This window comes from Sorex fumeus, unplaced genomic scaffold (assembly GCF_029834395.1).
Source record: "Sorex fumeus unplaced genomic scaffold, SorFum_2.1 ptg000065l, whole genome shotgun sequence".
Classification (NCBI taxonomy): Eukaryota; Metazoa; Chordata; class Mammalia; order Eulipotyphla; family Soricidae; genus Sorex; species Sorex fumeus.
The window spans coordinates 3,223,845-3,512,202 of NW_026606122.1; the positions used below are offsets into that span (position 1 = coordinate 3,223,845).

The 288,358-nt window shown below is 41.1% G+C and overlaps 1 protein-coding gene across 1 annotated transcript; it reads right to left on the reverse strand.

Moving 5' to 3' along the window:
• Nucleotides 1–14,132: 14,132 nt before the first annotated feature.
• On the reverse strand, nt 14,133–216,813 carry CLCN5 (chloride voltage-gated channel 5). Its single transcript, XM_056128623.1, has 14 exons — nt 216,736–216,813; nt 214,501–214,644; nt 61,382–61,528; nt 43,320–43,471; nt 40,244–40,343; nt 36,756–36,943; nt 28,799–28,921; nt 27,755–27,961; nt 22,510–22,590; nt 21,739–22,281; nt 19,105–19,291; nt 16,676–17,074; nt 16,303–16,519; nt 14,133–14,649 (listed from the first exon to the last, which is right to left on the reverse strand). Exons 2-14 carry the CDS (start codon nt 214,514–214,516, stop codon nt 14,559–14,561), a joined length of 2,451 nt encoding a protein of 816 aa, XP_055984598.1. The 5' UTR covers nt 214,517–214,644; nt 216,736–216,813; the 3' UTR covers nt 14,133–14,558.
• Nucleotides 216,814–288,358: the final 71,545 nt, after the last annotated feature.

A 288,358-nucleotide genomic window follows, 5' to 3' on the forward strand; every position in this document is an offset into this window, starting at 1 on the left:
TCTCTGATATTTGCCCTTCTGATAAGGGTTAATATCAAGGATATCCAAGGCACTGGTTGAACTCTACAGGAAGAAAACATCCAACCCCATCAGAAAATGGGGTGATGAAATGAACAGAAACTTTCTCAAAGAAGAAATCTGAATGGTCAGAAGGCACATGAAAAAATGCTCTTCATCACTAATCATCAGGGAGATGCAGATCAAAAAAAAAAAACAATGAGGGGGGGGCTGGAACACAGCGGTAGGGTGTTTGCCTTGCACACGGCTGGCCCAGGTTCGATTCCCAGCATCCCTTATCATCCCCTGAGCACCACCAGGAGTAATTCCTGAGCGCATGAACCAGGAGTAACTCCTGTGCATCACCGGGTGTGACCCAAAAAGCAGAAAAAAACCCAATGAGATATCATCTCACACCACAGAGACTGGCACACATCCAAAAGAACAAAAGCAACATGGGTTTGGGGGAAAGAGGACTCTCCTTCACATCTGGTGGAAATGCCAACTGCTTCAGCCTTTATGGAAAACAATATGGACATTGCCTTTATAAATTCTTAAAGGAAACTTGGATACAAGATAAACTGACTTGCAAGTGGTCTGGTTAGCAGGGAGAACAAAGTAAGGGGTCAGCTGCAGGAAAATTAGTGAGAAAGTAGGAAAGCCATACATTAGAGTATAGCTTTCATTTGTGTTGTGTTCCACAAAGGTATCTAAAGGACAGCCTCAACACTGACAACATGAGATATAAGGTACAAAAATGGGAATTTTTTAATGAGTCAGTCAAGTTGGCAGGGGTGGGGGCAGGGCAGGGATGGGGCAGGGGTTCAGGGGATTGAATATAGGAACACTGGTAGAGGGAAGTTGACACTACTGATGGGATTGGTGTTGAAATATATGCTTAAAACTCAACTATCAATAACTTTGTAAAACACAGTTCTTCACCTAAGTTAAAATTGATAAAAAAAAAAAGAAAGGTGTGTAAAGGATTGTTTCTGACAATCAACCACCTCTCAGAAACCTTTTCCTTCCCCAGCTTTAAACCATGGCAGGGTTTCCAACAGAAGACATTTCCCTCCACCCCCTGCTATGTATTTGTTTGGGGGCCACAACCTGTGGTGCTAAGGGCTTACTCCTGGCTCTGGACTCAGGGGCCACTCACTCCCCTGGCAGGGCTCAAGGGACAATAAGGGGTGGTGGGTATTGAACCCGGGTTAGCTGTGTGCAAGGCATGCCTTACACTCTGTACCTCTCCAGCCCCGACATTTTCTCCTTTTAATTTTTGTTTTTTGGGTCACACTTAGCTGTGCTCAGGGCTTACTCCTGGCTCTGTTCTCAGGGATCACTCCTGGAAGTGCTTGGGGGCCATATGCAGTGCCAGGATCAAACCCCAGTTGGCTGTGTCCAAGGCAAGCACCCTAATCACTATCTGATCTCTCCAGATCCCACAGAAGACATTTTAACCCCATCACACCATAAATGATACGAGGCACCACTGTTCATTGAAGATAATTTCAACAACCCATCCCTTCCCTTATATAAGAAATTGTAGGCCTAAGGGAGAACTTGGTGGCTGAGAACATCTGCCTTGCAAGTGTAGGCTGTGAGTTTGATGCCTGGTATTGCCATATACACCAAATACAATTTTGGAAGGCCTGCTGTCTGTGATCCCTGATGTTGCAAGCAATTTCTGACCACAGTATAGCCAGCTGTATGAGCACAAAACAAAGGGATCAGAACCCTGCATGAGTACCAGTAAAGGATGTGTAAGCACCTCAGTCAGAAGTGCTTACCTGACATGCAACTGCTGGCAAGCATGAGTGTGAGCACACAGCCACACCCAGCAAGCAAAACCAGAAAGTCAAAACTGCAATGTGAGCCCTGGTGAGTACATATACAAGCACAACTAAAAGGAGCACAACCCTTGGTTATTATCTCAGCCAAGTGAGTAAGCACTACAACCTGATGTGCACATCAAGTGTGAGTATAACAGCCAGGCATGTATGAAAGGAATCATAGAAACAGGAAGGGAAGGGATGGGGTTGTGGTGGGAAAGTGTCTGTAGGAGGTCCATCAAAGTTCATATGCTTGTATCATTAAAAGCACAAGGAAGACAGCTAGAGTTCACATTAAATTTTCCCGTCACGAGGAAAGTATCAGTGATATATACAACAAGAAGACTTAAGTATATACAATAAACGCGGCCATAGGGCCCCTTCCCGGGAATGCTTGTCTAACTAGACCCCCAGAATGTGGCTGGTGTTTATCCTTGGTCTGCGGGGGATGGGAATTGAGGCACACTGTGCACAACCAAAGCTGAACTGTTCCAGGCACCCTCTGCTCACTCACCCAGGTACCCACCCTGCAGCAGGGCCCCTTCCCAGGGCTGCGCATCTAACTAGACCCCCCAGAGTGTGGCTGTTGTTCATCCTTGGTCTGTGAGGGACGGGAATTGAGGCACACTGCGTGCAACCAAAACTTAATTGTCCCGGGCAAACTCTGCTCACTCACCCAGGTACCCGCCCAGAAGCAGGGCCCCTTAATGGGGCTGCGCATCTAACTAGACCCCCAGAGTGTTGCTGGTGTTCATCCTTGGTCTTCAGGGGACGGGAATGGAGGCACACCACACACAACCAAAGCTGAACCGTTCCGGGCACTCTCTGCACACTCACCCAGGTACCCGCCCAGCAGCAGGGCCCCTTCCCCGAGCTGCTCCTCTAACTAGACCCCCAGAGTATGGCTGATGTTCATCCTTTGTCTACAGGGGACGGGAATTGAGGCACACTGTCCGCAACCAAAGCTGAACTGTTCTGGACACCCTCTGCTCACTCACCCACGTTCCCACCCTGTGGCAGGGCCCCTTCCCCGAGCTGCTCGTCTAACTAGACCCCCAGAGTATGGCTGATGTTCATCCTTGGTCTACAGGGGACGGGAATTGAGGCACACTGTCCGCAACCAAAGCTGAACTGTTCTGGGCACCCTCTGCTCACTCACCCAGGTACTCACCCTGTGGCAGGGCCCCTTCCCAGGGCTGCACATCTAACTAGACCCCCAGAGTTTGGCTGTTGTTCATCCTTCGTCTGTGAGGGATGGGAATTGAGGCACACTGCGTGCAACCAAAACTTAATTGTCCCGGGCAACCTCTGCTCACTCACCCACTCACTTGCCTGCAGCACTCATTTGCCTGCAGCAAGGCCCCTTCCCAGGACTGTGTGTCTAACTAGACCCCCAGAGTGTGGCCGGTATTCATCCTTGGTCTTTGGGGGAAGGGAATTGAGGCACACCAAGTGCAACAAAAGCTGACCCGTTCCGGGCACCCTCTGCTCACTTACCCAGTTACCCGCCCGGCATCAGGGCACCTTCCCAGGTCTGCGCGTCTAACTAGACACCAAGAGTGTGGCTGGTGTTCGTCCTTGGACTGCAGGGGATGGGAATTGAGGCACAATGCGAGCAACCAAAGCTGAACCATTCCGGCACCCTCTGTTCACTCACCCAGGTACCCGCCAGGCAGCAGGGCCCCTTAACGGGGCTGTGCATCTAACTAAACCTCCAGAAAGTCACTGGTGTTCATCCTTGGTCTGCGGGGGATGGGAATTGAGGCACACTGCATGCAACCGAAGCTGAACTGTACCGGGCACCCTCTGCTAACTCACCCAGCTACCCACCCGGCGGCAGGGCCACTTCCCAGGGCTGCACGTCTAACTAGACCCCCAGAGTGTGGCTGGTGTTCATCCTTGGTCTTCGGGGGAAGAGAACTGAGGGACACTGTGTGCAATGAAAGCTGACCCATTCCGGGCACCCTCTGCTCACTCACCCAGGTACCTGCCTGGTGGCAGGGCCCCTTCCCAGAGCCCACTTAAGTAACCTAACCTCAGAGTTTAAGAGCCTGGAGAATGACAACAAAAGAAGCCCAATACGGGGAGAAAGGAGTATAGGAGAAAGGAAATAATAAAAATCAGAGATTAACGAGATGGAAACCTAATAAACAATATGAAATATTAATGAAACTAAGAACTGGTTCTTCGAGAAAATAAACAAGATCGATAAGCCTCTAGCAAGATTCACAAAGAAAGGGGGAGAGAAAAACCTAATAAACGGAATCAGAATTGAAAAGGGGGTCATTTCAACAGAAACTACAGAAATTCAAAGGATCCTCGGGGAGTACTTTGAGAAGCTTTATGCCACGAAACATGAAAACCTAGAGGAAATGGGTAAATTCCTAGATTCCTATAGCCTCCCAAGGCTGAACAAGGAAGACCTGGAATACCTGAACAGACCTATCACCATCAAGGAAATTGAAACGGTAATAAAAAGTCTCCCCAAGCACAAAAGTCCTGGCCCAGATGGATTCACTGGTGAATTCTTCCAAATCTTTAAATAGGACTTACACCCAATCCTCTTTAAGATTTTCCAGGAAATTGAAGTATCAAAAACACTTCCAAACAGTTTCTATTAAGCAATTATCACCCTGATACCAAAAGCATACAGAGATACCACAGAGAAAGAAAATTACAAGCTGATATCCCTGATGAACACAGACACAAAGATCATCAACAAACTATTAGCAAATAGAATCCAACGACACATCAAAAGATCATACACCATGACCAAGTAGGATTCATCCCAGGGATGCAAGGATGGTTTAACATTCAGAAATCGATCAACATAATCCATCATACCAACAAAAGAAAAGATAAAAACCATATGATCATATCAATAGACACAGAGAAAGCATTTGACAAGATCCAGCACCTGTTTATGATGAAAACTCTCAGCAAAATAGGCATTGAAGGAACTTTCCTCAATATAGTCAAAGCCATCGACCACAAGCCCATGGCAAGTATCGTTTTGAATGCAAAACAACCAAAAGCCTTCCCTCTAAGATCCGGTGCAAAACAAGGTTGCCCACTTTTGCCACTCCTATTCAATGTACTGGAAGTCCTGGCCATTGCAGTTAGGAAAAAGAAAGGTATCAAGGGAATACAGATAGGAAAAAAAGAGGTCAAACTATCACTATTTGCAGATGATATGATTCTATACTTAGAAAACCCTAAAGACTCTATTGAAAAGCTCTTAGAAACAATAGGTCGGTTTCGTAAACTGGCAGGCTACAAAATCATCACCCAAAAGTCCATGGCTTTCATATATACAAATAACGACAGAGAAGAGAGAGACATTAAAGAAACAATCCTGTTCACAATAGTACCTCAGAAAATCAAGTACCTCAGAATTAGTTAAACTAAAGAGGCAGGTGAAGGACCTATGCAAGGAAAATTACAAAGCACTAGTTCAAGAAATAAAAGAGGACACTAGGAAATGGAGACACATCCCCTGCTCATGGGTAGGGAGGATTAACATTATCAAAATGGCAATACTGCCCAAAGCACTATACAAATTCAATGCCTTCCCTATCAGGATACCCATGACATTTTTCAAAGAAATAGACAAAACACTCCTGAAATTCATATGGAACAATAAACCACCACGAATAGCTAAAGCAATCCTTGGGAAAAAGAAGATGGGTGGCATCACCCTCCGCAACTTTAAACTGTACTACAAAGCAGTCATAATTAAAACAGCATGGTACTGGGCTAGAAACAGACCTACAGTCCAATGGAACAGAGTTGAGTATTCTGTCACAGACCCCCAAATATTTGACCACTTAATCTTTGACAAAGGAGCAAGAAATGTTAAGTGGAGCAAGGAAAGCCTCTTCAACAAGTGGTGCTGGGAAAACTGGATAGCTACCTTCAAAAAAATGTACTCTGACCTCTGTCTAACGCCAGGCACAAAAGTCAGATCAAAGTGTATTAAAGACCTCAATATCAGACATGAATCCGTAAGGTACATAGAGGCAAATGTAGGCAGAACGCTCTATGACATTAAAGCTAAAAACATATTTAGGGATGAAACAGCACTGACTATGAAAGTGGAAGCAAACTTAAACAAATGGGATTACATCAAACCAAGAAGCTTCTGCACTTCAAAAGAAACAGTGACCAAAATACAGAAAGAATATTTAATCAATCAATGGGAAAGAATATTTAAGCAATATCCATCTGATAAGGGATTAATATCCAGGATATACAAGACACTAGTAGAATTGTACAGGAAAAAAAACCTCCAATCCCATCAAAAAATGGGGAGAAGAAATGAACAGAAGTTTCCTCAAAAAAGAAATACAAATGGTCAAGAGGCACATGAAAAAATGCTCCACATCACTACCCATCTGGGAGATGCAATTCAAAACAACAATGAGGTATCATCTTATACCATAGAGACTGGCACACATTCAAAAGAACAAAAGCAACCAGTGCTGGCATGGATGAGGGGAAAAAGGAACACTCTTTCACTTGTGGTGGGCATGTCCACTAGTCCAGCCTTTCTGGAAAACAACATGGACAGCCCCTCAAAAACTAGAAATTGAGCTTCCTTATGACCCTGCTATACCACTTCTGGGAATATATCCCAAGGATGCAAGAAAGCACAGTAGAAATGACATCTGTACCTATATGTTCATTGCAGCACTGTGCACAATAGCCAAAATCTGGAAACAACCCAAGTGCCCTAGAACAGATGACTGGTTAAAGAAACTTTGGTACATCTACACAATGGAATACTATGCAGCTGTCAGCACAGATGAAGTCATGAACTTTGCTTATAAATGGATAGCCATGGAGAGTATCATGCTAAGTGAAATGAGTTAGAAAGAGAGGCACAGACATAAAAGGACTGCACTCATTTGTGGAGTATGAAACAACATAATATGAGGCTGACACCTATGGAGAATAATACCCGGGACAGATAGATTGCTCAATAGCTGGAAGACTGCCTCATGAGCAAAGGGGAGAAGGCCGCTGGAATAGAGAATGGACAATAAGAAAATGATGGCTGGAGGAATCGGGTGGGATGGGAGATGTGTGCAGAAATTAGATAAAGGATCAAACATGATGACCTCTCGGTGTCTTTATTGCAAACCATAAGGCCCAAAAGTAGAGAGAGAGATTATGTGGAATCATGTCTGCCATGGAGGCAGGGGGAGGGTGGGAAAGGGGGAATATACCGGGGATATTGTTGTTGGGGAATGTGCACTAATGAAAGGATGGGTGTTTGATCATTGTGTGATTGTAACCCAAACATGTAAACCTGTAACTATCTCACAGTCATTTAATAAAATTAAATTTTTTTTAAAAAGTATATACAATAAACAAGGTATCCGTAATCTCTCAGAAAACACAAGCTGCCCTTTCATGTTCCTTTATGGTTAAAATGTGTTAATGAAGCTGTACATGTATAGCTAAGTAGCCAATAAACCTTTGTAAGACACAAGCTTATTAGTAGGGGACTTGCAGCCATTTATACTACCCTTCCCCAGGTCCCATAGGCTGCCCACTTTCATTATCAGAACTTGATAGAAATTTTATCCTCTTCAAAAACACACCAAATACCCAGTAATTCTGGAAGACCTGAAAGACATGCCCAGTTAAATACTTAACTGACCAGTTAAATATTCTGGATTTTCTGGAGCATGCATTGCAATGCAGCATGTCCAAACTCTACAATACTCACATCCCAGTAGTAGTATACCAGATTGGATGGGATGTCATGCAGAAGCCAACCAATGCAGACAAACAATAACATTAACATTGAAAGCTTACCTTGCAATAACAGCTTAATAAAACCTTTTACAAGAACTTAATGACCCCATGGTGAGGTATAACAATTTTTACAATTGCTTTCTACCAAAATAATTTTATTTCTTTTTTTTTAGTCATCGTGAACTATAATTACAAAACTTTCATGTCTGAGTTTCAATCAGACTAAAATAACTTTTGATCATCCTGTTAGCCATTTATTGGTAACAAGCAATATTAAATAAATTATTGTGTTCCTGCTATAGGGGCAGGTTTGGAAGGTGGTTGGGAAAAAGACAGTGGTAGAGGGAAAGTGACAATAGTATTGGAATTGGTTTTGGAATACTGAATGCTTGTAATAAATCATCATGAACAACTTTGTAAACCACTATGTTTAAATAAAGTGAGGAAAACTACACACCAAACACTAGAATGGATAAGGCTGTGCTTTATTACATGCATAATTACAAATCTGTACTAAGTGAAAATGTTTAAAGCAATGGTGACCTGGAATTAAGCCACACAGAGAAAGGGCTGGACAATCCCATTAGCCCTTTTGCCAATATCCCTTCCATTGCCTTTAACATGACTGTTTCCATTTCTTACAACTACTTGCATAGTGCTTGTCAAAGTACCTTCCACTCATTGTCTCTTAGTTTGTCCTCACAACAACCCTGTGAGGTAGGTAGGGAAATTAACACTATTCCCATTTTTGCAGACGGGAACACTGAGGCACAGAACGGTTAAGATCTTGAGGCTAGTTAGAAGCATAGGGAATAAAATTCACAACTTCCTGTTTAGGCTGTTGCTATGCATGCCCCAGGAGAAGAATGGAGTGAGTGGTAAGCCATAACTTGGTACTCGTTGTGCCTATAAATGGGGACCATCATCTCTAAACATCATAATAAAGCTAAGAAAGTGTGACTAAAGGGTTGGCAACATCCAGATATATAATTTCTCTGAAGAGCTCGGCATCACGCTTTCTGTGGATACTAAGGCTATATTAGGTTTTTTTATTCTAGTTTCTAGATGCCTACCTACTGCTGATGTCTATACAGGAGATTCAGTTGAACTTTTACCAACTCTCAGGGACTAAAATGTCTATTCAGACAGGATTTCTTTGGCTACTGCAGATGGAGCTGGCCCTAAAAATGAGCTTCTTACTAAGTTATTCATGGGCTGGAGCCTGGCCCATCTGATCGCCTGGCCTCAATGACTCACCCAATGGGTAGTATTTTTCCCAATGGTCAGAAATGAATGATTGAGTATGAACAGGAAGCTGACCTTGGTCAAATTGATTAGAAATGCCAACACGTCATGAGTGTCAGCCTTTGTGATTTGAACAAGGTGTCAGGATCCACTCTTCCTGGTCTGTACCTGGTGAGCAACATAGCTTCAAAAGACAGTTTAAAAGAACAAAATTGTAAGCATGTCATTAAAAAATCTAGAATATAATTAATTCTTAATCATTACATAGTCTCAAAGGACAAAATATATAATAAAAAAGTAAAAATGTATATAAAAAGCTGTGTAATAAAAAAGGGGGCAATGAGAAAGAAGGGAGCAGAAAGGATAACATGAGATGGAGGAGGAAAAGGAGTACTCACAAAGGGCCATGTATTTTTTGTTTTGGGGTCACATCTGGTGGTACTCAGGGCTTGAATCCAGGTGAGCTGTGTGCAAGGCGAACACCTTACCTGCTGTGCTCTCTAGCCCTAGGACCATGCATTTTTAGGTACACTCAACATGATGCCAATCATCCCACCCTGATAAACTGCCTTACAACACTCTATCACCCCATTTTTCCAGGTGATATGTTACTCATCTAATCCTTGACCACCTCTGACTCAAATAGTAGACAATAACAAAGTTTAGTCATGAACAAACTGTATTTTTGCCTTGAGATGCTAAAGTCACAGGCCAGACACTCCAAAATGATACAGCTAGTTTAAGCTCCTAGAGTGACATAGGCCTTTGCCTGTTGGCCTCATCATCTCAGAAGTATCGTCATTCTCTATTTTGAGAACAAACTATTCCTTCCCCAGGAACCAAATACAACCCAAAACACTTATAACAACTGAGTAAAAACAACCCTGAATTTAGGGCATGGGGTGGCAGGGAGAGAATGAGAGATTGAGAGAAGAAAGTGGGGAGAGAAAGATCACTATTTTAGATCCTCATAATTTTACATTGTCATATATCATTTGTCCTGAAAAGACCAAACTTTTGGAAAAGAATTCATTCAACAAGTATGCACAAAGAAGTTGAAGACACTTTGGCAGAAACTTAGAGGTAGAAATTTATAACTGCTGGATTGAGTAAACTGGTAGGTCTCATCCAAGAAACACAAACTCCCACAGCCTAGCCTTTGTATCTTGGGTGAATTGAAAAAATCAGACTACATAGTGGAAATGTTTAAAATAAGACTGGCTAACAAATATTTGGGAAGTGACTTGATGTTGCTAATACATACTATTTTTAAAACTTTTCTTTGGAGCAAGCAACTATAAGTGTGCCGAGCCACATTAAGTTGTCATGACGAACCCAGGACACAGATTTCACTTCAAAGTTACAGAGCTCCTTGAGTTCTGATCTGAGCAATTCTCACTTTTCACCCCTATAAAACAAATACATATTCAGGAGGCTAAGGATATAAATTTTAAAATATTTTGCCATCAAGATTCACGACAGAGTAGATGGTGTCCCATTTATGAGCAGATGTCTTGTCTTCTCTCCAGAAGAACAGTGCTGCTTTAAGTCTCTCTCTCATTTACTTGGAAACTCTGGTCTCTGGGAAATAACACGCCCTTTTCCTCCCTTTGAGGCACAGGATGAGAAATTTGTAAAATCAAGATGTACAGCTGGAGGATGGCATTGCCTCCCCAAACCTCCACCATCGTATCCAAGGTTATATTTTATTTTTCTTGTTAGAGTTTTCCCATTGTCATAAATTTCAATTCCTTCACCAAAAGAAATTTCTGAGGTGTTTTCTTAAAATCAAGGCTTTTCAGGCACATCTTTTCTTAGACATTTTTCTTTCTTCTTAAATTAGAAATCCTGCTTACTTTCATAATTCCTAATTTTTCTCAAGGTCATCAATAGTTCAAAATGTATGCATCACTGTGGAAGATGCTCTTCTTTCTTCACATACTATGTTGTTAGTCTTCAGTAAAATGGTTACAATAAAAAATACATTGGCCACTTTCAATTTTCAATAGCTTCTTCACAATCATTAAAAACTTTTCAGAAACTGTACGCCCTGTGATTTATTGAAAACACAATCAAAGTATACTGTGTGGGGTGGGGGTATAACAAGTACATTTTGCTACTGATCACTATTTAAAACTAAACAAGATCAGGACCAACTAGGAGAGGAGACTGAAATAATTAAAACAGACAGTACTGATTACTTTTCATAGTGAACTCTACTGCACGCTAAGTTCTGGGAAAAAAATTAGCTTCCCTTTGCCTCAGCCTGAACAAGTTTGTAAGACCTTGGTTGAGAATTACTTGGCAATTTTAGACCAGACCATGCCCCCTTACTTTATCTTTTTCATGTTCAAACAGAATTTAACACATGCTAGAGAAAATCAGATTATATTGCTTTCCTCTTCCTGTAAAGGGTTAGGATTCAGGCTTTTATGACAAAACAATGAGATGCCTTGCCATTTGCCATTTGAAGAGCAAATTAGTCATCTGCTGTGACAGTTGACAAATCCCAAGTATTGATGTTAGATTAATTACCAGAGAAAATCTTCTCTGTGGATAATACCACCTCTGTTTCACATTTGACTCTGGGACCAGCTAAAGAGAAGAATATCAAAACAAATACCCAAAGAGAAATGATATTGAAAGTGGTTATTATTTTACATTTTTAGTCCCCATCTTCTCCCCCCAGTGGTATAATCAATAATTGTTTTCACTGTTTGATCTTCTCTAACTCTACACTGAATGTCTGAAGTTTCCAAATATAGAAGTTAGACGTTTATAAATCTATAAACTCATTACCTTCAAGGTTGTGCCATCTACCAGATATTTTCCCACTGAAAATCCTAAGTCTCCTGAACCATGTAACATATATTGGTATTCTTTTTTGAATCATTCTCTAATGACAGGCAATTTTTTATAATACTAAGAGACTAGCTTCAAATCACTTGCACTTGAAAATCACAGATTTTTCCTTTGACATTGAATTATATGACCATTTGAGGCTACTGACAGACTGCCCCAGATGGGATTTATTTGCTGGTTTAGTAGGTCCAATTGATGAACTGGCAATGGCAGAAATCAGATTTTCCTTTGCCTCAAGAGATCTCTGAGACTAAAGCTGCTGAGATAGCAGTCCAACAGAAAGCTATCACCACAATAAGACAACCTTTGAACCAAACCATAGAATTGGACATGGATACCATATACTACAGCTACCTCTAGCATATGAGTTTCAAGGATTCCTGAGAAACTGAGGTTAATGAGTGAGATTTTATCAGGACTGAGGTATCAAAGGGGTATTATTCTCTGGAGGCCAAATGGTGTTTAATGTCTAGAAAGTACACCTTGGCACAATGTTATCTGATTTCTTAAATTTATTCTCTGAAGTAGCACCTTAACACTGGCTCATCTCTGTAAAAATTTTTTCAAGAACAAAAACAGAGCCACAAGAAACACAAAGGCAAATGCCAAACCACTGTTACACTATGAAATATGACCAAACCTTCACTATCATCAAATACTAGAAATAATAACATTTCTTCTTTCACAAATTTCAGGTGGACTGTTATTTTAAAAAGATATGTAATATCAGAAATATACAGAGAAGAACTCTAATTTCTACACAATATACAGGAGCGGTCAGACAAATAGCCTTGTCATATAAGAGTCAGTAGCATGAAAGGAAGACAAGAGTTTGTAAAGCTACCCAGTTATGGCTATCATACAATATACTCTAGCGTGCTTTTCCTCCCCTTTTCACCAAAATGCTAAATAATCTACTTAAAATCAAAATAAGCCTTGGTGGCCTAGTTCTGGTAGAAAACTTTCAGATTTTGAAAAGTTAAAAATTGGGAGTAAAAATTTCCTATGAGGAATAAGCAACTGTTCAAATGAGGTCCACTGGGGTGTTTGGGGAGAAGGAAGAAGAGGTGTTGAATAACTACTGATTCTGAATTATAAGGTACATAGGAAGTACTGAGAACAAACCTGGAGAATGGAAGAGACTGAACTCACCCCTGGTCTCATTGCCAAGGACCAGCATGGACACAAAAGCAGCAACAAGGTGAGAAAAAAAATGGCTGACTGTTACCTCTGGCCCATGTGCTTTAAGATTGCTGAGACTTGGTTTATAAGTTAACTAGTTCCGGGAGTTATTTTAACTATTGGAATGATTAACTAGGCACAATGCTCCATCTCAAAGAAGGGTAGGGTATTGGGGGGGAGGAAAAGTGTGTACCTGCACATAGTTATAAATGTGGAGAATGAAACTGCAGTTGGAATGATGGTGGTGGCTCTGTAATTCCACAAGGTGTCTCTAGAGTATGGTGTTTTCTACTGAAGTAAATATGGTAGGAAATTGAGACAGGCACCGTTTCAATCGGATATAAGCACCTTTGGTGTCACCAGGCCTTGTCCACTGACCTGAGGCTTATGGCTCTGCATTTTATTTAGAATCAAAAAAGTCTCAGGGACTATCAACTGCCTATCCTGCCTATCTTGTTCCCTTGCCTTGAATATATCTAAAAGTGTCCCAAGTCTAAATTTATGTCTATAGGAACACCCCTGGATTGATAAACATACTTAACATTGGGAAGAGGCACGGGTGCCCAGTTATTTCAGTCCTGGTGGTCATTACAAAAGAACGGAGGAATGCATGAGAATGCAGCTACAGCTTGAGATGCTCCCTGGTTTACCAATATGCACTCTAGACTTTGTTCCCTTTGCTATTCTTATATATCCCAGAGGCCTAAAGCACCGTCACTTCTGAAGGTGGCATCTGGGTAAGAGGATCAGTGGGAACTTCACGAAAAATTTCACTCCATGAAATTCCTAGTCCAAGACTTAGTTTATAACTTTACTAATTCTTTTCACAAAAGTCAGAGAAAGATCATGCCTTGCTACCAACTTAATGCATGGCTATGTCCTTATCTTGAGTTAACAAATACCATCTGGAATATGACCCTTTTCGCAGACAAGGAGCAAGCTTTCTAACTTATCTTTGTGCATTTCAAAAGAGTACCAGGAACAGGCAAGCTATAAAAGTTAATCCCTCTATTCATTTGGAGATTAACCAAAGCAGCATTGTTTTATGATCAGATACTAAAATTAACATATATTTAACACATACAAACTAATAATGCTAAATATTGTACAGGAAAGAGCTAACATTTAAACTAAATCTTCACAGTCTGGAAAATATCATTACTATTTTCCTCTGGCATTCCTTTCTGTTTTTGGAAAAGCTGCTTAGTTTTCACTTTATCTTCCACCAATGACAGTTAAGAATCCAAAAAAGTGACTTTTTTCATTAGTTTCCTGCAGGCTACAGGTCAGAATGGTTTGTATTTCTCTTGCATAGTTTTCAGTGATTGCATATTGGCTAATGATTATTTTTTCATTAAAGATCTTTTTAAAAGAGGAAAAGAATCAAACCATAGTAATTTTGTTTATACTTTGGCAAAATCTTACTAATTCAATATGAAATAAATGGCAAAATCTTCCTAATTCAATATGACAGAAACCTAACATTATTTTCTCCTAAAGAGAAGACTAATTTCCAAAGATTATAGTGCAACTGGTTAACTTATAGAAAAGAGATGACACATTAAATATGACTTCACAATCCAAATATGGGAAAGGTATTTTGGGTACCCAGTTAATAAAACATATGCATGGTCTGTGGTGTCCCTCCTATTCTATATCCGACAAAATCCTGTGATTCTAGTTGAAGAGAATAGAATCAGGATCTTGGTTTGCCATCTGTGCTATATGTTTTAACACATCTTTTTTGGTAATGATTCCAAGCAGTCGCCTAAAAGACAAAACAAGACAACAAAGCAAAAATAAATTTGTTGTTAAGATAACATTCTCAATGCGGACATTTCTCTCCTCAGACCTCTTTTTCGGGGAGTGGGGGAAGGGATGCTGGTGTACCCAGTGGTGCCCAGTGACTATTCCCAGCTCTTTGCTCAGGAATTGACCCTGGCATTGCTCAAGGGACCATATGTGGTGCCAGGAATTCAAACTAGAGTTGCAGTTACAGCCACATACTAAGTCAAGTGCCTTACCAACAGTACTATATCTCTGATCCTCTCAGTCCTCTTAAACTTTATCTTCAAACATTTGCACTTAGAGAATGATGAAAACACAAATCAGGAAATAGGTACCAAGTAAACTGCATAATGCATGGGTCCCTGAACCTGTCCATTTATATTGGTAGAAATCAGTCTACTCTTTCCTCTGCTTTAAACATTCATCTCAACATATATGAATCCTGCTTATATTCTGGAGTCCAGTTGGAATATCTCTCTTCTAAAACATCTTTCCTGACTCTACAAGCCAGCAATCACTATGCTGTCCTCTCAGTGAAATTATGTTCTGTGCATGCCTTTTATGTAGCAATGTTACTATGTGTTGCTATAAGTACAACATTTTCTAAGCTTCTCTATGATACTACAAAATCCTTGGGGACACAAGAATGGCTTACTCATTTCATGTGACTCAAGAGCTTTACATGAAGTGAAGATTCAGTAAATGTTGAATCAATCACTAAGGAAAAATTCCCCATCTCACTTAAGTCCTGCAAGACATCTGTTGCAGCATCTAGAAATTTTAGCAGGCAAAATTCTTACATAAGTGCTGAATTAACATTACCATGTTCATAACAAAATACAAACTTCTCAAACCCCATCTCTTTTCCAAGAAAAATAACAGGGCCTCCGTTACTGGATTAGACATTTCCCGTTGAGGGACTCAAGCAATAGTATAGTGGGTAAGGTGCTTGCCTTACACATGGCCAATTCGGATTCAATCCTCAGCACCTCATATGGTTCCCAAACCCACTAGGAGTGATACTGGAATATAGAGCCAGGGGTAAGCCCTGAGCACCATCAGGTGTGGCCCAACTTCCCTTAAAAACAACAACAAAAAAAACCATGATAATTCCCTTTGAGGCTAGAGATAAATCTTAGTAGTGCGAGGTTCTGAGTTCAAACCCAGCCCCTGTCTGTATCCCTGAGCACCTCCCAGAAGTAGCCTTGGTGGCTCCCAGCACCAATGGGCTCGAGCAGCACCTATCAGACCCAGCACAGTGGCCCAAATATTGTCAAGAGTGGCTCTGGGCACATGAGCAAAGATAGGGAGTATCCTCCTCACCCCAAATCCAAAGGACTCAGCTATTTTTTGTGGGGGAGGAACTGAGTTATTTACAATGTAAAACCAGCAGTTCACATCTCTCAAATACATATTCTTTACCAAACTCCTTTTCTATTACTTATGGCAATAGGTGGAGCACATCTATCTTTATCTCAGAGGTTAGAAAAAGCTAAAAACAATACTAATGTTTATTTGAATTGGCTTTTCCTATCTATCTATCTATCTATCTATCTATCTATCTATCTCTCTATCCATCCATCCCTATGCCTTGCTCTCATCATTCAATTTACTATCACCAAAGAGCACTCACCCATTGTGTGTAACTAGGCACTGTCGTAGTCCCAGCTTACGGAAGATATCCACAACAATTTCCATAGGTGTCAGGTCAGTCACAGTGAAAGGGCTAAGATCCAGAATATTACGAAGCTTTAGTGTAGGTGGGGTATATGGTGGCATCGGAGGAGAATGTTCAGTGAAATAAATGATGGAAGTGCTCACTACTCCATCCTGCTTTTTGCGTGCATTTTCTATTTGAAAAGCAGAAGAAAAAAGTTGAAAATAGAAATGCCAGTTCTATTCTTTGGATCCTTAACTAGGCTCCTCTTCCATACATGTTCCCCTATTTCATGCAAGTTTACATATTTCCATCACAGATTTCATGATTCCCTGTCTGAAAGCCTTACCAATTGAAATAATGAGATCTCTTCGGAGGACAAAACCCACAAGTCTTTGGGATTCACGAGACACCACCACTGGGAAGCCACTGTAAGTGGTTTCACTGATTATTGTCTCAACATCTTCCACAGTCATACTGTCCTGAGTAATGACAGTCAACAAAGGATCATTTCGCCGGGGTTTCATCACATCCATTGCTAGTGTCTTATGAGCAAATTCTTCTTTGGCTTCAAGAAAGGGGTATCCATTGAGACGAATGTGAGCATCATAGATTCCCTCCCGTCCAAGGGCATCTGCCACCCACTTGCTTGTCATGGCTGCAGCCATCAGAGGCACAATATATTCCAAGCCACCAGTTAGCTCAAACATGATGACAACAAGAGACACAGTCATCCGAGTTACACCACCTGCAAAGAGACAGACATAGCTACAGAAGGGAGACAAAATGCAGGATTCATTGCAATTACGGGCTTACCACAGACCCATGCAGGAGATTTACTTAGCAGAAAAACTGCTAAAAAGAGGTCTCAATATAGCTGCACAGACCTTAGCAACTGCATCAAAATAAATATGCAGTGAATGCATGCCAGATTTCTCAAATCACATACTCAAAGGTACAAGGGGTCTTCTTAATGCATTTTTATGCATGTGTTTTTCTTTACCCCCAGTTACAAAATACCTGCAGAGGATATTGACTATTTTTGAATCACTATCAGACATAAGCCTATTCTCTAACATGTGAGAGTCTATTATAGACACTTCAGAAAATGTTTGTAAAGTGTATAAACTCCATAATCCATTAGCTCACTCCCTAGAAATAAGCAGAGAAACCTTCAGAGTTATATTTTTAGTCATTTTACCACATACAATGTAAATTTTACATAGATTAGCTTGTAGTACATGTTGAATTCTTCACCATACTCCCTATGCAACACTTTATGCCAAAAGCACTTTGCACATTATTACAAATCTATTTATCATGATATTTAAAAACATGAAACATACTGTTTCATTTTAGGGCCACACAGCAATGCTCAGGGATGACTCCTGGCTCTGTACTCAGGGATGACTGACTTCTGGCAGCGCTCAAGGGACCATATGGGGTGCCAAGGATCAAACCTGGACTGGCCGCATACAAGGCAATGCCTTACCTGCTGTATCACTCCAGCCCTGACATTAAACATACCAACATTACATTAATATAACCAAAGGCTAGCTATATTACATATATAACATGCTGGTGTATCACTACTTATTTAGTTGACTACCCTCCAACCCCCACACCCTTGTAATAATTTCCAACCATTGACCAGACCTCTTGGCCTTTTCTCTGGCCTTGGATAACAGTTTCACACTTTTTTTTATATTCCACAAATGAAAGCAGTCATTCTATATCTGTCCCTCTCTTTCTGACTCATTTCACTCAGCATGATACTCTCGGTAAAGAACAAATTAGGAACTGCATAGATACAAACCCATTGTCACAAAAAGAACTAAATGGGCTACTTTAAATAAGACAAGTCCCATAAGTACACCAAACTCCTACATAAATATGACACAAATCCCCATCACCATAATCTCTCTCAATGTCAATGATCTAAATGCACCAATTAAGAAGCACAGAGTAGCAGGATGGATTAGAAAATTGAACCCCACTTTCTACTGCCTATAAGAAACACATCTGATCAATCAAAGCAAACACAGGCTCAGAGTCAAAGGGTGAAAACTATTCTCCAAGAAAACAACCTCCTCAAAAAAGTCAGCGTGGCCATATTAGTATCAGACCACATAGACCAGGCTAACGAAGGTTATAACAGGCAATGAAGGGCATTTCTTAACGATCAAGGAATCGGTGTACCAGGAAGAACTCACACTCCTAAATAGTCATGTGAATATTCTTATATGATTTTTTTGCCCAAACTGCTGAGGATTTCCTCAGTATGACAAAGTTTGAGAATAAAATTATTCTCAGAGTTCGAAGTAGAATTAAGAAAGCACTCTTTACATTGCTTCCTTTTGAAAGTCTCAAAGAGAAGCAATGTAAATAATGCTTTATCAGGACCCAAGAGGTAGTTCGATGGGCTGGAGCAGGCTTTACATGTGGGAGCCCTGGATTTGATTCCTTGGCACGGTGTGATCCCTAAAACACTACTGGGAGCAGCCTTCAATCACTGATCTGGGAGTAGCCCCGAGAGTTACTGGTTATATTGCACCTCACCCCGAAAATTTTGCAGTTTACTATGGTTTTGGATTCGTTTTTTTTTTTTGGGGGGGGGTAGTCATACTAGCTTTGGTCCTGGCTCTGTCCTCTGGTAGGGGACCATACCCACTGTACTATTATCCAAGTCCTGCCACTGACTATGCTTAATACTACTCTCCTTTATTATCATACTACATAGATAATAACCTCTTTGAAATCAATGTAAACACTACTCACCTAAGCATGCTGCAGCCCCAACCATTGCATAAAGGCCAGGGGTGATGCAATCAGCTCCTTGACTACACCAGCTATTAAAGACGGCCCAGTCATGGTGGTAATAAGCCAGTTGTTCCATTCCTACTCCCAAAAGTCGACCTGCTATAGCACCAACAGCCATGCTAGGGATAAAGAGGCCAGAAGGGATCTGCAAAAAATGTAACAGATGTTTAGTTAGAAATCATGCAGTTGCTTTGCATATCAATCTAGGCTAAAGGCTAATGAATCTCAACCCTCTGCAAAGTAAACATGCCAATGACCATATAACTATGTACTATCCCAGCAGGTGGCTGTACAGATTCGTATGATATTACCAGGAGAGAACTAGAGATTCTCTGGAATGTGCAGACAAATACAACAGCAGGGAAGCTCATCCTGCTTTGGGATCCAATCAGGCAAACAAGAGTCTGGATTTGCCACACCAACACAGAAGTAAAGGCAGAAATTAAGCCGCTTCCAATAAAAGGAAAATAGATCTCATAAATGCAAACATTTCCCCCTATTCTGAGTTCTTCTGAACAACTACCCTTTAATGACTGTGTTGAAACACTATCAAAAATATTTTTGTTTTGTTTTATTGGGTATACACAACAGGCTGTGCTCAGACCTTTATCTTGGCTCTGCTCCTGGCAGGTTCAGGGGATCATATGGGGTTCCACAGATTGATCCCAGGTTGGCTGTGTACAAGGCAAACACCCTATCCACTGTACTATCTCTCTGATCAATATGATTTCATGGATTTTTTTTTCAATCACTCCAGCAGGCAGGTGTTCTTATTTCCAAGTCACATAGAATTTAAAGTTCAAAGAGGGTAAGTAACTCACCCAAAGTCAAGATCTAGTAAATACCAGTTCTGGGATTTTAATGCATTAGCTATGACCACTCTAGTGCAATCAATCTTAACCTATTTGTGTATATAAAAAAGTATAGCATATGGAGTATCAGTTTAAAGTTAAATATTAAATAAACAACACTTTGAAATGAAGTAGGATCCCTGGTTTCATGACTATCAAAAATAGATTTGCTCGAGCGGGCCCAGTAACGTCTCCATTGGAGACTTTGTTGTTACTGTGTCTGGCATATCGAATACTCTCGGTAGCTTGCCGGGCTCTCCGAGAGGGGCGGAGGAATCGAACTCGGGTCGGCCATGTTGGCTGCGTGCAAGGCAGACGCCCTACCCGCTGTGCTACCGCTCCAGCCCATCAAAAATAGATAGTCATGTCTATTTGTCTCTTCACTTTTTCTGGACACCCCTGGAATGCTAGAGTGAATTCTCAATTTTCTGCACTAAGCAGAAATTGGGCTGGAGCGATAGCACAGTGGGTAGGGTGTTGCATGAGGCCGACCCAGCTTCAATTCCTCAGTCCCTCTCGGAGAGCCCATCAAGCTACCGAGAGTATCCTGCCCGCACAGCAGAGCCTGGCAAGCTCCCCATGGTGATATGCCAAAAACAGTAACAACAAGTCTCACAATGGTAACATTACTCGTGCCTGCTTGAGCAAATCGATAAACAATGGGAGGACAGTGCTACAGTGCAAGCAGAAAATAAAGACAAAGATCTTCAAACTGGCAGATTATTTTAAGATAATTTGTATTTGTTCTAGGAATAAAGTTGAGTATTGGTAAGTCTGATGGTCTACAATTTCAGATTAAATGGAAAAACGAAGCCACAAGGTGAAAATCCACACAAGAAAATACCACGTGTTTTCCAGTGTGTTGGTGGAGGTGGGAATCTCAGAGACTACTGTACTTCTGAAATTGGGTGGTTATCTCTTAGTTTCTAGTTTGAGTCCTGGGTTCCCCAGAGAATAAATGGAAATAACTTGATAATGGTATGCCAAAGGGAACCAAAAAACTAAGGAAGGAGGTGTGAACCTTAATCAAATTTACTTTCTTCTGAAACATGGAAATGATGATGGGTACTCAAAGTAAAACATAATGGCACAAAATGTCTAATTTAGACTATATAAATTTTTAGGTTTACCTGTGAAGTTCTTTTCCAGTGGTTAATTTTACAGCGAGATCTACTGTGACAAATACATTTAGCAGGAAATAAGCTGATGTTTTGCATGCAGTAGGCCCCCTGAGCATAGCTGTGAGTGTACTGAGCAGAGCCAGGAGTAGCCCCTGAGCACCTTTGGGTATGCCTACCACCAACAAAAATCAAGTATTTCATTGAGCTATGTTCTGAGTTGAACAATATGAAATTGCTATTTTAGCGGTCAAAAATGGTTGAAAGTAAGCAATTACATTTGGTTCAACCTAATATTTTGATTTATTGATATACTTGAAACAATGAACATTGTGTTGGTTAGACTTTATTCTAATAAAAATACACTGGAATAAATACCTCAGACTATCCTTTATGAAGGGAAAAATATGTTTTGCACAGAACAGGAAAACTGAGATTTTATGTTTTCCTAAATCTAAGTTTGGAAATTTTAGAGATATCATTGTCTAAGAAGTTGTGGGGACACTCAGGAGTAAGAAGGGATTTGAAGAAGTGCAGGAGACAATGCTGGGTGAAATTGGTTATATCTCATGTAGTTCCCCCAACCCACAGACATACACACAGTACCAAGAGAGTTTCCTCACCTTCATGCCAAAGGTGAAAATAGTAATGACAATTTTCAGTATGAGCGTCAAAGCCAACTGCCACATGGCATTGTAGACTCCCACACCAGCCGGTCTGTCAGGCAGTTCACCTGCCTTGCTTGTGTTGAAACTGTTCTCATAATCACAGAGCTTGGAGGAGTCCAGAAGGCCACAGTCATTAAACAATTCAGAAATTAACTCACTTGTGCTCATACGGGTATATTCATTGGGGAATGCCAAGATGGCAGTGATGGCTGTCACGATGAGTACCTCAATGACAGGATACTTGCCCAACTGTGTAGTCTTACGCTTCCGACACCAGGCGATGTTTGTGCGGATAAACAAAGCTCCCCAGAGACCACCAAATATGCCCAATAGAATGAATGGCACAAGCTCGAAGAGATGCCATGGGGTGTGAAACTCCACGTAAAACAGAACTAGGCGGCTGTTCCCAAATGGATTGATGGAGCGCAGAGTAAATGCTGCCACCAGAGCCGCAAAGAATGAACGCCACAATGTTTTTAGGGGAAAATAGTAGCTGACCTAGAAAGAGAATGTGAGAAAGCAAATTCAGTCAACAAACAGACACTGTATTTGGGTGGAAAATCTACAAAAAGTAGAATTGAGTATGAAAACATCCCAGAGATCACTGGTGACTGGGAAATCACTAATTTAGGCAGAGTACTTCAGGACTGCACTGTAAATTGACATGGGAAAGAATTCCCAACATGAAAGTATAAACAACTTCTACAAAGAGTTCAAAACAGTTACCTCTTCCAGGCTGAATAATACACCACCAATAGGTGCCCCAAAGGCTACAGATACACCAGCTGCTGCTGCGGCTGACAGAACCTGAAATCCCAAATTCAAAATTAGTGATCAAATAATGCTACTGTCCAATTTCAATTACATATTTAAAAAATTAGGCCACACCAAGTGGTGATGAGTGCTTACTCCCAGTTCTGGATTCAGGGATCCTGACACTATTTAGGGGGAGCACATGGGGTACCCGAGATTCAACCTAGGTTGGGTGTGTGCAAGGTAAATACCTTACCCACTCTATTTCAATCATATTTCTTAAAGGAATGTTAGTGGTCAGTAAACATAGAAAAATATTTTCACATGTTCCTTATTTAAGTTATCAAAAATGAAGTTCAAATTATACCATTCCGAGAGCAAATGTGACATGCTAAATTTGAACCCACATGATTCACATACTTGAATACGTAGACCGTCTTTTCTGTAATTCATTTAATGGTGTACAAAATTTCACATTAAGCTTGCTACCAATGCTCTTGATTCAGTAACTGAATCTGAATGCATAGGTCTACACAGCCTATTTTTTTCTAGCTCTTTTTTAAAAAATTTTTATTAGTGAAACACAATGAGGTACAGTTGTAGATGTACAAATTTTGGGGCTTGGGTTTCAGTTATATGATGATTAAGTCCCATCCCTTCACCAGTTCCCATTCTCCACCTCGAATACTCCGAGTATCCCTCCCACCCTCCCCTATTCCCCCCATCCCACCCCACCCCTGTGGCAGGGCATTCCCTTTTGTTTTCTCTCTCCTTTTGGGTGCTTACACAGCATATTTTTAAGAAATACTTTTTTTTCTTATTAATTTTATCAAATCATCGTGAGATAGTTATAAGCTTTCATTTTTGGATTACAATCACACAATGATCTGCACTTCAAAAGAAACTGTGACCAAAGCACAGAAAGAGCCTACAGAATGGGAAAGAATATTTATCCAATACCCATCTGATAAGGGATTAATATCCAGGATATACAAGACACTAGTAGAATTGTACAAGAAAAAACCTCCAACCCCATCAAAAAATGGAGAGAAGAAATGAACAGAAGTTTCCTCAAAAAAGAAATACAAATGGCCAAAAGGCACATGAAAAAATGCTCCACATCGCTAGCCATCTGGGACATGCAAATCAAAACAACAGTGAGATATCATCTCACACCACAGAGACTGGCACATATTCAAAAGAAATACTTTTCAAATGAAATTGAAAGAAGGCTTTAATGACACAAAACAGAAGAGGGTGCCAAAGAGACAGTACAGTGGATAAGGTGTTTGGTAGCCAGCACCCTATACGGTCCCCTGAGCACCACCAGGAGTGACCCTTGAGCACACAGACAGGAGTAGGTCCTGGGAACTGCTGTATGTGAACCAAAACAAACAAAAAACTAAAGGAGGAAAATTTCCACAGAAACAAAGTCTGTTCATGGTATTCTGGCTGCTGTGGTATAAATATGAGATAGTATAGAAGTATTTTAGTAACAAAGTCAAATACAATTCCGTGTTTGACAGGTAAATTATTTCAGAAGCTGCAAACACTCACACAATAGGTATTTAGGGTTTCCTATACTTTGTGCCCTAGTCCCTGTCAAGAACTCTGTGGAAACAGAAATAGGGAGGAAAGTCAAAACACAAGCAAGATTAGATTTTGAATGAAAGATAAAAACTAGATATGCTTAGGTGTGGCAAGAAAAGGAAAAACCAGAGAAAGAGGCAAATGATTTCAGAGAAAATAACACAGAGTTAGCAAAAGAGCACAATATAGTTGTCGAACACCATCTTGGTATGTCAGCCTAAAAAGGTGCCTATAAAAACGGTGTGACCAGAGCTGGAAAGCCTGCCTACACAGGGCTAATAGGGTTCAATTTCTAGCACCACATAGGGTCCCCCAGATCCCATCCATCAGGAGGGATATTCAACATGGAAATCAGTAAAGATATTTCATTTGCAAATCGCAGAATGACTTACAAAGAAGAAATAACTGGAGAGGATAATTTGCTTTGATTTTATACACTAGAGTGGTATCTGTTTGAACCCTTTGCCCCAAATCCTTACCCTCTCAACCATCAGGACTCTTTGAGAAGGCCCTGGAACACCAAAAAGTTGCTACTGCTGGGAACAGGAAAAAATAACTGGAAAGTTTAGGAGCTGGAGAGATGGTACAGCAGCTTGCCTTATATGCAGCCAACACGGATTCCATCCCTGTCACCCCACAGGGCCCCCAGATCCCTTCCAGGAGTGATCCCTGGGTGCTGAGCCAGTAGTAAACACTCAGAACAACTGAGTGTGATCCTCAAAAGAAAATGGCAAACAAAAAAATAACCACCAGAAAGTCTAAATAAGCAATACGAAGAAACAAGTATTCAACTATATTCAACTATTCATAAATCTTACTAGTCAAATATCTATACTATCTTTATGAGCTCCCAAATACCATTTTTGTTATTCTTATTTATTTTATATCCCCAGCACCTACCATATTTGCCTCGGAGATCTTTTATTTATTTTTTTAATTTAAAATTTTTATTGAATTACCATAAGATACAAAGCTTTCATGTTTCAGTTTCAGTCATACAATGATCGAATACCCATCTCTCCTACAGTGCACAACTTCCAGCACCAATGCCCCCAGTGTCCCACCCCTATCCCAGCCCTCCCCCTGTCTCCATGGCAGACAATTTTCCCCATACTCTCTCTCTACTTTGGAACATTATGGTTTGCAATACAGATACTGAGAGATTATCACTTTGGTCCTTTATCTACTTTCAGCACACATCTCCCATCCCAAATGATCCCTCCAACCATCATTAACTTACTGATCCCTTCTCTATTCCAGCTGCCTTCTCCCTCAGCTCAAAAGGCAGGCTTCCAACTATGGAGAAATATCCCTGGCCATTGTCTCTACTGTCCTTAGGTGTCAGTCTCATATTATGTTACTTTATATTCCACAAATGAGTGCAGTCATTCTGTGTCTGTCCCTCTCTTTCTGACTCATTTCACTTAGCATGATACTCTCCATGACCATCCACTTATAAGCAAATTTCATGACTTCATCTTTCCTAACAGCTGCATAGTACTCTATTGTGTAGATGTACCAAAGTTTCTTTAACCAGTCATTTGTACTCAGGCACTCAGGTTGTTTCCAGATTATGGTTATTATTAACAGTGCTGCAGTGAACATACACGTGCAGATGTCATTTCTACTGTGATTTTTTGCACCCCAGGGATATATTCCCAGAAGTGGTATTGTAGGGTCATATGGAAGCTCAATTTCTAGTTTTTTATGGAAACCCATATTGTTTTCCAAAAAAGCTGGACCAGTCAGCATTTCTACCAATAATGAAAGAGAGTCCCTTTCTTCCCACATCTGAGCCATCACTGGTTGTTCTTGTTCTTTTTGATGTGTGCCAGTCTCTGTGGTGTGAGATGATATCTCATTGTTGTTCTGATTTGCATCTCCCTAATGATTAGCGATGTAGAGCATTTTTCATGTGCATTTTGGCCAAAAATGCCATTTTTGGAATGAAATTAAACAGTAGTCTATAATTTCAAATCACCTTTATTCAGGAAAAACCAGCAACAATCAATATTTAACTCTTGCCCATTAAAAAGTTTTTAACAACTCATTAACTTCTCTGTTGGCTACTGTTTTCTTTTAACAGTCTCACCAATTGAATCCTGCCTTTATGTTCTCATATCCTATGACAGTAAACAACTACTCAGATTTCACTCTTTTTCCTGCTAGGTCTCTATCTCTTCTCTATGACAAGAACTTTCCCCCTTGAACAACGTATATATTTCATATTTGAAATTTTTAACATCTTTGAATTTCGTTTTTTGGGTCTGATGGTTCATTTTTTGTTTTCTGAATAAAGCAATAGGTTCAAGTTTTGTGAACAGTTCTTTCTAATGAAATGAACTTGGTCTTGATCCAGTTCCATATGTAACAGTTCCTTTGTAACTCGAGAAAAAGAGAGCAAGTGCCATTACTTTCTTCAGGCTTCAATAACAGCAGGACAAAAGCAACCAATGACTTGGAACATTTATCTAACAAAATACGTTTATCCTCCCCCAAATGATATATATTAATAACTGTATAAATATGAGAATAACTATAGAGATGCTGAAGTAAAACTAATTTAGAGAGCCAGAGGGAAAAGGAAGAGAGAAAAGACTAATACAGAGAGAAATTGATTCAGTGTAGAGTTAGGAATAAAAAATGAAATGGCTGGTATCTGAAATAAATGGTGAAATTTTTCAGTTGTAAGAATTCTCTGAAATTTATATTTTAAACTTTTTTGTAACAGTAAATATTCATATAGAATACAATAAGGGCCAAGGAGATAGTACAATGGGTATGACATTTTTCTTGCACAAACTCAACCCAGGTTCAATCCCAGTTATGACAAAATAACATCAGGAGTGATCCCTGAGCATAGAGCAAAGAGTAAGCCCTAAGCATAGCCAGGTGTGGCCCCAAAACGAAACAAAACAAAACAAAAGAATAGTCAAAGTTTTCCTTTACTATCATCTCATTTTTCACACACACACCAGCAGTGAATTTTCAACACTATTAAAACACATAGGGGTAAAAACAATATTCAGACATTTCTTTCAAATGTATGCATGTAGATATATATATATATATACATATACACAGATAATATATATGCGTGTATGTGTGTCTATGTGTAAGTATACACACACTTTTTAAAAATAAGTGTATTATACTTTCACATTACTCCAAAATTGGCTTTTTCAATGTAATGGTGTTTTATAGTAATAATTCCATGTCAGTATACATAAAGGTATCTCCATTTTAATGGCTGCACAGTATTACAGTATGGACAGAATTTGGTTTATTCTATAAATCCTCTAACAATGTGCATTTTGTTTGTTTCAGTGTTTCACTAGGTTGATAAACGCTGTACAGACATTCTCTCTTAGTGCACGTACATGGTAGGATATCTGTAGGATAAATTCCCTGAATGTGAGACTCCTGCATCAATGAAGATTGCACTAACATTGATGTTCAGATACTCCTTTGGAGAGTTGCAACCCTTTATGCTTCTCCCCCAAAAGAGACTATCTGGGTTTGGAAATTTGTGTGTGTGTTTTTTCTGATGTTTTTAATTTATTGGTTGGTTTGGGGGGGGGTGTTGGGCACGCAAAAATGAAACAATTCATTTTTGATTTGTGATTACCTCTCTGCGCTTGGCTTCATTCTTCCTGTATTTGTTGAAGCAGTGGCACAGGATGTTCCCACAGCAGCAAGCCACGTGCACTAGGGGGCCCTCTTTGCCCAGGCTCAAACCGGATGATACTGCCAGCACCAATGTGATGGTTTTGATAATTAGAGTCCACTTACCCAAATACCCTCTGATAATGAAACCACTCAAGATAGTTTTTATCTGCAGATAAAACACAGAGAGATTAAATATAGATGACTAAGCAAGTCAAAAAGGCTAAGAAGCAATAATACGGAATTTGTTCTGGAAATTGCCTGCTTTGAACAATTGAATTTAAAATGCTTGACTTGACTTATAGTGATCCCAGGTAGTGAAGGAACCCAGGAGCCCAAAGAAAGCAAGACCTTTTCTTTTAGTGTTCTAAAGTTCCTTTTGGGAGGAGCCATATGGATTCTGGGTGAAGGAACAGTGCAAGTAGGAGTGTATGTAGAAAAAGAGCCGAGTGGGAAGGATAGATGTTTTCTTTCTATATATTCCTTGGTTGAAGTGCCAAAGAAATGTGTAACTATGACTTGTTCAGGAAACAGAGAGGAAAAGTCAGCCAGGGAGCCTAAAATCTTCATGGTTTCAGGCACTGTCAAACAATCTAAGCCAAAGATAATTAGACATATGACTTATATAATTCTCCTCCCTAGATAAAATCATATTGTAGGACATACAGTGAAACAGTTTTAGTTCGTTTACTAAATTGGCCATGCCACAAAATTTGCAGGCCAGAATCGTGAAGTTTGGTTACTTCTTGGCTGGGAATGGGGAAGGTCTCGGAGACCCTCAGTTACCAGAGTTCCAACAGGAGGCCAGGAAGTCATCTCTCCTGAATGTCCAGGGGACCACAGGAGAATATTTGAGGGAATACCTAGAGGGACAGAGTCTTGATTGCCTCAGGATCTGCTCATGGTTAACATTTACATTGGTGTAAATGCTGGAATACTTAGTAAAGGGCTTTAACTAGAAAGATTTCATCATCACTGCCATTTATAAACTATTTTAGAGACTCACCTCAGGGATTCCGGAGCCACAGGCATAAGGAGCAAACACCTTGACAAGAGACACAGCAAGGAAGGCAAACAGCAGAGCCCAAAGGACATACATGAAGTAATTGACTATGTATGCAAAGGCTCCCTGGAAAAGGATAAAAAGAAAGAAGTTTGTTTTAGCACGAGCCTTCTCAGTGAAGCATGAAGTTCTTCTGAGTCATGGGTTTTCAGGAAAAGTCTCAGAAAGAAAAAGACCAATATTAAATTCATTCAAGATGTTCCTTCCTGGATTGTCATCAGAGTAACTACTAAATCATGGTCAGCCCACTTACTACCGAAACACATTATACTTTACTATACTCCATGGAAACTGACTACAGCTTCTAAGGATAGATAAGAACATGACAGATATAATAGATACTATACTGTATTTATTAAAATCTGAACACCCCTTTCATTGTAGTGCCTGAACCAGAGCTTAATATCTGAAGTGAAGACTAGCTAGTTAAATTTCTTTGTATCAAATTCTCACAGGAGATTGTAACGTAAAATTCCTGAATGTTTTTCTTAAAATACACAAATTGTGTTTCCTAGAAAAATGACCACATTTTTGAGATGCTGATATTCAGCAACAAGTTAGACAGTAGAAAGTTCCAGGCTCTAACCATGAAACAGAACCAGTGAGACCAGATATTTTTAAAAAGCTGTTTTTAAAATGAAGAGAACAGGTTACGAAGAACAGGCTTCATCCAAAAACACTATTAAGGTCATGCGTGGTGATAAAATAAAAGTAAAGTAAAGTAAGTAAAGGCCCTCCCGTTGATCATCGATTTGCTCGAGCGGGCCCAGTAACGTCTCCATTGGAGACTTTGTTGTTACTGTGTTTGGCATATTGAATACGTCACAGGGAGCTTGCCAGGCTCTGCCGTGCGGGCGAGATACTCTCGGTAGCTTGCCGGGCTTTCCGAGAGGGGGGTGATAAAATATTAGAAGAAAGTTAAATCATATAAATGTGGATCATATAAAATCATTAAAGCCACTCAGATTACGTGAAACACAAAATCTAAAGAACTTTGACTTTTCATACATAAAACTCCATTAAATTAATTTCCTGACATACCCAAGGAGAAACAATGCTCTTTTTCTGAGTTGTTAGACACAGATTTTCCCATATCTCTGCCTCTCACTGGAATCTATATTTACTCTTTGACATTCCAATGAAAGTAGCTAGGGAGGAGAAGACACAGTGGTTGGAAACAAAGAGGGAAAGGAAATGAAAGGGAAAGTAGCTGAAACAGGCTAAATACACATAACTGGGAAGCCAAATTGTTGGCAGGAGAATTCTTAAAACTTAAAGATCTCTTTCTTCAGTCAAGGATTAATTCATAAAAAGGAAAGCCATAGAAAGCTGTTACCTGAGCAAATCTCAAGCTCCAATTTGAAAGTTATTGTTGGAACACTTAGACACACACAGAGCTTTAAAAAGGTAGCATGGGGGAGCCTGTTGGTAATAGAACAATAGTCTTCTATCTTGATTATGGTTGTGGTCACACCAATCTAACATGTGATAAAAATTACAAAGAACTGGGGCCTGAGTGATTGTACAATGAGTGAGGCACTTGCTTTGCATGTAACAGACCTGGGTTTGATTACCCCTGCCCCCATGTGGGGTAGCACACATGATTCCTCAAGCCCTGCCTGAGTGATTCCTAGCACAAAGTCAGGAGTAAGCCCTGAGTGCCACTGGTATAGCTCCACACTACCACTAAAATTACAAAGAACTTCTCAGATTGGTGCATATGAAACTGCTGAAATAAGGCCAGTGGACTGCACTAAAGTGAATTTCCTTGCTTTGATACTTACTGTTTAACTGTTACACATGTTGTTATATGGGGGAAAAGCTGCATGAAGGATATGGGAATCCTCCCTATACATTGTTTTTGCAACTTCCTGTTAATCTATAAATTACTTCAAAAATAAAAGACAGAGCCAAGGACAAAGCTCAAAGGACTGAAGCACATGCTTTACATGCTGAAGCCCAGATTTGATCACTGGCAGGCATGCTTGGTCCCCTGAGCACCACTTGGAGTAATGCCTGAGGGCGGCTGGGTGTGGCACCCAAACAAAAATATATTAACAAGTGAAAGAAACACATAAAAAGCAAAGAAGCACATAGATACACCCTCTAAATTCTTCTTAAACTTGTCTACTCAAGTACTCCAAACCTATGAGAGTTAACATTCAATATCTGAAAAGTAGTAAAATACCCAGGAAAAAACAGATTCTGGGAAGGTACATATTAGGTTTCAGCTCCCTCTTGCATGTTGATCATAACACAGTTTGAAAAGCATAGGTTTAAACCATCTCATACATACAGTACACAAATACTCCTTATATTTGAATTGTTTACCCAAGCCTTTCTGAAAAGGATTCAGCATGATCGACCATATCCACACAGTAACCAAGCTCATTGAGGTTTCACAAGAGTTCAAGATGCCGCTCTGTCTAACATTCATCGATTTAAAGAAGGCCTTTGATTCTGTTGAGACTGAAGTGGTCATTGAAGCCCTAGCCAAACAGGGTGTTCAAATTCAATACATCAGGATCCTCCACAAGCTGTATTACGGATTCACCACCAGGATCTCACCATCCTACATGGAAGTGATCATCGACATAAAGTGAAGGGCAGAGTGATACTATTTCACAGAAACTCTTCAGTGCCACCCTTGAGAACGTCATGCAACGACTAGAATGGGAAGGAATGGGAGTGAAGATAGACGGCTAATGATATCATTCTAATAACACCAAACATTACCCAAGTGGCAAAACTGCTAGCCAACTTCGACTGTGAGTGTGAAAAGGTCGGACTGCAGCTGAATCTCAACAAGACAATGTTCATGAAAAACGAACTAGTCCCTGATGTTCCATTTGCTCTCAATGGGACGAACATCTCCAAATGCAGCAGCTATGTCTACCTGGGTGAAGAAGTCAACATGAGGAGCGACTTGGTGCCAGAACTGCGCAGGAGGAAGAGAGAGGCATGGAACGCCTTCAAGAGCATCGAAGAAATTGTTAAGAGGACGAAGAACCTCTGGCTCTGGGTAGATCTTTTCGACTCCACCATTCTTCCTGCACTAACAAATGTCTTAGAGACCTGGGCCCTACGAAAACAGGACGAGAATGCTATTCGGGCATCCCAAAGAGGAATCAAAGAGCTATGCTTGGAATATCATATTTCACTCAAGTGAAAGAAGAAATCCGGTGTTCTGACCTCCATCGACAATTGAGAATCAGGGATGCTGTCTTGTTTGCCAAGGCATCAAAAATCAGACGGGCTGGACATGTAATGTGATTCAGAGATGACTGCTGGACTAGAACTGTTACCAACTAGATTCCATGGGACGTCAAAAGGACATGTGGCCACCCACCTACGAGATGGTCAGACTTCTTCATCAAAACCCTGAATTAATGGTTTGAGGTTCTTTGTGTTCCTGGATTTAGCTACACTAGCACGCGACAGGGACAAACGGAGACGTTACTGGCGCCTGCTCCAGCAAATGGAAGATTAAGAGGATGACAAGTGATACAAGTGATACGCAAGCCAATACACAAACATACGTGTGTATATGTATGCATATATACACACACTTTATTTGTGACTTTGTGGACTAAGTCAGGGAGATAGCTCAAAGAACTAGAGTAAAAGGACCTTAGTTTGACACTTGACACCACAAAGTCCCTCTCATCCCCAGTACTGCCAAATTTAGCCTGGATGGCTCAGAGCACTGTAGGATCTGAGCAGTGCCACAACAATAAGACAAAGCACTGAACTATCAAACCCTAGACCTAGGTAAATCCAAAATATGAAAAAGTAAAGCACAGGGCCAGAGATATAGCACAACCAGAAGGGCACTTTCCTTGTACACAGCTGACCTGGGTTCAATCCCCAGCATCCCATATGGTTCTGAGTGCTGCCAGGAGTGATCCCTGATCTCAGAGCCAGGAGTAACCCCTAAGTACCATCAGGTGTGGGCTAGAAGGACAAAAAAGTAAAGTACAAATAGAGAATCCAGAAGAAAAGCTCTGTGTTATAGATCACCTGCTGTGCAAATGTAAAATATACCATCATGAGTTCAACCCTTGGTGCCATCACTTGTGCTGAGTACAACTCTGACAACTCTGCTGTTTCAATGATGCTGTCTGTGGTCCCTAGTACTGAAAATGATTTATAGCTACTCTGTAGACCATAAAAGAGTAAGCACCACAACAGGGGAATGCACACCACCACCCACCCCTGAAAGTAACACAATGGAAAAAAATGTGCGAGGACTATGAAACCACTAATGAGCACTATAAAATCGAATACAAAGTACTCAAGTAAGGTATGTTACCTCCCCAGTGAGTACACGTGCCAGTACAATGAAAGACCCACAAACCCCGGCAAGCTCCACAGCTAAGAACACAAGCTCTGTGCAACTCCCAGTCATCACAACAACAAGGGTAGGGGGGAGAGGAGAAGGGAATAAAAACATATATAAGCACAAATTCCATCATTTCAGTACCAGTGGATGAATAGTGACCTGGGGTGGAGCCTGTTTTAATTGTGGGACCATAGTTGAATGAGAAACTCCAAGTTGTTTTTGTTTCATTTTGTATATTTGATTTTTAGTGGGAGAGATCTAAGTGGTATGAGAAAAGAAGGGAGGAACAGGAAGACAGCTCAAGTGGTAGAGCGCATGCCTAGCATGTGCCAGGCCCTGACTTTGATTTCTAGCACTACATGATTCCTAAAGCATCATTGGTAGATCACTGCAAGGAGTGCATAAACTAAAACATTGAAAGGCAAGGAACTGAAAAAATTATTCTTGCACTGATAAAAAGAATCATATGAGAAGATAAGAATACTAAATGAAAACATTTATTTATTTAATGGTAAATGGGACTGAAGCCATTTCCCCCTGGGTTCTATTATTTTTATCACTGTATCACTGTCATCCTGTTGGTCATCCATTGCCTCAAGCAGGCCCCAGTAACGTCTCCCTTGTCTTAGCCCTGAGATTTTAAAAAGTGCCACATTCGAGGCTCTTTCAGGGTCAGGAGAATGAGACCCATCATTGTTACTGGGTTTTGGCATATTGAATATGCCACGGGGAGTTTGCCAGACTCTGCCGTGTGGGCAGGATAATTTTGGTAGCCTGCCAGGTTCACCAGAGTAAGACCTAGATAATAAGATGTCTCCTGCCTCTGCACCTGGCTGTCCTCACCGGGGACCCTTGGAGGAGGTTGGGTTGAGTTTCACTCCCCACCCCAAGCACAGCCCCAGCAGCTGAGGGCCTCCGGTTCCAGCCACAGCCATGCTTAAGACCACTCTCCACACGTTTGGATGAGCCTCACGCATGAAAGGACCGGCAGAGGAACCCAGGTGTGCGGTACCCAGGGCCGTAGATCTCCAAGCCTGCTCGGATTGGGACTGGGGCCTCCTCCACCCAGATCCCCCACCTTCCAGGCAATACACCCACCAACTTCGCCCCCAGCGCCATGTAATCCCATCAACGGCCAAGACCGAGAGACTATAAAACCCTGCGAACAGTGCAGAATGCATTTTTATATAAATGCATTATTTTAAAAAATATATTACAATGCAATGCTCAGGGAAAAATCACTTTTGGAGTTTATACCACAGACACATTTTAAAACCTACTGTACCCTTAGTTAGGAATTATAGCTTACCTATATGTGGACACTGATATTTCTATGGAAATTAGCAAAAAATAGGTTCAGACCAAAGGAAGGTGGGTCAAGTGATAAAGCACATGCCAAGCATCCATAAAACTCTGGGCTTGATCTCTTAACTAGTACCACATGCCCTCAGCCCAAGACCACCAGTGTAGCCTAGTACTCCCTACCCCAAAGCACTGCCAGGCCTGACCCCTATTAAACAAACAAAAGATAAATAAAACTATTGTATTTTTTATGTAGGAGTACTGCTATTTATTCAGCCACTGATTAGCTGATTGAATTGTGCATGAACTCCACCTTACTTTTTTTTTCATTTTTTATAATTTTATTTATTGTATCAACGTGAGAGCAGTTACAAAGCTTTCGGGTCTAAGTCTCGGTCATACAATGAAACACCCGTACCTTCACCAGTGCCCATTCTCCACCACCAAAATTCCCAGTATACCCCCATCCCACACCCTCCCCCTACCTGTGAGGCAGATGATTTCCACATGATCACATTCAATATTTCGACACCAGACCCACCACTATTATTTGAGATTTTACCCCAACACTCAGATCTGCTAAAAAGGCAACAGTAGACAATTTGTGTTCTATTGCTGGTTATGAATAACATATGATGTCGCGCAGCTGCAGTAGGGCCATGTGATTTTGAAATTCTGAAATTTTAACACTTAAATCTGGAGGGATTTCTGCCAAAAGCCACTGGGTTTTGAGATTTGATCCTGAGTCTCTGAGATCATGGCAGTTGAGCAGCTTGATCAGAGCCAAAGAGGCCATTTGTGGGTGATGACTTGGGGTCTCGTTGGGGTGGGGAGGACAGGCCCAGCTCCACTCCCATCCCGTAAGGCCCAACAAGTTTTGTCACTGCGGGCCCAAGTCTGACTGTCCAATGGCCTCTAGAGGATGACGGTCAACAAGCAGCCAAGGGGAAGCAGGCGGAGGGACAGCACCTTTTCCCTCCTGGGGTGGCCTTGCGACAGTAACCTACTGCGGGGTCCAGACGCATTTCTGCCAAAAACTGCTGGGTTTTGAGATTTGTTTCTGAGTCTCTGGGATCAAGGCCATTAAGCAGCTTGATCAGGAGCCAGAGAGGCCATTCGTGGGCGATGACTTGGGGTCTCGTTGGGGTGGGGAGGACAGGCCTGGCTCCCCCCCATCCCGTGAGGCCCAACAAGTTTCGACACTGCGGGCCTAAGCCTGACTGTCCAATGGCCTCTGGAGGATGATGGCCACTGAACCGCCAAGGGGGAGCAGGCGGAGTGACAACACCCTTTCCTCCCTGGGGTGGCCCGGTGACAGTAACATACTGTGGGATCCGGACACATCTCTGCCAAAAGCCACTGGGTTTAGAGATTTGTTTCTGAGTCTCTGGGATCATGGCCATTAAGCAGCTTGATTAGGAGCCAGAGAGGCTGTTCGTGGGCAATGACTTGGGGTCTCGTTGGGGTGGGGAGGACAGGACCGGCTCCACCCCATCCCATGAGGCTCTTCGTGTCTCATCACTGGGGGCCCAAAACTGACTGTCCAGTGGCCTTTGGAGGATGGTGGCCACTGAGCTGCCGGGGGGAACATGCCAAGGCATGAAACCTATTCCCACCTGGGTTGGCCCAGCACCGGTAATCTATTGCAGGGACCAGACGCATTTCTGCCAAAAGCTGCTGGGTTTCCAGATTTGTTTCTGAGTCTCTGGGATCATGGCCATTAAGCAGTTCAATCAGGAACCAGAGAGGCCATGCCTCCAATTATATAGCTGAGCCGGAGGTGGTTTGTGAGTGTGTTTCCCACATACCTAACTTTTGGCCGTTTACTTTCTTGGTAAACTTTGCCCCAAGTTTTTCGGGTCTGGCCAAAGGCACAGCAGCAATTTTGGGGCATCTGGAAGTCTGAAGGCGCCATCAGGCTGCTGATGCACTCGCCTCACAGGTACAGATTGACCTGCTGGTGGCACCATACCCCCTTATTGTATTTTTTTTTTAAAGAAAAACAGATTCAGTCATATTCTGGACTAACTAACAACTAAGAAGAAATACAGAAGTGATTTAAAGTGAAACTTTGAAGTCACTGTGTCAGCATTAAATGGCACCACGGGCTATGAGTCAAGCACAGAAAAAAGCAGCTGTTACTAGTTCTCCTTTTCATAAAAAGGAAAATGGGGAGACTTCCAGGTGGTCACAGAATAAGAAATGAAGCAAATGTAAGAAGCCAGTCAGAGTTGAAAAGTCTTTAGTACACGATACCTCATCAGTGCTGATAATAAGCTGAGACCAGCTATTCCATTCTGGGCATTTATCTCGGTCTTCAAATGTGACATGCTCAGAGTTCCAGCAACAGTGTTCATGGTTAAACCAGAATCCCCCGGTGCATATACCTTCTTTTAAGTCTGTCATCCAATGAGCAGAGATGTCTATCAAACCAGCTAATGAACCTGATTTGAGAGAAATGTGGGAAATATACAAGTTGAATTCAATTCATGAAATTTGGTTATCAGAATAAGCTTGTCAGAAAATGAGAAAGGAATCATAAATCATGGAAAAGCATATACCTTCTCATTCCTTTATGAGTGCTGCCTGTTCTCTTTTAAGCACAGTCTGTATAAACTTAGTAGACAGAAAAACAGTTGAAGGGGAGCAAGCATTTAACTTTTAGTTGATTCAACATGGCAAAGACTCTACTTTGACTTGGAATTGAAAGCTGATACATAAAAGAGCTAAAACTGTGAAATAATTTACTCTATATACATATGGTTGAAAAAATGTGACAGTCTCATAATGGCTTGGAGAGGGAGCTGGTAAGGAATATTGATGGAAAGGGTTGGTCCCAATGTTTTCTAAGTGAGAAGGTGAAGCAACACTTATTATACAGAGCCCTGGTCAAATAAATTTATGAGAAAATGAACAACTAACTGCACTACAGATAATAAAACTGAATAAAGTTTTCAAGGTAGTTATAGCACTTTTGATTTTGGCTTTCTCATCAGTTATATTGTACAGATGAAGAAATTCCGGTATAAATAAATTAAACGCTCCAGAATTGTGCTTTAGGGAAGTAACACACACAACCACACTGTTCTTGCCTTTAGACACACTGCTTCTATTGCTTACAAAGTTCTAAGCAATTCTATTGTATGTGAGGGAAAGAAAAATATTTACTGACCACCTCCTGACAAGAAATACATTTAAAAGTTGAGGATATTATGCCTACATTCCAGAAGGCTGGAGACCATGTCTTGTGTATGTTTTGGTAGGTGCTATGATCAAAGTGTTATTATAGTTTATTTACAACTGGAATAAGCTAATCAAATATAACACTGTTTGACACCTACTTTTGGCCACGCTCCCCACCCTTTTCCTCTTTTTAACTTGTACTACACACATTGCTTAGCTTCAGAAAAAATCAATACAATGCTATAGAATTCGACTTGATCTTTGGTTATTTTGTGTATGTGTGTATGCATATGTGTGTGCCTTACTCTACTTAATGCTGATGCCCCCAATCTTGTCATCTCCTCTACTTCCCCTTCTTCTTGCCTAATTGGCCCTTTCTCCCCTGGTTACAAATTTTACCAGGCTTCCCCTACTCTAAATAGCAAATTATTTTCCCTGATTCTTGTTACCAATTTAAACTATCATTCCTTTGCTTTCCCTTCCAAATATCTTCAGATTTGTAGTTTGTCTCTCTTGGAAAGCTGGCTCTTACTATTTACCTGAGGTGTTTTTTCAAGGTTATTGGTATCCTACTAACTGCTAAACTCTATAAGCAAGGTCACAGATAAGCTTCTGACACCTAAACCATATAAACTTTCCCCAATGTCTTTCTTCTCTTTAGCGTCTCTGCAATAATTTACCTTACAGACCCTCTAACCTTACCTAGTCTGTTATTAGGTAGCTGTAAATTTGCCAAACAAACTCTATGATCAAACTCCAAGACACAGCGTTCAGACCATGGGTGATAAACAAACTAAAAGCATTCCCTTTTGCCTTCCATCTCCATGTGTTAAAAATTTTTTTCTTGGGTTGGAGCAATAACACAGTATTGTACTGAGCTTGCCTTGCTTGTGGCTGACCCAGGTTCAACCCCTAGTACCCTTACGGTCCTCTAAGCCCTGCCAGGTGTGATTCCTGAGTGCAGATTCAGGAGTAATCCCTGAGTACAGCCAGATGTGGCCCAAAGCTTCCCCCACTCCAATTTTTTTTATTCGTCACAACACTGCTCATGTATCTATGGCTGCTTTTTTGGTGCATGATCAATGGGTTCACAAATCCAAAAACATTCAATACCTGATGATTCCTTATGGGGAAAATTCACTAAACCTTGACCTAAATAATCATTGCAACTCCATCTAGAAAGAAGTCAAACATTTTATATTCTCTGGCTCATTAATCATTATATCTAAGTAACAGCAACAGCCAACCAGGTACTGTGCTGGTTTCAATCTATACTATTTCTCACTTAATCCTCAGGACAAACATGTTAAAATCCCCGTTTCACAAATCAGTAAACAAAAACTTCCCAGGAGTTAAGAAACTTGATGTAATGTTGGAATTATGTGTCTGAGAAAACATTATTAAAAGTACTGTAAAACATAGAATCTCAATCAATAAAAAATTAATAAAAATCCTCCCCCTCCCACCAAATAAAGCTTTCCCAGAATCACAAAACTAGCAAGAAGTTAAATTCAGAGTGCCAGAAAATAAAGCCTATGCTAGAAATTATCGTGTTGTCGTCCACTAGGTTTGCCATGTTTCCCACATAAATTCTATTTTAGTTCAACATCCCTGATCTTCTTATCTCTATCTTTTCATGCCAATAGGATACAACTTGCTTTGAAGCAGCATTTACATTTTAAGTACATTAAGTGCACATTTTAAGTACATTAAGTGCACTATGATGAGTTAAGTTGCATATTATCTGCCATAGCTATATTTGGAGGTGGATTGAGGGGATAAGAAATCCCAACTCTCAGCCAACTAGGGAAGAATGGAATTTTAAACTTGAAAGTATGAGTCATCTAACCTGTCTTTCAAAGGAGATCACCAATGGGTATTTACAGCTACAGGATTTCTCCAGGAAGTCTTCTCTCCTAAATTAGGAGGTCTTAATAGGTCTTAAAACAAACTTCTCCAGCAATTCCTCAAGCCAAGCACCAAAAGGCAGTGTAAGGAGCATTTACTTGTGTTAACCTCATGTATTCAAATAGAACATGCAGACATCACTATTTTTCAGAAACGGAAATATCAAATTTCCAAAAGGTTCGCCAGTGATTCTTTTCTGTGGTGCTCAGGGAAGTCTTCTGGTTCAATGCTCAGGTATCACTCCTGGTGGGGCTGAGGGGACCACATGTGATGCCAGAGATCAAACTTGGGTTGACCAAGTACAAGGTACATGCTCTACTCATGTACCCTCTTTGGCCTTCTTTCATTCTTTTCTGCTTTTTGGGCCACACCCAGAAGTGCTCACGTGATCAGACTCTGAACTCAGGGATAACTCCTGGAAGATTCTGGCAACCATATGGGGTGCCATGGATTGAACCTGGGTTGGCAGCATGTAAGACAAGTGGCCTATCCACTGTACTATTTCTCCAACCCCCAGTGATGCATTTCATGTGGGAAAACAGTAAAGCACAGCAATCAACTCAGTCCTAGGTGGGGTTTTTGGTATGGTGAGGTGGGCAGTGCACATGAAAGTTTTCTGAAAATTTTTAGAAAGTGAACATAATTTACCATACCTGATAAAAGTCCTATCAGTAGCATCAACAACCAGCCAGAAAAAGCATCACTCACACTGTGAATTAAGGCCCAGGTTGATTCTTTGCTTTTATTGGTAATCTAAAGAGAAATGTAAAAACATTAATAAATGCTACATAAAACCCTTGCATTTTTCATTGCAACATGCACAATCAAGGAAAGAAATAGAAAGGCAAACCATCTAGCAATATAGACGAATTTGGAGTTACTTTTCAAATAATCCTTGGCTGAACTTACTGAACTTCATGGTACCCCATCTTCATCTACAGTACTGAAATGTTCATAAGTATTTTATTTAGAGCTCCCCTTTTAGCTACTAATTTCTGATAGTGTCAACCTGTTTTCCTTTGTTACAGGGGTCTCTTTCTATCCTGGAGGAGGATCTTGACCCACACAGTAAATAGTCTGTTTTCTTTCACAAAGAATAAACAAACAGGCTTATTTTAGCAGTGAAAGTATAATGTGAGGTTTGCTATCCAGGGGTAGGGTTCTAGTCAGGCAAATTCCAGGACTTGCTCCTACAACCTCCTAACCTGTACAGAGATGCTAAATGAGATTAAGGTGAATCTCTTGACTTTAAAAAGACTGCTGAGAATAGGTGAGGAAATAATGATGTTTATCTTTTAAGTCCTAACCTTGCTACCTCGACACTTCAATACTCACAGCTCAAGCTCAAGCATTGTGAGCCAGGAAGTTGGCTCAAAGGGCTGGACTACATATCCCTGGCACCACATGGTACTCCCAGCAATAAGCAGTCCCCAAGCACCACTAGCTGCCCCCGCGCCAAAATAAAATCCAACATTCTCACAGTCTATCAGCGTACTTTCCCTTTATCTCTATTTTTTGTTTCTGAAACTGTTACTTAGCTATCTACCTTGACTTAGCCAAATTACAAAATATAATAAACAATTATTATAAATATAAACAAGCCATTATATTGCATTTGTGAAGCCCTGGGGTCAACCCTTGAAATTGTAAATAATTTTTAATTAAATTTTTTAAACAGCTTTATTATTATTATTGTGGCTTTTGAGCCACACCTGGAGTGCTAAGGGCTTACTCCTGGCTCTGTGCTAGGGGATCATTACTGGAGATCTCAGAGGACCATAAGTGGTGCCAGGGATCAAGCCTAGGTCAACTGTGTGCAAAGTAAGCACCCTACCCACTATACTATTTCTCTGGCCCCTAAACTGCTTGAAAATTCATTTAGATGTATGACTTTTCTTGTTTCAAAAGGGCCCAGGATATTGCTCAAAGGTAAAGCTTTTGTCTTGTATGTATAAAGCCCTGGATTCAATTCCTGGCACCAGAAAAAAAAAAAAAAGAACTAAACCACTGGGGCTGGAGATACAGTACCGGGGTTCAGATGCCTGTCTTGCATGTGAAAAACTCAGGAACCCCCCTAAACACTGCTAGGTATAGCCAAAACCCTCCTCCCACCAGAAAAAAAAAGTTTCTAGTTTCAGTGCTAAAAGTACAAGAGGTGATATTCCCCCCTTTAACAATGAATTCATTCTAATGATGGTTAATGCTAAAATGTCTCCTTTGATCAATTGATAAATACATTTTAATTGATTTTTATCTGATTAATTGATATAACTTGTCTCTGCTGCAACCATTTTATTGGAACAGGAAATATCTCCTTGCCATCTCATAGGTGATTTTCAACATGAAGACAAAACTAAACTCTAAATTCCAGTGAGCAGACCAAAAAGATAGCTCAATGGGCTGAGCAAATGCTCTGCATGCAGGAGGTCCAGGTTCTATCTCTGGCACTACCTGGTTCCCAAAGCACTACTGGGCCCAGAACTAGAAGTAGACCCTAAGGTATGGTCCAAATCCCCTATCCCCTGCAAAATAAATAAATTACAGAGAACTAAAAAACATAAATACAGAATTTTTAATAATGATTACCTTGTTGAGCTAGAATTTTTTAAAAACTACCTGGGATTATCACAAATCCAAGGATTACAAATGAATTTCACAAAGCCTGTACCTGGGACAACCAGGCTCCTAGATTCAGATGCTTGTAACAAAATCTCTCAGGAATTAGCAAAGGCTTAAGAATAAACAGTTGCTTCAGCCTGACTGCTCAGCAGCCAATTTTTTAAACTAAGAGGCAAAATAGAAAGAGTAAAAACAAACAAACAAACAAACAAACAAAAACACCTACTGTTGGCTGAGGAACCATATCTCCCAGAGATCACATTCTGAGTAAGAATCCCTGAGACTGGTGTCTTATCTTTTTAATAATCTTTCCCCTTGGTCCAGGACACAAACTAAACCTTGATTTAAATGATACACAGCAAGAAGTTAAAGGCAAATGGCCTCAGCAGACTGTTCTAAAATGCTTTTTAAAAAAATGCTTTCACCATGTTTGGAAAGAGAAAGGGGGGTGGGGTGGAATTCTCTTGTCCAAGTCAAAAGAATCTGTGCCACAGCCCTAAGTACCATTTATTATCTATTCTATTGAATAAATGTCCTGAATTTGAATGTTGTTTGGCCTTGTGGTTTAGTTTGAGGTGAATCCACAAATCTGCATTGGTTTCACCATGATGTGAGTGTTATAATCATGCTTATGCTTATGATGTGTTACAATCACATGGAGTTTATCCTATATGTTTCAATAAACACTAAGGCTCTGAAATTGCTTACTATATTCCCTTAAAAAGAGCCCATTTTCTTTTTCCTTAGTTCTAAAAATCTTGTTTCAAGGAAAAACCATAAAAAGGATGAGAGACAGGGGAGGAAGATCTTTGGAAATTTATTTTGTTTCTACCTAGGAAGTTTTTTGCCACCTCTCTACAGAGGCAATTTATACTTTTTTTCAGGGCTGCAAAGATACTTTCCAACCACTTTTTTTATAGAAAGCTAAATCAAAAAACTCTTGAAAATCATACACATATAAAATTTAAAAATCATTTGAAAAAATAATATCCTACATTACTTATAAAATCAGATTCAGCCACATCCAAGGATGAAGAAAGGAATACTTATAAGGTTCACATATTTTCAACTACTCTTCCCGATACACTCATGGTCCATTTTTCATCTTACCTCTCGATGTCTATCCCGATCCCGAGATTTCTCTCTCACCCAGTCAATAGTATTGAAATCATCATAGGTTCCCACACCAGGGATTGGTTCCTCCAAGAAGTCCATCATCCTAGCTGAAGAACCTATTCCTCCACCATTGTATGACCTGTCTTCTATATTGAACAGGAAACAGACATTAGTACCTCTGACACTGCAGACTTTGAACACCTCTATTCTACGCCCTACAGAGGAATCCCTTCAAATGATCAGATAGTGAGAATAAAGTTGTGCTGATCAAGTAACATATAACTGACGAGAACATCCATCCCATTTAGAGGTTCTTGCAGTCTAGGCATAAAATGATGGATGCCATAAGGGCAGTGCAAATGGTAAAGGACAAATGAGAGTTGAACAGTACAAAGGGAGAATTGAAAGGAGTATGAAGTGCAGTGGGGAAGGATTTATGAAACAAAAGACAGGAACTTGAAGCAACATAGCTATTTCAGTTTCTATTAGGGAAGGGAGACAAAGGATCAAAGGTCTTTGCACACACATCACATTAGAAACTAGTTTACATTTATAAGGCAGTAATTCAATCCTAGGAGGGGGCGCTTGCTTGAGCAGGGACTCTAAAAGAAAGTATATCTGCCACTTCTATAGTTAAGCAGTCTGGAATGTACACACTTCCCTTTAATAGGAATAAGATTTTTTCCTAATTCATGGACCTTGTAGAAACTTACTAAGTCAGACCAGTCACAAGCAAGACATCACAGAAGACTCACAAAAAGAGATTTAAAGACCAGTGGATGGCTCAGAGATGAAATGGCCACCCTATTCCCTCAACTCGGCACAAAAAAAATCCTTATCAGTCTTCTATCCTTTCACTTCTAGCATTCTTTTTATAATTACCTTTGCAAATGCTTGTCTCCTTTCTAAGGAATAAAGTTAAGCCCACCATTTTATTCATTGTTGACTCTCCAGCATGAAGCACATGAAGCACGTATTTAAGACTAAGTGAAGATTCCCTGAGTCAAAGTTTTATTTTTTCTTCTGAAGGGTTGCCCTGCTCCAAGCAGTGCTCAGGAAATACAGGAAACCCCTTCAAACAATTCTCAGCCAATCAGGGCTGGCAGTTCAATGCAATCACTGGGGTCCTTAAGGGCTATACTCAGTGATGCCTGGGACCATATGGGATCAAATCAAAATCAGTGTCAGCAGCATGAAAGGCATGTACCTTATTTTTTTAAAAAAAATTTTAATGAATCACCATGAGGTACAGTTACAGACTTACAAACTTTCGTGCTTACGTTTCAGTCAAGGCATGTACCTTAATCCCTGTACTATCCCTTAAGGCCCTGAGCCAAATTATTTGCCGAATATAAAATGGAGGTAGTCAAACAGAAGTTGTACTCACACAGATTAGTATTGCTCAACAACTAGTTCAAATATTTCTGCATATCCTCTGTGGGACAATCATTTGATAATATAGATAAAATGTAAAATGGGATTCAGGAATTTATGCAAATGCATGCTGATCAAAGCTGCTAAACAATGTCATCCCTGAATTTAATCACCTAAAAATGTTCCCATTTGCTGCATCAATCTTTTCAGGGAGAGAGCTGTATCCAGACTATTTGGTAATAAATACTTCTTCAGAGATCAGTGTGGGCTTGAATTGACCTCCTACATGCAAAGCTATCCCTCTCTTCCTACTAAACTCCTAACAGCTTCATTGGTCAATTTGAATTAACTCCCAGAGGCCGAGGCCACTGGCCTCTAGATAAGAAGTTCAGAATACTTAATTCAGTATACCTTCTAAGGTAACCCTCCCCCCATTTGAAAGGAAAAGTCCCACAGAATTGGAATAAAATTAAGGATGGGGGTGGGGTTGGAGTGGTGTGGAGGAGGCTAACAAGTTAATCTTAAAACCCAAACCAAAGTCCTTTCCAAATCTTCAAGCATATCTGGCTATAAGATGGTGGGCTACTGCTGAATCACCAGCCCAGCATTTCCTCTCATGTCAGTGGAATACTGCTAAAAGATTAATGCTGGTGTGTTGTTTGAGAGCTTGGAGGGAAAAAAGCTAGCTAGGAAATGAGGGCAGAATGAGAGGAGTGTGTGTGAGGGGTTGGGGGCGGAAGGGCGGGGGAAACCAAGCTGTTTCAATTCTGAAGACAAATGCTTACATGAACACACACCACTAACCAACCAGAAATGCACTTTTTCAAGGAGGTTCTGCTTCAGTTGAATTTGTTCTGCTCTGGGAGTTCTCCTTTCAGGAGAAATTTTTAAAGACATTTGTGAAACGGACTTTTAAAATCACCTAAGAACTAGCCTGAGTTACATTATCAACTGAGGGAATTAAGACAAAATGAAGAACTGCAACAGCTCTCTAAGAGGAAAGAAAGAATCCTATTACATCACATGGTAATTTGAGCACGGCACCATCCTTCTTCCTAGGAGTCTCCTGTTAGAAACCCAAATTGTCAGCAGCTTTTCTAAAAGAGCAGGCAGTGATTAGAATCCACCAACAGCCGGTTTGTGATTCTCCAGACCCCCTTTCTCCCAGGGGTCATGCTTCGGTTCTTGGCTGGGCACAAGTCTGCTTACCTTCAATCACAGCTTTTTTTCTGCCTCAAGGAAGAAATAACCTTGGCAGCCCGCATTGAGTTATTTAGGCTGAGGAGCTTTTACAGAAGGTGCTCAGGTCTGAACTGCTTTGGAAGGGCACGGGCTGTGTTCTCTGCCTCTCACAGGAACAAACCTAAAGAACAACCAGTGTTCGCCCGGCGGTCAGAGTGTGATGTCACTGTTGGAATCACATGACCAGACCCTTGGACCAGCCTTGGAGAAAGGAAGATTTTTAACTGAGCACAGAACCCTTAAAGATGTAGTCTCATCTAAGTAAATGCCATCAAATGGCCAAGGCTGGGAGGGTAGTGATAAAGCAGGTCAGCTAGAAACGAGTCCAGACAAGTTCTTGTCCTCAGATTTTACTTAGCATAAAATTCAAGAAAGCACTTCGAGTTACAAGTATCCTAAGTAAAAAGAGGAGAGAGGCAAATACAGAAAACATTTCTGAGAAAAGAAAGGCTGTTGATGGTAAGAACACAGAAAATAACATAAGACTGAGCCAGAGATGTCAGACACAACAGAGCACAAGAAGTAGGAGTCTATTTGCAGAAGGGCAAAACAAACAAACAAACAAACAAAAAAAAAAACAGGCAAGCATCAATGTCAATTACAATGTTTTAGGATAAAAGCATCAGTAAATAGCAACATAACAAAGAAAAAAGGCACTTGCCTTCCACATGGCTGAGCCAGATTCAATCCAGACACCCCATATGGTCCCCTTGGCACAGAAAAAAGTAATTCCTGAGTGCAGAGCCAGGAATATCCTCTGGGCATTGCCGGATGTGACCCAAGACCCAAATATATACACACACACTCAACAACAATGACAAAAACATAAAAAGAAAAGTAAAGGGGAAACTTAGTGCTGCAGAGACAGAACAAAGAACTGGAGCACATGCTTTGCATGCAGCAGGCTGAGTTCCAAGTCTAAAGTTCAATCCCTAGCACAGCACAGACCTCCTCCCAAAAAAGTATTGCCAGGAGCAACTCCTCAGCACAGAATCAGGAGTAACCCCTTGCCTCAAGGTATGATCCTAACACTGAAAGAAAAAAGAACAGACACAGAGAAAAGGAAAACTGAACATTCATACCCAGAGGAGAGACAGGGTCATAATCTAGAAGGAGCATGTTAAGAAGGGTGGGTCTTTTGGAGTGCTTATACTTTTTTTCTTGATCTCAATAGTCATTATATGAGATTTAACACTACAACTATTCTTTAAACTATATATCCATGATTTATATCTTTACAAAAATCATAGCACTGTAGCACTGTCCTCCTGTTGTTCATCGATTCGCTCGAGCGGGCACCAGTAACGTCTCTATTGTGAGACTTGTTGTTACTGTGTTTGGTATATCGAATACGTCACGAGTAGCTTGCCAGGCTTTGCCACGCGGGCATGATACTCTCGGGATCTTGCCAGGCTCTCCGAGAGGGGCGGAGGAATCGAACCCGGCTCGGCCAGGCTGGCTGCGAGTTGGGTTTGATTCCTCCACCCCTCTCAGAGAGCCCAGCAAGGTACCGAGAGTATCTCGCCCCCATGGCAAAGTCTGGCAAGCTAGCTAATCTCAAAATGGAGACGTTACTGGGCCTGCTCGAGCAAATCAATGAACAATGGGAGGACATTCTAAAAATTGTGATTGCTACTTAAAAATTCCTAATAGGAGAAATAAATTATTTTACATACATAACAATACTGGTGACAATGATATAATCACTACTTTAAATTTTTATCAATTTGGGCATTAAATTTTCCGTACTCTTTAGCTAGGTGAGCTATGGATAGCTGACCTGACAACAAATAGTTGAAGCTGTGAATCACAGTGTATATCCATTTTGGTTTCTTTTTTCTTAGTGGAAAGAAATAGTAAATTCACAAAACTTAAGTTATCAAGAATAGGAGCAGAAATTATAGCATCCAGAACCAACTAATGATATGCAAAAGAAGTTAGGACATAAAAGGCATAGGAGAAAAAGTAGTTAAGAATTAAGTTTCTGGTGTGTAATCTCTGATAGGAAGGAAGAAAATAAAATTAAACAATACCAACCATCTGTGGTAAGTCTAATTCAGTGTTTTCCAAAGTGGGCAATACTGTGCCCCTTGGGAGCTCTGAAATGATCCTGGAGGGCAGTTGGAGCTGCTTTCTGTTTACTCATTTTTAAAAGTAATTTTTCCATTCTTAAATTTTATTAAAGCACTATGATGTACAGTTATTCATAGTTAAGTTCAGTTTTAGACATACAATATTGCAGACTGATCCCACCACCAGTGTCAACCTCTCTCCACACTAATGTTCCCAGGTTTCCTCCCATAGCCCATCACCAGCCTGCACCCTGCACTCTTTTTTTTTGCTTTTTGGGTCACATCCAGCAATACCCAGGGGTTACTCCTGGCTTTGCACTCAGGAATCACTCCTGGCAGTGCTCAGGGGACCATATGGAATGCTGGGAATCGAACCTTGGTCGGCTGCGTGCAAGGCAAACGCCCTACCCGCTGTACTATTGCTCCAGCCTCACCAGCCTGCACTCTTGACAGGTACCTTTCTGAGTTTAGCTGTTATAGTTTGCATCTCTTGATATTAGTGTTGTTGACTCTGCTCATTTAAAGAAGGTATATTTCCATAGGGGGTTCTGAAATGCTAATTTTTTTGAGAAGACCAAATAAGTGTGGGAAGCTCTGATGACTTTTGTCTCTATTTGAAAACAAAAGTAAAACTCACATAAGTTTTGAAGACATAGTTATATAAAACAATTTAAATCTCTAACAAAAAGTTGATTCCATTTATAGTTAGGGCTTAATTTGAATGAGAAAAGAGCCCCCCAACTCTAATCCACATAGCTTAAATCCACGAATAACATGCAGAAAACCAGCTTGAAATAAATGTCAACATTGTGGCAGGGAGATAGCTCTGCAAGTTGGAAATGTTAAGTTTTCAGACCTAAGAGTAATCTTCCAGAAAAACTGTTTCAGTGGTGTAGTTGCTACTCCCAGAGCTGAAGATCACTTCTGGGAGTTTTGGGGGGATCACACAGTGCAGGGGATCCATCCAGAGCTACAGTCTGCAGAACACACATTTGCAACTTGCAGAGCATTGGATATTTAAAAACACAAATCTTGAATGAGGAGGCATAAAAATAATGTATTTAACTCCTTTCCCATTTTGGAAACCAACTTAACATTTATTTCCTAAGAATCACCTGAAGCCTAAAAGTAGAAAACCCCTTCAAATCCAAGAAATAATATTCCTGCTTGAGAATGTTTATTTAAATCCCTAACCAATATTCCATTAGAAATTTACCTAGGGGAGATGAACAGTAACTGATTAAATGGACTAGTTAAACAGTAACCAAAACAAAAGGGGAGAGGATAAAAAGAGACCTCAGACAGTAAAATATTGCTTTAGTAACATCAGAACTATGTAAGGACTCACTGGCAAAAGTTGCATTTATACAGACTGTTTAGGTAGCACTCGAAGAAAAAGGGTTTAGGCTATTATCATGTTTCACATGGATCCAATTTTTAAAGATATATTTCAGCATTTACAGGGATATATATAATTTTTTTCGAGCTGGAACCACAGCTACAGAAATTTCAGCATCCTTTCTTTCACACAATCAGAAAATATTCCTGTGGTCATTTAAATGTTGCTTTCATTCAACAGCATGTCACATTCCATTCACCTCTCTGAGAATAAATTAGAGTCCTAACAATTAGTAAGCATTTAAGGTACTATCTATCAATTTGTATCTCCAGGTTTGTTTTTGTTTTTGGTTTAGCTTTGACTTTACTTTCTAATTTATCAAACTCAAAGACAGAAAACCAAGTTGTTGGTGAAGTAGTCCTCTCACCTAAGCCCTGAATAGTATCATGGGACCATATTATCTTAGTTGGACTTCCAGACAACTTATTTAAGGCAGCTATTCCACTGGTATTTACCTCCACAGTCACATGATCACGGTCACGGTACTCCAGCGGGCCCAGTAACGTCCCCATCATGAGACTTGTTGTTACTGTGTTTGGCATATCAAATACAACACAGGTAGCTTGCCAGGCTCTGCCATGCGGGCGAGATACTCTTGGTAGCTTGCCAGGCTCTCTGAGAGGGGCGGAAGAATCGAACTCAGGTCAGCCATGTTGGCTGCGTGCAAGGCAAACGCCCTACCGCTGTGCTATTGCTCCAGCCCAATGATTGATAAATAATGAAATATTTCCCTAGTTGTTGATAACAACTGTCTCTTTTTTTTCCAAGTTTTTGAAACTTTTAAAGAAAATATTTGAGATTTTGTGGTTTACAATATTATTAACAATGGGTTTTCAGACTCACAAATAAATCTCAGAAGAGCAAAACAAGCTGCAGAGATGTCTCCAGTTCCAGCACCAGGCTGAACCTCATATCCGGGAAACCCTGGAGGGGGGCAGGTAAGTTCCCCCCACTCACCCTAACTGAGGTGCAGAAACCAAAAAACTCCAGAACCAAATCGCTGCCATCCTCACAGCCGATCTTCACAGGCTCGGATGAACTTCATGCATGAAAAAATCTGTTGAAAAACTCAGGTATGTGGGTTTCATAACTGAAATCTCCAGGTTCTCTTGGAGTTGGAGATGGGCAACCTTCCCCCATCCCCCTGTTCTTCCTAGAACCTGGAATTCATGACCACGAACTTCCTCTGACACTATATAAGCTCATTAACTTGCCATGATCCAGAAACTCACAAATAAATCTCAGAAGAGATCAACAAGCTGCAGAGATGCCTCAGACCACAAAGTCACCATCTAGTTAAAAAATTTAACTCCAGCTGTATCACCTTATTTAAAATGTTAGAATTACTGGAGCGAGTGGACACATTTGTGGCCTCACGACATCTCATACCAATGACATAACAGGAATAGCACATACTGGATAGGATGTAAGGTGCAATGTAACCAATCTCAATTATTACACAAGGCTCAACCTGTACCAACATGTTAGTAATCTCTTATACAAGGGCTCAATAGCTCCAGGTGAGATACATCAATCTTCACATACTTTATTCTAAGGAAAACTTTTTGATCAGTTTTAGAACTTTATTCATAACAACCAATACAAAACAAATTATTTAGGGCCTGCTATTGGGACAGCTTGGGTGGTGGTTGGGAAAGTTCAAAATAATGGTGGGGGCAAGGTGTAATGGTGATACGATTGGTGTTGGAATATTGAATGTAATAAATTATTGTGAACAACCTTATAAAAATAAAACAAAAATTAAAAAACAAGTTTTTTCATGTAAGAAATTCTACCACCACATCCATCACCAGTATAATCACTTCTCTCCCCCAAGAACCCCAGCGTGTCTTCTTCTCAATCACCCACCCCAAATAAGTTGTGTGGATTTGTTCTTCCATTATGTTGAGTTTGGCCATTTGCTGCTAACTTGTTGTGCATCTATAAGTTTCACATATAAGAGAGATCATTCTGTATTTACCCCTTTCATTCTTCACTCAACCTGATATCCTCTAGTTCCATTCATGCCACTGCAAATCACATGGTTTTTCTCTTTCTTGGAGCTGCATGATATTTTATTGTGTATATATACCACCACATCTCAATCCATTTATCTGTAGTTGGATATTTGGTTATTTCCATATTTTAGCTATTGATAACAACTATTTCTTAGGGATTCCCATACCATGCCCACCTATTGGCTAGGAGATCATCAATGTTCACACCACTAAAACAGCAGGAGGCTCCAGGCAGGCCATTGTCCAGCCCTATGTCTGACAACCAACCTCACCACCACCTGTATTATTTTGAGTGTCACTGTGGCATACGTTTCAGTTAGGGATTCATGGCTTTTCTTATGTTCACAACATGTTAAAACTTGAAGTGGACTTAAAAGCAGGAGGCACAAGAGAAGAAATGCTATCCCTGCTCTGCTGAAAACTAGACAACATGAGGTTATGAGAATTGTGGGTAATATAAACACAAAAATGGCAACAAATTTATGAAAGAGACTGTGACAAAGAATTTTGAGAGTAATGAGAAGTACAGAGAAATGAAAGGGATATGGTAAAGAGATAAGCATAAATCAAAATTCTAGTAAATCCACTTCTGGACTTCTTGGTTGCCAGTGGATACAACTCTGTCCTGACTGAGTTGTAGACACTGGTGTTGGAGTATATGTTTTATGATTTCTATGTTAAATATCTCCTTCAATCCAAAACTCACTTTTGTTACCAAGGGAGCCAGAAGGCCAACTGCCAGATTTGCCAGAAGTAGGCAAAAGAATATGGGGAGTATGACTTGGTATCTATCTTCAGGCACCCACTGACAAAACTGCCACAAAAATCAAGACAAGGGGCAGATAGAACAAAGTTCCTAAGAGGGTTATCCTTGTAATGATAAAATCCCACAGCTCCATTACTTTGCTATTCATTCCTTCTTTCTCTATTGTACACATTTTATTGGAATGATAAGAGGATTAGGGAATGTTAACAGAGAAAGAGTGGGGGGACATACCACAGTGTCAGCAAGTCCTGTGGCTAGCAAGATCCTGTGTAATAGCTTAGAATTACAATTTTAGAAGGAGTCATTTCCCAATTCTTCTGTACCACATTGGAGGGTCAGTGCAGGTAGGGTGCTTGCCTCCTATCCCACTTGAATGAATTAAGATGCAAAAGGAAGTTGAGGCCTAGAGATTAAAATTTAGTCTTTGATTGGGACAGGAGGTGGAAGATGAGGTCAAAAGTGTAAGACAGAAAACAGTTATGAGGAAATTTCTTGGTTTCATGGAAGGATTGTGATGTCATGGGTAGAGAAATGAGTAACAAAAAACATGGATATATAAAATTTAGAACTTACTCTTAAAGAAACACTTGCAACTGTGCAGACTGATGTGATTTACTCATCGCAGCACTGTTAGTAGTAGCAAAACCCTGGAAACAAGAGTCCAGAAATGGGGGAATAGCACAAAGAAGTAGACCGATAAGTACTGAAATAGAAAAACCCTCCCAAACATATTACATGAGAAAGCAGGCCACACAGTAAGTATAAGGCTGGGGAGATAGTCTGAAGGGCTGGAGAGAATACCAGGCATTAATCAGGTACAGTTCCATGACACTTCAAGTACTGGAGTGTGGGGCTCTGTTGGTCCCCAGCATTGCCTAGAGTCGAGCACCAAAAAGGTCAGGCCAGCATGGATCATGCTGGAGGGTCATATCATCCTGCATAGATCCCAATCCCTGAAAAAGACTATGGACATTCCAAAGGAAATGAAATCTCGTCAAATAAGAAGCAGCATATGGTTATTTTTAAGTGCGTATCTGGGTTGACTGTATAGAAAATAAATGGAAAGGGCTGTGCTGAATTATTTGAGGCGTTAGCTCCAGAATGGGAAGTAGAGTGGGGTGGGGGGACACCCACCTTGACATTTTATATACAGCTGTTCTGTTTTGAACTTGACATTTTATATACAACTGTACTGTTTCAAATTTTTAGTAGAAGCATGGTTGTGTGCAACATTAAGTGGTTCTAAAAAGAAAATGATGATAATGCAGCTACAAGAGTGGTTGCAAACCACACTACCAAATCAAAAGAAAAGAATTAAACAGTAGAGACTAGATATTGCAAAGGGAAGACTTCCATTCTGATAGGCACACCAGTAGCGTATTCAGAAATAGATCAAGTTCCTGGACAATGCTAGAAGGAGAGTACCAAGATGATTTACTGAATTTTTATTTAATTAATTAATTTGTTTTGGGGGCCACACCCGGCAGTGCTCAGGGATCACTCCTGGCAGGGATCAAGGTACTAAACGCAAGTTAGTCACATACAAGGCAAGTACCCTGGCTGCTGTACTATCTCTCTGGCCCAGGTTTACGTCATTTTAAAATAAAAGTTAGTGGAAATTCAGTTTAGAATTTGTGTACTGTTCATCAGTGAGAAGTTATGTGTTCTAATCCTAGCTCCAAGACCTACTGGTTGTGTCACCATGGGCAGCGGCAAGTCTGCAAGATTGATGTTCTCCATCTGTAAAATGGGGCCTATGAATTTTTGGTGGGAGAGGTGGAATTGGGGTCACACCTGGTGGTGCTCAGAACTTACTCCTGGCTCTGCACTCAGGGATCATTAGTGGAGGACTCAGGGAACCCAATGTAGCATAGGGACTGAACCCAGGCCATCCACATACAAGACAAATGCCTTAACCCCTGCACCATCCAGTCCCAAAACGTGTGATTTTCAAGATCTTTTCCAACTATCATACTTTGTTCTTTCAGCAAAGTTCTTTACTTTTTTGATCATTTACTTTGTTAAATGACTTTTGAGACCTTACCTTTGAGGCATTCCAAATGGTATTTTGATTCCATAGTTATCTTAGAACTCTCTTCTGAGATGATAAATGGTACTATCCTTCAAAAAGTATTATCATCTCATCAGATATTATGGGGCTACCAAGTCCTAATGCTAAGCACCTAGCAAACCACAGCTACACTAAAGTATCTGCTTGCCAGAGACCAGAAAAACATCCAGAACTTATTTTAGAGGCCCTTAATAATAGCCCCCTCCTCTTCCATGCACCACAAAACAGAACAGGATAGGTTTAAAACAATCCACTAAAGATTTATGGTATTGCAAAGGGGGCTCAAAAACATACCCCTTCTCCCCACAAAAGACCAGCAAGATAGTCCAAGAGTTAAGAGGTTTGCCTTTGCATGATTAGATCTCGGGCACTGCATATGGTCCCCTGAGCATTGTTCAAAGTGACTTTTGAGCACAGCCCAGGTGTGTCCCCAAAATAACAACAATAAAAATTTTCCCCTTCACAAGGAATCAGAGTGAAAGGAAAAGTAAACAGGGAGCTTCTAGGTACAACTCTAGCAACAAAGCTTCTAACACGCCACAACAATCCATATGCAAAAACTGCAGCAATGGAAAAGTCACTTAACTTTTCTCAGACTCATGAGAGTATAGCTTTTTAAATTATGGATTGTGATCCCCTATGGGTCCTGTAAATGAAGGGGGACTGAAAAAAAATAGCAAGAGTAAAAAGCTTCTGGCACTCAGCAACCCAAAGTTAATTCCAAATCAGCTGTGTCATGACTCTGATGTGCTTCTGGCAATGCTTGCTGTGTTGTATTTCTGTGATGAAAAGGGATTATAAGTGGGAAAAGTCCAGGGGAATTTCAGGGGAAATAGCAATCTCCAAATCTGAAAAGACAGGTTCATCGAGAGACACAAGGAGAGGAAAGATCTGCTTACCTGAAGTAGAAACATGTCAGAACCATAAGGCAGTAGGGGCAGTTGAACTGCCACGGTGGATCACTGAAGGGCAAGTGTAGAGGAGAGAGAGAAGAGGGAGAGAGAGCAAAAGAGAGAGAGACACACTACTTTCTCAGATCGTGAAGATCTGAGAAAGATCCCCTAGAGGCCCCAAGGAGGAGTGAGTGGGGGAGCAGGAATCCTTGTGAAGTAGCTTCATGCTTTTCCTATAACAAAAGCTTGAAGACCTGTGCCCCAGGGGGAAATACTTGGTCTGAGCCTTATTCCAGCTAGGGTTAGGTCATACCCAGCACTCCCACCCCAGCTCCAACCTTTTGGTCTTACCTAAGAGGGAAAAACACAGTCAACAGGGGCCTGGGTTTCCAGGAAATGCACTGGGAATGCAGAGGTCAGGGAAAGGAGAATAGGGCAGAGAGAACAAAATGCTTTTCCACTCAATGAATATGTAGGAAGAGCACAGTCACAGGCCCATCACAAACTGACATTTAATCAGAAGATTTAAAAGTGACCTGATCCCCAATATATTTCCATGACACCAAAGGGCTCCAGTGTACTGATGGAATGACAGCTGAAAAAGCTGCAAATCACAGAATAACTCTTGCAAAATTAAGAGGGGAGGCAAAAACAGAGATGCTAAATGAATTTAACCCTTTAGCACTGATATATTAAACAATAAATACAGCCCATCTCCAGGCGATTTGACACAAGTCCTAACACAATAAAATTAAACTAGAAACTAATAAAAGAAAAATAGCTGGGAAAATAACCAAATATTTAGAAATTAAGGCAACGTATGTTCAAGAAACCTAGGGGTTAAAGAAGACTAATGAAAAAAATTTTTTTTTCGTTTTGGGCCACATCTGCCGATGCTTAGGGCTTATTCCTGGCTTCACACTCAGGGATCACTCCTAATGGGGTACCTAATGGGAGCCAGGAATCAAATCCGGGTTGATTATGAACAAGTGTCCTACCCATTTATTACTACACCACCCAAAGGAAAAAATATTTTGAGAGTCTGGGAGATAGTTCAAAGGACTACAGTGAATGCTTTGCAAGCAGGACCCCCGAGTTCAGTCTCCCAGCACAACCTAACCTCCCCCGCCTCAAGTACTCATCTGGGAATAGTCCAATACCACCATGGGAGAGGAGGGAAGGGTAAGGAGAAGGAAGTAAGAGAGGGAGGGAGGGAGGGAGGAAGGGCGGGAGGAAGGAAGGAAGGAAGGAAGGAAGGAAGGAAGGAAGGAAGGAAGGAAATTTGAAAATTCGAAAAAAAAAATAATAAAGTCACCTCTGAGCCTGAGCAACAGTATGTGCAAGGGTATTTGCCTTGCATGTGGCCAAGTGGGGTTCAATTCCTGACCTCTCAAATGGTTCTTTAAGCTCCCTCAGGAATATGATCTCTGAGCACTGAACCAGGAGTAAGCCCTGCACATATCTGGGCGTGGCCCAAAAACAACAAAATCTGAAAAAGCTACATACTACATGATTTCATTTATATGAAATTCTGAAATGCAATTTTATGGAGACAGAAAATGGATTGTTGCCTACATTCAGCTCAGAAGGTAGGTGATTAAATAGTTGTAAAGCATAGGGAAATGTTTACGGAAGTGAAACTGAACTGAATAATATGGTGATAATGATATTTGTTACTAAGTCCTTGTCAGAACCCAAATCACTTTACATCACAAAGAACGGACCTTAAAATCCAGGGTGAAGGGGCCAGAGTTAGTACAGAGGTTACAGTGCCTGCCTTGCACACAGCTGACCTCAGTAGGAATGAACCCTGGCAACAGAGTCAGAAGTAAGCCCTGAGCACTGCCAAGTGAGGTCCAAACTCCTTATCTTCCTAACCCTCAAAGCCCAGGATGGAATAAAGGATGGAAAAAAGGTTAACCCATGTTACAAATTTGTGCAACAAGCTCAGTGAGATGTGGCAGTAGAGGAAAAAAAGTGCTGACCCAAGAGTGGGTGACTTGAAGTGGGTGGCATCTGTAAACATGGCAAAAGTAATTGTAAATCAGCACTGAACTCTAATTGAGAATTGACCTTTCTGTGGCAGTTATGGCTCAATTTTATTTTATTTTTTTTTCTCTTTGGATGACAATAGGCAATGCTCAGGGGTTACTCCTGGCTCTGCACGCAGGAATTACGCCTGGCAGTGTTCAGGGGACAATATGGGATGCTGGGAATCAAACCCAGATCAGCCGTGTGCAAGGCAAATACCCTACCTGCTGTGCTATTGCTTCAGCCCCTATTTTTTAATTTTTATTGAGATTCTGTGGTTTGCAATACAATTAATAGTGTTTTTCTCATGCACATAATTCCAACAGTTTGAAACCACTTTACCTGTAGACTGAAGTGCACTGCTTAGTAATGAACAGTGGATGATGCAACTACATCTTAGGTAAGCATGGGGAGGAGGTTTAGATGATCCATGAAGTAAAGAATTAGAATTAGAGATATTAGTAAACTTGCATATGTAGCTTACTGTAGATACAGGCAATTACATATAGATAACTATTTTTAACTTATATATGGGTCAGTAAAAATATATACATTTCCTCAGTGAGAACTTTGAGGACCTCATAGCATCATGACAAAATTGAAAGGTGCATGCCTGGTGCATAGATCTTAGTTTCTAACACCATTCTTCATTTAAAAGAACCTTGGAGAAATGGTTGAAGTAAGACTGAGGAAGGAAATTTACAACATGGTTCTAGAGCTCAATGTAAATAGCAGAAAGTAAAGTAGTCCTCCAGAAAACTGCACAATGACAAGATGTATCAAAAAAGCAGACACAACTCAAAGAGCCAACACTGTAAAATCTCAATAAAAAAAAGCCACAATGTCACAATGGAAGATAACCACAAACATAAAATAAATGTGAATTCCTACTGATGTAAATAGGTCAATAAATAATTTGGAGAGAATAGACAAGTCACCGGGAAGTAGAATTTAAATCCCTCATTTCTGAGTGTGAGTTATGCAGTGTCTTCTTTCCAAACTGCAATATGGGAAGGAAGAAAAACATCCCTTCATGGTGGATAAAGGTAACAAAAACAACCTCAGCTCAGTGGTCAAGATTCGGATATGTATATAACCTTTTTTAAAAATTTGCCTTGTTGGGGGTCAAACCCAGGGGCTCATACATCTAAGGCATGAGCTCTACCTCTGAGCTATATCCTCAGCCCTAATTTCAAAATAATTCTAGGCTGAAAGGGCTGAAGCACATGCTCTGATGCAGGATCCCTGAACTTAGGGGTTGCTAAGCACTACTGGTGTGACCCCAAAACATAGAAAAGATGTAATCTTTTCTAAGTACAATGAAAAAACTCAGAAGTCACAAAAAGGGTGATAAATCTGACTATGTATATAAATATATATATATATTTAAATATCTGGGGCTGAAGCAATAGTATAGCGGGAGAGTGCTTGCCTTCCATGCGGTCAACCTGGGTTTGATTTCCGGCGCCCGATATGGTCCCCTGAGCCTGTCAGGAGTGATCCCTGAGCACAGAGCTTGGAATAATCCCTGAGAAACTTGGGGTCTGGCCCCCAAAACAAAAAAATTTTAAGTATTTGTTGATTAAAAATGTTCACATGGGACCAGAGTGATAATAAATGTGTAGGGTGCTTGCTTTGCACACGGCCAACCCAGGTTTTTTCCCCCGGCATCCCATTGTCCCCTGAGCACCGCCAAGAGTAATTTCTGAGTGCAGAGCCAGAAAAAAACCTGAGCATCGCCAATTGTTATCCAAAAAGCAAAATAAACAAATAAATGTAGCACTGTAGCACTATCCTCCCGTTCATTGATTTGCTTGAGCGGGCACCAGTAATGTCTCCACTGTGAGACTTGTTACTGTTTTTGGCCTATCAAATATGTCATGGGTAGCTTTCCAGGCTTTTGCCGTGTGGCATGATACTCTCAGTAGCTTTGCTGGGCTCTCTCAAGAGGGGCAGAGGAATCAAATCTGGGTCAGCCCGCTAACTGCTGTGCTATCACTCTAGACTCAAATAAATAAAAAAAATTAAAAATTTAAAAAGTTAATAGACAAGTCAGAAATGAAAAAATATTGAACCTAACCTAGACAAAAGATTGATAATAACATATGAAAGACTCCTATAAAATATATAAAAATATACCATAAAAAAACAGAAACAGCTCTAATCGGGAAACATCTAGAAAAATTAAGTCAGAAAATTAAAACAATAATCAGAAACTATTTTTACCTATTATATTACAAAGATGAAAAAAGAATTATAAAAGCATCAGCAAGGCTGTGGGGAAATTCAACATTCTTACACATGCATGCTAACACTATTGTCTCAGGTACTTAAAAGACAGATGCAGATATATCAAGGTAAAGTGGTATAAAGACAAAGTTGCTCATTGTACCATTGTTTATAATAGCATAAGTCTATCCATAGAAATGTGTATGAACAGAAGACTTATCAAACAAACTATGGTAAACCTTTATAGGGAATTGAGTTTAGTCTTTAAAAAGAGGAATGTTACTGCACAACAATTAACAGATAAGTGGCATTCTTATTTAAAATATATTCAAATCTCAAAAAACAAAAGGAGGGCAAAAGAGATAATATAGAGGTTAAGGCATTTGTCTTGCACTCAGCATACCAGTTTAATCCTGGGCACCCGAACATGTTTCCCTAACCATTGCCAGAGGTGATCTCTGAGCACAGAGTCAGGAGTAAGCCCTGAGGATTGCTGGGTGTGGCCCCCAAGTTTAAAAAAAGCTAAAAGAAAAAAAGAATTTGAAGAAACCTCTTATTCAGAAATAGTATAAAGTTGACAAATGTCCATAAAATGATGTCTAACATGGCAAGCCATTATGGAAATTATATTAAAATTACCATGAGAGTTCAAGGTTGTAGTTCAGTGGGTATAGTGCATGACTAGTATGTGTCAGGACTTGGGTTCCATTTATAACATATATATGGGTTATAAATATGTTATAACCCAATGTATAACTTATAAATAGGTTACAAGTTGGGTTCCATTTACTTATAAGTTATGTTCCATTTACTTATTTATTAAAAAAACTATAATGAGATAACACTTCTTAGAAGGTGAAGCCTACATTTTCTATAAATCCAGTGATCCCATTCTGCAAGAAAAACAAGTGAATAAATCTCCAGGACTTTAAACTGAAAAACAGAAGTCTTTCTCAAAAGGTGACATTTGAAATGACTCTATGTATATAAAATTCTGAAAAAAAAAAACTATAATAGTAGAGAATAGATCAATGGTTACTATGGATTAGGATTGATCTATTGATCTGTTTATCTATCTACTGAAACCCAAGCACAAAGGTGGTCTAAATTGCAAAGGAATTCTTCAGGTGCAAGAATTAGCTGTATCATGTTAGCAGTACATGACAAGAACCTACGCATGTAAATAACTGTACTACATGCACATCAAAATATTTTAAAAGAGGATATGTTTCCATTTCCTCGTGTCCTCTTTTATTTCATGGAGTAGCGTTTTGTAGTTTTTGTTGTAAAGGTCCTTTAACTCTTTAGTTACACTGATTCCAAGATTTTCTGGGGCACGATTGTGAATGGGATTGTTTTTTTCATGTCACTTTCCTCTGTCTCATTATTTGCGTATAGGAAGACCATGGATTTTTGGGTATTAATTTTATAGCCTGCGACTTTACTGTACAAGTCTATTGTTTCTAGGTAGAGGATTTAGGTTTCTTGAGTTATAGTATCATATCATCTGCGAATAATGAGAGCTTGATTTCTTCCTTTCCTATCTGGATGGTTTTTCTTGCATAATCACTATTGCAAGTACTTCCAGTACTATATTGAACAGAAGTGGTGATAGTGGGCATCCTTGTCTTGTCCCTAATCTTAGAGGAAAGGCCCTTAGTTTTTCCCCATTGAGGATAATGCTTGCCATGCCTCTTTTGCAAACCACAGCACCCAAAAAGAACAAAAGGGAATCCCCTGCCACAGAGGCGGGGTGTGATGGGGGGGATGGGGAGGAAGGAGGGATACTGGGAGCATTAGAGGTAGAGAATGGACACTGGTAGAGGGATGGGTACTTGATCATTGAATAACTGTAACCCAAGCACAAAAATTTGCAAGTCTACAACTGTACCTCATGGTGCTTCACTAACAAAAATTTAAAAAAAATATTTTAAAAGATAAATTCTTTTGGGTAATAATACCTTCTATTTCTTCATCAAGAGGAGGAACATCATCTCTCATGGAGAAATCCATCGCTGTCCCAGGTATGTCCATCAAGTCTTCATCACTAGAGCTGCTCCGGAAGCTACTGAAACTCCCCTGCTGAAAGCCTCGATTATCCATTGCTCCTGTGCAAACAGGAAAACAGGAAGATTATTCTAAGACACAAGTACCTCAACATTTATGCTTTTTTATAACTGTGATAAACACATATAACATGAAAATTACCATTTGAACTGTGTTATACTAGACAATTTAATAGCATCAATTGTACAATGTAATACGATCATCACTACTCATTTTCAGAAGTTTTCATCACCCTAAACAACCTCTGTACCTACTAAACATAAAAACTCCTAATCTTCCACATCCCTACCTCTTATTACCTCTATTCTTCTTCTGTCTCTGATTTTCCATATTTCATTTAATGGCATAATACATCTTGACATTTTTGTTTCTGGGAGATATATATATATATATATATATATATATATATATATTTGTGTTGGGGCAATACCAGGCAGTGCTCAGGGGTTTCTCCTAGCTCTGTGCTCAGGAGTCATTTCTGACTATGCTCACAGGACTATATGGGGTGCTAGGGAATCAAACCAGGGTTGATCAGGTGAAAATCAAGTGATCCACCCACTGTACTATCGCCCTGGCCCCCTACTTCTCATTTTAAAAAAGCCTATCTATGTCATAGTGTGTATTAGCACTTCATTTCTTAATATAAAACACTCTATGGATATACAGCATTTTATTTATGAGCTCATAGACATTTAGATTGTTTCCACCTTTTCAGTATCACCTACACATGGATCTTCTTTCACGCTCTTACTTTGACAACATACACAGGTAATCTATTTAATATATACATATTGCTTTAGATTCAATGTACCTCTACCCCTACCATATACTTGAGAGTTTTGAGAACCATTAAAATGAACTAGACAAATGAGAACATGTGGACAAAACTCCTGGGATATCACAAGTAAGCAACTGAAATGAAAACTGCACACCAAACTAAGAAATGTGCTAGTCATATGGGAATGAGGAAATACTTATTACCTTATCCCTTGGACTCTCCCAAACTCCCTAATACAACATAGATACACAGAAATGTTGTGTGATCTACATAAAAGAGGCATAATATGCTGTTCAATTTTGTTCTCTGCTCAAGAATTCAATATTAAATATGAAACACTTTCTGTATTCCAAGTGTGAATCTTATACATGTAATTCAAAAAAATCTTTGTGGGGCCAGAGAGTTAGTATAGTGGGTAAAACACTTGTCTTGTATGCAGCCTACCCAGGTTTGCTCCCAGAACCATATAAGGTCCTCCAAACCCCACCAGGTATGATCCCTGAATGCAGAGTCACGAGGAAGTCTGAGCATCACTGGCTGTTGCCCCCAAACAAAATCTTAGTATATTAAACTTTGTTGTTGCTTTTTTTTGGTGGAAGGCATAATCAGCAGTGCTTAGGCTATTGCCAGTGTTTGAAAGCCATTCCTTGCAATATCTGGGGGACCATTTGTTGCCTTAAATTAAATCTTGGACTCCCAAATGCAAAGCTTGCACTCTAGGCCTTGAGACATCTCCCTGGAATCAAAATATTACTTTTTAAAGTAAACACCATGGCCAAGTTAACCTTATCTAGTCTCTTCCACTTCTCCCACTTTTTTGAATGAAATTTTGACCAAGAATTATAGAGAGAGCGGCCAGAGAGACAGTACAGTGGGTAACGCACTTATTTTGCATGTGGTCAACCTGGGTTCTATCCATGGCACACTATATTGTCACTTGTATGCACCAGAAGTGACTCCTGAGCACAAAGCCCAGAGTAAGTCCTGAGCACTGCCAGATGTGTCCCCCCAAAAGAATTATAGACAAAAAAGTTGTAATGAATTAGGCAAGCAATATTCCCTTTTAATTATTTTAATTCTTTCAGAAACTCTTTAGGCTGTCAGAATTATGAATGATAAAGGCAGTAGTATAAAGAAAACACTAATCACGGGGCCAAAGAGAGCTTACAAAGGCTAAGGTGCTTTTTTTGCATGTGGTGACCCCAGCTCTATTTCTAGCACCATATGATCCCCTGAGCACTACCAGGATAAACCCCCAAATCAGAGAGGTGGAAGCAGCACTTCAGCCTCATTAGCTCTGACCCCAAATAACACACACGTACATACATACAACCTAGTTAGGACAAAAAAAACTTCCCTGAAAAATGAAAGCACAACAGATGAATTAAAAATTTTAAACATTGACCCCTAGAAAGCCGGTTTTCAACCCCTGAGCTGTGCGGGACGGGCACGGAGGCCCAGCTCTGGGCAACAAAGCTGAACGGCTCCAATTCCAAACAGGTACAGCCCACCTCCAAGGGCCTGGGACCCTTTCTGGGCATGCGCACCTAGATCCAGCCCCTAGAAAGCCGGTTTTCAACCCCTGAGCTGTGCGGGACGGGCACGGAGGCCCAGCTCTGGGCAACAAAGCTGAACGGCTCCAATTCCATACAGGTACAGCCCGCCTCCAAGGGCCTGGGACCCTTTCTGGGCATGCGCAACTAGATCCAGCCCCTAGAAAGCCGGTTTTCAACCCCTGAGCTGCACGGGATGGGCATGGAGGCCCAGCTCTGGGCAACAAAGCTGAACGGCTCCAATTCCAAACTGGAGACGTTCCCAACTCCTCGCCCAGTGCCAGGGACTCTTTCCGGAGCCGCGGCCGCATTAGCAGCCGCGAAATATTTTTCCAGTACATATGCCATAGGAACCATAAGCTACCTTCTTAGATGGAAACTTCTCTATTTTATCTCAGCCGCTAGAAACACAGTAGCCAATAACTCATAAGCCTATCTTAACTCACACTGCATATCAAGCAGAATAGTTACAGTGAACGTGAAGGACTAAACCACACCTCTCACAATGGTAAAGCAACGCAAAAGCCCACCAAACTTTCATATTGAAGAGTCTAGCCCAGATGACACCAACAGTACTGTAGTGTTAGACAAACTCTCTGACAAGGAATTCAGGAGGGAGCTACTTAGGATGCTTAGGGAATTAAAAGAAACAATGGAAAGCAATGCCAACAGAAGACAAGAGGATCTGAAGGCAGAAATGAGGAAAATGCAATCAGAAATATCAGACCTGAAAAATCTCGTAGCCGAATTGAAAAGCTAAGTGGAAGGCCTCAGCAGCAGAGTAACAGCTGCTGAGAACAGAATCAGTGAACTTGAAGATGAAGTTCAGAGACTCTCCAGAAAAGAGCAGAAAATGGAAAAGAGACTCACAGTTCGGGAACAGATGGTAAGAGAAGATCGTGATGAAGCCAAGAGGGGTAATATAAGAATTATTGGAGTCCCAGAGGTACAGGAAGAAAACCTTGATGAAGAAGAAACTGTCAAAGACATCATTGCTACAACGTTTCCAGAGCTGAAGAAAACTTGTGACCACATTCAGGAGGCCCGAAGGGTACCAGCTAGAAGAAATCAGAATAAAAATACCCCAAGACACATTCTGATCAAAATGACCAAAACCTTAGACAGAGACAAAATTCTGAAAGCAGCAAGATCGAAGAAAGAAATCTCTTACAAAGGAGCATCCTTAAAATTCACAGCTGATTTTTCTGATGAAACCCTCATGGCCCGAAAACAGTGGTGGGACATAGTGAAAAAACTCAATGAAATAAATGCCTCTCCAAAAATACTTTACCCAGCGAGACTCTCATTCACAATAGAGGGAACAACACAGAGTTTCACAGACAAACAAGAGCTCAGGAACTTCATAGACTCAAAACCATGGTTACAAGAACAACTAAATGGGCTACTTTAAGGCAAGAAAGGCCCCTCAAATACACCAAATTTTAACAGAACAATGGGACAAAATCCCATAACAATAATCTCTCTCAATGTCAATGGGCTAAACTCACCAATTAAAAGACATAGAGTGGCAGGATGGATTAGAAAATTGAACCCAACATTCTGCTGCCTGCAAGAAACGCATCTCAATAGTCAAAGCAAACACAGACTTAGAGTCAAAGGCTGGAAAACAATCCTACAGGCAAACAGCTCCCATAAAAAAGCTGGGGTAGCCATCCTTATATCAGACCACATCGATTTCAGAGTGAGGAAGGTCATAAGAGACAGTGAAGGCCATTTCTTATTGATCAAAGGATCTATACAACAGGAAGAACTTACAATAATAAATGTATATGCACCTAATGAGAGACCAGCAAAGTACTTAAAACAACTACTCATAGATTTGGAAAAAGACATCAATAGCAACAAAATACTAGTGGGAGACTTCAACACTGCTTTGTCACCTCTTGATAGATCAACCAGACTCAAGCTTAGCAAGGACATACTTCATTTGAGGGAAACAATGGAAGAAAGGGACTTAGTAGATATATATAGGGCACTTCATCCACAAAAAGCTGAATACACATTCTTCTCAAGCGTACATGGAACATTCTCCAAGATAGACCACATGCTGAGACACAAAACATGCCTCCATAAAATTAAGAAGATAGAGATTGTATCAACAATCTTCTCAGACCATAATGCGCTGAAATTAGAAGTAAATCACACACAAAAACAGAAAACTAAATCAAACACCTGGAAATTAAACAGTGCACTATTGAACAACGAGTGGATTAGACAGGAAATCAAAGAGGAAATCAAAAGATTCCTAGAAACGAATGAAAATGAGAACACGAGTTACCAAAACTTATGGGACACAGCAAAGGCTGTGTTAAGAGGAAAGTTTATAGCTCTACAAGCATTCCTCAGGAAGGAGGAGCGAGCACACATAAGTAACCTAACCTCACAGCTTAAGAGCTTGGAGAAGGACCAAAAAAAGGACCACAACCTGAACAGGAGAAAGAAAATAATAAAACTCAGAGCAGAGATTAACGAGATGGAAACCCAAAAAACAATCCGAAAGATTAATGAAACCAAAAGCTGGTTCTTTGAGAAAATTAACAAGATCGATAAGCCTCTAGCAAAACTCACAAAGAAAGGGAGAGAGAAAACCCTAATAAACCGAATCAGAAATGAAAAGGGGGTCATTACAACAGAAACCACGGAAATTCAGAGGATCCTCAGGGAGTACTTTGAGAAGCTTTATGCCACGGAACATCAAAACCTCGAGGAAATGGATAAATTCCTAGACTCCTACAGACTCCCAAGGCTGAACCAAGAAGACCTGGAATACCTGAACAGACCTATCACCATCAAGGAAATTGAAATGGTAATAAAAAGTCTCCCCAAGCACAAAAGTCCTGGCCCGGATGGATTCACTAGTGAGTTCTTCCAAATCTTTAAAGAGGACTTACTCCCGATGCTCTTTAAGCTTTTCCACGAAATTGAAATATCAAAAACATTTCCGAACAGTTTCTACGAAGCAAATATCACACTGATACCAAAAGCAGACAGAGATACCACAAAGAAAGAGAATTACAGGCCGATATCCCTGATGAACACAGATGCAAAGATCCTCAACAAACTACTAGCAAATAGAATCCAACTACTCATCAAAAAGATCATACACCATGACCAAGTAGGATTCATCCCAGGGATGCAAGGATGGTTTAACATTCGGAAATCAATCAACATAATCCACCATATCAACAAAAGAAAAGATAAAAAGCATATGATCATATCAATAGATGCAGAGAAAGCATTTGATAAGATCCAGCACCCCTTTATGATGAAAAGCCTAGCCAAAATGGGTATAGAGGGGACCTTCCTCAACATAATTAAAGCCATCTACCACAAGCCTACAGCAAGCATCATCCTCAATGGGGAAAAACTGAGAGCCTTCCCTCTAAGATCAGGGACGAGACAGGGATGCCCACTCTCTCCACTTCTGTTCAATATATTACTGGAAGTACTTGCAATAGCGATTAGGCTAGAAAAAGATATTAAGGGCATTCAGGTAGGAAAGGAAGAAATCAAGCTCTCACTATTCGCAGATGATATGATACTCTACTTAGAGAACCCAATAACCTCCACCAAAACACTCCTAGAAACAATAGACTCGTATAGTAAAGTTGCAGGTTATAAAATCAATACCCAAAAGTCCATGGCTTTCCTATACGCAAACAGTGAGAGAGAAGAAAGCAACATGAAAAAAACAATCCCGTTCACAATTGTGCCCCAGAAAATCAAGTACCTAGGAATCAGCTTAACTAAGGAAGTAAAGGACCTGTACAAAGAAAACTACAAAACGCTACTTCAGGAAATAAAAGAGGACATGAGGAAATGATGCCGCTCTGTCTAACGTTCATTGATTTAAAGAAGGCCTTTGATTCTGTTGAGACGGAAGCGGTCATGGAAGCCCTAGCCAATCAGGGCGTACAAACTCAATACATCAGGATCCTTCGTGAGCTCTATTGCGGATTCACTACCAAGATCTCACCATTCTACAAAGATGTAATCATCCATATCAAGAGAGGGGTTCGGCAGGGTGATACCATTTCACCAAAACTCTTCAGTGCCACCCTCGAGAACATCATGCGACGACTAGAATGGGAAAACATGGGAGTGAAGATAGATGGTCGGCAACTACACCACCTCCGCTTTGCTGATGACATCGTTCTAATAACACCAAACATCAGCCAAGCAGCACAAATGCTGGCCGACTTTGACCGTGAGTGTGGAAAGGTAGGACTACAGCTGAATCTTACGAAGACAATGTTTATGAGAAACAGCCTTGTTCCTGACGCTCCATTTGCTCTCAACGGAACCACCATCTCCGAATGCAACAGTTATATATACCTAGGTCGAGAAATCAACATGATGAATGACCTGGCACCTGAGTTGCGCAGGAGGAAGAGAGCGGCTTGGAATGCCTTCAAGAGCATTGAAGAAATAACTAAAAGGACAAAGAACCTCCAGCTACGAGCACATCTCTTTGATTCCACTATTCTTCCTGCATTAACATATGCCTCAGAGACCTGGACCCTACGAAAACAGGATGAGAACGCTATTCGGGTCTCTCAAAGAGGAATCGAAAGAACTATGCTTGGAATATCACGATTCACTCAAATGAGAGATAGAATCCAGAGTTCTGATCTTCGTCAACGCTCAAGAATCAGGGACGCTGTCTCATTTGCCAAGACATCAAAAATCAGATGGGCTGGACACGTAATGAGGTTTACAGACAACCGCTGGACTAGAGCCATTACTGATTGGATTCCACGAGACATCAAAAGATCACGTGGACGGCCACCTATAAGATGGTCAGACTTCTTCGTCAAGACCCTAAATGATCGGTTTGAGGCTCTACATGTTCCTAAAACGAACAGATACCATTGGGCTACGCTAGCACGCAACCGGGATGAATGGAAACGTTACTGGCACCCGCTCGAATAAATCGATGAATAACGGGGATTAAGTGATTAAGTGATTAAGTGATGATGAAATGGAAAGATATCCCCTGCTCATGGGTCGGGAGACTTAACATTGTCAAAATGGCAATACTACCGAAAGCATTGTATAAATTCAATGCAATCCCTATAAGGATACCCATGACATTCTTCACAGAAATGGAGCAAACACTCCTGAAATTTATATGGAACAATAAGCCCCCACGAATAGCTAAAGCAATTCTTGGGAAAAAGAAAATGGGAGGAATCAACCTCCCTAAGTTCAAACTGTACTACAAAGCAGTAATAATTAAAACAGCATGGTACTGGAACAAAGGCAGAGTTGCAGACCAATGGAACAGGGTTGAATACACTGACATCTCCCCTCAATCATATGATCATCTAATCTTTGATAAAGGTGCAAGTAATGTGAAGTGGAGTAAGGAAAGCCTCTTTAATAAATTGTGCTGGCATCACTGGACGACTACATGCAAAAAAATAGGCTCAGAACTCTGCCTAACACCATGTACAAAAGTAAGATCAAAATGGATTAAAGACCTCAACATCAGACCAGAAACCATAAGGTACATTGAAGATAAAGTTGGCAAAACCCTCCATGATATTGAAGCTAATGGTATCTTCAAAGATGCCACGCCACTGGCCAAGCAAGTGAAAACAGAGATAGATAAATGGGACTATCTAAAACTAAGAAGCTTCTGCATCTCCAAAGAAACAGTGACCAAAATACAAAGACAGTCTACAGAATGGGAAAGTATATTCGCCGAATACACATCTGACAAGGGGTTGATATCCAGGATATAGAAAATACTGGTTAAACTCCACAAGAAGAAAACATCCAACCCCATCAAAAAATGGGGCAATGAAATGAACAGAAACTTTCTCAAAGAAGAAATCCGAATGGCAAAAAAGCACATGAGAAAATGCTCTACATCATTAATCATCAGAGAGATGCAGACCAAAACCACAATGAGATACCATCTCACACCTCAGAGACTGGCCCACATTCAAAAGAACAAAAGCAACCAATGCTGGCGTGGATGTGGCGAGAAAGGGACACTCCTTCACTGTTGGTGGGAATGTCCACTGGTTCAGCCCTTCTGGACAACAGTATGGACGATTCTCAAAACATTAGAAATTGAGCTCCCATTTGACCCAGCAATACCACTCCTGGGAATATATCCCAGAGAGGCAAAAATGTATAGTCGAAGTGACATCTGCACTTGTTTGTTCATTGCAGCACTCTTTACAATAGCCAGAAACTGGAAGAAACCTGAATGCCCAAGAACAGATGACTGGTTAAAGAAACTTTGGTACATCTACACAATGGAGTACTATGTAGCTGTTAGAAAAGATGAAGTCATGAAATTTACATACAAGTGGTACAATATGGAAAGTATCATGCTAAGCGAAATGAGTCAGAAAGAGAGGGATAGACATAGAAAGATTGCATTCATCTGGGGGATATAAAGTAACAAAGTATGAGATTAATACCCAAGAATAGCTGAGATCAGCACCAGGAGGATTACTCCATAACTTAGAGGCCAGCCGGGTATCCTAGAGGAAAGTGCAGTTCAGATAGAGAAGGGAGCACCAAATAAAGGATGTTTGGAGGATCCTCCCAGGAGGGGAGATGCATGTCGAAAGTAGACTATGGACTGAACATGTTTGCCACTCAATGCCTCTTTTGCAGACCACAACACCCAAACGGAGAGAGAGAACACAGGGGATTGCCCTGCCACAGAGGCAGGGGGGATGGGGGGATGGGCGTGGGAGGGATATTATCCATGGTGGTGAAAAACGGGCACTGGTGGAGGGATGGGTATCTGATCATTGTATAATTGAAACCCAAGCACAAAAAATTGTAAATCTACCACTGTAAAATAAATAAATAAATAAAAATAAATAAATAAATAAATAAAATTTAAACATTGAGTATAAAGGAAGGAAAAAACCAAGCCTACTAGATCCTTAACAATTTCAGGAACTGGGCTATGTACTTACAAGGAACTCTTTCACTTAATTTTTCTATTGTACCTATGCTATGGGGCTGGAGTGATAGCACAGCAGGTAGGACGTTAGCCTTGCACACAGCCAACCCGGGTTCGATTCCTCCGTCCCTCTCAGGGAGCCAGCAAACTACCGAGAGTATCCCTTCCATGCGGCAGAGGCTGGCAAGCTCCCGGTGGTGTATTCGATATTTCAAAAGCAGTAACAAGTCTCAATGGAGATGTTACTGGTGCCCGCTTGAGCAAATCGATGAACAACGGGAGGACAGTGCTACAGTGCTACCTACCTATGCTCTAGAATTTCTACTCAAGCACAAAATTGGAAACTGAAACTTAGGCTAAGTAACTTGCCTAGTTAGTGTTTCGAAGAAGTTAAGCCCAAAATAATATGTTCAGAGTCAACAACTTTATCTGTAATAAAGAGATTAACCTGACAATTGTGCATACCAGTGACAAACCTCATACTATGTACAAATTACATCAGGCTAGTGGAACAGACAGAAAAATTATGCTGGGTAAGCCAGATGAGATGAAGATTGAGTGGAGAAGATGTGGGTGTTAGTGACATTGAAGTGATGGTTAAAACCACTTGATCACTTCACTTAATCACCTGACATCCCGTTACTCATCGATTTGCCTGAGCAGGCACCAGTACCGTCTCCATTCGTCCATGTAGCGTGCTAGTGTAGCCCAATGTCGTCTGTTTGTTCTAGGAACATGAACAGCCACAAACCAATCATTCAGGATCTTGACGAAGAAGTCTGACCATCTCGTAGGTGGGAGGCCATGCGGTCTTTTGACATCCCATGGAATCTAGTCGGTAACAGCTCTAGTCAAGTGGTCGTCTCCAAATCTCATTACGTGTCTAGTCCATCTGATTTTCAATGCCTTGGCAAACGAGACAGCATCCCTGTTTCTTAAAAGCCAACGGAGGTCGGAACTTCGGATTTTTTTCTCATTTGAATGAAGCATGATGCTCCAAGCATAGCTCTTTCGATTCCTCTTTGGGAGACTTGAATAGTGTTCTCATCCTGTTTTCATAGGGCCCAGGTCTCTGAGGCGTATGTTAATGCAGGAAGAACAGTGGAATTGAGAAGATGTGCCTGGAGCTAGAGGTTCTTTGTCCTCTTAGCTATTTCTTCGATGCTCTTGATGGCATTCCAAGCTGCTCTCTTCCTCTTGCGCAACTCAGGTGTCAGGTCATTCGTCATGTTGACTTCTCGACCTAGGTACACATAACTGTTGCATTCAGAGGTGTTCATTCCGTTGAGAGCAAATGGAACATCAGGAATGAGACTGTTTCTCATAAACATTGTCTTCGTGAGATTCAGCTGTAGTCTGACCTTTCCACACCCACGGTTGAAGTTGGCCAGCATTTGTGCTGCTTGGCTAATGTTTGGTGTTATTAGAACGATGTGATCAGCAAAGTGGAGGTGGCGTAGTTGCTGACCGTCTATCTTCACTCCTATTCCTTCCCATTCCAGTCATAATTTTCGCAGGTGGCACTGGAGAGTTTTGATGAAATGGTATCACCCTGCCAAATCCCTCTTTTTTTTTGCTTTTTGAGTCATACCTGGCAATGTACAGGGGCTACTCCTGGCTCTACACTCAGGAGTTACCCCTGGCGGTGCTCAGGGGACCATATGGGATGCTGGGTATTGAATCTGGGTCAGCTGCGTGCAAGGCAAAAGCCCTACCCTCTGTGCTATTGCTCCAGGCCCCAAATCCCTCTCTTGACATGGATGATCACATCTTTGTAGAAAGATGAGATCCTGGTAGTGAATCGGTAATACAGCTCATGGAGGATCCTGATTATTGAGTTTGAATGTCCTGACTGGCTAGGGCTTCGATGACTGTTTTCATCTCAACAGAATCAAAGACCTTCTTTAAATCAATGAATGTTAGAAAGAGCGGCATCTTGAACTCCTGAGAAACCTCAATGAGTTTGGTTATTGTGGATATGGTCGATTGTGCTGAATCCTTTTTGGAACCTGGCTTGCTCACATGGTTGTCCTTCATCTAGTGTTCTACCAATCCTATTCAGCATGACTCAAGTGAACAGCTTATAGATGACAGACAATAGGCAGATCGGGCGATAGTTGCCAAAGTTGTGGATGTCTTCCTTCTTGTACAGTAGTACAGTCCTGCTGGTTTTCCATTGGGATGGAACCTTGCATTCAGACAGGTAACATGTGAAGAGCTGAGCCAGTGTATTGATGAGTACTAACAGCAGGTTCTTCAGGTATTCAGGTCTGACCTTGTCTGGGCCAGGTGCTTTTCGATTCTTTACCAACAAAATGGCGTGTCGGATTTCAGAAGGGAAAACACTGGAAACGACATATCCATCCTGTGGAATTTGGTATGTGGGCAGGTGGACGTCGTTTTCGAAGAGATCCAAGTAGTAGTCATGGATAATCTTCTCCATCGCCCTTCTGGAAGATGTGATAGATCCATAAGGATGTTGGAGGGCAGTCATCTTGGTCTTATAGTTGGTGAAGGACAGGCAGGCACTGCGAATGCTTTTCCCGGCTTCTGCCGCATCTGCCAGCACTGCTGCTCTTCTCTCTTTGAGGTCTTCCTTTATAGCTTCTCTGTACTGCTTTGCGAGCTCAGAGGTTCGCTTGCGGTTGCCTGAGGCATGTGCCAAGCCACATTGGCAAATAAGTTCAAGAGTTTTCGAAGACAGCCATTTTTGTGGCTATCTCTCTCTTGGCATTCCTTGTACAATCATGGAGGTGCTGAACCAGTTGATCATTGAAATCAAGAGAGCATAAATATCCTAGTGGAAATCTGTCATTCACAGATAAGGATGAATATATATGAAAAAGACACATTATCAATATCCTTCTTGAATGGGCACTAATACATGGAACTTTGAAAAGATAGGAATTAATCAACAGATTCCCCCCAAATATTACCATGCTTACACAGTGACATATGGTCAGGTTAGGAATGAAGGCACACTTACCCATGGTAGTACTTATGTGCAAAATCATTGGCTTACAAAACCATTTCCTCATTTATTAAAAATCCTAACTTTGCTACATTAATCAAATGGGTCCTTCCTAGGACACCAAGAACTATGCTTTGCAGATTTAAGCCAGTTCCTTCACTGCTGGCCCATCCTTCATCCTGCCAACACAGCCCTCTCTAACTGGCTTCACATTCTGAGAGTATGCCTGCAACAATGCACTTAAATGAAATTCCCTGCCTGGGTAGAGGCTTCTAGAAAATCTGACCTATAGTATATCCCTAACCAGTCTTTTCCTATTACAAACACAGAAAATCATACTCAGGTATTTCTTCTCCCCTGTCATACTGGAAGACGAGCTTGACTCCCTTTTTCTAAGGAAAAACTTGCCTCTCTGCTCCGGAGTCACTAACAACAGATCCTCTCCCACCCCTCCTATTTTCTCTTTTTCATGGGAACGGGGAAGCGGGCCACACCTGGCAGTGCTCGGGAGTTAATCCTGATTTGAGTGAACCCTGGCAGTACTCAAAGAACCATATACAGTCTGATTCCATATACAAGGCAAACACTTTAGTCTTATTTCTCCAGCTCTCCTGTATTACTGTGATTTACTATATCCTTTCAGGAAACTCATTATCTTGGGTTATCATCTCTACCTCAAGCCACAGTCATGAAATCCTCATTAACTCCATTTGCTAGTTCAAGCTCAACAGGAAGCAAATGGGGAAACTACAGAAATAAATTAGCCTAAACACACAACACAAAGTTCCAATAAGGCATGCTTCCTGCTCTCACCTCCCCAACCCCACAATCAACTTTTCTTTTTTAAATGCAGGTGGCATTAAACGTGAGGGCCAGGTGATCCAGGTGCTGCAAGGGCCAAGGGGTGCTGGGAACCAGCAGGGCTAGGGCGACACCATATAGCTCTGGGGAAGGGCATGCAGTATGGGGATTGCACATGGAACTCTCCACATGCAGAGCATGAACTGCAAATATCTGGAGCTATTTTTCTGGCCCAGAAAACAAGCAACATTGAAAAGTGAGGAAGAATCCTTCCCCACCTCCCAACTGGTTACATGTTTCATTCGTTCAGGAAATGATTTAAAATATATACTTCCACCAAATACATTAATCACATAAATCATAGTAGTATGGGGAGTAAAGAAATGTTATGTTTGGCTTTGGAATATGTTCTGTAGTCATAATTTCTTATGGGTGTTCCTATTGTTCTAAGAAGTCATTAAAAACAAAATAAGGATGTTGCAAGATGAAGAATCAACAAAGGAAAAATTGGAAAACTTTTCAGTTTTCCCACAGGGATCTTACAAACTCCTTCCCCTGAGTGACCGAGAACAATACAGTTAAACTGAGCTTCCCCAACAAAAACATTTCCTGTAGCTACTATCTGGTTTTGCTGTTTAGGTTATAAAATACTTCCTTAAAAAGTACATTAATAAATAGTCAACAAAGAAAAATAAGAAAGCAAGTAAATCAAGCAAAATAGATGCTTCTTGTTTGACAAAGGAAATATATCAATCAGTAAAACTTAAAATAATATTTTCCCATGGATAACACATTCTGAAAAAGTCTTTGGTTTTATTTACATACATATTTAAAAGTTCAAGATCAAATATTCAAACCTTTAGAAAAATGAGACAATAAATTAAAGTTCCTTAAAGTGAGATTTGAAACTATCTCTAGTTAAAATCTCCAACCCCCCTGCTATTTCCAAACTTTGGGGGGCTTTAATATGACATGAAAGTCCAGAGAATGGCACATCTGGAATAGATCAAAACTCTAGAGTCACGAGCTTGAAGTTAGCCAGAATTCACTGTAGGCCAAGAACAGAGAAAGGAGTCTTGATTTATTATAGCAACTAGCAGATTACATATAGGGCTTGTCATATAATGGAAGACTAGAAGAAGGCAATCAGGGAAGAATATATGGTAGATTTTTGTGTCAAAGGCTAATATTTTCAGTGCCTTTTGTCATTTTCTTGCTTAAAATCTAAGTTCGTTCCTCAGTGCCCTTAGAGGTTGAGTTTAAACTTCCTTTTCCAGTTCCATGTATATTCTTATATTTCTTTTAATAAGAACGTGTAGCTTTTGAGGTACAAGAGTTTCATATCCTTTGTTGATTCCTATGTGCTTGATTTCAGATGCAATTGTAAAGGGGATTGTTCCTTTCATTGCTTTCTTTTTTAACTTATTGTTTAACATATAAAATGCAATTTATTTTTCTCTATTCAATCTGTATTCCTTTACTATAAAGGTTTACTGTCTCTAAATGTTTTTGGTGGTGTCTTTAGGGTTTTCTACGTATATTATTATGTCATCCTCAAATACTGACACTTAGTTTCTTCTTTTCAATTTTGGATTATTTTTATTTCTTTTTTCACATAATTGCTCTGACCCGGACTTCCAATAAATGTTAAGTAAATAATAGTGGTGAAAGTGGTTAAGCTTGTAGTACAATGAACTTCCTTCTTGGTACCACATTTGCCATGTCTCATAAATGCTGATAATTTGTGTTGTCATTCTCATTTGCTTCCAGAAACATTTGATATCTTCTTTGATTTACTCTTTCTAACAAACAACACTGTCTCCCGTTGTTCATTGATTTGCTCGAGTGGGCCCAGTAATGTTTCCCTTTTGAGACTTGTTGTTACTGTGTTTGGCATATTGAATACGTCACGGGTAGCTTGCCAGGCTTTGCCGTGTGGGCAAGATACTCTCAGTAGCTTGCTTGGCTCTCCAAGAGGGGCAGAGGAATTAAACCCAGCTCTGCTGGGCTGGCTGAGCACAAGGCAAATGCCCTACCGCTGCGCTAACGCTCCAGATTTACTCTTTAACTCATTGATTTTTCAATAGAATATTGTTCAGTCTCCAAATGTTTGCCTTTTCCCAGATTGTTTATGGTTATTTCTATCTTCATAATAAAGTAACTTGGTATGTTTTCTGTTTTCATGATTCTATGAACACTCATTTTGTGTCACAGTATGTGGTATACCCCGGAGAATACTCCATTTTCTCTGAAAAGAATGCATATTTAGTTTTGGGGTGAGAAGGTAGAGAGCTCTGTGCATACCTAGTAGTTTCAGTTCTTCCATTTCCTCATTTAGGACAGTTTCCTCCTTCCTTGTAAGCATGGAACCCAAACCACAATAATTAAAAACTTTAAAATGTATCTGACAAGGAGACAGGATGGGCGTGGGAGGGAATGGGGGACACTGTTGGAGGGATGTAGACACTGATGGTGAGGTTGATGTTGGAACACTATTTACCTGAAAAACTATTATCAAGAAAATCGTAAGTCACTGTGCTTAAATTAAAAAGCACAGTGATTTACTGTCTTTACTGATTTATTGTCTCCCTATTATTCAGCGGTAGGGCGTTTGTCTTATATGCAGCCAATATGGCCGACCCAAATTCGATTCCTCCGCCCCTCTCGGAGAGCCTGGCAAGCTACCGAGAGTATCTTGTCCGCACGGCAGAGCCTGGCAAGCTACCCGTGATGTATTTGATATGCCAAATACAGTAACAACAAAGTCTCCAATGGAGACGTTACTGGGCCCGCTCGAACAAATCAATGAACAACGAGAGGACAGTGATACAGTGATTATTTTTGTCTGGTTGATCTGTCTAATGATAAGAATGAGGTACTAAAGTCTCTTACTGCTATATTGTTGTCATTTTTCAAGTCTATTTGTAGTTACTTTAAGAGCTCTGCTGACCATTTGGTGCATATATGTTAGAAAGAGTAAGTAATCTTGATGTATTGTTCTCTTACTAATATATCATTTTCTATCCCTATCTCTTATGACCTTTAATTTGAACTCTATTGTGTCTGATACAAGTATGGCCAGTCTTGCTTTTGTTAGTCTACTATTTTGCTGTATGATCATTGCCGAGTATCCTACTTTACAATATTTATATTAAGTCTCAGCTTTACTCTCTCTCATTTTAGGAGTCAATTATCTTTGGTTCGTAGATTCATACCATTCTGAATAAAATATGTTTTGGTGTTCTTGTGTTTGGGTTTATTTTGTTTGGAAGTCTTTGGGTTTCCTAGATTAGGGTATATGTCCACCCTCTTTATAATGTGAAAACTTTAGACCATTATTTTTACCACAAGCAATTCTTCCCTATTATCTCCTTCATTTCAGAAAACCTAGGATACAAATGCTAGTCTTCTAGGTAATGTCCATAAGTCTTTTATGTCTTCCTTTTCTGTATTAACCATTCTCTTCTTTTTTCCATCTTTTATCCAATGATTTCATCTACCTTGTCCTCAAGGTAATTGTTGCTTTTTTGTCTTCCTTTCTTCCTGTAGTTGTATGCTACTATTGTGGCTTATTGTTGTTGTGCTTATTATTGTTCAGCTACTATATACTATATACAGCTACTATATACTATATACTTCAGCTCATTCCCTTCTTCTTAGAGCTTTTTCATACTTTATACTTTCTGCAAGCTTATTTATGGATTCTTACACCAACCTCTTCATTTTACTGAACATTTCACAGGGATGTTGCTTTAAGTCTTTCTTAAGGCAGTTTAGAAAGTTCTGGTATAATATACCAGGTATGGCATTTGCCTCGCTTGCGGCCAACCCGAATTTGATCCCCAGAATCCCTCCAGATACCACCAGGAGCTAACCCTGAGTATAGAACCAGGAATAAGCCTTGAACACCACCAGGTGTGGTCCATCCGCCCCCCCCAAAAAAAATAATGTTCTGCTGTATTTGAAGACCTTACTTTTATTGTCCCTATCCATTGAGGAGGGTATATTGTTCCATTTCTTCATTATTCCTAAGAACTAATAATAATAATTCTTTATTATTGCTAAGGAATAACAGGAAAGCTGTGCGGCAAGGATATTGCCCACTGATACAACTTGGATGGGAATTGTAAGGTGTCCTATTAAGCAAAGTAAGTTATATGAAGACAGTTAATGCTCAATGATCTCACTCCTATGTTGTACATAATGAAACAAAACATGGGAATGGATAGTATCTAATACCAAACCCTTGGTTTTCACTAGAGAACTGAGGTTACCCAGTGGTTATGGGGTTGGGGTGGCAGATACTGGGTTATTAAAAGTAACCAAGGGACAATGGTGGAGGTGTACAATAGTACAGTAACATTGTACACCAAAAAATTAATACTATTTTAAGCCATGTAACTTCAATAAGAATAAAATAAATTTTTGAACTGATGAATAGTGGAGGTCAGAGGGTTGGGTCACAGTGGTGGTACTCCTAATTCTTCAAGCAGTGTTGGGAATTGATCCCAGAGTTCTAACATTTAAACCATGTTTTCTAGTTCTATGATCCATCTCTTAGTCCCAAAAGGTTTAAAACATCTCTGCATGGCATATAGGACCCTATCAAATATACCAGGCAAGAAATTATCTTCTGCTAAAAATTGGTTATACTCCAAGTAGACCATATACTTTTTACACCCCCAAGCATTTGGTCAGGCCAGATATTACATCTGGAATTTTACCCAACACACTCACTTCCATCTTCTTTTCAGCCTAGTGAACTCCCATGCAACTCAACTAGGGTGGCACAAAAAGGCTTTTCCCTCAACACCTCTTTTGTTCATACATCCATTTTATTAACCACATAATCTCTTCAATACCAGTCTTATGAGTACACTGTGTCCTTCCTATTTCTGTTGTCCCTCCAACTCCAATGTTGTTCTAGAGTAAATGTTCAATCAGTGCTTATTACGAAGATTTCAGTTGGGGTGGAGGGGTTAACAACCAAACAACGTATTTATGTGGCTGACAATAAATCTATAGCTTGCACCATGAGGAGAGGGAATTGGGGATACAAAAAGCAGTGGTTACTCTGTAATTAAGCTTAAGGAATTTAAGATCTAGCCGAGAAGAAAAATTTCACATAGTATGAGTATAAAACAGCTAAATGTTAAACTTTGGAATGAAAAAGTAATTAAGATTCATAAAATGAAGGGAAGATTGGGAGCTAGAGAAGGTTTCATTGAGGACACAGTGTGTTCCAGACCAAGGAAACAAAATAGTCAAAGGCTTGAGATGATAAAGGGATTGGCATTTGTATTTAACTGGAGGTCAGGGCAAGAGCCAATGATCAAATAGATGGAGACAGATCATGTAGAAGCTTGGAAGCCAATGTAACCACAATGGAACCATGACAAAAACTTTATTTTAGCAGGTAAGCATAGTAATAATGGTATTGAAAGAATAAAAGAGGAAAAGACTAAAAGGCATTTTAGTACTTCTGTTTCAATGAAGGTGATTTTTGGATAGAGGAGTAAGAGAGGAAAGAGGTCAAAGTATTCATATTCTCAAGAAACATACTGAAGAACAAGTGTTTGGGATGGATAGGATGATGACTGTATGTGTTGTGGCATATTGGCATTTCCTTTATAATGACAGTGACACATTTTGGATAAAAATAGTAATTCCATCTCAACTGGCTCACATTGGGGAAAACATATAAACCAATGCACCCAAATGCAAATAAAACTTCAAATGAAAATATGACATGTCATGTATGTCAAGTACGTCACACATATCAATGTTATTAAAGAAACAACAAGCTTATTTTACCTTCCACAAATATAAATATATATACGTATGCTGGATTTATGTGGCATTTTGCATGATATGTCATACTGAAAATTTGAAAAAGGGAGAATGCAAAATGAGAAGAGTTAGCTGCATGACACAGCTTATCAAAATAGAGTAATGTATCATTAAAATTAAATCATTAAGTTAATTCAAAGTAAAGGTGATCCTAGAATATTCCAAAAATCTTTTGTTTGTTGGAGAAATTCATGAGCAACCATCATTAACAGTATTGTAAATCTTAAATCTTAGAATCTCGATCAATAAAAAATATTTTTAACTTTTTTTAAAAAATCACCCTTTGTCTACCCAGACTCCTATGCTAGTTGAGAACAGGATTACTTAATTATGTGCTTTCAATTGCCTGACAAAAAGAGGGCTGGCTCAGTAAATAATAGAACTCATTCACCAATTGCAGTTTCACTTTATTTTGAGAAACAGATATTAAATGACAGTCTCAGACAGCAATATCTGAAATGCCATAGAACATGCTTATATTAGAGGTTTGGGTCAACCCTGTACTCAAGGCACTTGCCTATCTGTAAGACTGTGAGTAAAAAGTGCCAGAAGTTGTGACTGAAGTTTGCAACTCACAGCAAGCATTGCTACTTGAGGTGTTTGAACACCACAATCAAGTTTGCATCTGTAAGCACTGCAACTGAAGTTTGTGAGCTCCAATGAACCCCAAAATCAAGTGTGCATCCTGTTTATTGCAGCAGCAGAGACAAGAAAGAAAAGGGGGCAAATAAAAGTAGGTTGTAGATGTGAAAGAACTGGTGACATTTTTGCTGCTGCTATTGCAATTCTAAACGGAATTATTTTCTTGTGGCTTTTTGGGGCCATCCTGCTGGTGCTCAGAGATCATTATTTTTATTTTTTTAATTTTATAAATCAGTTCAAAATATTTATATTACAATTAATATTCAAACACCAATCAAACCACCATTACACATTCCCACCACCATATTTCTAATGTTTCCAACCTGAACCCCAATCCCTGCCCCAAAGCAGAACCAAATTAATATATTTTGCATTGTTTGTTGGGAAAAAACACAAAAAAGCTACAAAAATGTATCCCTAGAGGAAAGAATGTGGAGATAGTTGTATTTCACCCAGGGGCCATTAAGCTCTTCTATAAGAGATCACTAACATGTTGTTAAAGGTTGAGACTTGTGCGCCATACATACATACATACACACATATATGTGTATATATATACACATACATATATTTATGTACACACATCTATATATCTGTAAAAAATGTATATTTCCTCTAAGATTGGTTGCCTCCTACTTTGAACCCTATCCAGTGTGGTGCTGTAATCTTGGAATATGGGTAGGGTGTGTGGTTTGAAGTAAAATGCAGCCACACAGTCCAGGAATATATTCACTTATGGGTGAGGCTCGGCTAAGCCGTGTGGAGAGTGGCCGTGAGTGTGGCAGCGGCTGGGTTCTGGCGGTTTTTGGGCCAGCCTCACCCATGCATATATCTCCAGAAAAAAACAGGTAGTGGGACTTTGTGACTGAGAACTCTGGGTTCAATGGAATGGGGAACGGAGATCCAACACCCTTACCCTGCTTTCTCTGGCAATTCAGCAGTCACACCCATAAGCCACCTCGGCTGGCGCCAGATAATCTCGTCATCATACACCATTCAGGTCACACATCCTTCTCTCCCGAAAGGGAGCATAACATGACGCTTGCCATAAACATGCCATTGGACCCCATGCCAGGTTGTTCCACTTAGAGTGCCCCTAAGGGGGAGGGGGTCGGGTGAGAGCCCTCCCCGCCCTAAAGGGTCCCAGCCCCGGCAGTCAGATCACTCCTGGCAGAGCTCAGGAGACCACATGCAGGAGCTGGGGCTAGAAGAAAGGCTGGCTGCTTAACAGGGCAAGTCTCTTAACCCCTGTATTATCTCTCTGGCCTGAACTGTTACCTTAATCTCCCTTTCCTGTAACTCAGAAATTCTCCAAACTTATTTGTCCTCCCCCACACCTCTTTTCAGAAAATAAATTATTCATTCCCCAACCCTAGAAAATTCAGTGACAGATTCAGTGATGAATTTGTGTTCTTTTATCTATCTATATTTCTACCTACATCCTGCAACATAGTAATGAAAACTGCGGTAAGGCATACTGAAGATTGAGATTAAGAAATTATTTGTGGGGCTGGAGCAATAGCACAGTGGGTAGGACATTTGACTTGCACGCGGCTGAGTCAGGTTTGATTCCCAGCATCCCATATGGTCCCTTGAGCACCACCAGGGTTAATTCCTGAGTGCAAAACCAGGAGTAACTCCTGTACATTGCTGGTGTGACCCAAAAGAAAAAAAAAGAAATTATTTGTTAAAATCAACCATCGTAACGTCTGATTACACACAGAAAATGAAGATAATGAAAGAATATAATTAAGAAAAATTACAAATAACATTTAAAATTAATCCTACTGAGAAGAATATTACTTGGATCAGTTATTCTTGTAATTTCGGAGATTCTCCTGGTTGTACTTGAAAAATAGGTATGTTCATTTTGAACGTCTCTTTATATTGACCACTGAAGTCAGAAAGGTGAGTAGCCAAGTGCAGACTATAGGAAAGCAAGTCCTCATCGTGTTTTTCTACTGTTAATACATTGAAAAACTAGCTAAGTACCATCATCCTAAATTTGTTTGTACAGAAGAAACGTTGACATAAACATGTAAATAATAGTTTTTTGTTATTAAATTGAACTAATTGCCTTGAAGTTAAAGCTTTGTTTCATTATATCTATTAAACACATCTATAAAATAAGCTATGGCTGTTTTGAAATCAATCACGCTGGCCTAAGGTAAATAAGGCATCATCTTTATTTTCCAGGAACTCTAGTACTGAGTTTAAGAATTTATAAAGCCAATCTAAACAGGTCTCTCTGATAGCCAGTGAACTTCTGTATGAAGCAGGAACCAACTGAATTATTTGACTGATATCTTCAACATTTTCAATGAAAATGTGCCTAAACAATCTGTCATTCAATGAACTGCTTCTGATTTTGTTGACTACATTAACGATGTAATGACCATTGGCAGTTAGAAGTTGATGATGAAGAATACAGAGAACAGCAAATTCATTCAGAACTGTAATATTAAAAATATGCAAGAAAACTCTTGGTTGAAACTGACAACATACTACTCAAGAGGATTTCTCGTTCTTAAAAAATCTTTCAGGAAGCATTCAACCATTCAACCAGGTGAAGGAGGTTGTGCTGAAAGTGGTAAAATGTTATGTATGAAACCCTATCCACAAACAGTGTTAAACCACAGTGCAAAAACCTATATTTAAAAAGTGCCTCTCCTAGAAGCAGACTGGTGGGTGGGAGGAAAGAGAGGGCATGGTGGAGGGCAGAAGCCCTGGTGAATGGATCAGTGTTGAAGCATTATATGACTAAAGCCAAATTATGAATAACTTTGTAATTTCACAGTGACTAAATACAAAAATTAAATTAAAAAACTGGTACTAGAGCAATAGTACAGTGGGTAGGGCACTTGTCTTGCAAGCAGCTGGTCCAGGTTGAACACCTGGCATCCATATGATCCCTCAAACCAACCAGGACTGATCCTTGAGCACCAACTGAGAAGTAAGCCCTGAGCACTGCTGGTGTGAATCAAAACCAAACGAGCAAAACACTTTATAGGGGCCAGATACATGACACAAAGAGCTAAGTGCATGATTTGTATGGAGGAATCCAGGGTTTAATCCCTACACCACATGATCCCCTGAACAATCCCCAAACAAAGTGCTTGGAGTAGCCCCTGAGTAATACTAGCTGTGCTCCCAATTCTTCCTATGCAAAATATATTAATTCTCCTTTAATATTAGGGGTTTTTTTAGCAAATAATACTTCCATTTTTGTTGTTCGTTTTTGGGTTTAAGCATCACACCTAGTGATGCCCAGGATTTATTCCTGGTTCTGCACTCAGGGATCACTCCTGTTGGTGCTTGGGGGACTATATGGTATGGCAGGAATCAAACCCAGGCCAGCTGCATGCAAGGCAAGAGCCTGACCCACTGTACTATCTCTCTGGCCCTCAAATAATAGTACTTGGCTTGAGAAAAGTTTTTTCCTTCTTTTACAAATTAGACATAGGCTAAACTAAGAATTTATTTTCTGACAAAGTTGACTCATCAAGTTTATACAGAACTGGGATATTTACAAATTCCCACACCATGAGTCTATAATATCCTGAGCCATTTTATCAAATCTTCCCTGCCCTACATTATTATCCAATGAAATTTTTATTGGTAATATCGGATACTGGCTTGTGTACTATTTTGCATATTAGCTCAATTATACCTATTAGAATTGGTTCGTCACAAATAGTATGCAGTCCATTATCTACTTTCAGCACACATCTCCCATCCCGACCAGTTCCTCCAGCCATCATTTTCTTAGTGACCCCTTCTCTATTCCAGCTGCCTTCTCCCCTTTGCCCATGAGGCAGGCTCAAACCATAATGCCCAAAAGTAGAGAGAGAGTATGGGGGATATTTTCTGCCAAGGAGGCAGGGGGAGGGTGGGAAAGGGGGGACATACCCTGGATATTGGTGGTGGGGAATGTGCACTGGTGGAGGGATGGGTGTTTGATCATTGTGTGATTGTAACCTAAACATGAAAGCTTGTAGCTATCTCATGGTGATTCAATAAAACTAGAAAAAATAGTATGCAGTTTTTCAATTTTTTTGTATCCCAAGATTCATTTTTTAGTGTTTTCTTTTAAAGCATTATTATTTGGGGTGGGGGGGGGGGCTTTGGACCACATAGGGCAGTGCTCAGGGTCTACTTCTAATTGTCTCAGGGATCATTCCGAGTGGGCTTGCAGTATCATCTATCGTGCCAGGAATCCAACCTCGGTGGGTTGTGTGCAAGGCAAGCATCCCACCCACTATATTACTGCTCCAACCCTAATGAACCATTTTTAATATGGTCCCCTGAGTACCTCCAGGACTAATCCTTGGGCAAAGAGCCAGGAGTAAACTCTGGTTCCCCACCAAAAATAATTGGGAGGTTTCATGGTTTACAATAGTATTAATACTATTATTTTATATTTACAATGATACTACACCATGCCAAACACCAGAGTACAAATCCACCATTATCCCTCAGCCCCTTCTCCATTTTCCCTTCCTTTAGCCTAAGTATCTAAAGGTTGAAGATGCTGATTTGTCAGTAAGGGAACAGAGGGAGGAGACTTCTCTTGCCAGAATGTTTGCTGAAATCACTGGGGCTTCTTTTTTTTAGCACACACCTTGTCTTAGCAAGGATTGCTGATCCTCAGCAGGATCCTTCTCTTTGTAAAGAGTATGTAGTTGCTCCAGATATTCATGTGTCCCTAATGTTGAGAGGCTGGAACAGGAAGCAAGAGGCACTGACATCAAGCAATAACTTTCTGCCCAAATTACCAGTTTTCAGATCCCAGTCAAAACACCTTAGTCTGAGATAGTGGGGCTGGATTTTGCCCAGCTCAGAGTACCACTGGGGTCTCAAAGCAATAGTGCAAGTGTGAGGTCAGGGGTGTCATCCTGGTATTCTGCCATTTGAGAATCCTTGGCAACGGTAGCAACTTTTGACTACAACACAGTCAGATGTTTCTATGAGACCTGAAACTAAGGGGTGCAATTCCTCATGAGCAATTAAGCTAATTTGCTGTCATATGAACCATCAACATGATATCTTGACTGTTTTTTTCTCCTCAACAATTATGGGATGTTTTTCAAATACAGTTTTTGCTATATCTTATTTTCTAATTTGGCAATTATCAAATAAAGATCTAGGGTTTCCTATGACCCTCTTTATGTAAGTCTGCAAAGACAAAATTATTTATCTATTAATATTAAGGCAATATGTGGCTTTTAAATTCTCAATTTCTCTTAAATACACAGTAAAATTTTCTAGAGCCTATATGACAGGTGATGGCACTGCTCAAGTTGAGACGTTCCCAAATTTGTTTGGCCTATCACCAGTTTAAAAAAATAAACACAGGAGTCCCCCTTGAAATCTATCTTCCTTAAGGTAAGAAACAGTAAGTATTCCCCCAATTCACCAGGGACTACTTCCTTCCCAACTCCCCCTCCCCAACCATTCATTGTTCAAGCAATGCCAGGTGATGTGGTATTACCCAACCTGCAAAACACTGCATCAAGAGCTAAAAGAACTATGCAAATGCATGCCTACAGAACATAAAAGGATTTCAATAGAGGGGAAACCTTTAAAAAAGAAATCAACTATAAATCTCATGTATTACCAATCAACCAAATACCTGTATTTTTAAAAAAATTTTTTTTTGCTTTTTGGGTCACACCCGGCAATGCACAGGGGTTACTCCTGGCTCTGTGCTCAGGAACCACCCCTGGCGGTACTCAGGGGACCACATGGGATGCTGGGAATCAAACCCGGGTTGGCCGCATGCAAGGCAAACGCCCTACCTGCTGTGCTATTGCTCTGGCCCCCAAATACCTATATTTTTAAGGGTGGGACATTATTTAATAAGCTGTGATTCTGGCAGAATAGGGAAAGGATGGCGATAAGCTATGCTGTTATCTAGACAAAGGTCTGAGTCACCGCAGTGGGAACTGCAGATTGTGCAGAGGAAGGAGCAGAACTACAGAAACTGAGCCATCTCTTTTTTGTAATTTTTTTTTGTTTTACAATACTATTAATAATGGTTTCTCACGAACATAATTTCAACACCACATTCATCACCAGTATACTCATCTCCCTCCCCCAAGGACCTCTCCCTCTCACCCCTCAACTCCACTATGTGGGTCAGGTACCCGTTATGTTTCCTTTGAATCTTTGTTGCTGCCTCCTTATGTATCTTTACGTCCCTCCAAAAATGAGAGAGATCATTCTGTATTTGTCCCTTTCATTCTGACTGACTTCACTAAGCATGGTATCCTTTAGTCCTATCCATGTTGCTTCAAATTGCATGATTTTGTTGTTTCTTAGAGCTGTTTTTTTTCTTAGAGCACTGTAGCACTGTCCTCCCGTTGTTTATCGATTTGCTCAAGCAGGCACCAGTAACGTCTCCACTGTGAGACTTGTTGTTACTGTTTTGGGCATCTCAAATACACCACGGGGAGCTTGCCAGGTTCTGCCGTGTGGGCAGGATACTATCAGTAGCTTGCTGGGCTCTCCGAGAGGGATGGAGTAATAGAACCTGAGTCAGCCGCATGCAAATGCCCTACCTGCTGTGCTATCCCACTATGTATATATACAACTTCTTGGTCCACTCATGCAAAGTTAGGCATACTGAATTATTTCTTAGCCCACCCAACTCTGGCTTTTTTTGTCTTACATATATCATTAACCAGAAAAAAAATTTGTGAAGTTTACAACCAAGGGCTACTGGCTCAGTAAAACACTGACACCTACTCATAGGGTTATATAGCATACTTCTACTTCCTATACTCATAACTACCACATCAGTAGGGCTCCTAAATAACACCAGAGGAATATAAATGAAAGAACATGTCTTAAACCTTATTTAAGAAGTCATCCCTAAGAAAACCAAATATACAAGAGAGACAAAAACATAAAATTTCACATTAAAGGCCTCTTTAATTTATATCAATTACTTTACCACTATATCACATCAAACTTTCAGTTAAAAAATTACAAGACAGACTAAAAACAAAATAAATTTAAAAAAAATAGCATGAAGATACAGAAGAGCATCAGCAGAGTTATAAATAGAAAGAATGTCAAAATTCTCAGACGAGTAATTTAAAACAACAATGATTACTATGTGAAGGAACCTAATGGAAAAGGTTAGCAACATGTAATAACAGATGTGTAATAAAACCAGAGAGATGAAGTATTAAAAAATACAAATTTAATTGTAAAGATAAAAACCACTAACGGAAGAGAAAAATGTCTTTAATCGACAAAAAGACTGGGTAGAGCAAAGGAAAAGAATCAGCAAACTTGAATAAATTCAACAGACAGTTTCAAAACTGAAGTACAACATGAGAAAAATGATCTATCCAGAAGTTCAGAGTTCACTAAAGAGATAAATACAAAAAAAATCAACACCCAGATATATCCAAACTGAAGAAAATAAAAAATAAAATATCTTAAAAGTAGTAGCACTGTCCTCCCGTTGCTCATCGATTTGCTCAAGCGGGCCCAGTAACGTTTCCATTGTGAGACTTCTTGTTACTGTGTTTGGCATATTGAATACATCATGGGTAGCTTGCCAGGCTTTGCCATGAGGGCAAGATACTCTCGATAGCTTGCCGAGCTTCCCGAGAAGGGTGGAGGAATAAAATTTGGCTCAGCCATGTGGGCCATGTACAAGACAAACGCCCTACCGCTGTGCTATCACTCCAGTCCTCTTGAAAGGAGTAGGCAAAGGAAAAATTTCATATTTAATAAAGGATCAAAATGACACCAGACATCTTTTCAGAAAACATGCAAACAAATAGGAGTGGTATTTGTGAGGTGTTGAAAAATTAACTAATCCTGAATCAAAGAAATTATCCTTCAACATTTAAGAAAAAAATTTTTTTTTTAAAAATTAAAAAAAATTTTCTCAGAAAAACAAAAATTGAGGAAATCTGTCACCAACAGACCTGCCTGGTGATAAATGTCAAAAGAAATTCTTCAAGAACCAGGGAGATAAGCCTTGCACATGCAAGGTTCCAAGCTTGATCCTTGGTATCAAATGGGCCTCTCAAGCATGACAAGAGTGGCTCTGGTGGCTTCCAACACCACTGAGCAGTATCAAATTGCCAAAATTCAGCAACGACTACAGAGCCAGACTGAATGTAAATCACCAGGAGTGGCACCCAGGACTCCTCTGCACTACCTGGAAACCTACATCTTCCCAAAGAGTAATTATTCAGAAGGAAGACAAATATATAATATCCAAGGACCTGATTTTATTATTTGTCATTCATCAATTAACATAAATATGTAATTTTTAAGAATCTTTGACACTGAGGACTTACTATATTGAAAGAGGACTGAGTATGGGTATGGTGCTGCCAGCAGGTCAATCTGTGAGGCGAGTGCATCAGCAGCCTGATGGTGCCTTCAGACTTCCAGATACCCCAAAATTGCCGCTGTGTCTTTGGCCAGACCCCAAAAACTTGGGCCAAAGTTTACCAAGAAAGTAAACGGCAAAAAGTTAGTTATGTGGGAGACACACCCACAAACCACCTCCGGCTCAGCTATATAATTCGAGGCATGGCCTCTCTGGTTCCTGATCAAACTTCTTAGTGGCCACGTTCCCAGAGACTCAGAAACAAATCTCGAAACCCAACGGCTTTTGGCAGAACTGCGTCCAGTCCCTGCAGTAGGTTACCGGTGCTGGACCACCCCAGGTGGAAATAGGTTTTGTGCCTTGGCCTATTCCCCCTGGCGGCCTGGTGGTCACCATCCTCCAGAGGCCGCTGGAAGTCAGATTTCGGCCTGCAGTGATGAGACACGCAGGGCCTTACGGGATGGGGTTGGAGCTGACCCTTTCCTCCCCGTCCCAAGGAAACCCTGAGTCGCCGCCCACGAATGGCCACTCTGGCTCCTGATCAAGCTGCTTAACGGCTATGATCCCAAAGACTCAGAAACAAATCTTGAAACCCAGCAGCTTTTGGCAGAAATGCGTCTGGACCCCACATTAGGTTACTGTTGCCAGGCCACCCCAGGGAGGAAGGGGTGCTGTCCCTTCGCCCGCTTCCCCTTGGTAGCTCAATGGCTGCCATTCTCCAGAGGCCACTGGACAGTCAGGTTTGGGCCAGCAGTGACGAGACACTTGGGGCCTCATGGGATGGGGGTGGAGCCGGCCCTTTCCTACCCGTCCCAATGAGACCCCGAGTCACCGCCCACAAACGGCCTCTCTGGCTCCTGATCAAGCTGCTTAACAGCCTTGATCCCAGAGACTCAGAAACAAGTCTCAAAATCCAGCGGCTTTTGGCAGAAATGCATCCGGACCACGCAGTATGTTACTGTTGCCAGGCCACCCCAAGGGCGAAAGGGTACTGTCCCTCCACCTGCTCCCCTTTGGTGGCTCGGTTGCCATCATCCTCCAGACGCCATTGTACAGTCAGGTTTGGACCCTCAGTGATGAGACACACAGGGCCTCACGGGATGGGGGTGGAGCCGGCCCTTTCCTCCCCATTCGAATGAGAACTCGAGTCGCTGCCCACGAATGGCCTCTCTGGCTCCTGATCAAGCTGCTCAACAGCCATGATCCCAGAGACTCAGGAACAAATCTCAAAACCTAGCAGGTCTTGGCAGAAATCCCTCCAGATTTAATTGTTAAAATTTGGGAATTTCAAAATCGACATCATATGTTATTCATAACCAGCAATAGAAAACAAATTGTCTACTGTTGCCTTTTTGGCAGATCCGAGTATTGGGGTACAATCCCAAATAATAATGGTGGGTCAGGTGTCAAAATATTGAATGTAATCAAAGTAGAGAGAGAGTAATGTGGAGGTCATCTGCCCCACAGGTAGGGGGAGGTCGTGGGATGGGGGTATACTGGGGTTTTTGGTGGCGGAGAATGGGTACTGGTGAAGGTACGGGTGTTTCATTGTAGAATAAAATGTACAATGTAGAAGTCTTTCAAGACTTAAACCTGAAAGCTTTGTAACTGCTCTCACAGTGATTCAATAAATAAAATTATAAAAAAGGGGGGAAAAAGTAAGGTGGAGTTAATGCCCAATTCAATCAGCCTAATACGTGGCTGAATAAATATAGCAGTACTCCTACATTAAAAAAAAAGAGGACTGGGATTAGTTGTACGTACATATAGTCAAAGAGAGTGATAGAGTGATAGTACAATAGGTAGTGTGCTTGAAGTGCACATGACCAACCTAGTTCCCAGGTTCCTGGAACCCAGAATGGGTGCTCTCCTGGGATTTTCCATTACCTGCCACACACTTGGAAATTCTTAACACGAGGGAGAGGGAGGGATGAGAAGAGGCTCTGTCCTTCTTGATGCAGTTGAACCCACCCTCTCTGAATCCTTGCCCAGGTGCATTGCATTGAGACAGCACTGGCACCCAGATAGCAAGGATTAGAGAGGGGGGGCAGGGCAGAAGGCTCAATTACCTACGGCATGCTTAGATTCCTGCAAGAGTAGGAAAAAGCCTCACGCTTTTTTGCACTTTACAAGAAAATGTTAACAGGATGGTCCATTCTGTGACCCACATATAGTTGGCACGCATGGGATTCTTGAGTGACAGGGAAGTCTGTTCTCTTGCTCAGTCTCTCAGGCAAGGTCCAATTCCAGCTTTTACACTCCCATATACCCAGTGGGCAGCAGCGTGGCCACTTACAGAGGGTGGTGATTCACAAGAACATTGACTTTCTAGTGCAGAAAAGGGACTTTCTTAGAACCCTGGAGCAGGTGGAATGTATGGAGAGTCCACTCACATCTATGTTGCAAGGAGATAGAGGAGGAGTAGGATGAAAGGCTTGGAACATGGCCCCCACCTTAATCATCTCTGGGAGGGGATAAAGCCCAATTCCTGAACTCTGAGCTCATATATCCACAGGCACTGTCAGGAGGAAGTTGACTTTTCAGAGGCCTAAGGACAGGAAGGCTGATTTCCCCGAGCAAGTCTGCTCACCATAGTGTCCCCACAAACTGCAGGACTCAGGAATCTTGGTTACTGGATAGATGAATGGACAATGCAATGCACACAGCTGATGGAAAGAACAAACAAAGCACAGGAGTACATACCTTAGATGTGCAAGACCCCAAATTAGACCCCTGGCACCACATTTACCCCTCTCTCCCTGCCAATACCTGTAGGGTGAGCCCAGTAGCTCCCTGCACCAGGGACCTAAGTAATGCTGCCTCATTAGATTCTAGCACTGAACCACCAGATCCATTAGGCTAGGGCAAGTATGACCAGGAATGGCCCCTAGGCCCCAAAATACTACTATGGAGGCATCTAGAAATAATCCTGATCCAGGCAGCTATACATGCAATTGGGTGTGTGCACCAGGAAATTGTTCACTTCTACAGACAAAATAGAAGTACTAAAGCTTCTCCCTACCTTTTAGTTTTGTACAGAAATGTGCAGATGTGTATTATATATGTACATATGTGTGTGCAAATAAGGGAATATGGGTAGACACAGGAGAATGGGAGGGCCCAAATATTCACACACACCCTACATACCTTCTTTCTAGGCCTGGAGAAGTTCAGTCACCACATACTTCCACTAGACAGGAAGTTGTGTACAGAAAGAGACTGTCTCTTCCTAGTAGAATACTCCTAGCACATAAATAAAAGATCATAAATAAAAGATCACTAAATACATGCAGAGATAACTGTTTGGCAGAAGGTTGATGATGACATGTCTTGCCCTCCTGTAACCCATGCACAGAAGAGGTGTCTTGAGAATTCACAACTCCAATATACAATGGGTAAGAGAGAAGGAGCAGTTTGTTCTTCTGTACCCCGTGAACCTATGTGTGCACTGTATATGGGTATCAACAATGTTCCTTTAGTTTGGAGGGATTAGGGGGCTCACCCAACAGTGCTCAAGAGCTATTCTAGACTCTGTGCTCAGAGGTAATTACTGACAGCGCTAGAGAGACCAGGTGGTATTTAGGATTGAACCTGAGGCTGCTGCATGCAAGGCAAGCGCCTTAATTCCCATACTGTCTCTCTCACCCATGGCACTGTATTTTACATTTCAAGTTGTCATGGTTTCTGCACAAAGTGTTCACATGTGACTCTATAGTAAAGGAAATCCAGGGATCTCTTTCCTCCATAGTGGTGTGAAGGAGAGCAGCAGGACAAAGGCTTCCCTCAGTTAATTCCCCTAGCTGCGTGGCTCAAGCTGGGAGTGGAATGACACTACAAGCGCCTCTCCCGCCTTTCCACACAGTGTGGTTCTCTGCATGCTGGTCCATAGAACTGAATGAGTCTGGAGGGGGTCAGATTTTGGGAAATCTTTTTTTTCCAGGCACAAACTACATGAATTCATATAACTAGAATGGGTAGCAAGGAATAGATAGACCCACTTAATTCTTCCTTACATTAACCTACAGCATCACATATCATGGTGTGCTTATTAATTTATCACCAGAAAGGAAGGAGAACAACCTTATCCATGAGTATTCAAATGATGTCCCTATGGACCTGATACTAGAAATTGGTGTTGTGATCCCCTCAACTATCTGTGGAAGGAAGGAAATGAAGGAGGGGGAGTTGCTGTACAGGATTATTTTCCTTTCAAATGTGGACATGACTTCTACCCCAGGAGTCCCCAAACAGGGGCAGTGATTCTAACAGTACTGGCATTGGGGCTGAGAGAATGAGAGTAGTATTTTCGGGGAATGCTCTACACACATAGCTGAGCATGCACCCTGCCAGAAAGTTCTATATATGACTGTATGACTGAAATCCAATCATGAACAGCTTTGTAAGGGTCTATCTCACAGTGATTCAATCACTGTCACTATCACTGTCCTCCTGTTGTTCATCGATTTACTCGAGCAGGCCCAGTAACATCTCCATTGTGATACTTGTTGTTACTGTGTTTGTCATATAGAATATGTCACAGGTAGCTTGCCAGGCTTTGCCATGCGGGCGAGATACTCTCGGTAGATTGCCACGCTCTCTGAGAGGGGCGGAGGAATCGAACTCAGTTCAGCCATGTTGGCCGCATGCAAGGCAAATGCCCTACCGCTGTGCTATCACTCCAGCCCAGTGATCCAATAAAAGTTAAAAAATAAAAGAGGAAGGAATCCATTCTCCAACTAGTCAGGAATGACAAAATGTGGCTCATTCTCTTAAGGACCAGCTTCCCAGAAGAAGCACAAGCAAGCACTCCATAGGAATTATAGGAAGGGAGGGGAGTGCAGAGGTTCACTGTCCTATGAGAAGATGATGACCCCCTTCTAGAATCCTTGCCCAGGTGCATTGCATTTTAAAAGCATCCTCACCCAGGTAGCAAGGATTAGAGAGAGGGAACCAGAACAGAAGATGCCGCACCTGAACCTCTGTGTTGAACAAAAAGGCTCATTATTCTTGCCCAATATATTTATGTATATTTATGAACTAAAGCACAGAGAAAAAGCTCCTAGACAAATCAGTGAGAGTGGATAAGTAGAGACTCAAGGGAGTGTGTAGAGGGTTGGGGAAGTGGTAAATAAGTCCTTGTGGGACTCAGTCACCCTTGGTACATACAGGTGTCATGAGTGATGTCAACCCCATACTCCTTGAACTTCAAGATCTAGGAGGTAAAATGTGTCTTGTTGATTCTTCAGCACCCAGAGCCCACCACAGTGCACAATAAACATTCACCAAGGAAGCAAAGGATAAATGCGGACCAGTTGATGGACAGGATGCTTGGGGCAAGTAGTAAGAGGTGATTTACAAATTCCCTGTCCCTCTTAATGCAGAATAGGCTCTGCCCTCCAGAATCCCTGCCCTAGGACATTGCATTCAGTAAGCACTCAGTCTTTGGTTCTGGATGAAAGAGAGTGACCACAAAGCTTGGGGGCCTGCATCCTGTATGTGTGCACACATGCCCAGTTAGTTCTCATGATCCCATTCCCACAGTGCTGCTCTGTGCCTTTAATTAAACTGATCCCTCTCTCCATATCTTGTGTATTCCTAGTCACGCATAAGGTGACACAGCCACTCTCTCTCAGACACAACTTCTGAATATGCACTGAATATTTTTTTTTCAGATCCTAGGTGGGAATCTGCATGTGTCAACTCTATATTTGTGGGCTGAAAGAAAACTGGGATAGGAGAAAGAGATAGTACAGTGGGTATGGCGATTGGCTTTCATGCAGCTGACCTGGGGTTTGAACCCCTGAGCACCAGGTGCAGAGCCAGGAATAAGCCCTGAGCACTGCCAACTGCAGCACCAAAACCAAAATAAAGGCTAGGATTATGATATAAACACGATGGGTTTATACATGTCATAGTAGGGTAAGAAGATCCTTTATTCCCTTCCATTCCTCTGCTAAACTATAAATTCACTGAGAGCAACAAATAGTTATGAGTCTCATCATCCAATGGATGTTTCATTGCTACAGTAGCTAATATGCCTTAAGTTCTATTAAAGAGATGGCCCATGAATGGACTTACATGTGAACCAACCTGTCCATAGGAAATAAAGTTCATTCTCCCATTGGTAGCCTTGAAGGGGTGCAGGGACAAGTACTATGAGCCAAGTATCCTATCCTTATTCATCATTATACCTCTAATACCCAGTGCAGGGGTTGAGACTGTATATCAAACTCAGATGTGTGAAAGTGGGTGTGATGGTGAAAGACGCAATATACCAGCATTTGGTCCTTCTATACGCAGACAAGGCTCGGCCTCTTTGAATCCTTGAATAGGTGTGTTGCACTAAAACAGCACTCACACCTAGGTTCCAAGGATTTGAGAGGCAAAGCAGAGAAGGCTCCTGCACCTGACCTTCTTCATGTGCAAGTGTTAAGTGCGATTAAAAAAAGTTTTCTTCTTGTGTGCACAGTGCACTTATGAGAACATTTTTTTCTCCTGCTTACTTCTATCACAGAAGATTCATCCTTTGGGGTGTGCATTTGCTGGCAATGGCATTATCAAGGAGTCCACTCTGTGGTTAACAGCTGTCAGGACAAGAAGGTATAACAACAGAAGAGGGTTTGATTATAGGCAATGCTAGGACATAAATACATGTTGATGTCCACATTTGAAAGTCTTGCTTCCTACACTATTCTTACTACCCAACTGACTACCATGTATAAAGAGATGATCTGTAAATATGATGTAAGGAGTCTGCCAAAGTGCTCTGTCCTCAATAACGACGCTAATGCTCCCCTTCTGGAATCCTTGTCCAGGTGCATTGCATTCTGAAAGCATTCTCACCCAGGTAACAAGGATTAGAGACAGAGAACAGAGAAGAGGCCAGTATGGGTCTATTAAGAGGGTTCATACTCCTTCACAGAAAGTGTTTTTCTGTAATCATATAGAAGAGATGGTTCACAAATTTCACATTAAAACTGTCTACTTGAACACATATATCTGTTCTCTCTGAAAACAACTAAAAAAATTAAAATAAACTTACAGGCAAAGAAATTGGGAGGAGGAAGAAGTGTGAGCAATAGCAAAGAGTATGAATACGAGCTATCACCCAGGTTCGTCACCCACTAAATCCATTGTTCAAATATGTGACAAGAAGTTAGTAAAGAAGACTATACTTGTTCATAAACTTCAAATGCAGCAGAATCCCTGAACACTTGAGGGCATGCAGATTATAGGGATGTATTGATGCCTGCAATCTGATATGGGGCTTAAGAATTTTCATTTCTTTTTTTTCCTTTTTGGGTCACATCTGCTGATGCTCAGGGTTTATTCCTTGCTCTGAACTTAGGAATTACTCCTGGCGGTGCACAAGAGACCATATGGAATGCTGGGGATCAAACCCGGGCTGGACATTTCAAGGCAAGTGCCTTATCCTCTGTACTATCACTTCAGCCCCAAATCTTCATTTCTAATAGGTTCCCAGCTATTGCTATTAGCTCTAGAAGCAACCCTGGGAGGCTCCTGGGTCTGGTGGACCATAGTTTGAAGCCAATAAAAGGTAAAGGCCCTCCCGTTGTTCATCGATTTGCTCGAGCGGGCCCAGTAACGTCTCCATTGGAGACTTTGTTGTTACTGTGTCTGGCATATCGAATACGTCACGGGGAGCTTGCTAGGCTCTGCCGTGCGGGCGAGATACTCTCGGTAGCTTGCCGGGCTCTCTGAGAGGGGTTTGAAGCCAATATCCATTACAAATTAACCTAGAGAAACAACCTGATTTTTCCAAGGTCATGTTATACTTCTGAAAAATGAGAACAAAAAAGCCTATCTCTTTGAAGTGTCAAGAAAATGAGAGAGGGTGACAAACACGACGTGAATATTGCACCAGAAACAAAGCTGTCATTATTTGTACTTCTTAACTTCCATTTATGTGCTATGTATTTTGATTGGATGTGCATGTTTTTTCCCTTTTTTTAAATGTATAGTTTAAGGGGATAGACACACTCCTGCATGCAATGTACATGTGAAAGGGAAGCGGTCTCAATATCTGTGAGAATGTGTATGTGTACTTGGGGAAAATAAATAGACCCATTCTTTAGAATTCCCTGTTGTGTGCATGAGTTGATGAATCTCCTTCAACTTCTCTTATCAACAAAGTGCTCCTTCACATACAGAGATCATGAAGGAAAACATCAGACAAGTTTTACTATGTGTGTGAGAGAGGGAGGGAAGAAGTATTACAACAAGAAGTTTCCTCCTCCACCAAATGCAGCATATGGAAATGGGCTGAAAGAGCTCAATGCTCAATAGACAAGGTAAGTACATGAGTGAGAGGTTAACTCATGAAGCTTGTGCTTTCATGCAGGGATGTAACATTTATGCATGCAGTTCCACAGAGGGGCATGGAGAGCCTATATAAGAGAAGAATGCAGCTGAAGGTTCCTCTCCTGAAAACCCTGCAAATCCTCCCTGAATGTGAAAGAGAGTTTGATTCTAAAAGTTCTGCTTTTAGATGTTATAAATTTAGCCATGAGTGGACCTCATGAGCATATCTACCTTGCCTGCACGTGTGTGTACATATGAATAGATGTGTATTTGTGGACATGAAAGGGAACACTAACAAGAGTATACCTTCATGTAATAATTTCTCATGGCAAGAACACTGAGGCAACTTATTGCTGCTCTTTTCTGGGGTCTGAGAGAGCCAGACTTGGGCAGGAAAGCTGTACCCACTCACTTCTCCAATGGGAGATTGCATATGGATTCCCACACCTAGAAAGAGGTCGTTCTGTCCTGGGGAAGGGGGTAAGGTGCTTGACTTACAAGGACTAAAGAGAAAACTCATTCTGCAGCATGGGCACACACACACACACATTGGGCAAAAGTGAGAGTCTCCTTCTGTAGATACCTACTAGCTAATCTACAAAGGGGACTGACTGTCCTGATCTTGGTGGCTCAGGACCGGAAGACTGACTGAGGTAGAGTAGGTGGTAGCAGGAAAGAGGTGGAGAGGTGCTCTGTGCTTCCATCAGCAGATAAGGCTCAGTCCACTCTGAATCCTTGCCCAGGTGCATTGCATATAGAAAGCACTAGCAACCAGGTAGCAAGGATTAGAGAGAAGGAGCAAATGAGACACAGCTCCCACAGGCAGCACAGAAGAAACCTTGAAAAGGGGTCGCTTTTCTTAGCTCCTTGAAAAAATGAAGGTAGGCTGATTGGGAATGAGTAATTTCATTCCCTGGTGATGCCACATGAGTAAGAACAGAGCTTTCATGATTTGCCCATGACTGGAGACCCAAATCCAAGAGCCATTCAAAAAAAATCTGTGAAAGGAAAGAGAAGAGATGATAGCTGCTCCGTGCAAAAGACACTTGCCCTCTGAGAACTCCTGTCTATGTGTGTTGTTCTGGTCCAGCACCTGCATCTAGGTAGAAAGGATTAACAAGGGAATCCCAACACAAGGATCAGACTCTGACATACCCACTACTATAGCACACAGGTGTCTAACTCATATGAAATAGAAAATAAAAATAGCACAGTGGTAGGGCATTTGCTTTGCACGCAGCCAACATGCCTGACCCGAGTTCGATTCCTCCGCCCCTCTCGGAGAGCCTGGCAAGCTCCCCGTGATGTATTCGATATGCCAGACACAGTAACAACAAAGTCTCCAATGGAGACGTTACTGGGCCCGCTCGAGCAAATCGATGATCAACGGGAGGGCCTTTACCTTTACCTTTACCTATTCTTTGACTCCATTGTCTCTTATTCTTCATATCCAATACAACAGTAAATCTAATTGGTACTAACTTTAAAATAATTCTGTATTAGACCAGTTTTCACCTCATTTCCATTCCCACCATGTCTTCGTCAATCTTTTCTTTTTTATTATCTCCAAACAATAAACCTGCAAATTGTAAAAATTATTAAAAAAATCCATGAGACTGCATGATCTCATTCATCCATGGGATATAAAGAAACATACGGAGCTGGTATGATAAAAGAGTGGGTAGGACACTTGCCTTGCACACATCTGATCCAAGTTATATCCCCAGTACCCCCTATGGTCACCCAAGCCCACAAAAAGTTAGCCTTAAGCACAAAGCCTGTGAGCACTGCCAGGTGTGACCCCAAAACAAACAAAAATAAGAAACATCATAAGGGAATAACAAATGGCCAAAGACAACAGAGCCTAAGAACTGGTCTAGAGAACTGAGCATACCATGCAGTGGGGCAGAGGGGGATAGGAAGGCTGAGAATGGGGACACTCATTCTTAGGAGGGGCTGTGATGTTGGAACACTGTACATTTGAAACCTCATCATAAGGGTTTTTATTTTACAGTATTGTAAATCACAATGCCTGAAATTTAAGAATGAACTCGTGTTATGTTCTATCTAGAAAACTGAAAGGCAACAACAACAAAACTGTGCTAACTGAAGAAACACCAAAAAACAAGAACCAACCCAGAGGCAGTGATCAACTCTACTGCCCAGAATGTGATATTTAAATACTATATCCAATAAAAGAAATCAAGCCTTCTTGAGATGTGGCAGATTCCAGGACTAGGAAAAATATATAAGTTGAATCTGGAACATATTTTTATTCCCAGAAAATAAAAATAGCTTGTCAAAAGAACTATGAGACCATTTCAAAAAGTTCCCATTAATACAGGGTGGATATCTGAGCTTCACTAAGAACTATAACAAAATTTAAAAAATTAAGTATATTTAAAACAATGACCTTATAATAACTTTTTAAAACCCTCTTTCAAGAAAGCTATTAAGTGAACTTATTATTTTGAGCATTGATAAAAGAAAATCAAGCATTTATATTATATACACACAGCACTGGGTAACCAAACAGCAGATGAGAGGGAGTTTTTCTTAATTTGGTACAAGTATTCCAGCTAATAAATAAAGAGAGAATAATGGAATTATAATAGCATCATTTTTGCAAAGTTAATGAAATAATGGCTCTACAAATAAAGCATCAATGGAACTAACAAAACAGAAAGAAAGACAAGCAGTCATTATGAACCTCTTGATGGAAATACTTCAGCTCTCTTCCCCCAAATTAAGCCCAAATATGATCAGGCTTCTAGATACAACTATCAATTTACAGGAAATACAAACAAGGAAAAATAACATGAGTTACACCACAGAGATGAAATAAGATGAAAACAGACCGTGGGAAACCATAGGACAAATGACTCATTATCTTTCAACAGATAAATTATAAGAGGGGAAAGCTGGAATGGAGGGAAAATTATCATTCAGAGCCTTCTGTTACCTACCAATCAAATGTGACATGTGAGTTTTATCTGAATTCTAATTTGTGATATTTTTTATACAACTAGAAAGTTGAAAAAAATTGTTATTAAGAATTGTTCAGGACTCCAAAGGCAGAACTGCAGACCAATGGAACAGGGTTGAATACACTGACATCTCTCCTCAATCATATGCTCATCTAATCTTTGATAAAGGTGCAAGTAATGTGAAGTGGAGTAAGGAAAGCCTCTTTAATAAATTGTGTTGGCATCACTGGACGGCTACATGCAAAAAAATAGGCTCAGAACTCTGCCTAACACCATGTACAAAAGTAAGATCAAAATGGATTAAAGACCTCAACATCAGACCAGAAACCATAAGGTACATTGAAGATAAAGTTGGCAAAACCCTCCATGACATTGAAGCTAATGGTATCTTCAAAGATGCCACGCCACTGGCCGAGCAAGTGAAAACAGAGATAGATAAATGGGACTATCTTAAACTAAGAAGCTTCTGCACCTCCAAAGAAACAGTGACCAAAATACAAAGACAGTCTACAGAATGGGAAAGGATATTCGCCGAATACACATCTGACAAGGGGTTGATATCCAGGATATACAAAATACTGGTTAAACTCCACAAGAAGAAAACATCCAACCCCATCCAAAAATGGGGCAATGAAATGAACAGAAACTTTCTCAAAGAAGAAATCCGAATGGCAAAAAAGCACATGAGAAAATGCTCTACATCATTAATCATCAGGGAGATGCAGATCAAAACCACAATGAGATACCATCTCACACCTCAGAGACTGGCCCACATTCAAAAGAACAAAAGCAACCGATGCTGGCGTGGATGTGGCGAGAAAGGGACACTCCTTCACTGTTGGTGGGAATGTCCATTGGTTCAGCCCTTCTGGAAAACAGTATGGACGATTCTCAAAAAATTAGAAATTGAGCTCCCATTTGAGCCAGCAATACCACTCCTAGGAATATATCCCAGAGAGGCAAAAATGTATAGTCGAAGTGACATCTGCACTTGTTTGTTCATTGCAGCACTCTTTACAATAGCCAGAAACTGGAAGAAACCTGAATGCCCAAGAACAGATGACTGGTTAAAGAAACTTTGGTACATCTACACAATGGAGTACTATGTAGCTCTTAGAAAAGATGAAGTCATGAAATTTACATACAAGTGGTACAATATGGAAAGTATCATGCTAAGCGAAATGAGTCAGAAAGAGAGGGATAGACATAGAAAGATTGCATTCATCTGGGGGATATAAAGTAACAAAGTATGAGATTAATACCCAAGAATAGCTGAGATCAGCACCAGGAGGATTACTCCATAACTTAGAGGCCAGCCGGGTATCCTAGAGGAAAGGGCAGTTCAGATAGAGAAGGGAGCACCAAATAAAGGATGTTTGGAGGATCCTCCCAGGAGGGGAGATGCATGTCGAAAGTAGACTATGGACTGAACATGTTTGCCACTCAATGCCTCTTTTGCAGACCACAACACCCAAAAGGAGAGAGAGAACACAGGGGATTGCCCTGCCACAGAGACAGGGGGGAGGGGGGGATGGGGGTGGGAGGGATATTATCCATGGTGGTGGAAAATGGGCACTGGTGGAGGGATGGGTATCTGATCATTGTATAATTGAATCCAAAGCACAAAAAATTGTAAATCTACAACTTTAAAAAAAATAAAATAAAGGGGAAAAAAAAATTGTTCAGGACTCGCAAATAAATCTCAGAAGAGAGCAACATGCTGCAGAGATGCTGTCTCACCCCGCGCCAGGCTGACTTCATCTGGGGAACCTCAGAGGGGGTGGGTGAGTCCCTCTACCTGCCTCAACAGAAGCCCAGCAATCACAAACTCCAGAACCCAATTGCCGCCATGCTCACAGGTATCTTTACAGGCTCAGGACGAGTTCCTCACACACAAGAATGAATCCACTTTTACCCAGGTATGCGGGTTTTGTGACTGAAACCTCCAAGTTCTCATGGAGTGGGGAATGGGCTCCTCCCCATCTCACTGTGCTTCCAGCTGCCTGGCAGTCATGCCCATGAACTGCCTCTGGGTGCCATATTAACACATTAACAGCCATGACCCAGAGACTCACAAATAAATCTCAGAAGAGAGCAATATGCTGCAGAAATGCCTTTGGACCCCAAAATCACCATCCAGTTAAAAATTTTACTCCAGCTCTAGCACCCTATTTAAAATTTTAGAATTCCTAGAGCAACATCTCATACTTTATGCCACTGATATACCAAGAATACCGCACCACAGTTGATGGGGTATAAAGCAGAAGGCAACAATCTTGATCTATCTGTCTCTCTGTCCGTTCGTCCGTCCGTCCATCCATCCATCCATCCATCCATCCATCCATCCATCTTTCTATATCAACCTGTAACAAAATATTAGTGATCTCTTATACATGGGCTTAATGGCTCCAAGATGACACACAATAGTTTTCACACTTTCCTCTAAAGAAACCTTTTATATCATTTTAGTGGATTGATAATCAATATAAAATAAATGATTTAGCATCAGCCTTTGGGGCAGGCTTGGGTGGTGGTGGGAAAATTTGAAATAATGGTGGTGGGAAGGTGTAATGGTGGTGGGATTGGTGTTGAAATATTGAATGTAATAACTTATTGTGAAAAGCTCTAACAAAATAGAATTTTAAAAAGAAATTGTTCATTAGTATTAAGTGTGACAATGGTGTTATAATTATTTTTCCAAACAAGAGTTCTTATCTTTTAGACATACATAATATTCATCAGCATCCCCTTTGCTCTATCAGATATTACTACTTCCAACTCCTCTACCTTGCTACAATGGCCTCTTTGTTGACCCTAGAACACAGTAGACCTTTCATAATTGTCCATTTTATCCTTCAACTTTTCCACTGCCATTCCGATTGCCGCTTTCCATTGCATATTCCATTTATCCCACTACATTTATCACCATTGATACGCTTTGTATTTTAATACTCATCTTATTCACTGTCTGCCCCCAAGGAAGACAGAGATTCTTATCTTTTGATCCCTGATGTTCCCTAACACACAGAAGAAATACAGCACATTGTGGGTATTCTATTTTTTATGTAGCAGTACTGCTATTTATTCAGCCACTGATTAGCTGATTGAATTGTGCATGAACTCCACCTTACTTTTTTTTTCATTTTTTGTAATTTTATTATTGAATCACCATGAGAGCAGTTACAAAGCTTTCGGGTCCAAGTCTCGGTCATACAATGAAACACCCGTACCTTCACCAGTGCCCATTCTCCACCCCAACAACCCCAGTATACCCCCATCTCACACCCTCCCCCTACCTGTGGGGCAGATGATTTCCATATTACTCTCTCTCTACTTTGATCACATTCAATATTTCGACACCAGACCCACCATTATTATTTGAGATTTTAGCCCAACACTCAGATCTGCTGAAAAGGCAACAGTAGACAATTTGTTTTCTGTTGCTGGTTATGAATAACATATGATGTCGCGTGGCTGCAGTAGTGGCCACATGATTTTGAAATTCTGAAATTTTAACACTTAAATCTGGAGGAATTTCTGCCAAAACCTGCTGGGTTCTGAGATTTGTTCCTGAGTCTCTGGGATCATGGCTGTTAAGCAGCTTTATCAGGAGCCAGAGAGGCCGTTCATGGGCGATGACTTGGGGTCTCGTTGGGGTGGGGAGGACAGGACCGGCTCCACCCCCATTCCATGAGGCCCAAAATGTCTCGTCACTGCAGGCCCAAGCCTGACTGACCAATGTCCTCTGAAGGATGATGGCCACCAAGCTGCCAGGGGGAAGCAGAAAGAGGGACAACACCCTTTCCCCCCTGGGGTGGCCTGGCGACAATAACCTACTGCATGGTCCGGATGTATTTCTGCCAAAAGCTACTGGGTTTCAAGATTTGTTTCTGAGTCTCTGGGATCATGGCCATTAAGCAGCTTGATCAGGAGCCAGAAAGGCTGTTCGTGGGCGATGACTTGAGGTCTCGTTGTGGTGGGGAGGACAGGACTGGCTCCACCATCCCATGAGGCCCAGCATGTCTTATCACTGCAGGCTCAAGCCTGACTGTCCAATGGCCTCTGGAGGATTGCGGCCACTGAGCCACCAAGGGGGAGTAGGCGAAGGGAGAGCACCCTTTCTCCTCTGGGGTAGCCCGGAGACAGTAACCTACTGTGGGGTCTGGACACATTTCTGCCAAAACCACTGGGTTTCGAGATTTGTTTCTGAGTCTCTGGGATCATGGCCATTAAGCAGCTTGACCAGGAGCCAGAAAGGCCGTTCGTGGGCGATGACTTGTGGTCTCGTTGGGGTGGGGAGGACAGGACCAGCTCCACCGCCATTCCGTGAGGCCCTGCATGTCTCGTCACTGTGGGCCCAAACGTGACTGTCCAGTGGCCTCTGGAGGATGGTGGCCACAGTGCCGCCATGGGGAACAGGCCAAGGCATGAAACTTATTCCCTCCTGGGTTGGCCCAGCACCAGTAATCTACTGTAGGGACTGGACGCATTTCTGCCAAAAGCCACTGGGTTTCGAGTTTTGTTTCTGAGTGTCTGGGATCATGGCCATTAAGCAGTTCAATCAGGAACCAGAGAGGCCATGCCTCCAATTATATAGCTGAGCCGAAGGTGGTTTGTGGGTGTGTTTCCCACATACCTAACTTTTGGCTGTTTACTTTCTTGGTAAACTTTGCCCCAAGTTTTTGGGGTCTGGCCGAAGGCACAGCAGCAATTTTGGGGTATCTGGAAGTCTGAAGGCGCCATGAGGCTGCTGATACACTCGCCTCACAGGTACAGATTGAGCTGCTGGTGGCACCATACCCCCGCAGGTATTCTTATTGAATGTTTACTGAATGAATGAATAGTTCGCTGCAAATTCTGGGTCTGAAAAGAGAAATAAGTTCCTACTCTGACTAATGTCTACAATAGATGCCTAAAACAACAGGTTTTAGCAAGCCTTCTTTGCAAATTAGTGTGCATTTCAGAAGGTATGTGATAGTGAGGGAAACCCACCTCCTTCACCCTAATTTTGTATGTAAATATGCCCACTGCCATTTGTGTTAAGAAACAGATTCTCCTTAATTTCCTTCACATAATGAGTTTGTATAAATCAGCTACAAAGAGCCCTTTCATCATACTGCATGTATGGAAGGCCCAACAAGATCCTGCCTTGGTACTGTTAAGGAAGGCATCAGTCAAAAGATTCAACATCATTTTAGACTATGCTTGACCATTAAAGTGAGGACCTGCAACTAATATGGGAGAAAAGAAAGAGGGCAAAGAGTCATTCTCCCCACCACTTGTGTCCATTTTTTCTGTGCAGGAATATACATGTGGTTTTACACATGCACAAGAGAGCAAGGAAAGCTGAGGCTCACCATCCTGCAAACCCTGCACGTGGGAGGGGATTTAAGAAAGCTCACCCTCCACCATGCAAGGGATGTGAGACAGGGAGCAGGGAAAAGCTCACTCTCTTGGCACTCAAAAAAAAAAGGCACATCAGCCCAAGGATTGCTGATGTGCAGCAAGAGAGCCATGCTGAAGGTAAGCAAGGAGGGACACACATGGAACAGAATAGGTTTGGGGAGGGGAGGATGAAGAGACTTAAGGGAAGGGAGGTTAGTATATATGGCATGCATTCCTCACACAAGACTTATGAAGGAGGTGCTCCATTAAGACCTCTCGCCACCTTGAATGTGTATCTATGTTCATCCTTATGCACTGAAGAGGAAGGAAAAGGCTTGCCCTCCTGCAAGCCTTGGGTGTGGGAGGGTAATTAAGATGCCAACGGTCCTACACTCAAGGCATGTAAGAGAGGAAGCAAGTGAGGAGGTTAGATTTGCTGTAAACTCTGTGTGTACATATGTGTGTACATGTATGTTCTGGGTACCTTGGACAGGTCTATCAGACCTTCTGATATGGTATGTGTGGAATGTTTACTATATAACATCAATTTATTTTCATTTCCTTTCTGTTTCTATTCTTAACATTAATATGATATTTATTATTTACAGGGTACTATTCTATGTGCTTTTCATGGATTAACTAATTACATCCTCATAGAATATCTACAAAGGTTATCACCACAATCTGTGCAGATGAAGCAACACAAGTGTTTGGATAGATGATAGATGGCAAGAAAGTTTATAATGTAATATGAAAGTCACTAAAAATCTCCTGATAATTCCATGCATAGGAAAGAAAGGGAAAAAGAGAAAAATACAGAAAAAGGTATAAGCAGAAGATCTTCCCTGACAAGCTAGGAAAAAGTGGGATCTAGGTGAAGTAGGAGGAAATGAAAAGTGGCATATACAATTCAGCCAGAAAGATAGTACAGTAAATAAGGTGCTCGCTTTGCATATAGCTAACTTTGGATCTCCTCATATAGCCACCCTCCAGAACTCGCGTCTGCTTCTCCTGGAAGGGAGCACAAAATGAGGCCCCCATAACCATGCCACCTGACACTGCACCAGGCTGTTTTCACTCGGGGTGCCCCAAAGGGGGGCTGGTGAGAGCCCTTCCCGCCCCAATGGACCCAGCCCCGATAGCCTACCTCCACAACCCAACCACCACCACGCTCCAGGCTGCTCTCCACACATTCGAGCCAAGTTTCACATGACTGAACATATTCCTGGACCATGCAGTCACATTTTCGACCACACAACACTTCCTACCCATTTTCCATTATTAATACATCATATTTGATGGAATTTAGATAGTAAGCAACAAATAATAGAGGGGAATATATATACACGCATATATATTTTCCTGGTACAGACCCTGCGTGATGGGGTCCTGTTCTGCCAGCTGCTCAACTACCTCCGGGCACACTCCATTAAACTCAAGGAGATCAACGTGAGGCCGCATATGTTCCAGGTGCTGCCCAGAGACACAGGCAGGTGCGTGTTTGTCAGCATGCAGATCGTTACAACAAGCCAGACAAGCAAAAACCTATAGAAGCGATTAGAGGTCACCCCAAAAGCTTCCGTCCCTCTCAGAGAGCCTGGAAAGCTACTGAGAGTATCCCACCTGCATGGCAGAGCCTGGCAAGCTACCTGTGGAGTACTCAATATGCCAAAAACAGTAACAATAATGGGTCTCATTCCCCTAACCCTGAAAGAGCCTCCAACATGACAGCATTGGGAAGGATGAGAAAGGAGATACAGCTAAAATCGCAGGGCTGGGATGAATGGAGACATTACTGGCACCTACTCAAGCAAATCAATGAACAATGGGACGACAGTGATAAGACAGTGAACTTCGGATCAAATCCAGACCACATACAGTACTAAGTATCACCAGGAGTGATCTTTCAACACAGAGTCAGGAGTAAGATCTGACCACCTCCCAGTGTGGACCATAAACAATAAATATGGAGAGAAAAAAAATTAAAAAGAAGACTGGAGAGATAGTAGAGGGGGGGCAGGGCATTTGCCTTGCATACATCTCACCCAGGTTCAATCTCTGGAACCCCAGATATCAGTCCAGAGTCCACCAGGAGTGATTCCTGAGTGCAGAGCCAGAAGTAAGACCTGAGTATAACGAGGTGTGGCCCAGACAGAGAACAAAAATACTAAAAGGAACATAACATATACAAAATAGTCAGACTAGGCATATTTTTTCAAGATTTTATTTTATTGCATAAGATTGTTCACAATAACTTATTACATTCAATACTCCAACACCAATCCCACCATCATTACACCTTACCCACCACCATTATTTTAACTTTCCCAACAACCACCCAAGACTGCCCCTATAGTAGGGCCTAAATAATTTAATTTGTACTGCTTCTTATGAATAATTCTCTAAAAATGATCAAAAATGATCATAAACTTTAAAAAAAACTGTGTGAATATTGTTGTATCTCACCCTGGAGTCACTGAGCCCTTCTATAGGAGATTACTAACATGTTGGTACAGGTTGAGCCTTGTGTGGTAATATTTTTTAATGGAGATTGGTTGCCTTCTACTTAAATCCTATTCAATGTGTGCTACTCCTGGTAAATCAGTGGTATAGAGTATGCTCCAGGAATTCTAAAATTTTAAATACGATTATACAGTTGGAGTTAATTTTTTAACTAGATGGTGACTCTGGGGTCTGAGGCATCTCTGCAGCTTGTTGATCTCTTCCAAGATTTATTTGTGAGTCCCTGGATCAAGGCCAGTTAATGAGTTTATATGGCACCAGAGGTAGTTAGTTGGCGTGACTGCCAGACTCCCGGAAGAGCACAGAGAATGAGATTAGGCACATGTTTTGAAAGTAGGCCAATAAGAGGTGATAATGATTTAGATGTTGCATATGAAAAAATAAACTAGCAACAAAGATGAACCCAAGGATTTCAGAAATTAAAATCCTATGCATCTTTGGCTGGAGCAATTGGAAAATAATATTTACTGAGGTGGAGAACACTGAGAGGAAATTAGGACTTGGTTTTGTTGGTGTTAAAGTTTGGGGTGGTAAGAAACTCCTAGAAACAATAGACTTGTATAGTAAAGTTGCTGACTATAAAATCAATACCCAAAAGTCCATGGCTTTTCTAACGCAAACAATGAGAGAGAAGAAAATGACATGAAAAAAACAATCCCGTTCACAATTGTGCCCCAGAAAATCAAGTACCTAGGAATCAGCTTAACTAAGGAAGTAAAGGACCTATACAAAGAAAACTACAAAACGCTACTTCAGGAAATAAAAGAGGACATGAGGAAATGGAAAGATATCCCCTGATCATGGGTCGGGAGACTTAACATTGTCAAAATGACAATACTTCCCAAAGCACTGTACAAATTCAATGCAATCCCTATAAGGATACCCATGACATTCTTCAAAGAAATGGAGCAAACACTCCTGAAATTCATATGGAACAATAAGCCCCCACGAATAGCTAAAGCAATTCTTGGAAAAAAGAAAATGGGAGGAATCAACCTTCCTAACTTCAAACTGTACTACAAAGCAGTAATAATTAAAACAGCATGGTACTGGAACAAAGGCAGAGTTGCAGACCAATGGAACAGGGTTGAATACACTGACATCTCCCCTCAATCATATGATCATCTAATCTTTGATAAAGGTGCAAGAAATGTGAAGTGGATTAAGGAAAGCCTCTTTAACAAATGATGCTGGCAAAACTGGACGGCTACACGCAAAAAAAATGGACTTAGAACTCTACCTAACACCATGCACAAAAGTAAGATCAAAATGGATTAAAGACCTCAACATCAGACCAGAAACCATAAGGTACATTGAAGACAAAGTTGGCAAAACCCGCCATGACATTGAAGCTAATGGTATCTTCAAAGATGTCACACCACTGGCCGAGCAAGTGAAAACAGAGATAGATAAATGGGACTATCTTAAACTAAGAAGCTTCTGCACCTCCAAAGAAACAGTGACCAAAATACAAAGACAGTCTACAGAATGGGAAAGGATGTTCGCCGAATACACATCTGACAAGGGGTTGATATCCAGGATATATAAAGTACTGGTTGAACTCCACAAGAAGAAAACATCCAACCCCATAAAAATGGGGCAATGAAATGAACAGAAACTTTCTCAAAGAAGAAATCTGAATGGTAAAAAAGCACATGAGAAAATGCTCTAAATCATTAATCATCAGGGAGATGCAATTCAAAACCACAATGAGATACCATATCACATCTCAGAGACTGGCCCACATCCAAAAGAACAAAAGCAACCTATGCTGGCACGATGTGGTGAGAAAGGGACACTACTTCACTGTTGGTGGGAATGCTGACTGGTTCAGCCCTTTTGGAAAACAGTATGGACCATTCTCAAGAAATTAGAAATTGAGCTCCCATTTGACCCAGCAATACCACTCCTGGGAATATATCCCAGAGAGGCAAAGATATATGGTCGAAGTGACATCTGCACTTGTTTGTTCATTGCAGCACTTTTTACAATAGCCAGAATCTGGAAAAAAAAAAAACTGAGTGCCCGAGAACAGATGACTGGTTAAAGAAACTTCGGTACATCTACACAATGGAGTACTATGTAGCTGTTAGAAAAGATGAAGTCATGAATTTTACATACAAGTGGTACCACATGGAAAGTATCATGCTAAGCGAAATGAGTCAGAAAGAGAGGGATAGACATAGAAAGATTGCATTCATCTGGGGGATATAAAGCAACAAAATATGAGATTAATACCCAAGAATAGCTAAGATCAACACCAGGAGGATTACTCCATGGCTTAGAGGCCAGCTGGGCAATCTAGGGGAAAGGGCAGCTCAGATAGAGAAGGAAGCACCAAATAAAGGGTGTTTGGAGGATCCTCCCAGGAGGGGAGATACATGTTGAAAGGAGACTATGGACTGAACATTATTGTCACTCAGTGCCTCTTTTGCAGACCATAACACCCAAAAGGAGAGAGAGAACAAAAGGGATTGCCCTGCCACAGAGGCAGGGTGAGATGGGGGGATGGGTGTGGGAGGGATACTGGGATCCATGGTGGTGGAAAATGGGCACTGGTGGAGGGATGGTACTTGATCATTGTATAATCGAAACCCAAGCACAAAAATTTGTAAATCTACAAGTGTACCTCATGGTGTTCCACTCACTTAATCACTTAAGTGTTCCACTAATAAAAAAAAAGTTTGGGGTGGCTATTAGCTATCCAATGGCAGATGTTGCATACACAATTGGGCATATTCATTGGAAATTCAGGAGAGAAGTCCTGGGTGGAAATATAAATATGTGTGGACATGATGCTTTTTAAGGCTACAGGACATGATAAGGACAGCACAGAACTAGTAAGAATGGAGAAAAAAGTTCAAAGACTAAGTCCTACATGGAATGCTTAGAATTTTGGAGAAACTATCAAAAGAAATAAAGGAAGTTAACTGAGGGTAGAAGAAAACCAAGAGTATGGAGTCCTGGCAACTAGGTAAAGACTCTAGTGAGAGGGAATGAGTAACTGAGTACAGATCTGTCAGGTATGACAATAATGTTGTCCAGTTAATTGAGTGATGTGACGAGCATCAGAGAACCTGAAGATGGTATATTTAGCAGTCTAGTGAAGACTGTAATCTTAACTGAAAGGTATACAAGAAAGAATGGCAGATTCACAAATAGCTCATTCAGAGCTTTTATGTAATGTGAATTAAAGAAAGAAAGGCACTTTGGGGGTCAATACAGTAGGTGGTGTTTTTAAAATGTTTTTTATCAAACTTAACAAACACCATTTTTTAAATTTTAAGCTTGCCTACTTATGCTCTTATTTTCTGCCTGTAAGTTTGGGGGGAAGGTCACACATGGGAAAATCATACAAAGGTGAAAATGCTGGGACCAGATTTGGTGGTTCCTCGCCAGTTCTGGGTTCCCTCAGAGGGATCCTGGTTCTTACTATTCCTTTGGGTGTGTTGGTGGACATAAAATATGATTATTTTCCAATCTCAGCTGTAAAAACAACACTGCATCCAAGTGGGAGCTACTCCAGTTGCAGTAAAAAATTGTGGCAGCTCACTCAGTACAATAGCTTGTACATAAAATCCACTTAGGTATCCAACAAGAGATAATGGGTTATGAAGATATAGTATATATACACAATGGAATACTGTGCAGCTGCAAGGAATGATTTAATCGTACAATTTTTTACAACATGGTTGGAACTGGAAGATATCATGTTGAGTGAAGTAAACCAGAAGAAGAAAGGCAAAAACAGGATGATCTAAGCTGTAACCACTGGAACTTTGTAATGTGCCTGTCAAGCTGACAGGTGGGGATGGGGTAAGGGTTGGAGTAGGGAGGGAAAAATGAGAACACTGATCAAGGGAATTTATCATTGTTGTTGGGGTTGGTCTTGAAATATTATATGCCAAAAAATTAACTATTAATAACTTTGTAAATCACAGCTTTTTAACAAAAAGAATCAACTTCAATAACTTTGTGAATCACAGTTTTGTAACAAAAAGAATCAACTATCAATAACTTTGTAAATCACAGTTTTTTAACAAAAAGAAAAAAATCGCAGCAGCTCCACTATTTTTTAGAACTTTCCCCAGTCTGCACAGATGTCAAAATATTTAATCACTGGGACTAATTTCATTGGTTTAACAGCATTAATTTTTAAATTTAATTTTGAACTACATATTATTGATGATGAGGCAAAAGAGGTAAGGTCATTGTTTAAAGTCATAAAGAAAGATCTTATCAGGATTTCCCTATAGGTCATCTAACTACCAAATACCAAGGTGTGTACCCACCTATGTAAGACAACTGAAAGTGATATGGACTAACACATCCTTGGACGGAAATGTAAAAGTGTATAAGGGAGGGAAATGTAAAAAAGCATCAAGAATGGAAGCAAGAAGGCCCACGTTCACATCATAAATGCATGTAGGATCACACCGAGAAATGAGTAGTAAGAAGCCTGAGCATGTAGCACAACCAATGTGTGAATTGGGAAGTTGTAGTAATAAAGTTAATTTTGCTCTTTAGTTTAAGCCATGCTGGGCAGAGAGCGAGTTTTTGGAGGACTAACAGTATTGTGAGACTGGATGAAGGAGATAGCTCAGGAGTCTCTCTTATAGCATGCCACAATGTATTCATGTAACAGAAAGAAGAGTTCAGTATAAGAGAAGTACTCAGTCAGCAGATGAGTGGGAAAATACTCCAACAGACAAGATTCTGGAGAATAAAACATTGGCAATCTTATTCTCATGTCTGGGTATGTGTGTGTGCATATGTGTGTGTTTATGAAAGAGAGAACCAATGCAGAGACAGAAGAAGCAGAGCAGATAACAGAGGCAAAAATAAGGCAGGTATCATGATAGTGTTTATTGATGAAGCCTACAAATGCTAAAACATCAAGCAACACTCATACATTTTCTGCTATAAAAGTGGTCATTTGAACAATGTTCTAAAACATTTAAAAAGAACTAAAAGACAAAGCACTTCATGGGCTTTGAGGGTGGGGGACAGGCTATACCCAGCTATGCTCAGGGATCACTCCTGGTAGTTCTTAGGGGCCATGTGTGGTGCTGAAGATGAACACAGGTTGACCAAGCACAAGGCAAGCACCCTACCCACTATACTATCTTTCGGGCCCCAAGGCAAAGAAAGAACTTTCGATGTACAAACCATGCAAGCAAACATATTATAGCTTCATATTTGCCCAACATGAAGGAAAAATCCAATTTCTCATCTTATTTATTTCCCTTAAGCGAGATGGTGATTTTTTTATTCCTTCATACAAAATAAATGGAAACTGTCCAAAGAATTCTTCTCTCACTGTGTGCGCATGTTTAGACACATCCCAACGTACATCAACCTGTGAGCTTAAGCCAAATCTGAAGTCCACTATTCTACAAACCACGCTATGGGAAGGGTACTGAGAAGGCTAGCTGATTTAAGAGATGGGGCCCACTCAGAAAGTGATCACCTCTGTGATACTTTTATGAGGACGGTGATCTGAAGCATGTAAGACCATGCAGGTCAGTTGTCCCAGATCCTCACAGAAGAGGTGCAGAGATATATATGAGAGGCTGCTGAGGGTGATAAAGCCCCTCTCCTCCCGCACACCTGTCTGTTTAATGTGTGTGTATCTGGGTAGGAGGAGTACCATTATCATAAGTTTGCTCTTGTCATACAGGCCTCTAAAAAGGTCTATTGGGACTGGAGTGTAAGTAAAGAGGTATGAATTTGCCTTGCATGTGGCCAACCCCTGTTTAAATCCCAGCATCCTATCCTGTCCACTGAGCATTGCTGGGGTGATCCCTGAGTGCAGAGCCAAAAGTAAGCACTAAGCACCATTAGATGAGGCCCAAAAATAGAAGGTAGGAGAAAGAGTGGGGGGAAGGAGGAGGAAGATGAATATTTACTTAAGAAACTTCTGTCTTGGGGTCAGAGTGATATTACAGCAGGTAAGGTACTTGCACATAGCTGGGTTTGATCCCTGGCACCAAACAGGATTCCCCAAGTCTACCAAGAGTGATCCCTGAACAAGGACATGAAAGAGCAAGCAAGCGAAGCATGTATTCAAGAAAGAACACAGGCCTGAGAAAGCAAGCCTGGATTCATCTCCCCCCTTCCCCAGATTTCATTACCTTAATACCTTCCTTAACCTTATGAAACAAGAAGCTGCTACAGAGTAGGACTCGGTGCAGAGGCTGTTTTCTTTTCTACTTTCTCCCAGTATAAAGTAAAGTAAAAGTAAAGTAAAGGCCCTCCCGTTGATCGTCGATTTGCTCGAGCGGGCCCAGTAACGTCTCCATTGGAGACTTTGTTGTTACTGTGTCTGGCATATCGAATACATCACGGGGAGCTTGCCAGGCTCTGCTGTGCGGGCGAGATACTCTCGGTAGCTTGCTGGGCTCTCCGAGAGGGGCGGAGGAATTGAACTCGGGTCAGCCATATTGGCTGCGTGCAAGGCAAACACCCTACCGCTGTGCTATCGCTCCCAGTATAAAGCAATAAATATATCCACTTTTTGTGCTTCCTTGAACACCCCCCCACCCAAATGCCCTCACACACACAAAATAATTCCCCATACTTCATATTAAATGAAGTGAGATTTTGAGTGGGAGTGGGATTTGCAAAGTTTAGTCCGTAGTCAGGGGTCACAGAAAGAGTGAGGGGGGCCAGAAGGCTCTTTTTCTGGATTGTGTCAGAGAAAAAATGAAGATGACATAGAAAGGTCAAAATTTGCCTGCAAATCATCAATGTAGGAGGGGAACTGAGCAAATACACTCTGAAATATAATGACTTAACAGCATGTCAGGAATAAGGTACGTCAGGCAAATGGGTGTGCCTCTAGTTCTGAGCCTTGTTTTGTGCTTGCTCATGAGCAGGTTCTCTCAACAGCACTCTCTATAGAGGTATATAACAGCCCCGACACATAAGTGATGATGGGTGGCTAAGTAAGAAAGGACAAACAATGATATACTGGAAGCATATATTATTGTGCATGTAGAAGCACAAATTTGCAAGGAGGAGACGGGCATGTAGGAGAAGAAATTTGCAAGGGGGATAAAGGACTCTGGTTCTACATGCTTCCTGCATTGTGTTGAGTTCCTGGTTCTGCCATTAATGGCTGTGGCTAATTTTCCTCATGTATAGAACAGTACCTTATTCTTGAAGTTGCTATAAGGATTAACTAGGATGCCTGACAAGTGAGCCATCATTGCTGATGCCTATCAGTAATATCAGTAATAACAAAATTAATCTGCTCTGCACTCAGGAGTTACTCCTGGCGGTGCTCGGGGGACCATATGGGATGCTGGGAATCGAACCTGGGTTGGCTGCGTGCAAAGCAAACGCCCTACCCGCTGTGCTATCGCTCCAGCCCCCAAACTGCTCACTGTCTACTCCAACTGTTCACTTTGTGTAGGGCCAGGCAGGAACCTCTCGAAAGGGAATCAGAGACAGACTTCACTCAGTGTGCAACTAATTGGGTCTCGGATAAAGAAAGAACTAAAGAGACAGACAAAGAAGTGGAATCTTCTATTTTAAATATGCATTATAATTCTGAAGAAAAAGAGAAGATGAAAAAAAAAGATCAGAGACACGAATCGCTGAGTATATTAGGACGGTAATTGTGAGGCAGTGCTAGAACAAATGTAGATCTGTTCACAACAAGGATAAGACTAATAGGAGGAAAGATAATAAGGTTATGGTTTTGATAACACTGATGGAAAAACTAATGAGAAAAGCACTATAAGAAGATAACGAGGAAGGGTGGCAGGCGGGAAACTGGACACTGGTGGTGGGAAATGTACACTCGGGACATTGGTGGTAGAAGAATGGGTGTTAGAAAACTGTATGATTGAAACCCAACCATGATCAGCTTTGTAGCTTTGTATCTCTGTATCTCAGGGTGACTCAATAAAAAAGAAGATAATGAGTCCCCTCTACAATAATGAGATATATTTAATAGCACCTAGAATCAAGAAATCCATCAAGAGGGGCTGGAGCGATAGCACAGCCGGTAGGGCGTTTGCCTTGCACGCGGCCGACCTGGGTTCGATTCCCAGCATCCCATATGGTCCCCTGAGCACCGCCAGGAGTAATTCCTGAGTGCAGGGCCAGGAGCAACCCCTGTGCATCGCTGGGTGTGACCAAAAAAGCAAAAAAAAAAATCCATCAAGATAAAAATGTATGTTTGAGATTTGATGTGTAAGATGACTACTCTCCTCAAGGAATATAAGGTGTTTTAATATCCTGGTGAACAATGCATTTCAAAAAGACTTAAGTCTTTATACCAATATAAGACCTATAAAAATTTCTCTAAGCTGCCTCCCCAAAATGAGACTTCACGATGCCATGAGGACAGACAACAATAAATCCTACAAAAATGCAATGCTGTGTTCATGAAACAAGGAAGTCAATGATTATGCAAGAATTTGGAGACACATTTTTGACCAAATGAGTTGGAGCACCGAGCAACCAAAGAAGAGAGGAATGGCTTCAAAACATCAAGAAGAAAAGGAAGTGGAGGAGGGTGATCCAGAAGATAGGGAGGAGATTAAGGAAAGAAGGCCACAAATAAACCAGTTTGGCTGGAGTGGAGAGTTCTACTCGGAAGAAGATGATGAGTAAGGGCAAGGCTATGCTGTGTTCCTTAAATGAGGCAACAATAATGAGTTGGACAATGCTTGTGATGAGCAACCAGCCCAGTGAGTGAATTTCAGGTGACTTGTTGATGTTATTACTCTTCCTATATATACACTTGAGTATGCAGAGGAGTAAACTACAACTAGTCGTAACTCAATTTGTAGGGAATATAGTGTTTGAGATAAGACCATAACGGATACTTAATTTGTTGTTGGTGGGTGTTGGTATCTTCCAAGCAGTGCTCAGAGGATCCAAGGGTCACTCCTTGTGATATCTTTCCAATTAGGCTGATGTATCCATGCTAAGGCCCTAAGATACAGTGCTGCTCTGGCCCTGCACTTACAGGGAGAACCAGAGCCAAACAAAATACTCAGGAAACACCAACCAGCAGGGGTCATGAGATCACATAGTTCCAGTGATCCATCCTGCCTTGCATATACCCTAATCTGCTACTATATTCCTGGCCCTTGAATAGTTAATTTATTTTCTTTCTCTTTTTTTGGTGGCAGAGGTAGTGGGGGTTCCTACCCAGTGATGGTCAGAGCTTACTTCTGGCTTTACGCTCAGGGATCATTCCTGATAAAATTCAAGGGGGCATATGCGGTGCTGGGAATCAAACTCAAGTTGGCCGTGTTCAAGGCAAGACACCTGCCACTGTACTCTCTCCAACCCTATTTATAGATCCTTTTTTGCTTGTTGATTTTTGGGCCACACCCAGCTGTGCTTATTTGCCTGCACACAGGATTACTCTTGGCTCTGCCCTCAGGGATCATTCCTCACAGGTCTTATGGGACCATGTAAGATGTCAGGCATTGAATTATATGGGGTACCAGGGATTGAACTTAGGCCTGCCATATGAAAGGCAAGCACCCTCCAGTCTGTATTATCTCTCCAACCTCAGGTATTTTTTTTAAATGAGCTGATTTAAAGGAAGCTAGTAAAGACTACACACACAAATGACTGGGATGCCTATAAAACCGCTACAAGCAATAGGCAGTTAAAGTTTTATAAATTGGAGAACCAAAATGCCTCTTCAGGAAGTTTAGTCTTAGAAGCCAATGGAAAAGTGTATTGGCACTAGAAACTTTAGTTCAGGAGCTGAGCTTTCACAATCAGATGAAAGCGTTCAGGAAGGCTAGTAAAGCTGAGAAGAGAGAGGAAATGATCATTGGTGGGGCTGTAAGGAAGAATTCCACAGATATCAAAAATAGAAATTGACAACTCATTCTACATTGACATTTTATGAAGAGGAATCTTCAAAATAATAATCAGTGTTCAGAACAAGGCTTGGATGAAGGTGGCAGCTGAACCAGTATAAATGAAATGAACATGTGAGACAATTTAAGCGATCTACAGAACTTGAATTTAAGGTTCAGCTGGGCCATGATTACATCAGAAAATACCAAGGATTCCAGCATTAGCACACAAATAATTAATGGCTTGGCCTATAAATTAGGTATTTGGGGAGTCTTAGGTTTTTTCACTTGAATGGTCACATTGTACAGAAAGCAATAAACAAAAGAATACTGTTTACTTCATAAATATCAACGTATTTAATATAGTTTTGCTGCTTTTAATTCTGGGAAAGCCTATCCTATCTCAACATTCCCAACTTAAACATTAATTTTCCTTAATTTCCCCAACTTTATAGCTGTAAAGCCAAGATAGAACACATGATAAAACTGGAAGTTGTGTGAATTCTATTTTACTGATTAACGGAGAGTTAAATTTTTTAAAAATCACAATTTTATTCATGAGGCTTTTACTCATGAGTTAGCGTCAGTACCCTCTAAAAACAGACAGTTAACACTATTCATTTGGTACATAAATTTATGAAGTCTTACAACTTGGAGGATTGGCAGAATGAATAGATTCATTATCTCTTCATTTATGCTTTTCTTAAAAACTATCAAGCCTTTGCACTCCACATTTCCTCTAAGAACAGACTCTAATAAGCTCTCCCTTCTGAATGGCTCATAGTGCACGTACACACATCCTGCCATGCATTTGAGTTATTTCCATTTTACCTTATCTCTCCAAAGAGAAGAAAGCTACTTTGACATAACTTGGAGGCATCAGACACAGTAGGAGCTCCTTAACTATCTGTGAAACAAATCTGGTTGCTTTTAGGTTTAGTGCAGCTGTTTCTATTCTGTTTGAAGAACTGTCATTTCAAGTGTCCAAAAATACATTATGAGGAGCTATTCAAATTACTTCCCCTTCACAAGTAATGAGCTAAGAAGATATAGATAAACTGGTTTACTAATACAGGAAGATTGCAGGGTGTGTCAGATTTTGAGACACACATTCCAACCTCAGCCACTGTTCTGCCCAGCCACTTACCCAAGTTGTGATGATTGTCAGATGGTGAATACACCTAATTGTAAGTCTAAAATGTAAGCTTAGAAATAAATTTTGTTCTGAATATACGTCCAAGAAACAACTATATTGAGTTGTATGTTAATCTTTATTCCATCAGTTAGAGAAGAGAAACAAAACATTAAACCACCTGGGGAACTGAAGGTTCCAGGTGGATTAATTTGTTTAATATTCTAGTTCAGACTTACTGATTTTATCTGAACATTATAGAAAGTGATTAAAGCTTCTTTCTGAATCTTTGCAGCTTCATTCTCACAGAGACATAAACAAACACATATGAAGTTCTGGAGTAGGAGTGGCTACTCAAGCTTTGTGTAATAATTCACACGATCTCGTTTACCATTTGTGACCAATTGTGTGTGAAGTGAATCTACATAAGTTTCTATTATATGCTGTCCCTAATATTTATGCAGAAGAATGAAACTTCTGGGTTAGACTCTTTAAGAAATATCTGCCCTCTTAGAATGGAATACAAGACTGAGAAGAGGCACATCAATATCTTTAGCATTGTACCATTAGAAGTTGTGGTTAGGTAAGGTAAAAGGTAAAGGCCCTCCTGTTGATCGTCGATTTGCTCGAGCGGGCCCAGTAACGTCTCCATCGGAGACTTTGTTGTTACTGTGTTTGGCATATCGAATACTCTCGGTAGCTTGCCGGGCTTTCCAAGAGGGGCGGAGGAATCGAACTCGGGTCGGCCATGTTGGCCGCTTGTAAGGCGAACGCCCTACCTGCTGTGCTATCGCTCCAGCCCAGAAGTTGTGGTTAAATGAGATTATATCTTTACATAGTAAAAGAGGCCCAACATTCACAGGAATGTAAGAGAGCAATTATTTTTTTTAAACTTCCTTCTCTCAATTTTTAATTTTGGTATATGACATTGGGTGATTTACCCAAATTCTTTTTTTTTTTCATTTTTTATAATTTTATTTATTGAATCACCGTGAGAGCAGTTACAAAGCTTTCGGGTCTAAGTCTCGGTCATACAATGAAACACCCGCACCTTCACCAGTGCCCATTCACCACCAAGAAAAATCCCAGTATACCCCCATCCCACACCCTCCCCCTACCTGTGGGGCAGGTGATTTCCACATTACTCTCTCTCTACTTTGATCGCATTCAATATTTCGACACCAGACCCACCATTATCATTTGAGATTTTACCCCAACACTCAGATCTGCTGAAAAGGCAACAATAGACAATTTGTGTTCTATTGTGGGTTATGAATAACAAATGATGTCACGTGGCTGCAGTAGTGACTGCGGGATTTTGAAATTCTGAAATTTTAACACTTAAATCTGGAGGGATTTCTGCCAAAAGCCACTGGGTTTCGAGATCTGCTCCTGAGTCTCTGGGATCATGGCCGTTGAGCAGCTTGATGAGGAGCCAGAGAGGCCATTCGTGGGCAATGACTCGGGGTCTCGTTGGGGTGGGAAGGACAGGCCCAGCTCCACCCCATCCCGTGAGGCCCAACAAGTTTTGTCACTGCGGGCCCAAGCCTGACTGTCCAGTGGCCTCTGGAGGATGACGACCACAGAGCTGCCAGAAGGAAACAGGCGGAGGGACAGCACCCTTTCCCCCCTGGGGTGGCCCAGCAACAGTAACCTACTTCGGGGTCCGGACACATTTCTGCCAAAAGCCGCTGGGTTTCGAGATTTGTTTCTGAGTCTCTGGGATCAAGGCCATGAAGCAGCTTGATCAGGAGTCAGAGAGGCCGTTTGTGGGCGATGACTTGGGGTCTCATTGGGGTGGGGAGGACAGGCCCGGCTCCCCCCCCCCCGCCCCGTCCTGTGAGGCCCAACAAGTTTCGTCACTGCGGGCCCAAGCCTGACTGTCCAATGGCCTCTGGAAGATGATGGCCACCAAGTCGCCAAGAGGGAGCAGGCGGAGGGACAACACCCTTTCCTCCCTGGGGTAGCCCGGCGACAGTAATGTACCATGGGGTCCGGATGCATTTCTGCCAAAAGCCACTGGGTTCTGAGATTTGTTTCTGCGTCTCTGGGATCATGGCCGTTAAGCAGCTTGATCAGGAGCCAGAGAGGCCGTTTGTGGGTGATGACTTGGGGTCTTGTTGGAGTGGGGAGGACAAGCCCGACTCCACCCCCATCCCATGAGGCCCTGTGTGTCTCATCACTAGGGGCCCAAATGTGACTATCCAGCGGCCTCTGAAGGATGACGGCCACTGGGCCACCAGGGGAACAGGCCAAGGCACAAAACCTATTCCCACCTGGGTTGGCCCAGCACCGGTAACCTACTGCAGGGACCGGACGCATTTCTACCTAAAGCCACTGGGTTCCGAGATTCGTTTCTGAGTCTCTAGGATCATAGCCATTAAGCAGTTCAATCAGGAACCAAAGAAGCCTTGCCTCCAATTATATAGCTGAGCCGAAGGTGGTTTGTGGGTGTGTTTCCCACATACCTAACTTTTGGCCGTTTACTTTCTTGGTAAACTTTGGCCCAAGTTTTTGGGGTCTGGCCAAAGGCACAGCAGCAATTTCAGGGTATCTGGAAGTCTAAAGGCGCCATGAGGCTGCTGATGCACTCGCCTCACAGGTACAGACTGACCTGCTGGTGGCACCATACCCCCTACACAAATTCTTAAATTCCTTTTCTTAGTTTATATTATGCCAGAAAGTTGTCTCATTCTCCTAGTCTCTCTCTAATATTTTTTCTTTTCAATCTCAGTTGTCCCCTTTGCCTTTTCAAGGCTCCCACTATGTGAAGAAGAGAGATGAACTGGACTTTTCAAGAAAGTCAACATTCGATTGTTGAAAGAGTGAAGGTTGACAGTTAAGAGTCGGCTCCAAACACAGTCTGGTTGGAGTGAATGAGAAAGCTGACTATGATACAACTTGCTTGATCTAGTAAGAGGCCTGAAAGGAGTTTGGGAAGATGCACAAATCTTCTGGATTCTCCAAAGAGAAAAATGGAGATACATACTACTGTGCCTATCCTGGCAAGACCAAACCCTCAGTTTTCTAATCATCTCCGGTTTAGACATTATTATTCTCAAATAAATTCTAAGTATTTATTTCTGCTCTCACATTCAAGTCATATTTCAAGTCATTGACTACAAAATTAAATTTGGACACTTAAAAACACACCTAAAACTAAGCTCATTTCCTTTCCCCAAAAGTATCTGCAATCACTACTGCTATTTTGAGTGAAACAACCTGCAGTATTGTATTCTATTCCCTCCTATGATAAGCCCTATATTTAATGTCAACAAATTCACATTCTCTGGTTTACTGCATTTCATATTTTTTCCACTTTTCTCTTTGGAGTCAGACCTGGTTGCTTTACACCTGTATTCATTTATTCCTCTACAAGATAAGTTTCTGCTGTTGCCACATTCAACTCAGAATCCCCTATCCTACTTACTCAAGTCAGGCCTCAAGATGGCCTCATGGCACTACTGCTCATTCGCCTCAACCAGGCTGTGTTTGGAGCCAGATTATACTACCAACCAACCTCTTTCAAAAATCCAAATGATGACTGCCTTCTTCTCTTCTTCCACTTCCCTATGCTTTGACCCAAACTCTAGCTGTACAATACTACTCTTGATTTTATTCTCATTCACCACTCCCATCATTACTCTTTGAATAATAAACATGGAGAAGTCAGACTTGAGACTTTTTTCTCTTGCACACTCCTCAGACTTGCTAAACAGATAATAGGTGCTCAAGAAATGCTTGTTAGACAACAATTAATGTTCAAACTATATTATTTAATTTGAAAGCCTCTGCACTTATTTCTCACCTTAGTGACACACTGAATCTAGAAGAGCCCCTGAGAGCCATGATACTTTCCTTTCCTTCCTACTTTTAGAGGAATATGTCCTTCTCTCCTTCCCTGTCAGAACTCATATACAACACACATATTATAGGAGTGTAAAAGTCTGCAATTTCCAAGCTTAATCAACAGATAAAATGCAGCTATACAATTCCCTTAAATGTGGGGGAAAACCAACTGTTTCCCCTGACCCCCAAACCCCAACATTCAGGTTGAATAAAGTCCTTGAGTTACAAAACAAGGACAGCCAAAAATCATTCTTCATATTCCTTGGAATATGCTACTTTGAGGCTGATTGTAGTGGTAAAGAACGTAGATGTGGGAAGACTGCTTAAATGACCAGAACCTAGGATTCAAGGTTAGGAGCAATAGAAGAAAAAATTCACTGGGGTTCAGGGCGGCTTTCTCTAATGCCAGAAGTTCAAAGAAGTGGTTCTCACTCCTTGTCCTGCAGTATTCTTAGATCTGTTAAAGCTATTGTACTGCACAGAACACCTCCCATCAATCACCACATAACAAGTCCTTCCCAATCAATAGGCTCAAGGAAACAACAGTCACACACCCAACTGCACTCTGTCAAAGAGAAACTGCAACAGTTAGGTATGGGTGGAACAGCAGAACTTGACCCACCATGGAATAAACCAAGGGAGAAATTAGAGCTACACATATATGCAAACTTTCATAATTCAATACATTCTTGAATTAATCATACATGCAAGAAAACAATCTAATAAAAGTTGCTGGCTTGCCACAAAATTAATACACCAATGAGTTAAGAACTTACTGCTGGAGGAAAAAAAATGAAGAAACAACATGCAGAACACTCAGCACATTGTTCTCACAGAGAGCTAGTTCTGTTGCAACAGACATTTTCGCAGAGTAGCCATTTTTTCCTCCTTGACACAAACCACAATATTCAAGTATGTATTCTCGTAGTTGCAAGCAGTTTTATTCTGAAACAGAGCTCTTGGAGATCCTGCCAGTTATCTACCTGGAATTTTAAGTCACTGGAATTTTAAGGTGAAGACTGATTAATAAGTCAACACTACAATCCTCACAGGACCCTGAAGAAGAAAACAAGCATGGTTCCCCAGTGAGGGAACTTTTAGAGTTGGGTAATCCTATGGTAGAAAACATGAAATTAGATGTCAGAATTCATCCTTTGAAAGCCACAAGAAAATAAAAAGAATGGGGGATATGGAAGATGGGAAGTTGTTTGTAAGTTTTCCAAACTGAAATATGGCAGGCCAAAATGGGGAGAAGGAGCAGTTTGCTGGGCTATTTGCAGGAGAGAGAGTGACCCTAAAAACCCTTTTGTAGATTCTATGGCACAAATCAAGAAGATGTAGCCAGTCAGCTCATAAATTCACCAGGAAGTGCAACTAAATCTAATTCAAAACACCTGGAAACCTTTTTTTTCCAAATGAACTAAAAGCCCCTACAGATTTGGACAGTTGTCAGAATGTGCACTGCCAGACAGATGGCGTCAATGCTCTCAGGACAATGAGACAAGTCAAAGGCTTAATTCATCCAACTGTGCATAGTTCTGCACATGGATTACAATTTACACTTCATAATGCATACTCCCACTAACACCATATGTTTAAGAAATCATCCATGGAATTGTGAAAGAAGGCAAGAAAAATTTCCAGTAAATTCTCACCACCCTTGGTTACACACTCATGTTCATGTTGTCATAAACTACTAAGCTATAACTTTGGATATGTGGGCTATTTTGTACATGTTAGATTTTAATGAAACAAACTTAAAAACTTCTAAGCATCTCTGGCTTAGTGAGTAGCCTCATTAACACTTGGCTGCACAAATGCCTAAAACTGCAACAGCATTCAGGTCACTTGGAACAGACTCACTGGTTGAGATGGGAACACAATTGCTTTGGAACTACTGGTACATGAACAATGAGAATCAATTGTGCATCTAAACCATAAGGCAGAAATCATTAGAAGTATGCAGTATGGTCACTTACTCTGAAAATGCTAATTCAGTCATTTCCAAATTGAGAAACAACTCCCAGATTTTTGGTTTTTAGGTTTGGAGTCATACCCACTGGTGCACAGGGCCTACTCCTGGCTCTGTGCTCAGAAGTGACTATAGTTGGTGCTTGGGGGACCATTTGTGATGGCATGGATTCGATGGATTACTTGCAAGTGCCTTAACTTTTGTACAATTTCTCTGGCCGCAATAATCTCAATAGTGTTTCCCAAAGTGAGCCATACCACTGTGGGTGTACTTGGGTGTGCTTTCTGTTTGCTTGCTTATAGAAGGTATATTTCCAGTGATGGGCACTGTTTGTTTTGTTTTGGTTTGCTTTTTAAAATGAGGTAAGAATCCAAATAACTTTAGAAATCTCTGGTTTAGGCAAAAGACAAAGCAGTTTGAGTCAGCAGGAAGTAGAGCAGTGCTACTGAATGTGTGGTTCAAGATGCTGTGGAATACCAAATTCTTCCTGCCCTTCTTTTCCCTTATTCTTGTTGCTGTTAGTAGTGTCATGAAATAAAATTTCACACATACACACACACACACACACACCTGGCTATGGTGCTTACCATAGGTCACACTCCTTTAGCTGTGGTGTTGCCACCCATGTTCATGAAATCATACTCTTTCATCTCAATGCCTAAACACATTCTGGCTATAGTGCTCACCAAAGCTCATGGGGGTGCTCACACATGAGCTCGTGAAGGGTCAAACTTTGTTGTCATGACTGGCATCATAAGTCACCATCATAGCCATTTTTAGGGCCAGTACTGGCAGAGCCTGAGGGCCAGTTGTGCTCAGTGGCTACTGGGGGATATACTCTGCAATGCTTCAAGAGGTCATGCAGTGTAAGTGATCAAACCATGGCCTAGTATATGTAAGACACAGTTAAGTACAATAAGCTCTAGCACCTAAATCACATTCCTGTCCCCCCAAACTATATTGCCAGTGTTCACCAAAGCAAATCCAGAAATTAATGAGTATTTAAAACTTTTACAGCACTTTGACAGTAATCTTACGTGTCATGAATGTAGTGATAAATATGAAACTTATATGTTGTCTTTTCATTTTACTCTCAGACTGAGTTTTATTAAACAATAGTAGCAATCCATGATTAGTTAGGGATTAAAAAATAAAAATGAAAACAGCAGATGTCTCAGTTCATCTCCTTATAGAAGTACTAGTCCAAGAGAGTGATGATTCATCTGACTCAAGAGACTGGGGTGTGGAGGAAAGCTGGAAGAGGCAAGGACGGAAGTGTGACAAAGGGTCAAAAGACAGTACAGGGCTTAAGGTACATAACTCGAATATAGCCAACCCTGGTTCATTCCTAGGAATGCATTTGATCCTGCAAGCATATGGGTATAATTCTAGTGGCCCCCAGGATCTGCTGTGTGGCCATGATAATCCCCACTACTGCAGAGCCTGAAAAGCACTGCATTGTTGGGCATTCACATTGAACTGCAAGACTAGTGAGCTAAGAATTGCTTGGGAACCAAAAATTTTCCCCTAAAAACACACACAAACACAGAGAGAAGATAAAATAGACCTTGAAGCTGAAGCATGTGGGGGAATTTATATTGGAGGCAAGTGTTGGAAAGTCAGTCTAGTTTTATGAATAAGGAAGGAATTATTTCATAGGGAAGTCACGGGTTAGCTTTGATTGGAGGTTAGATCAATCTTTTGGAAAAATAAAGGGATTAGATTAATGTTGCAACCTGGTAAAGAGGACGAATTTGAATACCCCTATATAGAATAATGGAAAGTAGAATTAGGGAACCAGGAAATCAAATTGAGAGACACTGGCTATCTGGAAGTAAATAAAGGAGAAACAAAACTTCGGAGCTTCTCAAAAGAAGGCTTCAGCAGGCCCCGGGCAGGGGCAGCTGCAGCGACTTCTGTAGGGAGCAGTGGTCCATGTAGTCCCAGCCCACCTCCCCCCCCCCCACCGCCAGCAGGTACCCGCCTGGCATGCATTCCCCACCCCAACTCGGGACCCAGAAACCCAGCTGCCACCGCCGGGCCCCTGGGCAGGGGCAGCTGCAGGCACTTCCGCTGGGAGCGCCGCCCCCCCCCTCCCCACCCCCCGCAACAGGTCTGTGCACTAGCATCTGGACTGGCTGAAGACGTAGACATCACTGTAGGGGAATGGCCTTCATTAAAAGTGGGCATGGCCTCCACGAAAGTGGGTGTGGCCTTTGTCGGGGCGGACGGGCGCCATGCGGCCGCAGTTACAGTTCCCATCCCCAGCACTCTGGACCCTCACCCCAGCCAGCCCTTGCCATCTAAATCTGTGGGAAAAATTCTGGTCACCTACACTACAATACAATGACAATCCACTGGCCTACTCAATTCTAACAAAAGACCAGTGCCTGAGAGGATGCTCAGACCCTATAAAGAGAGAAGGGTGTCCACCACCAACCAGCCTTGTCCAGAATCCTTTCCCACGGTAAGAGGGAACAGTGCTAGGCCGCTTCTCAAACCCGGGACTTGGATTTCACCAGGAAAGCCCCCAGGCATCCCCCGGACGCCGAGTGACAAAGCAGATCTGAGCCTCTCTGCCTCTCCCTTTCCGCCACCCAAGCTGCGCTGGTCTCCTCTCCCCACCCAGGTCACTTTTCCCGCCGCTTCTCGAACCCGGGACTTGGATTTCACCATGCAAGCCCCCAGGTGTCCCCCGGACACTGGGACACAAAGCAGATCTGAGCCTCTCTGCCTCTCCCTTTCCCCAAACGGAGCTGGTCTTTTCTCCCTACTGAGTCTTTACTCCCCGGAAACACCAGGTATCCGTGGGGGTGTGGCCACTTTAGAAGTAGGAGTGGCTTTTTGAAGTGGGCGTGACCTAATTTTGGGACGGTGGCCACTTACGCACCTGCAAGTAGTTTACTCAAACCAAGAAATCTAAGCCCTACACCTACACACCAATATGAAGAAACATCGCAAATCCCCGCCACAGGGAGACGACGAAGAAACAAGTCCAGAAGCCTCAGTAGGTGCCAACCACCTTAGAGACCTCTCTGACAAAGAATTCAGATATGAAGTCATTAAGATGTTCAATCAACTCAATGAAACAGTCAGACAGATATCCACTAAATTGAAAGAGGACATGAAAGAAACAATTGAAAGCACAATCAAGAAAATACATGAAGAAATGAGAGCGGAAATTGGAAAGCTTCAGACAGAAATGGCACGGATCAGAGATTCCATAAATGAAATCAAAAACTAACTCTATGCCCTCAAAAATAGAATGACCACAGCTGAGGAAAGAATCAGTGAGCTGGAAGATCAGCTTGACCAAGCCAACACGCAACAACAAACAGTGGCAAAGGACCTCAAAATAGCTCTACAGAGAATCAGAGTCCTAGGAGACGATTCCAAAAGAAACAACATTAGAATCATTGGACTACCAGAAGCTCAAGGAAACAATCCCAATGAAAAAACCATGGTTAAACAAATCATCTCCAAGAAATTCCCAGAGCTCCACAATACAGCCATTCAGATTCAAGAAGCCCGAAGGGTGCCAGCTAAAAGAGACCCTAACAAAAACACTCCAAGACATATCATAGTTAGAATGATCAATGCTGCCGATGCTGATGCTGCCGATAGAGACACAATACTGGAAGTAGCAAGGGCAAAGAAGGAAATCGCATACACATCAGACCTAACAGAGGAAACCCTCCAAGCCCGAAGGCAGTGGCGAGATATAGTGAAAAAACTCACGGAAATGAATGCATCACCAAGAATACTCTATCCGGCTAAACTCTCACTCAAAATTGAAGGAACGGTACACTATTTTCTAGATAAACAGCAGCTCAGGAAATTCATAGACTCAAAACCAAACCTAAAACAAGGGCTAAAGGGGCTACTATAAGACAAGACAAACCCTACAACCACAACACACCCTTACAGAAAGATGACACAAAACCCCATAACCATACTCTCTCTCGATGTCAACGGTCTAAATTCACCATTTAAGCGACACAGAGTGGCAAAATGTATACAGAGACAGAACCCAACATTCTGCTGCCTACAAGAAACTCATCTAAACAATCAGAGCAAACACAAACTCAAAGTCAAAGGATGGAAAACAATCCTGCAAGCAAACAGCTCCTGCAAAAAAAGCTGGGGTGGCCATACTAGTATCCGACAACATTAATTTCACCTTGAAAAAGATTAGAAGGGACAGTGAAGGCTATTTTTTCTTCATCAAGGGAAACGTACAACAGGAAGAAATCACACTCTAAAATGTATACACACCTAATGAGGGAAGAGCTAAATATTTAAAACAACTGCTAACAGATTTTAAGGAGAGCATTGCTAGCAACACAATAGTACTTGGAGACTTCAACATCATCTTATCACCTCTGGATAGATCAACAAGAACGAAACCCAGCAAGAAATCATTGGCTTTAAAAGAAGAAATGGAAGAGAAAGGGCTTATAGTCCTATACAGGTCTTTACACCCCCAAAAGAAAGAATACACATTCTTCTCCAGTGCACAAGGAACATTTTCCAAAATAGACCATGTCCTAGGCCACAAAACATACCTCAACAGAATCAGGAAGATAGAAATAGTATCAACCATCTTTTCAACCAGAACCTATGAGATGCAGCGAAAGCTGTATTAAAGGAAAAATTTATAGCTCTGCAAGCATATCTTAGGTCTGTAGAAAGGATACACATAAACAACTTGAACTCACAGCTCAAGACCTTAGAAAAGGATCAACAGAAAGAGCCTAAATCAGGCAGAAGGAAGGAGATCATAAATCTTAGAGCAGAAATCAATGACATGGACACAATCTGAAAGATCAATGAAACCAAGAGTTGGTTCTTCGAGAAAATAAACAAGATAGATAAACTACTAGCAACACTCACAAAGAAACAGAGAGAGAAAACCCTAATAAACCGAATCAGAAATTAGAAGGGGGATATCACAACAGAAACCAAAGAAATCCAAAAGATCAGTAGAGGCTACTTTGAGAGTCTATATGCCACGAAACAAGAGAACCTAGTAGAAATGGATAAATCCCAGGACTCCTATAATTTCCCAAAGCAGAATCAAGAAGATCTAAAGCATCAGAATAGACCTATTAACATCAAGGAAATTGAAACTGTAATCAAAATTCTTCGCAAAAACAAAAACCCAGATCCAGATGGATTCACTAGCGAATTTTTCCAAACATTTAAAGAGGACCTACTGCCAGTTCTTCTCAAGCTTTTCCAGGAAATTGAAAAAACAGAAACTCTCCCAAACAGTTTCTATGAAGCCCATATCTCTCTAATACCAAAAAGAAACAAAGACACCAAGAGAAAAGAAAACTACAGGACGATATAACTGATGAACACAGATGCAAAGATTCTCAACAAAATACTAGCAAAGAGAATTCAACTACTCATCAAAAAGATCATACATCATGATCAAGTAGGATTCATCCCGGGGATGCAAGGCTGGTTTAACACTCAGAAATCAATCAACATAATCCATCATATCAACAAAAGAAAAGATAAAAATCATATGATCATATCAATAGATGTAGAGAAAGCATTTGACAAGATCCAGCACCCGTTTATGATAAATACCCTAGCCAAAATGGGGATAGAGGGGACTTTCCTCAATATAGTTAAATCCATCTACCACAAGCCTACAGCAAGCATCATCCTCAATGGGAAAAAACTGAGAGCCTTCCCTCTAAGATCAGGGACAAGACAAGGATGTCCACTCTCTCCACTGCTGTTCCATAAAGTACAGGAAGTACTTTCAATAGCGATTAGGCAAGAAAAAGATATTAAGGGCATCCAGGTAGGGAAGGAAGAAATCAAGCTCTCACTATTCGCAGATGATATGATACTATACTTAGAGAACCCTAAAACCTCTACGAAGAAACTCATAGAAACAATAGGCCTGTATGGTAAAGTTGCAGGCTATAAAATCAATACCCAAAAGTCCATGAAATTCCTATATGCAAATAGTGAAAGAGAAGAAAGTGACATGGAGAAAACAATCCCATTTACAATTGTGCCCCAGAAAATCAAGTACCTAGGAATCAGCTTAACTAAGGAAGTAAAGGACCTGTACAAAGAAAACTATAAAATGCTACTTCAGGAAATAAAAGAGGATACAAGGAAATGGAAAAATTTTCCCTGTTCATGGATCAGGAGAATTAACATTGTCAAAATGGCAATACTTCCCAAAGCACTGTATAAATTCAACGCAATCCCTATTAGGATACCCATGACATTCTTCAAAGAAATGGAGCAAACACTCCTGACATTTATATGGAACAATAAAGGTAAAGGTAAAGGCCCTCCCGTTGATCGTCGATTTGCTCGAGTGGGCCCAGTAACGTCTCCATTGGAGACTTTGTTGTTACTGTGTCTGTCATATCCAATACTCTCAGTAGCTTGCCGGGCTCTCCGAGAGGGGCGGAGGAATCGAACTCGGGTCGGCCATGTTGGCCGCTTGTAAGGCGAATGCCCTACCCGCTGTGCTATCGCTCCAGCCCCACGAATAGCTAAAGCAATTCTTGGGAAATAGAAAATGGGAGGAATCAACCTCCCTAACTCCAAACTCTACTACCAAGCAGTAATAATTAAAACAGCATGGTACTGGAACAAAGGCAGAGCTGTAGACCAATGGAACAGGGTTGAATATACTGACATCTCCTCCCAAGCATACGAGCATCTAATCTTCAATAAGGGGGCAAGAAAAGTGAAGTGGAGCAGGAAAAGCCTCTTTAACAAATTGTGCTGGCAAAACTGTCTACAGAATGGGAAATGATATTCGCCAGATACACATCCGATAAGGGGTTGATATCAAGGATATATAAAGTACTGGTTGAACTCCTCAAAAAGAAAACATTCGACCCCATCAAAAAATGGGGGGATGAAATGAATAGAAACTTTCACAAAGAAGAAATCTGAATGGCTAAAAGGCACATGAGAAAATGCTCCACATCATTAATCATCAGGGAGATGTAGATCAAAACCACAATAAGATAGCATTTCACACCACAGAGACTGGCCCATATCCAAAAGAACAAAAGCAACCGGTGCTGGCACAGATGTGGCGAGAAAGGGACCCTCTTTCACTGTTGGTGGGAATGCCGACTGGTTCAGCCCTTTTGGAAAACAGTATGGACCATTCTCAAGAAATTAGAAACTGAGCTCCCATTTGACCCAGCAATACTACTCCTGGGAATATATCCCAGAGAGGCAAAGATGTATGGTCGAAGTGACATCTGCACTTGTTTGTTCATTGCAGTACTCTTTACAATAGCCAGAATCTGGAAAAAACCTGAGTGCCCGAGAACAGATGACTGGTTAAAGAAACTTTGGTACAGCTACACAATGGAGTACTATGTAGCTGTTAGAAAAGATGAATTCATGAATTTTACATACATATGGTACCACATGGAAAGTATCATGCTAAGCGAAATGAGTCAGAATGAGAGGGATAGACATAAAAATATTGCATTCATCTGGGGGACATAAAGTAACAAAATAGGAGATTAATACCCAAGAATAGCTGAGATCAGTACCAGGAGGATTACTCCATAGCTTGGAGGTCAACCACACATACTAGGGGAAAAGGGAGCTCAGAGAGAGAAGGAAACACCAAATAAAGGTGTTGGCAGGATCCTCACAGGGTGGGAGAAGCATGCGGAAAGTAGACTATAGACTAAACATGATTGTCACCCATTGCCACTTTTGCAAACCACCCAATAAGAGAGAGAGAACAAAAGGGAATGCCCTGCTGCAGAGGCAAGGTGGGATGGGGGGATGGGGGTTGTTGGGAGGGATACTGGGATCCGTGGTGGTGGGAAATGGGCTCTGGTGGAGGGATGGGAATTTGATCATTGTATAATTGAAACCCAAGCACAAAAATGTGTAAGTCTACAAATGTACCTCATGATGTCTCACTACTAAAATAAATAAATAAATAAAAAAGAGGGAAAAGTGCTAGTGAATTCCAGGGTTTTACCACTAGACAAACAAAACAACATGAAGAAACAGCGAAAATCTCCACTACAAGGTGAAGACGAAGAAAAGATTCCCGAATTCTCAACTGGCGTGACCTACAAATATGCTCTCTCCGATAAAGAACTCCAAGATGAAATTCAGAGGATGTTCAAGGATCTACTCAAAGAATCAATGGAAGAGATATCCAGAAAACTAAGAGAAGAAATGAAAGAAACAATAGAACAGTTAATCGAGAAAATACAGGAAGAAAGGAGAGCAGACAAAAAAAGCTACAAAAAGAAGTGTCACAGATAAAGGATTCAGTAGATGAAATTAAAAACTCAGAAAGTGCCCTTAGCAATAGGATGAGTGCAGCTGAGACAGGATCAGTGAGCTTGAAGATGAGCAACAGAAATCCCATAGGGAAAAACAAGCAATGGCAGAAGATCTCAAAATGGCTCTAAGGAGAATCAGAGACCTAGGGGATGACGCCAAGAGAAAAAACATTTGAATCATTGGAGTACCAGAAGGGCAGGGAGGCAACCCCAATGAAAAAGGCACAGTCAAAGAAATCACTGCTGAAAACTTCCCAGAGTTAAAGAATGCAAACAAACAGATCCAAGAAGCTAGAAGGGTACTGGAAAAAAGAGACCCTAAAATAACAAAATATGAGATTAATGCCCAAGAATAGCTGAGATCAACACCAGGAGGATTACTCCATAGCCTAGAGGCCAGCCGGGTATTCTAGGGTAAAGGACAGTTCAGATAGAGAAGGGAGCACCAAATGGAGGGTGTTTGGAGGATCCTCCCAGGAGGGGAGATGCAGGTTGAAAGTAGACTGGACTTAACATGTTTGCCACTCAATGCCTCTTTTGCTGATCACAACACCCAAAAGGAGAGAGAGAACAAAAGGGAATGCCCTGCCACTGTGGCAGGGGGGGATGAGGGGGATGGGGGGGGAGGGATATTATCCTGGTGGTGGAAAATGGGCACTGGTGGAGGGATGTGTATTTGATCATGGTATGACCGAAATTAAAGCACAAAAATTTGTAAATCTACAACTGTACCTCATGGTGTTTCACTAATAAAAAATAAATTTTAAAAAAAGACCCTAATAAAAACATTCAAAGGCAAATCATAGTCAGAACAATGAATGCTGTGGACAGAGACACAATACTATAAGCAGCAAGGTCAAAGAAGGAAATCACATCCAAAGGAGCATCCCTTAGATTTACAGCAGACTTATCAGAGGAAACCCTCCAAGCCCGAAGGCAATGGTGGGATATAGTGAAAAAACTCAATGAAATGAACGCCTTACCAAGAATACTTTATCCAGCTAAACTCTAACTCAAAGTCAATGGAACTATAACGATTTTGTGGATAAACAACAGCTCAGGAACTTCATACACTCAAAACCAAATCTAAAAAAAAGAGTTAAAGGGGCCTACTGTAGGACAAGAAGGAAAACACTTAGAAAACCAACCAACCCCTACAGAAACAAGGCACAAAATCCCATGATGACAATCTCTCTTAATGTCAACGGTCTAAATGCACCAATCAAGAGATACAGAGTGACAAAATGGATCCAGAAACTGAAAGCAACATTCTACTGTCTACAGGAAACTCATCTAAACAATCAAAGAAAACACAGACTCAAAGGGTGGAAAACAATCCTGCAAGAAAACAGCTCCTTCAAAAAAGCTGGGGTGACCATACTAGTATCCGAAAATATTAATTTCAGGTTGAAAAGAACAGAAGGGATAGCGAAGGCCAGTTTCTCTTCATTAAGGGATATATACAACAGGAAGAAATCACACTCTTAAATGGATACGCACCTAAGGAGGGAACAGCAAAATACTAAAAATAACTGCAAACAGATTTTAAGGAGGACATTGTTAGCAACACAATAGTACATAGAGAGGTCAACATGGCCCTATCATCTCCGGATAGATCAACAAGAACAAAACTCTGCAAGGAAACATTGGCTTTGAAAGAACAAATAGAAGAGAACAGACTTATAGACCTGTACAGGGCTTTACACCCCCAAAAGAAAGAATACACATTCTTCTCCAGTGCACACAGAACATTTTCCAAAATACACCATGTGCTAGGCCACAAAACATACCTCAAAAGAATCAGGAAGACAGAAATAGTAAACAATATTTTCAGACCATGATGCACTGAGAATAGAAGTGAATCACACACAGACATGGAGAACCAAATCAAACACCTGAAAATAAAACAACTCAACGCTGAACAACAAGTGGCTGAAGAACGAAGTCAAGGACGAAATCAAAAGATACCTGGAAACAAATGAGAATGAACACACTAGCTACCAGAACTTATGGGATGCAGTTAAAGCCATATTAAGGGGAAAATTTATAGCTCTGCAAGCATATCTCAGGACGGAAGAAAGGATGCACATAAACAACTTGACTTCACAGCTCAAGATTTTAGAAAAGAATCAAGAGAAGGAGCCCAAATCAGGCAGAAGGAAAGAGATCATAAAACTTAGAGCAGAAATCAACAACATGGAAACCAAAGAAACAATCCGAAAGATCAATGAAACAAAGAGTTGGTTCTTCGAGAAAATAAATAAGATAGATAAACCACTAGCAACACTCACAAAGAAACAGAGAGAGAACCCTAATAAACCGAATCAAAAATAAGAATGGGGATATCACAACAGAAACCAAAGAAATTCAAAAGATCATCAGAAATTACTTTGAAAGTGTGTATGCCACCAAACAAGAGAACCTAGAAGAAATGGATAAATTCCTGGATTCCTATAATCTCCTGAAGCTGAATCAAGAAGATCTAGAGTACCTGAATAGACCTATTAACATAAAGGAAATTGAAACTGTAATCAAAAGTCTTCCCAAAAACAAAAGCCCAGGTCCAGATGGATTCACTAACGAATTTTCCCAAACTTTTAAAGAGGAACTATTGTCAGTTCTTCTCAAGCTTTTCCAGGAAATTGAAGAAACAGAAACTATGCCAAACAGTTTCTATGAAGCCCATATCTCTCTAATACCAAAAGGAAACAAAGACACCATGAGAAAACTACAGGCCGATCTCCCTGATGAACACAGATACGAAGATTCTCAACAAAATACTAGCAAATAGAATTCACAACTCATCACAAAGATCATAGTCCATGACCAGGTGGGATTCATCCCAGGAATGCAAGGATCAAGGATCGTTTAGCATTCAGAAATCAATCAACATAATCCATCATAACAACAAAAGAAAAGATAAAAATCATATGATCATATCAATAGATGCAGAGAAAGCATTTGACAAGATCCAGCTCCTGTTTATGATAAATACCCTCGCCAAAATGTGGATAGAGGGGACTTTGCTCAATATAATTAAAGCCATCTACCACAAGCCTACAGCAAGCATCATCCTCAATGGGGAAAAACTGAGTGCCCTCCCTCTAAGATCAGGGACAAGACAAGGATGCCTACTCCCTCCACTGGTGTTCAATATAGTTCTGGAATTACTTGCAATATCTGTTAGGCAAGAAAAAAATATTAACGACATTCAGGTAGAAAAGGAAGAAATCAAGCTCTCGCTACTCGCAGATGATATGATTCTATACTTAGAGAACCCTAAAACCTCTAACAAGAAACTCCTAGAAATAGTAGACTTGTATACTATACTAAAATTGCAGGCTATAAAATCAATACTCTGGAGCGATAGCACAGCGGTAGGGAGTTTGCCTTATAAGCAGCCAACATGGCCGACCCGAGTTCGATTTTTGCGCCCCTCTCGGAGAGCACGCCCACACGGCAGAGCGAGGCAAGCTACCCGTGACGTATTCGATATGCCAAACACAGTAACAACAAGTCTCATGATGGAGACGTTACTGGGCACGCTCGAGCAAATCGATGAACAATGGGAGGACCGTGACCGTGACCGAAAATCAATAATCAAAAGTCCATGGTTTTCATGTATGCAAATAGTGAGAGAGAAGAAAATGACATGAAGAAAACAATCCCGTTCACAATTGTGCCCCAGAAAATCAACTACCTAGGAATTAGCTTAAGTGAAGAAGTAAAGGACCTGTACAAAGAAAACTACAAAATGCTACTTCAGGAAATAAAAAAGGATACAAGGAAATGGAAAGATATCCCCTGTTCATGGATCAGAAGAACTAACATTGTTAAAACGGCAATATTCCCCAAAGTATTGTACAAATTCAATGTGATCCCTATAAGGATACCCATTATTCAAATGAAATAAACACTCCTGAAATTCATAAGGAACAAAGCCCCACCCCCCGAATGGCTAAAGCAATTCTTGGGAAAAAGAAAACGGGAGGAATCAACTTTCCTGACTTCAAACTCTACTACAAAGCAGTAATAATTAAAACGGCATGGTACTGGAACAAAGGCAGAGCCGCAGACCAATGGAACAGGGTTGAATATACTGACATCTCTCCCCAAACATATGATCATCTAAACTTTGATAAGGGAGCAAGAAATTTGAAGTGGAGCAATGAAAGCCTCTTTAACAAATTGTGCTGGCAAAACTGGATGGCTACATGCAAAAAAAAAATAAAGGGGTTAGATCTCTGCCTAACACCATGTACAAAAGTAAGATCAAAATGGATTAAAGACCTCAACATCAGACCGGAATCCATAAGATACAATGAAGACAAAGTTGACAACATCCTCCATGACATTGAAGCTAATGGTATCTTCAAAGAAGTCATGCCACTGGCTAAGCAAGTGAAAACAGAGATAGATAAATGGGACTATCTTAAACCAAGAAGCTTCTGCACCTCTAAAGAAACAGTGACCAAAATACAAAGACAGTCTACAGAATAAGGTAAAGGTAAAGGCCCTCCCGTTGATCGTCGATTTGCTCGAGCGGGCCCAGTAACGTCTCCATTGGAGACTTTGTTGTTACTGTGTCTGTCATATCCAATACTCTCGGTAGCTTGCCGGGCTCTCCGAGAGGGGCGGAGGAATCGAACTTGGGTCGGCCATGTTGGCCGCTTGTAAGGCGAACGCCCTACCCGCTGTGCTATCGCTCCAGCCCAGTCTACAGAATGGGAAAGAATATTTGCCCAATACCCATCTGACAAGGGGTTGATATAAAGGATATACAGACTACTTGTAGAATTCCACAAGAAGAAAACATCCAACCCCATTCAAATTGGTGCAATGAAATGAACAGAAACTTTCTCAAAGACGAAATCCGAATGGCTAAAAGGCACATGAGAAAATGCTCTACATCATTAATCATCAGGAAGATGCAGATCAAAACAACAATGAGATATCATTCCACACCACTGAGCCTGGCCCACAACTAAAAGAACAAAAGCAACCGGTGTTGGCACGAATGTGGTGAGAAAGGGACCCTCCTTCACTGCTGGTGGGAATGCCCACTGGTTCAGCCCCTTTGGAAAACACTAAGGACGATTCTAAAAAACTTAGAAATTGAGCTCCCATTTGACCCAGCAATAGCACTCTTGGGAATATATACCAGAGAGGCAAAAAAGTACGGTCAAAGTGACATGTACACTTGTTTGTTCATTGCAGCACTGTTCACAATAGCCAGAATCTGGAAAAAACATGATTGCCCAAGAACAGATGACTGGTTAAAGAAACTTTGGTACATCTACACAATGAAGTACTAAGTAACTGTTAGAAAAGATGAAGTCATGAAATTTACATACAAGTGGTACTACATGGAAAGTATCATGCTATGCTAAATGAGTCAGAAAAACAGGGACAGACATAGAAAGATTGCATTCATCTGGGAAACATAAAGTAACAAAAGAGGAGACTAACACCCAAGAATAGCCAAGATAATACCAAGAGGTTCACTCCATCCTTGGAGGCCAGCTGCACATGCGAGGGGAAATGGCAGCTCAGATAGAGAAGAGGAACCAAATAAAGGGTGTTGGGAGGATCCTCCCAGGATGGCAGATGCATGCTGAAAGTAGACTATAGACTGAACATGATTGCCACTCAATGCCTCTTTTGCAAAGCACAGCACCCAAAAGGAGAGAGAGAACAAAAGGGAATACCCTGCCACAGAGAGAGGGTGGAATGGGGGGTGAGGGGTCCTGGGATTAGTAGTGGTGGAAAATGGGCACTGGTGGAGGGATGGGTACTCGATCACTGTATAATTGAAACCCATACACCAAAATCTGTAAGTCTACAACTGTACCTAAAGGTGTTTCACTAATAAAAATTTTTACAAAAGGAATATTTTTCAAATTTGGTTTTGGGTCACACCTGGCTGTGCTCGGGACTTATTCTTGGTTCTGTGCTCAAGGAACCAAATTAATACTGGGGTTCAAACCCTAGTCAGTGATAATATCTGCTGTATTATCTTACCAGTAATCTAATATAATACTTTAAACATTAAGATTATGCATATGTACCTAATAAAATTTGTATAATCTATAGACTTACCTACATATTTTCAACTTGAGATTTCTCTGCACTGGAATTTGTTCATGAGGATATCTGCAGAGGACAATTGAAGTGGGAGGGTTTTCTATAAAAATCTAAATAGCAATGCATCCCCAGGCCTCATAAACAGATTCTCATAAACATGGACAACAAAATTTTATCAAAGCCTGAAGACTGTAAATAATGTATCCTCTTCTGGGACTTTAAGGAGAACTATCTTTTGCCTTGGAAATACCTTCATGCATAGTCCACAACTATGCCACGATTGATCTTTTCACATTTGTTTTGTAATGCAAAAATACTTCCAAGGGTATCTTACATAAAAGGACCATGATTTCTTATACTCTTAACATACTTCAATCTGGCAAGGCTTGATTCATAGGGATTTAATAATTCATATTTAATAGACAAATATTGTTTGTTTTGAGGCTAAACCCCGTGGTGTTCAGGGATCTCTATGGCAGTGCTCAGGCATCTATATTGGGTTCTGAGGATCAAAGCAGGGTCAGCTACACACAAGACAAGTGCTTTATTCTCTGCTCAATCTCTCTGGTTCCAAATAGACAACTTTTTGCATCTGTTAGTAATTTTGCCAAAATATATACAGAAAATATGGCCTGGAGAATGTCTTACAGATAAGACATCACCTATGAGAATGTGTTACATATCAGATATCCTGTTTGTTGAGAACTACCAACTTCTTCAGAAACGTTTATAAAATAAAGGACTATAGAGTGGCAGTCTCCAAAGAGGTCAACTGCCAGAAACTCCAATAAATAAGCAATGTTAATGGATTTTGACCAGTGAAATAGTTCAGAAACATAGGATGGGGTTGAAGGCACCAACAAAGATTAAAATGTCATTTTAAAAATGTGTTTCTAGAAGCCAGGGGTGTAGTTCATTGATAGAGCACTTGTCTTGCCTGTGTGAGGCCCTGAGTTTAATTCCCATCACTACTTGAAGTGATCTTGGAGCTGAGAGCTGGGAGTAGCTCCCAAGCAATGCTGGGTGTGGTCCCAAAACAAACAAAAATATTTGGCAATATAAACTGATTCTCTCACCAATACTCAAACTCTTGGCTTATTCTACTCCTGTGTTAATAATTTCTGAGTGTAACTTGCCTTTTTCCTTATTACATCATCTTTTGTTTTTAAGATTTTGAAGTCCAGCAACCTTTCCTTAGTGCATTCAAGTATCTATTCCTTAGATCAGTATTTTCTAAACTGTACATTATGGAACACTTGATTTTGTGAGTTGTAATTGTGTTCTTTTTTAAACAAGTATAACTGGCCTTTGGTGAAAAAGATTAGGAAATACACAAAAAATGCTCTGTCAAGTTCTGTAATAAATTTATTGAACTTTTCATTTATTCCTTCAATTTGGAAATGACAAAAAAAGCTTTCTTCCCTCTCAAAATATTTATGAAATTCGTGGCAGAATAGATAGCACAGTGGGTAGTGCATTTTCCTTGCACATGGGACCAGGGTTAGATTCCTCTGTCCCTCGCGGAGAGCCCAGCAAGCTAGCAAGAGTATCCCGCCCACACAGCAGAGCCTGGCAAGCTCCCTGTAGCGTATTCAATATGCCAAAAACAGTAACAACAAGTCTCACAATGGAGATGTTACTGGTGCCCCCTCGAGCAAATCAATTAACAACGGGAGGACAGTGCTACAGTACATGACAAACACCAGCTCATCGGCAGAAAATATACACAGTACTTTGAAATAATCTTTTTAAAAGAGATGAACACCAGGAGGTCACTAGAAGGAAAAGGAAATGATTCACAAATATTTTCTAGAAAAATAAGTAATATTCTTTTAATATTGTGAAGTCTCTTATGCTAACCAAAAATGAAATGGTTTGGGGACAGGCTTATAGCTCAAAGGGCTGTAGTGTCTTTCCTGAATACATGAGGCCCAGAGCTCGATCCCTGGTACTACATGCCTTACACTTAACATTGATGGGTATGGTCCTGGCAGCCTTTAGAACTCCTGGGCCTAAGCAGCAACCATTTTTGGCCTAATCACTGAACCATCAGGCCCACAATGCCAAGCCAAGTGTCTCCAGGAGTGTTCCCAGGACTTCAGCACTGCTGGGGAGGCCCCACCAAAAATGAAATGTCTCTGATATATATGCATAAGAAGCATAGCAGGGATAATTATATTTTGTCTGTTTGCTTTTGGGTTTTGGACCACACCCAGTAGTGCTACTTTTGACTCTATGATCAAAAATCAATACTGGTGGTGCTTGGGGACCATATTTGAGTCTGAGAATCTATCCCAGTTCGCCACATGCAAGACAAGTGCTGTGCAATCACTCTGGCTCAATCATTTTATTTTGAAAAGAACAAATATTTTAAAACAATTTATATTAAGTACTGGAGTATACTTTATATTTTAAGTGTATTTCCTTTCTCTTCTACACTTTCCATTCTTTCCATTTTTATTACTAATTGATAGCACTGTCCTCCCATTGTTCATCGATTTGCATGTGAAGGCCCAGTAACGTCTCCATCGTGAGACTTGTTACTGTGTTTGGCATATCGAATATGTCACAGGTAGCTTGCCAGGGTTTGCCATGTGGGCGAGATACTCTCGGTACCTTGCCGGGATCTCTGAGATGGGCGGAGGAATTGAACTCAGGTCAGCCGTGTGGACCTCGTGCAAGTCAAATGCCCTACCCGCTGTGCTATTGCTCCAGCCCTACTAATTGATAGTGAGGGATAATATTTTCTGAAACATCAAGTAGGTATCAGAAAGAAGGTGGATAAAATATAACCTTAGCCACAAATTGTCCATTCACAGATATATATCTATATATATCTGACATGTAGGCATATTTAATCTACATATTTATAATATTACTATTATATATATTTGTATCTTTTTTAAATGCTTGATTATTGTGAAAACAAGCTAAAAGACACTAACACTATCTATCCTCCCGTTGTTCATCGATTTTCTCGAGCGGACCCAATAACGTCTCCATTGTGAGACTTTGTTGTTACTGTGTTTGGCATATCGAATACATCATGGGTAGCTTGCCAGGCTCTGGGCTGGAGCGATAGCACAGCAGTAGGGCGTTTGCCTTACAAGCGGCCAACATGGCCGACCCAAGCTAAAAGACAATCTATTAATTTTCTTTTTAGGAAAAAACTGCTATATTCTGCTAAACTTTATGACAACTTATTAGGTCTTCTGAAGAGAAGACACACTTTTTATTCTTTAACCAACCTCCAGGTGCTCGGGGGCCACTGATGGTGAAGCTACACTCTGTGATGTTAGGAGACCATGCAAGACACTAGGGATTTGAACTTGATTGTAAGACAAGCATTCTAAGCACTATGCTATTTTTCCAGGTATATCAAGGTGAAATATCTAAGTATTTTCTTCAATAGCTAACTTCTGGCATATTCTCCATTTTGGAGATTTGCCCACGTCTCAACCAGCGTTGTGTACTCTCAGCACTTTCCCTCCTGGGGAAGCCTACGTTCTCTCTTGAATGCCTATCACTCTCCTTTTCTTCCCTCATATTTTTCTAACTAAACTTTTCTAAATGAAACTATTTTTACTTCCTAATAAAATGACTTTTTCCAAATTAAAAATGATGCAGAATAGAAAATTAAGCCACAAATGCAGAGGTAAACTCTTCACTGTCCTTAACTTTTTACACATACAAAAGAACTAAAAATGACATTTTCTAAAATAAAGATTGAAGGTTCCAAAGGATTTTCTTTGTTTTGGGGGCCACACCCAGCAGTGACCAGGGCTTACTCCTGGCTTTGTGCTCAAGGATAAATCCAGGCAGGGCTAAAGGGATGATAGAGGTACTGGAAGTCAAACCAGGATCAACTACATGAAAGATAAGTACCCTAAATACTGTACTATCTCTCTGGTCTCCAAATCTTAAATTTTAAATGAAAAAAAATCCTTATATATCTTTGGTTAAGAGCAAGTAATTTATTTTCATGTCTAGGAAAAGAAATTCCATGTAGGTATTTAAAAACAAAAACATACTGTTAGCTGATAGAGAAAATGAGTAAAGTTGTACAAGAAGTCAGACATTTGGGCAAGTAACAGAGCAACACCAAGTTTGAAATTAAGCTCATAATTTTTTACTCTAGACAAAATAATAATTTTTAATAAAAATAATCAAGAAGCAATTCAGACAGAATTTAATTATGTACTTACATATGAATGATAAAACTGACAATGTTTACATACAATGCAGAAATGTTTAGGTCTTCATTTCCATCTGTAGAGTTGCCTACTCCTACTTATATCTGTAATGTAACAATTACAAAGCTTGTTTTCTAATTATAAAGCTAAAACCCTGTCAGAACAAGAGATTAAATACAGTTTACATAAGAGGAAAGAACGTAACTAATCATAAGCAAATGATTATGAAATACTATATTTACCCATTGTGGTAGTTAAGAAAAGTAATTATAAAACCAAATAACTGTGAGTCTATGGGTATAACGAAGACAATACTTACCATTCTACTACATAAACAACTGTCTGACCCAGTACTCTTAGTTCAGGAACAGGTCCCCTGCCAATAAGACCATTCCTCTCAAAAAAATGACCACTTTTCTCTGGTGTAAAAGGTACTTTGTAAAAATGATGCTTATTACAGCTATAACATACTATTTTTTTTAATCCTAGAGATGTAAGTAAATGAACTCTAATTCAGCATTTGCTCTTCTCATCCACTACTTGTGCATTGTAAGATAAACATGTAAACAAAACATACACTCAGTTATTACAAGAGACATAGCACTGTAGCACTGTAGCACTGTCCTCCCGTTATTCATCGATTTGCCTGAACGGGCACCAGTAACATCTCACAACAAATTGTGAGACTTGTTACTGTTTTTGGCATCATGAGTAGCTTACCAGGCTTTGCACTGCGGGCGAGATACACTCTAGCTTGCTGGGCTCTCCAAGAGGGGCGGAGGAATCGGCCATGTGCAAGGCAAACGCCTTACCAGCTGTGCTATTGCTTCAGTCCTTATTTAATCTAGCTATTAAACTAAATATTTGAGGGTGGGAGCACAATGGCTGATTAGGGAAAATTTTGTTCTCTAGCAAAGCTACACCAAAATTTGGATTGTTTACACAGAAATTAACCTGAAACAAAACTTGCACAGCATGCACAGACCAAAAGGACAGCACCCAGATGGAGACAGACACAAAAAAACCTCATTAACTGCAGGCACCACCAGGAGTAAGCCACTACTGTCTGTGGCCCCAAACCAAAACTAATGTATCATGTTCTATGATGTGAAAATTAATGTAAACTAATGTTATTTTTAAAAGTATAGCAATAACAAGAAATCAAAACCTATGCAACATATTAATTTTTAAAATGTGAAAAGATTTTCTTTTTACACACAAACAGAAAAATGACAGACAAGAACATATAAAAATGTACTATTTTATAAATATTTGGTACTTAATTTTTTTTTAAAAGTGGGGGTCATTTTTTGGTTTTTGTTTTTGAGGAGTTTGGGGGGATTTTTGTTTTGTTTTTTTTTTTTTTGCTTTTTTGGATCATATTCAGTGATGCCCAGGGGTTACTCAGGAGTAACAGAAATTACAGAAATTACTCACAGAAATTATTCCTGATGGTGTTCAGGGGACCATATGGGTTGCCAGGGATCGAACCTGGGTCATCCGTGTGCAAGGCAAATGCCCTACCCACTGTACTATTGGTCTAGCCCTGAAAGTTTTTCAGACACACAAACTTCTTATCTGCTTCTATAACATTTTAAAATGAGATCAATCTTTTTGTATATGCAACTCAGCCTACCCCTCTTTTGCTCTCTCCTGTTTCTCATTAAACTATATAATATAGAACTAAAGTAAGTACCTTATAGAAATTACTTACTACATTTGTTAAATGTGGGATTATATTTCCTTTTCCCAAATTCAAACTCAAATGAGTGGAATATTCTATATTTCTTTACTTTAAAATGTTTTCTGGCTTCTATGAGTCTTAATTTATTAATTCTATGAGTCAGTGACCCTTGATAGAAAAAGTTGTCCATCTTCTTTTATTTGACTTGATTTGTATTGATGTAGGGGCTCCTCCTTTTAGTACTCTAGGGGTCATATGGTACTGGGATCAAACTCTGGTCCCTGCTCACACTCTGCCTTTGTATTCACCTACTTTACTTCTTCAGTCAGAGTCACGCCCCCTCAAATCTTGTTTCATATGATGGCATTCATTTAAATATTTTTTTTGGTTTTTTTCCATTTTTTATAATTTTATTTATTGAATCACCGTGAGAGCAGTTAAAAAACTTTTGGGTCTAAGTCTCAGTCATACAATGAAACACCCGTACCTTCACCAGTGCCCATTCTCCACCACCAAAAATCCCAGTATACCCCCATCCCACACCCTCCTCCTGCCTGTGGGCCAGATAATTTCCACATTACTCTCCCTCTACTCTGATCACATTCACTATTTCGACACCAAACCCACCATTATTTGAGATTTTACCCCACACTCAGATCTGCTGAAACGGCAACAATAGACAATTTGTGTTCTATTGCTGGTTATGAATAACATATGATGTCGTGTGGCTGCAGTAGGGCCATGTGGTTTTGAGATTCCGAAATTTTAACACTTAAATCTGGAGGGATTTCTGCCAAAAGCCACTGGGTTTAGAGATCTGCTCCTGAGTCTCTGGGATCATGGCCGTTGAGCAGCTTGATGAGGAGCCAGAGAGGCCGTTCGTGGGCGATGACTTGGGGTCTCGTTGGGGTGGGGAGGACAGGCCCAGCTCCCCCCCCCCCCCACATCCCGTGAGGCCCAACAAGTTTCATCACTGCAGGCCCAAGCCTGACTGTCCAATGGCCTCTGGAGGATGACAGACACCAAGTCGCCAAGAGGGAGCAGGCGGAGGGACAGCACCCATTCCCCCCTGGGGTGGCCCGGCGACAGTAACCTACTGCGGGGTCCGGACACATTTCTGCCAAAAGCCGCTGGGTTTCAAGATTTGTTTCCGAGTCTCTGGGATCAAGGTCGTTGAGCAGCTTGATGTGCAGCCAGAGAGGTCGTTCGTGGGCGATAACTTGGGGTCTCGTTGGGGTGGGGAGGACAGGCCCGGCTCCACCTCCCCCCCCCCCCCATCCCGTGAGGTCCAACAAGTTTCGTCACTGCGGGCCCAAGCCTGACTGCCCAATGGCCTCTGGAGGATTACAGCCACCAAGTCGCCAAGAGGGAGCAGGCGGAGGGACGACACCCTTTCCTCCCTGGGGTGGCCTGGCGACAGTAACGTACTGTGGAGTCCGGATGCATTTCTGCCAAAAGCCACTGGGTTTTGAGATTTGTTTCTGAGTCTCTGGGATCATGGCCGTTAAGCAGCTTGATCAGGAGCCAGAGAGGCCATTCGTAGGCGATGACTTGGGGTCTCATTGGGGTGGGGAGGACAAGCCCGGCTCCACCCCCATCCCATGAGGCCCTGTGTGTCTCGTCACTGGGGACCCAAATGTAACTATCCAGTGGCCTCAGATGGATGGCGGCCACTGGGCCGCCAGGGGGAACAGGCCAAGGCACGAAACCTATACCCACCTGGGTTGGCCCAGCACCAGTAGCCTACTGCAGAGACCAGACGCATTTCTACCTAAAGCCACTGGGTTCTGAGATTCGTTTCTGAGTCTCTGGGATCATGTCCATTAAGCAGTTCAATCAGGAACCAAAGAGGCCCTGCCTCCAATTATATAGCTGAGCCGGAGGTGGTTTGTGGGTGTGTTTCCCACATACCTAACTTTTGGCCGCTTACTTTCTTGGTAAACTTTGCCCCAAGTTTTTGGGGTCTGGCCAAAGGCACAGCAGCAATTTTGGGGTATCTGGAAGTCTGAAGGTACCATCAAGCTGCTGATGCACTCGCCTCACAGGTACATACTGACCTGCTGGCGGCACCATACCCCCGTTAAATATTTTTTTAATCTGAAAGTAAGCATAACAAATATCTCACTAGTAGCCTGAGATTTACTTAGGCTACTGCTGGTCTTTCAAGACAAAGATATTTTATGTTTATTCATAAAACCTACACCTTATTTAATGTTCTGAAATGTCACCTGATTTAATGCTTCTCTTCAACTTCTTTTCTGTTTGTATATGGTTCAAGGGATCAAACCCAGGCCTCATGCAAGCAAGGAATGAACTTCACTGCTGAGTCACATCCCTGGCCCCTGGTTGATATGTCACCTGAATTTAAAACGTTTGGTTTCTATTGCCACTCTGAAAAAAAAGATCAAAATTAGGAGATCATCTCAGATCATCTGGTAGCTCATTCAATTTTCCAGATGAGGCGAACCTTCTGACAGATATCTCGGGGCTCCTTTTGGATTACCAAAAAGAGAATCAAAAGGGAATCTTTTTGAAGATTCCTCTTCCTTCCACTCAGGCCCCAGTAGTACCTAACCATCTCTATGGGTCCACATTCCATATCTCAGACCCCCTGCCTGCTCATTCAACTTTCCAGGCACAAATCCACATGCCACACACAAAACTTCACTCAGCCACATTGCTCTACTTGCACTACCTCACACTATGCACACTTATGTCTTCTGTCACTGGATAAGGGACAGTAGGGAAGTAAAAAAGTAACCCTCAGCCTGATTCCTCAGAGAGCTCTCAAAAAGGAAAACTAAGAAGGCTCACCTGAGAACACAGCAGGTACAATTGGAAATGCCACAGAAGTCCACCAAGATCAATGAGTGACGATACATGTTCTAATAGTAACAACTACCTCGGTACCTCTCAGATAATGGCTATAAAGACACATTATAAAGATGCTTAATGATCTCAAAGAAATTATCTTAAAGCATAGGAATATATGAGACAGAAAATGAGAAAACTATGATCAAAAGTGACAGAAATAAAGGATATGGGTAACATTTTTAAAAAGTAAATAGAATATTTTACAACACAGTAACATCAGTGAGCTCCAAGATATGACACAGGAAACTTGTAGAAACTTATAGGAAACTTGTCTGAAAAGAAATGAACAGCACAACAGAGAATTATGGGATGGGTTTGGGTTTAATAGGAACAATATAAGAATCATCAGAGACAGAGACCCTGAGGAATAGGAAGGGAAATTTGAGTAAGAACCTTTAGCCAAGGATGTCATAGACAAGAATATTCAAGAGTGGAGAAATGCATGCATTCAGATCCAAGAGACCTGAAGAGGCCCAGTGAAAACAGACTCCAATAGAAAAACTCCCAAGACAGGCTCTAATAAGAATAACAAAAACCAAAGACAAAGAATATCGAAAGAAACAAGATCAAAGTACGTATTTAACATACAAAGAAACTCCCATAAGAATCACAGCAAATCTATCAAATGAGACTTTACAGGCCAGAAGAAAATGGTGGGGAAAAAACAAAAGCTCAATGAAGTGAATATTTCACCAACAATATGCTCTCCAGCTAGATTATCATTCAGATTTGAAAGAATGACGCAAAAGTTTCATGGACAAGCAAAAGATACAGAATAGACAGTCCATAGCTCTGATACAGGTTTTGTAAGAAACATTAAAGAAGCTTCTTTAAAAGACAAGGCAAACTTCTCAACACTTCACCATTATGGACAGTATTTGATAATGGAGCTTATGACTATCCTTACTATAATAAAAAAAGGTCTGTTTATTCCTAGCTTGCTAAGAGTTTTGTACTCTAAATACTGAATGAAATTTATTTTGAATGCTCTTTGGAGCGATAGCACAGCGGGTAGGGCGTTCGCCTTATAAGCGGCCAACATGGCCGACCCGAGTTCGATTCCTCCACCCCTCTCGGAGAGCCCTGCAAGCTACCGAGAGTATTCGATATGCCAGACACAGTAACAACAAAGTCTCCAATGGAGACGTTACTGGGCCCGCTCGAGCAAATCAACGATCAACGGGAGGGCTCTTTGTTTATTTGGATATGGGATGCCAGGGATGGAACCTGGATTGGCCACATGCAAGACAACTGCCCTACCTGCTGTACTATTTTTATAGCCCTATTCTGATTACCTTTTAAATTTTTTAAAATTTCCTTCTCTTTCTTACTAAATCATGTATATATGTAGAATTTATAGAGCACTGTCCTCCCGTTTTCCATCAATTTGCTCGAGTGGGCCCAGTAACGTCTCCATTGTGAGAATTGTTGTTACTGTGTTTGGCATATTGAATATGCCACGGGGAGCTTGCCAGGCTCTGCTGTGAGGGTAGAGAAAGTAGCTTGCCGGGCTGTCTGAGACAGATGAAGGAATCGAACCTGGGTCGCCCGGGTCAGCCGGGTGCGAGGCAAACGCCCTACCCACTGTGCTATCACTCTAGCCCAGGATTTACATATTTTATATAAATTTAAAATTAGCATAGAATTTTTTTCTTCTATTGCAGCACTGTAGCACTGTCTCACCCACTGTCCTCCCGTTGTTTATCAATTTGCTCGAGCAGGCACCAGTAACATCTCACAAAAAATTGTGAGACTTGTTGGTACTGTTTTTGGCATATTGAATACATCAGAGGTAGCTTGCTAGACTTGCCATGCGGGCAAGATACTCTCGATAGCTTGCCGGAGTCTCTGAGAGGGGTGGAGGAAACTGAACCCAGGTCGGCCATTTTGGCCGTGTGCAAAGCAAACGCCTTAACTGCTGTGCTATCACTCCAGCCCCTTTGTACTATTAATATTTTAAATTTATATATCTATAAAAAGTTAAAAACAAACAAACAAACACTGTCCTCCCATTGTTCATCGATTTCCTCTAGCGGGCTCATCTCCACTTTGAGACTTGTTACTGTGTTTGGCTTATCGAATATATCATGGGTAGCTTGCCAGATGTGCCACCTCCCCCATAAAAAGTTAAGGTTTTTTTTAAAACTTTATTTTATTTTAATTTTTTATTGAATCACCGTGACAACAGTTACAAAGCTTTCAGGTTTAAATCTCGGTCATACAATGATCAAACACTCATCCCTTCACCAGTGCACAGTTCCACCAAGAACCCCAGTATACCTCCATCCCCACCCCGCTTGTGCAGCAGATGATTTCCACTTTACTCTCTCTCTCTACTTTAATTACATTCAATTTTTCGACAGAAGACCCACCATTATTATTTGGAATTTTCCCCCAACAATCAGAACTGCTGAAAAAGCATCATTAGATAATTTGTTTTCTATTGCTGATAATGAAGAGCATATGATGCAGCGACACAATTTTGGATTTCTGATATTTTAGTCATTATGTTCGGAGGTATTTCTGCCAGAAGCCGCTGGGTTCTGATATTGGTTTGTGTACCTCTGGGATCATGGCTGTTCCAGAGCCGGAAAAGCCATTTGTGGGCAGCAACTTGGGGTCTTGTATGGGTGGGGAGAGGGGCCGGTCCTACCCCCATCCCATGAGGCCCTGCGTCTCTCCTCACTGCAGGTTCCTACCTCAGTCCAACAGGCTCTGAAAGATGGTGGTCACCATGCTGCTGCCGAGGGGAAAAGGCAATGGGACAACATCCTTTCCCACCAGGGACAGCGCGGGTCCATAGCTTAATTCACAGTCCAGAAGCATTTCTGCCAGAAGCCACTGGGTTCTGAGATTGGTTTGTGTGCCTCTGGGATCATGGCCGTTCTGGAGCCAGAGGAGCCGTTCGTGGGTGGCAACTCCTTTTTTAAAAACTTTTTATCAGCTTATTATTGATAAACATGGCAGAGCCTGGCAAGCTCCCTGTGGTGTATTCGATATGCCAAAAACAATAACAACAAGTCTCACAATGGAGACATTACTGGTGCCCGCTCAAGCAAATCGATGAACAATGGGAGGACAGTACTACAGACAGTGCTATTATTGATAATCAACTTTGTAAATTTCAGGAGGTTGGCTTTATTCATCTATATGTATATAGTTGTCACAATCTCCACAATAAAAAAAAATCTACCTCATATTAAGGGAACAATGAATAGTCAGAAGCATCAGAAACCAGAGAACTGATATACAGAACTGAGCTTATGTGTCTGGTGGGATAGACGGGAGGAGTCTTTGGGACTTTGGTAAAGGGAAATGCACGGATGGTGGATATGGTATTGGAACAATGTATGCATGAAACTGTCATTAACAGTATTGCAAATCAGGTATCTCAATAAAAATCAGGGACATTACAAGGCCAAAGACAATGAATAGAAATAAGGATGGGTGACAAGAGCTATCAAAAGGAAGAGAGAAATTTGAATCAGAGTATTTATTCCTACATTTCTACAAGGCTACATTTAAAATCATCACTAAATCATAAGACTAAAAGCAGTGTACAATATGTCCATGGATTTAAACTAATTTCCTTTATGATGCCACTGCGTGATTGGTGAAGTGAGTCTTGACAGGGTTTATTATATTGCTTTCAGCTTCATATTTAACATGAACACAATTAACTGTAGCACAAATAGATTTTTCTCTCTGTTCTTTGCTGTTCTCTCAGAAGTTGAAGAGCTGCTCTCTCTAGCTGTTTATAATAAAAAAGGAATGGATTTTATAACATTTGGATTTAAACCCTGAATCTTAAATGATTTGAATTCACACTTTAAAACTTTATTTAAAAAACTTGTTAATATAATAAATGTCTGCCAAGATCGAGGGACCTAGCATAAAAATATGACATAGAATACCCTGTTATTTCTTTCAATTCGATTTCAAGTTTGCTTGCTTCATCATTATTTTTGGGGGGGGTAGGGATGTATATAGCATAAGGATTGAGTTACCAGATTTAAAACTAGAGAAAGTTATGGATAAGGCTTGGAAATGAAGGAATGTGTTAACCATGAAATCTAAAACAGGAGTTGGATTCAAGCAACTTCAACTATGTGAGAAAATGAATAATGGGGAAAAAATTCACACTATGTCTTTGGATTATAGTTTGAGAAATAATGGTTCATTGGGGAAAGGAACTTTTAATAAATGCTTTTGGGGAAAGTATTAAAATTCATTCCAGATGAGTCAAGGAGTTCAATTTTTTTTAATTCTGGAAAACCATACGAAAGAGGAACAGTGCATTTATGCTCAGTGTGTGAAAGCATTTTATTATTACTAAACCAAAAGAATTTATCATATGTGGATGATGAATAAAAGTAAAACAAATCCTTTATATATTAAAATTATAAATATTAAAAAGACAGCAATGTGGATAAAAATAACCACAGTTTTGATGGGAATAGAAAATAATAAATATCTGATACAACCTAATGATATACTTAATTCTGGGCAAATGACTCAAAAATATAAAAATATTGCACCAAGAAGAAAAGAACATTAAAAATTTTCAGCCTTGTCAGCACTTAATATACTGCATACCTATTAACTTCATAATGAAACTCAGTATTTTATTTTCTTGACAATATCAGTTTTTAAGGCTATAATAGCATTTGGCTTCAGGTTAAATAGGCAAAGCGACAAAGGGGAGAAACATTACGTATTTTCATTCACTGGCATTAATTTCATTTTAATTTGGTTTGGGGGCCACACCCAGAAGTGCTCAGGGTCGACACCTGGATCAGATCTTGGGGGGTTGCTCCAAGCAGTGCTCAGTGAAGCATTCAGTGCCAAAGATAAAATTCAGGCTTCCCACTTACAAAGTATAATCTCCGGCTCTTTTAGCTATCCTTGATTCCCTTTCTTTATTTCTTCCTCTTTTTTCCCTTTTTGAATTTTTGGCTCCAGTCCTATGAGTTATCTCCTCTCTAAACACTATTATGTTTTCCTTTCTTTCATTTTTTTCGTTTTTGGGCAACATCTGGTGGGGTTCAGGTACTACTGCCAGCTCACTGCTTGGGAAAACATGTGGTGCTAGGTCGAATCTGGGCCTTCTGCAGCCTGCTGAGATATTTCTGGTCCCTGTTTTTTACTTTTTCTTTTTTATTTTAGCTGGAAATGGAAAACACACAAGGCAAGTACTCTATTGCTGAGTGACACCCTCAGACATCAACATCACTAGGACTATTTTCTAATTTTCAATGCATGATTTTAGTACCTCCCATTCTTTTAAATTTGATTTACTCTTTTTTATCTTAAGTCATTTATATTGAAATCTATTTGTTTTCAACTCAGTTATAAATACATATCTGTTTTATCTCTGTCATTTAAGTGAAATGACAATCACAAGTTTGTCAATAACTAACTTTTGCACACTTTCTAGTGAGGGTAAACTTTTACAACATACTTTTTTAAAAAGCATTGGGGAGGATAAAAAAGCTGTTTGCACTACTTTAATTATTTTTGCTTCACTAAAGCTTGCATAATGAAGAGAACAAAGTGTTCCACAGAGTTGAAAGACTAATCAAATGTTTTGTTTGGTATTCCTAAGAGTGGCATAAAATTAGACTCTTTTTGTTTGCTTTTTGAGTATTCAGGACTTACTCCTGGCTCTTCGCTCAGGTGCTCAGAGGACTACATTAAGTGCTGGAGCTAAAATCAGAGTCAGCCACATGCAAGACAAGTGTGTTAATATCTGTATTAACTCTAAACCAGCATTAAATTTGAAAAATTATTTTATGATAGAAGTTAATATTGTAGGTGATAGTCATATTGGAGTATACAGATACATTAAATAAATATTTTGCATGATTCAAACTTCTATAACATTATATGCTTATCATGTCAGATAAAACCATATATAAATTTTCTTCTAACTCTGCAATATAAAACAAGAGAGGCTCCGACACAAGAGAGGATAAATTCACACTCCAAATATCACAGAAAAATATATATTTGGGGGGACTCTGGAGCCGTACTTAGGGCGCCCTAAGGCAGCTTCCAGGGATATTTGTAGGACCATGAGGACAAAAAAATGAAGTTGGATGTTCTGCATGTCAGGCATGTACCTTTTAATCTATCTTCTGATAGGTCAAAGCCTACCATTTGACCTATCTTCCCAAACTTAGGAATATTTATATCTTTAATCATAAATGCATTACTACTATGTATTTAATATGGTTAACTGATATATATTAATGTTGCTTCACTATAAAAGAATTATAAGAAAGAATAATCGGAGAACACATAACTAAAAAGGCAAAGTGAGAAGGTTAAAATAAGTTAACCAGCATTGTCATAGTGGTCCATTCTCTATCCCAACTGCCCTCACTCCTAGCCCTTGTTTCTACCGTTTTTGAATATTAATCTCATTAACAGCTTTGGAAAATGTATCTCACTGTAATTCAATTTCTTAAAAAAGTTAAGACCACCTGAAAATTGACCTAATAATGAAGGGAAAAATTTGAGCTCATAAAGGCACTGCCAAATAAGCAAACAGATCTACTTGGCTGAAAATGAAATGTTGTTTACACTGAAGAATGGACAGAAAAACTCAAGGCACAATGAAACTTCAGAACCACTCTATGATCACCTAATCACTTCACTTAACTTCCCGTTAGTCGTCGATTTGCTTGAGCGGGCGCCAGTAACGTCTCCATTTGTCCCTGTCGCGTGCTAGTGTATCCCAATGGCATCTGTTCGCTCTGGGAACATGAAGAGCCTCAAACCAATCGTTCATGATCTTGACGAAGAAGTCTGACCATCTGGTAGGTGGGCAGCCACGCGGTCTTTTGACATCCCGTGGAATCCAGTCGGTAACAGCTCTAGTCCAGCGGTCGTCTTTAAATCTCATTACGTGACCAGCCCATCTGATTTTTGACACCTTGGCAAATTAGACAGCGTCCCTGATTCTTCATCATCGATGGATGTCGGAACTCCGGATTCTTTCTCTCATTTGAGTGAAACGTGATATTCCAAGCATAACTCTTTCTATTCTTCTTTGGGAGACCTGAATAGCGTTCTCATCCTGTTTGCGTAGGACCCAGGTCTCTGAGGCATATGTTAATGCAGGAAGAACAGTGGAATCAAAGAGATGTGCCTGGAGCCGGAGGTTCTTCGTCCTCTTAGCTATTTCTTTAACGCTCTTGAAGGCATTCCAAGCCGCTCTCTTCCTCCTGTGCAGCTCGGGTGCCAGGTCATTTGTCATGTTGACTTCTCGACCTAGGTACATATAGCTGTTGCATTTGGAGATGGTCGTTCCGTTGAGAGCGAATGGGGCATCAGGAACGAGGCTGTTTCTCATAAACATTGTCTTCATAAGATTCAGCTGTAGTCCTACCTTTCCACACTCACACGGACACGTTCTCTCAAACAAATCATGTAAATGTTTTAAGATCAGTCAATGGTTAAATCAATGCTGAAATTTTAGTGAAGGACTTAATTCCAGTCTTCAAAAACATGATATATGTATCGTTCACTATGGGATCCATTGGGAGAAGTGGGCTGTCTACAAGAATAAAATCAAGGTAGAACACAAAAGCCTTCTTTTTCAGTAAAAATGACAAAGACAGAGGCACTGGAGTGATAGTACAGCAGGTAGGGTGGTTGCCTTCAGGTGGCCAAGACAGGCTGAATCTCCACCATTCCGTATGTTCTCCCAAGCACTGCCAGGAGTGATCCCTGAGCACAAAGCCAGGAGTAAGCTCTGAGCAACACCGGGTATGGCCCCAAAATTTTAAAAATGACAGAGAGATGACAGAATTACATAAATAAATGGCAGTTTATGGGGATGATGCTGCCTGCCCTCTTTTCTTTGAAGATATAAAGAAAAATTCATAGTTTGTCAACATAATTTTGCGTGCTTCAGAGGATGAAGAAGACTCTCTCATCTTGTGCAAAGTTGGCTTCCAATCTGCATTCCTTTTTTTGTGGGGATGGGTGCTCAGGGACACTCGTAGTAGTTCTCAAGGAACCACTTATGGTACAGGAAATCAAACCAGGATCAGGCCAAAGCAAGGCAAGTTCCTAACTTCCAGTACTATCTCTCAAGCCACCCCAATCTGCATTTTGATTATCTTCTTCCTCACCTTTATAGAGTTGCTTCAATAGTTTCTGGAGGTTCCCCATATCTCAGGTGACTCATGCAATCCAATTTCCCCCGTAGAACTACACAGTCCATCTTGCTGTCCCTCTCAAAGTCCCTCCCCTTCCACACAGACTCCACTCCTACCTTTATGTTTCACGCTGACTGAAAAATTTAGACATCTATCCTTTTTTAAAAAAAAATTATTAGTGAAACACCATGAGGTACAGTTGTAGACTTACAAATTTTTGTGCTTGGGTTTCAGTTATACAACGATCGAGTACCCATCCCTCCACAGTGCCCATTCTCCACCACCACTGATCCCAGTATCCCTCCCACCCCCTATCCTCCCCATCCCACCCTGCCTCTGTGGCAGGGCATTCCTTTTTGTTCTCTCTCTCCTTTGGGGTGCTGTGGTTTGCAAAAGAGGCATTGAGTGGCAATCATGTTCAGTCTATAGTCTACTTTCAGCATGCATCTCCCATCCTGGGAGTATCCTACCAACACCCTTTATTTGGTGCTCCCTTCTCTATCTGAGCTACCTTTCTTTCCCCCCCAGCATGTGCGGCTGGCCTCCAAGCCATGAAGTGAACCTCCTGGCACTTATCTCGGCTATTCTTGGGCGTTAGTCTACTATTTTGTTACTTTATGTTCTCCAGATGAATGCAATATTTCTATGTCTGCCCCTCTTTTTCTGACTCATTTCACTTAGCATGGTACTTTCCATGTAGTACCACTTGTATGTAAATTTCATGACTTCATCTTTTCTAACAGTTACATAGTACTTCATTGTGTTAGACATCTATCCTTTTGAGAGCATCTGCAGGGCAAATCTACTAACTCTCAAAATGTTTAATTCACTAAAGGACACATTTTAAAAACTTTTAACATCTTTTTTGGGGTATAATTAACAAACAAAACTGAACAGCAAAAATAATTCTTGGACTAAGAATATGCTTCCCTGTGGGAATGGGGGACAGAGGCACTCACAGAGGTACAGGCATATATAAAGGTTTAAAGCTGTACTCACTAATTTTATTTTCTTTGGGGGCCACATCTAATTGTTTTAAGGGCTGCTCTGGGCTCTTGGTTCACTCCTGATGGTGCACAGAGGGCCATCTGCAATGCCAAGAATTGAACCTGTATCACTAGTAGGCACTCCAGCCCTTAAGTCAACTCTCCGACTCCACTTAAACTTATTCTTTAGAGAATAAAGAATTAAGTTTTAGAGCTTCCAAAATTTTATAGTATTGTAAATGACAGCAAATCAATAAAATTTGATTCTTAAAAGAATAAAAGTAAATAAAACTGTTATTTAAAATACACAAGGCAATGATTTGTTATATATACACTTTGTGATTCCTTCCTCTTCCCCAAATCCATCTCTGCATATGGTTATCTTTCTTTTTTTACTTATTTTTTATTTTAATGTCTGCTCTCTTAAAAATGATATAACCACAGTGTTACAATTATAATTGCAATTACTATTTACATTATAGTCTCAGACCTCATGCATTTAGAGTTTAAAAGGCATATTCAAAATAGATTAAATAAGGGTTAAAATGACTCCTGAAGATTTTATTTATTTTTAGAAACTATATGTACTTTTTTGTTTTGGGAGTTACACAAGGCTGTACTCAGGGTTTACTCTTCGGTTTGTGCTCAGGGATCACTCCTGGCCGTGCTCTGGAAAATTCTATGTGATGCTGGGGATCGAACCTGGGTCGTCTGTGCTATCTCTTGAGCCAAGACTTCTATTTTATAGGGTGCACAAGTTAGTGCTGGAGCTGGGGGATCCTGGAGCCTCTCCCAGCAGAGCTAGGTAGCCAGTGATGCTTGAGTACTAGTTGCTCAGGTTTCATAACTTATACAGATCACAGGGTTTTGCACATGCTAGGGAGGTAGGTACTCTACGACTTGAGCTATAAACCCAGCCCATGTAAGATTCTTTCAGGGAGTTTTTCACCCAAAGGAGATTTCAAGACTGACAGGTAGAGGCAATAAGAAAATTAATGTGGACATTTTCACGCAGCCAACATGGCCGACTCGAGTTCGATTCCTCCGCCCCTCTCGGAGAGCCCGGCAAGCTACCCAGAGTATTCGATATGCCAGACACAGTAACAACAAAGTCTCCAATGGAGATGTTACTGGGCCCGCTCGAGCAAATCGACGATCAACGGGAGGGCCTTTACTTACTTACTTACTTTTACTTATTTTCTTTTAATTCAAACCATAAGGAAAGGGAAAGAGTGCTCACAATTAAATGTCATCATAGTTTTAGAGTGCTTTACTAGTGTTCAGGGAATGGTACAAGTATATTACACACCATATAGGAAATCTCCAACATGATTTAATGTAGTGATTATACTTTACAGATGGAGAAAGGCCCCGTGGCCTTTTGTGGCTAATGTCCACTGGGCTGTGCTCTACATGCTTTCCATGTGCTTCTGTAGGAGCCTTAGTATGACCTCTTTTAAAAATTGAAAAAAAAATTCACTTAAACCAGTTAAATCATTTCCCCAAAGCAACACGGGACAAGCTACATAATTTGCTAGGCCCAGTACAAAATGCAAATGCAGGGTATATTGTTTTAAAAAATGATTAAGGATGTCAAAGCAGGGCAGGCTGGAAGACAGCAGTTTGGTTGAGGGTACGTGCCTTATAAACACCTACCCAGCTTTGATTTCCAGCACCATATGCTCCCCAACCATCAAGGATATAGTAGCTTAAGAGGCCCCTAAGCACAACTGGGGTGGCTCTGGTATCCCTAATACTTAAGGAGCCTGGAGTTTGTCCAATAGGACCATTGGGACTCCTGAGCACCATTTGGGAGGCTTCCTCCACAAAAGAAAAGAATCTCAAGAGAGCACTATGTCCTTTTGTGTATGTGGGCTGGGGTGGAAATCAGTGAGCAATAATGGAAATTAAAACTATTTCCCTCAGCTCTTAAAGTTCCTGCCCTTAGGCACTATTATCTTCTTTCTCTTGGGAAATTTAAGGAATTGGTTTACCGGAGTTCACATTGTTGATTTGCAACTGAAATAAAATTTAACCCAAGAAGCTTAAGGCCAGTTGTCCATGGTCACAAAAGACCCTTTGACACTCAGTCCCTCTTCCAGGTGACTGAGATCAGCTAATTATGGACAACTGGGGAGACAACAGCTGTCACCAGTGCAGCTGAAACAGCTGCTTGCCCAGCCCTGCATGCCACCTGCTGCACGCTCTAAAACCAGTCTTTGTGCTTCCTGGTACTGGGAAAGATGAGGCACTAGAATGAGATGAAAGGGTTGTCTTTTCTCTTTCTTTGATACTTCTCCCTCCATAGCTCCTCTTTGAGGGAGGATAGTCTGGACAGAGATTTTTTTTTCTTGTTAAAAACCGCTGATTCACAAAGTTATTGATAGTTGAATCTTAAGCATAAATATTTCAACATCAATCCCCAAAACCAGTGTCAATTTCCTTCCACCAGTGATCCCATGCTCCCTCCTGTCTCCCCAAACATCGGCCTGCCACACTGACATGCCCATTTCAAAGCTCAATGGTTTTATTTTAGATCTCATGTTTTCAGTGTTGTTGAATCTGTGCTTTTGACACTTTGAAATGTCCCCCTGTGGTTCTCATATGCAACCTTGGGTACTGACTATTTACCAAGGAGAGACATGATACGTCCTCAGATACTTCCAGGAAACCAATCACCACTTTACACAATAATCTTGTTGCTAGGGAAATGAGAGTAACTTGCAGAAATATATCCCAAGGTTTAGAATTCTAGTCTCAATAGTTAGATTCTGTCTATCAGTAATGATGTCTCACTTCTCTGAGTCATAGTTTTCTGTCTCTAAACTAGGGATGCTACTGTTACTTTTCCTGGTTTGTAGACAGTGCTGAAATATTCAGTGCCCTGTGCCTGACACACATATCCATGAAGTTGTTTTCAAGATGTAAAAATGTTCTCTATGCAAAGCAACTCTGTGTGTGCATGGGCAGGGCCGGGTGAGGGGGGTGGAACTCAGCATTAGGAAGAATTTCCCTAGCATGCTCAATTTATTAGAGAAGAAAATCCCTAATCCTGACACCTGTTGTAACCCTCCCTCTGCCAAAATAGATGACATTATCAAATTCTCTTCCCTCTCCATTCCCACTCAATAAAAAGCTTCTTGAGAAATTGAAACCAACTAGCAATCCACATTAAGATATAAGGAATTCATGGGGTGATTCTGAGCTGTGAAGCTATCTACAATTTATGATTTAAGCTTTCCCCCTAAAGATTTTTTCACACATTATCTCCCTTTCCTACGTTCCTTCTCTCCTCCCTTTCTATTAAGAACAATTTCCATTCTGAAGTTAGGTGGGCTCATTTTTGTTTTTCACAGATAATCAAAATTAGCCAGTGTACCTGCCTAACTTTTCCCCAAGACCAATGGCACTAAACCACCCTGTGCCCACGAACCACAAATTGACGGGTAGGGTGTTCGCCTTACACGCGGCCAACATGGCCGACCCGAGTTCGATTCCTCCGCCCCTCTCGGAGAGCCCAGCAAGCTACCGAGAGTATTCGATATGCCAGACACAGTAACACAAATTGACAATGGATCAAATTTACCTTTGTTGCCACAGCAAACTCCTGCCTAGTGCTCTGGCATAAGCATTGAAAATGCCTATTTATTTGTTGGGACAGAACACTTCACTGTTAACTGGTTATGTACAGCCATGAAAACCTTGCAGAAAACACATAAAACTGAGCCAGAGTTGCTGTCTGAGGAAGGAGATACTGAAATGATATTGCCATATTCCTAACATCAAACACAAAAAATTTAAATAGTTATTTTTCATAGATGAGTAAAAACAACAAAAACTTTCAGGGTATCACTCCTCAACAGTGTCACTTTATTGGGGGGGGGGGGTGGAGGGGGTTGGTGTTATACTCAACAGTGTTCATTGCTCAATAGAACTAGTGCTCAGGAAATCATGTTATGTGGTGTTGAGTATGGAATCTGGGCCTCCCACATGCAAAGCATGTGCTCCAGCCATTTGAGCCATAATATTGGTTCAAATGGTCATTAATTTTATTTCTTCACCACCCCCACTCTGGCTTCTCTTGGGGTTCCAATGCTGATTGTTATAAACCAGATTTTTCACTTTAGCAGTGCTTCTCAGACATCAGCCTTATCCAAGACCCCTGGGGGTGAGGGAGAAGGCTTATTAAACCAGTGATGGAGCTTTTAATTTGGGGACAGAAGGCTCCAATTTGCTTAAGGGTTCCCAAACAATGCTTCCCTTAATTGGGGGTGGGGTGCACACTTTGAGATTTTCGGAAAAAAACCAATTGGATCAAGGTTTTCCAGCTTCCGCCCTCCTGACATTTGAAGATGCATACATCTTTGTTGTATCTTGTACAATAGGATGCTTAGCAGCACCCTTGTCTCCTACCAGAAGGCAAGGCCCAACCATTGCAACCACCCAAATATCTCCAGACATTGTCAAATGTTCCCCAAGGGTGAGGCCAAAGGCACCACTGCTTAGAAAATATAAAATTTGATTAACAACCAAGGTCCTCTGCAGTGAATAAGGAAATCACCTCATCTGGTTTGTAAGGGGTAGAGCTTTCTCAAGAGGTGCTCCTGCAATGTGCTCATTCAATCATGTACCCATCTCACTAGGCATCAGGAAACAGAGGACTACTCAGGTTTCTGAGCATGTCCCTGCTCTTGGGGTATTTGCAATGAATAGAAGGGATGGAGGAACCAGTAGTCCAGGGAACTGTGGGATAGGGAAATAAACAGTCAGGGCATGATATCTGAAAGATGATAATAAAAACGGACTTTGGCTGGCTAGGCAAAAGGGGATGTGGGAGAACACCAGGCAGAAAACTTGGATGGCATATTCAAAGGCACAAGGGCAGGCTAAAGAGATATAACACAGAGGATTCGGTGTTAGCTTGGCATGCAGCTGACTCTGGTTCACTTCTTAACACCATATAGCCTTGCAAGGAATGATCCCTGAGCACAGAGCCAGGACTCAGCCCCTGAGCACTGCTGGCTGTGATCCAAACATTAAAAACAAAAACAAAGGCACGAGGGTAGCAAAGCCTGAGACTCGAAGCTGTGGCTGCAGAATATCTTTTTACCCTAGTAGGAAGCGGAGAGAAATAATATCACCAGTGTTTTGCTTTCCTGTGACTAATCCCTAAATCTTATCTCCTCTAGCCATCTCTGGTAATTCTATGCTGTCTCCATCAGTACCTGTACTTATAGATATTTTGAACTTGCTCAGAACTTCAGTCTTATAGAATCTTTTTCAAAATCCTCTCCTCTCTAGGATTATAACCCTCATTATATCTGATTAAGAATTGTCATCCAACTAAACCTGCAAGCTCCACTAGGGCAAGGACCCACTACCTGGTTCTTTGGTGTCTCTTCAGGGTTTTGCACTGGGCCTGAAAGAGAAGATGCTTAAATATCAGCTGAAAAATGCTGCCCTGGAATTCTACACATCCCAGTTGAATACTCACCGACAGTAAAAGTAGAATAAAGTAGGTTCTTTTCACTTCAGTCTTCTCTCATGAAGTCATTTTAAACAAACTACAGTTGCAGCACCTTAATTTCCTCATCTTTAAATGTGTTAAATGGCACCACTCTTATATAAAGCCGTTAGCAAGCTAAAGGTGAAGTATACTACCTGCCCTCTACTCCTTACAAGTTTTCTGGCTAGGAGTAAGGAGGCAAGAAGATTTAAAAAGGAAGATCATTAAAATAGGCATAGAGCAGGATGGGCATGAAAAGCAGAATACATAGATAAATACACTCTTCTCTGCAAAAGCCACATTTATTGTTTTCACTCTCAAAATTGACCACATGAGATTATTTTCTATAGTCCACTCTAAATACTTCTACCTTCAACTAAAGAGAAATTGTCTAGCTATAAAGAAAGTCTCTCTGGCACTGGTAGTGACAGGAACCCAGTAGCAATGCCAGAGAGTTTGTTAAGAGGACAATGATAAGCAGTGATACACAGACTTCTTAGACGTGAAGATATAAAAGCATTACCTTTGTTTTTATAGGGTTGGTGGGTGGGCCCTAAAATGAAGGGGAGTATTCAAATACATTGTTAACTTGAGCCAGAGAGATAGTACAGCAGGTATGGTGCTTGCCTTGCATGTGGCCAACCTTGGCTTAGAGACCCGGCCCCACATATGGTCCTCTAAGCCCACCAGGACTGATCCCTGAGCACAAAGTCAAGAATAAGCTCTGAGTATCATCAGCTACGGCCCCAAAACCAAAAAAAAAAACCCACAAAAGACAAAAAACTATTGTAACCACTAAAGAATCATGTAGATAGTATTACTCAGTCAAGTTACATATCTGAGTTGGTAAAGGGGTCATTTGAGAGGAATAAGGAAAATGGCTGTAAGATGTTCTTTTTCCTATCTGCTCAGAGAAGTTTTAGGAAGTTTTAGTCATTAGAGTCTTCCAATCTAGACACTTAAAGGATTGAGCACAGGTTTTAGTACTATATAGACTGAAATTTCTTGGTAATTCAAAAAACTGAAGAATCGCAAGTAGAAAGCTGTAAGCTTCCTCAGCAAGGTTACTTGGAGTTGAAAGAGTATGAACTGTAGAGCCAAAAATCCTGGTGCAGAGACTCAGGTCTAACACTTGCTGGCTTTATACATTGGATGAAATTTTCAGTTTTCTTTGGATATCTGATATGAATGGTGGACACGTACCTTCTCTGTGTCACTAGATGTTAGTAGCAGCTGCTGAGTCCACATGACGAAAGCACTGTCTCAAACTCTAGATAGATTTGCTTCATAAGTCTTTATAATGCACATGTCTAGCAGTAGAAAAACATTTGAGGACACACTTCCAATTTACACAAGGCTGTATTAACACTTTGTACAATATAAAACACATAAAAACAGAGGTATCATAGATAAAAATAGAAAATTGGAATTTCCAAGGTTGATTATACCATCATTGTTAAGTTTACTGGAATGGAAATCCTATGCCTATGGCTATATAATAGACTCTATACACATGAAAATATTCAGGGTTTAGAGATAGTACAAGAAGTAAAGCACTTGCTTTTCATGCACCAGACCCGGGTTTGATCCCCAGCACCACATATGGTCCCCCAAGACCCAAAATAATCCCTAAGCACAGACATATGAGTAAGCCCTGAGCAACATCTGGCAAAATGTAAAAAATAAAAAGAAATAATTATTTGGCAGTAAAGAATTGTGATGTACATTACCCTCAAGCAGCTTAGAAAATACATATATATGCACTCGTAAAATAGCACTCAAAGAGGTGAAACTAAGCAATGGCTAGTATGTAATGGGTATTATATTTTTTCTCTGCATTATTTTTCATTTTTGTAAACTTTATGTAAATTTGAAATGATCTCCAAATAAAAAGTAAATGGGGGGGGGGGCTTCAAATACAGGGGTCTTATGCATGCTAGGCATGTGATCCAGCCCTTTAAGTTACCTCCCTAGCCCCAAATGACAAAATATAGTTTAAGTAGTGATTAATTAGAGTTTAATCACTGATCGCAACTTATAAAATGGCAGATTAGGGAGGTTGGCAAACTCTCTTCCCAGGAAAGAAACTTTTTAACTGCTTAAAACTATTTTTAGGGTCAGAGAAGTAGTTCAGCAATAGAGTACTTATTTGCATTGCACATATGAAGCCCTAAGTCTGATTAAGGGCAGCACAAAAAAATTTATTTTAAGAACAATCATCTAAAGGGGGCAGAGCACAGAGCCAGAGTAAACCCTGAGCAATGCCAGGTGTGGTCTCAAAATATAAAATTAATAAAGGGGTTAGAGAGATAGTACAGGGATTATAGCACTTGCCTTACACACAGTCAACTCTGGTTTAAACACTGGCACTGAATATGGCCCCCAGAGCAATGCCAAGAATGAGCCATAACCACAGAGCCATAAGCTTAAGCACCACCAGCGACAGCCCAAAGACTAAAACAAGCAATCATTTAAAGTCTCTAGAAAATGTCTAAAGGGTATGCAAAAAAGTAGATGTGGCAAATGTTCAAACCTCCATTCAATAATAATCTATAAATCACATCATGAACAGTAAAAGTTCATAGTTCTTGAGCTATGACCCTCCTTCCAGCTCTATGTTGTAACGATCCACCTATGGCAGTCAAGGAAAAGGAGTCCTCTAAGCTCCAGCTTCACCCCAAGAAAGGTAGGTTGCTGTCTCATCCTCCACCCCAACCTTGTGCTGAAGTTCTATTCCAGTTACGCACAGCCAAGAAGACCTAAGATTCCCTTCCACTGCCCAGCTCCCATTTGTAGAATAGAAACTCTAGTCAGTATAGGAAGCTGAGAAGGCTAGGCCCTGATTACCCTTCAGCCCAGTTCACTCCTAGGGCAGAGAGGACAGAGGATGTAACAGCCTTCCATAATGAAACCATCAACAAAACTAAGAACATAAGAGAACTTGCTTGACCTAGTTAAACATCACCTTTTTAAAAACCTGACTAATATCATAATTAAGCTGTGAAAGACTCCTGCCCCTAAATTAGAATTAAAGATGAGATGTACAATCTCACACCTGCTGAATACTGTAGTAGAAGCTTACTACTAGGAACTAGGGTAGAAAAATAAAAGGCATCCAAAGTGGGAACTAAGAAGTAAAATTATCTGTACATTCAGATGATATATGCAGAAAATTATTTGTGAAGTCAAATGTCACAGACAAAAAATATCCTAAAAATTCACTAGAAAGTGACTAGAACTAAGAAATGTGCTCAGTAGGATATATAGTCAATATACAAAGATAAATAGAATTCTTGTATACTGAAATAAAATTAATAACTATTTATAATAGCATAAGATAATAAATTAGGAATACATTTCATGAAATACAAAATTTATAGTATGAAAACTCAAAAAAAATTTAAGAAATTAAAGAGCTAATAAGTGAAAGACATCCCATGACAGACAATAACAAGTGTTGGCAAGGATGTGGAGAAATTGGAATTCATATTACCACTGGGAATGTAAATCTATGCAGCTGTTTTAGCAAATGGCTTGGCAGATTCTCAAAATATTAAACACAGAATTATGATACAATCCAGCATTTCCACTCATTGGTATACAGCCAAGAGAAATTAAAATATACATCCACCCCAAAACTTAAGTATGAATGTTCATACTGGGCTATTGATAATAGCTCAAAAGTGGAAATACCTCAACAGTCCATCAACCAACAAACAAAATATGGCATTTCCACACAATGGAATGCTATTTGGCCTAAAAATTTAAACATTGTTACATGCTACACCATGTACAAACCTTGAACACTTCATGCTAAGTGAAAGAATAAAGTCAAATGATAACACACTGCATGAGTTCATTAAAAGAAAATTTCAAGAATAGGCACTTCTACAGAAACAGGAAGTAGATTAGCAGTAGCCTAGGGCTGGAGTGAAGGTGAAGAGAATGACATAGCTCATGGACATATGGTATCATTCAGGCTGATGACAATATTCCAAAATGAGACTATGACAGTGCTTGCTGTCACTGTCAGTAAAACAGTAAAACTCACTGACATTTTACTTTCCCATTGCTTTGGATAACAGTGACAGTTTCTTTGAAAGTTCATAATAAATCTACCTTTTGATGAGGAAATTGTAATCTTAACTATTTACCCAAGAGAAATGAAATCATATGCCTGTAAAAAGAGTTGACTTTAAATGTCCATAGCAACATACTAACTAAAAAAGAAACAACTCCAATCTCTAAGAAAACATTAGATTCAAACTAAACATTTTTAATGTGCCTATCTAGGTGGCAGGCTGAGTGTTATGGAAGGGAAATTGGGAAATCTGGTGGAGGAAAGTTGACACTGGTGGTGGTATTGGTGCTAGAACATTATATGTCTAAAAATCAACAATCAATGTCTTTGAAAATCACTGTTAATTAATTTTAAAAAAGGGAAATGGATACAAAACTATGAAATGTCCCTACAATAGGAAACATAACCAATGAAAAATTGACACAAGGATAAATCTTCAAATAATTAAGCTGAATGAAAAGAACCAAGCAAAAGAGACTACAGAGTGTGCCATTCCATTTACATAAAATTCTAGGAAGTGCAATTTGACATTGATAAAAAGCAGATTAAATGAGAAGGGGCTGCCAGAGAAGGGCAGAAAGGGGGAAATTAGAGGATCCAGATGATATTTCTGAAGGCTACAGACATTTTTATTATCTTGGTTATGGTGATGGTTTCACAAGTGTACACCTATTTCAAAACTTAGCACATTGCATTCTCTAAATAGGTACCATTTAGTGCATGTTACATGTAAATAAAGCTGACAAAAGCAGATAAAAAAATCACATGTTCTCAGGGATTGACAGAGTTTCACAATTTATACCAACCTCAGGGGGATCCTCTAGTTCCTTTGTGTAATTTGATGTCCCTGATTTTAAGCTGATGATTATAACCCCATGTATCTACCTTCCAAGTGCAAGAAGCAAATTAAAATGGGTAGCATACATATTTCAAATCTGATATTGGGATAACATATTTTCTTGTACATGTCATGATTCTTGGTCACTGAGATAGTTCAACAAAGGTGTTTCTGTACACTTTGCAGACTTGGCTACTAACAGCATCAAGCAAGAAAAAATCATCCCATACGGAATCTGCAGAAATAAGGTGTTGAAGGTGGTAGGTGGCAGGGAGAGGAGAGCTTGTGGGACCAAAGAGTCTAATGGCTGAAAGGATCCTTGGTAAAGATAAAGGTAAAGGTCCTCCAGTTGTTCATCGATTTGCTCGAGCGGGCCCAGTAACGTCTCCACTGGAGACTTTGTTGTTACTGTGTTTGACATATCGAATACGTCACGGGGAGCTTGCCAGGCTCTGTCGTGCGGGCGAGATACACTCGGTAGCTTGCCGGGCTCTCCGAGAGGGGCGGAGGAATCGAACTCGGGTCAGCCATGTTGGCTGTGTGCAAGGCAAACGCCCTACCGCTGTGCTATCACTCCAGCCCCCTGAAAGGACAACCATATAGTAAGGACTTAAAAAAGCCCAAACCCTCCCAAAATAATAAAAGTAACAAAAGTACAGAGTCAGATAGAGAGAGAGTGTGTGTGTGTGTCCAGGGGTTAAAAGTTTGCCTTGCACAGTTTAAATTCCTGGCACCACTCCTGATCACACCTGAGCCCCACCAGAAATGACCCCTGAGCACAGAGCCAGGAATAAACCCAAGAGCATAGCCAGCTGTAGCCCCCAAATAAAAACAAAATCAAAATTAGACAAATTACAAAATAAACATCTTTATTTTGAAACTTGTCATATAAGAAGATTATGGGGAATGAAATCTCCTTAAAATTTAGATATCATAGGTCTTTAAAGAAATTACATGTCCCTCAGAAAGAGGTTATTGGCAGTTAATACAGGTAGCAAGAACTGCAGAAACAGACTGCTATATTCAAACCCCAACATCATTACTTAAGATCCTTGTAGCCCTAGCCAAGCTCCTAAGCTATACTCAGTTTATTTATCTACAAAACCACCTTATAAAATAAAAAAAAATTTAAAAAGATAACTTCTAAGATTGGAAATAAAATTCCATTTTTTCCCCAGTGTAAGATGAGAATCAAGCATGATGAGAAAAGCTCCTTGCTCTGAGTAGTCCAGGTGAGCACATGCTGGAAGCCTCTTTTCCACAGGTTAACAAAACAGCAGTGAATTGGCAATCACATTGTCTTGGGCACTGTTATATGCTTCTGTGCCTCATCCTCTCCAGAAACTTAATTTGTTGCTGTTATTGTTTTATTGTATATTTTGAAGCTACACCAAACAGTGCTAAGGGCTTACTCCTGTTGTGGCTCATGGAACCATTTGTGGTGCCAGGGATCGAACCTGGGTTTTCCATGTGCAAGGCAAGTACCTGAATTCCATGTACTATTTCTCCAGTCCTCTCTAGTCACTTTTATGGTACTATGGTGCTCATGTATTCCAATGTTTCCTCTTGAATCCAAATCCCCAGTTCTCAATCCACTTACCTCACTAAGATAAGAGATCAACAAATAACAGCTATCTTGTTCTTTGTCTCTCCCTAGTAATCAAACATGACTCATTCACTCTGGATTCCATCTTTCTCCTTATGTCATATGGCTTTATGCAGAACCACCTACTCTTTCTCCTCCATCCCAACCAACTCAGATACTTCCTTAAAAATATTGTTCCCCCGAGCTCCTTGAAGAGTAATTCCTGAGTGCAGAGCCAGGAATAAGCCTTGAGCACCACTGGATGTGCCCCCACCAAAAAAAAAAAAAAAGCAGGAGTAAACTAGGACTTCGATGTTCTCCTGAAGTTAGGGCAGCTCAGTCTCTGGGAATCTCTGATAGTAACTAGGAAAAGCAGAGTGGGCGTGAGAACATCTATAGAAGTTAACAGAATTCATTCAAAAAGGGTGCCCTTGTGGATTTTTATATCTGCTGACTGACTTGGAAGATACACTGTTTCCCTGTTTATTCTACTGTTGTCTTGTACTGGTCTCCCATCACAATTAATGTCAAGAGTTGTTCTTTTTTAAATATCTAGATTGAGCTGTTTCCTCCATCCTGGTCATTTTGGGCACTATTCTGGTTTGTTTTTGTTTCTGTTTTGGGGATACACCTGGCTCTGTGATCAGAGATCACTCCTGGTAGTGCTTTATGACCATATGCGGTGCCAAGGATTGGATCCAGGGTGGCTGCATGCAAGGCAAGCACATTATCCCTATACTATATCTGCAGTGCTACTTTTACTTTCAATGATACTATGCACTTTCAATCGACACTAAAAATCTTCCAATTCATTTTCAATCCTGCAGCATTCAGATCTGGGAACACGTGATACAACCAAGAGGCTCTTTGACTTTGAAAGCAATTGGTAGGAAATAGAAGACCTGAGATGGGAAAGGGGGCATTTGGAAGTTTTACTCCTCTTCATTCTACTGAAAGGTCATAGCTTTTAATTAGAAGAGAAGATACTAGAAATTAATTTGTTGCTATGTAAATGACATCAAAGATGAGGATACGGTTTTCTGAACAATCACTTAAGATCTCAGAATGACTGACTTTTGACAGGGATGGAAAAAATTCACAAAGACCAGGAAGAAATGATTTTGCCAGAGATTCATTAACATGATAAATATGGATTTAGGGAATATATTAAGGAAATGAGTTAATTAACTCCAAAAAGCATGCTACAAGAAAAAATAGTGGAAGAAATACTCAGTACCATTAATGAAAAAAACAGACAAAAAAGCTAGACATCATACTTAGGGATGAACAAGTCCACAGACTGATTTAATAGAGTTCTGGTAATAAAGTAACCAGGGCACCTGAAGCACCAGAAATTAAACATCATCTCAAGTCAGATATGTCCAGGTTATCAGCATTTGTCAGCAATAGTTTATTAAAGAATGCTATATCAATGGTTGCTTATTATGCCCTTTGTTCACTTACCTCTTGACGAACATCTTGGTTGTTCTAAATTTTTGTTCTTATGAACAGAGCTGGGCTGGAGCGATAGCACAGCCGGTAGGGCATTTGCCTTGCATATGGCCGACACAGGTTCAATTCCTCTGTCCCTCTCAGAGAGCCCAGAAAGCTACCGAGAGTATCCCGCCCGCATGGCAGAGCCTGGCAAGCTACTCGCCACATATTTAATATGCCAAAAACAGTAACAAGTCTCACAATGGAGACATTACTGTTGCCCGCTCGAGCAAATCGATGAACAATGGGAGGACAGTGCTACAGTGCTACAGTGCTCACAGTCATCATCAGAAAGAGGTAGGGATAAGGTATTTGGCAGTAAACTATAATGATTAAGAGGCTTGGACTCAGGCAGACCAGGATTCATTCAACTCCCTGTGCTGCCTCTTCTTACCTATCATTTGATCTTAAATGCTTAAGATATATCATTTCTGAAACTTCATTGGCCCATGCACAGAAGGGCATTACAATATTTACTTCACTTGAGCTATTAAGAAGATTAAAGGTTATAATGCTTAGGATATCAATATACTTAAATGTCAATCATAATCTCATACAGAGAAAGCACTCAAAGGATACTCACTAGCTTTATCATCATGATCATTATCATTAGTAAAAAGGTGGTGCTTATGAAATTCAATAAAACAAATGAAAAACAAGGTGAATTACGTTTGGTTGAAAACAAAGGAAAAATAGAAGGAAGTAATATTATTACCAGATCATGGTATAAACTCCCCATAGACACAAGAGTGATATAGTTTTTTTTTTTCATGAAAAAAGTATACATTTTTAATCATTTAGATTTTAGTTTTTCTCATTTGTGGTATGTGATACATTATGACCTTCAAGGAGTCTGTCCTTTTCATCTAAGTTGTCACTTTTTTTACTGTTTTTGGCAAGATATAGATTTTAGTTCTATCCTTCCTATACCTTCTTTCCCAATCCCTTTTCTCTCTCTTCTTCTCAATTCTTTCCCCCTATATTTTAGGAATTCAATTTATCTCATCTGAATTTAAGTCAATGCTGACCTATGAGAGTTAAGTATTTACTAGAAGAAATAGAACATAGGCCAGATTTTGAATTGAAAGCTAAAAGATCAGGAGGTGTAGGTGTATCTTTTAATAAAGTGTAAGATAAAATGAAGAGAAAATATGTTTCATCAGTCTATGAAGATGGTGGGATTAAAAGAAGGTTTGGGTAGAGCTGAAGAAATCATAGAGTGGGTAAGGCCCTGCTTTGCATGCATCTGACCCAAGTTTGATTCCTGACCTCTATTAAGGTCCCCCAAGCCCACTATGAGTAACCCCTGACCACAGAGACAGGAGTAAGCCCTGAGCACAGCTGGGTGTAGCTCAAAAACAAAAGAATATTAAAAGTAGAAGATTGTGGGGAGGTGTTAAAAAAAGGAATACTTGAACATATCTGTAAGTCAGGGGGAAAGAGTTCTTCAGGGAAAATAAAGATACAAGCGAGAAGAAGACAACTAATAGAATAATTGAAATAGCACCAAAGAATAAGTAAAAAAGAAAGAAAGGGAAATGCTGGAAAATATACCCCAAACTGAAGATGAAAGTATTCATGAAAATAAAGGTTTCTAAAGGAAGAAAGTGTCTGTGACCAGTGAGTTGTATCTTTTCAGGGACATGATCTGCTGGTAAGGATCTGGGAATAGGAAGGGATAAAATAGCTGCTGGACAAATATGGTAAGAAAATGGAACAGTCGTTGTGGGAAATTGGAAAAGAAACCCAATAGGAATGTGCATAAGAAGGGACTAAGAGCAACTGTTGAGGATCCAGCTGTGGTCAGAAATCACAGTTTAGTCATGGATATAATCAGCATGGTGATGCAATTTTCCTGAATATCACTCAGCATCGTGGGAACAGGTATAAAGAAAACAGATGCTAAAGTCCATCTAGATTTGGGTACTGGAAGGGCAGGTGCAGGGAAACAAGAGGGACATGAGAGAACTGAAGATGATATGGGGATTAATATCAAATGACTGGCAGGGAAGAATGGCAGGTGGTTGGGAACAGGAATGGTAGCTTGGTTGAAAAAGACCATAGAAGGAGAAGAATGAAAGTCAAGAAGAAAAGAGCATAGACTAGAAATATTAGTGAGTTTAGTGGTTCAAGGAGACTAAGGGAACAGAGAAAATGAAAAGTTGGACACAGCATTTAAAAGTCAGAAGAATACCAAGTGGGAGCAATAGTATATCAGATAGAGCACTTGCCTTGCATGTGGCCAACCTGGGTTAGATCCCTGGCACCACATGTGATCCCCAAGCCCTGCCAGTGGTGATCCTTGAGCACAGAACTAGGAGTAATCCCTGAGTGTCACTGGGTGTGGCCCAAAAACCTAAAAGCAAAAAACAAACAAACAAAAATAATACCAAGGGGCTGGAGCAATAGTACAGCAGGTAGAGCATCTGCCTTGCATTTGGCCTACCCGGGTTCGATTCCCAGCATCCCATATGGTCCCCTGTGCACCGCCAGAAGAAATTCCTGAGTGCAGAGCCAGGAGTAACCCCTGAGCATCGCCAGGTCTGAGCCAAAAAGCAAAAAAAAAAAAAAAACAAAACCCTGTACCAAAGGTGAAAGGCCCAAAGTGTAGCCAAATAATGAAGGGGTTGTTAAAGTAGTTAAAGTATAATGAAAAAGAAGAGTCACATCATTTGGAGGTCAAGGAGATATTAATGCTGGAACTCTTGATGATCCATTAGTGTGACTACTATAATGGTTAAGAATGATGCCAGGATGAAAGCTTTGCAAGTGTTGTTCAAGGTGACTCAATTTAAGAAAAAGAATGATGCCAGGAGTGCAACTAGCATAGGATATTCAGCAAGGTGCCAGAGATCTCAGAGTGTTAGCAAGCAACCCAAAGTTCAGTTAGGCCAGGGAAGAGGAGGATCAGCTACCTAATGGCATGAATATTTCTAAAACGAGAGAAAGAAACTTTTTAACAGCATCTTTGCACCAGAAGTTGGCTTTGAGATGGATGAATTATAAGAGAATGATCAGCTTCCACCTAAGAGAAGAAACGACAGCCAGGGATATGGTTCAATGATCAGAGGGCATGCCTTGCATGTGGAGGATGTGGGTTTGATCTTCAGCACCAACCACAAAAGAGGGGAAAGAGGAGACAGAGTGGAGAGAGTGGAGGGGAAGAAGAAAGGGTAGAAAAGAAGAGAGTGTTTCAGAAAAATGGTTGAAAATATATGGACATTTTGGTCACAAAACTGTCCTCGGTAGCACAGGAGATCTGATAAGGGGATTCCATCTAGGAAAACACTATGCCTATAAAAGAGGAAAGGATGTGTTAAACTTATAAAAAGGACACTCAGTCCTTTAGGATGTGGAGGAAGCAGTGAGAACTGCAACTGTGCACAAGTTAGGCAAAGGAAGAAAAACAGATTGGTAAAAGTAGAAGTGAAATAAACTTTAGAGACTACAGCCATGCCATAATTAAGTACTAGTGGATAATGTTGGACAAAAAATGACAGGTACAAAAAATCTCCAGATAATGCAAATAAATATTTCTAGAAAGACTAGTGACTCATAAATTGACTACTGTTTGAGAGGTATAAAATATTGAGGGGGAAAGTTCTCATAATAACAATCCCCTAGGATCCTGAAGGAAAAAAGGAAAAATGAAGATCATAATGTGCCTCCGTGAAAAGTACGTTGCTAGACTATAGGAACTATGGCAGTTATAGCAAAGTAAAGTTCTTCAAGTAACCACCACCCCCAAATAGAAGATTAAAAATAAACAAATGGCACAGAGAGTAAGCGAGAACACCCATGAAATGGCTCAGTTCCTATTTCTACTTCATCTCAAGTAATAGGAATGATTTTCAAACTTAAAGAGCAAAAATATGAATAACAGCTCAACAGAGACCAACATATGCTGAGATATCAAAAAGAGCACTCAGATCATGTTAGGCAACAGAAGTTAGAGGAAGGAGGACAAACACTGGACCATCTCATTCATATGTGGTAAAGAGAGAAATGAAAAAAGGGAATAGACTATATCAAATTGATCTTTGATTGCAAAATGGAGATTAGCAAGAAGTAGAGGGAAGAGTGGGGAGAAAAATTCATACTAGAAGTGGTAGAAAGTGGTGGACGGTCTTGGGCACCTTGATAGTGGTGAATCCCACACCCAACCAAACAATAACAAAAAGGGCAACAATAATATACTCGTATACATAATCATCATCCATTTATGATTTGACTTAACCATCTCAACAATCCTGTGAGCTAAGTATCACTGTCCCCCATTTTACAGATAAGAGAACTAATGCATTGAGAGGTTTAATAACCTACACAAGGCTATAACCAGGTTAGTCAAGTATCAGAGCTAGAATTCAAATTCAGGCACCAATCAAGAACTGTTCCTTGAGAATAACTGGCTAAAACCATTGCAGTGCATTATTAAGCCTGAGTCAGAGGCTGGACTAGATCAAATGTAAGCTAATAAGATTCTAGGAATCTGGGTTGGTTGACACATTCGTTTTAACTGGGACTACAAAGTGAAATGGGATGGTGCTAGAAAGACAAAGGTATCATTTAAAGGAGTGTTTTTCAACTGTTGGCCATAAAGCACCACTCTCATAGAACACCAGGATATGCCAAGGAGTCAACAAATCAAACTAGGGGGCTAACCAAGTAGGGAAGAAAGACCACAGAAAGGAAACAAGGTCAGAAGGAAATGCCAGTGGGAAAAGGGTTGAGAAGCACTGATTTGAGAAATATATGGTTTACATTTAAAGGTAACACATACAATGTAGTGTATGGAAAATGATACCATAGACTTTAGATATGTCCAAGGTCTGTCTTATTCCTTTGGGCCTTATGTTGCTGCCTTTACTCTAAAAATACCTGTTTGGGGGCTCTAAAGCAAGTATGTTTCATTTGATTCTTTTGATTTGTTGTATTTGTTTTCATTTAGGGGAAATGCAGACACAACAGACCATAGATCTTTTAAGTACAATATGTGTTGCATGATGATTTTTTCTCACTTGTAAATCATCGTGCCATGCACACTGTACTCAGTACATATTGGAGTAAGTTCTGATCTCATCCAAATTTATAGTTTAACAATATGATGGAAGATTAGTGCCAACATATTTATATCAGGAAAGTAGCAGCCAACTATTTTCTATTCCAATCTCTGCCGCATCAACATTTATTATTATTATTGCTTTTTGGGTCACACCTGGCAATTCACAGGGGTTATTCCTGGCTCTGCACTCAGCCCTAGAACAGCTGTTTAGAGGACTTAAAAATATAAAACATACTGACTGTGCTTCACTGGGTTTATAAAGACATCCGCATTCCCATCCATGTAGATTCTAACAGGAACTTATGAAGCAGAGGTTGCTGTCAGAAAATGGCTTAAAAAGCTATACAAAAACATGCTTTGCTTGTGGAAGGTTCTGGTTCAATCCCTGATGCTGTGTAATACCCTAGCACCACTGTAAGCAACACCAAGCACTAAACTAGGAACAGCCCCCATGAACCATCATGTGAGACCTCAAAACATCAACAAAATCAGTAAGAGAGGTTGTGACTAAAGAGGTATGACAGAATCAATAGTCAGTCGCCAGTAAGAAGTGGCCGAGCATGAGGTTCATTTATGGCAGGCCCTCAATTACTGAATCAGAGACCTGTACTATAAAACACATGTGAAGCCAGTTAGAACCAGATCCCAGAGTCAAACTACAGCTTCTCTTCCTCCAAGAAATGAATAGTAGTTAATCCAGAAGAAACATTTCTGCTACCAACCAGCCCAGTGACTCAAGATAAATTACAACTCTATTTGTAAAACAAGAGCCATAACACTAGGGTTGGGGGAGCAAAGCTAGGTTTTGATCTCATATGTCATCCCAAAGGAAATATGCCAGATGGATTTAAGAATTAAATGTTATTAAAATCATAAATATTACTGAGAAACAGGCTTATGCCTGACATTTGCAAGCAAAAGTATAAACGTAAGTTGACACCACCTCAACTTTCTCTACCCTTCCCTGGGCCTCACTCCTTCCTATACAGTTAAGGGAAACTGCCCACACATCTCAGTTTCATCCACATATTTCTCCCAACAACAACGAAAAAATCCCTCATACTAGGAGAAAAGCTCACGCTCCTCCTCCCTGGCAGGACCCAGGGATGAGTTCCCTGCAAATCTCAAAAGTAGGTGATTAGCACCTGGAATACAGTCTAAAAGCAACAGGAAATCTCTCTGGGTGGCGATTCTCTCTGGCCCTTAGAATTCTCTAGCCTGTGGTCAGAGACCAGCATCATCACATAAACAAAAGGGCTGACACATCTGCATAATAATATAATAATAAAATAATAAATATATCAAAGCTGAGAAATACATATGATACTATGACAACTACTATCATTAAAATTAAATAAATCTTAAATCAATTTAAAAGTCACTAAGCAAAATGAGTCAGAGAGGGACAGATATAGAAAGATTGCATTCATCTGGGAACATAAAGTAACAAAATAGGAGAATAACACCCAAGAATAGCCGAGATAAGTACCAGGAGGTTTACTCCATGGCTTGGAGGCCAGCCGCACACTCTAGGGGTAAAGGCAGCTCAGATAGAGAAGGGAGCACCAAATAAAGGATGTTGGTAGGATCCTCCCAGGATGGAAGATGCACGCTGAAAGAAGACTATAGACTGAACATGATTGCCACTCAATGCCTCTTTTGCAAACCGCAGCACCCAAAAGGAGAGAGAGGAAAAAAAGGAAATTCCCTGCCATAGAGGCAGGGTGGGATGGGGGGATGGGGGGGGTGGGAGGGATACTGGGGATAGTGGTGGTGGAGAATGGGCACTGGTGGAGGGATGGGTACTCGATCATTGTATAACTGAAACCCAAGCACAAAAATTTGTAAATCTACAACTGTACCTCATGGTGTTTCACTAATAAAAAAAATTTTTTTAAGTCACTATACTAGGGCTGGAGAGATAGTACAGCAGGCAAGGAATTTGTCTTGCAGTGGTTGACCCGGAATTGATCCCAAGTAACATATACTGTTCCATGAATCCCACCAGAGTGATCCCTGAGCACAGAGCTGGAAGAGTAAGGAGTGAGCACAGGTGAGTGTGGTCCCCAAATAAAAAGGACACTCTACTACTCGCTAATAAATGACCAATAATATAAGCACATGACCAAAATTTCTTTCATAATTACAGGAATATACAACAAAAAAGCCCTTTCTAACTTATCAATTTACCAAGTATTTTCCACATGATAATACTCAAGGTTAGAAAGAGTTCAAGAGTGTAAACTGATCAACTTTTACCTTTCTGCCTAGTCAATACTACTTATTAATACTTAAACTAGTTAAGGATACTCACCCCAATACTAGTTATGACAGAACTGAAAACAACTTTAATGTCCTACAAGAGGGTTACATTAAGTTTAAGTATGTTGAATTCACACAGAAAAGTAGCCCAAAATGTCACTGTACAGGAAAAACTGGCAATACGGAAATTCGTTCATGATGTAAAGGTTTTTAAAAGGCATTTTATAAAGTAGCATAATTTTCTTAGTGTTAAAGTCACATAGCCAGTATCTAGAAGACCAAACACAGAGGTGTTAAGAATGTTTCTCATGGGACTAGAGTGATAGTACAGGGAATAAGGTGCTTGCCTTGCACACAGCCAACACTAGTTTCACTGGCACCACATACAGTCCCCTGAGCACTTCCAGGAGTTAATCTTGATCACAGTGCTAGAAGTAGCTGCTGAGCACCACCAGGTGTGTCCCAACCCATCCCCAAAAGAATGTCACACTACATTTTAAATATCATATTTTTTCTTTTATACTTATATGTAATTCCTAATCATAAAAGATTGGTTGCAAAAAATTGGTTGCAATATTGTGTCATTTTGATTTAGGTCCACACCCAGATGTGCATGGTGCTTGGAGAACCATGAGGTGCTAGGAATCACACTTGTACTCCCATATGTGCGAAACTCTAGCCCTTTGAGCTTCTCTGTCTCTTTCAAAGAGAACAGATGAATTTTCCATTCCTAAGAAACTTACTCTTGTTCTTCTTGAAGAAAGAAACTTTCAAGTTTTAGGAATAAAAGCAAAGAAAATCCAACCAACAGTATACCATCCTCCAGAAAATAGGACGGAGTAACATTTTTCATATTAATGGGGCAAAACCTCAGACAAGATGGGCGAAGGGAACCCACACAGAAAACAAAGGCCTCGGAGAGATAGAACAGTGGGTTCTATCTGAAGAATGGATTCAGGCTGGAGAGATAGTACAGTGAGTAGACCAGTTGCCTTGCATGCAGCCAACTCAGACTCAATCTCTGCTATCCTATATGGTCCCCTGAGCCCCACCAGGAATGGGCGCTGACTGCAGAGCCAAGAGTAAGCTCTGAACACTGCTATATGTGACCCCCAATTAAAAAAAACTATACAGTTCTTTGGGGGGGGGGGAGTGGAGAGATAGTACAGGGGTTAACGTGCTTATCCTGAATAATGCTGAACCTGTTTCAATCTTTAGTGTTGCATATGAACCAGCAGGCACTGCCATGTGTGATTTCTGAGCACAGAACCAGCAGTAAGCCTTGAGCACTGCCAAATGTGACCCAAAAAACAAAACCGGAAATGAACAAACAAACAACTGTAGAGTTCTTTTCTTTCTGGAATTTATTTTTAAAGTAATGTATTTTTCAAGGCTGCAGAAAGATGCAGTGGCTTAGAATGCCTGCCTTGCAAGTTTAAGGGTATAAGTTTTATTGATCCTAGTGCTACTACATGTATTGCTCCCAGCAGCTCTGCCATCCATGACCCCTGGCACCACAAGCAATTTCTGGTCACAACACAGCTAGGTTAGTGTGAGCACCACAATTAAAGGAAAGAAATCCCATGGAAGCACTGCTACAAGTTCAGTGGGAAGCATAATCAAGAACTCATGACTCCCAATGAACACATGCCTGAGCCCAATAGCCAGCCCCTGTGAGCACTGCCACCAGAATATACATGATCAACATCACTGAAGTGTCAACCTCCAACAAACATACATGCAAGAACTGCAATTAAGGAGTGACTGTCTGTAAGCACCTCAGTCTCATATATGACCACCTCCAAGATGCCATAATTCCAAAATGTTGGAGCAACACAGCCAGGCACTGTGCAACCACTCATCATAATAACATAAATAAAGGGTATGGGAAAATAAAAGCAAAGCAATCATCAAGGCAGAGGCGGAAGGGAGCGGTCATGCCCAGAGATGCTCAGGGATTACTCTTGGCTCTGCACTCAGGGATCACTCCTGGTGACCATATGGGGAGCAGAGGAGTGAACCTTGGTCTACCATTTGCAAGGCAATTGCCACTATTATCAAAGCAATCTTATTTATTTATTTTTTAAACTTTTATAATAACAATGTGATTCACCAAGTGTTTTGCAATACAGTTGTTTCAGACATTAAATGCCCCAACACCACTCTACCATCAGTGTGTGACCTTCCCTCCACCAATGTCCCCAGTTTTCCACTCACCAACCCAAGTCTGCCCACTTAGCAGGCACAAACAAATTTACTTCAGATTGCTTGTTAGGACACAAAGGCAAAAGAAATTATGAAAAAAATAGATCAATAAAAGTCAATTTGTGATAATTGTTATATCTTACAATGGCATTACTAAAAGTCATTGTTTGGGGATTTACTGACTGGAAAGCAATTATTTTCAAAGGCTTTTATAAAATAACAGCTTCCACACAAACCAAACCAATTCATATAATGAACAACTGGTAGTTAAAAGGAAAGAATTGAACACAGCGGTAGGGGGGGAAGGAGGGTTGAAGGAAGGAGGTAAGTAGTTTTGTGTTTCCCCCCCAATTCTTCCATTTCAAGGTAGGGAAGCTTCCATTCAAGTAATATTTCTGGCCTCTTTCAGCCTCTTCATTTACTGCTCCCTATGGAGGAAACTGCAATTATTTGCTTGAAAGATTAGACAAAATTTATACTAAGAAATTGATGTAAAATCTAAATTTCAAGGTTGACACATCATAACCACAGTTTGAAATCCATTTATCTGCCTGCCCATACATCTAGACATCCTAGAGGCATATGCACAAGCAAGAGCTCCATGCTTAAGCAATACTTGCTGCCTGGTTGATCCCAAAGATCAAAAATCAAAAGATAAGCAGTTTGTTCTATGAGTAGAGGTTTCTGTGTAAATGCAGGAATGGTGTCTCCCAAGGAAAGCATAGCAAATCTTCATGGGTTCAAACTATAATAGATCTTTCTTCTGATAAGCAGAAAACCATGTCAATTCAATGACCCAGCACTGATTTCTGCACCTGCATGTACAGAGGTGAACCCTCTAAAAATTCTATCCATCTTTCTCCAACTAGATCAAAAGTTACCTCCTCCATAAAATTTCCCTCCTCCTTTCCCTGGCTGTAAGTTATCACTTAGTCTCAAAATCTGTTGTTTCTACCACTCATTGTGTATTTTAGGTACAGTACTGAGTGTATATGGTCCTATTTTCCCCTTCACTTCCTGTTATTATTTTTATTCTTGTTCTTGTGATGACCACAGGATGTCACACATGTGGCTCTGGTGCTCAGTGCATGTTGCACACTTCAGTTGTTGTGCTTATGCACACTTGTTTTAGTGCACCAGGAATCACACACTTTGTGGTGCCAATGAACCCAAAGGGTAGTGTAGCCACGCTTAACATTTGGGTAGTCCCTAGGGATAAAATTCATAGCCTCAAAGCCAAAGTGAAAACAGAACTACCACAAGGCACGCTGAGCTGTCCCTGTGAGAGAAAATCTGGGATTTTTCCTTTCATAGGGTTTTAGAATCGAGGCTAGAATTCCTAATTTCCAGGTATCTCCTGGTCCTCTCCGTTTAAAGGCAGTTGACAACAATATTCCCCTGGATAGAGAAGGGAATCAGGAGCTTGAGTAGAAGAGAAACCAACCTTGGTTCGTAAGTTTCTAGTTCCCCATCTCTCCTATCTCTTGGTCAGAAAAACAAAACAATAAAAGTCCTGCTTCAAATGCACAGAAAGGGAATATCTGAACTCTACCCTTAGCCATTGCCTTTGTTCCTCTATGTCCTAATTCAAGTTTCTATTTTATATTGAGATTGCTTTTTTCCATAGTGAAGATATGACAAACAATGGGAATTACAAGAAACAAAAAGAACACATGCCCTCATGTCTGCAGGGAAATCACTCTACCTCTGAGTTATCCCTGGGGCCCTACACATATTGTTTTGTTTTGCTTTGCTTTGCTTTGTTTATTTTTAATTGAATCACTGTGAGATACACAGTTACAAAGTTATTCATGATTGGTTTTTCAGTCATACAATGTTCCAACACCTGTCCCTTCACCATTTCCCACAACCAAGGACTCCAGTTTCCCTCCGGCCAAACCCCGCCCCAGCCTGCCTCTATGGCAGGAACTTTTCTTCTCTATGTTTCTCTCTTTGTCTCTCTCTCTCTGTGTCTCTCTCTTTCATTCTGGGCATTATGTTTGCAATATAGGTACTGAAATGTTATCATGTATATCCCTTTGCCTACTTTCAGCACTCAGTTCTTGTCCAGAGTGATCATTTCCAACTATCACTGCCATAGTGGTCTCTTCTCTATGCTAATTGCCACCCCCCTACAACTCATGGCAAGCTTCCAAAAAGACCAGTCCTCCTGGCCATTGTTTCTACTGTCCTTGGGTATTAATCTCTTACTGTTTTTATATCTCACAAATAAGCCCTGAGCATATACTTTAATTAGATTATAACCCTCTTGAAGGCAAGCCCAAGTCAAATAAAGTTTATCTATCTTATAACATCTATATTTCTATCACTGAAATCCAAACAATCATCACATCCTCCAAGATTAAGAATTACCAGACATCAGGGCGTGAAAGAATATATATAGGGTAAGGCTGACCCTAGTTCAATCCCTGCAAGACATTTGGTCCCCAGAGTACTGCAAGTGGTGATCATAAGCACAGGACTAGGAGTAAACTTTGAGCAATGCTGGATGTGGCCCCAAAACAAGGACATTTGCATCAATACAAAATACCATAAATAAGTACTTCATATATCTCCTCCTAATCCCAAACTCACTGGATCAAGGATCCCAAACTTTTAGTCAGACCATTCTTTTAGGGAGGGTGATCCTGCCAACTATAGAAATCAGGTTTCCTGATTTCTACCCTCTAGACACCCAGTTATAATGAACAAAAAATAATTTAGACATTATCCAATGTCCAAAGAGGAGCAAAACTGCCCCCAGTTGAGAACCACCACTATGGATTCTCTACCAGGCTACCCCAAATTCCTTTGGAATTAAGCTTATACAGAGACCCACAATTTTCAATAACTCATTGCTTATGACATAGCCTCTTTAATACAAAATGGAGCAATCAGAAGGTATGGTGCCACCAGCAGGTCAATCTGTACCTGTGAGGTGAGTGCATCAGCAGCCTGATGGCGCCTTCAGACTTCCAGATACCCTGAAATTGTTGCTGTGCCTTTGGCCAGACCCCAAAAACTTGGGGCAAAGTTTACCAAGAAAGTAAATGGCCCACAAACCAACTTTGGCTCAGCTATATAATTGGAGGCATGGCCTCTCTGGTTCCTGATCAAACTGCTTAATGGCCATGATCCCAGAGACTCAGAAATAAATCTCGAAACCCAACAGCTTTTGGCAGAAATGCATCCGGTCCCTGAGTAGGTTACTGTCGCTGGGCCATCCCAGGGGGAAAAGGGTGCTGTCCTTCCACCTGTTCCCCCTTGGCGGCTCCGTGGCTGCCATCCACCAGAGGTCATTGGATAGTCAGGTTTGGGCCCACAGTGACAAGACATGCGGGGCCTCACGAGATGGGGGTGGAGCCGGTCTTTCCTCCCCATCCCAATGAGACCCCGAGTCACCGCCCATGAATGGCCTCTCTGGCTCTTGATCAAGCCGTTTAATGGCCATAATCCCAGAGACTCAGAAACAAATCTCGAAACCCAGTGGCCTTTGGCAGAAATGCATCCGGACCCCGCAGTAGGTTACTGTCGCCAGGCCAAACTCTGGGGGGAATGGGTGTTGTCCCTCCACCTGATTCCCCTAGGCAGCTCGGTGGCCACCACCCTCCAGGGGCCATTGGGCAGTCAGGTTTGGGCCCTCAGTGACCAGACACGAGGGGCCTCACGGGATGGGGGTGGAGCCGGCCCTTTCCTCCCCATACGAACAAGACCCCGAGGCACCGCTCATGAAAGGCCTTTCTGACTCCTGATCAAGCTTCTTAACAGCCATGATCCCAGAGACTCAGGAACAAATCTCGGAACCCAGCAGGTTTTGACAAAAATCCCTCCAGATTTAAGTGTTAAAATTTCAAAATTTCAAAATTGCGCGGCCACTACTGCAGCCACACGACATCATATGTTATTCATAACCAGCAACAGAAAACAAATTGTCTACTGTTACCTTTTCAGCAGATCTCCGTGTTGGAGTAAAATCCCAAATAATAATGGTGGGTCTGCTGTCAAAATATTAAATGTAATCAAAGTAGAGAGAGAGTAATGTGGAAATCATCTGCCCCACAGGTAGGAGGAGGGTGTTGGATGGGGGTATACTGGGGATTTTTGGTGGTGGAGAATGGGCACTGGTGAAGGGATGGGTGTTTCATTGTATGACCGAGACTTAAACCCAAAAGCTTGTAATTGCTCTCACATAATTTAATAAATAAAAGTATAAAAATTTTTTAAAAAGTAAGGTTGAGTTCATGCCCAATTCAATCAGCTAATCAATGGCTGAATAAATAGCAGTACTCCTACATTTTAAAAAATGGAGCAATCAACTCCAGCTGGCAATGTGGATGATCAAAAGGCATAACCCTTCCATTAATTTGCAATTAAAACACATACAGTGGAGAAAAGCGTTGTAAATAGCTTTTGCCACTGCACTGCAAAATTTATTCATATATCTTTTGGGGGAATCAAGGCAATATAAATTCCAGTAATCAATCATCTAAGATTAGGTTTATTGCATTTTAGAACCCATTGCATATATAGATACATATACATATATACATATATGTAATGGGCTCTAAAACAGCAGGTAGGGCGTTTACCTTGCAAGCAGCCAACATGGCCAACCTGAGTTCAATTCCTCCGCCCCTCTCAGAGAGCCTGGCAAGCTACTGAGAGTATTGCGCCTGCACGGCAAAGTCTGGCAAGCTACCCGTGATGTATTCGATATGCCAAATACAGTAACAATTATCACAATGGAAACGTTACTGGGCCCACTCGAGCAAATCGATGGACAATGGGAGGACAGTGACAGTGACAGTGATACTGTTATAAAGTCCATTCCAAGCATTGCTTTGGAGCCACCAAAGCAACCAACACTTGGTAGCAATCAGGGATTATCTGGTGCCCAGAATCAAATCCAGTGCCTCACACATACAATGTATGTGCTCTACAAACTGAACTATATCCCTACCCCTCCATAACAGTTATCTTTAATGTTCATGCCCTGATCAATCCACTACCCATTGACTACCTTCCGCTAACTTGATTATATCACTATCTTCTGCTTATTCATGTAATTGCACTTGTGTTATGGTTCCCAAAGACTAATCACCCATTTTTAATTTAAAATTCTAATGGAGGGTTATTTTATTTTATTGGATCTGTGCATGTAAGCAAATTGTGAAAGCTTACCAGAGAGCACTTACCAGTCATAAAATACTAGGATCAAGTAAACATATAGGTAATATCTATTCTCTAATATTATTTGTATATATAGAGAAGAGGCAAAGAACTGGACTCTCACAAGTATGGAAATAATAACAAGTAAGAAGGAAGCAAAGGCATGGAAGAAGAGCAACAGAGTCAGACAAAAAGGGAACTAGGAGAGAAGAGCTACTCTGTGGCCAAGGAAGGGAAGTTTCAAAAAAGGAACTGAAGAGTAAACAGAATCAAAAAGGGAAAAGAGGAATCAGAAAGACAGCATAGCAGGTTAAGGTGCTTTGCCTTGCACTTGGCTGACTGGGTTTGATACCCTGTACCCCATTATGTCCCCTAAGTTCCACCAGAAATTGTCCCTGAATGCAGAGCCAGGAGTAAGCCCTAGACACTGCTGAGCGTGCACCTTTTGCCACACACACACAAAAAAAACGGCTAAAGTGAGGGGGCAAAGAAATAGCATAATGGGTGGAACACAGCTGACCCAGGTTCAATCCCCAGCATCCCATATGGTCCATATGGTTCAGGACTAATTCCTGAGTGCAGAGCCTGGGATAATCCCTGACCAATGGCAGGTGTGACCCAAAAAGAGGGGGTAAAGGGAAAACTAGAAATAAAATGGCAGAGCAGAATTTAGATATGAAAGAGGCTTTTAAAAAGTCATAACTTTCCCCTACATCACACCCCTGGGCAAATAATGGAAATTAAGTTCCAGGAAAATTAAAAGGCTGACTACATGGGTAGCTTGAGGTCATAATAACACCAGAAATGACAACATGTTTATGGATAGGGTACTAAATAGGTAGAGTAGAAAGGAAGAAAAGGCTTTTATAGAACAGATAAGATGAGACTAGAGGAAAAAGCAGGGAAAAAAGACAACTTTTCCTCTGAGAGATAACTGTTTCCTTTTACACCTGGCTCGTTAGATTAGAAGACCAGGGGAATCCCTCCACAGAACACTGGGTTTCCCTAGAACTCTACCCTTTTACCCCTTCCCCTATCAAAATATACACACATCCCAGTTTCCATTTACCATATGCTTATGAATAAGCAAACATCAATTACAGGCCAAAAGTTTCTCTAAGCAACAAATTCAGGGGTAAATGAACCTGTATTTGGATCTCTAGAGGCCTTTAAACTACAGTCACCACCTCCATCATTCCACTTCTTCACCAGTTCTGACTCAGTAAAAGATTCCACACAAGATGAATTGAGGCAAATGAGTAAGTATTCTCTCATATATTTGTTAGCAAGATATAAAACATGTTTGTTGGATAAAAAGAGTCTCCACTGCCAGAGCAGACTTACCCAATGACTGCCCATGAATGGATTAATGGCTAAACAAAAATTCTTCACAAAGAGAAACAGACAACACCACTGTAGGAGACCCCCAACTTCCATAATGCCCGCCTCCTAGTGTTTAAGTGCTTTTATAATCTTACATTGAATAAGACTGGAACCTGTGTCCAAATTCTTTGAATCAATAAAATATAGCAAAGGTGATGGAAGTCACTCCATTATTAAGGTTTATATGAACATAATTAGGCTATTATGTACACATGAGATGAATCAGTATCATATATGAGATCCATCTTGCTAGTATGAGAGAGACTTAATCTCTAAACTTGTCTTGGGCTGGGGATGTGGCTCAGTAGTAGAACACTTTCTCTGCCTATGTGAAGCCCTGGGCTATATCTCTGAGCATCCCCCCCCAAAAAAAAACCTGTTTTTCATGTTGGTCTTAAAGAAACAACCTGCTGTGCTTTGAAGTGTTGTGGAAAAGTCATGTGGTAAGGAACAATATGAAGTCCAAAGGATCTAAGCATCTAAGTCCTACAAACACAAAGAACTAAATTCTGTCCAAAGCCACATAAACTTGGAAGAAGACCCTGGATTTTTGATGAGATTGTGATCCAAGCCAACACTTTTTATTGTGGCCTGAAACAGCAGAGGTGCCAACTCAGTTGTAACAGACTCATGTCCCACAAAAATGTGAAATAAATGTGTATCATCTTAGCCTGTAAGTTTATTACTTATTATGCAGAAATAGAAAATTATTATATCAAGCAATACTTCATTAATTATTTGGTTAATGGTATGAAAAATGTATGAAAAGGACAAAAAAATAACAAGAGGAGGGATTGGAGCAATAGTACTGCAGGTAGCAGGGTTGCCTTTGACGCTTCCAACCTGGGTTCCATCCTGACATTCCATATGATTCTTCAAGCACCACCAGGAGTAATTTCAGAATGCAGAGCCAGTAGTAACTCCTGAGCACTGCCAGGTGTGACCCAAAAACAAACAAACAAAAATAACAAGAAGAATAAGATACAAAAATTTAATTACACTGTTATTTAATAAAAGCACTGACAAAAAAATTAAGGGGCCAGAGAAATAGCACAGGAGTGAAGGTACCTGCCTTGCATGCAACTGGTTCTATCTCCAGCCCCACATCTGATCCTTTCAACATAGAGTGAGGATTAAGCCCTGAGTATTATCAGATGTGGCTCAAGCCCCCAAATGAACAAGCTCAACATCCAAAATATCATAAAAGGAATGAATGATAAATAGAGACATACTTGAAAGAAGCCTTGGGTTAATTATGGGTTCACAGTTTTAGTAGCTACCAAAAATCCAATTCTATAATAGACTATATCAATGAAGCACAAAGTAAGAAATAAGGGCCAGAAGATAGCTCTGGCTTTGCATGTTGGAAGCCTGGATTCAGGCTCCAGCAGCACATGGTTGAGAAGAAGCCCAGAGTGCCAATAATGTGACCAAGAACAAAACAAAACAAAACCCAGGAGATCAGAGAGATAGTACAATGGGTAAGACATTTACTTGAATGCACCTGGCCTGGGTTTGATACCTAGAAACCCAAACGGTCCTCTAACCCCACCAAGACTGATCCCTGAGTATGCCCTGAGCATTACCAGGTGTGCCCCCCCAAAAAAGAAAACAAAACAAAAAAGAAGCAGTTCTTATTATACAGTGTGAACTGATCAAATCATTATTTCCTGAGTGCCAACTTAAGGCATTAGGAGATCTAGAGGGGCAACTATGTTCCTATCCCTATTTACCATTCTGGGTGTTAAGATGAACATAACATATAAAAAAGTTCAACCATAATAAATAATTTAAATAACAGGTGATGACAACAGTTGGAAAATTCCCTAAGGCAGGCATTAAAGTCACCTGGTAATTACATAAAGACCCTGACAGAAGCAAGAGGTCTGAAGCGGAAGACAAGATATCATTATTAATACTAGGGTTATTGTTTTGCCAATGTGACATAAAAATGGGTATATTCAACACTGGGATTTTTTTTGTTTTCTTACTCCCTTGAAATCACTTAATTTAATCATAATACCACAGTGAAACTACTTTAAAGGGAAGCTTCCTTCCCTGACAATGGAAGGAAGTTTTATTATTTTGGGGTGTAGGTAGTAGAAAAAGGAATCTTGGATTTATGGTCCTAGGAATACCACGGAATTAAGAGCACAGGATCTAAAGATACAATGCCATAGATCCAGACCCTATTAGTTATGAGTCCAGAATCCATAGAAAGTGTTTGGGAAAATATTGGTGAATATTCAGTAAGTGAGAGTTCTTACTATTTGTTCTTTTATCTTCCTTAACTTTTACCCAATCAGAATGTTTTACTATGAAGTGTAAAACACTACACACAGAGTAGCCAAGCTCCAACTCTCAGCAGATAAAAAGTCCCAAGCACTCGTGTAGTCTTCTCTGTCATTCTAGGATTACTGGTTTCATGCTCCAACTTCTTGTTCTTAGATGTCTAATCTAAGTTGAGGCCATTTCAAAGAGCTTCTCTGATTACCTGCAAATATGAGAACCTTCCAGTCTGATTCCCTACACATAACTTCCAGATCCATGTTCAACCTCAAACCACACTCCAGGAAGCTACTCATGCTCTTCTGCTTCCACAACCAGAAAAGAAATATCTTAAAAGTTACACTGCTGATTCCAGTCTTTCTATGCATATCTGCAGCCTGAAATGTTTTAGCCTTTCTCCCTTCTCACAGTTGTCGCCATCATTCCAGTCTGTGCCACTTGCACAATTATATAACTTACCTATACAATTATACATTCTACCAGTAAAGCTTGATCCTTAGTCTATTTTTAAGTTTTCTACTATCTTTCTCCTGGCTAAGATTCCATGTATTCAAGAACAAGAGTCAGTTAAAGCTAGTGACTCGTTTGTCTAAATGTACACAACTGAGTGAAGAAACTGCTTATTATTCCAAACAGGGGGATGCGATTTTAACTTCTTGTATCTCAGGCAAACAGCTTGCTTTAGTGTGGGGAGTGGGTTACTATGAGCCTATAAATATCATTCAATGCATATTTTCTGTACCTCAAACAATGTATTTATTCCTTTTTTCTTCTTTGGGTCCTTAAACAAAATGTTCAAGGAACTGGAGCCTCAGACCCATGAAAGCATAGGGGGGAGTGTTCACAAGAGAGTGTAAAGGATGCCTTGCTCGTGCCTGAATCAGTTCAAGTTCGGTTCCAGACATCACAGCATCATGCATGTGATCTTCCTGAGCATTAGCAGGAGATCTATAAGCACCTACAACTCCAGCCATGGAGGCCCCCAGCATCACAGGGCCCAGAAAGGACTTCGTCCTCAAGCCCTAGCACTGAACTAGTCTGATTGTCTAGGTATTACTGGGAATAGCCTCATGGGTCCCTTGAGCACAACTTGAGAGCACCCTCCAAAAGAGAAATTATAGCCTATCATTCACTTGTAATATTTGAGCAAGTTCAACAATTATCCAGGGTCCGAGAGACAATATAAAACACTAAACTCTAACCCACCAGGCAACAGCAGCATGACCCATGAGCACAAAGCCAAGAGTAAGCCTTGAGCACTGCCAGGTGTGGTTCAAAAACAAAACAGAGAACAACTATTTATCCACACACTGGGCTACTGAAATGTTTTATTGTGGCCTAGAATACAATGGCTCTACTAGTCAGTTATTAAAATACCCACAGATTAAAATTAATGACATACTTAAAATGGTTTCATCAAGGGTGGTGGTGAGGGCCAAGTGAAGCACTTGCCTTGCATGTTTGAAGCTCTTGGTTTAATCCCCAGCTCCACAAGAAAGGAAACAATAGAAATAAACAAATGAGATTTCAAACATCCAACTAAATGGCTGGTGAGGTGATGCAGCGCAGATGCAGCACAACTCAAGTTCATGCCTGCCTTATATGAGGCTCTGCACTACATCTCTAGCTTTACCATCATAAGAAAAATTGCTTTAAAATCATATCCATATTGGGCAAGAGGAATAGTACAACAGATATAGCACTTGTCTTACACATGGATGACCTAGGTTTAATTCCTGGCACCCCATATGGTCCTCCAGTGCCTGCTCCCCCAGTAATGATCCTTGAATGCAGAGGCAAAAGTAAGCCATTAATACCCCTGGCACTGCCCCTGAAGAAAAAATGTGTCCAGATAGAGAGGTCAATGGATTAAATCATTTATTTTGCATATAGGAGACCTGGGTTCAATTCCTGATACAATGTGGCCACAAGTACCACTGGGAGTAATCCCTGAACAGTGATCTGGAAGTAATACCTGAACACTGTTGAGTGTGACCCCAGAACAACAACAAAAGCATTGAATAAAAATCTCAAGTTTCCCCTAACTTAATCTCACTTCCCTTTAATTATAGTTTAACAGAGCCAAAGCTCCCTCAAAATCTAGCTTGGTTACAACATCATATGGGGAAGTGTAACTGAATGAGTCCCCACAAAAATCTTAAAAAGTTGTCTTAAAGTAAGTTTCTCCTTGATTTATTATTAGTAAATGTTTGATCTGCATACCTATTTTATATACCAGGGCAGTGTAAAAAATTCTTTATTTTTTAAAACATTTCTATTTTATCGAATCACTGTTATTTATGATTGAGTTCCAGACACATAATGATCTTTGTACAACGTGGCCATGTAAAACTTCCTGAGTAAAAATTTAAGAAGCTCTGTGCCAGAAACCCTTGGCCATGACGATTCCCTGGAAGTTTTCAGGGGTCGCTGTTTTTCCAGATTCTGTCAACCTGTGGTTCGTATGTGACCTCTTGTCTTAACCATGATTATATCTTCTATTTCCTAGTACTACTGAGTAGAATCAAGAAAAGAATGTGGTGCAGGGATCACTGAAATTTAATACTGGGAGGTGTTATAGTTGTTGCAAATATGTCAACAATTATAGAAAGGTGTCAGTATATAACTGAGCTTTACACAAAAGGAAGACATGGTGGGTGGAAGGAAGACTTTAAGATAATGGTGGAAGGAACCAGACACTCTAGTGGAAGATGTCGCATTGGGTCTATATGAAAGCCTACCATTAACAGTATTGTAATCACAGTGCTTCAACAACAAAAAAAGAGACATCAAATGAAAATTAAAACTCCCTAGTTTAATCCTACCCCTACTATCCAAGGTAACAACAAACAACTGTTTCTTGTGCATCATTCCAAAAACGTGTGCACATGTGTAAGTATATCTATGCACAAACTCTCAACTATCTATCCTAGACATCTCCCTATTTCTTTTTGTTGTTCAAATTGTATGATACAATACATTCTACACATTTCCCCCCACTGAAAAATGTAACTTGGTAGAATATGAAAACAAAACAAATTCATGGTAAAAAGAGATCAGATTGATGTTTACAAGGGGGGATTCAATCTTGAATATCATCCCTGTCATATACAGACCTACCTACTCTTTTTAATGAAATGCAAGTCATTACATCACATGGATATATTCTTATTAATGTAACCAGTCTTCTCATGATGGATATTATGATCATCATTAGTGAAAAAAAATGGCAAAGGGGTTAGAGAGACACTACAGTGGGAAGGGTGTTTGCCTTGCACATAACCATCTCCAGCACCCCACATGGTCCCCCAAACCCCGCCAGGAGCACAGAGTCAAGTATAAGCTCTGAGCACAGCCAATTATAGCCCCCATTTTTAAAAAATTCACAACAATGAAACAAGATATTTATAGCAAGTGACTTACTTTCCCACAGCTCAAGTAGTTTAGATTCAATAAAACAAAAGTGAATCTTTGGTTCTAGTGAATTTTACACATCTATTTTTTAAAATAATTTTATTTATTTATTTATTCTCCAATTTTATTTTATTTTAATTTTTAATTTTTATTAGTGACACACCATGAGGTACAGTTATAGACTTACAAATTTTTGTGCTTGGATTTCAATTATACAATGATCAAATACCCATCCCTCCACTAATGCCCATTTTCCACTACCATGGGTCCCAGTATCCCTCCCACCCCCTATCCCCCCCATCCCACCCTGCCTCTGTGGCAGGGAATTCCCTTTTGTTCTCTCTCTCCTTTTGGGTGTTGTAGTTTGCAAGAGAGGCATTGAGTGGCAATCATGTTTGGTCTATAGTCTACTTTCAGCATGCTTCTCCCATCCTGGGAGGATCCTCCCAACACCCTTTATTTGGTGCTCCCTTCTCTATTTGAGGTTAGTCTAATCACCATAATTACAGAGTCACAATGTTATTCATTATTAAGTTCCAGGCATACAATGTTTCAACACCAATTTCTTCACCACTGTCCAATTTCCTCCACCAGTGGTAAGACATCCTGCTTTTTGTTTTGTTTTCATCCACACCTGGCAGTGCTCAGGGTTTATTCCTGGCTCAGTGCTCAGATATCAATCCAAGTAGTGATGGGGGGTATATGTGGTGACTGGAGATCAATCTGGGGTCAACCACGTGCCTTACCCCATGTACGATTATCTCTAGCCCACATCTTAATTTGTTAGGAATTACCAGCTGCCCTCCAAATGGACTCTGCCAATGTATACTCCCATAAACACTACACAAAAAAACACTACACACACAAAAAAAAAACAAAAAATACTACACTAAAAATAAAAGTTCCAACAACAAAAACTGCACTGTTTGTTCCATATACCTTTTATCTTGGGGCTAGAGCAATAGCACAGCGGGTAGGGCGTTTGCCTTGCATGCAGCAAGCCTGGCCGAGCTGGGTTCAATTCCTCCACCCCTCTCGAAGAGCCCGGCAAGCTATGGAGAGTATCTTGCCCGCACGGCAAAGCCTGGAAAGCTACCGTGACGTATTCAATATGCCAAACACAGTAACAACAAGTCTCACGATGGAGATGTTACTGGCCTGCTCGAGCAAATCGATGAATAATGGGAGGACTGTGACTGACCTCTTATCTTAAGAGTCTAAAAACTCAAGCAGGGAGTTGGTGGCAATTAGCCTTGTACCTACCCAAATGAAAACACAGAGAGTGCCGTTTCTCAGAATTAGTCCTGCTCTTCAATAATAAATTTAGAGGTTTGAGTGAATTCAGCATTGAAACCTCTAACTGCTCCTATCAACATCACCCACGATTACCTCTTATATCAGAAGTGCTATAGAATCATCTGCTATAAGGTGATTTCCACTCACCCATTATTAAAGACACTGGCAAAGGACACATACTTTGCATACTCAGTATACTCATCAGCATATTCATGGTAGAGGATATGATGGAGAGATTTTTCCAATTTAATAGAAAAAACAAATTAGCTTGTGTTTCCAGAGTTGGCAAGCATCTGCAAGTATCACTGTATACACTTTGGTACCTCACATCTAAAACACACTGTTTAATACTTTATATTTTGCTAAGCACCTTACTACACTTTCTGATTTACTCTTCATGGCAATTCTAGTGGGAGGCAGAGCAGTAATTACCCATTAAAGATTCAAGGAGTATACAGTATGTGCTGGGCACTCTCTGCTAGGCAGATGGTCTGAGAAGAGTCCATAAAACATTCCAGTCTCAATAACTGCCACCCTGCTTGAACCAATCTAGTTGCAATTTCTTCCAATTATACTTATATACCTATTAACATGGTCAGCAATACCCCATTTGGCTAGCACCCTGCTCACTCTTCCAATTTTATCCTATGCTCATGTGTACTTCATTCACACTGATCTAGCCACACTGGACCATGCTGAGGGAATATCCAGATACTTTTCATCTCAGTGATCTATGCTTCATTTGCTCTGTCTTAGATACACTTTCCCCAACTCTTTCTCTAGATTGCCCCTACTCATTTTTTCAGTCTGAATTGAACTTGATACTTCTTCTAGACCCCCTCCTAATATATAAGGTTCATTTGAACCCAAACTCCCCCAACTCCACTGCAAGACTTAGGAAGGCAAGAGTCATGACTTTTGTACTCACCACTATAACTCTAGCAACTACAGTGTACCCACACACAATAGGCACAATATTGAAGATTCTAAATAAACACTGATAACTGACAATGCTATGGAGGGTATGTACACTGTGGTACAAAAATATACAAAGAAGGGAAAGGCTAATTTTACCAGAAAATTACAGGGATTCCAAGAAAGACTATATCAGTGTTCTTTAACCTTTTTATACCTGTGTATCAGCACCTGTTCTGCATACTGGTCTTGGGACCAGCAGTTATAGCAAAGGTGGTAGACAAGTGATTTTCAACCCCTCTACACTTGCAGGCCAGCACCAGTCTGTGGACTTGTGGTTGAAGACCACCGTACTTAATGCAGGAGGCAACTCTAGAATTGATGGCTGAAAGGCAAAAATACACTTTTCCAAGAATACAACCTGCCAAAGTTCCATATGAACAAATTGCACATAGCAAAATAAGGACTCTATGGTGGTCTCTGAGATGTTTGTCTTTACTATCTGGATAGACAGTAGTACAATTATTCAATAAGAGAATGGAAGAGAACAAGGCTCTATGATTGTTGTTTATTAATAGGATATGGGACTCAAGAAAAATAAGATTTCGGCAGAGTTGGGAATTTGGGGGACAGGATTCCTCTGCCTACCTGTATCTCACCACTCCCAAGCTAAATCACTTTCACTGTCCTCCCATTGTTCATCGGTTTGCTTGAGTGGGCCCAGTAACATTGTGAGACTTATTACTGTGTTTGGCATACCGAATACATCACGGGTAGCTTTCCAGGCTTTGCGGTACGGGCAAGATACTCTCGGTAGCTTGCCAGGTTCTCCGAGAGGGGCGGAGGAATAGAACTCGGGTCAGCCATGTTAAATAACCTAGATAATATTCGGTATTGTGTCACAGGCAGTCACAAGGTAAGTCTATGCCAAGAGATGGAAGTAGAAGGACCAGAAGACTTAACACAGATCAGGCTAGAAGGTTGTCTACATCTCAACACATTTGAACAGACCATCTAAATGGTATAATTACTTGTGCTTAAGTTTTAGTGGTAAGGGAGGGCAAAAAAAGAAACAGAAAAAATTCAGTTTTCTCCAAGAGTGGCCGAGATTAGTACCAGAAATTTTGCTCCATGACTTGGAGGCCAGCCACACGTGCTAGGGCAAAAGGAAACTCAGATAGAGAAGGGAGCACCAAATAAAGGGTGTTGGGAGGATCCTCCCAGGATGGGAGAAGCATGCTGAAAGTAGACAATAGACTAAACATGATTGCCACTCAATGCCTCTCTTGCAAACCACAGCACCCAAAAGGAGAAAGATAGAACAAAAGGGAATGCCCTGCCACAGAGGCAGGGTAGGTTGGAGGGGATGGGAGGTGGGGAAGGATACTGGGACCCGTGGTGGTGGAAAATGGGCACTGGTGGAGGGATGGGTACTTGATCATTGTATAACTGAAACCCAAGCACAAAAATTTGTAAGTCTATAACTGTACCTCATCGTGTTTCACTAATAAAAAAAAAATTCAGTGTTCTGAGTATCTTACATGCCCAGTAAGAACTATTTCATTTCCACTGTATGGCTCCTGCCCTGGATTTATTTCTATCTTACCGAGGTTGCAATTTTGGTGTTGCTCATCATGGATGTAGTCAGGACAGAAATCCTATACAGATACAAAAAAATGCTGCCCAACACCTGAGTGCTATTCTGTTGAAAAGCATCAAAAATGCTATTACTGAAATGCGTCCAGACTCCACATTAGATTACCAGCCCTGGGCCTCCCCAGGTGGGAAAAGGTGCCACCTGTTCCCCCTGAAGGCTCAGGGTCCACCATCTTCCAGAGGCAAATGGACAGTCAGGTAGGGACCCACAGTGAGGAGACACGCACAGCCTCATCGATGGGGGTAGGGCTGGCCCTTCCTCCCCAACCTCAACGATACCCTGAGTCGCTGCCCACGAACGGGCCCTCTGGCTACTCAACAAGATGCTTAAGCCATGAGCCCTGAGACTCGGAAACAAATCTCAGAACCCAGCAGCTTTTGGCAGAAATCCCTCCAGACTTAATTATTAAGATTTCAGAATTCCAGAATTGCACGACATCATATGCTATTCGTTGTCAACAATAGAAAACAAATTGCCTAATGTTGCCTTTTCGGCAGATCTGCGTGTTGGGGTAAAATCCCAAATAATAATGGTGGATCTGATGTCAAAATATTGAATGTAATCAAATTAGAGAGAGAATAATGTGAAAATCATCTGCCATACAGGTAGGGGAAGGGTGTGGGATGGGGGATACACTGGGGTTTTTGGTGGTGGAAAATGGGCACTGGTGAAGGGACGGGTATTTCATCATTGTATGACCGAGATGTAAACCCAAAAGCTTTGTGACTGCTCTCATGATTATTCAATAAATAAATTTATAAAAAAATGAATACAATGTCTTAGCTTCAATAACAAGGGAAAATTATGTTCTTCTTGCTTATTAAAACTGTTCAGTATATTCGCCCTCTCTTCTCTGGAAAGAAAGATGGTGGCCGCATGGGAGCCTTGTGAACAGCAGGTATGAGCTGGGGGTGTGGGGGCGACTAAAACCTCATGGGAAGGGGGGCATTCCGGTCTGTCCTTCACGCCCTACCGAGGTCACCAGTTGCCCCCTGCGAGCGGCTCTCCAGCACAGCCACGGCCCCAGAAGCACAAGAACTTAATGCAGAACCCGGTAGCTTGGAGCAGAAAAGTGAACGGACTATGCGTTAATCCAGGCCATCATGTCTGTCTGGAGGGGAAAAGGTGTTGCCCCAGTCGCCCTCTTCTCTCTGGAAAGAAAGATGGCGGCCACATGGGAGCCTTGTGGACAGCAGGCATGAGCCGGGAGTGTGGGGGCAACTAAAACCTCATGGGAAGGGGAGCGTTCCGGTCTGTCCTTCACACCCTACCGAGGTCACCAGTTGCCCCCCACGAGTGGCTCTCCAGCACGGCCACAGCCCCAGAAGCACAAGGACTTAATGCAGAACCCAGCAGCTTGGAGCACAAAAGTGAACGGACTATGCGTTAATCCAGGCCATCAAGTCTGCCAGAGGGGAAAGGGTGTTGCCCCATTCGCCCTCTCTTCTCTGGAAAGAAGGATGGCGGTCACATGGGAGCCTTGTGGACAGCAGGTATGAGCCGGGGATGTGGGGGCGACTAAAACCTCATGGGAAGATGGGGCGTTCCGGTCCGTCCTTCACGCCCTACCGAGGCCACCAGTTGCCCCCCACTAGCGGCTCTCCAGCACGGCCACGACTCCAGAGCACAGAAACCAATTTCTTAACTATCTGACTTTCAGTAGAAATACTTCCAGGGTCAATAAGTAAAATAGCAGAAATCCAAAACCAACATTTAATTCTTGAACCCAGCTGTAGAAAGCAAATCACTTCACAATGCTTTTTCAGCATGTCTGATTGGGGGGGGGGGGTAAACTCTAAATAATAGTGGTGAATCTTTTCTTGAAACAATGAATCTAATCAAAGCAGATAGAGTGTTAACTAGAATTCATCTGCCTCACAGGGACTGGGAGGGGTGGAGGGTGGGGTTTTATTGGGGTTCTTCATGGTAAAAAATAAGTACTGGTAAAGGGAAATGTGTTTGATATTTGCATGACTGAGACCTAAACCTGAAAGCTTTGTAACCTTTCCCACAGTGATTCAATAAATAAATAAATAAATGAATAAAAATTTTAAAAAATAAAAAAAACCTGTTCAGTATGCTATCTACTTAATAAAATTGTGCTAAGGGAAATGGCAAAAAATGCTATTACTAAGGGGGTTACCACATCCTAGTAAGATATTTTTAGTCTGGCCACATGTTTATGAATACCTGGTACAACACTTGAAGACAAGAAAACTAAGGATCTGGCACTTGTTGTCACCCAGAGTAAAATTTTCTAATTCTTCCTTTTCCTAACCTGGCAAACACAGAGAACAGCATTATATGAAACAGGAAGCTCTGAATCCAAATTCTAGTTAAAGCTTAAGAACTTTTATTTATTCGTTAAAATTCTAACATAGTGAGGGGCTGGAGCAACAGCACAAAGGGTACGGTGTTTGCCTTGCATGCGGCCGACCCTGGTTCAATATCCAGCATCCCAAATGGTCCCCTAAGCACCACCAGGGGTAACTCCTGAGTGTAGAGCCAGGAGTAACCCCTGTGCATTGCCGGGTGTGACCCAAAAAGCAAAAAAAAAAAAAAAATCTAACATAATGAAAGAGAAAAAAAAAGCTATTTACCCTAGGAATCTCGATGAAAAACCTATTCTTTAGTAAAAAACAACTAAACGGGGACGGAAACTGAGGCCCACCTCTTGGCAACAAAGCTGAATGTCTCCGGGTACTCTCTCCTCATTCAACCAGGTACAGCCCGCCCCCAGGGCTTGGGACTCTCTATCGGCATGCACAGCTAGCTCGATCCCCTAGAACAGACGGTTTTCTCCCTTGATCTGTGCGGGACAGGAACTGAGGCCCACCTCTCGGCAACAAAGCTGAACGTCTCCAGGTAATCTCTCCTCATTCAACCAGGTACAGCCCGGCGCCAGGGACACTTTCCAGAGCCGCAGCCGCTTTAGCGGCCGTGAAATATTCTCCCACTACATACGCTATAGGAACCATAAGCTACCCTCTAAGATGGAACCTTCTCTAGGTTAGCTCAGCCACTAGAAACACAGTAGCCAATAACTCATAAACCTATCTCAACTCACTCTGCATATCAAGCAGAATAGTAACAGTGAACGTGAAGGACTAAACCACACTTGTCACAATGGTAAAGCAACGCAAAAGCCCACCAAACTTTCTTACTGAAGAGTCTAGCCCAGAAGACACCAACGGTACTGTAGTGTTACACAACTTCTCTGACAAGGAATTCAGAAGGGAGCTACTTAGGATGCTTAGGGAATTAAAAGAAACAATGGAAAGCAATGCAAATAAAAGACAAGAGGATCTGAAGGCAGAAATGAGGAAAATGCAATCGGAAATGTCAGACCTGAAAAACCTGGTAGGCGAATTGAAAAACTCAGTGGAAGGCCACAGCAGCAGAGTAACAGCTGCCGAGAACAGAATCGGTGAGCTCGAAGATGAAGTTCAGAGACTCTCCAGAAAAGAGCAGAAAATGGAAAAGAGACTCACAATTCAGGAACAGATGGCAAGAGAAGATAGTAACAAGAGAAGATAGTAATGAAGCCAAGAGGGGTAACATAAGAATTATTGGAGTCCCAGAGGGGCAGGAAGAAAACCTTCATGAAGAAGAAACTGTCAAACACATCATTGCTACAACGTTTCCAGAGCTGAAGAAAACTTGTGACCACATTCAGGAGGCCCAAAGGGTACCAGCTAGAAGAAATCCGAAAAAAAAAATACCCCAAGACAAATCCTGATCAAAATGACCAAAACCTTAGACAGAGACAAAATTCTGAAAGCACCAAGATCGAAGAAAGAAATATCTTTCAAAGGAGCATCCTTAAAATTCACAGCTGATTTTTCTGATGAAACCCTCATGGCCTGAAAACACTGGTGGGACATAGTGAAAAAACTCAATGAAATAAATGCCTTTCCAAAAATACTTTACCCAGCGAGACTCTCATTCATAATAGAAGGAACAACACAGTTTAACAGACAAACAAGAGCTCAGGAACTTCATAGACTCAAAACCATGGTTACAAGAACAACTAAATGGGCTACTTTAAAGCAAGACAGGCATCTCAAATACACCAAATTTCAACAGAACAATGGGACAAAATCCCATGACAATAATCTCTCTCGATGTCAATGGGCTAAATGCACCAGTTAAAAGACATAGAGTGGCAGGATAGATTAGAAAATTGAACCCAACATTCTGCTGCCTGCAAGAAACACATCTCAATAGTCAAAGAAAACACAGACTCAGAGTCAAAGGCTGGAAAGCAATCCTACAGGCAAACACCTCCCATAAAAAGCTGGGGTATCCATCCTAATATCAGACCACATCGATTTCAGAGTGAAGAAGGTCATAAGAGACAGTTAAGGCCATTTCTTAGTGATCAAAGGATCTGTACAACAGGAAGATCTTACAATAATAAATGTATATGCACCTAATGAGAGACCAGCAAAGTACTTAAAACAACTACTCATAGATTTGGAAAAAGACATCAATAGCAACACAATACTAGTGGGAGACTTCAACACCGATTTTTCACCTCTTGATAGATCAACCAGACTCAAGCTTAGCAAGGACATACTTCATCTGGGGGAAACAATGGAAGAAAGGGACTTAGTAGATATATACAGGACATAATATCCTCAAAAAGCTGAATACACATTCTTCTCAAGCGTACATGGAACATTCTCCAAGATAGACCACATGCTGAGACACAAAACATGCCTCCATAAAATTAAGAAGATAGAGATTGTATCAACAATCTTCTCAGACCATAATGCGCTGAAAATAGAAGTAAATCATACACAAAACCAGAAAACTAAATCAAACACCTGAAAATTAAACAGTGTGCTATTGGACAATGAGTGGCTTAGAAAGGAAATCAAAGAGGAAATCAAAAGATTTCGAGAAACCAATGAAAATGAGGAGACGAGTTACCAAAACTTATGGGACACAGCAAAAGCTGTGTTAAGAGGAAAGTTTATAGCTCTAAAAGCATTCCTCAGGAAGGAGGAGCGAGCACACATAAATAACCTAACGTCACAGCTTAAGAGCTTGGAGAAGGACCAACAAAAAAAGCACAACCCGAACAGGAGAAAGGAAATAATAAAACTCAGAGCAGAGATTAACAAGATGGAAACCCAAAAAACAATCCGAAAGATCAATGAAACCAAGAGCTGGTTCTTCGAGAAAATTAACAAGATCAATAAGCCTCTAGCAAAACTCACAAAGAAAGGGAGAGAGAAAACCCTAATAAACCGAATCAGAAATGAAAAGGGGGTAATTACAACAGAAACTACAGAAATTCAAAGGATCGTTAGGGAGTACTTTGAGAAGCTTTATGCCATGGAACATCAAAACCTCGAGCAAATGGATACATTCCTAGACTCCTACAGACTCCCAAGGATGAACCAAGAACACCTGGAATACCTGAACAGATCTATCACCATCAAGGAAATTGAAATGGTAATAAAAAGTCTCCCCAAGCACAAAAGTCCTGGCCCGGATGGATGCACTAGTGAATTCATCCAAATCTTTAAAGAGGACTTACTCCCAATCCTCTTAAAGCTTTTCCACGAAATTGAAATATCAAAAACACTTCTGAACAGTTTCTACAAAGCAAATATCACACTGATACCAAAAGCAGACAGAGATACCACAAAGAAAGAGAATTACAGGCCAATATCCCTGATGAACACAGATGCAAAGATCCTCAACAAACTACTATCAAATAGAATCCAACGACTCATCAAAAAGATCATACACCATGACCAAGTAGGATTCATCCCAGGGATGCAAGGATGGTTCGACATTCGGAAATCAATCAACATAATCCATCATATCAACAAAAGAAAAGATAAAAAGCATATGATTATATCAATAGATGCAGAGAAAGCATTTGACAAGATCCAGCACCCCTTTATGATGAAAACCCTAGCCAAAATGGGTATAGAGGGGACTTTCCTCAACATAGTTAAAGCCATCTACCACAAGCCTACAGCAAGCATCATCCTCAATGGGGAAAAACTTAGAGCCTTCCCTCTAAGAACAGGGATGAGACAAGAATGCCCACACTCTCACTGCTGTTCAATATAGTACTGGAAGTACTTGCAATAGCGATTAGGCAAGAAAAAGGTATTAAGGGCATTCAGGTAGGAAAGGAAGAAATCAAGCTCTCACTATTCGCAGATTATATGATACTATACTTAGAGAACCCAATAACCTCCACCATAAAACTCCTAGAAACAATAGACTCGTATAGTAAAGTTGCAGGTTTATAAAATCAATACCAAAAAGTCCATGGCTTTCCTATACGCAAACAGTGAGAGAGAAGAAAGCTACATGAAAAAAAAATTCCCGTTCCCAATTGTGCCCCAGAAAATCAAGTACCTAGGAATCAGCTTAACTAAAGGAAGTAAAGGACCTATACAAAGAAAACTACAAAACGCTACTTCCGGAAATAAAAGAGGACATGAGGAAATGGAAAGATATCCCCTGCTCATGGGTCGGGAGACTTAACATTGTCAAAATGGCAATACTACCGAAAGCATTGTATAAATTCAATGCAATTCCTATAAGGATACCCATGACATTCTTCAAAGAAATGGAGCAAACACTCCGGAAATTTATATGGAACAATAAGCACCCACGAATAGCTAAAGCAATTCTTGGGAAAAAGAAAATGGGAGGAATCAACCTCCCGAACTTCAAACTCTACTACAAAGCAGTAATAATTAAAACAGCATGGTACTGGAACAAAGGCAGAACTGCAGAACAATGGAACAGGGTTGAATACACTGACATCTCCCCTCAATCATCTGATCTCCTAATCTTTGATAAAGGTGCAAGAAATGTGAAGTGGAGTAAGGAAAGCCTCTTTAACAAATTGTGCTGGCATCACTGGACGGCTACATGCAAAAAAATGGGCTCAGAACTCTGCCTAACACCATATACAAAAGTAAGATCAAAATGGATTAAAGACCTCAACATCAGACCAGAAACCATAAGTTACATTGAAGACAAAGTTGGCAAAACCCTCCATGACATTGAAGCTAATGGTATCTTCAAAGATGCCACGCCACTGGCCGAGCAAGTGAAAACAGAGATAGATAAATGGGACTATCTTAAACTAAGAAGCTTCTGCACCTCCAAAGAAACAGTGACCAAAATACAAGGACAGTCTACAGAATGGGAAAGGATATTCGCTGAATACACATCTGACAAGGGGTTGATATCAAGGATATACAAAATACTGGTTGAACTCCACAAGAAGAAAACATCCAACCCCATCAAAACATGGGGCAATGAAATGAACAGAAACTTTCTCAAAGAAGAAATCCAAATGGAAAAAAAGCACATGAGAAAATGCTCTACATCATTAATCATCAGGGAGATGCAGATCAAAACCACAATCAGATACCATCTCACACCTCAGAGACTGGCCCACATCCAAAAGAACAAAAGCAACCGATGCTGGTGCGGATGTGGCGAGAAAGGGACACTCCTTCACTGTTGGTGGTAATGTCGACTGGTTCAGCCCTTCTGGAAAACAGTATGGACGATTCTCAAAAAATTAGAGATTGAGCTCCCATTTGACTCAGCAATACCACTCCTGGGAATATATCCCAGAGAGGCAAAAATGTATAGTCGAGGTGACATCTGCACTTGTTTGTTCATTGCAGCACTCTTTACAATAGTCAGAAACTGGAAGAAACCTGAGTGCCCAAGAACAGATGACTGGTTAAAGAAACTTTGGTACATCTACACAATGGTGTACTATGTAGCTGTTAGAAAAGATGAAGTCATGAAATTTATTTGCAAGTGGTACAACATGGAAAGTATCATGCTAAGTGAAATGAGTCAGAAAGAGAGGGATAGATATAGAAAGATTGCATTCATCTGGGGAATATAAAGTAACAAAATATGAGATTAATACCCAAGAATAGCTGAGATCAGCACCAGGAGGATTACTCCATAGCTTAGAGGCCAGCCAGGCATTCTAGGGGAAAGGGTAGCTCAGATAGAGAAGGGAGCACCAAATAAAGGGTGTTTGGAGGATCCTCCCAGAAGGGGAGATGCAGGTTGAAAGTAGACTATGGACTGAACATTATTGTCACTCAGTGCCTCTTTTGCAGACCATAACACCCAAAAGGAGAGAGAGAACAAAAGGGATTGCCCTGCCACAGAGGCAGGGTGGGATGGGAGGGATGGGGGTGGGAGGGATATTATCTATGGTGGTGGAAAATGGGCACTGGTGGAGGGATGGGTATTTGATCATTGTATAATCGAAACCCAAGCACAAAAAATTGTAAATCTACAACTGTACCTCATGGTGTTTCACTAATAAAAATTTTTAAAAAATAAATTGAAAAAAATTGAAAAAAAAAACAACTAATCCTTTTTAGTAGCAATAAAACATAGTAAGAAAATACAAACATTAGGCAGAAGTCTAAATTAACCAAGCCTAAGAGAGGCAGAATTTACAGGGCTAAAGAGTAGACAGAATGGAGGGAAGCAGCTAGGCAACACTATCAAGGGCTTAGTCCCGAACTCTTATGTACCATGTTGTAGCATGTAAACAAGAAACTGGACTTCAGTTTCTTTTTTTGCAAGAGGAGACATTTCAAAGAGAGCCCCTTTAAGTTTAAAAATCCTTCTATCCCTCTCAAAAATTAGAATTTGATCTTCCATTTGACCCAGCTATAGCACTCCTGGGAATATATCCCAGAGAGGCAAAAAAGTATAGTCAAAGTGACATCTGCAATTGTTTGTTCATTGCAGCACTCTTTACAATAGCCAGAATCTGGAAAGAACCTGAGTGCCCAAGAGCAGATGACTGGTTAAAGAAACTTTGGTACATTTACACAATGGAGTACTATGTAGCTGTTAGAAAAGATGAAGTTATGAAATTTACATACAAGTGGTACTACATGGAAAGTATCATGTTAAGCGAAATGAGTCAGAAAGAGCGGGATAGACACAGAAAGATTGCATTCATCTGGGGAACATAAAGCAACAAAAAGGGAGACTAACACCCAGGAATGGCTGAGATTAGTACCAGGAATTTTGCTCCATGACTGGAAGGCCAGCCACACGTGCTAGGTGAAAGGGAAGCTCAGATAGAGAAGAGAGCACCAAATAAAAGGTGTTGTGAGGACCCTCCCAGGGTGGGAGAAGCATGCTAAAAGTAGTCTATAGACCAAACATGATTGCCACTCAATGCCTCTCTTGCAAAACACAGTACCCAAAAGAAGAGAGAGAGAACTAGGGGGAATACCCTGCCACTGAGGCAGGATGGGACGGGGGGGATGGGGGGTGGGGGGGATGCTGGGACCTGTGGTGATGGATGACGGGCCCTGGTGGAGGGATGGGCACTTGATCATTGTATAACTGAAACCCAAGCATAAAATTTGTAAGTCTATAACTGTACCTCATGGTGTTTCACTAATAAAAAAAGAAAAAAAAATTTTAAAAATCCTTCTATACCTGTATCTTCTGGGGATAGCTACATGGCAATACCCCTTCCTTATTAGCTTAGGGCTCCAAGTTTCATTACCCAGCACGTCCCCACGTGTGACAGCACTGTCAGTTGGGATCCCCAATGCCAGAACAAAGAGTGTGATCTCTACAATCCAAAGTGTGCGATTCCCACAAGTGTACCCCGCTATATGCCACCGCTACAACAAAGGAAGGAATTTTTTAAAAATATTTTATTAACAGAGATGTCTCAAAGGGCTTAGTGCATATGTTGCATGTGAAAGTCCAGGTTCAACCCTCAGCACCACATGGTCCCCTGAGCACCACGGGGAGTAAACCACAAGCACAGAGTCGGAAATAATTCCTAAGTACCTCTGGATGTGGCCCAAAATCAGGAAAATCAGGAAAAAAAAACAACAAAAAGTAATCCCTGTATGATAATGTTGATTCATGTTTGAGTACATGTGTGTTTGTGTGTGTGCCACAAATATAATATACTCAAAGCAGCAACAACAGGCTGGAGTAATTAAGATATTCTCACTATCATGTCAAGTAAACATTACTATATTTGTTTGAATATTATAATAGTAAAGGTCAACATTAGTGAGCATTTAATGAGTACCAGGCAATGTTCAAAGTCTGTATCAAGGGCTAGTGAAATAGTACAATGGGTAAGGTGCTTTTCTTGCACAGGGCCAACCAGGTTCAATCCACGGGACACTATAAGTTCCCCCAAGTCCACCAGGAGTGCCAAAAGTAATCCCTGAACCCCACTGGATATGGAACAAAAACAAACAGAACAAAGTGCATATCAGTGTGAAATAATACATTTCAGTAAATTAATTTCATTCATTCATCATCCTGTTATTCGTCGATTGCCTCGAGCAGGCCCCAGTAACGTCTCTTTCATCCTAGCCCTGAGATTATATTCAAGGCTCTTCAGGAGAATGAGACCCATCATTGTTACTGGTATTTGGCATATTTGGTACACCACGGGGAGTTTGCCAGACTCTGCCCTGTGGGCAGGCTGCATTCAATAGCCTGCAAGTTTGTCCAAAGTAGGAATGAGATAGTAAGATGTCATAAAAAGATGTCCTGATAAGATGTCGAGCAGCCGCGCGGTTCCAGGAGCTGGAACTGCTGATCGGATTACACGGCGCCAGGGGGCCAGGTGGTGGGTGTGTCCCCCGCCTACTGGAATTTGGAGGATCTGGGTGGAGGATGATCAACTCCAATCCAAGTAGGCTTGGAGATCTCGGCCCCGGAACCAGTGTGGCTTTGTCCCTCTGCCAGTACCTTCATGTGTGCAGAGAGTGGTCTCGGCATGGTGGTGGCTGGTCCTGGTCCAGTAAATTAATATCACCCCCAATAATTACACTGGTAAGTATGATTATTATAGTATGATTACATTATTTTCATTAGTGCAATTACAAATGAAATCATTAGCATGATTAGAAATGAAAATGGTAAAGCACAGAGAAATAAAATCACATCCACTGCTAGCAAAGATAGAGCCAGAAGTCCCAGGAAATCTGCCTACCTCAGGGGAGCAAATGGATGCTTTTAAACTTCACCACTCTTCAACTTCCATGGTGAAAAGTGCCAGAATGCAGGCATAGAAGGTTGAAAGCCACTCAGTTAGGTATTTTGACTACCAACTGGCAGATCTGGATTCAGATCCAGGTGCAGATGATTCCAAGGCCCATTCTCCACCCATATGCTTGGAAAGGAATACCTGACTCCTATGAGAAAAATTTTCTGAGGATTGTTTCTAGTTACCCCTAGTTGTGATGTTCCCACCTCGACAACCATGTCTTAGGTAAATCACCAAAGTATTTACAAATATGCTATGATGTGCTAAAAACAATCTGCAAAGTTGAAACATACTTCCTTCACATCTGATACCAATGGAACAGTTTCTCATTGCAACTCTACCTTATTACAACTTTCCTCTGTCCAATTTTCACACTTACCCTGACTTATTTTGCCACCTTGCCTTCTTATGTAACTCCCACAGTAGATTAAATGCAATTTCCCTATTTTATTAGATAATCTCCCTGTTCTAACTCTAATTTCCAAATGAATTTTTTGAGTTAGCAGAAAAGCCTATAATTACAACAGTATCTGACAAATTATTAGTAGCAAAAAAGAGACCCTGTTGTAACCAAACCCTCATGAGTTCATGGGGGGGGGTGGTTGGGTCACACCCAGCGATGCACAGGGGCTACTCCTGGCTCATTCACTCAGGAATTACTCCTAGCGGTGCTCAGGGGATCATATGGGATGCTGTGAATCGAACCCGGGTTGGCCGCGTGCAAGGCAAACGCCCTACCCGCTGTGCTATTGCTCTAGCCCCCATGAGTTCATTTTTTTTCCCTTTTGCAGTGGATGAAACAGTTGTCCAGAAACCCAATTAACTCTCTTCTTCTTGGAGTCAGTTATTTCCTATCTCATTTTCAAATAACTTGTTTTCTGATTATAAAACCAATGCTCATTCAGATGTGGAATTACAATATTGTACACCTGGACTTATAAATGTTACCCAGTATGGGTTTGACGGATTCAGGCCCTTTCATTGGAGCTCCATTTCTATGTGCATTCATAGATCCAACCAACCAAGGATGCCTGTTGGTTGAGCCAGGAACATGGAACCTACAGATTCAGAGGACCCACCGATTTATTTAAAAAATGTAAATGATGGAGAATGGGCACTGGTGGAGGGATGGGTACTGGATCATTGTATAACTGAAACCCAGGCACAAAATTTTGTAAGTCTACAACTGTACCTCATGGTGTTTCACTAATAAAAATTTTTAAAAAAATAAAAAAGGGACTTGCTCATCTCTCAGTTTGGGTGTCTGAATGAGGTGTGTTCTGAAAACCAATCCCCTATAGATATCACAGGACAGTAACTCCTGGATTTTTTCACTCCAGGGGTGTTCAATATACCAAGGCTCCTCAACCTTACCTCCTCATTGGCCAAGGGTCAACTGCAATGCTCAAAACAATGTTACTTCAAAGTTGTTTGTTTTTAAAAAGTAAGGCTTATTCATTGTATAAAATTTGAAACTCAAGTGGTTAACTGAAGAGAGCCACTTGAACTATCTGTGTATTCCCTTCCATTCTGGATTTACTGTCACAGTGAGAGGTGTATACATAGCATGCACATACCCACACAAATAAAAACGACAGATATGGGATCATTCCATTTTCTTCCCTTATACTACAAAAGTTTTCCTCAGGATGAGTTTGTATTTTTCTTTGCTCTGTTTTGAAGCCAAACCCAGAAATGCTCAGTCAGGGTCTGTGCTCAGAAATCACTCCTGGCAGTGGTCAGAGGACCATATATCGTGTTGGGGATCATATGGAGATCAGCTGCATGCAAGGCAAAAGCTTTAAACCCTCCACTATCTCTCCAGTCCTAATTTGGATTTTTAATGGCCAGATATCATACTGTGTGGACCTGTCAACATTACTTACATTCCACTCTGATGAAAAGTACCTTTAGCTGTTCACTATTATTACAAATACCTTCATATATGAAGCTGTGTGCCTGTATCTGATATTTTCCTTGGAAACTGCACTTTATTAAATTGAAAGGGCTTCATGTTGTTTACAGAAAAATTGGAAGATGCAAAAATAAGCAAAAGTGGTCAACTGCTATTTCTTTCTTAAATACTTTTGCTTGTATCTACTCACTTTTACTTATGTTCTCCATACACAGACACAAACACATATTTGAAAACGGCACCATCTGATTCACAATACAAATAACAGTTACTATTAATAATTGTCACAAATTAAGTACTTACCATAGCCTACTCGGATTGGGGCTGAGCATCCTCCACCCAGATCCTCTGAATTCCAGTAGGCAGGGGTCACACCCACCAACAGGCCCCCTGGCGCCGTGTAATCCCATCAACGGCCAAGACTCAGAGACTATAAAACCCAGCTACTGGAACCGCGCGACATCTTATTATGACATCTTATTATCTCATTCCTACTTTGGACAAACTGGCAGGCTACCGAATGTAACCTGCCCACACGCAGAGTCTGGCAAACTCCCCGTGGCGTACCCAATATGCCAAATACCAGTAACAGTGATGGGTCTCATTCTCCTAAAGAGCCTTGAATATAGCACTTTCTTAAAAATCTCAGGACTAGGATGAAGGAGATGTTACTGGGGCCTGCTCGAGGCAATCGACGAATAACAGGATGGTCGTGATTTGTGAAGTACTTACCATGTGCCAGACACTGATTTTCTCATTTACTCCTCCCATGCCACCATCTACACTAGCTCAATGGTTCCCAGACTGTCTGCATGTTGGAGTCACCTGGAGCTCTCAACAATTCTGAGCATTGTATCCAGGCCACAAAAGTCAGATTTAAAGGCCCTGAGATTCAGATTTAATTGGGCTGGTAGATGTCTGCACTTGGGAAAGTTTAAGAGAGTCCCAACAGCTCAAGTTGTGAACTATTAGTTTCACTGCTATTCTTATCCCTCCTTTACTGATGTGGAAGTTGAAGAACACTGAAGAATCAAATTTCCAAACTTTACACAACTGATAAGAGGTAGAGGTAGGATCTCACTTTGGCCCTATGCCAAGAGCCCAGACTCATGCGTGTGTATGTTGCGGGGGGGGGGGGGGGCAGGGTGGGTGGTGCAATCTTCCAAGTGTTGCTCAGAACGTCAGGTTGCTATTCCCCAGTAATACTTGGTCAACCAGGTTCAGTACATGGGCCAAAGAATACGGTACTGCTCAGGTCCTGCAGCTCCTGGAAACACCAGGGTCACCCCAGTGGTGATACAGAGCCTCTGGGACAACACCTGGTGATACTAAGAGGCCTTCAGAGCTACACCCAGAGATCTGTGAAAGACCACGTGGTACTATGGATCAAACATTGGGTGGGCACATGCTATTGAAATATCTCCCAAAGCCCAGACTTTGTTTTCCAGGTGGTAGTGGTCAGGGGACCATGCAGGGGATAGAACCCATGTCAGCTGCATGCAAAGCAAGTACTTTACTCTGGCCTGGCCCAGGTTTTTAAAGGTTATCATTAGGGATCTCCTTAACTGCATTTAGCATCCTATCAAGAATGTATTTCCATGTTAATATATAGGATTGTATGTTATCATTTTAATAGTTGTAGTACCCTGAACTACCAATGCATCACAATGAAAGTGCTATCAGATTTTCCCACAAAGAAAATATTCCCATTAATATCCTTCTAGATGCATCTTTGTGCACATCCTTAATTATTTCCTGAGAACAAACTCCAAGAAAAGGAATTGTTGGGTCAAAAGGCAAATGTTTTGTAAAGCTTCCACTAAACACTGCCAAATGATATTCCCACCAGAAGTAAATGAGGATTCTCTGCTTCCTCACATCCTTTCCAACATTCAGTTTTGTCATCCTTTTCAATACTTTGAAATTACATTGGAGAAAATGATTAACTATTTTAATTCTCTACTACTGAAAGGAAACTGCTTTTCATGTTTATTGGCCATTTGAATTTCAGTTTTCATCCTTTCCTATCCCCATTCTTTGCACATTTTTCTAAGTAAAATACATGCATTTTTTTCTTATTGCTCTGTAAGTCTTTATGTATTAAACATAATGAGTCTTATGACAATTGTTCCTAGTTTTCTCATTAATTTCTTTATGGTGCAATAATTTAAAATTCCATAGTTAATTATTTTCACATTTTCTTCATTATTATACCTTTGATACCATACATGTAAATATCTTCCCTACCCCTAGGTTATACACTTTCCTTTATTTTTAGTTTCTCTCACTTGATGTATTTATTTGGGTTCAGGGAGTCAAACCTAGCACCTCATATATGAGAACCATGTGCGTGTGCCGTACCAGTGAGTCACATCCTTGACTTCCATTATCCTTTAAAATATATTTTTTAAACTAGGCCAGAGAGAGAGTACAGTAGGTAAGGAGATTGAGATTGCCTGGCCCATAGGTAAACTGGATTCAATACTGGGCACCCCATATGATCCTTCAAGCACTGTCAGGCTGATTCCTGAACACAGATCCAGGAGTAATGCCTAATCACCATTGGGTGCAGCCCAATCGCCTCCCCGAAATAATTATTATATACCAAAAATTACTAATAGCTGACAGCCTGTCCATTGAAGAGAAAAAAAGCAAAAGCTCATTGAGTATCATTAGGCATGAAACACCAGCACAGACTCCAATTCCACATTTTCACTGAACTTCACTTTTTACATCAACCTTACAGCTCACATGTCTCAAACAAAATGGGCTAAACCACAATGGTTCGCAAAATGCCCACATCCCCAAGCCCTTCCAAGTTCTCTCATGCTCTCCATCTTTGGGGAGGGAGTTGCACCACCAGCTCCAGCTACCCAAAGTGGATATTAACCCAGAATTACATCCTCCAACATTCAATCATGGACATTTCTAGAACTCATCCCAGTCTCCTGATCTTGCTAGTCCTACTACGGCTCAAATCCTCATCACCTCTTTCCCAAACTTCTATACCAGAAACCGCCAATCCAGCTCGTGGCTCTCATTCCCTCTGGGTCCAGCCCTACCTGAAAACTGTTGCCGAGGTAATCTTTCTGAAATAAAATCTGATTATGTTCCTGTTTTGGATCTGTGTCTTCAGGACAAAGTGTAAAATCCTTCCTAGAACATACACGTTCTTTTATTATCTGACCTCTGCCTACCTACCCTGGCTTCATCTGAGGCCATGCCCCAGGCATCTCCCATGAGGCAAACAGCAACTTGGTAGTTCCCAAACAGTGCTTCTCTGTCTGCCTAGAATGCAATTCTCTTATTTGCCCATCTGGCAAACTCCCACTCACTACTTTTTTTTTCTTCGACCAGCTCAAAACTCAGTTCATGGTGCTTTCTTGGGGTTTCTGTTGCATATTGCATGCCTCCCTGTATAACATTTATTCAATCTGAGACAGTTATTTATGTTTATCTAGCTCATAAAACAAGGAACCCTTCAGGGGTTCAATGTCTTATTCTCTGCATTCTGTTTGTTGCATGAGAAAATATGTTTCAGGATTTAAGCAAGAACACCCAAACTCATCCTCATAAACATGTACCCATTGTATGTGTCAAAGTGAACAGAGGCCAAATATATTTCAAAAATATGCTTAAATTGACAATAAAGACACACTAGGTCACTAACAAATCTTATAGTTGAATATAGATATTTGGGCTCTTTTGGAACTTAAATGCAGTTAAATATCTGTATTTAAATACCCTATTCCCTCATAGTTGTCTTTAATCTCTTGTGGGTCACAGACCAATTTGGCTACTGTTTGCAACCAAATTCTTAAAACCTCTCTCCACTTTCATAGACATAAATATCATACACAGTGCTAGGGCATACAGGCATACTTCTCAAACTCATAAAAAAATGATATGCTGGGGCTGGAGCTATAGTACAGCGGGTAGGGCATTTGTCTTGCACACAGCTGACCCGTGTTCGATTCCCAGGATCCCATATGGTCCCCCAAGCACTGTCCAGAGTAATTCCAGAGTGCAGAGCCAGGAGTAACCCCTGAGCATTGACAGGTGTGACTGAAAAAGCAAAAAAAAAATGATATGCTAAGAATTCACAAGTTCACCAGAACTATAATCCATGAGACACAGTATCATTGAACTTACCTCTCTGGTAATTTATAGTATTAAAAAGACATTTTCTTTCTATTACCAAATAGAAACACTATGATATTTAACAGCACTTAAGTGCCAATAAGTCTTTAACTGACAAGAGGAGGCAAGGAAATGTCTGGATGTTTTCCCCACCTTTGAGAATCTGATCACAAAAATCTGTGGGAAACAATGGCAAAAAAACAAATATGAAAAAAATCCTTCACTTCACACATAACCCCCAACAAGCACATGTTCAAATGAAGGGACTTTTTTGAAAGTGCTTCTGGTGCTACATTCTCCTGCTAACTTCTCCTACCCATCCCTTCACCCTCACTTTAAAATAATTAGAACTTACACCTAGCAGCAACTTCTTTTAAGCTATTTTGTTCTGTCCTGGTGAAGAAAAAGGGTTAAATTCAACAACAGCTGGCTGCCCGCCACTGGCTTGGGGGGTTGGGCAGGAACAGAGGATAGAGCATGAGGAAAAACAGTTAGAGAAATAAGTGTTAATTTCTTACCCTGCCACATGGCCATCTTGAATCTATCTCTCTGGAGTTAGGGGTCAGAGGCTCAGAGTTTTCCAGGGCACCCCAATTGTGTTTAAAAGTTTGGACGTGATGTAGATGTGAGCTGTAGCTGTGCAAGATTCTTGAGGCCCAATCCTAAAACGTAAACCCAAAAAATGATTACTTAAGTGAAAAAACCGTTTAATACTGGTGAAAATGTTCAGCTGTCCCTCATTCCACATCTCTTCCAAAGACAAGGAGACCCGGGTAGTATTGAACTAGTGAGATACTGCTGAGGAAAGAGAGAATGGGGAGAAGAGTTGGTTAATATTGCCATTGATTCTGCATGAATACTGGGTCTTCAATAAATCCTTTTTGGAATCTCAACAGAGGGGTGGCTGGATGAGATAATCATGAAGTGTCTTTCTTATCTCAAAGTTCCATCCTGGAGAGAATAAAGAGCATAATAGCCAGGGCACAACCCAAACCCCAAGCCCACAACTTTACATTAAAAAACTGGAGAAAGGAAAGCAAATTCATGAGAATTTCAAGTTTCAAAGCAGTTCTTATGGCATGAGAAAAGAAATACATTAAAAGGTGTAGAGCCACGCTCTCTGGATCCTAGCTTATCCTCTACTCTTCATTTCCCTTTACCACACTTCGCCAATGTCCTATGGGAATATATATTGACTTTATAAAGGGGGAGTACAAAAGAAAGAGGAAAATGTACAAATGGAACACTAATTTAGGTAACAACAATAATTCCTCTCCTACTTTTCACAACCATCAAATTCAATCTTAGGACAATACCACTTGCAAGGATACAAAAGGAGCTAGAAATGGGGACAGGAAGTATGAAAGGCATTTTGATTCAGGAGATATATATATATATATATATATATATATATATATAAAGACATAACCCTCCATTTGAACAAGATCTTGGTTAATAAATTAATCTTCATTTAGCATACAAGTCAATCCGCTTCATGTAAAAGAAAAGTCCTCATCCATTTTAACCTAGGAACAGAAAAAAGAACAGCAAAGTAGACTGCATTTGTCATACTTGCATGTTTTATACAAACATCTCCACCCCTGAAGTGAAATCGCAAAGACACGCATACTAAAATTAGCAGTCAACATTCTGTCTTGCTTTAACAATTGGCATCTATTTAAAAGGGCAATACAGATCATCATCTGTGCACTAACCTTCAAAATACCAATACAGAAAATACAACATTTTTTGCATAAGGAGCAAAGAAGTTCAAAGAAGTCAAAGAAAACTAGGGACTAACAAAAGTCCCAATTCATCCGGGCTGGCTTAATCTGAAAGCCAGAACGGTTTACTTTGGATTGCTTTGCCCCCCACCCCTTAATCCGCCCGCAGTTGTGCAGTATTAAGGATCCGCGCCTCCGTGCGATAGACCAAGTGAAATGTACCGTCTCTGCAGTTGAAATCGGGGTGTGGGTAATACATGTATAAAGTTGATTTAAAGCAAATCTTTACTAACGTTTTATGCTCTTAACTCCTGGCTTTCTCCTTCATTTACTTGGGGCTAAGCTTACGGTCATGCTATCGCACAACTTCGAACCAACTTAGCCTGGCACTCCAGGAAACTGATTTGCTGTGAAAAGTTCAGAAAGGTAAAACGCGTCAAGAAAGTTCAAGTCCAGACTTTCTGCCAGCGCCGCGAAGACATTAAGCGCAAGCATGGAAAGTCTGTCGTCGCCAAGAGGCTCCCAGCGTTCGTGGCAGAAAGGGAAAGGCACAATTCCTTCGAAGACTTTTGTACTCCACCTCGCTGAGACCGACAAGAACCTGCAAGTCGAAATCGATCGAGGCTAGAGGGAAGAACCGGGCTTCAGCGGAGCGTTAGCGGCCAGAGCCATCCAGTTCCCATTCCTGAAAGGGGCACTATACAAGGGACCTCCCCCATTCAAAAGCTGGGCGGGCTTGGAGCTGCTCCTCCGCTGGCAAACTTCGCGGAGCTAGCTCGAGTCTATGGCTGGCTTCTCGGAAGATGCCGCCCCACGCCGGCTAGAACTAGCAGATCTAACTCCTCCGAGTGCCAGGCGGCCGCGGTAGCGGTGGCCGGGATCGGGTAGCCACTGTATCCAGGGAGCCGAATCAGCTGAGGTGGCCGTCCCTGTACCGCTGCACTCAAAGGGAGGGGGGATCCGGTGAGGACGGGGGAGCAGTGGCCCGCGAAGGACCTGTTGGGAAAGAGACAGCCCCTCTGTCGTTACCTGTGTCCGAGGTCAGGAGCGGCGCAGCGCCGCGGCAACCGCGGCCCGGGCGAGTAGAGCGCTCAGTCGGCTTTGGCGTCCGGGACACCAAGTTGAGCGAGCGCCCCACGTAGCCAGGAGAGCTTCATTCACAGTGCAGCCGGGAGGAGGGGGAGCAGAGCGGGCGCAGAGCTCATGTGACAGGAGCCTCGTAAGCCTCAGCTCGCCAAGGCCTGCTTGTGCGCGTGCGCGCGCCGCTGGCACCCGGCCTACCGGGGAGGGAGAGCTGCCGCGGAGGGAGGTGGCCGCGCCGAGAAGCAGCCTCGGAAAAGGCGGTGGGAGGAGCTCCGCGTGCGCAACCGCAGTAGGGCCTCTGCCGCGCTGCCATTTTTAATGAGGACGGGGTGGGTCCTGAGCCAGTGCTGGGCGTTTCCGTCGGTTTTGAAAAAGAAATTCCCCATTATGTTTCACTGCTTGGAGTCTTCGGGGCCGGCGAGTGGGCGGCGGGGGGTGGATGTTTCACTATTTGGAGTCTGCAGGGGTGGATGTGTTTCTTTACCTCTTGTTGTCCTTAAATGTAACTGTTTGTCCTGAGCTTCTGACCCGCAAAGCTCTTACCGGCAGAAATCTAATACTACTTTACTAAAGCACGTGAATTTTGATCCTCTATGTGCTAGGCATTGTTCTAAGCCCCCTTTTCATTTCATTTAATGACCACAACAAATCCACTGGAGATCATACTACTGTTTCTTCACTTTTTATTAATTACAGATGCACATGAGCCGAACAGATAGTACAGTGGGTGGGGCACTTGCCCTGTACACAGCTGATCCAGGTTTGATCCCCGCCTCCTTCTCCCCCACCCCATATTGTTCCCTGAACACCGTAGGAGCAGAGCAGAGAGCAAGCCATATGCAACTGCAGTGTGGCTCCCCACCCCCTAAAAAAGAAACAAAAGGAAAAGAGAAAATATTCAAAATGGATACAAAGATGAGAGGCACGGAAGGTCTATGTAACTTGTCTGAGCTCACACAGTAGTAACAATAAGAACCGTGCTCAAATACAGTGATACCTGTAATAACCAACACAACGCTCTGAACACTGAAAACTCTATCACAGTTTCAGTACCGTCCCCATTTTAATTATCACAATATGGAGGTTCAGGGGGTAAAAACTCGAAGTTCCAGTAAATGAAGAACTAGCAATCCAAAGTCGGATTCCTTCCCTACGACTGGAAGAAGAGCACCTCTTTTTAGAGAAAAGAAAACAAGATAGTGGGGTGTAGTGAGTTAAAATGATGTAGCTAAAAGCCTGTTGAAGTAACTGCACTCAGAAGAATTTATGTAATCAATCCAGGCACTCCAAATAATGCCCAGTACTCTATTTGCAGAGTTGACTGTAGGGAAAATTTTTGTTTGCTTATTGTTGTTGTTGGGTTTGGGGCCACATTCAATGGTGCTCCAGGCTGCTGTGCTCAGCGATCACTCCTTGTAGTGCTCAGAGGACAGTATATGATTGGGGGCATTGAATCACAGTAAACTGCATGAAAAACAAGTGCCTTACCTGTTATGCTATCACGCCAGTCCCTAGAATGAACATTTTTGAATGTCTACTTTGGTAAAGTTAGATGTCAGGCATACAAAATGTAAATCATAGTGATGTAGGCAGGTAGATAGGGAAAAGGCCCTTGATGATGAAACTTGAATTAACAAAGTTTCATGGAAGAAGAATTCTAGGACTGATCCACCTTGTGGATACAGAAAACAAAAACCTGATAAGACCATGCCCAGACCCTGAAGATATGGGCCTCCTCCCCCTTCCCCCTAGAGATTTCCAAGGGAGTATACCTCCACAGCAGATTCTCCACAGATTACCTCCTTCCTCATGGATTTCTTCACTGCCTGTCCCTTCGTGGTCGCCACGTTTTGATGTCGGTGGACCCCACGGGTGGCTCACGCGAGTCGGGAGGTAAGAAAGATGGTCAGTCTCTCTCACTCCGCCTTCTGCCACCCACGAGTCCCTGGGTAGGCTAGGACCGGTAAAGTCTGCAGTGAGCACCTGCTCGGTACAGGCCTAAGCCCCACCAGCCCCGCAAGGTGGCCATCAAGCCACGCTTCAAGTCCACTTGGTCTTCTCGGCACAGGAGTTAATCCCCACCACCCGATTGCTCGGGGAGCCACGGACTCAACTACGGGCGAGAATTTGCTCTGGGCAGGAAAGGAAAGACCAGTCCCAAGCCTTACCCGGGGTTTCTAGGGTTCTTGTCTCGCTCACAGAAAAGAATTTCAGAAGTAGATGAGCGATGAAGTAACAGATTTTATTTGGAGGCTTTTGGAGAGGGAGAGAAAAGGATAAGCGGATAAAGGAGGGGGGGGGGGGGAAATGGAGAGTAAGAGAGAGAGAGTAACGCGTCCAGAGAGAATATGGGCTTGTCCAAGGGTGGAGAGAGCCCCAAATGAGCTCTTGAGCTGGCTCTTATAGATCCTTCTGACTCAGAATGTTCTGGAATCTCCATGGGGCTGGGTCGCTGGAGTTAACTGGATTGAAAGGGAGGTTTGAAGATTTTCGAAAAAGAGGAATTTCATGGGGAGGAGGCCCATATCTTCAGGGTTTGGGGATGGTCTTATCAGGTCTTTGTTTTCTGTATCCACAAGGTGGATCAGTCCTAGAATTCTTCTCCCATGAAACTTTGTTAATTCAAGTTTCATCACCAAGTGCCTTTCCCTATCTACCTGCCTACATCAATAGCTTGATCGGCTTAAAACCACCCCAGAGAAATTGGTAATTTCATAAGTCAGGCTTTTGAACAATTGCAATGAGAGAGACTGCACATCACAGACAAAACACGGGGCAATTCATCAAACAGAAAATGAGTCATTTATACTGGAGGGAAGGTGAATTTTTTGTTATTTAATTTATTTTATTAATACACCATAGTTTACAAAGTTGTTTGTAATACAGTTATTTCAGATATACAACATTTCAACATGTTAAGATGAATTTTTAAATGAAGCATTGTTTGCTAAACTCAAAACAAAGGCTATGTAAAGGAGCTAATCTCAGGTCTTGACTGCAATATGAAACCAGTCCTCTGTCCTTGCAGCCCACAAAGCCAAGATAGATGTGGCTTGTGGTGTCCAGATATTCCATTATCTGCAGCTCTGCACCTGCACTGGAAATCAAGGCCACTTGTCTGTGCCAAGGAAATGTATATCAACCAGACAAGTGTGGGGTGTTTCATTTTCACTGATAAGATTTCAGGCAACAGAATTTTTGATCATCTGTGCTTGTAGTAAGCAGTTTCTCTGTGAATTAAAAAAAAAGTGCTGGTTATCCACATAAAGAGATCAGTGTTACTTCACAGTGTCTTTGAAAGAAATATTGTTTCCTGTTAAATATGCAGCTACTTTATCTGTCTGGTACTGCAATCTGATGAATGACCAGGTTTTGGCCTTCTCAGTACAAGCTACTTTTCACTATCTCCACCTGGTAATATTTAGTCCCTGCCTTCACATATTCATATATGGATAGAAGAGGACAAATAAGACTCCAGAGTGGGTATCCCAAATCCCCCAACAAAAGTAAATCTTAGCAGACTGAACATCTTATGCAAAGGTGTGTAGGCAGAAAGTCATACCTGAGGACATCTGAGTAGCCCCATGTGAACGAAGCTTGGGGGAGGGGAGGGAAGAAAAGTTGTGAGAGATATCATTAAAATGTCAAGTTGACGGCCAGTTTTGCAGAGTCGTGAATGTTAAACTGAGAATTAAGCCATTTAAAAGTGGAAAATAATTAAGGAGGCTGGAAACATAGCTCAGCAGTAAAGTGCATGCTTGTGGTTGCTTTAAATTTTGGAGCCACACCTAGCAATGAATGCACAGGGGTCACTCCCAGTGGTACATGAGGGACCACAGATATAACGTGGGGCTCCCACATGGAAAGCATGTGCTCAGGCCTTTGCATTGTCTCCCAGGCTTGAGAGTGCATGTTTTGCAAGTATAAGACCCTGGTTTTGATCCCTGGTATGAGACAGAGAAAGGGGGACAGAAAGAAAGAATTAAAGTCTTTGAGGGAGGCTATGCCTATATCTGAAGTGACTATTCAAACAGACATTTGATGTTTTTGGTAAAAGATACCAGAGTTTAGTTGAGTTGAGAAAACCACTCGCTAAACAGAAATTGAAGAGGCAAGAAAGGGTAGAAATAAATAATGGAGTAAAACACAAGGAGAGATCAAAATGAGATGCAAAATACAAGCTTATCGTTGGAAGACACCTCTTCATATGAGACAAGAACAAAAGGGGTTAAAGGACAGCAGTCTGGTCGGAAATAGGCCTCCTATGAAGTTACCTATATGGAACAGAAAGATGTATTGTCTCCAAGAAGAGTTTAGATTTGGGATTTATATATGATTTAAGAGAGGTTGGGCGTTTGCCTTGCGCGCAGCCAGCCCGGCTGAGCCAGGTTCGATTCCTCCGCCCCTCTCGGAGAGCCTGGCAAGCTACAGAGAGTATTCAATATGCCAAACACAGTAACAAGAAGTCTCACAATGGGGATGTCACTGGGCCCGCTCGAGCAAATTGATGAACAATGGGAGGACAGTGTTTGTTTTAAGAGAGGTTAGGCAGGAGTGGTTTGAGTATGAAAATGATGCAGTACACAAAGATTACCACATGGTGACGCCACTGACCACTGTAGTGGAGCGAGTTCCTTTTGGGCATTTCAGGAGTGAATATTTTACCTTTTGTAAATTACACAACAAACAGTTATAAAAGTGGGCTTTGGAATCAGACTTCTGAGCTTAGAACTAACCAAACCCAGACAGGTATTAGCTATATCATCTCAAGTTACTTTATTTTCCCTTAAGTTTCTTCTCTGTAAAATGGATAATAGGGAAAAAAGATATTAAATGTAAAATAAAAATATTGAATGCCTATTAAAGTTTTATTAGCTTAATTGTTGATTATGATAATGTTAGGATGTTGGTGATGGTTAATAATGTTCCTTTAGCCTTTGGGTCCCCACATTTTGTGAGAGCTATTTGTGTGTTAATAAATAGCTATACAACACTATCTTTCCAAGTGCTGTGTATTGAGTGCCTGCTAATGAAGCAAAGATAATAATTTAATTAAAGGGTACATATACTGGTTGTTATTTCTGTTCTCTTCCTCGTGGCCCAGGAGGCATCCCAGAGCACTTTAGCCAGGTGCTAAATATATACACGTAAGTCACAAGTGTATCTGGTCAAGAGAGTATAAGTAGATCTGAATTGTCACTGTCACTGTCACTGTCACTATCCTCCCATTGTCCATCGATTTGCTCGAGGGGGCCCAGTAACGTCTCCATTGTGAGACATGTTGTTACTGTGTTTGGCATACTGAATATGTCATGGGTAGCTTGCCAGGCTTTGCCCTGCGGGCGAGATACTCTCAGTAGCTTGCCGGGCTCTCTGAGAGGGGCAGAGCAACTGAACCCTGGTCTGTCAGGTTGGCTGCGTGCAAAGCAAACGCCCTACTGCTGTGCTATCTTTCCAGCCAAGATCGGAATTATTTTTTAAAAATGGAAAAGTGAATTTTTCTACACATTAAAAGGTAGCACTTCAGAATTAATTCTGCAACAGAAACTCCCCTAGATCGACTGAGTTGTGATGTCAAATGCTGCTTTATCTCTGTTTTGAAATCATCATTGCAAATAGAGATTGAAATAGTTGCCTGAATACCTAGTCAAAGTGGTAACTGAATTCTTCTGGTTTTGTTCTTATTTATTTGAGATATATTTTGTTTGAGCCATTACCATTGTTATATGTACTGTTAACCCCAGAGATCCTAGTTTTAAAATAAATTATCTGGGGGTGCCCAAGAAAACTCTAGGATAGTTTTGGGAAAATGGGATAGGATAAAAGGAATTAAACTAAGTTTTCTATTTTCAGGAGATCATTTGAGACAGTAGATTAAGAAATTATGTTAGTAGCAATCTGGGATCATTTATAAATGCCTTAGACCTGAAGAACCGATTATCAAAATTAACAAATAGCCTTTGTACTAACAAAGGTAGCCCTAGGATGGGAGAAATACAAATGAAAAACACAGTGAAAAATCATTGTCTACATCACTGATAATGTATACATTGATAATGCATTGTGTGGGAAAAGCTGAATAGGAAAATACTCTCACTGATGCTCATGAAAATACAATTAGTCAATTGAGTACAATTTTGCAATACCTATATGACTTATAGATACATGTGATTTTGATCCAAAACTTTAATTTCTAAGAACTGTTCCCCAGTTCTGTTTGTGTAGATATAAAATTTCCATGGTAAACTATGATGTGCACTGCAGCATTGTTAGTGAGAATGAAAAAAAAGGCAATCGGATAACTATCAATAGGTCATGGATCATATACAGACAATGGTACATCTAGGTAATGGAACAAATGAACGAGAAAGGTCTTGATGTATGTACATGTAAATTCTCTATGACACAATATGTGATGAAGCTAGACATCAAGCTGTGTGCTTTCTCAATTTTGTGCTAGGGAAGTTTTTTATCACTTTTTTATCACTATTCAGTGATATGTCTGTAAAAGTAATATAAGGACTGGAGCCATAGTACAGAGCATTAGGCATTCGCTTTGCATGTGTTCGATTCCTGACATCCCATATGGTTCCCCAAGCCTGTCAGAAGTGATCCCTAAGTACAAAGCCAGGAGTAAGCCCTGAGCACAGCTGAACGTGGCCCCAAAACAGATAAGTAAAAAGTGAATATGGACACGTGGGATGCTTCCAGATTTGGGCTATTTTGAATTGTGCTGCAATGAACGCAGGAATGCAAATGTTTAGGGACCCTTGGGGTAAATGCCAAAAAGTGGAATTGCTGGATCATATGGGAGATCAATTCCTAATTTTTAAATTTCTTTTTCGTGAAGCAAAATAGTTTCTATTGAATAAAACTTACTTAGAAAGATGTGATGGGGGAAGAAGGAAAGGAATAGGAGTTCAAGAGAGAACATGAGCTTGAAAGAGGGCAAGCAAGTAAAGAGACATAGAAAGATACATGTTCAAGAGAGAACATAGGCTTGAAATAGCAAACCACAAGCAAAAAAAGCAAGTGATATTTGTGTTGAAGAGAGAAAATGAACTTCAGAAAGCAAGCCAATTTCTGGGATTTTTTGAGAAGTATTCATATTGTTTTCTGAATAAAAAAACTATGGTACATATATGCAGTGGAATGCTACTCAGTTATAAGAAAACTTGAAATCATGCAATTTCCTGCTAAATGTATGGATCTGGATAGTATGCTGAGTAAAGTTGAAGGAGATGGACAGATTCAGAATGATCCCCCTCATTTGTGGTATATAAAGAGACATAGTAAGGAAACAACAAATACTCAAAGGCTGAGAATGGGTCTTAGTAAGAAAGATATAGTAGATATAGTAGGGGATAAGATGGTAGGACTTAGTAGGAAAAAGTTAGTAAAGATTTGAGACTGTAGGACTGAGGTAGGACTTGGTAGGAAAGACTTAATAGGGGGATGAGGCAGTAGAACTGAGGCATGTTGGGGTGTGCACACCAGAATAATGGTGAAGGGAAACTGACATTCTGGTGGAGGGTGTGGTGTTGGAATGCAGTATGCATGAAACCCTATCATTATCAATATTCAAATCACTGTGCATAAAATAATTATTTTGTAAATAAGCCTTTAAAAAGTGATACGGAGGAGGTCCCTAGAGATATTATAGCAGGTAAGGTGTATTTACAGATAAATACATACCCTATGGAGAACGAGACTTGGGGAAGAGAGAACAGAACTACTCTGGGACGAGACTTTGGACTGGACTCTGGGAAGGAGATGCAGAGAATGAGATGCTGGGTGGGGGATGCTGAGAGAGAGATGAAGACAAAATATTGGGTCTAGATGTTGGGAACGTGAAAGTCAGGACTAGATGCTGAAGACTAGATGCTGAGGACTGGATGTTGAGGACGAGATGTTGAAGACGAGGGAAGTAGGATGATGAAACTATGATGACTGGGACTACGACCAAAACAATGACTACAATTGCACCATAAAGGGAGAGATCAGACCACGTCCGGGAGGAGAGAGAAATAAACCTGCCAACCTGGGGCCCAGTTCCTGTGTCTCAGTTCTCCCATTCCTTCGCCCATCATCCAGTCTGGTGAGGCGGCTCTTGGCCGCCCAATGCTCGAGTCCCCCGTGTGTGCGGGCCCATCAGGCTGAAGTGATAGCAGAGCGGGTAGGGCATTTACCTTGCACGAGGCCAACCTGGGTTCAATTCCTCCGTCCCTCTCCAAGAGCCTGGCAAGCTACTGAGAGTATCCCACCCACGCGACAGAGTCTGGAAAGCTACCGTGGCCTATTCAATATGTCAAGAACAGTAACAACAAGTCTCACAATGCAGACATTACTGGTTCCCACTCAAGCAAATTGATGAACAATGGGAGGACAGTGCAGTGCTAAAGTACTACATACCTTACATGTAATCCACACGGTTTGATCCCCACACTATGGTCTCACAGATAGTTGCACCAAAGTTTCCTGAGCACATACACGGTCCTCCCATTGTTCATCTGTAGGGTAACATTGCTTTGTCCTTCTTCCACAAGAAGTTTGGGTTTATCTGGTTACACCCATTAATCTGGTTACACCCATCACAGTGCTCTGGAGGCACTTCCACTTCCATTGTGTTTACATATAAACAGTCTTCCCTATGCTCTCCTTCCCACCCAGTTAATCAGCTTTCCCCTTAATCAGACTTTGTTAATTTGTAAGATCAGTTTTCCAGAAATCTATGATTTTATATGTATGAGTGAAATATTGCCTTTCTCCTCTCCTTATGCCTTATGAACATTTTACCTTAAAGTAATATCCTTTTTGTATAGATACCAGGAAGACCGTTAACATTATGCTTTATAATTTAGGATTTGATTGGCTTTGAATATTATTCACTCCTGGGCATCTGCTTTCTCGACTTAAGCCTCAGTTGCCCTTAGTTCCTAACACCCCAAAAGCAGGGTCCCGACGAGGGACTGAATGGACCCAGGGCAAGCAATGATCTACCCTGGCATCGAAATGGGCCAGGCCAAAGTGCCACGATTCTTAACTATAAGTTAAGAGTTTGATCATAGACAAATGCTGTCATGATCCAAAGGTAACGACGAGACTAGGATCCTGCTAGGGGGTGGGAAAGACTATCTGGCCTGAGCACTGTAGTCTGAGATCGAGATGGCCCTAGGAGAGCAATTCTATAAGTTTAAGATATTTCTTACTGTATCCATACAAAATGATTTATATTATATATTCTTATATGCTTGTCCGACAAGGAGAGGAGAGACACACCCTTGGGATTCTGCTCTAGGGTGGGTCCTCCTCCTGAGAAAGGATCTGTTTTAGGAGCGGCTTTCCCTGAGGCTAAGATTTCTACCCCTATTGATCTCTACCCCTATTGATTGTGACCACACCTATGTGTAATCGTTTCCCCAATTCCTCTTGGAGAGAGATATAATGAGACTGTAGATTGGGCAGAGGGGAGTAGAGACAGAAGCAGAGAAGGAGCAGAGGCAGAGGAGAGACAGACAAGAGAGACTGGTGTAGATGGAGAGAGGAATGGAATAAACTGCTACTAATACCAACCAGCCTGGTCCTCATTCCTTCCTCCGCCTGACCATTGCCATAGACCTCCCCGGGTGGGAGAAGGGTGAGACTACGAACGCGGGCAGTGGGAGAGATAGAGCCACCGCCGCTGTAGGTGCCTTGCCCCCTATTTGTGTGAGTTTACACATTCATCGATTTGCTCGAGCGGGCCCAGTAACGTCTCCATCATGAGGCTTGTTGTTACTGTGTTTGGCATATCGAATACGTCACGGGTAGCTTGCCAAGCTCTGCCGTGCGGGCAAGATACTCTCGGTAGCTTGCTGGGCTCTCCGAGAGGGGCGGACGAATCGAACTCGGGTCAGCCGTGTTGGCCGCTTGTAAGGCAAACGCCCTACCGCTGTGCTATTGCTCCAGCCCGATGGGCCCGCGCACACGGGGGACTCGAGCATTGGGTGGCCAAGAGCCGCCTCGCCAGACTGAATGATGGGCGAAGGAATGGGAGAACTGAGACACAGGAACTGGGCCCAGGTTGGCAGGTTTATTTCCTGAGCACATAATTGGGATTAAAGCCTGGGGTTAAGCACCACTGAGCTGATCGAAAATTCAAAATAAATAAAAAATTAAATGTTCTATCCAGGGTTAGAGAGATGACTCAAAGGATGAGCAGGCATGCTATGTAGATGCAAACCTCAGATTCAATCCCAGCATCATGCGACCCTGTTGAACACCACCAGGTGTGCAAAACCAACATCATTGAAAAAAGTGAATTTGTCGAAAATAGGGCTATATAAAAAAAACTGGTGTTAATTTCAATGCCTTAGTACCAGCTAAAGAATAATTTCTGGTGCCGGAGGGAGTCAGCGTGTATGCTGCTTGCCTTGCATGAAGCCTATCCATGTTCAATCCCCAGTACCCATATGGTTTCTCTGAGCACTACTGGAGTGATCCCTGAGTGCAGAGCTAAGAGTAATCCCTGAGCACAGTCAGGTGTGGCCCCAAAACAACAACAAAAAATAAATGATTCCCTAAGTCTAAAAGCATATACTCAAGGCTACAATATGCAAATACCCATTTTTTTTTTAAATTTGAGGTATCTTATTTACAATAGCATTGAAGGCATTATAGCTGCAGAGCACCTCATTGATCCCTCCACCAATGTTTCCAGACCCCTTCACCATTTTCCCATGCTCCCTACCCCCTCCCCTCACCCCATTGTTTCCCAGTTCTATCTATCATGTATCAGGATTTGCTCCATTGGGGATTGTCTGATAACTGTCTTCGTTTATTGATACTCTGTATATGATCGAAATCAGCTAATATTTGACTTACTTTCTGACCGACCTCACTCAGCAGCCTCCAATTCCATCCAAATTGCAGCAGACAGCAAAATTTTCTCTTTTCTCACAGCTGAACAGTATTCCATTGCGTAGATCTACCCAATGTCTTTATCTACTCATTTGTTATTGAGCATTTGGGTTGTTTTCACATCTTGGATATTATAAATAGTGTTGTGATGAACATAAATACACATGTCTTTTTGTACTAATGTTATTTTGTTCTTAGGGTAGATTCCTGGAAGTTGAATCACAGGATCATATGTAAATTTTATTCTTAATGTGTGGAGGAATCTCTAATCCATTTTCCACAGTGTCTTAACCATGCAACAGTGCCAGCAACAGTAAGTGAAAGTTTCTTTTTCACCAGATCCCTGCCAGCTTTATTTGTTTCCAGTCTTTCTCATATAGACCACGCTCAGTGGCTCACTGTCATTCTAATTTGTATCTCCCTGATAATTGGTAGTGAAGTGCATTTTTCATATGCCTGTTGGCCATCTTTATGTCCTCTTTGAGGAAACATCTGTTCACTTCCTCTCACTTTTATTTTCTAAGTGAAAATACCCATTCTTTACACTTCTTTTATGAAGCCCAACACAATTTTTGTTTCCATGAGAAATTTCACTTTAAATACAATAAAATAAAATATATTAGATAGGGACCCAGAGCGATACAGAAGACTCATCTTGTTCAATCCCTGGCTTTGCATAGGGTTCCCCAAGCGCTGCCAGGAGTGAACCCAGAGAACAGCAGGGTGTGACCTAAAAACCTCCTCTTTTCCCTAAATTACTCTGATAAATTGTTGTTAAATTGCAAAGCATGATCTTACATTCTCTTGTCATCGAACAATCTGTGGGTTGGCACTGGGCCACAAACAACACTTTGAGTACTACTGCCTGATGGCACTGCTGCCATGCCCAGACCATAGCAGGTTTTTAGATAATGCTGATGCTAATGCATCTTACTTCCAGTGTTTTTGCTCTGCACAGTGTTTTCACTTCTCTTCCTTCCTTTAATCTTTATGCCACCTTGGGGATTAAGTAAAGTGGTTTTCTTCATTTCCATTTGACAGGGAGGAAATTAAGGCATGCAGATGAATTCACTGTCCTGGTCTGAAACAATTCCTTAGTATCTGAGCCCACAAGAGCCTCTGACTCCTTTCACATTTTGTGGCAGTGACTCTAAGAAAATCTTCCAGTAAAAAAGATTTCCCAAGAGTTCCACCAATGAGTAAAGAGAAAACTACTCTTCACCTTCCCCACTGGTAGCTGTTTGACAAGGTGGTGTGATAGAAAGATAGATTCTGCAGTCAGAGAACTATTTTGGAATCCAGTGACAGTTTTACCTACGAGCCTGTCTCCTTATCTCTATAGTGGAATTTATAGCAGCTGCTCCACAAAACTTAACTAAGAACTCAAGTGCCAAAGAGACAATACAGAGGGTAGGGTATTATATTAATAATTATAAAAACTTTTTTTAACCTTCCTTGCATGCAGCCGGCCCCTGTTTCAATCCTCTAGGTTTGAAACAAACTGGCACCAGGAGTGATTCCTGAGCATAGAGTCAGGAGTAAGCCCTGAATACCACCGGGTCTGGCCCAAGCTCCCTCCCCCTCACACTCTCCCTCCAAATACTGAGAACTAAATGGTGAATTTAAATAGCCAGGCTTGTAATTCAGAAAGAATGGGGTTGTGCCAAATTAAAGGACTGCTCTGTAATAGAATCATATGAAATGTCCGCCATCTAGCGGTGGAGTAAAGAACATGCTCTGGGAGTTCCCTTTCAGAACTGGCCTGGGAATCATTCCCTTCTTGGTATGGTACTGTTGTTGTTCACACCTTCCTTCCCTTTTGTTGATGTTGTGTATGCAATGTCCGGAGATCACAACACAATGGTTGTTATTTACCAAAGGTTTCACGTGCGATGCCAGGGATCACAACAGGAGGGCTGCTGATCACAATTCATGAAGTGAGTCAGTGCAAGGGGTCAGACTTGCAGCCTCACTCATGCGAGGCAGGTGCTGTACTACTGACTCACATCTCTGGTTCCCAGTTTCATTTTTTTTCTCTTTCTGCACTGGCTACTTAAATACTGGGGACCAAGTGTTTGGTTCATTCCCCCATCCATCACCACCACCAGCAAATAAACGAGGGGTTCTTTCATTGATTACATTTTGTGTGAGCTTCACAACTAGATCCACTTAGTTTTCCTCGCTGTATTTTCCTGTGGCCTGATTATCCAATTTTAAACATACTTTTGTTTAAAATTGTTATTTTAAATTTCCTTAAGTATACACATAATAGTAACTCTTAAATTAGATCAGAATAAGACAAAATACAGTCCGTTGTCGGGAGAGTACTACTGGTTCTTTATCCTAGCAACATCCAGAACCAAACAATAGACCCAAAAATAGATAAGTTAGCTGTATGCTGGAATGGAGGTTAACAAAAATGTTTCAGATTTTAAATACAACTTAAGCTTCCTCTTCATCCCCCAAGCTGTGCTGGTCTTCTCCCCCACTCAGGTCAGTTTATCCACAGATATTCGAACTTGGGACTTGGATTTCTCCCTGCAAGCCCCCCAGGCATCCTCTCAGACCCTGGGAGAAAAGCAGCCCTGAGCCTCTGCCTTTTCCTCTTCGTCTCCTAAACTGTGCTGGTCTTATCCCCAACACAGGTCAGTTTATCCGCCGGTATTTGAACCCGGGACTTGGATTTCTCCCTGCAAGCCCCCCCCCCCCCAGGCATCCTTGCAGACCCTGGGAGAAAAGCAGTCCGGAGCCTCTGCCTCTTCCTCTTCGTCCTCCCAGCTGTGCTGGTCTTCTCCCCCACCCAGGTCAGTTTAACCACTGGTATTCAAACCTGGTACTTGAATTTCTCCCTGCAAACCCTTCAGGCGTCCTCTCGAACCCTAGATGAAAAGCAGCCCTGAGCCTCTGCTTCATCCTCTTTACCCCCAAGCTGTGCTGGTCTTCTCCCCCACCCTGTCTTTACTCCCCCCCCACACACAAGGTACCCGTGGGGGCGAGGCCTTTTCAGAAGTGGGCATGGCTTCGGTAAAATGGGCGTGGCTTAATTTTAGGCAGGTCAACGCTCAGGTGGCTGCAGGTAGTTTAGTCATACCAAGAAACCTAGTCCCCATACCTACATACCAACATGAAGAAATAACGCAAATCCCCACCACATGGGGAGGACGATGAAAAGAGTCCAGAAGTCTCTGTAGGTGCTGCTCACCTAAGGGACCTCTCTGAGAAAGAATTCAGGTATGAAATCATGAAGATGTTCAATGAAACAGTCAGGCAGATATCCAGTAACGTAACAGAAACTATCGACAAATTACGGGAAGAAATGAGAGCAGAAACGTCACGAATAAAAAATTCCGCAGATGAAATAAAATCTCAGTCTGTGCCCTCAACAGTAGAATGACCGCAGCTGAAGAAAGAATCAATGAGCTGGAAGATCAGCTGCACCAAGCCAACAGGCAACAACAAACAATGGCAAGCGACCTCAAAATAGCTCTAGAGAGAATCAGAGTCCTAGGAGATGATTCAAGAGGAACAACATTAGAATGATTGGAGTACCAGAAGCTCAGGGAAACAATCCCAATGAAAAAGCATGGTTAAAGAAACCATTGCTGAAAAATCCCCAGAGCTCGACAATGCAGCCATTCAGGTTCAAGGAGCCCAAAGGGTGCCAGCTAAAAGAGACCCTAACAAAAACACTCCAAGACATATCATAGAATGATTGATGCTGCTAAAAGAGACACAATGCTGCAAGCAACAAGGTCAAAGAAGGAAATCACATATAAAGGAGCACCCCTTAGATTCACAGCAGACCTATCCGAGGAAACCCATCAAGCCCGAAGGCAATGACGGGATATAGTTAAAAAAACTCACTGAAATAAATGCTTCACCAAGAAATACTCTATCCAGCTAAACTCTCACTCAAAATCGAAGGAATGGTACACTATTTTCTAGATAAACAGTAGCTCAGGAACTTCATAGACTCAAAACCAAACCTAAATGAAGGGCTAAAGGAGGAACAAGAAAAGACAAACCCTACAAGCACAACAGACCCTTTCTAGTATAGAAAGATGACACAAAACCTCATAACAATAATCTCCCTAAACGTCACTGGTCTAAATTCACCAATGAAGAGACACTGAATGGCAAAATGGATTCAGAGACAGAAGCCAACATTCTGCTGCCTACAAGAAACTCATCTCAATAGTTAGAGCAAACACAGACTCAAAGTGAAAGGATAGAAACCAATCCTGCAAGCAAACAGCTCCCTCAAAAAAGCTGATGTGGCCATACTAGTATCCGACAACATTAACTTCAGGTTGAAAAAGATTAGAAGGGACAAAGAAGGCTATTTTCTCTTCATCAAGGGATATGTACAACAGGAAGAAATCACACTCTTAAATGTATACACACCTAATGAGGGAACAGCTAATTATTTAATACAAATTCTAACAGATTTTAAGGAAGACATTGCTAGCAACACAATAGTAGCTGGAGATTTCAATATCGCCTTATCACCTCTGGATAGATCAACAAGAACAAAACTCAACAAGGAAACATTGGCTTTGAAAGAAGAAATAGACGAGAAAGTTCTTACAGACCTATATAGGGCTTTACACCCCCAAAAGAAAGAATACAGATTCTTCTCCAATGCGCATGGAACATTTTCCAAAATAGACCATGTGCTGGGCCTCAAAACATACCTCAATAGAATCAGGAAGATAGAAATAGTATCAGCTATCTTTTCAGACCATGATGCACTGAGAATAGAAGTGAACCGCACACAGACAGGGAGAACCAAATCAAACACCTGGAAATTAAACAAGTCAATGTTGAACAACGAGAGGATCAGAAAGGAAGTCAAGGATGAAATCGAAAGATACTTGGAAGCAAATGAGAATGAAGACACAAGCTACCAGAACTTATGGGATGCAGCTAAAGCCATATTAAGGGGAAAATTTATAGCTCTGCACACATATCTCAGGACGGAAGAAAGGATGCACATAAACAACTTGACTTCACAGCTCAAGATCTTAGAAAAGAATAAACAGAAGGAGCCTAAGTCAGGCAGAAGGAAAGAGATCATAAAACTTAGAGCAGAAATCAACAACATGGAAACCAAAGAAACAATCCAAAATATCAATGAAACCAAGAGTTGGTTCTTCAAGAAAATAAATAAGATAGATAGACCACTAGCAACACTCACAAAGAAACAGAGAAAGAACCCTAATAAGAATCAGAAATAAGAATGGGGATAGCACAACAGAAACCAAAGAAATTCAAAAGATCATCAGAGACTACTTTGAAAGTCTGTATGCCACGACACAAGAGAGCCTAGAAGAAATGGATAAATTCATGGATTCCTATCATCTCCCAAAGCTGAATCAAGAAGATATAGAGTACCTGAATAGACCTATTCACATCAAGGAAATTGAAACTGAAATCAAAAGTCTTCCCAAAAACAAAAGCCCAGATCCATGGATTCACTAGCGAATTTTTCCAAACATTTAAAAAGGACCTATTGCCAGTTCTTCTCAAGCTTTTCCAGGAAATTGAAGAAACAGAAACTATTCCAAACAGTTTCTATGAAGCCCATATCTCTCTAATACCAAAAGGAAACAAAGACACCATAAGAAAAGAAAACTACAGGCCAATCTCCCTGATGAACACAGATGCGAAGATTCTCAACAAAATACTAGCAAATAGTATTCAACAACTCATCAAAACGATCATACACCATGATCAAGTGGGATTCATCCCGGGGATGCAAGGATGGTTTAACATTCGGAAATCAATCAACATAATCCATCATATCAACAAAAGAAAAGATAAAAATCATATGATCAAAGTTGCTTAACGGCCATGATCCCAGAAACTCAGAAACAAATCTCCAAACCCAGCGACTTTTGGCAGAAATGCGTCTGGACCCCTCAGTAGGTTACTGTCGCCGGGCCATCCCAGGGGGGAAAGGGTGTTGTCCCTCTGCCTGCTCCCCCTTGGTCAGGCTTGCGCCCCTAGTGATGAAACTTATTGGGCCTCACAGGATGGGGATGGAGCCGGTCCTGGTCTCCCCGTCCCAATGAGACCCCAAGTCATCGCCCATGAACGGCTTCTCTGGCTCCTGATCAAGCTGCTCAACAGCCATGATCCCAGAGACTCAGAAACAAATCTCAAAACCCAGTGGCTTTTGGCAGAAATGTGTCTGGACCACGCGGTAGGTTACTGTTGCTGGGCCACCCCAGGGGGGAAAGGGTGTTGTCCCTCCTCTTGCTTCCCCCTGGCGGCTCGGTGGCCACCATCCTCCAGAGGCCATTGGACAGTCAGGCTTGGGCCCGCAGTGAGAGACATGTTTGGCCTCACGGAATGGGGGTGGAGCTGGGCCTGTCCTCCCCACCCCAACGAGACCCCAAGTCATTGCCCACAAACGGCCTTTCTGGCTCCTGATCAAGCTGCTTAATGTCCATGATCCCAGAGACTCAGGAGCAAATCTCGGAGCCCAGCAGATTTGGGCAGAAATCCCTCCAGATTTATGTGTTAAAATTTCGGAATTTCAAAATCACAAGGCCCTACTGCAGCCACGCAACATCGTATGTTGTTCTTAACCAGCAATAGAAAACAAATTGTCTACTGTTGCCTTTTCAGCAGATCTGAGTGTTGGGGTAAATATCAAATAATAATGGTGGTCTGGTGTCGAAATATTAAATGTGATCAAAGTACAGAGAGAGAGTAATGTGCAAATCATCTACCCCACAGGTAGGGGGAGGATGTGGGATGGGAGTATACTGGGGTTGCTGGGGGTGGAGAATGGGCACTGGTGAAGGTACGGGTGTTTCATTGTATGACCGAGACTTGGACCTGAAAGCTTTGTAACTGCTCTCACGGTGATTCAATAAATAAAATTATAGAAAATGAAAAAAAGTAAGGTGGAGTTCATGCACAATTCAATCAGCTAATCAGTGGCTGAATAAATAGCAGTCCTCCTACATAAAAAATCATATGATCATATCAATAGATGCAGAGAAAGCACTTGACAAGATCCAGCACCTGTTAAGATGAAAACTCTAGCCAAAATGGGGATAGAGGGGACTTTCCTCAATATAGTTAAAGCCATCTAACACAAGCCTACAGAAAACATCATCCTCAATGGGGAAAAACTGCGAGCCTTCCCCTTAATATCAGGGATGAGACAAGGATACCCACTATCTCCACTGTTGTTCAATATAGGACTGGAATTACTTGCAATAGCGATTAGGCAAGAAAACGATATTAAGGGCACCCAGGTAGGAAAGGAAGAAATCAAGCTCTCACTATTCGCATATAATATGATACTATACTTAGAGAACCCTAAAACCTCTACCAAGAAACTCCTAGAAACAATAGACTTGTATAGTAAAGTTGCAGTCTATAAAATCAATGCTCAAAAGTCCATGCCTTTCCTATACGCAAATAGTGAAAGAGAAGAAAGTTACAAGAAGAAAACATTCCCGTTCACAATTTTGCCTCAGAAAATCAAGTATCTTGAAAACATCTTATCTAAGAAGTAAAGGACCTGTACAAAGAAAACTACAAAACGCTACTTCAGGACATAAAAGAGGACACAAGGAAATGGAAAAATATCCCTTGTACATGAATCTAAAGAATTAAAATTGTCAAAATGGCAATACATCCCAAAGCACTATACAAATTCAATGTGAGCCCTATTACGATACCCATGACATTCTCCAAAGAAATGGAGCAAACACTCCTGAAATTTATATGGAACAATAAGCCCTCACCAATAGCTAAAGCAATTCTTGGGAAAAAAAGATAATGGGAGGAATCAACCTCCCTATCTTCACTTTCTACTACAAAGCAGTAATACTTAAAACAGCATGCTACTGGAACAAAGGCAGACCTGTAGACCAATGGAACGAACAGGGTTGAATATACTGACATCTCCCCTCAAGCATTCGATCATCTAATCTTCGATAAGGGGGCAAGAAAAGTGAAGTGGAGCAAGGAAAGCCTCTTTATCAAATTGTGCTGGCAAAACTGGACGGCTACATGCAAAAAAGTGGGCTCAGATCTCTGCCTAACGCCTTGTACAAAAGTAAGCTCAAAATGGATTAAAGGCCTCAACATCAGACCGGAATTTATAAGGCACATTGAAGACAAAGTTGGCAAAACCCTCCATGATATTGAAGTTAATAGTATCTTCAAAGACGTCACGCCACTGGCCAAGCAAGTGAAAACAGAGATAGACAAATGGGACTATCTTAAACTAAGCTTCTGCACTTCAAAAGAAACAGTGACTAAAATACAAAGACAGTCTACAGAATGGGAAAGTATATTCGCCGAATACACATCCATCAGGGGGTTGATATCAAGGATATACAAAGTACTGGTTGAACTCCACAAGAAGAAAACATCCAACCCCATCAAAAAATGGGCGATTAAATGAACAGAAACATTCTCAAAGAAGAAATACGAATGACTAAAAGGCACATGAGAAAATGCTCTACATCATTAATCATCAGGGAGATGCAGATCAAAACCACAATGAGATCTCAGTTCACACTATAGAGACTGGCCCACATCCAAAAGAACAAAAGCAACCGGTGCTGGTGTGGATGTGGCGAGAAAGCGACTCTCCTTCACTGCTGGTGGAAATGTCGACTGGTTCAGCCCTTTTGGAAAACAGTATGGATGATTCTCAAAAAATTAGAATTTGACCTCCCATTTGATCCAGCAATAGCATTCCTGGGAATATATCCCAGAGAGGCAAAAAAGTATAGTCGAAATGACATCTGCACTTGTTTGTTCATTGTAGCACTCTTTGCAATAACCAGAATCAGGAAAAAACTTAGTGCCTGAGAACAGATGACTGGTTAAAGAAACTTTGATACTTCTACACAATGGAGTACTATGTAGCTGTTAGAAAAGATGAAGTCATGAAATTTACACTCAAGTGGTAGGACATGGCAAGTATCACGTTAAGAAAAATGAGTCAGAAAGAGAGGGATAGACATAGAAAGATTGCATTCATCTGGGGAACATAAAGTAACAAAATAGGAGACTGACTCCCAAATGTGGACAAGATTAGTACCAGGAGGTTTGTTCCATGGCTTGGAGGCCAGCCACACATGCTAGGGGAAAAGGGAGCTCAGCTAGAGAAGGGAGCACCAAATAAAGGATGTTGGGAGGATCCTCCCAGGATGGGAGAAGCATGTTGAAAGTAGACTATAGACCAAACATGATTGCCACTCAATGCCTCTTTTGCAAACCACAACACCCAAAACGAGAGAGAGAACAAAAGGGAATGCCCTGCCACAGAGGCAGGTTGGGATGGGGTGTTGGAGTGTGGGAGGGATACTGGGACCCGTGGTGGTGGAAAATGGGCACTGGTGAAGGGATGGGCATTTGATCATTGTATAATTGAAATCCAAGCACAAAAATTTGTAAGTCTACAACTGTACCTCATGGTGTTTCACTAAAAATAATTAAAAATTAATAAATACAACTTTAAAATTCCACGGCTGTGAGAAATGAAATGGTCACTTCCAATTAGTACCAGACACTTTAATATAATTTAGAAAATGGGGTTATTTATTTATACAATGGGCACCTAGATTGTGTCTAACCACCTGGGCACTATATCTGCATATTCCACATCAATAAAACATAAAGAATGATCAAAAGAAACCTATGTCCTCATTGAGATTACACTTAGGAGAGGGAACATAATGATGACAAAAACGATAAATCAGATGAATAAAAATATTATAGGGTGAATGTAGAAGGGAGGTGCTATGAAGGGAAAATTTCAGAAGCGTATAGAGATAACTTGAGGGTTACAATTTTTTTATTATCTAGTTATGTTTTAAAAGAATATTTATAGTTAAATAGGGAAATCAAAAAAGTCTTTGGTACAAGTGAACATCTAAGAAAAACTTTAGGAAATGAGCAAGTAGGGCACACTAGCACCCAGTTGATATGTATTTTAGGTGAAGGGTAAAGCAAATGTTGAAAAGGGAACTTCCCTGATGTGCATGAGAACAGAAGGGATGCTGGTGTGGAACAAGCAATGTGAACAAGGATGATGATGTCTGAGAACTCACAGCAATATAGATCCTGTAGAATAACTTTGACTCTTGCTCTAGCTTTAACCATCATTACTCAAGCACCATAGCAGAGTTTCAGGAAAGGAGCCATATAACATATTTATACCATTAAAGAATTGCTCTGATTACTGTATTAATAAAAGTTGGAGGAATAAAAACAATTTAGGAGTCTATTTTAAGAATACAATCCAGAGATACTGTTATATTGGGCCATGATGATAGAAATGGAGGTAATGAGAAGTGGTCAAACTAGTAGTTTTTTTCAAAGGAACATCATCAGGAATTGCTCCTGTATTTTAGGTGAGCTGTTAGAGAAAATAATAAGTCACGTATAATACCAAGGGTTCAGGACTGAGCAACTGTTTATCTACAAGACAAGTGGGTTTTGAAAGAGATCAGAAATTTAATGTTTATTCTCCATTGGCCAAGCAAGTGAAATCAGAGATAAACAGATGGGATTGCCTTAAACTGAGAAACTTCTGCACATCAAAAGACACAGTGAACAGAATTCAAAGACAATCTACAGAATGGGAAAGGATATTCACACAATGTCCATCTGATAAAGTATTGATATTAAGGATTTACAAGGCACTGCTTAAACTCTACAAAAAGAAAACATCAAATCCCATCAGAAAATGGGGCGATGAAATGAACAGAAATTTTCTCAAAAAAGAAATCCAAATGGCCAAAAGGCACATGAAAAAATGTTCTCCATCATTAATCATCAGGGAGATGCAGATCAAAACAACAATGAGATATCACCTCAGACCACAGATACTGACCCATATCCAAAAGAACAAAAGCAACCGGTGCTGGTGTGGATGTGGGCAGAAAGGGACTCTCCTTCACTGCTAGTGGGAATGCCGACTGGTTCAGCCCTTTTGGAAAACAGTATGGACGCTTCTCAAGAAATTAGAATTTGAGCTCCCATTTGACCCAGCAATAGCACTCCTGGGAATATATCCCAGAGAGGCAAAAAAGTATAGTCGTAATGACATCTGCACTTGTATGTTCATTGCAGTACTGTTTACAATAGCCAGAATCTGGAAAAACCTGAGTGCCCGAAAACAGATGACTGGTTGAAGAAACTTTGGTACATCTACACAATAGAATACTATGCAGCTGTTAGAAAAGATGAAGTCATGAAATTTGCATATAAGTGGATCAACATGTAAAGTATCATGTTAAGTGAAATGTATCAGAACGAGAGGGACAGATATTGAAAAATTGTACTCGTTTGTGGAATATAAAGTAACAGAATGGGAGACTAACACCAAAGAATAGTAGAGATAAGTACCAGGAGGATTACTCCACAGCTTAGAAGCGGGCCTCACATGCTGGAGGAAAAAGCAGTTCAGATAGAGAAGGGATCACCAAGTAAAGGGTGCTAGGAGGATCCACTCGGGATGGGAGATGTACGCTGAAAGTAGACTATATACTGAACATAATGGCCACTTAATACCTCTATTGCAAACCACAACACCCAAAAGGAGAGAGAGAGCAAAAGGGAATGCCTTACCACAGAGGCGGGGTAGGGTTGGGGAACGGGGTGGGGGTAGTGGGAGGGATGCTGGGACCATTGGTGGTGGAAAATAGGCACTGGTGGGGAGATGGATACTCGATCATTGTATGACTGAAATGCAAGCACGGAAGTTTGTAAATCTGTAACCGTACCTCACGGTCATTCGCTAATAAAAAAAAAGAAATTTAGTGTTTATCTTTTTTTAATGATTGCAGATTTAATTTTATTGTCATCAGAGAATATACAATAAACATAGACATATACATAACTGTATGTATGGATAGACATGAAAAGTACCCATATACATATGTAGAAAATGTTGTATATTTTTGTACATATATCCACATGCTTATATGTAATCTTTATAATGTATGTATATTATCGTTTTATTTTATATTTTGAATTATATCTTAGATAGCCACATAAATGGTAAATATTAAGCTAAAGGTAAAAGTTGTAATTGATGGGAAAGGTTTTTGATGAAATGAAAAATAAGACTGGGGCAGGAGGCGAGGGAGTGTAGAACAAGGATCCAATTCAGGGTCTCATACATTCAAAGAATTCAATCATTGAGCTTAACCCCTGGAGATAGAAATTTGAGAGCTGACAGCAGATGGCGCTGAAGTCCATTAAATCAGATTGACCAAGGGGTGCAGAGACTAGGACAAAACTAAGCCCTGCTCAGAACTCTGCCTAACACCATGTACAAAAGTAAGATCAAAATGGATTAAAGACCTCAACATCAGACCAGAAACCATAAGTTACATTGAAGACAAAGTTGGCAAAACCCTCCATAACATTGAAGCTAATGGTATCTTCAAAGATGCCACGCCACTGGCCGAGCAAGTGAAAACAGAGATAGATAAATGGGACTATCTTAAACTAAGAAGCTTCTGCACCTCCAAAGAAACAGTGACCAAAATACAAAGACAGTCTACAGAATGGGAAAGTATATTCGCCCAATACACATCTGACAAGGGGTTGATATCAAGGATATACAAAATACTGGTTGAACTCCACAAGAAGAAAACATCCAACCCCATCAAAACATGGGGCAATGAAATGAACAGAAATTTTCTCAAAGAAGAAATCCAAATGGAAAAAAAGCACATGAGAAAATGCTCTACATCATTAATCATCAGGGAGATGCAGATCAAAACCACAATGAGATACCATCTCACACCTCAGAGACTGGCCCACATCCAAAAGAACAAAAGCAACCGATGCTGGTGCGGATGTGGCGAGAAAGGGACACTCCTTCACTGTTGGTGGTAATGTCGACTGGTTCAGCCCTTCTGGAAAACAGTATGGACGATTCTCAGAAAATTAGAAATTGACCTCCCATTTGACCCAGCAATACCTCTCCTGGGAATATATCCCAGAGAGGCAAAAATGTATAGTCGAAGTGACATCTGCACTTGTTTGTTCATTGCAGCACTCTTTACAATAGCCAGAAACTGGAAGAAACCTGAGTGCCCAAGAACAGATGACTGGTTAAAGAAACTCTGGTACATCTACACAATGGAGTACTATGTAGCTGTTAGAAAAGATGAAGTCATGAAATTTATATACAAGTGGTACAACATGGAAAGGATCATGCTAAGTGAAATGAGTCAGAAAGAGAGGGATAGACTTAGAAAGATTGCATTCATCTGGGGAATATAAAGTAACAAAATATGAGATTAATACCCAAGAATAGCTGAGATCAGCACCAGGAGGATTACTCCATAGCTTAGAGGCCAGCCAGGCATTCTAGGGGAAAGGGCAGCTCAGATAGAGAAGGGAGCACCAAATAAAGGGTGTTTGGAGGATCCTCCCAGGAGGGGAGATGCATGTTGAAAGTAGACTATGGACTGAACATGTTTGTCACTCAAAGCCTCTTTTGCAGACCACAACACCCAAAAGGAGAGAGAGAACACAAGGGATTGCCCTGCCACAGAGGCAGGGTGGGATGGGAGGGATGGGGGTGGGAGGGATATTATCCATGGTGGTGGAAAATGGGCACTGGTAGAGGGATGGGTATTTGATCATTGTATAATCGAAACCCAAGCACAAAAATTGCAAATCTACAACTGTACCTCATGGTGTTTCACTAATAATAATAATAATAATAATAATAATAATAATAACAACAATGTATAGGTAAAGGTAAAGGTAAAGGCCCTCCCGTTGATCGTCGATTTGCTCGAGCGGGCCCAGTAACGTCTCCATTGGAGACTTTGTTGTTACTGTGTCTGGCATATCGAATACTCTCGGTAGCTTGCCGGGCTCTCCGAGAGGGGCAGAGGAATCGAACTCGGGTCGGCCATGTTGGCCGCTTGTAAGGCGAACACCCTACCGCTGTGCTATCACTATATATATATATATATATATATATATATATATATATATATAACTAAGCCCTGGAGCAGTTAGAGTAAAAAGCCAGAAAGCCATAGGGAAATAATGGGAGAACAGGGGTCAGGGCTTTAGTTATACCGGTGATGTGGGTGGGTGGTATCGCTATATCTCCAAAGCGCAGTCTCAGCAACACTGAAAATATGAGATTTAAGCAGCTACCACGGAAATTTTTAATGTGCCTATCAAGTTAGCAGACTGGGAGGTGGGGTCAGGGGGATGGAGTATGGGAACACTGGTGAAGGGAAGTTAACACTGGTGGTGAAATATTATATGTCTGAAACAACTATAAATAACTCGGTAAATCATGGATCTTTACATTAATTAAAACATAATAATCATAAAATCCAATTCAGCCAGTGGTCTTTGGTGAAAAAAATCGTGAAGCCAAGAAAAACTGAAAGGAAAAAATAAGAAATACATTTGTTTACTGAAAAGGAACTAAGCACACAATGAAGAGAAGGAAGTCTCTTCAACAAATGGTGTTAGTAAAACTGGATAGACACGTGCAAAAGAATGACACTGAACGATATCTTACACCATACTACAAGAAGAGAACTCACAAAGGTTCAAAGGCTTAAATGTTAAACTTGACACCAAAAATTATATAGAAATAAAACAGAACAAATACTACATGATGTTGGCTTTGATGTTGTCTTCAGTGAGTTGTGTCCATTGGCAGGGAAACAAAAACAAGAGTAAACTGGGTTTATAGCAAACTAATAAAGTTTCCTTCACAGTGGAAGAAAATATGAGAACTGGCCTGAGAGAACAAGGGCCAGGGGCATGTGTGGGACCCTGGCTTGAGCCACAGCATCACATGGCTCCATGCACACCACCAGGTGAGGCCCTGGACTCCTGTAGTTCCCCCAGAACTATTAGGGTGGTCATGGAGGTCCTTAGCACTTTAGAGTCTGAGAAGGAATTGTTTCCTTGAGCCCTAGCACTGAACAACAATCCAGTTTAGCAAACGATTTCTGGGAGTGGTCCTAAGGATCTCTGAGTACTGCTTAGGAACTTCTTCCCTCCCCTCCCACCCCCGCCACGTAAAGAAACTAAAGTTAAAATAGACATTGTATGGAATTAGAAAAATATTTGAGCATAGTATATCTGACAAAGTGCCCAAAAAGTACCATAAAGCACTCACAAAACTCAACAACAATAAAAAACTATCCAAAAATATGGTAGCTGAACATACATTTCTACAAAGAAGGCATGCAGATGTACAGAAGGTTTATTATCACTTACTAACAGGGAAATCCAAATCAATTTGACAATGAGAGGCCAACAAAACATACTTGTTCAACCTTTATGAAAAAGGTTTGGATACTTCTGAAAAATATTTAAAATAGAACTCCCATATGATTTAGCAATTATATTCCTAGGTATTTATTTATCCAAGAACACCAAAGTACTAACACAAAAAGGTATATGCACACTGACTATCACAACAGCCAAGATCTGAAAACATCCCAAATGCTGATGACAGGGGAGTGGATGAAGTACATGTGGTGTATGTATATGGGCTACTACTCTATAGAAGATGAAATCTTGCTTTTTGTTACATGAGTGGAATTGGATAGGCCAAAGTGAAACAAACCAGAAGGAGAAAGACACAAACCAGATGATCTCACTTATATGTGGTATATGAAAACAAAGCAAAGGAATAGACTTCTACCCATGAAAACAAACCCTTAAGACTCTGAGGTTACCCAAGCTAATTACTTGAAAAGAGTTAACCCATGGATAAGATACATTATCTTGTGTTTCGTGCATGTAAATAAGGCCATGAAAGATTTTGGGGAGTGGTAAATGATGAAAGCAAGAAAGTTAGGGATATGGTAAACATTTTCAGGGTAGTAAAATAAAGGCATTCCCTAGAACTGTGAGGGCAGATACGAGATGTAGAGTAGGGGAGGACCCTGAAAACCTCTTCTTTTGCCAAAATTTTATTTCCCCACAGTCCTGACAAAGAGCTTTCTTCCTACTGAAATTATATTTCTCCCTTTCTGCTCTTTTTTGATCTCAAATAATTCCTTGAGGATTTTTAATTGAGAAAGTATCAATTATATTTTATTTATATTTCAATTGAATACCGACAATTGAAAAGGTTCTGGGTTTCATTAAGGTTTTTTTTGTTTATTTTTTTTTTCTTTTTGGTTCACACCCAGCAATGCTCAGGGGTTACTCCTGGCTTTGCACTCAGAAATTACTCCTGGCGGTGCTTGGGGGACCATATGGAATGCCAGGGATTGAACCTGGGTCGGCAGTGTGCAAGACAAATGCCCTACCCGCTGTGCTATTGCTCCGGCCCCAGTTTCATTAAGTTTTAAAAGTCAGGCTGACGAGATAATATGGTGGGTAAGACACTGACCTGGCATGTGGCCAACCCTGGTTTGAGCTCCAGCACTATGGATGGTTCCCTAAGCCCCACCAGGAATTATCCCCTGAGCACTAAATCAGGAATAAACTCTGAGCAGAGCTGGTATGACCCCAAAACCAAAATAATAATAATAATAATAATAATAATAATAATAGAGAAAATTGCAGGTACCATGGATTGGGGGAAATTGTATGAGAGGGTTTATATGGATTATAGTGGAAGGAAATTGACAACTCTGATGGTGGATGTGATGTAGTAACATTGTATCCTTAAAATATATCTGGGATCCTCCCAGGGTGGGAGAAGCATGCTAAAAGTAGTCTATAGACCAAACATGATTGCCACTCAATGCCTCTCTTGCAAAACACAGTACCCAAAAGAAGAGAGAGAGAACAAGGGGGAATGCCCTGCCACAGAGGCAGGATGGGACGGGGGGGGGGGGGGGGGGATGGGAGGTGGGGGGATGCTGGGACCCGTGGTGATGGATGACGGGCACTGGGGAGGGATGGGCACTTGATCATGGTATAACTGAAACCCAAGCACAAAATTTGTAAGTCTATAACTGTACCTCATGGTGTTTCACTAATAAAAAAATATATATATCTGGGATCATTTGCTCGAGCGGTCCCAGTAACGTCTCCATTGGAGACTTTGTTGTTACTGTGTCTGGCATATCGAATACTCTCGGTAGCTTGCCGGGCTCTCCGAGAGGGGCGGAGGAATCGAACTCGGGTCGGCCATGTTGGCCGCTTGTAAGGCGAACGCCCTACCCGCTGTGCTATCGCTCCAGCCCCATTAGTGGTGAAGGATGGGCACTGGTGGAGGGATGGGTACTCAATCATTTTATAACTGAAACCCAAGCACAAAAATTTGTAAGTCTACAACTATCTCATGGTGTTTCACTAATAAAAGTTAAATATATATATATATATATATATATATATATATATACATTTACACTCTTGCAAACCATTGTGACCTCAATAAAGAACTTTAAAAAAAGAAAAGAAAGAAACAAAGAGAAGCCACGTGATAGAAAATCTAGGACGGGCGGGTGTCCTATAAGCAAATGAAGAGCATTTTAAGGAGAGAGTATAGGAAGGGACTGTGGCACAGTGGTAGAACTCCCTAGAGTTCATGCCTGATATACATGAGGCCCTGGGTTTTATCCCAGCTTGAGAAAAAGAAACATAAAAGAGAAATCAGCTGAGCTTCCTGTTTCTGAGGAGTCAAATTAAATTAGGACAACATTGAATTTATCCATGTGGAATTCACTCATGACTTAGAGGGATCTAATCACTTTGATTAGAGCCATGGAAGTTAGAAATTTAGGTGTAGGAACAAACAGAATAGGGAGAAGACTTCCAGTTTACAAGATGAGATGAATGGACTATCTGGATCCCTCTGGAGATGATAAATAAAATAAATAAAAGAGAATTTCAAAACATGATGAACAGAGGGTCAGAGTGATAGCACAGTAGATAGAGCACTTATTTTGCATGTTACAAACCAGGGATCCATCATTGGTACCACATAGGCTCCCAAGTCCTTCCACAAGTAATCTCTGAGGACAGAACCAAGCGTAAACCCTGAACATTGCTGCATGTAACCTACCCACCTCCAAACTAAGTAAATGAATGGATAAAATAAAAATAAATTGAAACATTTTAGTGTAAAAACCGACCAGGTGCTTGAACTCTGATGAATGATAATAGTTTAAGTGGTGTAATGGAGCTTAATGAGGAGTTTATATCGATGGGGGGAGCTTAAATTTTTTTCCTTTCCAAATAGTATCAAGGTACCATGATACAACAAAGTAGGAATCAATATGTTTCCCCTCCAACCAGCAGGAACCAAGAGCGAGGTCTCACTTCATTCCTGAGAAGGTGGCAAAGGAAGTCACCATTATAAGGTCTGGAGTTCATTCCAGCAGTGCCAGGGATCAAACCCAGTGTCTCAACTTTGAAGCATGCCCTCTGCCAGGAGCCACATTTCTGACTACTGAGAAGTCTTAAAGAAGATCAAGAATCAAGTTACATGGCATTCAGATGTCCAGGAAAAAAGAAAATAATCAGGAATCAATTATGAGAACCAGGAAAATCTCCAGGAGAGAAAATCAATCAAGATGTTACCTTTGCCCCAGGTCCAGTGGCTCACCGCACAAAGACCAATATCCCAGAGTCAAGGATTGGTGTGAAATTTTTTTAAAAAATGATTTATTCAGGTGTGAGAACTTGTGAGAAAATGGTGGATTTGTGACCTTCTCAAATCTTCTTACTCTCAGGAGATAAAAGCAGACAAGGATAGAGGGCTGATAGAGGAGAGGGACCAAGTTATGCAGCATCCTGCTGATGTCAGTGCTTTGATAAGGTCACTGGAGCATGCTGACCAGTTATTTTGCAAAACTTAAGATAACATGTTAGTGTACCATTAGTGTTTGATGGTCTGGTGACATCATCAGGGATAAGACAGCTGTTGTTTTGTTCTTTTTCTCTCATTTGTGGCTGAGTTTAACACTAAACATACAGTGAACAGAAATGTTTCTTAACATTACAAGGGCAGAAACAAGGGCAATGAGAAAGTAGTAAAAATTCTGTGTAAAACAAGGAGTTTCTTTTTTTTAAATTTTATTGAATCACCGTGAGATAGTTACAAGCTTTCATGTTTGGGTTACAATCACACAATAATCATCCACCCATTCCTCCACCAGTGCACATTCCCCACCACCAATCTCCCCAGTATACCCCCTTTCCCCACACTCCCCCTGCCTCCGTGGCAGACAATATACCCATACTCTCTCTCTACTTTTGGGCATTATGGTTTGCAATACAGACACTGAGAGGTCATCATGTTTGGTCCATCATCTACTTTCAGCACACATCTCCCATTCCGACCTATTCCTCCAGCCATCATTTTCTTAGTGATCCCTTCTCTATTCCAGCTTTCTTCTCCTCTCCACTCATGAGGCAGGCTTCAAGCTATAGAGCAATTCCCCTGGCCCTTGTATCTACTATCTTTGGGTGTGAGCTTCATCTTATGTTATTCTATACTCCACAAATGAGTGAAGTCCTTCTGTGTCTGTCCCTCCCTTTCTGACTCATTTCACTTAGCATGATACTCAAAACAAGGAGTTTCTAATGCCTTCTGATGCCTTATAGATGCCAAGACCTATGTTGCATAGATCTTGGAACTATACTACAAAGATTTGGGGGAACAGGGTCTCATACATGCAAGGCAAGTACTCCACCACTTAGCTACATCCCCAGGCCTTATTACAAGGGTTTTTAAGCAATCAACAGGGTTCAAGGATGTGGCTCAGTGGTAAAGCATCTACCTTTCGTGTGTGAGGCTGAGAACTACATCTCTAGTACTGACCTGGGTAACCTGCAACAGTGTTGATGTGATGTGCCACGACCATAAAGTGCATGGATACCAGCACCACAAAGGAGTAGCCAACAAGAGAAGTGAAGTAGGGACCAGAGAGATGGTACAGCGAGTGGGGCATTTGCCTTGAACATGAACAACCTGGGCTTGATCTCTGGTACCCCATATGATTCCTTTAGCATGACAGGAATGATTCCTGATCACAGAGCCAGGAGTAAGCCTGAGTACTGCCAGGTGTGGCACTAAAACAAAGAGAGAGAAAGAAAAGTAAAGAAAATAAAAATGTTTCAGTGAGCTGTTCCAAATCAGGTTGAAATTGAAAAATATATGATATGAATGAGAACCAAACAGAAATTTTAGAAATGAGAAGTATGATTAAAAATTTCCAAATTTTGAGAATGTGATGAACATTCAGATTCAGTAGCTGAGCAAACTCCAAACAGAATAAGGTCAAAAGTAGCAAGATACAACATAGTGAAACTTTTTTCCTTCTAGTTTTCTGTCAATACCCAATGATGCTCAGGGCTTACTCCGGGCTCTGCACTCAGGAATCATTCTTGGAGGGGCTTGTAATAGGTGGTGCTGGGAATTGAACCAAGGTTGTTTGCGTGCAAGGCAATCACCCTATATGCTGTACAGGTATTATTCTGGTCCACACATAATCAAGCTTTTGAAAACAAAGAGAAAACAAACAGACAAGCAAAAACACCCTGAAATAGCCAAGTAAGAAATTATACCTTATTTAGAGAGGAGCTAAATTATTTGAATGAAGGCGTAATTCTCATCAGAACCCATAGAGGCCAGAAGAAAGTAGCAGATTTTTCAAGTGCTCAATAAACACAATATGTAATGTCACTGTCACTGTCCTCCAGTTGTTCATCGATTTGCTCGAGTGGGCCCAGTAATGTTTCCATTGTGACAATTGTTACTGTGTTTGGCATATCGAATACGTTACAGGTAGCTTGCCAGGCTTTGCTATGCGGGTGAGATACTCTTGGTAGCTTGCCGGGCTCTCCGAGTGGGGTGGAGGAATCGAACTCGGGTTGGCCATATTGTCCACTTGCAAGGCAAACACCCTACCCACCATGCTATCGCTCCAGCCCATATAATGAACACTTGAAATTGTGGCAGCTATACTTAGCAGCACTCAGAAGTCACTGCCAATGGTGCTTGAGAGATTGTATAGAGCTGAGGATCAAACTCAGGTCTACCATAGAGAAAGCTTGTGCTCTGGCCTACTAAGTGATCTCTCCAGGCTGAGAAGAATTGAATCTGAACAAAGAAAACAAAGGAACCAGGGCCGGAGTGATAGCACAACAGGTAGGGCGTTTGCCTTGCATGCAGCTGACCCGGGTTCGATCCCCGGCATCCCATATGGTCCCCCAAGCATCACCAGGAGTAATTTCTGAGTGCAAAGCCAGGATTAACCCCAGAGCATTGCTGGGTGTGACCCAAAAAGCAAAACAAAACAAAACAAAACAAAACAAAAAAAACCCAAAGGGACCAATTAGAAAATAAGCAAAAAACATGAAGAAGCATTTCACTAAAGAGGATATATACCAGACAAATACACTTATTGAAAGATGATCAAGGAAAGACCCTAGAATATAGAAAGACAAAGACAAGACAGAGAGGAAAAGAAATAGAGGGCACTAGCAAGACTAAGTGGACAGTAAATAATAGGGGTCTGGGGTCAAGGGCCTCAGGTACATTGGTGGTGAAGAGGACTGTTATAGCTGTATATCCAAACCAGAGACAAAAATACTGAAAGCAAGAAATTCAAATCACAACAACCAAACTTAAAAGGTGCCTGTCAAGGAGGCAGGCTCAGATGGAGGCAGGGGTGGGAGGGAATCTGGGGACACTGGTGGATGGAAGTTGATACTGGTTGGTGAGATGGATGCTGGAACATAGTGTACCTAAAACTCAACAATGAACAACTTTGTAATAACGGTGTCTGTCTTAATAATAAATAAACAATTTAAATATATATTCAAGTGACTGGGAGATAGTACAACAGTTAGGGCACATGCTTGACATATACCTTACCCAGTTCAAGGTTCTGAAAAAAATATTTAAGATGGAGAGAGAACGCAGCAGTTAGGGTACTTACTTTGTTTGTTTGTTTGTTTGTTTGTTTGTTGATTTTTAATTTTTATTAGTGAAACACCATGAGGTACAGTTGTAGACTTACAAATTTTTGTGCTTGGGTTTCAGTTATACAATGTTTGAGTACTCATCCCTCCACCACTGCCCATTCTCCACCTCCAATGCTCCCAGTATCCCTCCCACCCCCCTACCCCCCATCCCACCCCACCCCTGTGGCAGGGCATTCCCTTTTGTTTTCTCTCTCCTTTTAGGTGCTGTGGTTTGCAAAAGAGGCATTGAGTGGCAACCATGTTAGGTCTATAGTCTACTTTCAGCATGCATCTGTCATCCTGGGAGGATCTTCCCAACACCCTTTATTTGGTGCTCCCTTCTGTATCTGAAATGCCTTTTCCCCCAGCATGTGCGGCTGGCTTCCAAGTCATGGAGTAAACCTCCTGGTACTCATCTTGGCTATTCTTGGGTGTTAGTCTCCTATTTTGTTACTTTATATACCCCAGATGAATGCAGTCTTTCTATGTCTGTCCCTCTCTTTCTGACTCATTTCACTTAGCATGATACTTCCCATATAGTACCACTTGTGTATAAATTTCATAACTTCGTCTTTTCTAACAGCTGCATAGTACTCTGTTGTGTGGATGTAGGGTGCTTACTTTGCAGCACCCCACCTGAATTTGATCTCTGGCACTATAAATGGTTCATCGAGCCTGCCAGGAGTAATTCCTAAGCATAGTCAAGTGTGGTCTAAAAATTGAAGGAAATGTATTCAGGGAACCTGGGAGCCAGCTCTCAGGAGTCATGCATGCCCCAGCCATACTGCATATGGTCTTGATGCCCACCTCCCTGTCAGGGCCACATCTTATCGCTTTAACCCTCACAGGCAGGTGGACTGTTTTCAGGACTGTCTGGTCCCTGATGGCCCCAGCACTATTGGAGAGCGCCCTCCATTAAATAAAAGGTGCCTTTAGGGAAATGCAAGTTGAAACTAGATACACAATTGCTAAAGGAAACCAAGTGATCATCTTTCGTACTTAACAAAGCATGTGTGAAACTGCTCTCAAACATTGCTGAGGGAATGTCAAATGCTACAGCCTCTCTGGAAAACGTGGCTTCATGCACTTGCTAGCAACAACTTGTGAGCAAGAACTAGTTCAAAGCCCTATAGGAGAGGGACAAGATGTGATCTGTGATTATTCCCGCAGTTGTCACCTGGAGTTGGCCATCAGGCAGAGATCAAGCTGTGGGGAAACTGAGGGGTGTCCCTGCATTGCCGCCTCCCCTGTATTTGTACATGATATTCTACAGTCAGCCTGAAGTACCATTTCCATACAGCATCATCAATACCATGAGCCGCTCACCTCACTTCCGCACTACCAGGAATAAAGCAAGCGGCCAAGTCTCAGCGCTTGGGACACTGGGCCCCTCATTTCCAGGTTTTCAAGTTTTTGGCTCAAAACACACTCTCAAAATGCTCAGGGATCTTTTGGAAGGCAAGAAGACATGGGAGAGAACTGTTATGCCCTCTGCCTTCCCCGTGTGGAATTTTGCATAGCCCATGAGCACCTTTGGAAGGATCCCTTTGGAAGTACCCCGAAGGGGAGCAGAAAATGTAGGAAATAAGTTTGGTTCATTACATTAGTCCATGGCCTTGGACTCCTATTGTCCTTGCTGGAGAAGATCCATGTGTACCTGCTGAATCTACAAAATACACCAACCACCACTTCATACTGGACTGTGGCTCAGGCCTCAAGCCCCAGGGCAGAGTTGCTGAGGCTTGTGGAGCAGCCTCCAATGGATTGCACGGACACTGCCCTCACTTAAGAGTAGAGGATACCAAAAGCTGGTATGGAAGAGCAGCCACACACTTTTCCAAGTATGATACTACATGGATTGTGACAGGCTCAAGGCATTGCAGCCAGCTTTTAGCCCCCTGGATACCACCGCTGCCCTTCTCCACTTTCACCCCCATTTTACATAAAAAGCACATGGAAAATGGGAGAGAGGAGAGAAAATTCATATGAGTAATAACTCAAATGGATCTGGAAATGTTATGGGTAGTGTAAAAAGGCAATCACAAAAGGTCACATATTACAGGATGCCTTTTATAGAACACTTTCGAAATGTGAAAATTACGCAGATGGAGAATAAATTAGTGGCTGCCAGAGTTTAGGGCTGGTGGAAGGAGGGGTGGTGTGACTATATCTTCCTGCTGATGGAAAAGTTCTGTTTCTAGAGAGTAAGTGATGGTTACAAAAATCTCCATGTGTGGAAAAATAATGGCCTAGCACTACTCACACACTTTGAACCAATGACAGTTTTCTGGATTTGTGATTATATCTTAGATTATAATATTGTGGATTGTAACTATTGGGGAAATCTGAGTGAAATTTACTAAGGACCTCTGTACTACCTTCAGAACTTCCTATGTTTCTACAATTGTTTCAATTTGCATTTTTATTTTTGTTTGTTTTTAATTTCTTGGTTTTGTGGTCACACCTGGTGGTTCTCAGGGCTTATTCTTGGTTCTGTGCTAAGGGAATCACTCCTGGTGGTACTTGAAGGGACCATATGTGGCACCAGGGATCAAACTCTAGCCAACCATATGTAAAGCAAGCACCCTATCCACTTTACTATTGCTCTGGTCAATTTATTTTTTAAGAGTGGGAAAGGGCTGGGTGATGCCTCAAGCACTAGAGCACAGGTTTTACCTGCAAAAACTGGGAGCTGGATCCTTGGTCCCACAGCACTGTAGTTTATGATCTTGATGGCCTACAGAACCTCAGGGGGAGCACTACACAATAGAGCACCTACCTGGCTACAGTGACAAAAGAGTATACTCACCCTGAGCATAGTTGAGATGACTCAGAATATTTTTAAAAATAGAAGAATAATGAATGAGGAGATCGATATTGTATATCTCAGGTGCAGACAATTCTAGTGAGGAATTTTCCTGAAAAGGGAACAGAGAAATTGAGGGGGTAGTAAACAAGGGAAGGTGACAGAACAGACTTCCTCTCTCTTTCCTTCCTTCCTTCCTTCCTTCCTTCCTTCCTTCCTTCCTTCCTTCCTTCCCTCCCTCCCTCCCTTCCCTTCTCCCTCCTCCCTTCTTCCCCCTCCTCCCTCCCTCCCTTCCTTCCTTTTTCCCCTTTCCTTAATTCCTCCCTTTCTTCCTCCCTCCCTTTCCTTCCTTCCTTCCTTCCTTCCTTCCTTCCTTCCTTCCTTCCTTCCTTCCTTCCCTCCCTCCCTTCCCTTCTCCCTTCTTCCCCCTCCTTCCTCCCTCCCTTCCTTCCTTTTCCCCCTTTCCTTAATTCCTCCCTTTCTTCCTCCCTTTCTTCCTCCCTCCCTTCCTCCCTCCCTCCCTCCCTCCTTCCTTCCTTCCTTCCTTCCTTCCTTCCTTCCTTCCTTCCTCCTTCCCTCCCTCCCTCCCTCCCTTCCTTCCTTCCTTCCTTCCTTCCTTCCTTCCTTCCTTCCTTCCTTCCTTCCTTCCTTCCTTCCACCTTCCTTCTGCCTTTCCTCCCTCCCTCCCTCCCTCCCTCCCTCCCTCCCTCCCTCTCCCTTCACTTGGCCTCCCTTATCTTGGCCTCCCTTCCCTTGACCTCCCTTCCCTTGGCCTCCCTTCCCTTCCCTTCCCTTCCCTTCCCTTCCCTTCCCTTCCCTTCCCTTCCCTTCCCTTCCCTTCCTTCCCCTCCCCTCCCCTCCCCCTCCCCTCCCCTCCCCTCCCTTCCCCTCCCCTTTCTTTCCCCTCCCTTCCCTTCCCTTCCCTTCCCTTCCCTTTCCTTCCCTTCCCTTCCCTTCCCTTCCCCTCCCCTTCCTCCCTCTCTCCATCCCTCGCTCTATCTCTTTCTTTCTTTCTTTCTTTCTTTCTTTCTTTCTTTCTTTCTTTCTTTCTATGCTGAGCATTAAAGGTAGAACTTCACACAAAGCAAGCGCTCTGTCACTGAGCTCCATGCCCAGTCCAAGAATCTTTTTCCAAAAAAAAATTTTTTACCGAAGTAATTAGATTTATAATACTGTTAAACACACATTTCTTGCATACATCATTCTCACACAAGATCTCATCACCAGAGAGCCCGCATACTTCCTCCCTCCATCAGTGTAACAAGACCCCCCCAACCTCCCTCCCTCCCTCCCTCATAAAATTTCAGTTTGATAGACAAAATATTCAGTTAAATAATTTTGAATAGTACTTTTTAATTTGCCACATACAGGAGAGATTTCTTTGTCCATGTGTCTGTGTGTAGGTGATGACACACACATATAGATAGATAGAGCTAGTCTCCTGAAACTCCACAAAGTTGGTAAATAATTCTTTTTCAAAAACAAAATACTTTTTATAGATATATAAATTTAAACAATATTATACATAATTCTGTGCTAATGAGAGCAGTAATAATATGGTTGAAACTGCAAAAAGATTCCTGTAAAGGTGAAACAAAATTCTACTTCAGAAGCTGTATAATTGTCAAAAGAGAATGTAGCTAAATGGAGATGCTGGCCTTTGCTTGGAACAGGAACATTTCATTCCCACTCAGAGCAGCAAGGTTGAATTCGATGAATAGCTGCAGTGATAGAAATTTGTGCACTTTGTTTTCTGATTGCCTCCGTTTTTTTCAGTGAAATTGAAAGCAACGTCAGGAGCTGTGAGCGAGGACAGGTGCAGAGGTGTTAGCGCTTTGAAGAGAAAGGAAAAGGCTTGAAATAGTTGTCTTGGAAACCGAGAGAGTAAATGGACTGGGGTAATTTTGTATGATTTTCTGGTAACATTAAGTGCCCACTTGAGGTTCACGGTCTTGAATTTAAAGTGAAAGTGTCATTTTCTATTTCTTTCCATCCATGTTTAGTAGGGGAATACAGGAAAGGAGCGGGAGTTATTAGTAACAACAAGATGGAGGAGATCGACTGCACTTAGGTGGAGGACAAAACGAGAAAAGAGGTGTTCAAGGAAAAGAGAATTTAGGGTGTCAAAAGGATATGGTAGGAAACATTAAAATCCACCAAGAATTTAGACAGGAATAATTGAATAGAATAGTGAGACAAAGTAATATCTCAGCTGGAGCGGAATCTGAAGGTCTACAAATAGTTACCACAAGAAGTATATGAAAAACACAAATTTATCTATTATATGTATCCTGTCTAAAATCTATTTCTGTTGTAGATAATTCAAATATGAGGACTTGGGAGGAGGTTTGAGTTACACTCACAGTGTTCAGGGATTATTCTTGACTTTCTGCACAAGAATCACTCCTGGCAGAACTTGGGGTAGCAAGGAACAAACCAGAATTGGTCACATGGAAAGCAAGTGCCATTTCCTTGTACTATGTTTCCAGTCCCCAAGATGAGGATTTTTAGGAAGTGAAAATGATTAAAATGAGACAGTAATTGTATTCCAGGTGTGGGACAAAAAAATAACTACTGCTTGAGGGGTGTAAGGTTGATCCTGCTTTCAGTCAGAGCAAGAAAGTGTGAGAAGCATCCAGAAAACAGGAAGAGACTGCAGGGTATTTTGCTGAAAAATTTGATTTGTGGAACATATGCTGCAGAGTGTGAGGGGCCATATGGTGCGATGTCTCAAGCCCAAGATTGCAACACACAAAGTATGTGTGTCTTTCCTTTGAACTATCTATCTGGCTGTGGGAATACTTTGATATTTTATAATATTTTGATATACTTTGATATTTGAAGTTATAGATAAGGTTTCATCCTTATCTAGATAATAGATAATTTTTCATCTAAACCAGGACACTTTTGAGAGTGAAAAATGTTAAACCATACATAAACTGGAATTTAATTGGCAAGCAATGATTGGTTCTAGAGGACATGATTGGAAAGGGCTAAGAAGTGGGACTAGGTTAAGGAAATACAGAAAATTGTATGGGACTAGGATATGGGCAGTGTGACCGGTGACCAAGGAGTCCCAGAATTTTTATGGTAACAAGCATAAACCGAGTTTTAGGGTAAAAAGACTTTAGATTTGATACTCTTAGTCAAATGTGGTGGCAAATCTGGGAGTACAGAGAGAGAAATGGATGGTTACTATGGGTTTGCCTTTGCTTGGCCAGAAAGATGCTGCTGAGCCTTGGGAAAGGAAGTTCTACCCTTAACCAACTCAACCAACAGCAACTTAATCTTAAGTCTCTCTGGGCAAAACGTTAATTATTTATGATGCCAATATGAATTGTTTGGGGATCTGGGACTGGACTTACTTTGGGCAAGGAAATGAATTAACCCAATTTTAAGAAGCTAAGGATGACAGAAACAAGGGATTTGGTGATATTTCCAGTAGAAATGTACTGACACTGGAAGAAAATGCCTTTTAGGAAAAAGTACAGCATCCACCACTTACATCCTCAACCCTGACTGCACAAGAACCAAAGCAGTTAAGACAGTATTTAAGTCCTCAAAAGTGTGGTCTTTGTTCCTTTTTTTCTATTTATGTTAATTCTCCAGGTGAGTTCCTTAAGTCTCATGGTTTTTAATTACCATTAACATTCTGATGATTTTCAAACAACATTAAATAGTCCTAATATCTTCCCTAAAGTCTGTATCATATGCAGTCTAAATCATTATCTGTCTTCTTGTCAACAGGAATGTCTTGATAGATGTCCCAAACTCAACATGCTTAAAAATGAACCCATGATTTTCTGTTAAAAACTTGATTTATTCCAGCCTTGTCAAAATCACTTCCAGTTATTCTGGCTAAAATAACTCAGTCACCTGGTGGTAAAGTGATATGCCTGATATCCTGTTAGGAACAGTAATGTAAGCCATGGTGCTTTAGGAAAGTGGAAAAAAGAAGCAAAAAGTGCCTGCCATAGAGACAGGCTGGAGTGGAGGCAGGGGTGGGAGGAAAACAAGACATTGGAAGAAAGAAGTGGATACTGGTGAAAGTATTGGTGTTGGAACATTGCATGACTGATGCTCAACCATGAATAACATTATAACTTTGTAATTAATGGTGATTCAAGAAAATAAATAAAGTCAGCCACAACTTGAACCCTAATTATGCCCTTGATTTTCTTTGAGTTATCTCTTTTCCATATCCAAAGCAATCTTTTGGCTTTCTTTTCAATCTATCTCAGAATTATACCACTTTCCTCCCTGTTTACCATTACCACATGGTACCTAAACATGACTATCACTCACCTCTAGATTACTATAGTATTTACCTTACTAGTCTTGATTTTCCTTCCATTCCATCCTCAACACATAATTCAAAGTAATACTTTTATAACACAATTTGTCAATCCTGTGTTTTAAATACTCCAATGTATTCCCTATTTAATTCAAACACAAATCCAGACTTCTTATCATGACCCACAAGGAAGATCCTATGTCCCCTTGAAAACTCTGTAACCTCATCTCTTAGCATTCTCCACTCATACATACCTCTAACCATACTTACTTCGTGTTATTTTAAGCCAGGCCTCCTCTTCCCAGCCTTTGCACATACTGCTGTCTCTGCCTGAAAAGCTTTCTCTTCCCACCTTGATCCCATTCCACACTAGGGATTGCCTTGACAAACTCTCAGTTTTTTTTTTTTGGATCTTTGCTCATGTCTTTTTTACTTCCACTGCTACTTTTAAAATACAAACCCTTTGTAATCCATCCTTTAGCTTGGTTTTGTTCTTCAAGTACTGTTCACAAGGCAATTTTATTTATTTGATTATCACTTACTCCCACAGAATAATCATTTCATGAAAACTAAACTTTGTATCATTCACCACTACATATCTGGTCCAAACAACAGTGTCTGGCACATAGTAAACACTTAAAATTTCTATAAAAGTATAAATAATTAAATAGATTAAAATTAAAATGAATTCAAATTATTATAAAAATATTTTCAGATTTATTCCTACAGTTTATAGATTCTGCTGTTGTAAATTAGATCCTTCTTATAATTACATTTAACTATTAACTGCTACTATATAGGAACTCCCTTGACTTTTTAAGTTTTATTTAGGGTTAATTTATTTTATGTTGCTTGTTATAAATAATTTGCTAGAAATGATCAAAAATTTTTCCTTAGCAGAAAGTTAGTGAAGATTGTTGTATGGACCCATTAAACTCTGTATAAGAGATTACTAACATTTTATTACAGGTTAAGCCTTGCGTGCTTATATATTTTGTTGATCAAAGTTCATTCCTTCTACTTTACATCCCATCAAATGTGGTGTGCTACTCCTGGTTGATGCAAAGTGTGAGATGTCGCTCCAGGAAGTCCAAACAAATTGAATGGGGTGATAAAGCTGGAGTTAAATTTTTAACTGGATGCCCCAGACTACTCAGCCTGGCACAGAAGCATCTCTACAACTTGTTGATCTCTTTCAAGGTTTATTTATGAGTCTGGATCATGGCCAATTAATGAGCTTGCTTGGCATCAGAGGTGGGTCATGAGTGTGACTGCTGAGGCTTCTGACAGTAGAGGGATATGGGTAGAGGTGGCCCAACCCCAACTTCATGAAAGCCTGGAGATTTAAGTCACAAAATCCACATATCTGAGTTTTTCAGCAGATTGATTTATGGATGAGGCTCATCCGGGCAATGACATCCAATCATGAGTATGGTGGTGATTGTGGAGTGTGGAGGGTTTGGCGGCCAGGACTGTTTGGGTGGGTGCTGGGATCACTCCCCCTCTGGCGTACCCCGGACAGCCCAGCCTGGTGCCGGATCCAGAAGCATCTTAGCAGCCATTAACTTTTTATGAAGTCTTATATCTACCAACGTCGTTGCATTCTCTTAATCTAATAGTTCTTTCGTAATTCTCATATATGGTTACAGACATAGACAACCATGTCATTTGTAAATATTATTTTTGCCCTATTGTTCAATCTTTATTTCATTTTTCCTTTTGATCACACTGGTGTATTTTTAGAACTTTCAATATAATGTTGGCTAGTACTGGTACTAGGTTTGATGTAGATTTTGGGTATACCCTTTTGCACTGCTATACCTTTTGTGTTTTGTCAGTTTGTTTTTACAGGGGTGGAGTGTATCCATAAATGCTCAGGGTTTACTCCTGGCTCTGCACTCAAGAGTCACTCCTGGTAGAGTAGTATTCAGGGAACCATATGTGGTGCCAGAGTTTGAATATGGGTCAGTCACATACAAAGCAAGTGCCTTATCCACTCTATTATCTCTCTGGCCCCTTTGCTGTTTTTTTTTTTGTTTTATTATTGAAACACCATGAGGTACAGTTGTAGGCATACAAATTTTTGTGCTTGGGTTTCAGTTATACAATGTATTAGTACCGCCCCTCCACTAGTGCCCATTCTCCACCACTAGTGATCCCGGTATCCCTCCCACCCCCCATCCCCCCATCCCACCCTGCCTCTGTGGCAGGGCATTCCCTTTTGATCTCTCTCTCCTTTTGGGTGTTGTGGTTTGCAAAAGAGACATTGAGTGGCAATCATGTTTGGTCTATAGTCTACTTTCAGCATGCTTCTCCCATCCTGGGAGGATCCTCCCAACACCCTTTATTTTGCTGTGTTTTTTTAAATTAGTTTCCAACTTATAATTGGGTGCTTAATTTGATCCTTTGCTTCATCTACAACTAAGATGGTCTTATGATTTTTCAGTTTTTAGTCTACACAGTTGTGAATTTATGTAACATATAGTTCAATGGGCTGGAGCACATTGCTTTTCATGCAGTTGGCCCAGATTCAACCCCCAGCACCACATGGCCCCCCAAGCAGCAGAATCACCTGGAGTGCCCCCACCTTCCAGCACTGAATTGGGGGTAGCCCATGAGCACTGCTGGGAGTGACCCTAAAGAAATATAAAACAAAAAGTGTTTCCTACTATATTTTATTCTTGAAGCTTTATAACTTTAGGCCTGTCATTCTGGTATATGATCATTTTGAGTTAATTTTTATAAATATTATAAATGAAAAGATTCATGCATGAAAGTTTATTTTTGCACATACATAGATAATAATTTCACTATTTGTTGAAAATGCTATCCTTCTTCTAATGAATTGCCTTTGTGTCTTTGTCAAAATTAATTCTGTGGGCTATTTTTGCTCTCTCCCGTCATTTCTATTGATCTATTTTCCTGTGTTCTTACTAATACCACACTGCCTTGACTATGGCATCTTTATAGAAAGTTTTGGTTAAGTCTGGTTGCAAATATCCTAATTGTACTCTCCTTGTTCAAAATTGTGTTTGACATGTGTATCAAATCATCATATGTGCATCCTAAATGTATACAATGTTAGATGTGAATTTATCTCAAATAAAGTGGGCATAGAAAACTCAATAATAATGAAAAATAAAATCCTTTTCAAAACCAAAATTATGCAAGTAATATAACTTATATAATACTAAAGAAAACACAGTAATTTTAAAAAGCAAAGTTAACACATTGATGTTCATGCTACAATTTGTGTTAATTAAGCCACATTTATGTGTGAGGCACCAATGGTATGCACCAGTGTCAACGTGTTAATATAAAAGGCACATAGTGAACAAAATAGATTATCTTATTTAGTTATATTGGGAGCCTCCCAAGTAATTCTCAGGGACCCAGGAGGCCGCTTCCAGCGATACTCCATAATGATGACCAAGCAATGCTGGGGGCCACTAGGCCACCATGGCAGTGTTCTATGTGTCTTAGAGTACTGGGAATAAAACTCAGGGCTTCCTGTTTGCCAGGAATGTACTCCATCCCATTGAGCTGTCTTCACTGTTCCTCAAATATAAGAGTTTAAATAACAAGACTTGAACTTGCAATCAGTGAGTAAATTGCATTAAACTTTAAAAGTATATGTGACTATTCAAAGTAGTGATATTGCTGTTTATTCCTCTCCATTTATTTAGGTCTTTTATGAATTCTTGATCAATGTTTTCTGGTTTCAATGCACAGATCTTCCACACATTTTGTTAGACTTTTTTTGAAGTACCTGGGACTGAACTCAAGATATTACACACATAAGGCATGTGTTCTACCACTAAGCCACATCCCCAACCCCCAATGACATTCTTGAAAGAAATGGAGCAAACACTCCTGAAATTTATATGGAACAATAAGCCCCCACGAATAGCTAAAGCAATTCTTGGGAAAAAGAAAATGGGAAGAATCAACCTCCCTAAATTCAAGCTCTACTACAAAGAAGTAATAATTAAAACAGCATGGTACTGGAACAAAGGCAGAGCTGTAGACCAATGGAACAGAGTTGAATATACTGATATCTCCCCCCAAGCATATGATCGTCTAATCTTCGATACAGGGGCAAGAAAAGAGAAGTGGAACAAAGAAAGCCTCTTTAACAAATTGTACTGGCAAAACAGGATGGCTACATGAAAAAAGTGGGCTCAGATCTCTGCCTAACGCCATGTACAAAAGTAAGATCAAAATGGATTAATGACCTCAACATCAGACAGGAATCCATAAAGTTCATTGAAGACAATGTTGGCAAAACCCTCCATAACATTGAAGCTAATGGTATCTTCAAAGACGTCACGCCACTGGCCAAGCAAGTGAAAACAGAGATAGACAAATGGGACTATCTTAAATGAAGAAGCTTCTGCACCTCAAAAGGAACAGTGACCAAAATACAAAGACAGTCTACAGAATGGGAAAGGATATTCGCCCAATACACATCTGACAAGGGGTTGATATCAAGGATATACAAAATACTGGTTGAACTCCACAAGAAGAAAACATCCAACCCCATCAAAACATGGGGCAATGAAATGAACAGAAACTTTCTCAAAGAAGAAATCCGAATGATTAAAAGGCACATGAGAAAATGCTCTACATCATTAATCATCAGGGAGATGCAGATCAAAATAACAATGATATATCATTTCACACCACAGAGACTGGCTCACATCCATAAGAACAAAAGCAACCGGTGCTGGCATGGATGTGGCAAGAAAGGGACTCTCCTTCACTGCTGGTGGGAATGCCTACTGGTCCAACCCTTTTGGAAAACAGTATGGACGATTCTCAAAAAATTAGAATTTGAGCTCCCATTTGACCCAGCAATACCACTCCTGGGAATATATCCCAGAGAGGCAAAAAACTATAGTTGAAGTGACATCTGCAATAGTTTGTTCATTGCAGCACTCTTTACGATAGCCAGAATCTGGAAAAAACCTGAGTGCCCGAGAACAGATGACTGGTTAAAGAAACTTTGGTACATTTACACAATGGAGTACTATGTAGCTGTCAGAAAAGATGAAGTCATGAAATTTACATACAAGTGGTACTACATGGAAAGTATCATGTTAAGCGAAATGAGTCAGAAAGAGCGGGATAGACACAGGAAGATTGCATTCATCTGGGGAACATAATGTAACATAATGGGAGACTAACACCCAGGAGTGGCCGAGACTTGTACCAGGAATCTTGCTCCATGACTTGGAGGCCAGCCACACGTGCTAGGGCATAAGGAAGCTCAGATAGAGAAGGGAGCACCAAATAAAGAATGTTGGGAGGATCCTCCCAAGGTGGGAGAAGCATGCTGAAAGTAGACTATAGACCAAACATGATTGCCACTCAATGCCTCTCTTGCAATCCACAGAACCTAAAAGAAGAGAGATAACAAAAGGGAATGCCCTGCCACAAAGGCAGGGTGGGATGGAGGTGGGATGGGGGTGGGAGGGATGCTGGGACCTGTGGCGGTGGAGGATGGGCGCTGGTGGAGGTACGGGTACTTGATCATTGTATAACTGAAACCCAAGCACAAAAATTTGTCAGTCTATAACTGTACCTCATGGTGTTTCACTAATAAAAAATAAATAAATAAATAAATATTTTGTTAGAATTTTATCTCCAAGTCTCTTCTACGTTTGATGCCATGGTATATGGTAGAGATTTTTCTATTTTGTTTTTGGTGCCTCACCTGGCTGTGCTCAGGACTTACCCCTGGCTCTGTGCTCAAGGATGACTTCTGGTGAAGGTCAGGGGACCATACACGGTGTAGGGGATTGAACTTGGGTCAGGTGTGTGAAAGGCAAACACCCTATCTGCTGTACTATATCTCTGGCCCTAATAGAGACTTTTTAATTTACTTGGAAAGCATGTATATAGAAATGTCACTACTTTCATATATTAAGTTCAATTATTACTAAGATAGATTCTTTTGTAGACTCTTACAAAAAGCATTTATCCCATCTGAGTGTAAGGAACATTTTTCTTCTTCCTTTCTACTCTCTAAATTTTAGAGAGTAAATTTAAATTTAAATTTGAATTTGTCTAAATTTATTGTACTGGCTGGGCTGGAGCAATAGCACAGCGGTAGGGCATTTGCTTTGCACGCAGCCAACATGGCCGACCCGGGTTCGATTCCTCTGCCCCTCTCGGAGAACCCGGCAAGCTAGCTACCGAGAGTATCTCGCCCCCACAGCAGAGCCTGGCAAGTTACCCGTGATGTTTTCGATATGCCAAACACAGTAACAACAAAGTCTCCAATGGAGACATTACTGGGCCCACTCAAGCAAATCGATGAACAACGGGAGGACAGTGATAAAAACAGTGATTGTACTGGCTATAGTCACTAGTAGAACAGGAAATGTAAGTGAAGAATACATATTTATTACTTTTTCCTGATCTCGGTCTCAAACCATTTTATCTTTCACCATAAGGATTATATTACTTAGAGATTTTTTTGATGTGAATGTTCTAGAAAGATTGAGGTGTAACTCTATTGAAAATCTTACCATTGAAGGCATATTAGACTTTGTAAAATACTTTTTGTGAATGTGAATCTTTTGAAATAATAATTTTATTTGCTATTTTTCATCTTTGAATATTGTGAAAGTTAATGATTTTCAAATGTTAAGCCCTCTTTGAGTTTTGGTGGTTTACTCTTAGCTCTGTGCTCTAGGTTTATTCCTAGAAGTGTTCAGGGTACCCATATGTGGTGCCAGGGATTGAATTAGTGTGCAAAAGCAAGTATTTTACTATCTCTCATGCTAGTAATCTCTCCAACCGTTCTTTAAAAAGTTATTCACCATGTCTGAATGTTAGGAAATTGTAATCAGCCAAAATTTTCTGTCAAGTGTTCTTTCAACTTCTACATTCTAAAATAGTTGTACAGAATTTGTATTATATTTCCCATAAATATTTGGAAGAATTTATCAGTCAAGCCTTTTGTGCCAGAGTTTACTTTGCAGGTTTATAAATAAAAATTCATTTTTTTTACTACTTAAGGAACTGTTTAGTTTCCCTATTTCTTCTAAATTAAGCTTTGTAAACTTGTCTATTTCAGATAAGTTGTCCCACTTTATCCATTCTATTGGGTTTAATTTAGCAACAAGATGTCAATAATAATCCCTCATAATCTTTTTAATATATTGAGAATCTGTGTTTATACAATTGTTTCATTCATGACACCTTTTCAGTCTTTTACTTGCCTGATCTGTTTGATTATAGTCTTTTTAATTATTTTGAATTTCTTCAGACTCACGATTGGTTTTATTGAATATTTTCCTTTCCTTTTTCTTTTATATTACAGTGATTTCTGGGCTAATGTTTATTATTTCCATTCTGTTTAAAGTGTGTTCTAGTTTCTTAAAATGGAAGCTCAGACTACTTATTTGAAACCTTTTTCCTTCTAATTTAAGTATGTAGTATTATGATTTTCTCTTTCACTACTTATCACCCACATATTCTGATTTGTCATATTTTCATTTTCATTCATCTCAAAATGTTTTCTAATTTAATCCGTGATTTCTCTTATCTGAAATATATGTTTTTATTGGTGAAGTAATTAATCTTAAATATTTTTTATTTTACAAACAGGTTCGATTCCTCCGCCCCTCTTGGAGAGCCCAGCAAGCTACCGAGAGTATCTCGCCCGCACAGCAAAGCCTGGCAAGCTACCCGTGATGTATTCGATATGCCAAACACAGTAACAAGTGTCACAATGGAGACATTACTGGGCCCTCTCTAGCAAATCGATGAACAACAGGAGTACAGTGACAGTGACAGAAATAACTTAATAAAATAAATTAAAAATTGTTATTAATTTTCTATTTAATTCCTTTGAGTCAGAATAAAATTTATACAACTCAGAATTTTATATCTTGGTAAATATTTTGTTTGTCCTTTGAAAATAACACATATACTACTGTTCTGTGTAAAGTTTTCCATAAATGTTAATTACTTCACGCTTATTGACAGTTTTAAGTTTTCTTTAACTTTCTGATTTTCTATTTACTGGTTCTATTGATTATTGCAAGAATGGCATTGAAGTTTTATACTTATTTGTCTACTTATCCTTGAAGCTCTTTTTTTTAGTTTTCTTTTTTTATTAGTGAAACACCATGAGGTACAGTTATAGACTTACAAATTTTTGTGCTTGCGTTTCAGTTATACAATGATCAAGTACCCATCCCTCCACCAGCGCCCATCCTCCACCACCAGGGGTCCCAACATCCCTCCCACCCCCCACACCCCCCATCCCACCCTGCCTCTGTGGAAGGGCATTCCCCCTTGTTCTCTCTCTCTTCTTTTGGGTCCTGTGTTTTGCAAGAGAGGCATTGAGTGGCAATCATGTTTGGTCTATAGTCTACTTTTTATGCTGAAAGGCATGCTGAAAGGCACCCTGGGAGGATCCTCACAACATCCTTTATTTGGTGCTCTCTTTTCTATCTGAGCTTCCTTTTCCCCTAGCACGTGTGGCTGGCCTCCAAGTCATGGAGCAAAATTCCTGGTACTAATCTCAGCCACTCCTGGTTGTTAGTCTCCCATTTTGTTGCTTTATGTTCCCCAGATGAATGCAATCTTTCTGTGTCTATCCCGCTCTTTCTGACTCATTTCGCTTAACATGATACTTTCCATGTAGTACTACTTGTATGTAAATTTCATGACTTCATCTTTTCTGACAGCTACATAGTACTCCATTGTGTAAATGCACCAAAGTTTATTTAACCAGTCATCTGTTCTCGGGCACTCAGGTTTTTTCCAGATTCTGGCTATCGTAAAGAGTGCTGCAATGAACAAACTATTGCAGATGTCACTTTGACTATACTTTTTTGCCTTTCTGGGATATATTCCCAGGAGTGGTATTGCTGGGTCAAATGGGAGCTCAAATTCTAATTTTTTGAGAATCGTCCATACTGTTTTTCAAAAGGGTTGGACCAGTCAGCATTAAGGCACCCAACCCCATCAAAAAATGGGGTGAGGAAATGAATAGAAACTTTCGCAAAGAAGAAATCCGAATGGCAAAAAGGCACGAGAAAATGCTCTCCATCACTAATCATCAGAGAGATGCAGATTAAAACAACAATGAGATATCATTTCACACCACGGAAACTGGCCCACAGCCACAAGAACAAAAGCAAGCGGTGCTGGCGCGGATGTGGCGAGAAAAGGACCCTCCTTCACGGCTGGTGGGAAGCTCATTTTTTACTACATGTATTTTGAAGTTCACTTCTTTGATTAATTGTCCTTTATAAAATGAAACTTTGACTCTGATAACACTCTCTTTATTTGATCACTCCCCAGATCAAATTTTCCCTGTATAGCTACTCCAATTTCCTTCTGAGTAGCATGAAATATTTTATTTTATCATTTTTATTTTTCATAGTGGTAATCTCAAGAAGAACTCAGGGGTGAGTTCTCTGGGAGTGAAATCTCTGGGAGTGATGTCTCTGAGGTCACTCCCAGAGATGCTTAGCCCAGTAGTGGGGTTCAATGGTCAGGCCAAGCCACCCCATAAAAGTTCAGGGGTCACCAGAACTGTATCTGGCAGAGCTCTTGGGGCTGTGCAGTGATGGGATTTGTTGTCTGGAACGTGTTTAGCATGTTTCCTACCACTTGAGTTACCTTCCTGACCCTACTCCTTTGTTGTTAATCTATTTGTGTTTTTTACTTAGTGTGTAAATTTTATAGGCAGTATATATCTGGAGAACAATTTTTCATTCAATCCTGAAATCTGTCATTTTATTTTTATTTATTTATTTTTGCAATCTGTCTTTTAATTGAGCTCTTTAGACCAAAGTTTTTAAAAAGTTTTCCTCTTGAGATGCCATCTCACACCTATCAAAAAATCAGGAGGTATCCAGTGTTGCTGGTGTTGTGATGCGGAAGGAACCCTCATCCACTGTTGGTGGGAAAGTTGTCTGGTTTAGCCTTTATGGAAAGCAATATGTATATTTCTCAAAAATAATAGGAATAGAAATCTCATATGATCCAGCAATACTGCTTCTTGATATCTATTCCTGAAACAAAAAAATCATTAAATCAAAAAGATATATGTACACCTATGTTCATCACTGAACCTACTACAATAGCCAAAATATGGAAACAACCCAAATGCCCAACTGGATCAAGAAGCTGTGGTATATATACACAATGTAATATTATGCAGCTCTAAGAAAGAACAAAATTATGCAATTTGAAGCAACATGGATGGAGCTAGAGGATATCATGTTACTCAGAATGAAAGGGAAAACACAGAATGATCTCTCTTATAGATGGGACTTGAAGATATATAGCAAGGCAGTAACAAAGATCCAAAAGAAACATACTGGGGGAACTGACGCACACAAGTGAGTTGGGGGCCAGGTGAGGGGGCGGTTGAGAGGAAGGGGAGGAAGATGCATAATGGGTGTGGTGTCAGAATTTTGTCGATGATAAACCATTAATATTAGTATTAAAATTCAAAAATAGTAAATAAAATTTTAAAATAAAGTTCAAAAATAAAATTTATCATAGAAAAATAATTAGGGTTTAGATGACCTATTTCATGTAACTGTTGAATGATCATATTTTGAAAATATGCTATCTTTTTTCATTTTATCCCATCTGATTTTCTTTGTTGGGAAGGAGTTTGGCCAACACTCAGGTTTTTCAGGGTCTCTAGCTGGCTTTGTGCTCAAGAATCACATCTAGCTGTGCTCAGAAAACCTTATGCGGTACTGGAAATTGAACCTAGATTGTCTATGTGCAAGGCAAACACCTTGACCTCTCTCCTGTCCCCATCTGTTCTATATTCTCCTTTCTTATATTGTCTTTAAAAAAACTAGCATTTTAAAAAAAATTATTAGTGAAACACCTTGAACTACTGTTATAGACTTACAAAGTTTTGTGCATGAGTTTCAATTACATAATGATCGAGTACGCATCCCTCCACCAGTGCCAATTTTCCAACACCACGGATCCCAGTACCCCTTTCACCTCCCATCTCCCCATCCCACCCCACCTCTGTGGCAGGGCATTCCCTTTTGTTCTCTCTCTCCATTTGGGTGCTGTGGTTTGCACAAGAGGTATTGAGTGGAAATCATGTTTGGTCTATAGTTACTTTCAGCATGCATCTCCCATCCTGGGAGGATCCTGCCAACAACCTTTATTTGGTGATCCCTTTTCTCTCTGAGCTGCCATTTCTCCTAGCATGTGCGGCTGGCCTCCAAGCCAAATGAACCTCCTGGTACTTCTCTTGGCTATTCTTGGGTGTTAGTCTCCTATTTTGTTACTTTCTGTTCCCCAGATGAATGCAATCTTTCTATGGCTGTCCCTCTCTTTCTGTATCCATTGATATGATTATATGGTTTTTATCTTTTCTTTTGTTGATATGATGGATTATGTTGATTGATTTCCGAATGTTAAACCATCCTTGCATCTCCGGGATGAATCCCACCTGGTCATGGTGTATGATCTTTTTGATGAATTGTGAATTCTGTTTGCTAGTATTTTGTTGAGAATCTCCGCATCCGTGTTCATCAGGGATATCGACCTGTAGTATTCTTTTCTTGTGGTGTCTTTGTTTCCTTTTGGTATTAGAGAGATATGGGCTTCATAGAAACTGTTTGGGAGAGTTTCTGTTTTTTCAATTTCCTGGAAAAGCTTGAGAAGGACTGGCAGTAGGTCCTCTTTAAATGTTTGGAAAAATTCGCTAGTGAATCCATCTGGACCTGGGCTTTTGTTTTTGGAAAGACTTTTGTTTACAGTTTTAATTTACTTGATGTTAATAGGACTTTTACTTGATGTTAATAGTACTTCAGGTACTCTAGATCTTCTTGATTCAGCCTTGGGAGACTATAGGAATCCAGGAATTTATCCATTTCTTCTAAGTTCTCTTGTTTCGTGGCATACAGACTCTCAAAGTAGTCTCTGATGATCTTTTGAATTTCTTTGTTTCTGTAGTGATATCCCCCTTCTCATTTATGATTCAGTTTAATAGGGTTCTCTATCTCTTTCTTTGTGAGTCTTGCTAGTGGTTTACCTATCTTGTTTATTTTCTCAAAGAACCAGCTCTCGGTTTCATCGATCTTTTGGATTGGTTTTTTTTTTTTTTTTTTTTTTTTTTTTTTTTTTTTGGTTTCCATGTCGTTTATTTTGGCTCTAAGTTTTATTATCTCTTTCCTTCTGCCTGGTTTGGGCTCCTTTTGCTGATCATTTTCTAAGATCTTTTGCTGTGAAGTCAAGTTGTTTATGTGGGCCCTTTCTTCCTTCCTGAGAAATGCTTGCAGAGATATAAATTTTCCCCTTAACACGGCTTTAGCTGCATCCCATAGGTTCTCGCAGTTCGTGTCTTCATTCTCATTTGTTTCCAGGTATCTTTTGATTTCGTCCTTGACTTCTTCCTTCCTGACCCACTCGTTGTTCAAAATTTAGTTGTTAATTTCCATGTGTTTGATTCTGTTCTCCATGTCTGTGTGGGATTCACTTCTATTCTCAGTGCATCAGGGTCTGAAAAGTTTGTTGATACTATTTCTATCGTCCCGATTCTATTGAGGTATGTTTTGTGTTCTAGCACTTGGTCTATTATGGAAAATGTTTTGTGTGCACTGGAGAAGAATGTGTATTCTTCCTTTTTGAGGTGGAAAGCCTTGTATAGGTCTATAAGCCCTCTCTCTTCCATTTCTTCCTTCAAAGCCAATGTTTTCTTGCTGAGTTTTGTTCTTGTTGATCTACCCAGAGGTGATAAGGCGATATTCAAGTCTCTGGCTACTATTATGTTGCTATCAATGTTCTCCTTAAAATCTGTTAGCAGTTGTTTTAAATATTTAGTTGTTCCCTCATTAGCTGTGTATATATTTAAGATTGCGATTTCTTCCTGTTTTACGAATCCCTTGAATAGAAAATGGCCTTTGCTGTTCCTTCTAATCTTTTTCAACCTGAAATTTACGTTGTTCGATAATAGTATGACCACCCCAGCATTTTGAGGGAGCTGTTTGCTTGCAGGATTGCTTTCCATCATTTAACTTTGAATCTTTGTTTGCTCTGACTGTTCAGATGAGTTTCTTGTAGGAAGAAGAATGTTGGTTTCTGTCTCTGAATCCATTTTGCCACTCTGTGTCTCTTAATTGGTGAATTTAGACCATTGACATTGAGAGAGATTATTATTATGGGGTTTTGTGTCATCTTTCTATACTAGAAAGGGTTTGTTGTGCTTGTAGTGTTTGTCTTGTGTTACAGTAGCCCCTTAGGCCCTTATTTTAGGTTTGGTTTTGAGTTTATGAAGTTCCAGAAATGCTGTGTATCTAGAAAATAGTGTACCGTTCCTTCGAGTTTGAGTGAGAGTTTAGCCTGATAGAGTATTTTTGGTGAGTTTTTTCACTATATCCCACCAATGCCTTCGTGCTTGGAGGGTTTCCTCTGATAGGTATTCTGTCCATCTAAGGGGTGCTCCTTTGTATGTGGTTTCCTTCTTTGATCTTGCTGCTTGCAGTGTTGTTTCACTATCCACGGCATCCATCATTCTAACTATAATATGTCTTGGAGTGTTTTTGTTAGGGTCTCTTTTAGCTGGTACCCTTTGGGGTCCTTAAATCTGAATGACTCTATTATCCAGCTCTGGGAATTTTTCAGCAATGATTTCTTTGACGGTGGCTTTTTTTAGTTGTTCTGATTCTTTTAATGCCTTTTGCTATTTTCCCACTTTTTTAGATTTTTATTAATGAAACACCATGAGGTACAGTTGTAGACTTACAAATTTTTGTCCTTGGGTTTTAGTTATACAATGATCGAATACACATCCTTCCACCAGTGCCCATTCTCCACCACCACTGATCCTAGTATCTTTCCCAACCCCATCCCCCCATTCCACCCAACAATGGCAAGAGACCTCAAAATAGCTCTAGAGAGAATCAGAGTCCTAGAAGATGATATTAAGAGGAACAACATTAGAATCATTGGAGTACCAGAAGGTCAGGGAAACAATTCCAGTGAAATAACCAAGTGAAAAAGCCACAGTTAAGGCAGCTTAACTGACCTAGTTGGAGAAGAAGAGTGGCGCCGCGTTGGGGCAAAGAACTAGCATTTTTCATAACCCTTGTTATCTCTTCTTTGAATAATCAGCAACTTTCATAAACAACCTTATAAACAGTAATAAAATCTTTTATTATTACTTTAGTGATTGTTTTAGGAATTCTCAAAATGTTTAGTTTATCAAAATCAATGTTGATGTGCGTTGCGTGACGGGCGAGGCACATCAACATTGATTTTGATGTGGGCTGGAGTGATAGCACAGGGGTAGGGCGTTCGCCTTACAAGCGGCCAACATGGCCGACCCGAGTTCGATTTCTCCGCCCCTCTCGGAGAGCCCGGCAAGCTACCGAGAGTATTGGATATGCCAGACACAGTAACAACAAAGTCTCCAATGGAGACGTTACTGGGCCCGCTCGAGCAAATCGATGATCAACGGGAGGGCCTTTACCTTTACCTTTACCTTTTAATGTTGATGTGGACTGGAGTGATAGCACAGCGCGTAGGGCATTTGCCTTGCACGCGACTGACCCAGGTTTGATTCCTCCACCCCTCTCAGAGAGCCTGGCGAGCTACCGAGAGTATCTCACCTGCACAGCAAAGCCTGGCAAGCTACCCGTGATGTATTTGATATTCCAAAAACAATATCAACAAGTCTCACAATTTGTTGTGAGACGTTACTGGTGCCTGCTCGAGCAAATCCATGAACAACCGGAGGACAGTGCTACAGTGCTAACCTTGATGTAACATTGTAACAGTTCATGTATAGAATGAACCTTTGCCTTTATAGCATTGTTCTGAGACATTGTGCTCATATATGGGGTTTATAACCCCATGGGTCACACCCACCAACTGGCCCCCTGGCGCCGTGTAATCCCATCAATGGCCAAGACCCAGAGACTATAAAACCCAGCTCCCGGAAGAGAACAGCATAGAATCTCCTGCCCCCGCGCATGGCTGCCCTCGCCAGGGCCCCTTGGAGGGGAGTGGGTGAGTTTCGACATCTTATTATGACATCTTATTATCTCACTCCTACTTTGGACAAACTGGCAGGCTACCTATTGTAACCTGCCCACAAGGCAGAGACTGACAAATTCCCCGTGGCGTACCCAATATGCCAAATACCAGTAACAATGATGGGTCTCATTCTCCTAACTCTGAAAGAGCCTTGAATATGGCACTTTTAAAAAAAAATCTCAGGGCTAGGACAAAGGAGACGTTACTGGTGCCTGCTCGAGGCAATCGACGAATAACAGGATGGTCTTGATCGTGATCGTGATAACCCCATAATACACTGCTAGTATTTTTGCTTTAAGCATCAATTGCCTTTTCAAAATAAATTTAAAAATAAAGAAAACTGTAATTACACAGTTTACCTTTTCAAGCTCTTTATTTTTATTTTATTTTATTTATTTTGCTTTTGGGGTTATACCCAGCAATGCTCAGGGATTACTCCTGCCTCTGCACTCAGGAACTACTCCTGGCGGTGCATGAGGGACCAGATGGGATGCTGGGAATTGAACCCAGGTCAGCCGCGTGCAAGGTAATTGCCCTACCCCTGTACTATCGCTCCAGCCTCTCAAGCTCTTTATTTCTTTAGGTAGATACCAATTTCCAGTTTGCATTTTCTTTCTGCCCCAAAGACTGCCTTTAGCTTGTCTTGAGCTCCTCATTTGCAACTGATAAGTTATTTCAGCCACTATATGTCTGCAAAGTTGTTATTTTTTCCTCAAAAAATGTTTGTGAACACAGAATACTAGGCTTATACACTTTATTCCAGTATTTTACTAATGTTCTTTTTAAAAAATTAGTACTTTACTAATGTTCTTTTTAAAAAATCTTGAGGCACTATGATTTACAATACTAATAGCAGGGCTTCAGAATTCAGTGTCCCAACAACACCCCCTCCACCAGAGTGTTCCCTCTCCTAAACCTACTCCTCGCCACCCTCACACATGTACATACCTTAGAACCCTACCATGGTAAGCTCAGTTCTGTAGATCGGGTTTTAGGCTCCATTGCCTTTAGGCATTTGTTATTCCCTTACTATGTTTCTTTATATTCTACATAGGAGAAAGATAATTTGTATTCCCTTGCCTTCTGATTGATACTCTCCATATTTTACCAACTATTGTAACTTTTCTACTTGCATGGTTTCTGATAGAAAAGAGTTATCTTTTGGTATCTTTTCCTCTGTATATATCTTTCTTTCCTGGTCCCTTTTAGGATTCTTTTCTTGATTATTCTTTGGGAGCAATTTTATTTGGTGGGTCGGGGGTCCTAAGCAATGATCAGGGAGTCTGGAGTAACTCGTGGCCAGCTAGCTTGAAGATCCAATGCAAGGCTTTCCAGGACACACTTAACAAGGTTCAGAGTCCCCTCAGGCTATAGTCCTGTTCTTGGAGTACTATGTGGTCCCTAAAAAATGAACCTTGGATAGTTCCTAGAGATAGATTGCCCTCCTCGCTATCTCCCTAGCTATGAAGCAATTTGATTTAGAAGCATCTTAATGGAGTCTTCCTTGTTTCTTGTGTTTTGAGTCCATGAACTTCTTAACTTTGTACTCTTATTTTTCAGAGAGACAGTACAGGAGATAAGGTGTTTACAGATCTCTGGCACCACATATAGTCCCCCCAGCACTACCAGGAGTGATCACCGAGCACAGAGCCAGGGAAAAGCCCTGAGCACTTCCAAGTGTGACCACAAAATAGACAAAAATTTGTGAATTTATTTTATTGAGAAAATGTTGAACATTACTTCTCTTAATTTTTTTGTCCTTCTCTCTTCTCTTCTGTGAATTATATAGACTGCTTGCTGTTGTTTCACAGCTCAGTGACGTTGCCTTCATTTATTTTCAGACTTTTTTCTCTGTATGTGTTTTATAATTATTTTAATAATATAACTCAAGTTCAGTGATTTTTTTATTGGATTATCTGATCTGCTCTTAAGCTTATCAGTGCATTGAATATCATATACACATTTTCATATCTATTAATTCAATGTGGTTCTTTATTTAAACCTTCCAATTTTCTCATTAACATCCTTTTGTTTTTCCCTACATAAATGGAATATATTTATATATAATAATTGTTTCAATAACCTCAGCTATAACCTATTATCTATGCTTTTTCTGGGTTTATTATATTGATGACGTTTTTGATATTTAGTCACATTTTCCATTTTCGACTCATGTTTTCCTACTTCTTTGCATACCTTTTTATTGGATGACAAATCTTGTAATATTTATGTTATTTGGAGCTAAATGTCTTAGATTTTTAAATAATTTTAGCTTTTTCTGTGTGCAGTCAAATTACTTGAGAAGAATTTGATCCTTTTTACACTTGCTTTTAATTTTTGTCAGGTAAAACCTGGAAGGGCAAATAATCAACTTTTTCTGTTGACGAAAAGCTTTTTCCCATATGTTAGAGTATTTGAGAAACCTCCTATTTGTAAGTCCTTCTTCTGTCCCTATGATACATTTGTAAAACTTTTTTTTTTTTATTTATTGAATCACTGTGGGAAAGGTTACAAAGCTTTCAGGTTTAGGTCTCAGTCATGCAAATATCAAACACATTTCCCTTTACCAATACTTATTTTTTCCCATGAAGAACCCCAATAAAACCCCAGCCCCCACCCCTCCCCGTCCCTGTGAGGCAGATGAATTCTAGTTAACACTCTATCCGCTTTGATTAGATTGTTTCAATAAAAGATTCACCACTATTATTTAGAGTTTACCCCCCCCCCCAAATCAGACATGCTGAAAAAGCATTGTGAAGTGATTTGCTTTCTACAGCTGGGTTCAAGAATTAAATGTTGGTTTTGGATTTCTGCTATTTTACCTATTGACCCTGGAAGTATTTCTACTGAAAGTCAGATAGTTAAGAAATTGGTTTCTGTGTTCTGGAGTCGGGGCCGTGCTGGAGAGCCGCTCGTGGGGGGCAACTGGTGGCCTCGGTAGGGCGTGAAGGGCGGAGCGAAACGCCCCCCTTCCCCTGAGGTTTTAGTCGCCCCCACACTCCCGGCTCATACCTGCTGTCCACAAGGCTCCCATGTGGCCGCCATCTTTCTTTCCAGAGAGGAGAGGGCAAATGGGGCAACACCCTTTCCCCTCCGGCAGACTTGATGGGCTGGATCAATGCATAGTCCGTTCACTTTTCTGCTCCAAGCTGCTGGGTTCTGCATTAAGTCCTTGTGCTTCTGGGGCCGTGGCTGTGCTGGAGAGCCGCTCGTGGGGGGCAACTGGTGACCTCGGTAGGGCGTGAAGGACGGACCGGAACGCCCCCCTTCCCATGAGATTTTAGTCGCCCCCACACCCCCGGCTCATACCTGCTGTCCACAAGGCTCCCATGTGGCCGCCATCTTTCTTTCCAGAGGGAGGGGGGCGGAAGGGAGCAACACCCTTTCCCCTCTGGGCAGAAATGATTGCCTGGATTAACGCATAGTCCTTTCACTTTTCTGCTCCAAGCTGCTGGGTTCTGCATTAAGCCCTTGTGCTTCTGGGGCTGTGGCCGTGCTGGAGAGCCGCTCATGGGGGGCAACTGGTGACCTCGGTAGGGCGTGAAGGACGGACCGGAACGCCCCCCTTCCCATGAGGTTTTAGTCGCCCCCACACCCCCGGCTCATACCTGCTGTCCACAAGGCTCCCATGTGGCCGCCATCTTTCTTTCCAGAGAGGAGAGGGCGAATGGGGCAACACCCTTTCCCCTCCGGCAGACTTGATGGCCTGGGTCAATGCATAGTCCGTTCACTTTTCTGCTCCAAGCTGCTGGGTTCTGCATTAAGTCCTTGTGCTTCTGGGGCCGTGGCTGTGCTGGAGAGCCGCTCGTGGGGGGTAACTGGTGACCTCGGTAGGGCATGAAGGACGGACCGGAACGCCCCCCTTCCCATGAGGTTTTAGTCGCCCCCACACCCCCGGCTCATACCTGCTGTCCACAAGGCTCCCATGTGGCCGCCATCTTTCTTTCCAGAGGGAGGAGGGCGGAAGGGAGCAACACCCTTTCCCCTCTGGGCAGAAATGATTGCCTGGATTAATGCATAGTCCTTTCACTTTTCTGCTCCAGGCTGCTGGGTTCTGCATTAAGCCCTTGTGCTTCTGGGGCTGTGGCCGTGCTGGAGAGCCGCTCGTGGGGGGCAACTGGTGACCTCGGTAGGGCGTGAAGGACGGACCGGAACGCCCCCCTTCCCATGAGGTTTTAGTCGCCCCCACACCCCCGGCTCATACCTGCTGTCCACAAGGCTCCCATGTGGCCGCCATCTTTCTTTCCAGAGGGAGGAGGGCGGAAGGGAGCAACACCCTTTCCCCTCTGGGCAGAAATGATTGCCTGGATTAACGCATAGTCCTTTCACTTTTCTGCTCCAAGCTGCTGGGTTCTGCATTAAGCCCTTGTGCTTCTGGGGCTGTGGCCGTGCTGGAGAGCCGCTCGTGGGGGGCGACTGGTGACCTCGGTAGGGCGTGAAGGACGGACCGGAACGCCCCCCTTCCCATGAGGTTTTAGTCGCCCCCACCCCCCCCGGCTCATACCTGCTGTCCACAAGGCTCCCATGTGGCCGCCATCCTTCTTTCCAGAGAAGAGAGGGCGAATGGGGCAACACCCTTTCCCCTCCGGCAGACTTGATGGCCTGGATTAACGCATAGTCCTTTCACTTTTCTGCTCTAAGCTGCTGGGTTCTGCATTAAGTCCTTGTGTTTCTGGGGCTGTGGCCGTGCTCCAAACTTAACTCTGACTTTCAGGGAGAAAGATTGGGTGGTTTACTTCTCATTGATCACTTTGTATATAGAGAGATGTCGCGGCCGCGCGGTTTTGAGAAAAAGTCCTCGTTCCCGCATACTCGAGCTGTGTTTGTAGAGGCTTCTGGTCACCGGGGTTCCATATGGGGGAGGCGGGATGCGGCACCTACTCCATCTGGAACTTGCGGGTGAACTCGGCTCTTTTTGGAACCTGTTTTTTCTTTTTTTTTTTTCCTCCGGGATCCCGCACCCTCCATGTGTTCTTTCTCTTATCACATTTGTAAAACTTTTAAAAGACTAAGTTAACCTCTAGATAGTTTTAAAACCCAAGGATGTTTTCCTTAAGGAAATGGGAGCTATAGCTTTAAAATGTAAATATCAAGGGCCTAAGAGATAATACAGATGGCAAGGCACTTGCCTTGCATATGGTAGATCTCCAGCACCCCAGAGCACTGCCTCAGTGCAAGGCCAGGAGTAAATGCTGACCACCGGCAAGGTGATACTCCCAAACAAAGCAAACCAAATAAGTAAAATGTAAACATCAAGGAAGATAGTGCCTCTATATTTCTCTGTCATCAGAAGAGCTTAGCCTAAGTGTTTTGCTATTAACCATAAGCACCTACTTGTCATAGAGATTTCATGTCTTGTTTTCCTCTCAAACAAAGGCTAATGCAGAGGCTATTCCATTTACCAGGTGCACTGAAGATAAACTAGAAAAGAAAGATCAGCAAATAGTGCTTTAAAGTCTTTTTACATAAGTACAATCTACAATTTGTTTTAAATGTTTGTTACAGTTTATATCTAAGATTTATTTATCTTTGAAACATCTTTAGTATGCTGTCCATTAATGCATTATGATTGATTTCATGCTTTTCCAATTTAGAAAGTATTTTTCCACATGTTCTGTATTGATTAGGAGGAGTTTCTAGATTGGAAGGATATTTTACGTTGCATCCCCTCTCCCCCTCCAAAAGATTGGAGTGGCTGTTACCCTCTCCTGAGGTGCTCCTCCTCCTCGATCCACTCTGGATATTGGTAATATGAACCCACCCACCTACCCCCAGCCCTATTCATACTCCAAAACATGCTTTCTGTTCTTTTCTTGTCATCAATTCCCTGGACTTGGATAGCTTCCACATATTCATGTGATAGTACTCAATTGAAGATTTTAGAATCTTCCACCTAACTCTAATAATCAGTGCTCAGTGCACACTCTGCTCTGTCCCTCTCTCTCCCTCTTTATCATTCTTTATCTTATTCCTTTCCCTCTCCATTGAAGGATGGAGAGAAAGAGCTCTGTCTCTTACTCTCCCCTCCCTCGCTTTTTGCTTTCTCTTTTCTTCACTTCCTCCCTTTCTCCCTATACCTCTCCCTCCCACTTTCTTCCTTTGTTTTCTTTGAATTATCAACACTCCTATACTCCAGAGAGACTACCAGGCTCTGTTTAGATTTCCCCAGCTTGTGTTATGATCTGAAAACTCTCCAGGCAGTAAGCTGAGACAATCACAGAGCACACTTTGTTTTCTTTCTCTCAAGAATCCGTGTCCTTTGCTGCCTTGTTCAAAATGTAAAACAATTGTTTTCTATAAATTACTCATTTGTTTTAGTGTCAGACAAAAAGTTACTCCAATCCCTTTACTCCATCATGATCAGAACAGCAAGTCCCTAGACAGTGATTAAAAGTTTTATTTTAATCATGCATTCTTCCCCTCCATTGCCTCCTTTCCTGTCTCTGTTGAATTGATTTTTTTATTTTAGTGAAGCAAAAATAGTTTTATTGAAAGAAATTTAGTGGAATGTGAGGGGAGATAAATAGAGGTAAGTGGTCAAGGCTTCTTCAGAGGGCAAAAAGATGGATTAATATTTTTAACAGCTATTTCTCTAATGATTCCTAATATGTCTTTTCTTATAGGAGCAATTATTTTCCCCCACATATTGAACTAAAATTCCTTGCCATATTTCTGATCCTATGGATGTTTTTTTACTGACTTTTTTCTGTAAGTTTTCTCCACTCATGACTTAATGGATAAAACTCGGATCCTGTTTCATGGTTTTATCCTATGTTTTTGTGAAAGTGTTAAAATCCAAGTGCCTAAAAAATAGCAATTCTCAAGCTTTTTTTTATCCCAGGATTAAGTTACACCTAAAAGCTACTGGAATTTTATTTGGTAAGATGGAGTAAACTAATTTCAAATGGTCTCCCCAAACTAAATGCAAATGTAAAACCTGGACATAATGAATGAAATAGCTATTTGAGTACATTGGAAGAAAATAAGAGAGTGGATTGCACAAGAAGACCATATTTTGTAGGAACACTTGTTAGTGTGTTTACCGCTTTATTAGAGTGTAAGCTGAACTCACTGAAGTCCAAAACTCAAAAGTGCAAAAGTAAAATTACAAAGTGCTAATGAAAGAATCAGTGAAAGCCTAGGCCAAGTCAATGAAAGGACATATGTTCACGGATTGAAAGACATCATAGTACTGATGCCAGCTTTTTCTAAATTGGTCTATATGTTTTAAGTACTTTTTTTTATTACTGAAACACAGTTGTAGACTTACAAACTTTCATGCTTGGGTTTCAGTTATACATTGATCTAGTAACCATCCCTCCACCAGTGCCCATTCTCTACCACCAATGATCCCAGTAGCCATCCCACCCCCCACCCACCCACCACATCCCTTCCACCCCACCCCACCTCTGTGGCAGGGCATTCCCTTTAATCTCTCTTTCCTTTAGGGTGTTGTAGTCTGCAATAGGGGTATTGAGTAGCCACCGTGTTCAGTCTATAGTCTACTTTCAGCACGCATCTCACATCCAGAATGTATCCTCCAAATATCTTTACTTAGTGTTCCCTTCTATGTCTGAGCTGCCTTTTCCCAGAGCATGTGCTGCTGGCTTCCTGTGGAGCTGTGGAGCAGACCTTCTGGTACTTATCTCAATTATTCTTGGGTGTTCTTCTCCCATTCTGTTACTTTATATTGCCCAGATGAGTGCAGTTTTTCTATGTCTATCCCTCTCTTTCTGGCTCGTTTCTCTTAGCATGGTATTTTCTATGTAGAACCACTTGTATGTAAATTTCATGAATTCATCTTTTCTAATAGCTGCATATTATTCCATTGTGTAATAAAGTTTCTTTAACCAGTCATCTGTTCTCGGGCATTCGGGTTTTTTTTTCCCAAATTTTGGCTATTGTGTACAGTGTAGCAATTAAAACGGAAGTGCAGATGTCATTTAGACTATACTGTTCTGCCTCTCCAGAATAGACTCCCAGGAGTGGTATGACTGGGTCAGATGGGAGCTCAATTGCTAAGTTTTTGAGAATTGTCCACACTGTTTTCCAAAAGGGCTGAACCAGTCGGCATTCCCAGCAGCAGTGAAGGAGGGTCCCTTTCTCACCAGATCTGTGCCAACAAAGATTGCTTTTGTTCTTTTGGATGTGGGCCAGTCTCTGTGGTGTGAGATGATATCTCATTGTTGTTTTGATCTGCATCTCCCTGATGATTAGTGATGTAGAGCATTTTCTCATGTGCATTTTAGCCATTCGGAATTCTTCTTTGAGAAAGTTTCTGTTCATTTTTCGCCCCATTTTTGACGGAGTTGGATGTTTTCTTTTTGTGGAATTCAACCGGTGTTTTGTACATCCTTGATATCAAGCCCTTATTGGATGGGTATTTGGCAAATATCCTTTCCCATTCTGTAGACTGCCTTTGTGTTTTGGTCACTATTTCATTTGAGGTGCAGAAGCTTCTTAGTTTAAGATAGTCCCATTTGTCTATCTATGTTCTCACTTTCTTGGCCAGTGGCATGCCATGTTTGAAGATATCGTTAGCTTCAAGGTGGTGGAGGGTTTTGCCAACCTTGTCTTCAATATACCTTATGAATTCCGGTCTGATGTTGAGGTCTTTAATCCATTTTGATCTTACTTTTGTACATGGTGTTAGAGATCTGAGCCCACTTTTTTTATAAGTGAAACACCATGAGGTACAGTTGTAGACTTACAAACTTCCGTGCTTGGGTTTCAGTTATACAATGGTCGAGTACGCATCCCTCCACCAGTGCCCATTCTCCAAGACCAATGATCCTAGTAGCCCTCCCCCCACACCCCCTCCCCCCATCCCACCCCGCCTCTGTGGCAGGGAATTCCATTTTGCTGAGTACACCTTTTTGCATGTAGCTGTCCAGTTTTGCCAGCACCATTTGTTAAAGAGGTTTTTCTTGTTCCACTTCACATTTCTTGCTCGCTTATCAAATATTAGATGATCATATATTTGGGGGGAGGTAGCAGTATATTCAACCCTGTTCCATTGGTCTGCGGCTCTGCCTTTGTTCCAGTACCATGCTGTTTTAATTATTACTGCTTTGTAGTTGAGTTTGAGGTTGAGTAGGTTGATTCCTGCCATTTTCTTTTTACCAAGAATTGCTTTAGCAATTTGTGGGAACTTATTGTTCCAATTAATTTTAGGAGGGTTTGCTCCACTTCCTTGAAGAATGTCATAGGTATCCTTATAGGGATCACATTGAATTTGTAAAATACTTTGGGGAGTATTGCCATTTTGACAATGTTAATTCTCCTGATCCATGAGCAAGAGATATCTTTCCATTTCCTCATGTCCTCTTTTATTTCCTAAAGTAGCGTTTTGTAATTTTCTTTGTACAGGTCTTTTACATCCTTAGTTAAGCTGATTCCTAGGTACTTGGTTTTCTGAGGCACGATTGTAAATGGGATTTTTTTTCATGTCACTTTCTTCTCTCTCATTATTTGCATATAGGAAACCCATGGACTTTTGGGTATTGATTTTATAGCTTGTAACTTTATTATACAAATCTATTGTTTCTAGGAGTTTCTTGGTAGAAGTTTGGGGATTCTCTAAATATAGTATCATATCATCTGCGAATAGTGAGAGCTTGATTTCTTCCTTTCCTACCCGAATGCCTGTAATATTTTTTTCTTGCCTAACAGCTATTGCAAGTACTTCCAGTAATATATTGAACAGCAGTGTAGACAGTGGGCATCCTTGTCTCATCCCTGATCTTAGAGGGAAGGCTCTCAGTTTCCCCCCATTGAGGGTTACACTTGACATAGGCTTGTGGTAGATGGCGTTAACTATATTGAGAAAAGTCCCTTCTATCCCCATTTTGGCTAGGGTTTTCATTATAAAAGGGAGCTGGATCTTGTCCAATGCTTTCTCTGCATCTATTTATATGATTGTATGGTTTTTATCTTTTCTTTTGTTGACATGATGGATTATGCTGATTGATTTCCAAATGTTAAACCACCCTTGCATCCCCGGGATGAATCCCACCTGGTCATGGTGTATGATCTTTTTGATGAGTTGTAAACTCTATTTGCTAGTATTTTGTTGAGAATCTCCGCATCCGTGTTCATCAGGGATATCGACCTGTAGTTTTCTTTTCTTGTGGTGTCTTTGTTTCCTTTTGGTATTAGAGAGATATGGGCTTCATAGAAACTGTTTGGGAGAGTTTCTCTTTCTTCAATTTCCTGGAAAATCTTGAGAAGAACTGGCATTAGGTCCGTTTTAAATGTTTGAAAAAATTCGCTAGTGAATCCATCTGGACCTGGGCTTTTGTTTTTGGGAAGACTTTTGATTACAGTTTCAATTTCCTTGATATTAATAGGACTATTCAGGTATTCTAGGGCTAGAGCGATAGCACAGCTGGTAGGGCGTTTGCCTTACACACAGCCAACATGGCTGACCCAAGTTCGATTCCTCCGCCCCTCTCGGAGAGCCCAGCAAGCTACCAAGAGTATCTCACCTGCACAGCAAAGCCTGGCAAGCTACCCGTGACGTATTCCGTATGCCAAACACAGTAACAAGTCTCACAATGTTACTGGGCCCGCTCGAGCAAATCGATGAACAATGGAGGACCGTGACCAATTCAAATATTCTAGATCTTCTTGATTCAGCCTTTGGAGATTGTAGGAATCCAGGAATTTATCCATTTCTTCTAGGTTCTCTTATTTCATGGCATACAGACTCTCAAAGTAGTCTCTGATGATCTCTTGAATTTCTTTGTTTCTGTAGTAATATCCCCCTTCTCATTTCTGATTCAGTTGATTAGGGCTCTCTCTTTCTTTGTGAGTCTTGCTAGTGCTTTATCTATCTTGTTTATTTTCTTGAAGAACCAGCTCTTGGTTTCATTGATCTTTCGATTTTTTTTTTTTGTTTCCATGTCGTTGATTTTGGCTCTAAGTTTTATTATCTCTTTCCTTCTGCCTGTTTTGGGCTCCTTTTGTTGGTCCTTTTCTAAGATCTTTTGCTGTGAAGTCAAGTTGTTTATGTGGGCCCTTTCTTCATTCCTGAGTAATGCTTGCGGAGCTATAAATTTTCCCCTTAACATGTTTTTAGCTGCGTCTCACAGGTTCTGGTAGTTCGTGTCTTCATTCTCATTTGTTTCCAGGTATCTTTTGATTTCTTCCTTGATTTCTTTCCTGTCCCACTCGTTGTTCAACATTGAGTTGTTTAATTTCCTGGTGTTTTATTTGGGTTTCTGCGTCTGTATATGATTAATTTATATATTCAGTGCATCGTGGTCTGACACGATAGTTGATATAATGTCTATCTTCCTGATTCTGTTGAGATATGTTCTATGGCCCAGCACATGGTCTATTCTGGAAAATGTTCCATGTGCACTGGAATTGAATGTGTTTTCTTTTTTGGGGGGATATAAAGTCCTGTATATATCTATTAGCCCTCTGTCTTCTATTTCTTCTTTCAGAGCCATTATTTTCTTGCTGAGTTTTAGTCTTCTTTATCTATCCAGGGATGATAAGGCAGTGTTGAAGTCTCCAACTACTATTGTGTTACTTGCAACGTCCTCCTTAAGGTCTGTTAGCAGTTGTTGTAGGTATTTAGCTTGTCCCTCATTGGATGCGTATATGTTCAGGAGATTGCTGGGTATGGGTAATTTAACTAAGGCTGCGTGAGCGGTGCTTGCCCCCAAATAGGCCACACCCACCTTTGAAGAGGCCACACTCACTTCTTCAGAGGCCACGCCCACTATTCAGAGGCCACGCCCCACGGGTACCTGGTGTGTGGGGAGGGGTACAGACCTGGGAGTGGGAGAAAACTGGGCACAGCGTTGGGTATGAAGAGGAAGGTGCTCAGGGATGGTGGATGGCCCAGGGTCCCAGAGGGTTCCTGTGGCGTGCTTGTGGGGGAGGCGGAGTCCCTGGTTCGAATATTCACTGACCTGGGAGAGAGAGACAATCAGGCACAGTATTGGGGATGAACAGAAAGGGGCTCTGCTTTAAGTATTTTTTGTCTAAATTCAAGCAATGTTCTGTTAGTATTGTAAAGATGATATGAAAACTTCCATACGAAAAGACAATGGAATTAGAGAAACTAAAAGTATTTTGGCTTTCTTTCTTTCTTTCTTTCTTTCTTTCTTTCTTTCTTTCTTTCTTTCTCATCCTTCCTTTCTTCCTTGCTTTCTTCTTTTTGACTTTTGGGCTACACCTGTTGTGTATAGGGCTTAATCCAGAGTCTGCACTCAGGGATCACTCCTGGCAAAGCTCAACAGACTATATGTGGTGCTAAGGATCAAACCTGGGTCAGCAACATGTAATACTACCAACTTAATGCATTAGCTCTCTGACCGAAAACTATTTCCTCCATCCCTGTCTTGCATTAACAGCAGCAGCAGTCTGAGCATTCTTTTAAAAAATTTAACTCAAGTAAAACTGCATCATAACATTAAACAAGTTTCAGTGTGCATCACTGGAAATCAACATGTCTATCCCTTTTGTCCTAATTTACATCCCTCCTGCCCCCACCTTTCTGGTAAGTAGTAATTTTTCATGTATTTCAAAATTCTATTTTTTTGTTTTTGGAGCCACACCCAGATATGCTCAGTGGTTGTTCCTGGCTCTGCACTCAGGAAACACTCCTCGTGGTGCTTGGGGGACCATATGGTTGTGGATTGAACCCACGTGGGCACGTGCAAGGCAAATGTCCTACTCTCTGTACTATTACACCAGTCCCCCAAATTCCATTTTTTCCTAATTTGTCTATTTGTTTTCTCTATATGAGTGAAATCATACAGTGTTTGTCTTAGCCCACTTGGCTTGTTTCACTAAGCAAAATGTTTGTAGGTCTATCCATGTTATAGCAAATAGCATAGCAGAGTTTCATCTTCCCTCATAGCTGAGTATTTTATTGTGTGTGAATAGATAGATATTATACTTTTATCTGTATTACTGTGCGGTGCATCTGATCAGATGATACCATATGTGGCAGTATTAAAGTGTTACATGTTCGAAACATGGCATGAATGCATCAGTAACCATCAGTCTTCATGAATCTGTAAATTCCAAGATTTACTCACTGACAAACTATGTGGACAAATGAGTGAGAGATTTCCTGATATCCCAGAACTATCTAAGATAACAGAATTGTGACATGCTCCTGGGGATAGTTCTGAAATAATATTACTGGAGAAATTGGAGCTCAGGAACAGAAATTAGGTTGAAATACTGAAAGTAAATTTATATTTATTATTACATGCACTTTGGGATCTTATATATATATATAAGAACTAATATATAGCTGGAGCGATAGCACAGCGGGTAGGGTGTTCGCCTTACAAGCGGCCAACATGGCCTACCCGAGTTCGATTCCTCCGCCCCTCTCGGAGAGCCAGGTAAGCTACCGAGAGTATTCGATATGCCAGACATAGTAACAAAAAAGTCTCCAATGGAGACGTTACTGGGCCCGCTCGAGCAAATCGACGATCAACGGGAGGGCCTTTACATTTACATTTACATATATATATATATATATATATATATTAGTTCTTAGGCTGGGTTGGTGTACAGCTGATGCGGCACCTGGTGCTTGTGGGGAAGAGCCCACCACACTAATCCCTCAGCCAGGTCCATGCCGTGGGAACGGAACCGAGCCGCGTCCGTCACTGCCGCTGGTGTCATCAGAAACCTGGACCCTGGCAGCACCAGCCGTGCAGCACCTGAAAGCCACTACCTCCACTACCCAGCTGCCGCCATGCTCCAGGATGCTTTCCGGGCTGCATGGCGACTTTGCAGCTGCGCGACACATCATAAAACACTTAATACATGTCTTCCAAGGCTACTGCATGGTATTTGATAGGGTTCCAATATAGTTTGAACCATGTGAACACCTGCAAGGGCGGTTAGAGGCTGACCTAAAGGCCTCTATAACTCTCGGAGAGCCTGTCAAGCTACCAAGAATATCCCACCCACATGGCAGAGCCTGGCAAGCTATCTGTGGTGTATTCGATTCATGCCAAAACAAGTAAATACAATGGGTCTCATTCCCCTGACCCTGAAAGAGCCACCAATATGGCAGCGTTAAGAAGAATGAGGAAGGGGAGGCTGATAAAATATTAAGGCTGCCAAAACGAAGAAGGACAAAAATGACTATCTTTACTATCAATGCAAGTACACTGGCATCAGATGCATCCATCGAGGACCTGGTGGTACAAGCGCAGAAGATCAAGTTCATCATTGGTCTGACTGACGTGAGAAGGCATCAATCACATCATGCTGTTTTCAACACTGGGGAAGAACTATTCCTCAAAACATGCGACAAAAGAGGCATTGGTGGTATCGGTGTCCTTGTCAACACGAACTTGGCCATGAGCATTGATTCATTCGAATGCTTAACAACACGAATTGGACGGTTACACTTGAATAGATGTGGCACACTGCCAGCAGTTTCTATCTCCATTGTCTACGCACCGACATCCAATTATGATGAAGGAGAAATTGAAGAGTTCTACATGGAGCTGGAGAAGTTCTATTAAGACCACACCTTCTACAAGATCATTGTTGGTGATTTTAATGCCAAGATAGGACCGAGAAGATCAGCTGAAGAACTCCACATTGTGACACATGCCCTAAAATGGAACGAACAGGGTGAGAGACTATCTGAGTTCATCATGTCGACCAAGACCATCCATGGTAACTCACAGTTCCAGAAGGCCGAATCTAAACGTTGGGCATGGGAGTCTCCCAGTGGATGTTTCCACAACGAAATAGACCACATCATATTCAATTGATGGTTTTGCCTGACCGATGTCACTTTGTCCGAAAATTCCAAATGGGATCGGACCACCGTCTCCTTTGTGCAAAATTCTACTTCACAGACTGGGGAGAAAGGAATGCAAAGTTTAAGAAGAGAACTCCCAGAACGACCACCAACTGGGAGCTCTTTGGCACTATTGTGGCAACATGGGAATATGCTGTCATTGACAACATTGACGAAGAATACAATCAACTGGATCAGCACCTCCATAATTGTGCAAGGAATGGCGACTGAGAGAGATAGTCACAAAAAAGACACCTGTCTTCAAAAACTCTTGAGCTCGTTCACCAATGTGGCTTGGCACAAGCCTCAGGAAACCACAAGCGAATGTTTGAGCTCGCAAAGCAGTGCAGAGAAGCGATAAAGGAAGACCTCAAAGAGAGAAGAGCAGAAGTGCTGGCCAATGCAGCAGAAGCCAGGAAAAGCATTTGCAACACCTGCCTGTCCTTCACCAACTATAAGACCAAGATATAAGCCCTCTGATGTCCTGATGGATTTATCACATCTTCCAGAAGTGCAGTGGAGAAGTTATCCATGACTTCTACTCAGATATCTTTGATAGCCACATCCACCTGCCCACATACCAAATTCCACAGGATGGATATGTCGTTCCCAACCTTCTCCCTTTTGAAATCTGACATGCCATTTCATTGGTAAAGAAGCAAAGAGCACCCGGCCCAGACAAGGTCAGACCTGAACACCTGAAGAATTTGCCATCATTACTCATCAATACATTGGTTCGACTCTTCACAAGGTACCAGTCTGAATGCAAGGTTCCATCCCAGTGGAAAATCAGCAGGACTGTACTACTGTACAAGAAGGGAGACAATCACAACATCGACAACTATCGCCCGATCTGCCTGCTGTCTGTCGTCTACAAGCTGTTCACTCGAGTCATCCCGAATAGGATTGGCAGAACACTAGATGAAGGACAACCATGCGAGAAAGCTGGGTTCCAAAAAGGATTCAGCATGATCAACCATATCCACACGATAACCAAACTCTTTGAGGTTTCTCAGGAGTTCAAAATGCCGGTCTGTCTAACGTTCATTGATTTAAAGAAGGCCTTTGATTCCATTGAGACTGAAGCAGTCAGTCATTAAAGCCCTAGCCAACCAGGGCATTCAAAATCAACATATCAGGATCCTTCATAAGCTGTATTATGGATTGACTACCAGAATCTCACCATTCTACGAGGAAGTGATCATCCATGTCAAGAGAGGGGTTTGGCAGGATGATACCATTACACTGAAACTCTTCAGTGCCATCCTAGAGAACGTCATACAACGATTGGAATGGGAAGGAATGGGAGTGAAGATAGATGGTCTGAACTATACCATCTCCACTTCGCTGATGACATTGTTCTAATGACACCAAACATTAGCCAAGCGGCACAAATGCTGGCCAACTTCAACCGTGAGTGTTGAAAGGTTGGACTATAGCTGAATCTCACAAAGACAATGATTATGAGAAATGGTCTCATTCCTGATGTTCCATTCGTTCTCAACAGAATGAACATCTTAGAATGCAACAGTTATGTGTACCTAGGTCGAGAAGTCAACATGACGAATGACCTAGCACCTGAGATGCGCAGGAGGAAGAGAGTGGCTTGGAACGTCTTCAAGAGTGTCGAAGAAATAGCTAAGAGGATGATGAACCTCCAGCTCTGTGCACATCTCTTTGATTTCTCTGTTCTTCCTGGATTAACATACGCCTCAGAGACCTGGGCCCTATGACAACAACATGAAAACGCTATTCAGGTCTCCCAAAGAGGAATCGAAAGAGCTATGCTTAGAATATCACGCTTCACTCAAAT

Bases quoted from the DNA above. Each gene is read 5' to 3' on its own strand.
- CLCN5 (XM_056128623.1), bottom strand. The intron at 43,472-61,381 runs GTATTATTACCC...TGTTCAATATAG, and splicing joins TCTTGATGAAGAAATAGAAG to AAGACAGGTCATACAATGGT. The intron at 19,292-21,738 runs GTGAGGAAACTC...CATTTTTTGCAG, and splicing joins TTTTCACCTTTGGCATGAAG to ATCCCTTCTGGCCTCTTTAT.